We start from the raw sequence: 281,482 nt of genomic DNA on the forward strand, positions 1-281,482 counted from the left end.
CTGTAACCGACCTCAAGGCCACGCCCACAGCGTTAGTTTCCCACGTTGCAGGTTGGGAAGGCTGGAGAGTCCTCGGGAAATTCCCGCGCTCCTGCTGGCCAGAAAGCGCCTGGAGAGCGACTTCCTTCAAATGGATCGCACACCCTACTTCGCGCAGGGACACACGGCCCTCTGCAACTCCGCCCCTCCTCCCACCTTCTATCCCACCGCGCCATCAGCCCCCCACATCACCTTCTCACCATGATCACTTGAGCTCTTGGAAAGACATCTGCACGGGTTCCCTAAGAAGTAGCGCAAAGGGCTCTGAGTCGGTAACCCCGCGCCCCACGCTAGCACCGAATAATCCGAGCCCTAAAGACAAGCTTCTGAGGGAGAGCAGCCTCAGATCACCCGCTACCAGCCCGCCCGATCTTGGAGACACAGCGCGGGACACTGGCACCCTGGTCCTAGTCCCTGGGGACTCCGGGAAGAACGGTCTGTGGGCAGTCTGGGCCCAAGAAAGGGTACAGGCTTCTTCGGTCCCCGCGCGGGGGCGCTGGAACATTGACTTCTCGTCCCTCACGAGCTGCGCGGGCCGAGACGTGTCCAGCTCTGAGTGCACCCTGCCCTGGGCGGCCAAGAGGAACCCCCAGTTAGGACTCCCCGACCCCGGCTGCGCCCCCTCGGCTTCTCCCTCGTCGCAGATGGTTCCAACAGCGTGATCCGCTGGACCCCATCGGAGGCCAGCCTTCAGCCCTGGAAAGCTGTGGCCCTTCTCGTCCAAGAATTTGGGCTGCAAGCCGACGTGGAAACCGGGGAGCCGGCCGCTAAACTCCCTGGAGCCGAAGACTGGAGGAGCTCACTGCCAGGGGCCGAGGGCGCGGCTGGGGTTGAGAGAGAAAAGTGCGGGCGCGGGGAACGCTGGGCGGTGTTGAGCCCAGCGTCCCCGCATTGGAGCCGAGAGGACGCTCGCTAGCTAGCAGCTCCCGACGACGCGCACCTCTAGCGGGACTCTGTGCTCACGCCCCCGGGGGCCCCGGCTCCGCCCCCTACCTGCGCCGAGGCACCGCCTCCGCCGTGCCATTGGCTAACCCCGCCGCCCGTCAGACGAGCCCCCGCCGCCCTCCCCTAGCCTGGAGCTGCGCCTCTTAGCGCCCGGGCCGCTGGCCCGCGCCACTCTCCCGCGCCGCGTTAGCCACAGACCCCGTAGGCGCTCCCGGCTGCCTGCCGCGGGCTCAGGGCGGACCATGCGCCCTCCAAGCCTACCGCCTGCCCGCTGGCTCTGCGTGCTGGCAGGAGCCCTCGCCTGCGCCCTCGGACCCGCGGTGAGTGTGTGCCCCTCCACCCAGATCCCAGGGATGGGGGAACTGCGGGGGCAGCGTATCCGGGACCATCTGGCCATCGGGGGGCAGCAGGAGCGCGGTTCTTCTCTCTTCTGTAGCCCAGAGGCGTGGGAGCTCGGTAGCGGCGGGTCCCTCTTAGCTCAGCTTAGAGCGCTCACCGCGAGGTGATCCCAAGCAGCGATGAAGAGGTTGGGGGCGAGAGGAAGCCCCAGACTTGCCTTGCGATGAGTGCCTGTGGGGGTACGTGGGGAGGAGAACTGTGGGTGGCACGATCGAGTGAGATAGGAGATCCTGTAGACTGTCGGGTGGGAAGGAGGCTGTGTCTGATAGCCTCTCTGGGTATTTTGTGAACTTGTGCGATGAAGACAGCACAGCATCAGACCCAGAGAGCCTTAGTGCCTGTACCTTGGGGAGGGGTCCTTGGGGTCTGGTGAGAATTTCATTCTGTGCTCTTCATCCTCTAACTATAGGCTGATTGGTGGGCAGGTAAAGACATGTATTGGGAAAAGCAGGGGGGGGGGGCTTGCTCTACCTTAGACCTCGGCTTCCTCCCACACAGACGTGTGTAGGTGTGCTCCTGTGGCTGTGACAGACTCACCAGGGTCATGGGGCAGACACCTGGTCACCTCCTCTGAGACTAAGGAAGACCTCAAGACTCAGAGTCCCCCCTAAACCCATTTTACAGAAGGGCAAAATGAGGTCACAGGAGCCACACTGGTCCCTGCCAGCCACACTTGGACAGAGGTGATCTTCCCTTCCCTTTGCTCTAGGTCTGTGGAGCTGTTTCTTCAAGATTGTCTTTTCCTTAGTGGATTCTAGTCTGGAACAAGCGGGCTGCCTGGAGGAGGTGGGGAATCTTGGTCGGTTACCTTAGTGCAGTCTATCCCATGGTCCCTCCCTAATCACAACCTTTACCAGGGCAGGGATCAGGACATGAATCTGCTTCCTCCTAGCTGGTGTCTGGCACACCCTGCTCTGGGAAATCTCACCACCCCCAAACCCCTTCCGGAGAAAGTGCTACCCTCTGAGAATTGGACAGTGTTGCCCCCTTCCTCCTGTTTACAGCCCCTCCCCACACTCCAAGCTTCATCAGACTCTGGCCCTCAGTGTCACAGACCACACCAGCAACCCTCCAACTTCCCCAACTCTGTGTCCTGGCTACTCCATTTTGGATAAGCCAGGGGGTTTTGGACCACTGGAGGCCTCTGGCCCCAGGTACTGTCCATCTAGAAACAGATTGAGCCCAGTCCCTCCAATTCCATCTTCCTACTTCTTATTTGGAGGTGCCAACTCTAGCTCCCCCTCCAGGGAGCCTTCCCTGGTTGCCTCTGATCTTTCCACTCCAACCCCATCTTCAGTTCCACTAGCCTCCCAGCCTTGGTTACCCTCTTGGTCCACAAAATGAGGGGAAGGGACTTAGCCTGGACTGGAGGGGGACCCCAGCCCCTGCTCTTCTCTCCCTGGACTGGAGGGGGACCCCAACCCCTGCTCTTCTCTCTCTGGACTGGAGGGGGACCCCAGCCCCTGCTCTTCTCTCTCTGGACTGGAGGGGACCCCAGCTCCTGCTCTTCTCTCCCTGGACTGGAGGGGGACCCCAACCCCTGCTCTTCTCTCTCTGGACTGGAGGGGGACCCCAGCCCCTGCTCTTCTCTCTCTGGACTGGAGGGGACCCCAGCCCCTGCTCTTCTCTCTCTGAACTGGAGGGGGACCCCAGCCCCTGCTCTTCTCTCCCTGGACTGGAGGGGGACCCCAGCCCCTGCTCTTCTCTCCCTGGACTGGAGGGGGACCCCAGCCCCTGCTCTTCTCTCCCTGGACTGGAGGGGGACCCCAGCCCCTGCTCTTCTCTCTCTGGACTGGAGGGGGACCCCAGCCCCTGCTCTTCTCTCTCTGGACTGGAGGGGACCCCAGCTCCTGCTCTTCTCTCCCTGTCCTCAGTTGCTCCCTCCTGGAACGGACACCCAGCGTTCCTGCTGCAGCCGGACTTGGGGGGGCCATGTTATCAGAGTCATAAAATGGCAGCTGCAGAGTTCACAGTGAAGGCACCGAACCTTATCACTCTGTTTATGGGGCCCTGCCTTGGCCTAGGAAGGGAAATCTTTGAACAGAGAAGCCAAAAAAAAAAAAAAAAAAGGAAAGAAAACTTGCAGTGTCCCAGAGGAGGAAGTGAAGTGTATCCCAAGGCCTTCCATAGCTCCTCCCCCTGGGCAGCAGACAGGTGCCAGTGCCAGTGCCAGGCTGGTGGGGACACTCAGACTACAGACAGTCTGAGGCCCTACCTTGCAAGAGTCATGTCACAACCAGAACCTCAGAATCGACATGGGTCACAAACTCCTAGAACTGAGGGTCAGGCCTGCTGAGACAGGCACACAGGGAAACCCAGAGGAAGAAGCAGGACGATGTCTCGAGTTTGGCTCCACTGGCCAACCTTCAACTGCAAACTATGAAAGCAGATTTTGCTAGCTTGGTGTCTATCAGAACCTGGATGGCTAGAATAGAAGGCAAGGCTGGCCCCTCTGAGTGTTCCCCAGGCTGGTGGAGGCTACACCTCATCAGAGGAGTCCTTTCTAGACATTACTATCAGCCTTTCCAGGGTCTGCTCACTACTGCCCAGTCTTCTGGCCTCAGCAGACCATACTGTGACCTTTAGGAAACATGGTGGCTACTGAGCCAGAATACCTTCTGGAACAGAGAGATGACCTCAGTTATGTCTGCCCAGGACTCCCGGGGCACTCTGAAAGACTGAACTCTCTCTAGACTTGTATGCCTCTCCATCCTGGAGCCTGGAGACCTAGCCTCCTCTGAGGCTACTGTAGCTTTCGTGGGAGCCACAGCTTCGGACAACAGCCTTGGACACTGCCCCTCCCCACAGCCATGGCTAGTTGGCTTAGGAAAGAAACATCTTTAATATCGATAGAAGGACCCGGTTTCTTCATCTCTGAAGGGACACTCGAACCCTCGGCCCAGTGTGAGGGAGAATTGGGAAGGCAGGGTTGGGCTGGAACCCTGCTGAGGCCTGATCTTCTCCAGTCTCAAGTGAGACAGGGTTGGGTGTCCAGACAGGATCTTCATGGACTCTGAAGGAGACAATAGTGAATATGTCGGGTGGCTCATGTGACAGGTCATCTCTGCTCCTTGGTCCCAAGCTTGGACCTTTTATCTAGCCAGGGAAGGCACAATCCACGGAGTAGGTGAGGTGTCATGAAGTGTATTCAGGGTGTGACAAGGCCTCTCTGAGGAGAATAGTTGATGGGACATCTCCAAGTGAGAGCCGCTTTGGTGGCATCCAGCTGGTGTCACATCACCTGCCCAGGGCCTCTACCCAGCCACCCTCTCTACCCGGCCATCCTCCTGGCATTATCAACCCTCCACTTGGCCTCTTAGTTTGTGGAAGAGGGCTGGAGACTGGAGACAGACGTGAGCCTCACCCTTTTCTTAGTCTCCCAGACTTTGCCCGCCTCCCCAATTTGGATTCCCAACATGAAAATAAGAAAGTAGAAAGAATATTATGATAAAGCTGTGACTGGTGGCTCCTGCCTGCATTCTGGCACTGGTGGAGTGAATTCAAGGCCAACCTGGGCTCCTCAGTGATAAGTAAATAAATAAGAATCACATAATGAGGGATGGGAGAAATGGCCCTTGCAGGCGACCCACACAGGTACACTCCCCACCACCCATACTCAGCTCCAGGGCATCCTCCTGTGGCCTCCTTGGGCATCTGCAGGTATATGGTATACACACACGCACTAAGATGCACACACATGCACATAAAAAAATTTAAATCACTGTAAAAGGATAGTATAATGAACATACAGACATTTCCTGGGTTTGACATTGGATCATTTCAACGTTTAATGTTTACATCATTTGTTTACTTTGGCTAGAATATATTTGAGTCAATTAGAGGAACGTTGACCTTTAACTCCTTGGTTCAAAATGCACCTCAAAAATGCAAGACCACCTTCCTGTGTGCTGTGATATTCTGGTCACACCTAACACTAGTCTTCATTCCTATGTTTAAATGTTCTCCAGCCACACTTAAGCACCACAGGATGAGCAGTGACGTCCTCAGAGGGTTGTCTTATTGCCGTGACTCTTCTGTCTGACTGACTGGGTCAGATAGCCAGCTGGCCGGTATCTGGGGTGAGAGTGAGGCACGTTGGCAGTGAGTATTGGGCAGGGCTTCCCCAGGCAGGACCAGCCCTCTCTGCATTCTATCTTATGTGGCTCAAGAGTCTAAGATCCGCATCTCTCAGGAAGTGCCACCTCCTAGCTACCTTCAAAAACAAGTTCTTCCTGCATAGCAGGTCACTGGGGGAGGGGACGAGTCCACAGGCTGGCATCTGTAAATCGAAGAGTTGCAGCCTTGGGCTCCTTGGGTGGTTGCTGCGCAGCATTCTGCAGTGATAGATATCAATACTAGCAGCACCCACAGAAGGTCCCTCTTCTCCAGGGGTGCCCAGGATAACAGGAGCTGTAAATTGAACATGTACCCTGAAAGGTTTTCTGTCCCAGAGGAAACTTCCCTAGAAGTGTACTAAGATGGAGCAAGTAGGCTGAGATTCCATTGATTATCATAGCCCTTGAAAGTGTGTGCTGTTTGTCTGTCTGTGTGCCTCTGTGTGTACTGTTGTTATTATTGTTGTTAAACAGAGCTGGGCATGGCGACACACACATAACCTCAGGCCTGAGGAGGCTGAGGCAAGAGAATCAGAAGGCAGAGCTAAGCTCTGGATCCATAACCAGCCTCTGTCAAAAACCAATGAGAGACCATAGGTGGGACAGGGGGAGAGTTTAAAATGACCTGGGCATGGTGACACTCGCTTGTAATCTCAGCACTCAGGAGGCTGGGGCAGGAGGATTGCCAGAATGGTTTCCATTGTAAATAAGTGGCCATATGCATTCACAGAAAGGTTTGTGTAGGGGCATTCATTTTGTTTTCTTGGGTAAGTGCCTGGGCTGGCTAGCCAGATGTGCACCACTGTACGTGGCTTTTACCTGGGTGCTAAGGATCCGAACCCAGGTCCTCGTGCTTACTCAGCAAATACTTTACAGATGCAGGCATCTCTACAATCCCCTGGGACATTTTTTTAACTCCAAAATACAGCTCTGTAACCTGATTTCTCTGCTTTCCTCGCTTTGCACATGCACGCGAGCATGCGTGTGCAGGTGTACACACACACACCAGTTTGAGTTATACTTTTCTCACTCTGAGCCTGGATCTCAGGAGGAGCCATGGTTTACAAATTGTGGATTAGCAGAAAAGGGAGATTTGTGTTCTTGGGAAAGAGGCAGGAAAATACCAGGAAGGGAAAGGAAATCAGGCATGCTAGAGATGGAAGGAACAGGCGATCGAAACCTCTCCGTGTTTGGTCATGGTTGCCACTTGTCAGACTGTCTGCATATTTGAAAGGCATATGACAGGAACAAGCCTGGCCTGGCATGGGAACTGGGATAGAGCGTCTGTCATAACTGCTACCTGCTCACAGCATCCCCTACCATGAGGCATGGGTCCTCGGCATGGGAAACCAGACATGATAGGGTCATGCTGTTGGGGATCAGGTGCAGATGTACTTGGGTAAATCACCCAGTTGCCCATCCATGTAGTGGCCACCTGTCTGACCTAGAATCTGTGGTCCTTACAAGGCACTGCCACCTCTTCAAGGCTGCTTCTTCCTCAGGGGCCGTGGCTGTGCCCATGCTTACAAAGACTTGTTTTGTTTTGTTTTGTTTTGTTTTGTTTTGTTTTGTTTTGTTTTGTTTTTCTGAGACAGGGTTTCTCTCTGTAGCCCTGGCTGTCCTGGAACTCACTCTGTAGACCAGGCTGGCCTCAAACTCAGAAATCCGCCTGCCTCTGCCTCTCAAGTGCTGGGATTAAAGGCATGTGCCACTCACCACTGCCTGGCAAGACTTTTTTTTTTTTAATTAGGAAAACATACAGATCTAAAGTAGCAGCTCAGCAAATTGGTGTGTGTGTGTGTATGTGTGCTTGCATGCGCTTGTGTGCTTGTGTTGGTGGGACAGCCACACAGGTTAACTTACCACACCTTCCCACCTTTCTGCCAGGCCTTCTCATCCCTCAGCAAGAAGATGGGGTCTTTATTTAATCTTCAACAGAGCTTCTCCCTTCCTCCGGTCATCTGGGTCTCTCTGTGCTTATCATCATGTGGTCTTGGGTTTTGGGGGATGGAGGACATGTAAATGATAGCAGAATGTGTGATGGCTTCTACAATAGGAAGACATCAAATAGGATGAGGTTGTTCTACCAACTGCTGCCGATTCCCATCTCCTTTGAAGGCCCCAAATTCTATAACAGGTCCCAACTGCGCAAGTCATTCCTAGTGATTCTTAGAGTTTAGAATTCTTCAGCCAGCACACTTTCCCTGGATCGATCTACCTCATACTTCCTTCAGAAGCCATTTATCCCCCAAAAAACTCTCATGTCCTTGTATCCAACTACCTATAGTGTGACAGGTCTTTGCCAAGTGTCTGTCCCGTACCCTCATCCTTCTAGACCACATCTTTGAGGGTCCCCATAGCCCAGGAGTCAAAGCTCATACTTCAAAACTGACATTCTAGGCCCTTCCCAGGTCTAACCCAACTCATCTTCATGACTCCTCACCAGATATTCCTAGAACTCCTCGCCATATCTACCCAAGGCTTCCTGCAACCCAAATGTGGGGATTTCATGTCTGCCTGTCAGTGTGTACCCTGGGATGCTGACCACCCCTCTTGTCTGACTCTTTCCTCATTCTGTATAAACTCTCTCTGTGACCCACCATGATGCTCACTGTCTTCCTAGATCCCACCCTGGAGCTCATCCAGTGATCAGCAAGCTTGGCTGTATTTGGCCAAGGAATTTTCCAATATCCACTGTGTGTCTGAAGTCCAGAAGGATAATTAGGATGTTTAGAAAAAGGAAACAAATGGGAGAGGAAGTCCAAGGTCTGCCTGAATTCCTCAGTGATAAGGACCAGAGGGAACTGCCCTGGCTCTGTCCTCCCAAGGGCCATGGTTGACCAGATGGCCAAAGGCAAATCTCTGTCAAAGAATTGATGCTACACAGACTAGGTCAGAGACTTGGGTCCTATCTAGGGATATGTCTTACTGGGTGATCTTAGGTCCCTATCTGGGTCACTGTTTCCTCTACATTGCTCCAGACGGGGGGTGGGGGGGGGCAGCGGTATTTTACTCAACTAAATTTTGGCAAAGACAGTTTAACTACTGGATACCATTCCTCTTTGTGGTTCTCAGCTTTCCAGAATTCAGGATTACTCTGGGGACTCCTGGATCCGTGATCCCTGGAACTCTTGCTAAAAATAGAGGAAGAAACAGGAGGAATAGAGGAAGGAAGGAAGGAAGGAAGGGAGGGAGGGAGGGAGGGAGGGAGGGAGGGAGGAAGGAAGGAAGGAAGGAAGGAAGGAAGGAAGGAAGGAAGGAAGGAAGGAAGGAAAGAAGGGGAAGGGGAAGGGGAAGAAGGGGAAGGGGAAGGGGAAGGGGGGGAAGGGGAAGGGGAAGGGAAGGGAAGGGAAGGGAAGGGAGGAAAGAAAGAAGGAAGGAAGAAGGAAAGAATGAAGGAAGAAGGAAAGAAGACAAAACTGGGTGGCTAGCAGAAACTTTAACTCTCAATGCTGTGGAGTCAGAGATGGATGGATCCTTGGGGCTTGCAAGACTGCCAGCCCAGCCTGTTTGGCATGTTCTAGGCCAATGAAAGCCCCTGTCTCAAAAAATAAGGTAGATGATACCTGAAGAACAGTACCTAAAGCTAATCTCTGGTCTCTATATGCATAGTCACACATTTGCACACATACACACACATACACACACATGACACATATACATACATATATATATATATATATATACATACATACATACACATGTGTGTACATATACATGTATGTACATATAATGTATGTATATATGCATGTATGTGTTTATGTAGATACACATACATCTTTAGATGCTTAGAAAAAGAAAAAAATGGGAGAGAAGATCCAAGGTCTGAATGAATTCCTCAGTGGTAAGGGCCAGAGGGAGCTGCCCTGGCTCTGTTCTTCCATCTATGTATAGAATACCAGTCGGCAGTCTTTATGATCATTAAGACTTGATGGCTTAAGAGGGACCCTAAAGGCAAGGGGCATCCACTGTTCTGTACTCAGACTTCGAGAATGAACATGATGGGTTCCTGGGATAAGAAAATTAACTAGCTTGAGCTATAAACAAGGCTATTGGCTCGTGTTGTGGGAAGATCTGGTTTCAGACATGCCCTGCCTTCCCTCTCAGGCAGTTCTGGGTTTTCTCCGAGTCCATCCTGCCAACCCTCAGTGGCCTCATCTTCCTGTTCTTCATGTTTGTCAATAACATCACCACAGAAGCCTCAGCCTCTGATCCTTTGAGGTTTTTCCAATCCAGTGGGGGAGAATTAAACCTACTTGCCTAGTTTAATCCAAAGTCCCAGGCGTGCGAGCCTTCTGCCTCAGAGGAGCCTGGCTTGGGCTGGGTGCCAGGCACTGAGGCTGGGAATACTGACTGACTTAAGTCTTGGTCACACCAATCTTCTGCAAGAGGGTTCACCAAGAGCAGTGACAGAGTGGGGTGGGCAAGGGGGGAGGGTCCTTCCCAAATGAGAACCTAGCACCAGAGGAGAGGAAAGCTTTTTATGTGTGTCATGTGTACCGACATAGTTAGTGTTCACACAGCCCATCCTGCTTTAAAGCCACAGCATGATGTGACACAGGGTGACAATGCGAGGAGGACCCTGAGAGTCTGGGATGAGGTTGCAAATCTAAAGGCATCCAGCTGTTGGGAGACTGGTGCCCAGGAGCATGCCAAACAAGGTGGAATGGTGATGGACAGCGTTGGCTGGCCAGCCTGACTTCCTCTTTCAGAGGTCTCCCCAAACTATCCTACACCCCACACCTGGGGATGAGCTAGTCACAGATCCCCGAAGCCACACCGCTCCAAGTATTCTAACTGAAAAGGTGGAACGTGATCCCTAAGAGGATACAGAGGCACCGGGTCTCCTGCGAACTCTGCTTTCCAAGTCTTTCAGTGGTTCTGCTGAATGATGCTCTGTGACATCACCGCACTTTCTCTATGCCAAGTCGAAAAGGACTTAGCAGCAGCGCAGGTCTGGACTCCAGTTGGCTGGGTATCTGTGTTTGCCGTGTGACATCCAGGCCTGGACAAGTGATGTGTGGGTAGCAGAGATTCTCATGGATCTAGGCTAGGACAACCAGAGTGCTGGTTGAACCACTGGTGGCCTGGGAAATGGCAAGGCTCATGGGAACAGGAGACCTATTATGGTGGAAGGGACCTTTCTCTTGGTGGTGGAGAGCGCCCTGCTGCCTGGGTACAGGTCGGTCGGTCACTGGTGTTGACTCACATAGACCACTGGTCCAGTTCTATGTTCTTTGATATTGCCAGCCAGGAGGTCCCCTTAGAGGGAGGAAATACAGGGAAGGCCCATGTCTGTGTTGCTTCAGCAAGGCGTTGAGTTGGGATGTGGCGGCTGGGGGACTGAGGCTCATTTTCCAGGCAGAGACTGAGGCCCAGGTATGAACACTGCAAGGCGGACCCAGTTTCTAACCCTGAGATCTCTGGAGCTTTACCTAGGGTGCTGGTGGAGGCTGATGCTCGCCAATCCAGGCAGACATGAGGAAACTGGCAGAGGATTGCCAAGAATAGCAGCCACTTCCTAATGTCAGAGGCAGGCCGAAGCTGTCCCAGCCCAACTGCTCACTCACAGCACAGAGAGGCTTTTACCTTATTCCACACCCACAACCCCTCAAGGCTTGACATTTCCCCCTTGGTCTCAGACTCATATCTACCCCAGTGCCACTACTCAGATTCATATCTACCCCAGTGCCATGTCTTGTCATGATGTCTGCCCACCTCACCCTGCCTCTGGGTCAGGGCCTCTGGAGGTCAGGGGAGAATCATGGCTTCTCCATCATCCCCTCTCCCAACTTTTCAGAGACTCGGGAGGCTGCTTGTGGTCTGCAGATTTCTTGTGAGGCTCTGCTTACTTGCTTAAGCCTCCCTGGTCCTCATGGAATCCATTTTAGTTTTTATTTTTCTGTGGTGAAGGAGATGGTGAGGTCTGGCAAGAAGGATCAGGTATTGCTTTCCCATCTTCATGAGAGAGAATGAGCAGAGGCTCCTTCCATGAAGGAGGTGCTACAACCAGGCTCCTTTGTTCTGCCTGGGCTTGGCCCTAGGAGCCGGAGGCTGGCCCAACGTCCTATGATGGAATCACTAGCAAGGGCCCACCTATGCAGGGAGACTGAGGCAGGGCCAGAGCAGCAGAGCCCAGTGATCAGCTCAAGACCCTAGGGAAATGCTCTTTCCAGGGTCAGAATCCTTACCACGACTGCACTGCTTAGGAGCCAAGAGTCCTGAGAAGGCCCTCAAGGCAAAATCTGGGGTTCAGTGAGAATATCTGGGCCACACAGGTCAGGATCAGGGTGCTACCTGGGGCTGAGGTAGAGGTGCAGTATGGATTTGGGATGGTTCTCAGTCTGAGGTTTTTGTAGGGGATAATTTAGAAGTGGGGTAAGTGTTCATCTGGGCCTAGGATGGGTTATAGCCTGGGTTGGGGTTGGGGTTCAGTATGAGGCTAGGATGAAGACCTTGGCCGGAGTGGACATCTAGTGTGGAACTCAGATACCCAGGCTGAGAGCTGGATCAACTTTGACTGACCTAGCTTGGCCCCCTACTCCGAAAGCCTGTGGTTGAGGCTGACACCTTCTGTCTGCCTTGTCCTCAGGGCAGCCGGGCAGCCAGCCCACACCAGGAGTGTGAGTACCTGCAGATGATTGAGAAACAGCGCCAGCAGTGCCTGGAGGAGGCCCAGCTGGAGAATGAAACCACAGGTGAGTCGGGTGGGAGCGGAGGAGTCCCAAGTTCCCTCACGTCACGAGCCCAGTCCAAAGCATGTGGCTCCCACAATAGTCAGTCAGATGGGGATCAAGGGCACAGGTCCTAGCCCAGAGCTCTGGGCCTCCAACACAGCAGAAGGGCCACAAGGCCGCCACTCCTCCCACATCTGGGGAGTTCCCAGCTCTTATCTGGAAACTGCCTTTAAGGGTCTAGCCGTGGCTGCTGGGCTACCCAAGGAGGGAGGCAGAGGATACTCAATGGTAGGGGCTTTCCATGATGAGACGGGTGGTTTCCATGAGGCTCTCCCTCACCTACCATGGGGCACCCCAAATCAACCTCCTCAACCCCTGGCTTACCTAGAGCTTAGAAGAGATCCATTGTCAGGACCCCTGCAGCAGCCCATGAGCACAAATGAGAGCGAGCTCTGTCTACTTGACTTGGTTACTCAGGGTTGAGCAAATCTGAAAAGTGGTCAGGTATAGGGAAGCAGAGGAGTTAGGAGGATGGGAGGCTCAAGGCTCACTCACTGTATTGGGAGAGAGTTAGCATGGTGGGGCAGAGACAGTTAGGCAGCTAGGCCTCCATTCCAGGTCATCTCCCCAGGCTGGGCTTACAGTTACATAATGGGACCAGGGCGCACCTGTCCAGCTTGCTGGCTCCTGGCTCCCAACAACACTCTGAAGCTGTTAAGTAATCTTTTTGGGTCCCTCCTTAACCCTGGTGCACAGACCTCCTGTGCTCATGAGTGGATGCTGGTCTCAGAGCCGGGCCTGGCCTGAGCCACACTTCATGGCAGGATGGCCCCTAACTCCTGTGACCCCGAGTCTGAGGTCTGGGTCAGTGGGTGACTAGACCTGCCTACTGCATATATGCCCCACCCTATGCTGCAGGACTGCAGACTGGCCTCAGCAGGCCTCAAGATCATGGGTGAAGCCCAAGAAGCTCAGACTCCAGACTCTGGAGCCCATTGCAGCTTCTCTCCAAACTGGTCCCCAGTGAGGGGACTGGCCACACTCATGATCTCAATGAGGTCACTGCTGGTACAGGGTGCCTGCGGAGTGCCAACGCCCTATACACAACAACCAGACTGGGACCTGGAAGAGGGCAGGCATAGATGTGCAAACTGCGGCGTGTCTGCCCTGACTGCTGCTGAGGTTCTTGTATACATACATGCACGTGGATGCAGGTGGGCACTCCTGGTGGAGTCTGACTGAGGCTGTGCCCTGCCTTCTGGAGTCTATCACTCTGCCTGCCTTTGAGTGTCTCTGTGAGGCAGAGGCCTGTATCTGTTTAAACCTGAATGTGACAGGTGTGCGGTGTCCCTGCCCATCTGTGTGTGGGTGCACCAGTGTGTGTCCCGTCTGTGCATTTGTGTCACTCCGACTCCTCACATGGTGGCCTGCCTTCCTGTGCCCATGCATAGAGATTTGCATGGGTGTCTGGGCTCGGTATGCCTGTGAGTACATGTGAGTATATGTCATTATGTATAGGAGATCCTATAAAACTGACTCACTTGGGCCTTTGTGCCAGCCTGCCTCTTCATCCCTCATCTCAGCGTCTTAGTACGGTTTTCCTACTGGGATCTTAGCCCTGAGTGGGGAAACGTCCCAGATGCACAGACATTTCTAGAAACCAAGCATTTACATGACTGTCATTATTCCATGGCATCCCAGCCCAGCTGCCCCAGCAAACCAGCCCTGAGGCACCCCTTGCAAGGAGCCTCCCAACCTACACCCCACAGGCCTCTTTTCCTCAGTTCCCTGCCTGCTTGCTGACCTGGGCCCAGTAACAGTTCACAGCATGCCATTGGCTGTTCTGCACTTCTTTGAGGCCAAATGCAGCCTCCCCACAGGGCAGAGCCCAGTCCCTTCTATTCTTTCCCACCTCTGGTGGAGCTGAGCACAGGACCCAGCACCACCCCATCCCCCACCACACACACACACACACACACACACACACAACTTTTCAGCTCAGGCTGGCAACTCTGAAAGGCCGAGGCCTGGCAGAGACCCAGACACAATAGCTGGCCTGCAAAACAGGGTGTGCCCGGCACTGTCATCAAGGGTACATAAAGTCCAGTGGCAGCCAAATTCCCAGAGAAATGCTACCGAGCCCTGCAAACCAGGAGAGGAATGTGTGAATAGGCGAGAGACTTGCCACACCTCATCCTGCTGCCATTGCCTCCATTTCCTCATCTGTGAAATGGACTGGTTATATAAGCGACTGGCTTAGAGGCTGAAACAATGTTGCGACATTCCAAAGCTGGTGCTTACTGATGTTAATTGAAACAGATCATAAATCATGAGCAGATTTGCCTTTGCCAGACCTGAGGGGCTCCTGTATGTCCTCCAGCAGAAGATGGACCATCAGCCACAGCAAACTGTTGGACTCCAGAGAGACTGAAGGGAAATGTTAATGGGGGGTGCGGGGCACAGGACTTCATTAGCCTTCAGTGGAGGTGCCACCTGACTGCTGCAGCACAGGGAGGCCGCCCCCTCCCACCTCACTCCCTTCCTTGGCTGCCACCTGACCAAGGTACTGAGAGCCTGCTATTCCCCCAAGTGGGTGCATTCCTTCACCTCCTCTTCCCGGGCCCCCTTCTTGAGAAGTTGAACCTTCGGACCTGGGCTGGTCTGGGCTTGGCCCAGCTGGCAGTGACTTTGACTCTGGGGTTGGGTTTCCTGAGCAAATCTGTATATAGGGCTGGCAGCATTGCAAAGAGACTTACACCCTCAAGAGAGGGGTCTGCAGGCGTCATCTCACCACAGGGGCACCCATTTTTTTTAGAACCGCTGGAGACACCCCTGGGCATCCTCACCAGCCCATCTCAAACACTAATAAATCTTCCCTCGCCTCCAGACTGCAATGCTTTGCAAGCTCTGTGAAGAGCCAGATGCCAACCAGTATGCTCCACTGTACCTAGAATCCTACAGCAAACATCTCCAGAGTTGCCATTACTATTATAAAACAAAATTCAAATGACGCACACGTGTTTTTAAACGGTGACAGTCTCTAACAGAGCCTCTTGGGATGGATCTTGCTTTTTTTTTTTTTTTTTGAATGTGGATTAATAGCCTTGTTTGTGTCGAGAAGGCAGGCTCAAACTGCGGGGCTCAATTGCTTGAAAAGTGCTGCCTATAATTTGGTAATATAAGATTTTGAAATCTAAATGTCTGTTTTCTTACAAACCGTAAAAGTGAAGGCCATTCATTGTGCTGCTGGAAATATATACGACGCTCTATAAAAGAAAGCATAGAAAGGAGAGTGGTTTATAATCAAATGTCCTGTGCATGTGCAGGCGTGATGGCAGTAAAAGATAAGAGGGGACGACGGTCTGAAGGTTGTGCCTGTAAATACAAGCTCTGGGAATGGGAGAGCTATAAACATAGATTGAAGTCTAAGCCATGCTCCTCTCTGACTCAGATACCACAGGCACTGCAGCAGGTGACATGGTTTCCGAAACTTCAATCAGCTCTCATTAACGTCCAGAACAAAGTGGAGTGCAGGCTGTGTGCTCCCTGTTCTCTGTGACTGCTTTCCCGGAACATTCCACAGAACTAAAGCCACTGCTCCGAGGACTTGCATGCCAGAGCCTCAGCTCCTGCCATTCAAAAAGACGGACACCCATACAAGTGCTCATCCAGAATGAGAGACGGTTTCCCATCGGGCAGAACCAGCTAGGCTCCCTGCCTGGCATCTCTGCTGCTTGTCCATCAAATGGGCAAGTAGCTCAGTTGGCAGTTAGTGTGCACAACAAGTCCTGGGTTTAATCCCCAGTGCCATATAAACTGGACATCGTGGTGCACACCTGTAATCTCAATAGAACTCAAGAGACAGTCAGGAGGACCAGAAGTTTAAGGTCTCCTTCAGGGCCAGCCTTGACTACACAAGATCCCATTTAAAATAAACAAATAAATGACGCCATGTAGTGAAGCTCTGTCCCTTATGGAGAGAGGGCACTCTTCCTGTCAGAACAGGACCTGTGTCTCCTCTCTGTAGGCGCAGTCTCCACTCAGACAGGAGACCCTCTAAGGAAAGGAGGAGGAAGAGTCCTCACCATGCTCATGTGATGACACGTGCCCTCTGCCTTCACCCCACAGGCTGCAGCAAGATGTGGGACAACCTCACCTGCTGGCCGACGACCCCTTGGGGCCAGGTGGTAGTCCTGGACTGCCCCCTCATCTTTCAGCTGTTTTCCCCCATTCACGGTAAGAGCCCTAGGCTGAAGGCCAGAAGCTGTGAATGGGACCAGCTAGGGGGCTTTGCCGCTTAAGGAAGTGGAAAAGCTGTCTGAGGGACTAGAGAAAACTGGGGACTTCGTGGCCAAGAATGGCATTGTGTCTGGAGAGGAGTTGTGGGATTTGATTAGCTCTTCACATAGAGATAAGCACGTGGGAAGGGCTTGCTAAATATTTGCTCAGCAATTGATAACTGATTGACGGGCAGGTCTGATTGAGTTATGGCTCCCATGTTCTTGTTGTCTTGGTTGTGACTCAGTCTGTCAAGGCCTGGAACCGATGACCTTTGGGGCCCCAGGAAACCGTCACACAGCTCTGCTTACACATCTTGCCATGTTCTATCTGGTCAAACATTCACATGTAAGGGACCTCTAGACCACATTCAGTCAGCATGAATGTGATGGCTTCCATCGCACCAAGCTCTGCTCCACAAATAGCCGGAAGAGACATTGAAAACTGCCACTTGCCTGCCCTCTGGGATCCTCAGTGTTAGCTGGAGACACCTTTAAGTGAGACAATAAACAAATGTGTAATAAATGGGCAGAGTCCCTGGGAGGCAGGAAGAGGTGGGGCGGCCCCTGATGCTCTCTGAGATGAGGACCTGAGAGAATGTGAACAGGCTAGCTCTTCCGTAGGCATGGCCATCCTCAACCCCAGAGTGTACCTGAGTATGAAGGTCTGACCCCTCAGTACCCTATGGTCATGTGGCCTTGTGAAGTGAGCAGCCATACTCCATGGGTCCAGCTCATGGGTTCTCTTTGATGGAGAGAATCGGGAGCCTAGGACTAGTGACTGGATCTACGGGGAGCATGTGAAGGAGAGGACCCTCTTCCATCCCAAGAGGGTCATTTGCAAGAGTGGATAAGGTTGATGCTCACCTCCACTCCTGTGCTTTGGGGAAGCAGGGCTGAGGAGAGCAGACCCCCCCCCACACACACACACACGAAGAGTCTTGTTTCCTATGGGAGATTTAAAAAAAAATCAGAGGGTTAGAAGGAAGTATTCTATTGTGGCTGGATAAAATGCCTGCAGGAAGCCTAGGGAGAGAGTTCCGTGGGCAAAACTCTTGCTGTGTACACATGAGGACCCCAGAGTTCAGGTCATCAGCACCCTTGTAAGCACAGACACTTGGGGTACCATCACAGACACTTGGGGTGCCATCTGCAACCCCCGTTATTCTCAAGACAGAGACTCCAGTTAAAGGCAGAGCTGCCAGATGCAAAAAGAAAATCCAGTGGTGTGGTGAGTTAATAAGGACCCCAGTTGGCAAGCTACTTGGAGGTACAGAGCCCAGACACAGCATCCAGTCTGGCAGAGGTACCATTGAGGCAAGACAGAGGACTAGGTACAGATGGACGGACAGACAAGTTGATGAGTGGGCAGATGGGTAGATGGGAATTCGAACGGGCCATGCTGAGCAGTGGGAAACATGCTGAGCGTCAGCTGGAGGGGACAGTAAGGCATTCTGTGTTCCCTGACATATACACTGGCTCAGATGACAGCTCAGTGGGGCCACCGTAGAGTTAGGCATCCCGTTCTCCACAGGGTTCAGGTGAGGGAGTTTTGCATCCTTCATTGGTCTGCTGTGTTTGACAATCTCTTGCCTGGCTCTTCTGACATGGACTTAATGAATCCACAGGCCCACATGTTCCTAATGTTCTCTGACATTGTAGATCGTGACACCTTTCTGTTCGCATGACTGAGTTGCTCATCTGCCTGTGCCTTCAGTTGGTGCTGGACAGGTGGTGACTATGTACACAGACCAGAGTCTTTCTGCCTCTGCGTTTGAGCTAAAATAGGAGCCAAATTCTGTTTTGCAAAATGAGTTGCAATGACATCTGCTGAGTCTCTCATCCGGACAGCAGGGCCCTCAGTGGCCCCGCAGGAGCCTTTCCCCGCCTCAAGGGTCATAGAACGGGAGCCAGGCAGCACCATGGACAGACAGAATGGGACTGGTCTGCCTCCTGGCTCTCTACTCAGTGTCTCTTCACTGTCGCCTGCTTCCAGGCTATAACATCAGCCGTAGCTGCACTGAAGAAGGCTGGTCACAACTGGAGCCTGGCCCCTACCATATTGCCTGCGGCCTGAATGACAGGGCATCTAGTATGGATGAGGTGAGGGGGTCTTGTGCCTCTGTAAATCCTGGGGTCCACCCTCTTCAAGTTCACATCGCCCAAGACCCATCCCTGGCTCCTCTAACAAGGTACACACAGGACTTTTCTTGAGGATCCCACCCAAGGGGGGCTAGCCCCTGAGGAGCCAAAACTGAAACAGAAACAGAACCCCCAAGCTGGTTTACCTCTCTCTCTCTCTCTCTCTCTCTCCCCTCCCTTACCCCCTCCTCTTCTCTCTCTCTCTCTCTCTCTCTCTCTCTCTCTCTCTCTCTCTCTCTCTCTCTCTCTCCATCAATAGTCCTAGCACTTGGGAGGCTGGGGAAGAAGATCATGAGTTTGAGGCTAGCCTGGGCTATACAGGGAAACTCTCAAAATTCTATTTTAAGAAATGAGTGATTGGCAGGTGGGAGTTGTGAGATTTCCACTCTTTCCCATGCTGACATCTGTCATGCAGAGCAGACGGAAGAATCCGTTCACTTCCTCTTACCCTCTGGGCACAGTGTCCATTTGTCCATGAAAACCAGGCTTAATGAGTACCACTCAGCTGCTCTTGGGAGTCCTAAGCTCATCTTTCTTAAGTTAGGCAGGGGCAGCAGGCAGAGCATATATCTGGCCCATTCCCATCAACAGCCCCAGTTTTGAGCTCTCCCCCACCCTTGAATGCCTACCCAAAACCCTTGCCTGCCTCCCCACAGCAGCAACAGACTGAGTTCTACGATGCAGTGAAGACCGGCTACACCATCGGCTACAGCTTGTCCCTTGCCAGCCTCCTGGTTGCCATGGCTATCTTGAGCCTGTTCAGGTGAGACCCAGCCCCAGGCAGCTCACAGTCTCTGCCCTTGCCTCTGCTAGCCCAGCCATCACAACCCTGACAGCAAGTGGCCAAGATGTGGCCTCTAGAGCAGTCTTTGTCCCCTTTCCTGTATATTGGGCTCCAGAGGTAGAGCCTGCCAAAACACTCTCGATGCACAGGAGATTGGGGACTGGGCATGTGTCATCTTGTAGGCGGGGCCTGTAACCTGGAGGCCACATCTCCTCTCACCTCCTTGCCTAAAGCATGGCCCCATGCCAGCCAGGATGGGGTGGTCCAAGGCCCCTCTGCATCCCAGATGTACCTGCCCCTTGCAGGAAGCTGCACTGTACTCGAAACTACATCCATATGCATCTCTTCATGTCCTTCATCCTGAGGGCCACCGCCGTCTTCATCAAGGACATGACCCTCTTCAACAACGGGGAGACAGACCACTGCTCTGAGGCCTTGGTGAGGACCCACCTACTCCACACTTCCTCGTTATCCTTCTGCTCCTCGCCTTCCTCTTCCTCCTCCTCCTCCTCTCCCCCTCCCTGCCCCTCCTCTCTCCTTAGGGACAGAACCACACACACCTTGCCCGCTTGTCAGACTGTATTCCCCTTTCAGGTTTCTGGGCCATTTTGGGGGGTTCATATATTTGTTAGTAAGAAATGCAAGTGGGTTCCTCGTAGTCAGTGCCCAGAGGCTCATCACAAGTTTCCAATCTGGCCTCAGGCCACTCCCTGCCTCAGTTTCCCCATCTGTACAAGTCCTCCCCACACATTCCTCCCAGCTCAGTCTTCTGTCCCTTAACAGCCCAGATGTTGCTCCCATACCAATGTCCTTCCCTACCTGCTCTTGCTGCCTGCCCCCCTCAGCCCTGTCCTGGACTTTTCTAGGGTCAGGAGGCTCAGAGACCCTCCGAGGAGGCTGCCAGGCATGGGCGGGGGAGTCTGTCTCTGTATTTGTTATTTTTTTTTCATTGCTGTGACAAGATGCTCTACGAGCACAGTGGAAGGAGAGCTTTTGTTGGTTTTGTTTGGTGTGAGCTGCAGCCCAACATGATGGGAAGGTGTGGAGGCAGGAGCGGTTGGCAGCAGGTCACATGACACCCACCATGGGGCAGCAGAGAGATGAGCAGAGAGTGCTTAGCTCACTTTCTCCTTTCTATTCAGCCTGGGTCCTCAGCCCACAGGATGGTGTTGGCCACCTCTGAATTAACAAAATCCAAGAGCTCCCTCTCAGTCATGCCCTGGGTATGCCAGCTTCTGTCAGGTTGACAATATTAACCACCATAGTGTCCATAGAACTCAAAGGTCTCCATCCTAGGACACGGATTAAAGGGGGGGCTCCTACACTATGTTCTGAGGACGCATGGCCTCTGAGTGAGCCCAGGGAGGCAGCACACTGCTTCCAGATCAGTGGTGGGATTCCCAGGATAATGGGGTCTCAAGTAGGGAGAAAATCCCACGGTGACCCCACAAGCTGGAGCCAAGAGGAGACCAGAGAGAGCCCTGCAACCTCCAGAGAGCTTGTAAAGCTGATAGGGCCCGCCAACTTCTGGAGAGACTAGAGTGTGACCCAGGAAAGGACTTCCCAATCCTAGGCAGGAGAGAGAAAGTTGCTCCGTGAGGATACCTCACAGACAGAGGCCTCAGGGGGAGCGGGGATGGGGTGGAGGGTACGGAGGGGGGCGGGCAGGCAGCCCAGATTCTGTGTTCAGAAGTGGAAATATGGTGCCTGTGAGAGGGTGCCCTGAAGCTATGGAATGAGTGCTCCCTCGAGGAGACCCATGACCAAAAGCAACTGGGGAGGAAAAGGGCCATTTCATTGCATAGCTCACAGTCCATCATCCAGGGAAGCCAGGGCAGGAACCTGAAGGCAGGAACAGAAGCAGAGGCCCTGGCAGAATGCTACTTACTGGTTTGCTCCTCACGGCTTCCCCAGCCTGCCTTCTGATAGTGCCCTTCACCACCTGCCTGGGGATGGCACTGCTATGGCGACCTGAGCCCTCCCCCATCAGTCATCCATCCAGGAAACGCCCTACAGCCTTACTCACAGGCCAGACTGGTGGGAACACTTTGTCAATTGAGGTTTCTTCTTCCAAGCAGACAGCAGCTTGTGTCGAGTTGACAGGAAACTAGGCAGCACACCTGTTCTACCCTCCCTTCAGCCTTCTCCACGCTGTCTCTGGGTCCCCTCCAAAGCCTCCACCCACACCTATGGTCAGGGAGCTCCCAAAGTCTCCAGCAAGCATTCACCCTCGGGCTCCCAGCTCCTCCCAGGACTCACTGGAGGACAGGACACAGGGAGCAGTGGGCAGGCTGTGAGGAGGGGGATGGGGGCGGTGAGCAGAGAACAATATGGAGAGAGGAATGAAGACAGGGCTGTTGAAGGGAGCAAGGAGGTGGTTACCTAGGAAGGGCTGTGTGAGTCCTGGGCTGGCTCAAAAGTGGATGGGCAGATGAATGGATAGATGGGTGCTGTGTGGGCGAGTGAAGAGACAGCTTAAGTGAGTGGGTGTGGAGACAGCTTAGGTAAGTGGGTAGAGAGACAGCTTAAGTGAGTGGGTGGTTGATGGATGAGCAGATATAGTTGATGAATGGATGTCTTGGTGGTAAATGGACGGCGGAGTTGACATGAGTGGGGAGGTCAATAAATGTATAAGTGACCAGGCATGGTAGCTCACACCTATAACCCCAGATGCAAAAGGCTGCGAGTTGGAAGGCAGCCAGGGCTACATAGTGAGTTCTAGACCAGCGTGGTTACAGTGTGAGATTGACTGAAAACCCACTCAAGCACAAATAGACAAATGTCTGGTAAAGGGGCAGGTCGGTAGGCAGACAGGAACCTTTGACATTGTGACGCCACGTTGTTACCAGTCAGGTTCATGCTGGAGAACCTCAAAATGCAGTTACCAGAAATACGACAAAAAAAAAAAACCCTAACATTTTAAACAAGCTTACCATTTTGTGTTGGACTACATCCATGGCTATTCTCAGCCACATGCAGCCAGCCACACGCTGAGGATTGGACATGCCCAGAGACACTGGGATCCGTAGCCAGAAGACGTGCAGAAGACACACTGACAGATGGATAACTTAAATAACCAGCTCCGCCAAAAGTGCCCAAGGATATAAAGTCAAGATCACAGGAAAACCCACTGCACACGTTTGAAGAGCCTGGTTGCGAGCTGACAGCAAACAAGTTGGCTGGGCACAACTGTGTTTGTCGCCCCCAAACCAGAGGTTGGGCAGCGAGGGACCTGCCACCCCTGAACCTCCCTCTGCTCCTCCCCACAGGTGAGCTGCAAGGCAGCAGTGGTTTTCTTCCAATATTGCGTCATGGCCAACTTCTTCTGGCTGCTGGTCGAGGGCCTCTACCTACACACCCTGCTGGCCGTCTCCTTCTTCTCTGAGCGGAAGTACTTCTGGGGGTACATACTCATCGGCTGGGGTATGGTTCCAGGGAGGGGGCGAAGATGGGGAAGCTCCCTGGGAGGTGGGAGGGTACAACCCTAGCCTACTTATGAGGTTCTCCACTGACACTCATGAATGTCCCCAGAATACGGGACCCTGGAGTCCCTCCCAGCCTCCCGCGGCTGCTTTACAGTGCAGAGCCTGAACAAAACTATATATTCCCCCTTTCTGATCCTGACACACAGGGCTACTGTCCATCTATAAGGGGTTCAAATCAGAAAGAAAACAAAAAACTTAAGTGGTCACAGACCCTCAGGCATATATCGTCACTAAATCTAAGAGAGTCTTTATACGGTATACATGAACAACTTGCACACTGTAGCCCTAAGTGTTCCACCCTTTCTTCTCCTTCCCTCTCTTTGGTTCCTCCTCCAAACCCTCTCTGTGTGCTCTCTGCTCCCATTTCCTTCTCTTCCTTTCTCCTTTGCCCCTCACAGGAGTACCCAGTGTGTTCATCATGATATGGACGATTGTCAGGATCCATTTTGAGGATTTCGGGTGAGCTTCTGTCCCTTCCCTTCCCTCTGGCTGCTATCATTTGGGGTCAGAGTCCCTGGGCGTGATGCTGCTACCAAGGTTTGGCAGGTAGACAGACAGACCACAGCATCAAGCCCAAAGTAAGAGGCTGGAGGAAGATGTGGGAAGTGGCAGATTCTGGGCTTGGGGGCAGAGCCAAAGGCACCTGGGGGATGGGTTACTCTCAGGCTGAGGACTTCTCTCACCCAAGTCTCCATGTTCAGGTGCTGGGACACTATCATCAACTCCTCACTGTGGTGGATCATAAAGGGCCCCATCCTCATCTCCATCTTGGTAAGCCGTCATCCTCATCTCCATCTTGGTAAACTTTCATCTTACTGCTGAGCCCAGAGCACACAGGAAATGAGGGTTTAGGTCAGAAAGGAGCCTCAGGTTTCCATCATCCACCCCTGCTTCCAGCGCTCCCTCTAGAGCAGGTAAAGTGGAGGGCGGGTCCTCAAGGATGCAAAGGAGAGTCCCAGATGATTTGCCCCAAAGGGAAGAGCCGTCAAGAGGTACTATGAGCCGGGCGTGGTGGCGCACGCCTTTAATCCCAGCACTCGGGAGGCAGAGGCAGGCGGATTTCTGAGTTCGAGGCCAGCCTGGTCTACAAAGTGAGTGCCAGGACAGCCAGGGCTACACAGAGAAACCCTGTCTCGAAAAACCAAAAAAAAAAAAAAAAAAAAAAAAAAAAAAAGAGGTACTATGGAGGGGTGGACAACACCGGAGAAGAAAACAACCTACCCCAGCTTCCTCTCTCTAAGTGACCAACATCGGGGGTCTGTCATCCAACAGGTAAACTTCATCCTGTTTATCTGCATCATCCGAATCCTCGTTCAGAAGCTACGGCCACCCGACATTGGGAAGAATGATAGCAGCCCATACTCGTGAGTGTGGGCCCAGCAGCCTAGCTCCAAGCTTCCACCCCGGGTCCTCAGATCACCACCCTACATATGACCTCACATGCCTACACATACCCAGAGCCAGACATTACTCTTCCCCATGGCCAGGCTCAGCATCCCCTGCCCATCATCACCAAGCCCTCCACACCTACATCTGCTCTCCTGATGCTTAATGTCCTTCAGGTTCACACTGCTGCCCCAGGGAGCTTGAAGGGAGTGGAAACCCTATGCCTGCCTCACACACTGTGCGGTCTGACCTGTGCCTGGCAGAGATGGGGATACAACAGATGCCCAGCAGGGGATGTTCTGGGAGACCCCATTCCACATCGAGGCAACCACATTCAATATTCCCCACTGATAGCTATCACATCCTTACAGAGATCAGGCACAGGCTGAGAGGTCTCCATGCCTCTGCCCGCGTCACACTCAGGATCCGCAGTGAAATGTTCCCAACTGTACAAAAGACAGATACCCCAATGTTGGAGTACGCCACTATGGGCGGAAAGAAAGGAGGCATTTTCTTTCCTCGATGCTGTGACAAAATGCCTGACAGGCAATTTAAGGAAGCAAATAGAAACCATGCTTTAGCTTCTGTCTCAAGGGCACCACTGGTCATGGCAGAGACTCGGCTGTACAAGCGTAAGGCAGCCGGTCATCCTGTATCCAGTCTGAAAGTGAGAGATGAACGCCAGCACTCAGCTCATTTTCTCCTTTTTATTCAGTCTGAGACCCCAGCCCACGGGACGGTGCCACCGATAGTCAGGGTGGGTCTTCCCACCTCAACCCCATCCAGAAATCCCCTCTCAGATATGCTCAGAGGTTTGTCCCCTCCGTGATTCTAAGTCCTGTTGATAATTGATATTAATCGTTGCAAGGGCTGTAATTCATTGCTTGGAAAGAGGAGGAGCACTGGGAAGGCCAGCAAGTTTCTATGGAAATCAGAGCTTGCAGGCATGTGAAGGAAACATAAAACATGACTGGGGGCACCCTTGCAAAGGCCTGTAGAACCTTTACACTCACAGTGGCAATGGAGAACAGACCCACCATGCAGGCCACCCCACAATGGCCATCCAGTCCTGGGATCCTAGATATTCTTAAGCTGGCCCCCATCAGGGGAATCTCAGCTGTGGTTGGAAGATCCCCACTGGAGGAGTCACGAACTGCTGGATTTGGGATTCTGTTCTGGAACCCTGTGACTGTCGGGCCTGAGGCTGACACTTCCTCCCATTCCTAGTGTGACAGCGTTCTGTCCCTAGCAGGCTGCATGGGCGGAACAACCCTCTCCTTCCCAGAAGGAGACGTGCGGGGCTTGCCCATTGCCGAGAGGCAGCACTCCTGTCCCGCACGCGCGCATGGGTGTCCTTTAACCTCAGCAACCTTGTTTCCCAGAAGTCCAGCTGCAACGGGCTAGAATCTGGGGGACAGAACCCAAACTGGTCGTGGCCAGGTCTGTGTGGGTGAGATGGAAAGGAACAGCTGTCGCAGACAGAAGGGGGAGCTGGAGCTGGCAATCCCCAAGGAGGGGCTGTCAGTTCCCACTCTCAATTTAAAGAAAGCCTCCATCTGTCAGCCTCTGAGTATTGGATGGGTTCATGGCCAAAGAGGTGTGGCTGGGAGCCAGGCCCAAGAAGGAAGGAAGGGCTAGGTTGCATCTGCATGGGGTGGGATCTCAGAACCAAGGCAGGAGAGGCAGGGGCAAATGTGTTTCTACCCTACCCACATCCACCCTGACCTATTCTCTGCCAGGGAATCAGGAAACTGTGGCCCTCACTGCCTGGACCAGCTGTGAGGTCTGCTGAGTGTACACAGTAGAGGGCCTTAGCAGTACCTAGAGGGAGTGCTGGCACCAGGGCACCAGGGCAGCAGGAAGACAAGCTGGTCTTTTGGAGCAGGATTCTGCACTGCTGTGAGATGCGGGAGGGATGCAGGCTAGGGGAAAGTGGCAACCCCTAGAGACAGGGCCACAGCGGAAGAGCAGGAGCCACAAGTGTGCACGCACTAACTGACGAGCAGGCTTAAGAGCGAGTGCTCCTCACCCTCCTGCACACCGGGCACATGTGGCCAGCCCTGGAGCTGGAAAGGCTCCATTCCTAGGAGCTAGTGTCCTTGGAGACACCCACAGCACTTCCGAGGAGACAGCATCCCCGAAGTGTGACGTCGCCTCACTCTTCAGCTGGGGACACAGACCAGGAGGAGGAGGACTGACCGGGAAGTCTTGCCTCCTGAGTCTTATGTAACACATCATCCTTGGTGGCTTCCTCCAGAAGGAGGAGAAAGAAGGGAGTTTAATTCTTTCATGTGCTTTCCCTGGGCAAGGAGGCAGGGGGACAGGAGAGCAGTATCACTGATAGACAGGGGGCAGGATAGAGTGGGCATGCCGTGGGGATGGGGCAGCCACTGTTCGTCCTCACAGGGTCTGGTCACTATCAGCATTTGGTATGCCTACACCCATCTCCCCCGTGTGGCTATACATACCCACACCTTCCCTCTCCCTGTCCCCAGGAGGCTGGCCAAGTCCACACTTCTGCTCATCCCCCTGTTCGGAGTTCACTATGTCATGTTCGCCTTCTTCCCCGACAACTTTAAGGCCCAGGTGAAAATGGTCTTCGAACTCGTCGTGGGGTCTTTCCAGGTATGAACGTGGGCCTGAGGAATTCACCTGGGGCTGCCGTGGGCCCCAGATTCCAGTCTTCTCCTTGTCATACGCTCTGGATAAGCACCCCCATTGTGCTCAGTGCTTTCCTTAAGCAGGGGGTGAAGGGGCTGTGGGGAAGTGGGGTGGGTTGTTGGGTGGGGCTGGGAGTGCCTGCAGTCCTTTTACCTCACCTCTGCCATCCTCTTCCTCCTCAGGGTTTTGTGGTGGCCATCCTCTATTGCTTCCTCAATGGCGAGGTGAGCGCCTCCCACATCCTGGTGGGCGGGCTCAGGGTCTACAAACCTTGATGGGATCCTGGAGAGCAAGGACGGTTAAAAGCTTGCCTCCCTCCAGGGTGGTTCTCAGATTGCAGCGCCCTAGTTGCCTGCAGTCTCATTTAAAATGAACCTTGATTGATCCAAGGACCCGAGGACTTAAAGCCTGCACTTTCACAAGCCCTAGGTGGGTTTCAGAGCAGGGATACTGTGCGTATCAGAGGTGAAGAATACTTACAGCTAAGTGGGTGTGGGCTATTTGGGAATAAAGACATCGAGGGAAGGTGCAGTTGCTGCCACAAGCACATTCAAGTGCGTGCCTGGATGAAGAATTGGGGTACACTCCCCAGGCAGCACCCCTCTGCCTCCCTATACTGCATTTTGTGACCTTCTGCATCCCATCTTCCCTCTCTCCAAGATCCTGAGTTGATTCTCTGGCTCCCAGCCCTGTCCCAAGCCTCCCGAGATAGCATCCAGGCCTCTCAACTTAAGTTAGGGAACATCTATAGCCTGCCTAACAACGCTGCGCTGGAGGCTAACCACCCTTCCCGCCCCTAGGTGCAGGCAGAGCTGCGACGGAAGTGGCGGCGTTGGCATCTGCAGGGCGTCCTGGGCTGGAGCTCCAAATCCCAACACCCGTGGGGAGGCAGCAACGGCGTCTCGTGCAGCACGCAGGTGTCCATGCTGACCCGCGTCAGCCCGAGCGCGCGCCGCTCCTCCAGCTTCCAAGCGGAGGTCTCCCTGGTCTGACCGCCAGAGGCCGCCAGGCCCCTTCGCACCCTCCCCACGCCAGCCCCTGGAGCAGAGGTCTGCAGCGACGCCGCTGGCTCCAGCCTTTTGTAGGGACACAATCCTTTGCTGCAGCCAGGACCCGGTCCATGCTAGCTGGAGAGCCGGGAGGTCTAACCCTGGAGGATGCAAGGAGGAACCAGCATCGGACTCCACCACCCAAGGCTGCTCTGCCAGTCATGCGCACAAAATCTGCATTCACCTCCTGGAAAGCAAACCGCCTGCCCTCAAAGCTTTGGAACTCTGAGGGCAAAAGGTTCCGCCCTGTGGGTGCCTAGAATTCCACTAGGGCACTCAAGTCGCTTTGGGTTAAGCGTTGCCATTGAGACTCCTCTCTGAGGATGCAGCCCCCTCCCTCCGTTTATCTGCCAGCTCTTCCGGGTGGGTGAGTTCTTCTACCTCAGGCAGATATGGTTGTGACCTGGAGTTTCAGTTTGGGGATCACAGCTATGTTTCGGTCCTCCCTCGGGATGGAATTGTCCCAGTGAATCGTCAGACCTGGGAGCTCAGGGACCTATCTCTGGGGAGGCGGGGGAGAAGGCAGCCCTGCCCGTGCTCACCAAGTGACTTTGTCCATCAAGTAGGACCAGTCCCACTAGCCTTATGCACAACCAAAGCAATAGTGAGCTGCCGGCTCTGGGCGCTTATCTACACACCAACTACTACTGCAAGGGTCAGAGGCATGAGCACACAGGCCCCTTGATCCTGAGGTCACCCTGCTATCACTGGTAGTGATGCTGAGTCTCTTGAGAGCAGGTATCCTTTCCTGTTACTAAAGACTACCTTTTTTTACATATTGTGGTCTGCTGGATTCTCTGGGGGTCGCATTACCATAGATGCTATTGCCACCCTCAGTCTCCAGTTCCTGTGGAGAGTGATTATGTCTGACATAAAAGCCTGGGGAGGGGGCAAGGCATCTTATGCCCCCCTCTACACTTACAGCGATAATGGCTTCTAATCCAAACTGGTGTCAGCGGGCTCTTCTCAGAGCCGCACCAGGCTTGTATGACAATAAACATTGGCTCTAGCAGGCTTAGTTCCTCTAGCCACTGTGGGTCTCCTGCTTCTTCTAAGCAGCTGTGTCACCTCTGCTCTAGTGAGAGATGACCCTTCTGGCTTTGGGCAGGAGCCCCACACAAGAGCCTTTGATCCACACGTGATTGTGAAGAGGTTGTGACAGGGGTCCGTTGTGACCCTCCCTCCCCTAAACCCATCTGGGAGGAGACAGATTCTGCCTCAGACCAAATCAAAACAGCCAACAGAGCTGTCACCGACAGCAAGGGTTTGCCATCATTCCTGAAAGCACAGCAAACAGGAAATGCAGCAACCAGGTCGCTGCTGCCTAGGAGCCAACCAAGAGGGCTCGATCAATGGAGATTCCCCAGCACAAGTGAGGAGAGGCCAGTCTGGCTAACGGAAAGGAGTAGACAGAGCAGTGGGGCAAAGCAGGTGACATTGGTCGGTCAGTGAGAGATAGCTAGCTCCCAAGGGTTTGTGCAAACACACTTGTGTAAACTTGTGGGTGTCAGGCTGGTGGAAAGAAGCCAGCGTGGGCTAGCAGAGGTTCAGATCTGCCTGCAATACCCCCATTCAAAGGCTGCTGCACCCAGTACCAACCCCCTGCCTAAATGAATGGGACCAAGATTCCCCCAGGAGTGCTGTGTTGTGGCACCAGCGTAAGGCGCAGGGCCCTGGGAGGGCAGCAGTTACCAGCCAAGAGGACAAAGTGAGTAAAACTCAAAGTGTGTTCAAGAGAGGACAGGCAGAGTTAGGAGGTGAGAGGCTAAGTGGAGGGCATTTCGGAATAGAGACTGGGAGGCTTGGGTGAGGAGCTAAAAAAACTTGTGTTGGCATTCTAGGTTAGTGACAGCCCTGGGACTTCCAGGACACCCAGGTCCTTCTGGCAGGCGAACTAATCTCTATCGCCACCTAGTGGACTTCAAAGGCTTGACCAACTTTGGCCACCTTAGGGCTTCCTATTGTCAAGTAGGTCTCATACTGGGAGACAACCGACATAGAAAGCATGGCTCCATTACTGAGCTCCCAAGAGTGATGTGTGGCCATACGTAGGACTTGCCCCACACCTCGCTCTCAGGCCAAACCACTGGCCCCTTGTGAGTCTTGCCTTGACCCAAAAGAACCTGATGGAACCCAGCCCCTGGTGGCTCCTTAAAACTGAACCCTACCCACGGTCTCCAAGGACAAAGGCTAGTTAGCTGAAGTGGGTATGGACAGGGGGCCGTAAATCTGAGTCCAGAGCAGGTTCGTTCTGTGGGAAAGGCTTGTTCACAGGCAGTCCTCCCACTCTGGACACAGCCTGTCGGAAGAGACTGGATTACCAGCTAGCAGAACAGCACTGAGGTGTTTGAGGGCTGGGAGAGGTCCTAGAATCCCAAGGGAATGTGTTGGGTGTCACCCGAGTTTGAGAGCACATGCCAGCAGAGACAAAGAGAAGGTCTATCCGAGGAGGCTGAGAGATGGGGAGTGGTTAGTTAACACAGAGAAGGACCCAGGTCTGGAAAGGGTGCCAGACCATCCACAGGAAAGGGAGGACGTCAGCCGGTGAGACAGTGACCTGGTTTGGGACCAGGTGCTGAATGTTGTGTCTGCAGGGTATCTGAGAAGAGCCCCTCTAAGGCTGTTAGAAATACAACCTAAAGGGACAGAGGGCAGGAAGACCAAAGCAGCCCCTTTGGAAGGAACAGTGAGTGTCCGGGCAAGTCCCCAGGCACCCCATGGGGTGTGCTGGGCACAGTCTGGAGAGGAGACTGACTCAGCCCCTCCATCCTAGCTGCCACACAGGGTCTGTTTTAATGAGCAGTGACCAGCTTCCCTACCCCCATGTGGGAACAAGAACAGCTCTTATCTCTCTGGGGGAAGGGGAAGGGGTGGGGCCACAGCTGGCAATCATTAAACACCCTGCTCTAGGCAGGGATGGCCAAGATATTAATAGCGTCGGGAGTCTATGGCCCCAAAGACTTGGCCTCCCAGGAAAAGGACAGAGCAACCGCAGCAGGCCAGAGGGATGCGTCAGGAGGCCATCTTGGCAATGCCCCAGCCTCCACACAAGACAAATGGGATAACCAGAAAACAGAGAAGGAAAAGTCATTGTTGAGGCAGATGTTGAACCCAGCTTTCTAGAACCCCTGGTCGTGCCTCAGATATTCTATATCTTGCCAAATATGGGGTCATTTGGCTGTGCCCTACCTGGAAACACAAAAAGAGTTGATCCGGTTAGCAGTCCTGATTCCGTCTTGACATATTGTTTATCCTGTATTTTTGCATTAATTTTGATATTTTAAAATACTGCATTAAAATATTATTTACCTTGAGTCCTGAGCTGCTGTTTTGTTTACCTACTTAGAAGCTGCCCCCCTCAGAACTGCCTCAATAGTGTCACACCCTAGCCCTCATCACAGCCCAGGAGTCTCAGTATCCCTGACTTCCCGGATGCCACTGTGGTGCAAGCATTGGAGCCTACCGGCTGGTCATTTGTGTTTCCACAAAGGACCAGGGTGATGCCAGCTAGACGGGACAGCCCCAGGGCTAAAGGCTCGTGTCAGCGTAGACCCCAGTGTTTCTGCTTTCCTTCTCAGTTAGCGCTCCCTGGTCTGTAAGATGCCTGTCAGTACCTCGAGCACCGTGTTCCCAGAAGCCCATCCACAGGAAGGAAGGAGAACACCCTTATCCAGAAAGACGGTCCATTTAGAACTTACCTTCTGTCGAGCACAAGGATGAGGAGGATGGGTCACGAGGTCACCCTGTCAATGTCCACACAGGACCTGAGGGATAATGGGTGTCAAGAGGAGGAATTCAACTTGACACAAACTAGAGACACACAGGAAGAGAAAGTCTCAACTGAGGAACTGCCTCCATCAGATTGCCGTCGAGCATGCATGTCTATGGGGGCATTGTTTTGATGGAGGAGGATCTAGTCCACCCATGGTCCCCCCTGGGCCTGTGGGCCTAGGTTGTGTACAGAAGCTAGCTGAGCAGAGGTAGGAGCAAGCCAGTGAGCGTCGTTCCTCCGTGGTCTCTGTTTCAGTTCCTGCCTCCAATTCCCTCAGTGATACATTTTAAAGTGTTGATTTGATTTGGGCAAAGTGTTTTGTCACAACCACAGAAAGCAAACTAGGACAGACAAGCTTCCATAAAGCAAGTTGACTCATTTTTTAAATCTAGCTCAGTCTCCTTTTGTGGCTCTCTGGGGACATGTGTGGTCTTTGGCTGGCTTCACTTGAGCTGCTTGGTTTATGTGCGTTAGAGCTGAAGACACCAAGTCAGCCATGGCTCAGGGCAGGGACATGCTTTGGGCATTTTATGCAGAATGAGAGACAATGGTTGGGGGCAGGTCAGGGAACACTTCTAGACTTGTGGACGGCGCCCCCAACCCCAGAAAATCCCTTCCAATTTCCCTGTTGCTCATCTATTAAACTAGTAGCAAGAAAGCTCTGTGACCAGCCAGAGCCTGCCAGTGGCCACCATACAGCAGCAAGAACTGTCTTCCCCTCCCTGGGGCCATCCAGTCATCGCCAAAGCTTCTCTCTAGGAGAATCCAGGGTGCAGAATCTGGGAGGCTTTCCTAGAGCCTTCCAGACCTGACCGCACACAGGACCACAGAGGGGTCTGGAGAAAAGGCAGGATGCTGCTTCTAACACAGCAGTGTGGTGGCTTTACAGTACACATACTCCACAGGGAAGTGAGGAAGGTTTATGGCCAGGAAGCAGGAGTGAAGGTTGGAAGTGGAGAAAGACTAATGGAGCTAGCCATCCACAGGGCGACTGGGATTCTGAGGAGCTGGCAGAACCGTTGCCCAAGGTTCAGGCCATCAAGGCTCCAGGTGAGGGTTCTGATTAATTATTCCACTGTTGCTGCAGTAAAACAGATGACCGAAGTAACTTAACGAGGGAGAGCCTGGCTCGATGTTTAAGAAGGGAGGAGAGGAGGCTGGAGAGACAGATGGCTCAGCAGTTAAGAACATTTGCTCAGAAGAGGACCTGCGTTCAGTCCCTAGCACTCATACAGGCTGCTCACAGCTGCCTGTAACTCCAGTTCTAAGGAGATTTGATGCCCTTTTCTGGTCTCCGCAGGTATCTACGCACATGTGGGATTCACTTAGACACACACATATACATAACTAAATCACTTAAAAATATTTTTTAAATAAGAAATAGAGTTTATCACATCCGGGAAGGCATGAGGACTGGAGCGGGAGGCAGTTGGTTGTTAATCACGAGGAAGCAAAGAGATGACAGGAAGTGGTGCAAGGTTGTCAACCCACAAGTGTCACCCCCAGTGACCCACTTCCTCCCAAGAGGCCCTACTTCTTAAACACCTTCCAAACAGTGTCATCAGCTGGGGACAAAGTGCTCAAATGCACGAGGCTCTGGAGGATAATTCACGGTCAAGCGAGCACCGCCTGCACGAGAGGCTAGTGGGTCCCTCCTGGCGCCCGATGCTCTCCACATGGCATTGCTGTGGAAACTGAAGGAAGAGGTGGGCAGGTGGACATGAGGCAGAGCCCGTTGAGGTGTCTGTCTGGACAGAGAAGAACCTGGCACTGAGTAAGGGGTCTTTGAGGGCACTCACCAGCCTTGCTATACAAGATTGTGGCCATTAGCAGGGCGGTGGTGGCGCACGCCTTTGATCCCAGCACTTGGGAGGCAGAGGCAGGTGGATTTCTGAGTTCGAGGCCAGCCTGGTCTACATACAGAGTTCCAGGACAGCCAGGGCTACACAGAGAAACCCTGTCTCAAAAAAAAAAAAAAAAAACAAAAAACAAACAAAAAATTGTGGCCGTTGATCACAGCCTGTTCTTTTGACAGGTTCTGGCTGAGCCACCTCCTCTGGGGGAACTCCAGTTCCCCTCAGTCTCAGCCTTGCCTCTTTCTATATCCAGGTGTGAGCTGTCTTACCACAGCTTCTAGGGTGGACCCCTACCATGCACCAGGTAGCTCCAGCACGAACCTACAAGACCCAGTTTGCTCATGCCCTGTGGCTCTCTGGAGGCTCCAGGCCTCTGGGGCTCCTCTGGGGCTCCTCTGGGGGCTGATGGGCCAGATGATGTTCATGGAGCCAGGCTGTTCCTCCTTTTCTCTCTTCTTAAGGGGACAGGGGGTGGGTATCAGAAAGATCTTATGTAACCCAGGCTGGCCTTGAACTCACTACGTATGAGGTCGACCTTGAACCTCCTGCTTCTATCTCCAGGATGCTAGCTAATATAACAGGTGTGTACCACCACACCCTGTGTATGCTGTGGTGGGAATCAAACTCAGGGCTTCAGGCATGCTAGGCAAACATGTCTACCACCTGAGCTGCCTCCTCCCACCATTTACAAAACTTTAATAGGAACTTTTTGGAAAAGGGATCTGACCAGGCAGCCAAGGTTAGCCTTGACCTTGAATCGTCACCTTGACCTTGAATCGTCACCTTGACCTTGAATCGTCATGCCCAGCTTTCCAAGAGCTAGGCTTTCCGTGGTGCACCAAACTTACCTTCACTCAAATCCTCTCCTATTCAATCTGTAGCTTCCTTTGTCCCTGGAGGCTGCTAGGGAGGGAGGAGGGGCTCTTGTTTTGATGGGGAGTGAGGGTGGGGGTGGGGAGGGGGCAATACTCCTCTTTATCGGTTTTCAGTTCCCCCCTCAAGATGTTCCAGGTCATGAGACAGGGTGGCCTGTGTCGGAGTTCCCTCTTTCCCTCCTGGCAGTTCTGCACCATCTTCTCCCCACATATTCTGGAGATAGAAGTCCCCCTTCCTACCTTTCCCTGGGGACAGAAAAGGGCAGTGGCTTTCAAGATTGAGGATTTGGAATCCCAGCTCTGACTCTGTCACGCCATGCTTTCACATACATTCAACAGCGTCATGGTGTTAGGGGACACCGTTCATGATGACAGCAAAGTCAGGGAAGGACGCATGCGATGCAGCTGGTGACATGCGGAGAGATGGACACTGGTGCCCAGCTTGCTTTCTCCTCTTTACTCAGCCTGAGACCCCAGCCCATGGGATGGAGGAATCCACACTCAAAGGACTTGCATGGGCTTTCCATTCTCAGTTAATCCTGTCTGGAAACATCCTCACAGATCTACCCAAAGGCGTGTAACTACAAACAGTCATGGCCATGAAGGATAGCCATCACACTGGCTCACACTTACCATCAGACTGGCTCACACTCACTCACCATCACACTGCTCACACTCACCATTACACTGGCTCACACTCACTCACCATCACACTGGCTCACACTTACTCACCATTACACTGGCTAACACTCACCATCACGCTGGCTCACACTCACTCACCATTACACTGGCTCACACTCACTCACCATCACACTGGCTCACACTTACTCACCATTACACTGGCTAACACTCACTCACTATTACACTGGATCACACTCACCATCACACTGGCTCACACTCACCATTACACTGGCTCACACTCACTCACCATCACACTGGCTCACACTCACCATCACTGGCTAACACTCACTCACCATTACACTGGATCACACTCACCATCACACTGGCTCACACTCACCATTACACTGGCTCACACTCACTCACCATCACACTGGCTCACACTTACTCACCATTACACTGGCTAACACTCACCATCACACTGGCTCACACTCACCATTACACTGGCTCACACTCACTCACCATCACACTGGATCACACTCACTCACCATTACACTGGCTCACACTCACTCACCATCATACTGGCTCACACTCGCCATTACACTTGCTCACACTCACCATCATACTGGCTCACACTCACCCTGTGCAAAGCGGCTGGTGCTGAGGATGAGGGTGAGAGACTATATCCCGGGAGTGATAACAGAGACATATATGGAACATCACAGAGGAAATAAACAGGCTAACGGCTGGAGTTAGGGCTTCGTGGTCAGGGAGGCTGCCTCTTCTGGCCACTGACAGGAAGACATGGGCAGGCTTGCTTCCCCTTCCTGATAAGCACCATTTCATGGGCCCATAAATCAGAACTGGGGCCCACATACCTCAAGGTCAAGTCAAGTCAAATTTCCCAGTCCCCTTCATCAGTGTCTGAGGAGAGAAGGGTGCGGGATGAGGGAGGAGGGCTTAGGGTCTGGGGTGGTCTTCTGCAAGCTCTCAGGTATAGCTACTAGAAGCAGGGCTTTTTCTTAAGCCCTCTGTTGCAGTAGTGACCAAAGGGCACAGACCCCATCAAGCATGTGTAGACCGAGAGGTCCCCAACCCCAAACTCAACATCCTCTGTGCCAAGTGACAGAGAACAGGCAGCTCTTGAAAAGACTAATATTTACTCTTCAAATGGGAGCTGGCACAGGCTGTTTCCTGTGGCTGGTGGCTGGTTCACTCGAGGATGGACACAAAAGGAGACGAGCAGATGTCCCCTCAGATACCAGCAATGAGACAAGATGATGTCTGTGATGGAGACAGCATGTTCCGAGGTCCCCTTGCACCCAACCCCTCAGCGTGCACACCTCCAGGACAGTGAGCTTCCGGCCTTTGTGAGGCCTGCTGGACGGTCCCGTGAGAAAGTTCACTCTGACTGTCCCCACGTTCCTTGCCTCTGGCCCTTGCACTGATCCCTGGGGCCTTGGAAAATGTGCCTGGAACAAGCCCCCAGGGCCATGGTGGTCCTGGTCCACTTCACCAAGCCCCGCCACCCTGGCTTCACTTCCTCAGACTCACACTCTGCACTCAGGCTATTTCTGGGGTGGGAGGGAGAGCTGGCTTTGGGACACCTCTGTCCCCCTACAGCTGTTCTTGTCCTCGTGACGCCTTTCAGCCTCCTGTGGGAAAGTCTCAGCCAGAAAACTGCCTCAGTTGGCCTGGATCTGGGGAGGACGCTTCAGGGAAGGGGAGAACGATTCAGCGATGGGGGGGGGGGGTGCTGACTGGTGCCCACTGCTGCTTTTCTCCCTTTGAGATTTCCTACTTTCTACTCCCCACTTTCCCCATCCCTCATTGTCCCCAGAAACACACCCTTACCACTCCAACCCCTGGCCTCTGCTTTGATGCCTCTTTGGACCCAGAAGCAGCCATGCACACTCTTTTCATTGTTTTATCGACACAGAGTCTCATGTAGCCCAGGCTGGCCTTGAACCCCTAAGTAGTACCAAGAACGACTTCTGATCCTCCTGCCTCCTCTTCCTGAGTGCTGGGACCACAGTCTTGAGCCACATACCTGGCGTGTGTGGTGTTAGGGACTGAACTGAGGGCTTCTGGCATGCCAGTCATTCTACCGCCTCAGCCACACCACAACCCTACCACTCAGCCTACAGTTTTGCAAAGTTCACAGGTGTGTGGTGATGACCCCCTGCTGTTTTAACGTGTACCCATGCCCGGATGGCCACCTATTCTGTCGTTTGCCCCACTGTTAGGCTTTTTCTTGGGGTTTTAAATTGTGACTGTGGTTTCTTGCTGATCCACTCAAGCTCCAGTCCTTGTTGCTTCCACTTCTGACAGCACGTTCCAGTTCCTTTCACTTTCCCAGGATCTCTTGTAATCAAACTTGTCTATCTTTTTAAATTTTTTAACTTTTTTTTTGTATTTATGGGGGTTTCCCGCGTGTGTGTATCAGTGCCTGGTGCCTGCAGAGGCCAGAAGGCCTCAGATGCCCTATAACTGGTGTTATAGATAGTTGTGGACTGCCATGCAAATGCTGGAAACTAAAGCTAGGTCCTCTGAAAGAACAGTCGGTGCCCTTAACTACTGAGCCACCTCTCCAGCCCCAAACCCGTCCATCTTTTTAAGGGTTGTGCCTGTGACTTTAGGTAAAGAATCCTCCCCCCTCAGGTCTGAGGGGCTTCTCCTTGGCATTCAGCAGACTCCTCCATCTGAGAGCTGGTTCACAGAGCCTCTGCCAGGCCCTTCTTAGTCTTTCCGTCTGCTGGCCCAGAGTGAGGGTGTTCGGCAGCTGTCATCAGGCCTCCCACAAGGACTCGAGGAAAAGGCAGAGACACCTCAGGCTTAACTCTTCCTGGCACAGCAAAGACATCTTCATGGCCCAAGACTGTGGTGATGAGTGATGCTATCAGATGGGACAGTCTCTCTTCCAGGACAGGGGACAGGGCTCTGGGCTGCTTTCTGACTGGCATTCTAAGCCAGGCCTCTGCTTTCTTCTCCTGAGCAACAGGACTCGTTTGCCTTCAAATCCCAATCCAGCAACTCAAATTCGTATTGGAAAAGTGGCCTTGACCTCCTGCAATGGCTGGGACTCTGGACAGCCAAAGGAGAGATGCTGGGACCACCACCACCACCACCACCCCGCGCCCTCCCCCTTCCCTCCCTCCGGCAAGGCTTAGGAGGCTGGTCCAAAGAGGCTGTGTGGACTTCTCACTGTTCCTGGGAATTCTGTCAGCTGTTTCAAAACAGCCTCTGAGGAGGGCAGCAGCCCTGGGGTGGGACTAGGTGATGTGGCCAGCTGCTGCGCCTCCTGGTGGCCATTCTTTGATAGAGCTGGCCTGTGGAAATGAAACCTCGTCTCTAGTACAGAACTCTAAGGTGCCTTTCAGGCACACAGGAGGTGCCAGACCCAGAGTCTGTAGGCTGCCCAGCCTATAGAACAGCCCCACCCCTGCCCTTCTGGTTAAGGACGTGTCTTAAAGTCTGAGTCCTCAGATCTGTTCAGACGAGGATGTCACATCCCCACAAAACCTCTCCCACAGACCACCTCAGACCCACAAGAAAAACAGACCCTGATTCAGGCCGTGCACACATACACACACACACAAGCACACACATTAGTAAATACTTTAGATTTATTCTCCACACACTTAAGCCACCTCATGTCATTTTAGTTTTAATATACACAGTATATAAAGAGCTGTATCAAATCCGCACGTTGACATACATTTCAGTTTGAGCATGTGAAAGTTAGAATGTGCCCATCGTGGACTCACAATAGATCGTTGTTGTCAATGGAAAAGTAGCTCGTCACGTGGGCAGCACATACCGAGGGCGACTCAGGGGTGACTGGATTTGAAACTAGTCTCAGTTTTTATGTTCTTACTAGAAAAGCCCATTAAGTCAAATCAAATCCTAAGGCTGAGTTATACCAAGAACTCGTTACATCCCTGAATCAATCAAAGCATCGGTAAGGATCAAGGTCACATATCTGCAGCAAACACAGTTCAAAGGGAAAAGAAAGAACGGGTTTCATTTTATCTTAAGATAAAAGGCATCTGAGGGCCGCACTCCTGCCCTTGACTTCAGGTGTGCAGACATTTCCCTAGCCCACTATTCCCAGATGTGAACACCAAGCCCCTTTCCACAGCTGTCCTGCTACCATCTATCTCCCCAGCAATGCCAAGAGAGACAGTGCCAGCCAGGTGGTGGTGGCACACCACTTTAATCTCAGCACTTGGGAGGCAGAGGCAGGTGGACCTCAGTGAGTTCAAGGCCAGCCTGGTCTACAGAGCAAGTTTCAGGACAGCCAGGGCTGAAGAAACCCTGTATTGAAAAACAAAAGAAAACAAAAGGAGGAGGAGGAGGAAGAAGAGGAGGAAGAAGAAGAGGGGGAGGAAGAGGAGGAGAAGGAGGAGGAGTGATAGCCCCATTCTGGGTGGCCGGGCGTGGTGGGGCATAGGGCCTTTCCTCGTTGAGACTGGAGACAGCCTACAAAGCCAGCTTCCTTGGACCCTGAAGCAGGTCTGCTGGTGCTAACTATATCAGGGGCTCCTTGCACAGAAACCATGAGGCAGCCCTGGGAATGAAAGGGGCTGTTTCCTTTCTGGGATGAAGGCATGAGGCCTTACGTACTGCAGCCGCATGATATGCCACTGTGTCGATGCTCAAAGAAAGCTAGTGCAGCCTGCTGCCTGCTGCACACACCCAGAGGCCTTGTAACCCTTTCTTCCTGTACACGTACAACAGTCCCCTCTGTGACCACCCACAATCCTCACTAAGGGCACTGAGGAGCGCAGGCAGGGACTTCTACTGTAACCCAGGCCTGAGTGGAAGAACCAAGCTGACCTCCAGTCCACTGGGTTGGCTGACCTGTGCGTTCCTTTCCCCCACCTCATCTCTCAAGGGCGCCCTGGTTTCTCTTTCTCCACCATTCTCGGCTCTTACGGCACACAGGTAGAGTGGCCCCCCCGACCTGGGAGAGACAGTCAGATGCGAGCAATAGTTTAGCCAAGTGTTTGCTGGACACAGCTGACAGCAGTGAGCACCCCTGGCCATGTACAGCCTCAGACACACGTCATCCCTGTCAAACACACAGGAGAGAGCTGGAAGTGCTGCTGTTACAGGCGGCTCCCTCAGGAAGCAGCGCAGTACAGGACTGAATGAGAGAGACATGCACCCCTCGACACGCCCAGGGCACCTACAGACGGACAGCCACTTCTCTTCCCCACCTCAGGCCAACTCCTATGCTCCAAATAGCCACCTGCTTCGGCCTGCTGGCTATGGCCCTTGACCCCAAGCAGTGCTGACAACCAAAGCGCTGCTTCCCCTGAGTACTGAGCCAAGGTGGGGCAGAGGATGGGATTCCAAAGCTGCCTCCCTCTCCATCACTGATGCGAGGCTTCTGTCTCTCCACAGACTCTAGCCTGCATCTCCATCTGGATGCAGGAATGTAGGAGGTGGGGTAGAAACAGGTAGGGGAGGTGGAGCACATGGTGACGTATGTCAACAGGGTTCACGGATAGCAAGAACCACAACCCTACTACTCCGGTGGGGTCCGTGCAGCATCTGGGACTGAGAGGGAAGTCGACCTCAGATGGCCCAGCTGCCTCCACTCCAAAAAGGGAGTGCCAGGTAGAGTTCCTGTCAAGGTGAGGCTGGCTGAGTAGAAAGCAACCCAACCCAAAAGCCTTCTCGCTGGGCTGCTCCCACCGGCTAACGGCTGACAGGTGGCACCGAACAGGAAAGCACCTTCCGTTTAGGCTGTCTGCACCGTTTCCTGTGAGCTGCTGGGCAAGCAGCATCCTCCGGAAGAGCAGCCAGCGACAGGCAAAGAAACATGCCTGCCTTGGAACCAGTTTGTTCTGGCATCAAGAATCCCACTGGGCTACAAATACCTAATCCTGAACCACCATACCTTGAAGCCCCAGGGTGTCTGTCTCCGGGACGTCTTTCCTGCCCTTAGCTTCCTCCTTCAGGGAGGTGAGGCTTCTCTAGGCTGGACTCTGTCTGTGCATCGTTTCCCTTCAGGACGCCTTTTCCTTCCACTTGTAAGAATCAGTATGGAACCCTGTCTGGATGATAAGTCCCAAGCCGTGTCACCAAGCACAGGTAACACTCCCACTAGCATCTACGAAATGTGAAGTGTCGGTAACAAGGGCGCCCTCGGGGACTTCTTCATTACAGCTGGTGGACTGACAACCACAGGCTCAGACCCTAGAGTGTGTGCGGTGTCCAGATCTAGAGCAACAGAGAACCACACAGGCTCAGGAGGAAAACAATACAACTTTAGGCTGACTTTTTTTTTTAATTACTTAAAAAAAATTTTTTTTGAATGTGTGCTTTGAATTAAAAGAATTTTCTTCCTCCTCTGCCTTCCTCTTTCCCACTTCAAAATTCTCTGTCAGGAAGAGTGAGCATTTGCCTGTACAGTAGACACGAACGTACTCAGGTGTGTTACACAGGTGTGAGATCAACATTGACGTGAGGCTGAAGTTCACGTCTGAGGAAGCTGCTAATACGACATTCATACCCAGCCATTGCAGATTTGATTAAAAATAGAAAATTCTCTTATAAGGAAAGAAAATTACAATGGAGATACTTTTTCAATCCAGTTCTTGAGTCACACAGCCTCCTTCCTGAAATGACACCTGGTGGCTGATTAACATAGGGTACCAGTAACAGCCAACAATTTTAACAGGATTCTCCTTTTAAAACTACCAAAACAGGGTTTATCACTTTTGGAGCCTCATGAGTCAACCCATGAAATTGTGGGTATATTCCAAGAACAAGCCAGAGGGGCGAACCCCAACATGGTTTCTTGAGTACCACCAGATACCCACACTGGAGATACGGGGGCTCTTACCTGGAAGCAAGCCATAGCAGCTTTACAGAGAAGTGCCAGTTACACAAAGCTTTTGAGTGTTAACACCTACTTAATACCTGTCCATAAAATGAGGCCCCATGCTCTAATTAAGATGCTCAAGAGAGGCTTGGGGCAGTAATTAACTTGAGAAGCCTCTCTAGGAGGAGGTGCACATGGCCACATCTCGAGCAACGCTACAGTGGTGAGCGCCCAGCTGCCACAACAAAGGCAGAAAACAGCAGCCTCCCCCATTTCTGCTAAGGATCTCTGAAACTCTGGCCTTTCTCCCTCCACTCTGCCCCTCTGAGAGGACCCTGAAGCCCCCGCATCTGCTTGTGCCTATGTGCTTATGACCCAGTGATACTGGTTATTAATCCACATGTACATCATTCAGATAGGCTCTGCAAATAAATATAAACCACACTGGTATCCATAAAGCCCTACCACCATAAACGGTCTCTGTAATTTAAATAAACTCGGATTTCCTTAGCATTTTCTCAGCCTAAGTTTGCTTCATTCTGAATGAGCTTCAATTTATATCCAAAATATATTTAAATCTTCCAAAAGTTTATCGAACCCAAGTTATCAAAATCATAAACAAAATTTACCTAGCTTGTGTTTGTGAACCGTACTCTCAAGCTTTAATTTACCCTGTGCTGACACCGTAAGGAAAACTGAATTACACCGAACCCGCAAAACTGACGCCAACATTGAAGAGTTTCCTCACAGACACCTGCCAGTTACTAAATCTACCATTGTGGAATCTAGTGGTCTGCAATTAGGGTTAGATTTAGGAGGACACGATACCGCCACTCTGACCATCACGGATGCTCTCTGAGCAAGCTCCTGCTCCAGCCGCCCTGTCCTGACTCGGCTGGCAGCTCTGCACAAACGTCCCATACAGACCAGGACTGGCAACCAGCAGCCCCGGGCCCTCCGCTGCACCTGCCAGAATCTGTGACCTTGGGAGCGTCAAGGATGGAGGGTTGAGGTGAAGCTGAGAAGCAGGAGTGGACACAGACTGGCCTTCCAGAGGGGGGGAAATCAAAGGCGCCATCCACTGCAGGATGCCCTCATCACACTCCATAGTCAGATTGCCTCTCCTGTAGCTGTCTGGTCAGGATCTGATATGAAGACAGAAAAGCCACTCCTACGTGGAAGAGGATTTGCCAGGTGTTCCTCAGCCCATGCAGGTATGCATTGCCCAGGCAGATGGAGGCCAACATCAGCAGCACCTTCAGAGTCCGGGCTGGACTGTAGAACAGGTACAGATAACACTGCAATGAGACCACAGCACATCCAATCAGAGAGCAGCAGCCTCAAGTCACATCAGGCACAGGCAGCTGTGAGCATTCACTAACTGACAGCTGCATGCATTCACTTACTGACTGACACCTGCATGCATTCACTTACTGACAGCTGCATGCATTCACTTACTGACAGCTGTATGCATTCACTTACTAACTGACAGCTGTATGCATTCACTTACTAACTGACAGCTGTATGCATTCACTTACTAACTGACAGCTGCATGCATTCACTTACTAACTGACACCTGCATGCATTCACTTACTGACAGCTGCATGCATTCACTTACTAACTGACAGCTGTATGCATTCACTTACTAACTGACAGCTGCATGCATTCACTTACTGACAGCTGCATGCATTCACTTACTAACTGACACCTGCATGCATTCACTTACTGACAGCTGCATGCACTCACTTACTGACAGCTGCATGCATTCACTAACTGACAGCTGCATGCATTCACTAACTGACAGCTGCATGCATTCACTTACTGACAGCTGTGAGCATTCACTTACTGACAGCTGCATGCATTCACTTACTAACTGACAGCTGCATGCATTTACTAACTGACAGCTGCATGCATTCACTTACTGACAGCTGTGAGCATTCACTTACTGACAGCTGCATTCATTCACTTACTAACTGACAGCTGCATGCATTCACTTACTAACTGACAGCTGCATGCATTCACTTACTAACTGACAGCTGCATGCATTCACTTACTGACAGCTGCATGCATTCACTTACTGACAGCTGCATGCATTCACTTACTAACTGACAGCTGCATGCATTCACTTACTGACAGCTGCATGCATTCACTAACTGACAGCTGCATGCATTCACTTACTAACTGACAGCTGCATGCATTCACTTACTGACAGCTGCATGCATTCACTTACTAACTGACAGCTGCATGCATTCACTTACTAACTAACAGCTGCATGCATTCACTTACTGACAGCTGCATGCATTCACTTACTGACACCTGTATGCATTCACTTACTGACAGCTGCATGCATTCACTTACTAACTGACAGCTGCATGCATTCACTTACTGACACCTGTATGCATTCACTTACTGACAGCTGTATGCATTCACTTACTAACTGACAGCTGCATGCATTCACTTACTGACAGCTGCATGCATTCACTTACTAACTGACAGCTGCATGCATTCACTTACTAACTGACAGCTGCATGCATTCACTTACTGACAGCTGCATGCATTCACTTACTGACAGCTGCATGCATTCATTTACTGACAGCTGCATGCATTCACTTACTAACTGACAGCTGCATGCATTCACTAACTGACAGCTGCATGTATTCACTTACTAACTGACAGCTGCATGCATTCACTAACTGACAGCTGCATGCATTCACTTACTGACAGCTGCATGCATTTACTTACTGACACCTGTATGCATTCACTTACTGACAGCTGCATGCATTCACTTACTAACTGACAGCTGTATGCATTCACTTACTGACAGCTGCATGCATTCACTAACTGACAGCTGCATGTATTCACTTACTAACTGACAGCTGCATGCATTCACTAACTGACAGCTGCATGCATTCACTTACTGACAGCTGCATGCATTTACTTACTGACACCTGTATGCATTCACTTACTGACAGCTGCATGCATTCACTTACTAACTAACAGCTGCATGCATTCACTTACTGACAGCTGCATGCATTCACTTACTGACACCTGTATGCATTCACTTACTGACAGCTGCATGCATTCACTTACTAACTGACAGCTGCATGCATTCACTTACTGACACCTGTATGCATTCACTTACTGACAGCTGTATGCATTCACTTACTAACTGACAGCTGCATGCATTCACTTACTGACAGCTGCATGCATTCACTTACTAACTGACAGCTGCATGCATTCACTTACTAACTGACAGCTGCATGCATTCACTTACTGACAGCTGCATGCATTCACTTACTGACAGCTGCATGCATTCATTTACTGACAGCTGCATGCATTCACTTACTAACTGACAGCTGCATGCATTCACTAACTGACAGCTGCATGTATTCACTTACTAACTGACAGCTGCATGCATTCACTAACTGACAGCTGCATGCATTCACTTACTGACAGCTGCATGCATTTACTTACTGACACCTGTATGCATTCACTTACTGACAGCTGCATGCATTCACTTACTAACTGACAGCTGTATGCATTCACTTACTAACTGACAGCTGCATGCATTCACTTACTAACTGACAGCTGCATGCATTCACTTACTGACAGCTGCATGCATTCACTTACTAACTGACAGCTGCATGCATTCACTAACTGACAGCTGCATGCATTCACTTACTGACAGCTGCATGCATTTACTTACTGACACCTGTATGCATTCACTTACTGACAGCTGCATGCATTCACTTACTAACTGACAGCTGTATGCATTCACTTACTAACTGACAGCTGCATGCATTCACTTACTAACTGACAGCTGCATGCATTCACTTACTGACAGCTGCATGCATTCACTTACTGACAGCTGCATGCATTCACTTACTAACTGACAGCTGCATGCATTCACTTACTAACTGACAGCTGCATGCATTCACTTACTGACACCTGTATGCATTCACTAACTGACAGCTGCATGCATTTACTTACTGACACCTGTATGCATTCACTTACTAACTGACAGCTGCATGCATTCACTTACTAACTGACAGCTGCATGCATTCACTTACTAACTGACAGCTGCATGCATTCACTTACTAACTGACAGCTGCATGCATTCACTTACTAACTGACAGCTGCATGCATTCACTTACTGACAGCTGCATGCATTCACTTACTTACAGCTGCATGCATTCACTTACTAACTGACAGCTGCATGCATTCACTTACTAACTGACAGCTGCATGCATTCACTTACTTACAGCTGCATGCATTCACTTACTAACTGACAGCTGCATGCATTCACTTACTAACTGACAGCTGCATGCATTCACTTACTGACACCTGCATGCATTCACTTACTGACAGCTGCATGCATTCACTTACTGACAGCTGCATGCATTCACTTACTAACTGACAGCTGCATGCATTCACTTACTAACTGACAGCTGCATGCATTCACTTACTGACACCTGCATGCATTCACTTACTGACAGCTGCATGCATTCACTTACTGACAGCTGCATGCATTCACTTACTAACTGACAGCTGCATGCATTCACTTACTAACTGACAGCTGCATGCATTCACTTACTAACTGACAGCTGCATGCATTCACTTACTTACAGCTGCATGCATTCACTTACTAACTGACAGCTGCATGCATTCACTTACTGACACCTGCATGCATTCACTTACTGACACCTGTATGCATTCACTTACTAACTGACAGCTGCATGCATTCACTTACTGACAGCTGCATGCATTCACTTATTAACTGACACCAGCATGCATTCATTTATTAACTGACACCAGCATGCATTTATTTATTAATTGACACCTGCATGTATTCTCTTACTGACACCTGCATGCATTCACTTATTAACTGATACCAGCATGCATTCACTTATTAACTGACACCTGCATGCATTCACTTATTAACTGACACCAGCATGCATTTATTAACTGACACCTGCATGCATTCACTTATTAACTGAATTTGCTGCAGCAAAGCCAGGACCAGCTGCTGCTAGTCACTGGATGAGCAAGAGATTCAAGAGAAAATGCAACAGGTGTCACAGGAAGAGAGGCGTTAGAGACACACAGGCGGGAGTCCAGATTGTGGATGCAAGGAAGAGAGAGATGCAGTTGCAAGCAGACCAGGTAGAGAGACCCTCCCAGGACTGAGTGGCCTCCCTGTGAGGTCCTCCTTGGGGACCATGATAGCTGAGTAAACTAGCATGGAAAGCCATGCATTCCTGCTGTGGGGGCAAGCTGTGGGTTCCTGCTGTGGGGGGAAGCCATGGGTTTCTGCTGTGGTTTCTCCTGAGTCTCAGCTATACTGAGTGTCTGTCACAGTTCCCTCAGGCACCAACCTGCAGTCTTGAAAAGCCCCTAGTCAGTGACTGCACCTACCTGGACGATGCAGGCCACAGAAGGAATAAAGAAAGCCAGGATGTTTCCAACTTCCTCCTGGGCAACCTGGATAGATTGGGGCACAGAAGAAAGGTTGAAAGGAACTGCTGTGGGACCAGGTTTGCTGCCCTCATCTCTCTGGTGTGACTGACAGGACGGTGATGCCTAGGCAGAGCCAGCATTGGCATGTGACTGTTTTCAACGATTAGGCGGACCCACTTGTACACTCCTACCCCAGCCTCCATGGTGCGTCCTCATGGAATGAGCTCCCATCTCTTCTCATCTGTTAATGTGAAGCTTCTTTTTGCACCTGCCCTGGGCCCTGCCTCCTCCTTGGTGCTGTCCCTGCCCTGTGCCATGAGAACCTCAAGGCAGAGTCTATCTTAACCACCTTGCCAGCCAGGCACCAGTTCTACAACAAGCAGCTGGCAAGGGCCTGATCCCGCCACACACCGGTCAAAGATGAGATGTGGTAACCAGCCCAACAGTCATCACCACTACCACTCTCCTAGCAGGCCTGATCCTGCTCTTCAAAGGAGCCAGTCTACCTCAGCGTCCTGGGTTCAAATCCCACAGCCACCACCCCTTACTCTGTAGTCAACACAGAACACTGCTGTGAGCACTGCAACTCTATCTTTTCTTTTTACACTGAAAGTTCATACTCTAATATACTCAAACCACAGTTTCCCTCTCACACATCCTTCTACCTCCCCACCCAATTAAATCCATAGTTCTTCCTCTTTAAAAAAACAAACATGCAGATAAAAAGGAGGAAGAATAAAAAAAACCAAAAAGCACAGTAAACACATAAACACATACACACCCACATACACACACATGCAAACACACATACACACACATACATACATACATGCACATACATACACACACATGCACACACACATACACATACATACACACACATGCACACATACAGGCAAACACACATGCACACCCACATACACACATACACACACAGACATACACACACATGCACACATACATCACACACATGCAAACACACATACACACATGCACACACATGCACACACACATACACACACAGGCAAACACACATTCACACACATACACACATGCACATACATATACACACACATACACACACACACATACACACAGGCATACACATGCACACCCACATACACACATGCACACACACATGCACACACATGCAAACACACATACACATACATACACACATGCACATATACACACATGCACACTCACACACACATGCACACACACACATGCAAACACACATACTCATACATGCACATACATACATACATACATACACATGCACACACATATACACACACATGCACACCCACATATACACAGGCACACACATGCACACACATGCACACCCACATATACACACATACACACACATGCACACACACATACACACATGCACACACATGCAAACACACATACACACATACACACATACACACATGCACATACATACACACATGTACACACATGCACACACACATACACACACATGCACACCCACATATACACACACACATGCACACACATGCAAACACACATACGCACACCCACATATACACACATACACACACATGCACACACACATACACACATGCACACACATGCAAACACACATACACACATACACACATACACACATGCACATACATACACACATGTACACACATGCACACACACATACACACACATGCACACATACACACCCATGCAAACACACATACTCGCACATACACACACATGCACATACATACATACACATGCACACACACATACACACATGCACACACATGCAAACACACATACACACATACACACATACACACATGCACATACATATACACATGTACACACATGCACACACACATACACACACATGCACACATACACGCACATGCACACACATGCACACCCACATATACACACACACATGCACACACATACACACACATGCACATACATACACACACATGTACACACATGCACACCCACATACACACACATGCACACATACACACCCATGCAAACACACATACTCGCACATACACACACATGCACATACATACATACACATGCACACACATATACACACACATGCACACACACATACACATAGGCACATACATGTACACACATGCACACCCACATATACACACATACACACAGGCACACACACATACACACAAACAGAGAAACCATAATATACAAGCAAAAGACCAGTAAAATTAAAAAAAAAAAAAAGCAAGATGAGACAAAAAAATCTATAAAAACATTATGGCTCTATCTTTAAAAACAACTACCTGCTTGAGCTAATAATAATTCGATTCCTTTGTCAAGTATTTGAAATACTTCTAAATATATGTTAAAGAAATATTTTTTAAAAGCCTTGAAATAGAAAGTGGCTTCCCCATCGGTGGCCAACTAAAGGAATGCTCACTGGGGCCCAGCATGTGGCGGTGTGGGTCTCTCTGAGAGAGAGAAGAGGCTTCTGTTGCCACACATGACATACACGGTGGTAACGTCTTTTTAGATCCTGACAGTGTCAGAATCCAACCTGCATTCTGATGCTAACACAACCTTGGTTCTTAAGGGCAAGAGGCAGCCCGGAGGGCACAGAGGCATCCCAGAGTTCCTGCAGCAAAGCTGCCTGCATCTTAGCATCACCCCAGAACTCCCAAGGACACAAAAGGGATCCTTCCAGATTTGTTCAACATATTACAGAGTAATTCTTCTATTTTAATCTTTTATTTGATACCCTAAACTGGCCCAGAACTCTTATGTAGCTGAAGATGAGCTTCAACTTCTAATCCTCCTGCCTCCACCTCCCCAGTGCTGGGATGGCAGAGCAGTAGCTCCACGTCCATCTTTGGATTTAAATTTCTAAACTGTCATATTTCAATTTTTAACATTCATAAAACCTACCAGTGCTGGACAGTGATGGCACATGCCTTTGAACCCAGCACTGAGGAGGTAAAGGCAGGTGGAAGAGTGTGAGACTAGCCTGGGCTACAGAGTGTGAGGCTAGCCTGGTCTACAGAGTGTGAGGTTAGCCTAGTCTACAGAGTGTGAGGCTAACCTGGTCTACAGAGTATGAGGCCAGCCTGGACTACAGAGTGAGATCCAGAACAGCTAGCCTGGTCTACAGAGTGAACTCCAGAACAGCTAGCCTGGTCTACAGAGTGAACTCCAGAACAGCTACACAGAGAAACCCTGTCTCGAACAATTTAACAAAAACCAAAACCAAAACAATCTGATAAAAAATGTGCCTCCCATCATTAGCTCCTGTCACTTGTCAAAAGAGTTGGGGATGTAGCTCCGGGCTAAAAGGTCCAGGCCAAAGTGTTCGTAAGGTTCTAGGATCAATCCCAACACCACCAAAAACAAATAAAAGCCCTGCGAAGAGGGTCACCTGTAAAGAATGCTCTGCGAGGTGAACTCCACGGATGAGGTTCAGGGCCGCGCACATGATGTTGAGAACAAGGGAGAGGACACCCAGGGCTGTCACCGGCTTCATCCGGAGGTTCGGAGCTTCACAGGGAACAGAAAGCAAAGTGTCTTGTGAGAATTGTCTCTGACAGACAGGTGAACAAGACCACTAACTAGACCTCTGCTAACGGGCTCACATGCTAAACGCAGACCACAAATGCGCACGTTTACAAAGTGGCGGAAGTTAGCAGGGCAAGCGAGAAATGAACGGATCTCAGAAACGGAGGTAAACTTCTTCCAGGAAAAATAAAGTAGTAATAATAATAATAGTTATGATTATAATTATAATTTTTTTAAAGATTTATTTATTATATGTAAGTACACTGTAGCTGTCTTCAGACACAACAGAAGAGGGAGTCAGATCTTGTTACGAATGGTTGTGAGCCACCATGTGGTTGCTGGGATTTGAACTAAGGACCTTTGGAAGAGCAGTCGGGCGCTCTTACCTGCTGAGCCATCTCACCAGCCCATAATTATAATTTTTAAAAGGTCTTTTTTTGTGTCAAGCACAGATTTGCAAGCACTTAATCCCCTTTTTATTTTAGCCAGGGGTGACCTGCACCTGGAGTGAGGTGCAGAGACACCTGTGAGCAGGAGACGTGAGCGTCAGTGACACCGGGAAGCGTCCCTCCAGACACAAGATCCCAACACACAATCAGCCGCTGCTGCAGGCTTTAGGGACTGTCAAGACTCTAGAAGCACCCCCGCCACCTGCCTCAGTCTTCAGTTTGTAAACTGGTCTGCTCTTTTCCCAGTACAGACACTGTTCAGTGTCATGTGGGCATCCAGAATTATTCACAGCAGATAACTTTTTAAATTCTAAAATACCAGGGAGAGGAGGTATTTGATCTATAACAGTTTGAATGTCTAGACTATAGCTATGGCCAGGCTGATCATGGGAACTGACTCGCTGGCTTCCCAAAGGTTACAACTGAAAGGGATTCTGATTCACAGTGGCTGTCTAGTCCGGTCTCCTGTCCTGCCCCTTCCTGAGCATCCTTTCTGGTCCTGACATTTCCCAACATGTAACACAAGTGTGTACACACACACACACACACACACACACACACACGCACGCCCTGTGACCCACAGACCAGCTAACACCTACTGTTAGTGTGTTAGTTCCCACAGAGCATTTTGAGTTCCTGTTAGAACAGAACATGATACCTGTGAGGCCTCTAGCCTCAGGACAGTAAGGTGAGGGAAACCACAGTAACATGGCTTAGTTGGCACTTTCAGGATTCCTCCTCTTGTCTAAGTGTTTAAAAAAAAAAAAAACAAAACATACATCACAAAGGTGTCCCTACTTTCACTCAAGGCAAGGAAGAAATTTTACTCAAGACTCAATAATCCAGTCTTCTCTTCCAAAGGCCCAGTGTCCTCCAACATAACTGGGACAGCTTGCCCACTGGCAGGCGAGCCAATCTTGGGATTTACTGGTTTAAATGCATTAAGCCAAAGACCACTTTCATTTGCCACAGGCAATTTAATATGTCACAAACACAAGTTTAGTATGCCATTTACATTTCAAGCCGTGAGTTTAGTACAGAAGTTTTAAAGAATTAGATTGTTACGATGTAGACCGGTCTTGCTGTAGATGCACCCTGGCCTTTCTGCAGAGGTCAGAGGACAACTGGATGGAGTCTCCCTCTACCATGGAGACTCCAGGGATCAAACCCAGGAGCTCGGGCTTGGCGACTCCGCTTTACGCAGAGCCACGTCACTGCCCCCGTTGCAGAATTCTTAGATGCTACTTTCCCCACAGTCTTCCTCCAACACGAGACAAGGGTCAGGGCTTCCAGTGATGTGGTGAGTCAAGCAGACCCCATAGAGTCCAATGAATGGCTTCCAATAGCATAGTTCTGAGAACACTAAAACCTGTGAACTTCACCTTCAACAACCTCCCTGGCTGTTCAGTCTGGAAACTCCAGAATGTCACCGATTGCTTCCTTAAAGCAAGCCTTGATCACAACAGTAAGGCTCCATCTGGTTTTGTCCTTTACAACAAAGCCTGGAAATGGGGCCCATCCAGATTCTTGCTAACCTACTTGACATGCATCCCCTCGTGTCTGTCAGAGAACACTGGGCACTTACCAGGCTCAGAGTGCACTGGGGTGTGGCCGTTCAGCATGCCATTTGCCACATCTGTGTCCTCTAGGGACAGGACTGCTGGAGGCTGGAACTCGAGCTCCTCTTGGATCTTTTCTAAGCCACTCTTCATCTGGGAGGAGCTCATGTGGTTAAAATGCCACTTTGTTTTCTGAATGACACTGTCTGCAGAAAGAGAGAGGCCAAGTTGAGCATCGTCAGAAGGGTGCAGATGGGAAGCAGAGCGCCCGTTGCTAAGCAACCAGTAAGTCAGATTCCGAACAGAGTCAGTTATCGGAGGTCAGGTGACTGCTGCGTATTAACACTAGTCTGATCCACTTCTTCAAAGAAGAATAATTAAAGTGTGGCTGCAGAGAAGTCACCAGCCCTCGGGGACCCCGGAGTTGGCAGGAAGCACTGGGCTGCTTCGGGCTGTCCCTAAGCTTGGAGTCAGGAATAAATGGGACTCTGTTGTACAAGCTGGGAAGGTGTATCTGGAAGGTGTGCTGGATGCGTTTGAGCTTTACACAATGTGACATGAGCTGGAGCCACCTGGGAAGAAGGAAGTTTACAGCTGAGAAATGCTTTTAAGAGACTGGCCACTAAACAAGCCAATGCGGCATTTTCTTAAATTATGATTGACGTGGAGGGCTAAGCACAGTGGGCTCAGTGCCACCCCTGAAGGGGTGGCCCGGGGCTTCTAAGAGTGCAGACTGGACAAGCCGTGCAGAGGAAGCCTGTAAGCAGCACCCTCCACGGTCTCTGCCTCAGTACCATTCAGGTTCCTGCCTTGAGTTCCTGCCCTGACTTCCCTTCATGGTTGGCTATGTAAATAGGCTGTAAGCCAAATAACCCTCCTCTTCCCACGTGGCCCTTGGTCATGGTGTTTACCGCAGGGAGAGGAAACAGACCAGGACAGAAGTGCCGGCTTTGATTCTTTTAGTTATATTACTATTAATCCACTCCAACAAATCATAACACGATTTTGTTGATTTGTTTTAAATTAAAGACTCATGTAGTCCAGGCTGGCCTCAAACTTGCTATGTAGCCAATGATGGCCTTGAACTCCTGATGCCCCAGCTGCTAGGATTCCAGTGCACTCCCACGCCTGGCCTAACAAACTTTGAAGCGGGAGCCCAATCACGCATTTCTAATATCACTGCTCTCTGACTCCAAGGAGCTATGATGGTGCTAGGGAAGGTTTCCTGTCTGATACAGCTCACTGCTTTGCAAGGAAGGCCCATGCAGAGAGAAGGGCAAATGAAGGCAGCTTCTTTTTTTCCCCCAAATCAACTGGGGCCATGGGAGCCACAGCTGTGGCCTGCTTATAGACAGCCAGCACCATCCAGACAGGAATTAAGAGGGGCCCGGGACAGCAGCTTCACGAAAGCCTCCCAGGTCTGCCACAGTGAGGCCCCCCAACCTGGGTATTCCTGCTCTTGAAAGTGACAGCCCCAGGCCGGAGGTCCCTGAGGGACAGTGAAGACTCTGGCAGTCATAGCCAGATGACCTAAGTGCTGGCCTCACACCTGACTGTGCCAAACACTTCCAGATCCCTGTTCCAGTCCATCCCAGATACGAAACATCCACTGCCCACCTCTCTCGCTCCCTAGAGCAGTGTTCCCAACTCTCCCAACAACTCTCGCCCTTTGATATGGCTCCTCCTGTTATGGTGACCATCCCCCACCAACAACAAAATCATTCTTGTTGCTACTTCCTAAGTGTAATAAGTGGAGATAGAAGCATTCACAACTACTGTTGTGAATTGCAATGCAAATATTTACTATATCCAATGGTCTTAGGTGACCCCTTTAAAAGGATTGTTCAAACTCCCTCCCTTCCCCACAAAGGGCTGCCAGCCACAGGTTGAGAAATGCTGCCCTAGAGCTCAAAATGAACCACTCTTGGCCAAACTGGACATGCCCCATGACTATCAGGCTGTGTTCTGTAGACGTGGGATCACAGAGAACCTTCTGGCTGATCTTAGGACAAAAAATGTCTTCTTCCAAAGCAGTCTTTGTCAACCTGCTTGAGGGAAGGACCACATTGTTCTCATTTCCAAACTGTTACAGCCTGATGCTTTGACAAAATGGAGGAAAAACAACAAATAAACAAACTCCTGCAGAAACGTGCGTGCCTGTAATCACAACAGAAGCTGGAAGAATTCACTGTCTTCCAGGCTCATTCACACTCCCTCAGAGGCTCCAACCCAGACCTGCCATCAGCAGAACTTTCTCCAAGTGTAAGAGAGTAAACGGTTCCGGCTTCTGGTCGGTCCTGGTCGGCAAAGCATCACAGACCTGATTCACATAGCACACTCTGGTCTATACAGGCTGTGGTTTGCTGACCCCAACTTCCAGGGCCTGTGGTGAATAGCCTACACAGGCTTCACCCTTCTGCCACCTCTCCATAGGCTCTGAAGACACAGAAAGCCACTGTGGAAAGTTCCATGCCCACTCCCATTGCCATGAAATCAATGGCGAGTGCTCGCACCTTCCCCGGTTTTCCTGGATGGTTAAGGCGAAACCTACACTTTATCTTCTATGCACATGACACCACACGAGGGGAGAGAAGCATGAAAGACAGATACACACCAAACTCAAGAAAGGCGTAGGGCCGGGAGGCCAGGCCAATGCAGGTGGTGTCGTAGGAAGCTATGAAGTCCCACCACAGAGCCTCCAAGAAGCAGAAGGCCATGGCTGCCGGACACTGACGCGAGCAGATGGCCATGCAGGCCACGTCCCCCGATGATGAAAAACTGAAAGAGAAGGAGACGTCTGAGCTGCCAGGAAACAGGACGAGCAACCCCACCTGTCTTCTTTGCTGTTGTCTATCTTTTTATTTTCTTTGCTTTAAAGTCAGGATCTCTCTACGTAGTCCAGGCTGGCCCTTTAGCCGATGCCCCTCCTGCCTCAGCCTCCTAGGATTATAGGCATAGACTTGGTGCATACATATACACACAGGAAAAGCACTCATACACGTAAGATAAATCTAACTTAATTATTTTTCAAGAAAAGGCTAAAGCTGCCAAGATGGCTGAGTAAGTAGTGGAGCTCGCAGCCAAGGCTGACGACCCCAGCTACAGCTCCAGAATCCACATTAAATATGTGGTGGCGTGCATCTGCAGTCCAAGCGCTCCTGGAGCAAGATGGGAGATAGAGGCAGAATTGCTCAGAAGGTCGTAGGTGAGCTATGTCATAATATGCAGTGCAGTAGAAACAAGAGATGCCTGACCTCACAAAGTGAGGGGACAGTAGCAGGTCCCAAAAGTTGAAACCAGACCTCCCCGTGCATGCCATGGCATTCGAGTGACCACATTTATGTGTACCTGTGTGCTCACACATTTATATGTGCACGTGTGTGCATGTGCACCACACATTTATGTGTTCATGTGTGTGCATGCATGTGCACCACACATTATGCATACATTTGTGCATGTGCACCACACATTTTCTACTGTGCACAAGTCATTGGAGTCCACCACTGGCACCATAAAAACAAGCAAAACAAGAAAAAGCAACAGAGTAGAACATTTTACCATCATGTTTTTTAGATTTGATTGTGATACCATAGTTTTGTTTTTTTTTGTTTTTTTTTGTTTTTTTTTTCAGGAAAAGGATGCCCTGCACAGACCACCTTCTTGGAACTCCATGTAGAAGGTGCTCAGAGGAGGAGGAGAAGGAAGAGGAAGAGAAAGAAGAAGAGGAGGAGGAGGAAGAGGAGGAAGAAGAGGAGGAGGAAGAGAAAGAAGAGGAGGAGGAAGTGGAAGAGGAGGAAGAGGAGGAGGAAGAGAAAGAAGAGGAAGAGGAGGAAGGGGAGGAAGAGGAGGAAGAAGAGGAGGAGGAAGAGAAAGAAGAGGAGGAGGAAGTGGAAGATGAGGAAGAAGAGGAGGAAGAGAAAGAGGAGGAAGAGGAGGAAGGGGAGGAAGAGGAGGAAGAAGAGGAGGAAGAGGAGAAAGAGGAGGAGGAAGAGGAGGAGGAAGAAAAAGAAGAGGAAGGGGAGGAAAGGGAGGAAGAAGAGGCGAAGGAGGAAGAGGAGGAGAGAGAGGAAGAAGGGAAGGAAGAAGAGGAGGAGGTGGCGGCAGTGACATCTCAGAGGAGTCTGCTCTGCAGGTGACAGCTCAGGTCTCCAGTCACCACCCTGCCTGCCAGCACCCTTCAGCCTTCCACCCAGCATAGCTGACACCTTCCATTTCTTTTATGATTCTGAGACCAAGTGGCCCTAAAATGCCTAAAATGACCCCCAACTTCTCTCGCCACTTATAAGAATTATAAGAAGGGAACAAGAAGGACTTGGTAAACAAAGGCATATGTAAAATCTCAGGTGTAAAGTCTGTAACAAGCCCTTCTGCTGTTTAAGTCTGCCTTGTCCCCGCGGGCTTCTTGCCTCAAGTCTCAACGTTAAGAATGGACCAAACACATGGGCAGCACACCTGGGCACCAACTGGCTGCCCTCAAATCCTGGTTCTACCACTTGCACGCTCCCTGGGGCCTGGGCTAAGTCGCTTGACCTCAATTCCTCTCTTGAAAGCACGTGACCCTGCCTGACCTGCTTGACCCAGCCAAGTGCACCATAGGCCGCTGGAAGCACAGGAAAGTCATTAGGGCACAAAGCACCTGCAGCCTCTAGCGGCAGCATCGCCAGCACCCACCCTACAGTGGGGCCTCCCATGTTGTAACAATACAAGAATCTACGTCTCACTTTAAGTCTCTGAGTAGAGAGAACCACCCTCAGCCATTTTCACTCCCCTGTTCATTAAAGAAGGATGGGAAGTTGAAGGCCAGCCTCAGCTACAGTCTAAGCTGACTGAGGGAAAGCCTGTGTCTCTCCTTTTCCCTCACTGGCACTTTACTGTAGCTTCCTATCTTCTTCCTTCTACTGGACCTAAGTGGAAAATAAAACAGCTGAAGGGTGCCCACTGGAGAAGGTGCACACACGTGGGTGCTCTCTGACTGCAGAGGAATGACCAGTGCTCCAACGGGGCTCTGAAGATGGACACCATCCCTCCCCTAGTCTGTTCCAAGTGTACGCAGCCTCAGACTGCCGAGACCAAATCCCCCTTTACCCAAGCTGCCTTTAGCAGCGCCACCTCGACATTCAGGTCCTGAAGAAGTGTTCACGTACTAGATAAAGAAGTCACAACTTTCTGCACAGCCTCGGCCTGGATGCTGGGCCAGCCTCTGGGCTAAGGTCTTGAGCTGCCTCCTGCATTCCAGAAACTCCTGGGCGTAGTAAAAGTCAGTGGAGGCTGAGAGGGGCAGTCCATCCCTCACCCGTACGATGCTGGCAAAAAGGATCATGGACATGGTCCGAGAGAGAAGTCATGAGGACACCTGAGGGAAGGAAGGACCCTTTGTCAGTGAGGCCAGGAAATGCAAATAGTTTGTCCTACTTCACCTCCAATGCTTTTCCTCCCTCATTTGTAACATTTCTTCTCCTCTTTACTGAAGACTTCCCTTCCCAGAACTAAGCAAACTGGGACGAGGGACAAAGGGATGGAGATAGAGGTGGAGCCAGCAGGGCTCAGAGGCAATAGCAGCAGCAACAGCAGCAGCAGCAGCAGGTTACAGAGTTGAGGGCCCTATAGGGACCACAAGCACCTGCCTCAACAGCAGAGTGTGTCTGTCAGGTTACCCCGGGAAGAAGGCGCTAAGCAGTTCAATCGCCACACTAGGAAATGGAGGGGTGTGCCGGAGTCTGGGCACTGTAGTGGTGGTGGTGGTGGCAGGGAGAGGCAGAAGGTAGCTGCAGAGCTGATGGAGCACATCCTCCGGAATTTCTGTTCTCTGAGACAAAGCCAGTCAGTCTTCAAGATGATGACTGAGCACTCACAGATGGCTGAAGGGAGTCGGTTAGCAAATCACACCGTGGTAAGATATTAAACATTTGGTCACGCTGTGTGAACACATTAAGAAACAAAAGGAAATAGATCTGGGCCATGTACTTGTCAGGACGGAAGGAAACCATGTTTGCACGGCCACAGAGCTGGCAGGGGTTGGGCTACCCGCTGACTTCACTGCACATCTGGACAGGATAGGGCCTACAATCTGTGTGTGAGTCAGCCCAGCAAGGGCTGGCCTCAGAGGGTTACCTTGGTGGCCAAAACAGCTCTGGATGGTCCTTCCATGCTACACATCCCTCTTCGTGATCAAGTCTTGATGGGCCCTCTGTTTAGCAGGATTCATAGATACACTAGTGGCACAGGCCAGGAAGACAGCCTTATGCCAACACCACTCCTGGCTTCTGGTCTGCCCTTCTCAGGGGCAGGTAAACACACACCTACATGCACATACACCTACACACCCACAGAGACACCTACACACACACACACACGTCTACACACACTCCTACACACATCTCTACATACACACCTACACACCCTCCTCCACACCTACACACACACACCTACACCCCCCCACATACACACCTACATATACACACACCTACACACACATATCTACCCACACCTCCTACACCCCTACACACACACCCCTACATACACACCTACACAGAGAGAGAGAGAGAGAGAGAGAGAGAGAGAGAGAGAAAGAGAGAGAGAGATCTCAACCCCTTCATCTCAAAACCTTCCAGGCTTGCCAGACTGGACTGACTCCTGCCCTCTGTCAGACAGCCACCTCTTCTAATGCCCCTGGTCTAGCACTTCCACTAGTCAGCTGTTAAGAACAAACGCCAGGCTTCAAATCCCCCACAGCACCTGCAAGGCCAGGCCAGCCACCAGAGGGCACTGTAGGCTTCAGAGCTTTGCACTGCCAGTGGCTACCAGAGGGCACTGTAGGCTTCAGAGCTTTGCACTGCCAGTGGCCACCAGAGGGCACTGTAGGCTTCAGAGCCTTGCAATGCCTGTGGCCATTAGAGGGCACTGTAGGCATCATAGCCTTGCACTGCCAGTGGCCACCAGAGGGCACTGTAGGCTTCAGAGCCTTGCACTGCCAGTGCTGAGACTGATTCCAGGGAAGAAGAGAAGCACACTGAGCAGAGGTCAACTGAACTGGTTTTTTGTTTGGTTGGTTTTGTGGGTTTGTTTGTTTGGTTGGTTGGTTGGTTTGGTTTTTTTCGAGACAGGGTTTCTCTGTGTAGCTCTGGCTGTCCTGGACTCACTCTGTAGACCAGGCTGGCCTCAAACTCAGAAATCCACCTGACTCTGCCTCCCAAGTGCTGGGATTACAGGCGTGCACCACCACTGCCTGACCCAAACTGGTTTTTAAGAACATTTTTGAAATGTTTTTAAACCGATACAGAGGAAGAATACAAGATCAGTTTGAGAACAGAACAACCCTGGGGTTCAAAACACTAACTCCTAACAAGGCCTCACATGGTCAGTGTGGCACAAGGAAAGAAAAATGAAAAAGTCAATGGATCAAAGCTATAGCAGAAGGATTAAGGCAGGCCCACACCCTGACATAGAACACCCACCGTAGTCAGTAGCCCACTAAGACTGCAAGGGGGAAATGGGTTGGCAGGTGACGGCAATCCTAGAACCAGTCTAGCCACTATCAGAAGGACCCAGAAGACCTCGACTTCACTGACAAGACTTTTACTGACCAAACCTGCTTTTCCTCAATAGGGTCACTAAAAGTTCTAGCTGCTTCCAGCTCTGTCCCGCTGTACGAGAGCTGCCAAGACTGAAACCTCTAAATCCTTCAAGCTATCTCTGAGGACTGAATAAAGGTGACATTGGACATGTCACCCGTGTCTGAGGGACTGAGACGCAGCTGAGGAGACAACGCTTTTACACACTATTTTCCTTTAGTGACATGCATGCTGGGGTGGGATGTTAAAGCTCAGGGGTAGAACGTCCATGCACTCTGCACAAAGCTCCCAGTGCTGACATCCAGAACGGCGAGCAAACAACCACAGTCCCAAGGATGGAAGAAGAGTTCGTAAGAAAGGGAGGCTGCTCTTTGTGGGGACTGATGTTTATAAGCTTGGGGCCATGAGCTGCCATAGGGCAACCTACACCCTAATAAGAGGGCATGCCTACGGCCCAGCTGTCCCTGCTCTTCAGAGGCTGAGAGGGGAGGGTCCCAAGATCAAAGTCAGCTGCAGCTACAGAGTGAGACCTTACCTCCAAGACTCAGACTAGAAAAGGGGAGAGCAGGGGAGATGTGGCCGCTCTGTTCCAAAGTGTAGAGTAGGCGTTGCCAGGCCCTGCTAAGTACAGATAAAACCCTGGAAATCAGCTATAGAACAATCACAGAGAGATTCTAAAAGGAAGCAGGAAGGCAAATGGTGGGATCACATTCGATCCCTTCTGTGACACAGCTCAGGCCTAGTGTTGGAAGAACTGGCCCCTCAAAGCAGTCAATAGGAAGAGGGCACATCTCCCACCACTAAACAAAACCTGCTCACTTTACTCAGAATCAGGGGGTGGTGCAGCCTTGAAAACCAGAAAACCTTCACATTAAAAACCAGTCTGGAGGCTGGAGAGATGGTTCAGCAGTTAAGACCACCACCTCCCTCTTCCAGAAGACCCAGGTTCAATTCCCAGCACCCACATAGTGGCTCACAACCAGCTGTAACTCCAGTCCCATGTAGTCTAAGCCTCTTCTGGCTTTTCCAGGTTCTGCTCTCATGTGCACACACTCAGAGACATGTACATATACACATAAGGAAAGATAAGATAAATCTAAAATAAGAATGAAGAGGGTCACATGGTGGTGGTGTGCTTGGGGACAGAGGCAAGTGGATCTCTGTTATAGGCCAGCCTGGTCTACAGAGTGAGTTCCAGAACAACCAGGGATATGCAGAGAAACCCTGTTTTTAATATATATATATATATATAACAGAGTATTTAATATATATAATATACATTAAATCAGAGCATTCTGCTGACTGAGAAAATCTGGTATCTAAAGGTCACATCCTGGGTGGGAGTTTAGTGGAAACGTTGAATAACATGGGCGTGAGGCTTTAGATTTGAGTTTCAGAACTGCCATCATTATCATCATCATCATCACCACCATCATCAAGAAAAAGTAAAAAAACGGGGCTGCAGACTGTATGAATTCCTCTACATAATGTTCTCAAGACCAGCCTAAGCTATGCAGCAAGACCTTGTCACAAAAATAAAGAGCTGGGATGCGGGTCAGAATTAGATGCTCAAGGCCTTGGATTCAACCCTTAGTACCACAAGATAAATAAGTAAAATCGGGTGAAGGGCTCATAGTATCTCTCTCTGTAATATCTTTGCTGTATCTTTGTAATATCTTTCCTGTGACTGTATTTCAGAAACTGAAAGGAGAAAAGAAGAAATTAGCATCAGGTCTCCATGGTGGGCTTCTTTCTACAAGAGTCGTACGTAAATGTGATCATCGACGTGACGGCCCTCTCCGCTCACAGCTGTGGTGCTGATGACTGTGTGAGCCTCCCCGGCTGCTCCTCACCTAGCGGGTGTTTTTAATTGGAAGATACTATGAAAAGACCCAGGGTTCATTACACAGAGCTACCTCAGAGACTGCTAGCATTCAATTTAAAATGGGAGTGCAAACCTGGGTTAGATGATGCCTGCCATCCTGACACCGAGGCGGAGGTGGGACTACAAGTTCAAGACTGGTCTGAACAAAGCCCTGACACATCACACAGAATAAAGGTGCTTGCTGTCTGCCTGGCCACCTGGAGCACACACAACTAAAAGTAAGTATTTTAGCCGGGTAGTGGTGATGGATGGACCAGAGCAGGTTCTAGGACACCAAGGACTACACAGAGAAACAGTGTCTCAGAAAAACAAAACAAAACAAAACCACCACTAGCAGCAGCAGCAGCAACAACAACAAACCCTGCTGATCAGACTGAGGAGAAAGTGGAAGTCATCTTATTTCTGTCACCGAAACTAGAAATGTACTTCTGCAGTTCCTCTGCCGTGCTTCTGAACCATACATTGAAGATCCTACACAACAGCTGGAGAGAGAGAAGAAAGTTTCTGTGGCACCCACCGTTCTGTGTAGGCAGAAGCACGGAAGATGACCAAACGTCCACATTCATGTCTTATATGGTGCGACTCTTTGTTTTGTGCACTGTTTTGGGGTGGCTTTTTGTTTGTTTGGTTGGTTGGTTTTTGCTTTTGCTTTGTTTTTTTGTTTTGTTTTGTTTTGTTTCTTTGAGACAGGGTTTTGATGTGCAGCCCTGACTATATTGGAACTCATTCTGTGGATCAGGCTGGCCTTGAACTTGCAGAGATCCGCCTGCCTCAGACTCGCAAGTGCTGGGAATAATAGTGTATGCCACTATTGTCTAGCTTATATACACATCCTAATCCACTTCCCACACTTCCTAATTCTCTTTATCAGGTTTGCAATACCCATGCTCTGTAGACATCACAGACTGTCCTGCTCTGTACACATCACAGACTGTCTTGATCTGTACACATCACAGACTGTAAAGCTCTGTCATACATACATCACAGACTGTCCTGCTCTGTACACATCACAGACTGTCTTGATCTGTACACATCACAGACTGTAAAGCTCTGTCATACATACATCACAGACTGTCCTGCTCTGTACACATCACAGACTGTCCTGCTCCATCATACATACATCACAGACTGTCCTGCCTGTCATACATACATCACAGGCTGTCCTGCCTGTCATACATACATCACAGACTGTCCTGCCCTGTCATACATACATCACAGGCTGTCCTGCTCTGTCATACATACATCACAGACTGTCCTGCCTGTCATACATACATCACAGACTGTCCTGCTCTGTCATACATACATCACAGACTGTCCTGCTCCATCATACATACATCACAGGCTGTCCTGCCTGTCATACATACATCACAGACTGTCCTGCCTGTCATACATACATCACAGACTGTCCTGCCTGTCATACATACATCACAGACTGTCCTGCCTGTCATACATACATCACAGACTGTCCTGCCTGTCATACATACATCACAGACTGTCCTGCCTGTCATACATACATCACAGGCTGTCCTGCCTGTCATACATACATCACAGACTGTCCTGCCTGTCATACATACATCACAGACTGTCCTGCTCCATCATACATACATCACAGGCTGTCCTGTTCTGTCATACATACATCACAGACTGTCCTGTTCTGTCATACATACATCACAGACTGTCCTGCCTGTCATACATACATCACAGGCTGTCCTGCCTGTCATACATACATCACAGACTGTCCTGCCCTGTCATACATACATCACAGGCTGTCCTGCCTGTCATACATACATCACAGACTGTCCTGCCCTGTCATACATACATCACAGGCTGTCCTGCTCTGTCATACATACATCACAGACTGTCCTGCCTGTCATACATACATCACAGACTGTCCTGCCTGTCATACATACATCACAGGCTGTCCTGCTCTGTCATACATACATCACAGACTGTCCTGCATGTCATACATACATCACAGGCTGTCCTGCTCTGTCATACATACATCACAGACTGTCCTGCCTGTCATACATACATCACAGACTGTCCTGTTCTGTCATACATATATCACAGACTGTCCTGCTCCATCATACATACATCACAGGCTGTCCTGCCTGTCATACATACATCACAGACTGTCCTGCCCTGTCATACATACATCACAGGCTGTCCTGCTCTGTCATACATACATCACAGACTGTCCTGCCTGTCATACATACATCACAGACTGTCCTGCCTGTCATACATACATCACAGGCTGTCCTGCTCTGTCATACATACATCACAGACTGTCCTGCCTGTCATACATACATCACAGGCTGTCCTGCTCTGTCATACATACATCACAGACTGTCCTGCCTGTCATACATACATCACAGACTGTCCTGTTCTGTCATACATACATCACAGACTGTCCTGCCTGTCATACATACATCACAGACTGTCCTGTTCTGTCATACATACATCACAGACTGTCCTGTTCTGTCATACATACATCACAGACTGTCCTGCTCTGTCATACATACATCACAGACTGTCTTGCCTGTCATACATACATCACAGGCTGTCCCTGCTGTACACACACACTTTGTTGCTATACCAAAGCCACTCTTTTATTCTTATTTTCCTCTCACATTTACTCTTTTTTTGTTTTGTTTTGTTTTGTTTTTCGAGACAGGGTTTCTCTGTATAGCCCTGGCTGTCCTGGAGCTCACTTTGTAGACCAGGCTGGCCTCAAACTCAGAAATCCACCTGCCTCTGCCTCCCGAGTGCTGGGATTAAAGGCGTGCGCCACCACGCCCAGCCTCACATTTACTCTTTATCTTCCACTCAAATCTCCCCAATGTAAGGACACAAGCAAGGGGCAAAATACAAATCTAACCTAGCAAAAGGAGCAGAATTTAGTACAGCCAGGTACCAGCGCCCTTCACAGGCGCAGTACTGAGGAAAGCATGCTAAAGGGACAGTAAGCCCGTGATGGATTCACTCTCTCATACAAGATTTGAGACCTGATTTCCAGCTTGGGATCCTCTAGGCCCCAAGCTGCTTGTGGATGAGATACAGAAGGAGACAGGGATCAACTACGGCGTCTCTAAGAGCTGAGAGCAGAAGATAGCTGAGCTGAATACAAAGAATATCATGGCGTCCCTCTGTACTTGATCTTAGTCAAAGGGCTAAGAACTCCACCTACCTTCTTCAATATTTGTGGGTACTGCACCTGCAGATGCAGCCGACTTTAGATGGAAAATATTTTTAAAAAACAAACAAACAACTGCTTCTGTACTGAATATGTACAGACTTGCCACAATTCCCTAAACAATCTAATATGCAGCAACCACACACACAGCACACTATGTAGATGTTATAATTAATGCAGATATTGTCTGAGGCACACGGGGAATGTGCACAGATTTCTATAAACACAAAGTCACTGTATGCAATGGATTGAGCCCAATCTCCCAAGGATGCAGAGGGACTAGGACCTTCGTATGGATAATGCTACTAAGTGCTTAGAGCTTCCTTGGACCCACTTCGCAGGTCAGGAAAACTAAGGATCAGGGGGCAGAAGCAGGCTTCAGTCTCCCAGTTTCATAATCTTTCCATGGCATGTGGACCTCAATGCCCTCTCCACCGCAGTACTGCCAACACCTAACCAGAGGCAGTGTGGGTCTCAAACCTGTAATCCCAGCACCTGAGAACTTGGGATATAGTGAGACTATGTTTAAAAACAAAAACAGAGCCGGGCGTGGTGGCGCACGCCCTTAATCCCAGCATTCGGGAGGCAGAGGCAGGCAGATTTCTGAGTTCGAGGCCAGCCTGGTCTACAGAGTGAGTTCCAGGACAGCCAAGGCTACACAGAGAAACCCTGCCTCGAAAAACCAAAAAAAAAAAAAAAAAAAAAAAAAAAAACAAACAATCTCTAATCAGAGACTTGCTGGTAGAGGAAGGGTCCCTACAAGTGCCCCTTGAAAAAAGCAAAGCTTAAGCTCATGATACCAGCACTTGGGGGGTGGGGTGGAGGCAGGAAGGTCAGGAGTTCAAAGTCACCCCCAGGTAAGTGACATGATAAAGGGCAGTTTAGGCTGCAGGACAGCCTGCCTAAAACAGAACCAAGTGGTGGGTAAGCTGCTGGAGTTAAAGCTCAGCGGCACACACCGTTAATCCCAGAATTTAGAAGCGGCAGGCAGACCCAGGCCAGCATGGCCTACACAGTAAGTTTCATACCAGCCAGGACTACAGAGTGAGACCCTGTCTCTAAAATAAAATAAAACCACCTCTCCTTACCTAGTGTATTATACTCTAAAGTCAGTTGTCTTGTCTGGCTATGCACTGCCTATATCTCTGCCACCTGAGTGCTGGGATTAAAGATGTGCACCATCACCCCTGCCTTGATCTGAAATTCTTTATGAGACCTCAAGATGTCCTCTCTGTTGTCCATTAAACATTTACGCGGTATCTCTAGGGACCTGTCTACAACTGTCTTCCTGAGAAAGCTGCAGTGCGAATGAATCCTGTATATCAGTGTCAGGCTACGCAAAGCTGTCCCCATTTTCATTTCCCTGACAGGTTCTTTACCTGAATAGACTCTCTGTGTAGACGTTTATAGACACGTTGCTCTAGCATTGGCTCTGCGCTGAGGGTTACTTTAGTTTCTCTGATCTTGTCACTCGCTACACCAACCGAGCTGGGCATTGAGGCCATACACCTGTGATCCCAGAACTTGGGGGGCGGGGAGTGGAGGCAGGAGGATCCCAAGCTCAAGGCCAAACTCGAGTTACATGGGGCCCCGTTTCACAAAACCGCAAACTGTACCGGCACCTTTCATCAACGGTAACTCAGTTCCTTCCCTGGATTTGGCTTTTTGCAAGCTTGACACCCCCCCCCCCGCTCTGCTCTGTAGGTTCTTTGTCCCGGCTTATCCAAGTCCAGGAAAGTTGGTGCAGGGGTGACCAGGCCTTGAAGAAGCCAAATTCTGCTAGACCAGCGGACTAAGGAAAGTTTGCTCTCAAAAGAAGCAAGTGACAGGACTAGAGTTCAGTCTACGAAAAGGGAACCACCGCCCCGCCTCCCGAGACACGCCCCGGCCCCGCCCCGGGCAGCATGCAAAGTGGGCAGCGCATCCCACCAGGTACGCACCGTGCAGGGGGCCGGGCCTCGGCGGAGTCCCACCGGCCCGGGCTGCAGCCCGGTGGCCTAGACCCCGACCCCACCTCTCCACGCCCGCCTGGCCCGCTAACCTCACCTCGCCCCCGCGGCCGACCTCCGCCTCGGCCACCGCAGCCCACCCCGGCGGCCGGCGGGGTGCAGGTTACCCGCGGCCCGGCTGGAGGAGGCAGGATGTGGTGCTCATGCGCACACCGTGAGCTCCCATTCGCTGCTGCTAAGCGACGCCAAACAGACCAATCGTGAGGCGTCTCTGCTGTCCAGTTGTTCAGACCCGGGAATTGAGTGAATCTAACAGGGCTGGCCCGGGTTTGCTCCCCTCGGCCCGCGTCTCTTCCGCAGGTCCCCAGGCCCACGTGCGAGTCTCACCTCGAGCGGTGTGAAGAGGCTCCGATGTCCCCTCGATGCCTGGCCTGGGGCGGACAGGGCTGTTCTCCAGAGGCGTCTAGGCCCCGTGTGACTGGAGTGACACTCCCTGGGCGTGGGTTCTTGCAGGCTATGCAGCTGGGCAGGAGGCCCGAGATAGAGGATCCGAAGAGCACAGCCTTCTGCCAGCCTGGAGGAGGTGCCAAAGTCCGATCCCCGAGCAACACACACCTCGCTATGAGGCTGGAGGGAGATTGGGTAGCACAGTTAGGCCCTTACTGTTTTGACAAGTGATGAGCACCGCTGTATGCCGCACACTGTGCACGCAGGAAGTGTGAACACAGAAACCAAATCAAGAGAAGGGGGTAGGGCACCAGGCAGGAACTCTGGTGTTTAAACACGAATTATGCTTCACAGAAGCATGGGTTCCAAAGAGAATTTACAGGAACAGGTCTTAGAGTTGGGGCTCAGGGAAAGCTTCTCCAAGTCTCAGGCCATTGGGCAAAGTAGAGTTTGTGTGTTTCAGAGACATTTGCTGTGCACAGAACTCTGTGGGGCTGAGGATGTATCTCTGTTGATAGAATAACTGAACTACAAAACCCCGGGTCAGGCCTATCACTCTCTTCATACATCAGAACTCCAGGCTTTCCTTGGAACTTCCCATCTCTGGTTCTCAGGACCTCAGCTTCTCACTAATGTCACATCATCAGCTTCACGGATACTTCATTTTTATCCCTTGAGACAGGGTCTTGTGTATCCCAAGCTGACCTTGAACTCACTGTGTAGCAGACTGTGACTCTGAAGGCCATCCTACAAACTCCATTTGCTGGGCGCTGGGATTACCGATGTGGGCTTCCACAGCAAGCTTGTGTGGCTCTGGAGCTCAACCCCAGGGCTTCCTGCCTTCTAGACAAGAGCACTACCCACTGGGCCACATCCCCAGTCCCAGCTCCCCTGATAATGAGGCCAAGTGCAAGTCAGTGAACCCCAGAACTGGCTCCCCTGGTTCTCAGCCTCTGTCACCACATGAGCACGTTTCCCTCAGAAACCACCATATAGACAGAGAGAGCCTATCCATTCCATCTCTTCGGAGAAGCCTACAGTGGGTGCCAACCTAGCAGCTGGATAGACAGGTTACATGGAGAGACCTGAGCTGAGGGAAGACTTCTAAACGGCATTTCTCTTGTGGGTGGAAATGGAAGCAGGGCTTATGTAACCACAGACAAATTACAAAACGAACACAGGAAGACTTGTGATAGCCTAAGATAGCCTTTGGGCATGCTTGTGTTCTGGTATTCAAGTCATGCCATGGTTCCCTCCCACACCAAGTCAGGGCTTGTCTGTAACAAGTCTCAACAAGGCTAGTTCATAACATTCACAAAGGAGAAAAACATGAAGGAGACCAACACCCTGTCCACTGTGTGCCCTGTCTACATAGAGGATATTTGTTATTAGACCTAGAAAACTCTGGATTTAGCAGTCGTGATGGTTTGTATATGCTCGGCCCAGGAAATGGCACTATTAGAAGGTGTGGCCCTGTGGGAGTAGGTGTGGCCCTGTGGGTGTGGGCTTTAAGATCCTCATCCTAGCTGCCTGGAAGCCAGTATTCTACTAGCAGCCTTCAGATGAAGATGTAAAACTCTCACCTCCTCCTGCATCATGCCTGCCTGGATACTGCCATGTTCCCGCCTTGATGATAATGGACTGAACCTCTGAACCAGTAAGCCAGCCTCAATTAAATGTTGTCCTTTATAAGACTTGCCTTTGTCATGGTGTCTGTTCACAGCAGTAAAACCCTAACTAAGACAGGAGTGTAGTGCCTCACACGTGTATTATCAGTATTCACACCCAATATTCACACCAGTGTTCAGGAGGCTGGTAGAGGAGCCCTGCCATGGATCTGAGGCTAGCCTGGGCGAAATAGTGAATCCTAGGCAATCTTGAACAGAGACCCTATTTAAAAAAAAAAAACAACACCAAAAACAAAAACCAAGAGGGCTGGAGAATTGGCTCAAGAGTTCAGATCACCTTGTTCCTCTTGCAGAGGACCCAGGCTTTACTGTGTATGCTCACACAGTGGCTCACAAACATCTGTAAGTCCTAGATGACTTGACATCCTCTCCTGATAGCCACACGCACCAGACAGGCATGTGGTGCACGTACACATATGCAGGCAAAACATTCATCCACATAAATACATCTAAACAAAATGTTTAAAAAGCAAAAATAAAGAACTCCAGGCTGGGATGTGGTGCCCGTGAGGGGATGTTTTCAGAGCATGCATGCATGGGAGTGTTTGTGGAGCATGCATGAGTGAAGCGTCGACTTCTGTCCCCAGCACCACAACCACATCTGGAGCCCCAGTACTCAAAAGATACAGATGGGAGAATCAGAAGCACAAGGTCATCCTTTGAGAGACACTGTCTTAAAACCAAAATAAATGAACAAGATCTTTTTTAATGTGACGAAGCCTTGGGATATTAGTATCTGAGAGGTGAGTGATTTAGATAGAATGTTCCTTCACCTTCTGTCTGGCACACCTGGTGAGTCTTAGGTTCTACCGTAAAATATAATGGAAAATGGGTGAGGTGTAGTGCCTAAGATCCCAGCCCACATCTCCAAACACTGACCACTCATGGCCACTGTCCCATGGCCACTGTCCCCTCCGGAGGTTTTCCATTCCAAGCAAGCTTTTCAGCTCTCCACCCCCACAATCTCTACATCTCCGCAGACAGCTTTCATGTCCAGTTATTTATAACTTTAGACGTTTGATCTCTGCCCTCCCCTCCGGCTCATTTGCTTCCTCCCTCCTGCATTGTCCACCGTGCCTCTACTTTGTTCCATTCAGTAATTCTTTTTAAATTTTCACTTCGTTTCCCATGGGTTGGAAGTCCAGGGGTGATCACATCTATCACGCTGTTTCTGACACACTGACACCCTTGCGAGTCATCCATCCGTCCACCACCAGTGTCCTCCCTGGCTGTAAATGCTGCTGCACATGGATCTGTACACACACAATGTCAGCCTCAGCCAGGTCCTTCATGCACCCAGCAGGTGCCCAGTCAGTTCTCGCCCAGCCTTCCCAACACCCAGTTCCAAATCTCCCTTGTGCCCTTCCCTTACCTCCCACTCTTTGACCCCTCTCTGCCCTCCCAGGCACCTCTGTCATTGAAGGACAAGTAACCATGAAAGTTGCTGGCAACTCTTTACCCAGCATCCTACATTTTCTTTATCCTCTTTGCAGCCTAACCTCCTGGGAAACTCAGTTAATGACTGAATATTCACTGCCTCCCCTCTTCCCACCACGTCTAAGCACCCTGCCCAAGTGATGTTTATCACAGCTCTGTCCCTCCAGACTTCATTCGTGCTTCCAGACCCAAATACCCATGAACTTCAGTATTTTCACAAGGGATAACCTCAGACTACATTTCTGTTGCCTTCGGTCCAGCTCCCCCTCCCCCACAACATGTTCCCTGATTCCATAAATGGCATCATGACTCCCTCAGATGCCAAACCCAGAACTCCCACGTGCCATCCCTAGTTCCTCCTGCATCTTCCTCTCCATTCAGTCACTGAGGCTGACCAGCCCTCCTTCCTCAAGTGTACATTTCTCTCACAGTATCCATCTCTTCTGGGCTGCTCACCCGCAGTCACCCTCTAACTGCTCTTCTTCGAACCCAACCTCCTTCCCACCTTCATCTTATCACTGCCAAGAAAGTTTTCAGGCATTACCATTCTTCTGCCCAAGACCATCCGTGGTTCCCACTGCCTCCTGGAGAAAGTCCAGGATTGAATCCTCCCAGCCCCCTGATATCCACACCTTCACGCTGAGACTTCTTCCCCCCTCCCCCCCACACACACCTGCGCCTACTTGACACTACCTCCTGCCGAAATCAGTCCTCCACTCTAAATGGGAATTACTGAGGGTAGAGTGGTACTAAGCAAGGTGTGCACCCTGCTCTTTTTTTTTTTTTTAAAGATTTATTTATTATATGTAAGTACACTGTAGCTGTCTTCAGACACTCCAGAAGAGGGCGCCAGATCTCGTTACGGATGGTTGTGAGCCACCATGTGGTTGCTGGGATTTGAACTCTGGACCTTTGGAAGAGCAATCGGGTGCCCTTACCCACTGAGCCATCTCACCAGCCCAGCACCCTGCTCTTGATGACCCCACTCTGCCCATCCTGTCTTCTGTAGAATCTCTGGGAGGGACTGATGTGTGAACTTGAGAAGTAAGAATCTCTGAGTCCAACCCCACAGACAGGTCACCCCAACTTCTCTTATTGGATCTTCATGCCTAGAATGAAGGGGAAGCTGCTGCCTTAAACACCTAAATGAGGGTGGGCCAACCCGTTCTAGGGCAGAGAAACAGAACTCTAGGGAGCTCTCAAGATCTTCCCTATGAATGAAGGTGTAAGGTGATGGTCATCATTGGCAATAGGACTCGGGAAAATGCATCGATTTTCTGTTCTGTAAAGTGGAGAAAATGCTAGTACTTTTTAGGGTGGCAACAAGCAATACGACATCATAGCAAATGTTAACTTCTGTGTTACACCTGTGTTTGCCACATGTATTTGAGTGCCTGTGCAGGCCCGAAGAGGGCATTAGATCTGCTGGAGTTTAAGTTACAGGTGGTTGTGAGCCACTCGAAATGGGGAGGTTGGGAATCAAACTCCGGTCCTCTGGAAGAGCAGGCAAGGGGGCTCTTAACCACTGACCCCTGCCTGATACGCTGGTTTTTATTTATTTATTTATTTATTGAGACAGGGTTTCTCTGTATAGCCCTGGCTGTCCTGGAACTCACTTTGTAGACCAAGCTGGCCTCGAACTCAGAAATCCGCCTGCCTCTGCCTCCCCAGTGCTGAGATTAAAGGCGTGCGCCACCACGCCCGGCGGTTTTTAAATTTTTTATTGCCTAGAAAGAATCTAGACACACTCATGTATCTTCCAGGATAAGGGAACAGCTAATATCAGTGCTTTCTGGTTTGATCTGACTGGAAGGAGCCTCTCAGTTCCCACTGTACTAGAACTAGAAGGGTTTGGGACAGGAGAGCCAGGCTGAGAAACCAGCCAGCCTTTGGCCATCAATCATCAGCAAAGTCCCGCCCCCAGAGTAGCGTCATAGACTCTGCAAGAGCAAGCAAGAGCTTGCTCGCGCGCCCAATCACAGGTGACGCCCCCGCGTCGCACCCAATCAGCGTCGAGTCTCTAACACCCCATCCCCGCCTCCACGCGGGGCGGTGCATGCTTGCGTCAGCAGCGCGCGACTCGGGGGCTCCCAGCTCGGGATTCCAAGCTTTTTTTTTTTTTTTTTTTTTTTGCAGCATGTCTGTCATCTTCGCTCCTGACTGGCTACGCGGCAAGGCCAAGGTCAATCAAGAGACTATCCAGCGGGTGAGCGACCGCGAGCCGGAGATTTGGTGCAGGAGCTTCCTGCAGGGGCCGGACCGTGGTGGGGACAGCCTGTGGGCCCGGGAAGGAATGGGAACAGGGTCAGCTCGGCGCCTGCCCCGGACCTTCAGCTGAGAGCCCCCTGCATTTCCTCCTCGCCCGTCTTTCAGCTCCTGGAGGAGAATGACCAGCTGATCCGTTGTATCGTGGAGTATCAGAACAAGGGCCGAGCGAACGAGTGCGTCCAGTAAGTGCCACTGGGGACGCGCGGCAGCCCTGGGTGACAAGCCGACGAGAAAGGGGAGGTGCGGAAGAGGTTACTTGGCTTGAGTGGTGCTGCAAGCCTGTAATCTTTGCACTGGGCAGGTTGCGGCCCCGAGGATGGCACCCTAAGATTACGTAGCCAGACTGTGCCCCGCCCTTTAAAGGTTATTTACTTACTACTCAAACCCATGTTGACAGTTTATGGTAAGAACCTGGAGTTAGTCAGGGTTTCTCACAAAGTCCTGTCAGCCGGTGACAGAGGAAAGCGTCTCAAAGCTAGGCTCCGTGAGAGCCATGGTCTCTTTATTCGTGGATTTCACTTCCATCCCCCCAAAAGTAATCAGGCCATTTGGTTAACCAGCACTCAGTCAGTCTGTGGGAGATACACACGACCAACAAAGGGATTTCTACGTTAAAACAGATGTCGGAATGGGAAGAAACAGAATCTGAGACCCTTTTCTAAATTTGGTCCAAGTACTAGGTCCCATTTCTTATAGACAATGCGGTATCGTTACTTAAATATTTTTAGCTCCCCCCTTTGCCTTTTAAAAAGTCACAACCATTCTCTAAGCATCTTAATGGAGTAGCAGAATTGCCACTTTGCGGTGTTTATGTTTGACTCCAGCATTTGAGGTTTGCCTTTTTACATTTTAAACACGTTCTCGTGTTTAGAAAATGCCTGCAGACACTCTTTTTGGTATACTGACTCTTGTGCAAAGATACAAAGGTCCTACAAATTTATTCTGTTTCTTCACATTGTGAAGGTCGTACTTCTCAAGTCTAATGACTTCCTGAATGGGCAGCAATTGACAATGGCTATGTCATGTGCTTACTTTGGTCATACAAGGGCCTCCTTTATTCTAATCCCCCCACCCCCCACAAACGCACAAAGGTTTCCCTGTGTAGCCCTGGCTGTCCCAGTACTTGCTCTGTAGTCCAGGCTGACTGTGAAGTCAGAGATTCCCACTGCCTCTGCCTTCCATGTGCTGGGACTAAGATGTACCACCACACCCAGCAGTAGTACTACAGACAAGGAGGCAATGTATAGTGAATAGGAAGCACGAGATTCCTACTCTCTGTGGAGCTGACATTCTAGACTCTAGTACCAGAGTGGAGAAATAAAATAGACATGTAAGAATATGTGCTTTAAATGGAATAAAGGCAGGGCATGCCTGTCATGTATAGGAAGGCCTGGGTTTACTTTCTAGCACTGCAGAAATCAGGTAGGGTAAGTAGAAGACAGAGTGCAGAGTGTCCTTCATGAGGTAACACTGAGAGAAGCCTGAGCCCCAGAAATAAATAAGGCAGGCCAAAGGTGCTGGATATCCTCAGGCATACCGAGGAGGCTCCTGTGTTCAGATCTCAGTGAAGGGAAAGCCACAGGAGATGAGGACACAGAAGTGACTGGAGACCCCGTCACATAAGACCTTGTAGGAATGAGATGGCATCTTTAAGGGCTTTAGAACAGTTACATTCCAGGATCCTGATTTAAACTGCTGTCATCACTCCAGCTCTGTAGAATACAGCGGGGCTGCAATATAGGAGATGAGGAGACTGTTGTAGTCCAGGCCAAAAAGGCATAGTTGTTTGGTCTAGAGGGGCAGACGTGGGAGTGAAAATGGCCGAGATTCTAAGTTTAACAAGGTTGGTAAAGCCTGGTGTGGTGGTATGCTTGGGGAGCCAGAGGCAGATGGATCTCCTGACTTTGAAGACTGCCAAGGCTATAGTAAGACCATTTGGTTGATGACCTGTGACATTGAGTCAGAGGGAAAGCTGTTCCGCCTCAGTGGGTTTAATTAGTCTGTCTGGTGAATAAAAACAAGTGTCTAATTTCTGTTTTTCACCCATAGGTATCAGCATGTGTTACATAGAAATCTCATTTATTTAGCTACCATCGCAGACGCCAACACAAGCAGTCTCACAAAGGCAGTGGAGTAGTTTTCCAGAAGGCTGTAATGAGGAGTGACTGATTGGAACCCATCTCCTGGGAACCAGAGAGCTGTTCAGAACATGGGCAAAAAGTCCCATTCATTTTAGACTGTGAAGAAACTCGCTACCAACTCTACTGTATTCTGACTATAAACATTTTATTAATAAAACAGATCCAACGGTAGAACTGCGAGGACCTGAGGTGTATGACAGTAGTGTCATTGTCAACAATAGTGATTAGTTATCTGATGACATGTAATAATAAATGATACACGCCCGTCCTCAGTGTCCCACATCAACTAATTACATCTTCACACAGCCCTATTTTTTCCTTTCTTTCACCTCTTTTCTTCTCCTTAAACAGTTATAAACTGTTAAACTCTCTTTTCAGGGAGAGAAGTTGAAATGAGTACTCCTGTTAGAGGCCCAAGCAAAGGGTGCATTCAATGCTGAGAGGCAAAAGGAAGGAAAAAATAACAACCAGCCCCAGGCACACCTAGGAGGGGTAGGCAGGACGTCAAGGTCAACCTGGGCTACATGAGCCCCAGAAAAAGGAAAAATGTTTTTGTTGGCATATATATAGTAGTTTAATGACATTTTCACACATGTATATAATGTGTCTGATCACATTCACCCCCATTTCTCACTCTTGTTCCCTTCCTGCTTGAAAGCTTGATACACATCATGGATGCAATGTAAAGATACTTTGCTTTTATACTGTGAAACAAGCCAGCCATAAAGGAAAGACACCGTATCTGCTTGCTTTCAGTTGCTGTCATACAACACCATGATGACAAGCATCTTGTAGAGGAAAGAGCTGTTTGGCTTAAATGTCTTGATCACAGTCCATCATGCAGGGAAGTCAGGGCAAGACGGGGAGGGGGTGGCTGTAACTGAAGCAGAGCCCATGGAAGACACTGGCTTACTCTTCTTTGTTGAAAAGATTGAAAATCTGTTAATTGTTCAGCCCTTAGGGCTGGATATCTCAGCGATCCCAATCTTGCACTGAAGGCCTGGGAGATTCCTGGAGAGCTGAGGGTCTTCAGTCTGTGTAGGAATCCCAGATAAGCTGGTTCTAATACCAACCAACACCATAATGACTCAGGGACAGGATGAATGAACTTGATAGTAAGAGCACAGCAGGCAGAAATCAGGGAAGGGGCTGGAGAGATGAGTACGGACTGCTCTTCCAGAGGTCCTGAGTTCAAATCCCAGCAACCACATGGTGGCTCACAACCATCTGTAATGGGATCTGATGCCCCCTTCTGGTATGTGTGAAGACAGCAACAGTGTTCTCATACATATAAAATAAATAATCCTTAAAAATAAATAAAATATTGGGGCTGGTGAGATGGCTCAGTGGTTAAGAGCACTGACAGTTCTTCCAGAGCACTGACAGAACTTCCAGAGTTCAAATTCCAGCAACCATATGGTGGCTCAAAACCACCTGTAATAAGATCTGACGCCCTCTTCTGGTGTGTCTGAAGTCGGCTACAGTGCACTTATGTATAATAAATAAATCTTTGGGCCGGAGCAAGCAGGGACTGAGTGAGCAGGGCCGACCGGAGCAAGCCCGGTTGACTGGAATGAGCAGAGGTCCTAAAATTAAATTCCTAACAACCACATGAAGGCTCACAACCATCTGTGTACTCACATACATTAAAAAAAAAAAAAAAGAATGAGGGAGATGTATTCTTCCAGATAACAAACTTTTGGAGCTGATGATAGCTACAACCAAAGGTGAGTGTACATCATACCACTGAGCTGCACTTAAAGATGATTTTTAAATGGTAAAGATTATATTATGGAAACTACAGTTTTATAAAGGCAGGGTGGCACTGATAATGGTATGAGGTCACAGAACCAAGCAACTCATGGGTTAAAAAGATATTCTTTAACAAAGGGCCATTTGTTTAAGCCCAGGTAGGGCTCCAAGATGAGAGTCCCACCACACCTGAAACAGGAAGACTGGATTTAAACTTAAAAGGAGAAACTCAAATTCCCAGATGCAAACAGAGAAAGTTTTCATGAACTTGAAGTCTACACATCCATTTCTCTCCCCTTCCCTTGTCTGTCCTCTTCTGCCTCTCTCCCCTTTTCTTCTCCCTCTTGTTTTCTGGTGTTGCAGATAGAACTCAGGGCATGTTCTGTTCCACTGAGCTACATCCCCAGCCTCCAGGGAATTCTGAGTGCAGAAGCACAAACTGAAGGAAGTAACCAGGAAAAGTAGGATCAACTGACCACCAGAATAAGACACTTACCAGGGCTAGCCTTTGCAACAAACAGAGACCATTACAGAAAACGACAACTAGTCAAAACTCAGGGTTATATAGAGTCCAGTCCCAACAGATTTACAAAACAACTGCACCTAAGCTCAGGGAATGTTTCCTGTAGAGGGGACAAAAAGATTGCAAGAGCCAGAGAATCAGGGAGTTTGCTGTGAGATTTTTGTCTCCTAGTAATGTCAGAGGCTACACCCATAAGTCTCACCAACTTGAATGCTTAAACCATGAGCTGAGCAAGGACAATAGGGATACCAAACCGGAGGCCTCAACTCTACACAAAGAACTACTAGCAGCTAAGGAGTGTTGAGAGTGGGAGAAACAATCCTCCCCAAGGAACAGCAATTGGTCATCCAACACCAAGTGGTAAGGCCTGGAGCCACACAAGGAACATACAGCCTGAGCAGGTTATGCTTAGGGGTGTATATTTATGTATAGATACGTATAGACATGTAGACACGGTGCATTTATCCCCCAAAATGAAACTAGTTTTTAAAAACTAACAAAGTATTGTAATTCCTACAAACAATTTTCAGCTCTAGGAAGTAACATTTTCTTTCATTGATAACAGAATTTGTAAAAATGAAATAAAAACCTTTGAGAGAAGACAGTCAAAAGCAATGAAAAGCCAGGGCCAAGACTGAGAAAGTATTTGGTAGAGTATGTAACAAGAGTTATGTTCAAAACATGTATTTTCCTAATGAAACATTTATGTCCTGATCTCTTCACATTTCATAGACCAGGGGCTGTATTTAAAAGGTGAACAAAATTCTGGTTGTGACAGAAAGGCCAAGACAGAAACAGTTGTCCCAACAGCACTGAATCCAAAGTGGGAACCAACCTTCCAAACCTACTAGGTTTGGTATTTATTTTTGTTTTTGTTACTACTTCTTGCTTATTGTAAAATTTTGTGTATGCACTTTCATGAGTTTATGTGCACCATGTCTGTGCCTGGGAGGGCTAGAGAGCACTGCATCAGAATCTGGAGGTTAGAGGTGGTTGTGAGCCACTTGGTGTGGGTGCTAGAAACAATGTAGGTCCTCTTCAAGAACAGAAAGCACTCTTATTTTAAACACAGATTTGTGTTGGTACTATTTTTTTGAGTTACTTTATTGGGGTCTTAGATCTACTTCCCTTCCAACCCTTATTCCACCCTGATCTCTTCCAACTCCCCAATGCTAGGTAGGAAGGAAAGAAAGAGGAAATGAGGCACAGACCTCTTTAGATTATTTCCTGCTGACTGGGGATGTTGAGTTACTTGAGGCAAGTCCAATCTTCATGGTCAGGATATCTCCAATTTCTTCTCATCTCTTTGCTCATGAACACTTGGCAAAACTCCAGGAGGAGCAGCATTCCCAGAGCGCCCCACCTCATCTCAGGACTCTGGTTCATACCCTTGGCAGCATCCCTAGACTTCTGAATGTAAACTATCTACAGCTGGCAAAAGCATGCCCCTGCCAGTGCACTAGGCAAATCATAATCACCTGCTGTGGAGTAGCCTCTTATCCCACACCTGGGGTTAAATAAAGACATTCACACAATTATAACTGGGTTTTCTTAGAAACCAAAATTCTCACTATAGGGTCTCTCTTTGTAGTCTTTCCTGGAACTCTCTGTGTAGATCGGACTGGCCTTTGAGTCACCAAGAGCAACCTGTCTTTGCCTACTAAGTGCTGGGTGCTGTGATTAAAGGTGCGTGCCACTATACCCATTGTAAGTAAGGACTCAACAGCTGAGCCATCTCTCCAAACATAGAGACAATACAGTAGAACCAATTTAAGCTTATCCCGACTTATAAATAAATGAGTGGAGGGTAACTCCTAATGTACTCTTCTAACTGCTGTCCTGGCTACCTCCCTCGGGTGTACCCTAGATATAGACTGTTTTTTTCTGGCTGTGTGCTCATCCTCTGCCTCCCCTCATGGGGGCTTTCTCTCTCCTGTTCCTTCTACACTATGTCTCTCTTTTCTCCTTACTCTTCTCCTTCCCACCCACAACCAGGTAACTCAAATCCACCTACCTCTAATCCCTCCAGTAATTGGCTGTAGCCAATTTTATTTAACCAACAGTTTTAAATTAAGGAACAAGGTACAAAAGTTAGGTCTTTGGATATGGAATTTTGCATTACGTAACAGACCCAACCTCAACACTGATTGCGATTAAAATTTTCTACAACAGCACATTCTTATTGTGTACCTTTTGTTTTGTTTTGAGACAGGATCTACCTAGCCCTGACTGGCCAGGAAGACAATATGTAGAACTGACTGACCTTAGACTGAGAGCCACCTCCTCTGCCTCTCGAGCCGCTGGGATTAAAGGCTGTGTATTATTGCTCACAGACTTTCCTTTTGTAAGGTTTTACTTTCTGTTTTGCCTGCATGTATGTCTGGGCACCATGTGCATGCTTGGTGTCCACAGAGGTCAGAGGAACGCGAAAGAAACCCTGAAACATGATGGTTGTAAGCTACCATGTGGTTGTTAAGCTGGGCTTTGAAACCAGGTCCTCTGCAACTGCGGCCTCTAGACCATCTTAACTGCTAGACCATGGCTCCAGCCAACTGGTTTGGTTTCTTTAGACAGGTCTCAGGTAGCTCGGGCTGACCTTGAACTTCTGAATCTCCTGCCTTTACCCACCAAGCGCTGGTGCGCAGGTGTGAACGCCATGGTTTGTGTTTTGCTTCGGGGTTTTGTTGTTGCCTCGGTTTTTGTTTCCTTTCATTGTATTTCTGAGAAAGCCTCAAGTGACCCAGGCTGGCCTCGAGCAGGCGGCCAGCCTCATATCACCCTAGCGGGCAAGGGGTACATTTGGCTCCATCTGGTCCTCGATTCTTTTAACTCGAGACAAACAGCGTGACCGCATCAACCACAAGAGGGAACAGGTCACCCGCCACGTCGGCCGGAAGCCTCGGGTTCACCCTGCGTTCATCCACTGGCCACGCAAACAAATCTCGCGGTGCTGCGTGAGTGAGCCGTGGTTGACAGCTCGCACACGTCTGCGCACTCGGGATTGGACAGGGGATCCTGAGGGGCGGGGCACGAGAGCCCTGGCGCGGACCGCCCACTCCGACTCCCCCGCTCGGAAGCGAGATGAACTCTCGCGACACTTGCGTCCGGCCTCGCGAGCTCTGGCGTGGCGCTCGGCGGCTGGCCCTCACGGGGAGGAGGTGGCGTTCCGTTGGTGACGTTAGGCTCCGGCGGCGCCGGCAGGGCGTTCTCCGGAGCTGTGCGGCCAGGTGAGGAGCTCGACGGGAGCGCGGGTGGCCGCGGCTGGGGCGGGCGGGCGGGCGGGCAGGGCGGAGCGGCCTCCTGTCGGCCGCGTCTCTGTCAGGCGGGCCGGGCCCCGCCCCACCCAGCCGCCCGCCCGCCCTCAGCGCCCTCCTCCCTGTCCGCAGCTCGCCGCCGTCCCGCTGCAGCGCTCGCGATGGGCGCCCAGGACCGGCCGCAGTGTCACTTCGACATCGAGATCAACCGGGAGCCGGGTGAGTGGGGCGGGCCCCACTGTGGGCTGGGATCGGGGTGGAAGTGGACGCGGCGGGGCCGGAGCCGGGCGGGGCGGGGCGGGCTCGGCCGGCCAGAGCTGCCGAGCCGCCGCGGTCACGAGCCGGCCAGCTGCCCTCCGCTGTCCCTCGGGAGCCTTCCGGAGAATGTCTTGGCTCCGGGAGACGTGGCTGGAGAGGAGGGACAGAAGGGCTTGTGCGGGTTCTGTAGCCCCGGGATTACTCCTAGGCTGCGGCCGCGATGTTTGGTTTTTTTGGAAGTCCAGTGTGCAGCCATTCATTAATCCCGAGGCGTCGACGTCTCCGTGTGCAGAGAGGTGGCCGCTGCACACACACATCGGTGCGCACACATGTAAAGGTCGCGTGTGTCTCGAGCAGGAACATGTGTACGGATGCGGGGCTCTCAACCGACAGGCGTCTTAACTGGAGGTGTGTGGTGTGCGCCACGTCTTAGGTGGACCCGCAGGAGAGCTGCTTGTCCTGGGCTCTGGAAGGACAGCAGTGACTAAAGCAGGGCTGCTGTTGCTTTTATGTTGACGTCCTGGGGGAAGGAGGCAGGAAGTTGAAGGGGTAAAAAACGCATTCCCTCCAGTAGTGCTGTTTTAGTCAGGCTGTGAGCGAGAAAGGCCATCTTGAGAAGATGACATTCGAGTAGGTGCGAAGCCGAACCTGAGGAGGGACGCCTTTGAGGACTGTGCTTGGTAGTGGCAGCCAACAGTTAGCTTGGGTTCTGAGACAGCGCTTGTGTTTCTTGAGGGAAAGCGAAGGTCCCGGTCTGGCCGGAGTAGAGGGAACAGAATAAGGAAAACTCTGGCTCTAGGATAAAGGAAGACTGTGACGGTTCTGAACAAAGGATTGGAGCGATCTTAAACGTTCTGTTTTTCTCATCTAACATTTCAACCCTGACTGGAGCTGCAGTTTATTTAGCATTTACCAAACTTACTCTGGAGATTTTTCACGGATTTTTTTTTGCAAAGCTAATGTATGAACATACTCAGAAAGTAATAGGAATATAACTGGAAAGTATTTTCCTCGAATAACCAAGGACCTGACTTTGATCCCCAACACCACAGATGGATGTCAGTCTTGAAAAGAATGTACTTAACATGGCTATACACCTTCGTTTAATGTCTTTTTTTTTTTTCAGGCATCTTCTATTTTTAACTTTAAATTTTGTTTTGATTTTGTATTTCAAGACAGGGTTTTTCTGTGTAGACCAGGCTGTCCTAGAACTCAAAAAGAACCGAGTGCTGGGATAAAAGGTGTCCACTATTGCCCCACTTACTTTTAAGAATCAGCCAGGGGCTGGTAAGATGGCTCAGTGGGTAAGAGCACCCGACTGCTCTTCCGAAGGTCCAGAGTTCAAATCCCAGCAACCACATTGTGGCTCACAACCATCTGTAACGAGATCTGACTCCCTCTTCTGGAGTGTCTGAAGACAGCTACAGTGTACTTACATGTAATAAATAAATAAATCTTTAAAAAAAAAAAAAAAAAGAAAAAGAATCAGCCAGAAGCAGTGGGAGAGGTCTTGTCTGGGAGAGTGCTTGCCTGTTGTATTGTTGGCTCCAAGTTCAATTCCCAGCGTCACAAATAAAAGTATCTGATTTAGATTTACTTTGATAAGCAGAGGTGATGCAGAAATCAAGATGTACTGTTAAGGATTAACTATGTACTTTCAGTTACCATGAGTACAAATACAAAACAGATTTTCTTTTGAATTATAAAACTGTTGGATGACTGCAAATGCAGATTTAAAAGGGGGACAACCTTTACATTGTATAACAGGTTTCCTGTATGAATCCAGTAAATTGTTCCTATTGGAAATCATTCTGTTGTTATCCTGTTATATTTGGTGGTTATTAAGGTTCTTAACAGAGGCTCTAAATTCTTTGATTAATACAGGATTATTCATTCACATGTCTGTTACTTAATTGATTTATTATTGGTAGTTTGTGGCTTTTAAGAAGCTGATGTATTTATTTATCTAACTTGTCAGGTTTGTGTGCTAGGATTGTCTTTCCTAGTATGTAGTGATAGCTGATCTTTCACCCCTGATGGAAAATATGTTGTTTATCGCTCTAATGGTGGCATGAACCTGGGAGAGCGGGGCCTAAAAATAAAGTGGGCTAAGACTCCTGCATTTATTTATTTATTTATTTATTCGAGACAGGGTTTCTCTGTGTAGCCCTGGCTATCCTGGAACTCACTCTAGACCAGGCTGTCCTCAAATTCAGAAATCCGCCTACCTCTGCCTCCCGAGTGCTGGGATTAAAGGTGTGCGCCACCACGCCGGGCTGTTGACTCCTGATTTATTCAGCACATCAGACAATTTTAACTCCCAAGGATTAAGAAGAGTCACCTGCTTAAAGTCACAATGACAAGCAGAACATGGCAAAAACATTTTTTTTCAGAGGGGCATATAGACAACAGCCAGTTGTAATGAATGAGCTAAAGTAAACTCCTGTTCGGCTGCCACAGCTGGAAGCGCCAGGAAAGCACATTCCTAGAACAAGTCCATGCTTCTGAAGAAACTGAGGTCACAGGACTCTTGTTTTCTTGGATTTTTCTCACAAGCATTCATAATTCCCCTCTGTCCTTTCACTATTTGGACAATGTGTGCCTGTTGTCTTTTATTCCTCTTAATCTACCATTTATCATTTTTTTAAGAGCCAGATTTTAGTGTCTTAGACTGTTATTGTCCTCTTCAGCTTTATCAATTTCAGGGATTTTTGTTTGTTTGTTTGTTTTTATCATTTCCTTCTAATGCTTGCTTTGGTTTTATTTTTTTCTATTATAGTTTCTTTTTTTAAAATTTTATGTGCATTAGTGTTTTGCCTGAATGTATGTGTGAAAGAGTTGAGTCTCCTAGGACTGAAGTTACAGATGGTTGAGAGCCACCATGTGACTGCTGGGAATTGAACTCAGGTCCTCTGGAAGAGCAGCCAGTGTTCTTAACCACTGAGCAATCTCTCCAGTTCCATGATTCTTTTTCTAATATAAAGGATTAATTATATGTTTACATGTGAAGTTTAAATGTATTCTATAAATTTTGATACTCATTTTCTTCAAGTTCAAAATATTTAACTTTTCTCTAAGATTGTCTTTAACTCATGAATTTACAAATGTTTTTATTTCTAAGTACAGATTAAACATTTTTGATCCAGAATACTCAAAATGGAAAAGAATTCAGAGATCATATTTTACTTTAAATTTTGGAAACCTTTGCATATATTAAATAAAGATGTTTTGGAGAATGTGCATATGACATGAGGGTAATTTTTGTATTGGTTAGCCACCAATACGAAAATTTTGGGGGTGGGGGTGTTGTGACTGCTACTGTACCAGGTAGAAATTTTTCACTTGTGGCATCATGTGAAAATGAAAGATCTGGACTCTTTTGGATAGGGATACTTAACTTCTTATTCCACTCCTATCCTTTTTTTTTTTCTTTTTTGAGATAGGGTCTTTCTATGTAGTTCTGGCTGTCCAGCAACTCAATATGTAGATTGGGCTGGCCTTGAATTCACAGAGACCTTCTGCCTTTTGAGTGCCCAAAGCAAATTTTAAAATAAGGTACTTTAAGATCACAAATGACTTTTTTTTTTTTTTCTTTTGACCACCTCTGTCCTTTAGGTTTAACTACTTTAAACATGATTATTTCTGTGTTTGGAATTGCCTTTTCACCTTTTCATTTTGTTCTGAGATCAGGTCTCACTGTTTCCCAGACTAGCCTTAAATTTCTTAAGGCCAATATGTTGTTCTCTTAATATACGTCATTTTTTTTTTCTGCCGTATGTCCAAGGGCATTACATCATGACTCTTTACTTTGAAGTACTTTAGTGTGCATGTCTAAGTCTGGGACTGTTCTGCCAGGTGTGTATCCTACAACCCTAATAGCTGAGAGAACAAGGACCAGAGCTCAGAGCAATTGCTCCTACTCTGGCCTTGTGCATACTGGTTTAGCATTCTACCAGCTGAGCTACAATCCTAGCCCCAAGATGATTTTTTTAACGAGTTTTTTGCTTTAGGTTTTTTTGTTTTGTGTTTTTGTGGACCCAAGAGAAGTATCATAAATCCTTGGCAGTTTATCAAGATGGATAAAAATGGGGATATGATTAAAAGGGATGTTCTATCTACTTTTCTATTTAAGATTCACAAAATACTAATTAAAATCTGTCTGTAGAAAACAGTGGAAGCATTTTAAATTTTTATTAAGAAATTAAGGGGTAATTATGTCAGGTATGTGTGTGTGTGTTTCTTGTGACCTTCGTCATGACATCTGTGGCTCTAGAGACAGTAGTGTGGTGGTTTGTTCACCTTCGTATCTACTCTAAACATTAGACTCACTCAGGGTAGATGTGTCGGACCAGATTTGTACTAGGAGAACAGAAATGTCCCTTGCATCTCAGCCTTATTACTAAACTTATATGATCTCTACTCTTTTACTGCTTGTGAATTAAATATGAAGTAGAAACTTTGTGTTGAAGAGAGTTACTAAGTAGTATAACTTTGAGAATAGAGTATGGTTTCGTATCACGAATTTAGTGGGATGTATTCATAACAGCACAATTAGGCAGACTTGTTATAACATGGTCAGCCAGGGAAACCAATAGGGGAGTAAACATCCCATGTTTACTGTCCTAGCAGTTATTGAAAAAGAATTTTCTATTAAGTTTACTTATTTAATGTGTATGAGTACATGCATGTGGAGATCAGAAGAAAAAAATAAGTAGGGGAGTGGGTTCTCCTTTGACCATGTGGAACCTGGAGATCAAACTCAGACTATCAGGTTTGGCAGCAAGCACTTCGACTTGCTGAGACATCTCAACAGTCCCTCTTTTAGTTTCTTAAGAAATTAGCCTGGACTAGAAGATTGTAGGTTTAAGGTTTTCCTGAGCTACAAATTGAGTTCATGGCCAGTCTGAGCAACTTAAGGGAGACCACATCTCAAAAAGTATAGAGGGCAGGAGCTGATTTGCTAGTCTTAAAGGCTAATGAAGAACTTTTTATTGTTTTTGTATTTTGTGTGTTTGTTTATAGAAAAGGATATGATTGTGACTTTGAAGCCCACCTCAGCCATTTCAGGAGTTTATAAAGATTGATGCCGATATTTTTATTGCACTGGTATTACCATGTTTCCGATGTTATAGGTATTCTTGAAATATTCTGACATGTATTCATGCACATTGGTCATTTATTACCTAAAAGTTTTTCTTTTTTGTTTTCTTCCTCCATCCTTTTCTTCAAAAAAACAGCTACAGCTTTGAAATTGTTTTAGATTGATTTGGGTGGAGATTAGTCTTAGAGTGTTGATTGACATAAGGAAGTTTCCTCCCATGATGGGCAGTAATGATCCCACTCTTATTCATGACAGCTATCTGTAGTGCAGCCAAGAACACAGTAGGATAGCTAGAAATACATTAAAACTTTAGTGATAACAGTAGAACTTGGTTTGTGTCTGTTCTAAACGTGGTTCATACTTGGTCTACAATAATTTTGATTTACCCCCCCCCCCAACCCCTCTCTCTCTTTGGTTTTGGTTTTTCAAGCAGGGTTTCTCTGTGTAACAGCCTTGACTGTCCTGGTCTTACTGTGTAACCAGGCTGGAGTTGAACACATTGAGATCACTCTGTCTCTGCTGGAATTAAAGATTAAAGGCATGAGCCTCCATGCCAGATCCTTATCCTGTCTCCTTAAGGAAAATGTTTAAAAGGGAAAGGATTTTGTAGACTGAAGGAGGAAATGGAGTTAGGAGAGAATTGGAAACTGAAACTTCATTTCTTAGGGGCAGGTGAAATGGCTCAGTGGGAGAGGGTACTTGCTGCTGAGCTGACCCTCTGAATGTGATCCCTGGCACCACATAGTGGGAGGAGAAAACTCATTCTGGCAAGTTGTCTTCTGACTTCAACACATATTCTGTAATACATGGGAGCCACCTACCCCAAGGAAAAGGAAATGTAATAAACCTAAATAATTCTTGAAGCAGGTTTATACAGTCAGAACTGTTTTTATAATACTAAAATAGGATTTGCTCTCACGGGGAAATCTCACTTCACTGACCTGAGCGCTAGTGGAATGGGTGCTTGAGTATTGTGTCTTAAAAAAATTTCGATTTATATATGCAATTAACAAGTGTAATCCATAAACAACAGCTTAGTAATTTTTAACAGTTCGAAAGAATCTTGAAACCAGAATTTGAGAACAGTTTTCCAGTGTGTAGTGAGATCGGTTGCATACTTGTTCCTTCTCATTGCTGTTTATTGTAGGTGGCATTGATTCTTCAGAGCAAATTGTTATCCCCTGGATCTCTGGGAGTAGAACATGGGCATTGAGTTTAGGTGATTGGCTTCAACAGTTATCTCAGGAAAGAAAGCGCCAAAGAGTATGGGAAAGCTTTCCTTCTAACTGCTGATCAGAAAAGACTCTCAAGGAGGGTTGTGCTCATTCATCTCTGACAGGGCCTCACAGGCCACACACTATTAATTAAGAATACTTGGGGGCTCGAGAGATGGTTCAGCGGTTAAGAATCCCTTACTGCTCTTCCAAAGGTTCTGAATTAAATTCCCAGCAACCACATGGTAGCTCACAACCATCTGTAGTGGGCTCTGATGCCCTCTTCTGGTGTGTATGAGACAGTGACAGTGTACTCCTATAAATGAAATACATAAATCTTTTAAAAAAAAAGAATGCTTGGAGTTGGGAATGTGTATAGAGTACCTGCTGTGCATACTTGTGAGGTACTAGGTTTGATCTTTAGCCTAGCAAAACCAAACATTTTTAAAAAGGTCATTAGTATTAAAAGGATCTAATGTATAAGAAGACCCTGTTTTGTGGCGCACGCCTTTAATCCCAGCACTTGGGAGGCAGAGGCAGGCGGATTTCTGAGTTCGAGGCCAGCCTGGTCTACAGAGTTCCAGGATAGCCAGAGCTACACAGAGAAACCCTGTCTCAAAAAAACAAAACAAAACAAAAAAACCCAAAAAACAAAACAACAACAAAAAACCCTGTTTTAAAAGAACACTTCAGGGCTGGAAAGATGGCTCAGAGGTTAAGATCACCAGCTGCTCTTCCAGAGGTCCTGAGTTCAATTCCCAGCAACCACATGGTGGCTCACAACCATCTTGGGATCTGATGCCCTCTTCTGGTGTGTCTGAAGACACTGACAGTGTACTCACAGAGATAAAAAGAAAAATTAAAATAACAAACAACAGCAAAAAAATTTCAGATTCTACAATTTTTGTTCGAGAGCCATAAATTTAAACACTTTTATTGTATATGGGGTTGATCTCCAGTACTGTATTTAAAAAAAGAAAGAAAAAAAACCATACTATTATTGGGTACTTCCTAGCTAAGTTCTCTTATATGAAATATTGCTGTATTATCAACTTGCTCACTGTTTTTTCCCCTCATATTTTGTTTCAGTTGGTCGAATTATGTTTCAGCTCTTCTCAGACATATGTCCAAAAACATGCAAAAACTTCCTATGCCTGTGCTCAGGTGAGTGAGTTTTTAACTTGTTTTCAATAAGAATGACTGGCTACTTACAGGTGTATCTGCTTTAAAGCAGGAGAATGAGAACCTTCATAAATATATAATGAATGCCAGCAAGATATAACTATCTCTTGTGAGGCTATGCCGGTGCCTACCAAATACAGAAGTGGATGCTCACAGTCATTTATTTATTGGATGGAACACAGGGCCCCCAATGGAGGAGCTAGAGAAAGTACCCAAGGAGCTGAAGCGGTCTGCAACCCTATAGGTGGAACAACAATATGAACTAACGAGTACCCCCTAGAGCTCGTGTCTCTAGCTGCATATGTAGCAGAAGATGGCCTAGTCGGCCATCATTGGGAAGAGAGAGGCCCTTGGTCTTGCGAAGATTATATGCCCCAGTACAGGGGAACACCAGGGCCAGGAGGCAGGAGTGTGTGGGTTGGGGAGCAGGGTGGGGGGAGGATGTAGGGGACTTTCGAGATAGCATTTGAAATGTAAATGAAGAAAATACCTAATAAAAAAAGAAAACATTAAAAAATACATACAATGATCTGTTAAGTGAGTTATATAACTAAAACTTGAATATATGAAATATGAATGAAGGAAACATTTCTTAAAAGAGGACAGTATGAAAAAGAAATAGTCTTTAAAATGATAAGGATCTACTTTATATAATACAATCTTTATGTATTAGTTCATCAAATAAGACATTTCAAAATTAATTTGGCCCGGGAAAATGTTGTTATCCAAATTTTAATTCTTTAAATACATTTAGCACTTCATTGGCTCTTTTTAAAAATTGCTTTTCATTATGTATCATTGCTTACTCCCTTGCCAAGAAGAATAAAACGGGTTTAATGCTAAACATTTAAAATAGCAAGTTTAATTTTTAAAAACCTATGTTTGAACCAATTTTCTTGTTTTCATTCTTTAGTGAAATAATTCTCTTCATCCTTACCTCCTGTAGCACATAGAATTGTTTCTGGATCAATTTAAAACATACACTGCTTTGCATTATTTATTTTGGTGTGTGTATTATGTATATATGCTACATACATTGTGTCATCTGTCTGTGTCTTACATCTCTCATAGTATCAGCACATGGGAGGGATTTCACCACAAATTAGTTGGTTGGTTATTCCCGTGGAGTGCTGGGTTTGTAGCTAAACTTCTTTTTTTTTTTTCCCCCAGGGGAGAAAGGCCTTGGGAAAACAACTGGGAAGAAGTTATGTTATAAAGGTTCTACATTCCACCGTGTGGTTAAAAACTTTATGATTCAGGGTGGGGACTTCAGTGAAGGTAGAGATAAAAGTTATATTCCTAATAAATCCATCCATCAGTTTTTAAAGAATCTCAATATTGCTTTAAATGTAAATATCATGTCACAGAATGATGGGAACATGTGTCCGCAGTGCATCCTTGTTGGATGAACAAATGTTACACATCTAGAATTTGTGAAAAAGTAAAGACTGTAATATTTTATTTTATGTAATTTAGTAACATAATTATCAGAGAGATTACCTTACAGTGAACACCACAGTACTGTCCAATTACATCTATTCTAGAAATTTCTTGGTGTGACTATCTGTTACTTGAAACAATTGTGTCATAGGGGTCATTTTTCTGATAGTATTTTTCATGATATGTTGAATATTAAGTGAATGTTCCTAGAGTCACAGAGATTTTTGGGTTTTTGTTTTATTTGTAGCAATTAAAAGGTTTCAGAGTTCCTTCAACATATTGAAGCCATCAAAAATAATTTATTGGGCTGAAAATGAAGCTGAATGGTGGAACATTTGCATGGTTTGTCCTAGGCCTTGGTTTCACTCTCAAGTACTGCAATAACAGTAATACTAGTAATAGAGGTGGGTGTGATGGCACACAGCTGTAATCCCAACACTTGGGAGGCAGAGGCCAGGGATTTTGAGTTTAAGGATTTTGAGGTCACCCTGACCTACAATGGTGAGACTGTCTCTTAAATCCAAAGCACATGAGCCAGCAGGGTATTCATACTCAGTAGATAAAGGCACTTGTGACCAAGCCTCATAACCTGAGTTCAGTCCCTGGGACTCACATGGTGGAAGGCGAGAACCAGCTCCTGCAGATGGTCCTCTGAGCTCCACATTCATTCACACTGTTGCACACACACAAAATCATGTTAAAAATAGAATTACTACCATGCATTGAATATTTAAAAATTTATTATAACTCATTGTTTTCAGGTAATGGAAAAGGTGGAGAATCAATTTATGGTGGATACTTTAAAGGTAAGGCCTGGTATTTTGTGTTTTTTTTTGTTTTTGTTTCAGTTCTGATATAAAGCAAGTTTGGTCGCATACTTTAATGAGAAGAGGTTTACTTGTAGTTCACGTTTGCATGAAACTAATGCTGCATGAAAATACTTTATTTGCATGAGCTTGGGGATAAATTATATTGTAATATATAACTTAATTGACAAGATTAATTAAGGCTAACTTTAAGGTTAAACATGACTTTCAGCATGGAGGTTAGGCAACTATATACATGAAAACTCCTATCTTCCTGCCTAAAACTGTCAACATATTCTTTTGTTTATAGAGAATGTGGTCTTTTGCAAAATGAAAAGGTAAGAGAACGAAGCTCAGTAACACAAACTCCACTCTGCTCCCTTGTGCCCTCCTAATAAATCCATGGACAGTCTGGTCAGGTTGTGCCTGGATTTCTGTGTTGTTTGAAGACTTGGAAAATCTCTGTGATTTCATACATGCATCTGTGCCTTTGTTTCTTTACAATGGGTCCTTAGTTCTACATCAGGGAAAAAAGAAGCTAGTTGTGGTTTTTGTTCCCTTAAACCAAGCAATTTCTTTGAATACAAATTGGTATTTTTTTCCTTTCTCAAAGGTTTGTATATTTTCTTTTGTGTACTAGAACTATACGGTTATATTTTATTCCTACAGTAGTAACATTTCATTAAGTCTAACTATTGCACTTCCCCAAAAAGCCTTAGAAAAGTCAGTTGCAGGAATTTATGGTGGGCTCCAGCGTTGCTGGGCTTGAATGCCATCAAAGCTTTAGTGTGTAATGGTCTTTTATATTTCCTTTGGGGAAACTGGATCACTGTTTTTCAGAAGCCTGTCCCCAAGGTAATCATCTTTTTTTTTTTTTTAAAGTTCTATGTTTCTGTTCTAAAGAAAGATTTGTTTGTATGAATGTAAAAGGAAATTTGGTTTTAAAGATATTTCTCTCTTCCAAATATTTACCAGGCCTGACCCTGCTTAGCTTCTGGTATTAGAGGAGATCAGGCACATTGGATGATATGACTGTCCAGTCTTAAAGATAATTCTGCTGGATTAGAGCTATCGCTAAGTGATGGTGATGATGGTTTCCGCCTTTCTAGCTGGTTGTGATGGCGTGTAGCAACTTGCACTTAGTGCTGTGGGTTGCTTTAATGTGGCTGTTCTCTGTGGCAGATGCTTTTTTATCTTAAAATATTTTTTAAAATGTTAATTATACAATATTCTTCCTTGGGTAATTTTGTGATCCTACTGATACTTGATTTAATTTAATGTTTTCCTGAAACTAAATATATGTAATTTTTTTCTCATAGATCAGCTTGACTTCAGTGGAATAATAAATTTCCCATACAAACATTAAGCATTCAAGATTAGACTTATTAAAACTCACCTATGTATATAGTTCATGTGTCAAGCTAATTGGAAACTTGAAGGCAATACATTTTACTGTAGAGATTTTTCTAAAAGTTTCTTGGTTAGACTTCCCGGAGAGTCAGTAGTTTCTGTATCATTTAGCCAAGTGCTGCTGCTGGAAGTGACTGTTCTAAGGCTGTTTGTACAAAGTGTTAAATACCTGCTCTTTTCCTCAAGGCTTTAATTAGTATCTTTTCGGCCTTTTTTGTGCTTTTGTTATTCAATTAGTTAATTTTTTTTCTACATATTGCCAAATATCTTACTGACCAGAAGAGGAGTTTCATCCTTTGCTTTCAATTTAGTACTTGAGCATTACTTTAAAAACTTCTCATAATTGGAGACTAACAAATTTGTGTTTTCTTCAAACAGATGAAAACTTTATTCTCAAACATGACAGAGCGTTCCTTTTGTCAATGGCAAATCGAGGGAAACATACCAATGGTTCCCAGTTTTTCATGTGAGTAGGCGTAATGCAGAGATGAACTTTTCCTACAGAGAAGCGCTGTTCATGAGAAAGATGAGATAGCCAACCTCATTTTACTGCTCAAACTCTGACCGCTTTGGTTTGACTTTTGTGTTTCTGGTATTACCTAGTAACTGTAGTCTCTACTAGCTGCTTCAATACTCAGCACATACCTAGATTTGAAGAATTGAACTTAAAAATGTAACCTGAAGGTACATAGTGTTTTCAGAATATGCTGTCATGAGGAAAGAATCAGGCTTTAGCTTCCTCCTCATTTGAAGGCTCAGTTTACCTAGACTGGAATATGAACTCATGATGAACATGTAAAGATTGCCCATGATGTCACTGGGTGTGGTGTGATGCGGTGCACGCCTTTAAATCTAGCACGTGGGAAGCAGAGGCAGGCAGATTTCTTGAGTTTGAGGTCAGCTTGGGCTACAGAGTGATTTCAGGACAGCAAGAGAGCCATATAATGAGATCCTGTCTTAAAAATAGAAAGAAAAAAACTGGCCATGATGTAAGTCCAGATGGATCCTAGGCATAGGAAGGAGTTGGTTTGGGTAAACATCATGTGAATGTTTTTGTTTTCTCTCTTACTATTAGCCAGTTTTGTGAGAGCTAACATTTTCTGATGAGGTGTAGAAAAGTGATTTGCTATTTAGTCAGGATTTTTAACTACTGAAAATTTGTAAGGTCTCTGTGCATAATGAAGTAATACAACATTGGCTGTCTTTTTGCCAAACTTTGTAAATATTAGTAAATTTTAAAGTACTAAATTTTCAAAGAGCCAAATACCTTTTGGGCTGGCTATATGGTTCAGTGGGTAGAGCACTTGACACAAAAGCACATGGCAGCCTGAGTGTAATCCTCACAACCTACATAAAGGGAGAGGGAGAGAACTGACTCCCCAGGTACCTTCCAACCTTTACATGTGCCCCCCACACCCACAAATGCCATACAAAATAATAAATATATTTTTTAAAGAATATATCTTGTTTGTATATGTATTTGCACAACCAAAAACTAAATTCTCATGTGAGAATTCTAAAGAAAACCTTTTGCATACTTTTAATTACATTCTTTTATCTAAACTTATTTTTATATTGTCTCATGTACAATATGAAATATAATTGTCCAGCATGCAGCTTGGTACTTTTAATAGTAATCCCTGCTGTTCTATGTATATTGGAGAAATATCTTATTTGTGATTTATCACAAGTTTTCTTTTACATCTTTCTGAATGGATAAATATGAATGGCGCTTCCCTGTCTTTAAAGGAGTCAGTTATTCATATAAAAAAAAACCTCACATTTTAAGTTTATCTGAAAGATTTTCAACATGATCTGAAGAAGTTCAGATAAGGGGCATTCTGTTCCTAAGGATGTCCTAAAAATGGAGCGTTAGGAGAAGCGACTGGTGCTGGAGTTACATGGGAAGGGAACCTGAGACAGGAGTGCCAAGCCCTGTTTTGAGCCCACAGATGGTTAGTTACACACATTTTCACTGGCGTGCTTTTCTTATGCTTTACTTTTGTTGGGGGCGGGGCAGTACAAAGTAAAGAAGTAAATTTTCAAAAACTTTGTGGTAACTCCATGTCAAAGCCTCTTTGTTTCCATTTTTAAGCTTATCTGAACTGTGCACATGAAAAACTAACAATTCATTGGTCAGGATGGGGCCATCTGAGGGCTCTAAAGTTTCTTTTTATATTATTACATTTAAAATGTCCTTATTCAGGTAGTTGTAGTTTCTTGCCATTATTACATATAGTTAGCTTATTTATGTAGACCTCTGTTAGAATCTAGGATATAAAATCTTCTACCCTCTGGTATTATTTAATTGCTACTTCAATCTCTAGGAACATTTATAGAAAAGTCTATTAGTGCTTTCTGTGTGGCCTCGTTTTGCATTGGACTGCTGTTGATAGAGGAACACCAAATGAAAAATTTTACATCAATAGATTAGGAATAAAAATGTTAAGCAGTTTCTATAATTAGCTATAGACAGCTCTAAAACCACTAAAGGCATGATAAGAAAAAAAATTCAATCTTTAGTTTGGTTACAATTTATTTGAAAGGAACTTTGCAGTCTTAGAGGTAACATTTTACATACACAAAAATTTGTCCTAATTTTTAAAAAAGTAACTGATATGCCTATGTGTTGTTTTATGGTAGCTAAAAGTTCAAGTTCCCATGTATTGCAAGATAAAATCAAACTAGTGTTCACATTTCTAAACAAAATGTATCATTACTATGGAAAGGATAGATACAACAGAAATGGCAGCCAATAAAGGGAGAGATCTTTGAAACTCTACATCTTGCAAGCCCATGTCCTTTTGTCACTGGAAGAGGTAAAAGAATAATGTACTGTCTTTGGCTTATGTATATAATCATAGCTGAGACCTACCCAGTGGCTTCCCAGTAAGCTTTGGATTTGTCCTGTCACCACCACACACTGCATATGGCACCTTGGGTAGCAGTTCTGAGCAGAAAGGATGATGTAAGAGCAGCTTCGTATGTGTCTTAGGGATTGTTTCATTGGCCTTGCAAGGATCTGTAAAACATCTGCACAAAATGGTAATTAGTTTGTGCCCTACAAACCTACTACAGTTCCTGGCCAGTAATTTGGTGCTGTTATGTGGCATGTGGCCGTCCCTCAGAAAATTTTGTGATGTGTGTTCTAACTGTTGTCTTGAGTCTCACACATAGCAACTTCCCTTCCTAAGTTGGACACTGTTTTCTTCAACATAATATTGCATATATTATTTTCTTTGGCTATAACTGTGTGTCTTTGTGTGTGAAAAAAGAATATATATATATATATACACATATATATTTGATGATTATATATATAGGGGAGATGAGGTTTTCTTTACACTAATTGTAATTTTTACCATTAACTGTTTGTATTGACTATGGCATGAACTGTGGTGCTTCTGTTTTGGAAGCTTATATAGAAAAAAAGACAGTCTTTGGAATATTACTGCTTGGGACTTGGAAAGGAGCTCCATCCTTACAAACTACTAAGGACATGAGGGATTGCTCACACTAAAATACTTTTAAAGGAGTTTAGACTTCTGGCACCACACTCACCAAGCAGTGCATGTGACCAAGCCAAAGTACATTAGTGTTCACTCATTATGTCATTTTGTTTATTTTTTAGGTCAAGTATGAAAAAAAGAAAAAAAAAACAATAAAAGCTATAGGGCAGGAAGTGTAGTATAGTGATGGAGAGCTTGCCTTGTGTATAAAGCTATAGGCTCAGTCACTAGCTCTGCAAAAAACAAGTTAAAGAATGACTCAGGTAAAAGCTATAGAATGAGATTCATGTTCAATAGAGAATGAATGATAAGTAAGGAAGAAAAAGCACACCCTGTCCAGGTTGCTCTAGAATCTCATCTCACATTCTGGAGAAGAAAGCTGCTGGCTGCATGCTGCTGGCTGCATGCTGCAGGGTTATAAGCACTGTGTTCTGAATCACCGTAGTTAAGTATCCAAGGCAGGGGCATTCTGCTGAGAAAATGGCAGTTGGGGAACTTTTTGTTGTTGTTGTTGTTTTGAAAGCATCATAGTTAATAATTCTGGTACTAATTTTTATTGTCTGTAGTTACTGAGAAGATAGGAATGTATTTTATAAAACAACATTAGAAAGATTAGTTTGTAACTTTTGTTATTACTTTCCTGAGATGGAATGTGTAGCTAGCTATCATCAGGAAGCCTTGGTTTTAGCCAGTTGTGGTGGTTCATGCCTGCGATCCCAGCACTATGAACCATAACGAATTTGAGTATAGTCATTGTAGGGCACACACAAAAGCAGAAGACCCTGTCTCAAAAAAAAAAAAAAAAAAAAAAGCCACACATATATGTACACACACCAAAGAAATCTTGGTTTTAGCTGTTTTTCTGTACTCTGAGTTTACTTTGTTTAAAAAAAAAAAAAAGTAAGTGTGTGTGTGTGTGAGTGTGAGTGTTTGTTTCCAGAGCACATGAGAACAGAAGTTAGAATTTGACATCAGTTGTTTTCCTTTGTCAACCCCATTCCCTTTATGTTTTTAGACAGTCTGTCAGTGAATATGGACCTCTCTGGATTCTCCTAGGCTAGCTGGCTAGGAAGCCCTGGTGGTTGACCTTCCTTTCCCTGTCTCCCCAGAGATAGCTCCTACACTTGACTGTTAAATGGATGCTAGGGTCCCTCATGCTTAACACAGGAAATACCCACTCAACTCTCTACCTACCCTCAAACTGTGGAAGAAAGAGCATGTCTTATAGAAAGATCCTAAATTTCTGAATAAATCAAATGATTTGTATACAAATATTCCTGTATAAAATTATTCTCTAGCTGCCTAATTTTCATGTCTGAAAAGCACCTCAAAAAGGCTTGGGACTCATTTTGTCTACATCAGGGGCAGCAGCAATCCCTCCCTCAGTTGCTACTAAAATATTTGTCAGTACAGGCCTTTTTAAAAATAATATTCTGCTTATGAGTGTTTTGCCTGCATATGTGTGTGTACCATGTGCATGCAGTGCCGTTAAAGGCCAGAAACAGGGCGGTGGGTGTCACTTGGGTACTGGGAATTGAACCTGAGTCTTCTGGAAGAGCAGTCATCTCTCCAGCCTCAGTGTAGACCATTTATGGCTTCAAAGCTTTGGTGAATAGACTGTCATTGGCCACAGATCTAGTCATGATAATTTTTATGTTATGTTATCTTTTATAACAAAGATAATATAGAAAAGCCCAACCTAATATTTAAACAAAATTTGTTCTGTTTTTCTCAGTGCTGGTAATCAGACTCATGACCTAGTAAATGCTAACCAACATTTCTCTCAGATCCACCTACCTGCCTCTTCCTCCTAGCTGCTGGCATTAAAAACATTAAAGACATGTGCTACCATACCCAGATTATTGATTATATACATATGAGGGTATTCTTTTTTTCCTTCATTCATTTTTATTTTATGTGTATGGGTGCTTTGCCTGCATGTATGACTGTGTACCACCTGGATTCAGTGCCTCTGGAGGACAGGTCCCCTGAGACTGGATGACTTAACTGGTTGTGAGCTGCCATGTGGGTGCTAGGAAATGAAATGAGCTCTGGTCCTGGAAGAGCAGTAAGTCATGAATGGGTAAAGGCTCTAAGATTACTTTATATCATTTAAAGACCCAACTTACAAGCAGCTCTTCATCTATGAGAGAGGAACATTCATTCCAAGGTAGGAAGCAAGCGGAGGAAAGACTAGGATGTTTAGTAGGAGTTTATAAATGTGTGTTGACACTTTGGCAAGCATAAGTAGGTTTGGGAGAGAAATGTCTCACCCACACATTTATAAATTTATGTGAGAGAAAATGGTATTAAATGTTGTGACCTTAGTCACTGTGTTTTTATTTGTTTGTTGTTGCTTTGGATTTTGTTTTGTTTTTATGGAAGGTAATAACTTCATGCTGATTTCATAAATTGTTTTTTTGAGAGGAAAGGAGTTTGTGATATTTGAACCTTAATACCACTTTCCCTGCATTTCAGATGTCATCTAACACCCATGTTTAGAATTTATGTGTTTATGTGATATACATGATATCAGTCAGGAAAGACATTTATAATTTATATATTTATATAATGTATATTATAATTTGTGTATATTTCCTTTATATTAATATTGAAATTTAGAAAGCTTTTCTTTCTGAGTGACCTTGGTAACACAGCATTGGATGTCCGCTGCCTTAAAGACAAGCTGTGTTACTCGTAGTTTGAGTAACACACGATAGCTTAGTTTAAGCCGTGATGAACGAGAGTTGTGTGATAAAGATGACAGAGAATAGTTGCTTTAGTGCCCTCTTACTTTAGGCCTGGAGTTTTACACTCTGAAAAACTGTATGATTTCAAACTTTTTTTTTTATACTCATGCCTATATGAGAGATTTAAGTCACCTTTACAACAACATATCTCAAATCCTATCAAATTTTTTGTTCAGGTGTAAGGGTTTTTGGTTTGTGTAGTCATTGATTTTTTTAATTTTCATTAGTTAAAATCCAGTGTTTATTGTTTAAAATAAAATTCACATAAGAGGAAAAATCAGATTAGATATGAAAATCCTCTGACCAGGATTTGACTTTTTTCTCTAAGGCTGTCACCTCTGTTGCCTAAAGCCGCAGAGAAGATCCTTAAAGTTCTGCTTTTGCCATTATTACTGTTTCTATTAATTCTGTCCAATGACATAACAGCTTGAGTACATGCATGAAGCAGTGAGCACAGTTCAGATTCCGACCAAATCATTCTCCAGGGCTCTGTTTTGCACAACCAGGAAAGGTCTGAAGAGCAGAGGCATGAAAACGAAGTGCATTGGTTAAGTTCCTCAAGCTTTGTTTTGAACTATCTAAACTTAGTTTTGGGGAGAAATTATTTTGCCTTCTACCAGAAGTCCCAATTTCTCAGTATTTAGATTTGTATATCTGTCCATACTCATGGTGTATTATCTTACTGAGAAAGATGGCATAGTTAATCTCTGAGATTATAAAAGGAGCTCTAATGTTTTATGAGCTGTTACCAACCCTGTGTTAAAATACCATGAGTCTAGGAAGACCTCTACAAGGCTTTTTCAAAACAAAATTCATCTCTTCATAAATATCTTACGAAAGAAAATTTAGAGCCCTCTTTAAAAAAGCTTTCTTGCTTTCTATAAAACTCTTAAATTTTAATTTCAAAGTTATATTGATATTAAAACATAAATTCAGTCTTGTCTTAAAAGTGTACTACAATTTATTTCTTGCCATTTTTGTGTAAAATTTGCAGAAACAGTGTTACACCGTGCGCTCCAAAGGTAATGTCTCATTACTCTAAGGCTCTCTCTCTCTTTCTCTCTCTTTCTCTCTCTCTCTCTCTCTCTCTCTCTCTCTCTGCCTTTCTTTAATCCTAATGTTACATGTATTGAAACATTTTAAGGAAAAAAAATTTTCTGCAATATATGTAAAACAAGGATGTTCGTTGCTTATGGTTAACCTTGAAAATAGTTTCATTTTAGTAACTCTTGTGTGCTTCATGACACTGTTTTACATTGGGATTTTAGGAGTTGGTAAGGTCCAGAAGCTGCTCTGATGATGGCATACATATAGTTCATTCTTTGGAACAACAGTAAAGTTTTTAGTTTGTAGGGTTTGTGGTTTAAGTAACCCTTGCAGTAAGTGTCTTAGGTAGATTCAGGGGTGGGAAAGACTCTGGGAGAAAAAGAAATGTCTGAGCACTGAAGCTTTATAAATTTTTTTGTGGGTTTTTTTGGTGTTTGTTTCTCCTTTGCCCTGGTCTTCTAAGTCTTAATTTACTGCATCTCTATCGTTGCCTCTAATGGTACTATTGAGAATGTTGAATATAGCAAAGAGTTGGTGGGCAAGGTTTTTCTGTTTTAGTAGACTTGGCTGAGCACATGGTCTCTCCTGCCTTTCTGTTACCCTTGTTGTTACTGTTGTTTGTGTATACTGTCAGCATAGTTCCAGTGAGCCTGCGCTACAGTGAATCCTGGGATTTGTAGGCTCAGGTCCAGAGAGTTCCTTTTTTGGAGAAATATTTCCCATGTACTTACTCTGTCCCAGTGAAGGTGAAAGTTGGTATTTCTGTACCTAAGTTGCAGGTGCCAGGAACTTAAATGATTGATTTTGGTTTGGATGTTGTGAGCAGATTGTCCTCTAGTCCTGTGCTTCTTTACTACTCAGTGCCCTAGGTACATTATCAGTAAGTTTTCATTAGACTTGAAAGCAGTACTAGGGACTGACTGTACAGTGTGGCTCAGTGGTTGAGTGTGCTTAGCACACATGAGGAACCTGCGTTCATTCTCAACTTGAGACAAGTTATCTCTCTCATTGAATGTCCCAAGAGCATTCTTCCATCCTCTGGTGATCTGAGTATGTGTTGCTGCAGCCAGATAGACTATCTCTATTTGCCTAGGGTTGCCATACGTGGTGGTTACAGCATCTGTTAGCCAAGGTGGCAGCTGAATTGGAATTGTGTGCTAGAAACAACTGTAGGCTCTTCTGAGCGAGGCCGGAGAAAGAAAGAACACATGCAGTCAGTAAACAGCCGTGTGGCTTCATCTTGTGCTTGGCAGGACAGTTGTGTCTCGCCGGAAGCACCTTTACCCCTCTCAGAAGGGGCTTCTGTCTAGCTCATATACAATGCAGGAAGCAGTTTTGCTTACAGTTGTTGTCTACCATGACTTCTGGATACTCGCTTCATAGTGTCTTTGGCTCACCGGTTCATTAGATTTTCTTCGTTTCTTCCCACCCCATCTCCCCCTTATAAACCTGTTTTTATTTTTTAAATTACACTGGTTTGAATTTCTACTCAATTTTATAAGAAATATTTGAGACTTGTGATTTTAAAACTCAAATCTTCATTTAAAGTTGTGAGACTTAAGTTGACATTAAAAGTTTTAAGTTAAATACTATCTACATAGTCTTCATACAGAACTGGATATTCTTAAAGTAAGTATAAACATTATAGTCTCTTGTACAATAATGTTTTTGACATGTTGTAAAAGTTAAATTGTTCATGTGTCTTAGAGTGGCATTAAACTGCATATGGTTTTTTCTTTATACAAGTGACTATTTTAATATGGCCTGAAAGCCTAGAGACCTTGTCTATATCATCTGTTTTTCATCCTTAGTAATTAAGGTTCTGGTATTCTAATACTGATCTAGCTATCTACTTTTATATTTTTGCATTACAATTCACATGTAAAGATTTTTGAAAATGTTATGGGAAACCCAACTTGGGTTCAAAATACCTTAACCAAGTGTACCCCACAGAGTCCCAACAGTGACAGTGAGGCATCCACAGGGCAGCCGGAGGGGTGTTTTCTGGACCATGGAAATCAAAGATGTTGATAATGCATAGACCTTCATTTTTCATCTTGTTGTGAAGGGCATCAGCAATCTGAAAGCCCCTCCCTATTGCATTTTCAGAATATGAGTTGCAAAAACTTCACCTTGAGTGAAAGAAGAACAGGAAGCTCCAGAGATAGGACTCCGAGGCTCCTCCTTTGCTTGCCTTAAAAAGGAATACACAGACTGTCTCAGTCTTCAGGAGCAAATACGAGCCCAGTGGGTGTGTGCCCAGTGCTGTCAGTTCTTCACCTAGGCTGTGGCTTCCTCCTCACATAATCCTGCTGGGAATTTTTTTAATGTTTGTTTTCATTGCCATTATTATTTTTGGTTTGAGAGTAAATTTAATTTCAGTGTGTATGCTTTATATTTCTTTCTATAACTCAAATTTATTACATACATTCTAACAGAGTTGGTTTTATAATTCATTGTAGTCTAGTTTTTTTAATTAGTAAAATGTCTACTATTGGTGTTTGGGGGTCTTTTATAGTTGGATGTATATTAATTATTCTTAACATTTTTCTGTCTTTTTATCTTTACTTCTTTGTTCACAACATGCTGTGTTTAAACCCTCTGCTTTCTTCATCTGAATACGTCATTTTTGATACCATCTTTGTGTTGATGTTTATTGTACAGAACTACAAAGCCTGCTCCACACCTGGATGGGTAAGCATCGAGTTGTTAAAATCTCAGAGAATTGTTTGATGAGCCCGAAAGACTTGCTGGCCTGGGTTAGTCTTTTGTAGTCAAGTTCTTCCCAAAGGGGCACGGGGTATAGGAGTTTAAGAGCCTGACTCATTTTTGCTCATGAGTTTTGCGTATACTTGTTGAGATGAATTCTCAGTATGAAGTGTCCTCTCTTAGCAGATTCTTAACCCTAAAAAGGCCAGCAGCTGTTGACAGAGACTGCATCCCACCTTGTCTTGATTTGAGCTGTCACTGCTTCCTGTTAGGAAGTAGATTTCAAGTTGTCATTCCCTTCTAATTGGTTCATAACACTTTGGTTTGTTTGCAGTTGTATGGATAGATAGTTTTTGACACCAGTTGTCCCAATTATGTTCATACTGTAATTATTACCAGACTAATTTATTTCTTGGATTTATATTATGACAGGGTTCATGTTGTTTTTGGACTGGTAATATCTGGTTTTGAAGTAATTGAACAGATTGAAAATCTGAAAACAGATGCTGCAAGCAGACCTTATGCAGATGTCCGAGTTATTGACTGTGGGGTTCTGGCCACAAAGTTGACAAAAGATGGTAAGAGCCTTTGGAAGATGGGGGGAGTCTAGAACAGAGAGGTATAAAGCATGTGTGTAGGTAGTGGGAGTGTTGATGCCTCTGTGCTGTGCAGCATCCTCTCCACCAGCAGATATTTCCAGCTCCTCCTCCTTGCTACTACCCAGCTGTCAGCTGATCAAGACCTCTCATGCCTGGATTATTACAGTACCCTCATAGCTGCCTACCTTCCTTCTCCCTGTTTCCCTATGATCACTTGTCAGCAGGCATGCCCTCACTAATTCCTTTGCTTAGGCCCTTGGTTTACTTTGGTTTGTATTCAGCAGCTACCAGAGTGATCCTCTTAAGGGACAGGTAATCCACATCCCCCACCCCCCACTCCCCATCCCCACCCCCGCACAGACACCTACAGTGGTACTCTCAGCACAGAGCCCGTAGCTCTCTGTTGTCTTTTCAACAATTTTCCATACTCATTGCCTTCCAGCTACACTGATCTTTATTCAGACACTAGGGACTTTGTGCCTGCCCTCATGTATAGAACATTCTTTGTTTAAGGTATCTGTGTGACCCCTCCCTACTTTAGGTCTCTTTTCCAGGGTAATCTTAAGCTACCTATATGTATCTCTCTGTTCCTTGACATTTGTTTATTCTGTCTTAGCTCTCATTACTTGTCACATTTACTTAAAATACAGGCTTCATGATGGGTAAGGGCTTGGGCATTATACATAACTGGGGAACAGTTTAGTTGAGTCTATTTTTAGTTTGCTGTTCATGAAGCAATTATATGATAGTCAGCAGTCACATTTTTTCACTCTGGATGGTGTGTACTGGGTCCAAGTACTGATTTTTTTTTTTAATATCTATTAAGTTTTTGAGAAAAAAAGGAAGAAACCAACCCATTCAGAAGACTCGGATTCTTCTTCCAATTCCTCTTCCTCTTCAGAATCATCCTCAGAAAGTGAAGTTGAACGAGAGAGAATCAGAAGGAGAAGACATAAGAGGAGGCCAAAAGTCAGACATACTAAAAAGAGACGGAAAGAAATGAGTGGTTCAGAAGAACCAAGGAGGAAGCGCACAGTAAGCCCTGAAGGGTAAGAGCACCCAGCCTGCAGCCCGGGCACAGACTCCAGTGAGCTCTATGCTCGTACTGTACTTGTAGAGGTGAGGAGCACTGGGTTTTAAACTGATCCCTGTAACAATCGAGGAATAGTGTAGGCATCAGTTGGTGTGATTTTTCAGGTGAAGATAATTCTTGAAATTCTTTTTGTTTGTTTTCAAATTTTAAAGTTTTTTATTTTGTATATTCAAAGATATGTGTGGCAATCAGAAGACAGCTTGCAGTTGTTTCTCTCTTCTAGATAGGTACTTTATCGACAAAGGCCTCTGCTTACTGAACTATCTTGCCAGCCCTAATGCCTGAAAATTCTCCCTCTCCCTCTCTCTCATGTGTGTTTATCTTTTTTTATTAATTTTTAAAATTTTCTGTGCATTAATGTTTTGCCTGCATGTGTGCTGTGTGAGGGTGTCAGATCTTGGAGTTACAGACAGTTGTGAGGTACCGAGTGGGTGCTGGGAACCCAGGTCTTCTAGAAGAACAGCCAATGCTCTTAACTGATGAGCCATCTTTCCAATCCCTGAAAAGTCTTTCTCTTAAAATACAGTATTTTTTACTTTGAGAATTTCATACATGTCTACAAAGTAATTTGGTCCTCCACCTTCTAATCCTTCCTTTGAATTCTCCTACCCACTACATCTCCCTCCTCTTTGTTTGCTTTTCTTTCAATAACCTACTGAGCCTACTTAATGTGCAGGGGCATAGGGCCACCCTGTGGAACATACGACACAGTCTGCACCCCTGAAGACAAATGATTCTCCCTAAAGCAAAACTTGGGCCATTGAGCTGGCTTAGAGGCTTCTCACCAAGCCTGACAAGTTGAATTGATTCCTGGGATACACATTGTGAAGAGACAGTCATCTTCCACAAGTAGTTGTCTCACATCTACATCATGGTATGTGCACAGTAGCACACAGAGGAAATAGACAGATAAACGCGTTTTTAAAGAAGGAAAACATTAAGATCATTGACAACTTCCATTTCAGAATTTTTAGTGCTTGATTTTTTTCTCTTTTAAACATTTCTTTTAAAAAATTTCTTAGCTCTTGTGTTGTTTTATATATTTGTGAAAATCAAATCAACACTGAGGGTGAGTGTAAATTTTGCTCTTGTTTTATGTGCCTTCATTTTATAAAATACTAGCATTAATGTATAAATTGGTGACTTGATTTATTTTAGTTATTCTGAGAGGAGTGATGTGAATGAAAAAAGATCAGTTGACTCAAACACTAAAAGAGAAAAGCCTGTTGTCCGCCCAGAAGAGATTCCTCCAGTTCCTGAGAACCGATTTTTACTTAGGAGGGATATGCCTGCTATCACTGTGGAGCCTGAACAGTAAGTAGGCTGGTGGGCGTGTTCCTCTTCTCTGCACTGTGTCCAGTACCTCACAGAAGCACCTTGCTCATAGTTTCATTTCAGACGGGATACCATGGAGCAGCCCACAGCACAGGACAGGAAGCAGAAGGTGGGAGCTGGGAGCGCTGTTACTCAGCTGGCTTTCTCCTTCCTCTTTTAATCTGCACATGGGGTAGTTAGTATGCACAGTCTTGTAGGGGTTGGATATCCAGTCAGGTTGACAGTGATGGTTAGCTATCGATAGCACTGTGTGTTCGTTCTATTTCTGATGGATGAGTTCATCAGCTCCTTGCAGCTTTACACTCCCTCCCTATGACTCACGCTCAGAGTACACAGAACGATGTTATGGGTAGTCACTCACTAGTCCAAGGAATAGCCCGGACCGCCCTTTCAGAATCCACACTTGAATACCTGAATAGGTAAAAGAAATTGGGCAAGTTAGTGAAGAGGGTGTGTTTTGTTGTTTTGGTTTGTGTTTTTTGTCTGATTACTTTTCAGGACGGCATCTTATCATGCCTCAGGTTAGCCTTGAACTTGGAATCCTTCTGCTTTATCTTCTAGAGGATTAGGGTTGCAGGTGTGTATATGCTGTCACACCTGGCAGGGAGGGAAGTGCTTATTAGAGGTCAGGGAAGGTTATATTACTGATCTTGCTGCATTGGCCGTTTGTTAAAGGGGGTGAGTCTTTTCAGAATGGATTATCAGGTTCATTGAGCTCTGTGGATCCAACTGAGTGGTGACATCAGTTTCAATTTCAATAGTGCAAAGTTAATTACATGGTGATGAGAGATACAGTTTAGTATCATAAATATTACTGTAGTTTCCCTGAATTGTGGCTTGAGATTTAATATCAGAAAATACCATTTAATGTACTTTGTATATTAGACTTAAATTTAGAAATATTAAAGGACACAAGCCAGGCATGGTGGCATATGCATGTAGCCCTGGCAATGGATAGGATTATTTGACCGTAGGATTGATGTCTGTCATGAACATCATAACAAGGTCTAGTCTCAAAAGAAGGAGGTAGAGAGGGAGGAGAGAAGAATGGTACTTGAGCAAAAGTGCTTCAGTGGGTACTGTAAGTTGTACATTCCTGTAAGGAGTTACTTAGAAAGCAAAGGAGTCAAGTGAACTGTGCCCAGCCCTTCAGCGGTTTCTTTGTTTTTTGTTTTTTCTTTGCTTGTTTACTTTTGAGACAGTGTCTTGCTGTCTAACCTAGACTGGTACTGTAGCTCCTTCACATGCTGGGATTGCAGGTGTGTGTTAATGTGCCTGGCTCCCTCTACACGTCTTCATTTAAAAAAATGCAAAATAAAGTAATAAAAAAAAACTTATTTTTCTTCCAAATACATATTTACTAATGGGATGAATGTAATTTTCCTGCGGCAGAATAACTCCATAGTAACTCAGAACTCAGAATAGATCTAGAGTTCAAGTTAGTGTTCTCTGTTAGAACAGTTGTCAGAGCTGTCTTCTGAAGTCTGCAGTAAGAGTTCACACACCTCTTCTTTGTAGGGCCATGTGTGTAGCACGTAAGGTGATAGTCGTGTCTGTATGTGGTGATGTGTTAGTGTGTGGATGATGTGGCTGCACCCATGAAACTCTATGCATGTTGACATTTGAATTTCATGTCATGAAGTAGGAAATTTGGTATTTTAAAGACTGTAGCTGTGCACTTGAACATTGAGAGAATGTTCTGTCTCTTGCACACCTTTAATTGTCATTACGAACTCTTTCAGGAACATTCCAGATGTTGCACCTGTTGTAAGTGATCAGAAACCATCTGTATCAAAGTCTGGACGGAAAATCAAAGGAAGAGGCACAATTGTACGTGTGTTAAAACTTTCTAATTTCAAATTGTTTACCTAAATTCTGACTTTTTTAACATTTTATTTTAAAAGTCAGAGGTTTAGTTTTAAATGGAACATTCTTCTCATTCAAGGAATTGTTTTTATTTCCCAAAGTTTTGGAAAGGCACTGCCATTGGTAGATACAGCTGTGGATGGATTTAATTATTCAGTGATACGATCCATGAAATAATGTTTTATTCAGACATTTTGGTCTCTGAGTAATGGAGGCTAATGAATGTGTTAGGGCTGCAAAGGGAACTTGAGGATTTCAGATGAATGTCTTGCCTCTTTTGCTTTTTGATGTCTTATATTTGAAATAACTTCCTACTTTCCTAAGTTGATACTTAAATTGATGCCTGCATTAGATCTTTTGCCTGACTCTGTCCTACAAGAGGCATTTTTAGAACAGTTACTACGCTTTCTGTGTTTAAAGCGCTATCACACACCTCCAAGGTCAAGATCCCACTCTGAGTCCAAAGATGATGACAGCAGTGAAACCCCTCCTCACTGGAAGGAGGAGATGCTGAGACTGAGAGCCTACAGGCCACCGAGCGGAGAGAAGTGGAGCAAAGGAGACAAGTAAGCACCTGGAGTGTGAGCACAGCCTGGAGCAGAGCTAAGTGCTGGAGAGGGACTGCCTGGCAGCCACTGGTAGGAGCAGCACTGCTGCCGCTAAGACCAAGGCTCTTCAGTCAGGTGCTGCTTCCTTTTGCTGAGAGTTTGAGTGGACTCTTAATTGCAGAAGTGATAAGGCCTCAGGCGCTACATACTAGATGTCTGACTTGACAAATACCTTACTCACAGGTGCGTGGATTGGTAAATAGAAGAGACTGCAAAGCATGGGAGTTCATTTCTGACTCCAAAGACTATTGAGTCTGCAATATGTTCAGATAATAGTGATTCCCTACAGTGTACAGTGTCTGTTTCTAAAGTGCACAGGCTCCAGAATAAAGAAAATTCAGCTTTATCCAGGCCTCGTGGCACTGTAATTCCAGTATTTGGGAGATGGAGGCCAGGCTGGATACATAATGAGTTTCAGGCCATCCTAGGCCACATAACAGGATCTTGTCTTCACAAAAAGATAGTAGTTGGTATTTACCTTGCAATCATGAGGATCCCAAATGTACATGGAAAGCTAAGTGTAGCAGCAAGCACTTCATAATCCCAGGGCTGGGGCGTCCTTGCAGCATGCTGTGCAGCTGTCTACTGTTGAACCTTAGGCCAATGAGAGATTTTTTTCAAAGAAATTAGTGTTCTTAAGAATGATACCTGAGGTGCTCTCTGCACATGTGCATATGTGTGCACCTGCACACATACAAACATTCGTGTGTAGGTGAATTTTTTAAAAAGAAGAAATAAGAAAACAAAGTTGAGTCAAGATTGGGCATCTAGCTCTGTAGTAGAGTGCTTGCTTAGCATGCATAAGGTCCTGAGTGGGATGCCCAGTACCACAAAAACAAGTAACTCAGCAGCAAGACTGGTTGGGGCCTGGGTTTCACACTCTTTGAGAAATTTCTCTTAGAGGAAGAAGGTTGTTAGTAGATCATATTGCGAGCTGTGTATCTCTACAGAACTTCTGGTTAGTTGGTATGATTTTTACAAACACTCAGAGTCTATTTCACTTAAAAAACAAGGATCATGGGACTGGAGCGATGGCTGAGTGGTTAAGAGCCTTGGCTGCTCTTCTAGAGGATCTGGGTTCAATTCCCAGCACCCACATGGCAGCTCAGAACTGTCTGTACCTCCAGTAACAGAGGGTCTGACACCCTTACACAGACATACATGCAGGCAAAACACCAATGTACATGAAATGAAAATAAATTAGAAAGGAAAAAAAATCACCAAAAAGCAAGGATCTTTTGTGAGTCTGGTAATAGTTGTCATCACTCTGATTTATGTTAAAGTGTTGGTGGAATTGGGTACTCTCATCAGAAGTATGTTTCTAAGACACAAAGTGTTCACAGATAACCTCATGCACGTTATGCTCCTCCTCTTACAGGCTGAGTGACCCCTGTTCAAGCCGATGGGATGAAAGAAGCCTGTCCCAGAGATCCAGATCATGGTCCTATAATGGATACTATTCAGATCTTAGTACAGCGAGACACTCTGATGGTCACCACAAGAAACACAGAAAAGAAAAGAAGTTTAAGCATAAAAAAAAAGCTAAAAAGCAGAAACATTGCAGAAGACACAGACAGACAAAAAAGAGAAGAATAGTTATGCCTGATTTGGAACCCTCAAGATCTCCCACCCACCGAATGAAGTCCTCCTGTGTTAGAGAAAGGAGATCTCGTGCCTCCTCCTCCTCCTCTCATCACTCATCCAAGCGGGACTGGTCTAAATCAGACCAGGATGACCGGAGTGCTTCAACCCATTCTAGCAGAGACTCCTACAGATCTAAGTCTCATTCACAATCAGATTCTAGAGGGAGCTCTAGATCAAGGGCTGTGTCAAAGTCCTCATCTCGTTGTCTCAACAGATCAAAGTCTAGATCTAGTTCCAGGTCAGGACCCCGAAGAACATCAATATCCCCCAAAAAACCTGCTCAGCTGAGTGAAAATAAGCCAGTTAAGACAGAACCTTTAAGGCCATCAATGCCACAGAATGGAAATGTGCTAGTACAACCAGTGGCAGCAGAAAACATTCCTGTAATACCATTGAGTGACAGCCCTCCCCCTTCTAGGTGGAAGCCTGGGCAGAAGCCCTGGAAGCCCTCTTACGAGCGAATTCAGGAGATGAAAGCTAAAACAACCCACTTGCTGCCTGTCCAAAGCACATACAGTTTAACAAATATTAAAGCAACCGTGAGTTCATCATCTTATCACAAAAGAGAAAAACCTTCAGAAAGTGATGGGAGTGCTTATTCAAAGTACAGTGATAGAAGTTCTGGAAGCTCAGGAAGGTCGGGGAGCAAGTCTTCTAGGAGCAGGTCATCCTCCAGGTCATACACAAGGTCAAGGTCACGAAGTCTCCCTACTTCACGCTCACTCTCTAGGTCTCCATCATCTAGGTCTCACTCACCAAATAAGTACAGTGATGGTTCCCAGCACAGTAGGTCCTCTTCATATACTTCTGTTAGCAGTGATGATGGAAGACGAGCCACGTTTAGATCCAACAGGAAAAAAAGTGTCACTTCAAATAAAAGACATCGCAGTAACTCTGAAAAGACACGTCACAGTAAATATGTCAGAGGCAGAGAGAAATCCTCATGTCACAGAAAGTATAGTGAAAGCAGATCATCTTTAGATTACTCTTCAGACAGTGACCAGTCACATGTTCAAGTATACTCAGCCCCAGAGAAGGAGAAGCAGGGAAAAGTGGAAGCATTGAATGATAAGCAGGGGAAAGGCAGAGAAGAAGGAAAACCCAAGCCTGAATGGGAATGTCCTCGTTCTAAAAAGAGAACTCCGAAAGATGATCTCCCTGATCACTCTAGAGATGACAGTGTATCCAAAGGGAAGAATTGTGCGGGCAGTAAATGGGACTCGGAATCAAACTCGGAACAAGATGTGACTAAGAGCAGGAAAAGTGATCCCCGGAGAGGTTCAGAAAAGGAGGAGGGTGAAGCCTCTTCAGACTCCGAGTCAGAAGTTGGCCAGAGTCACATCAAAGCCAAACCCCCAGCAAAGCCTCCAACAAGCACTTTTCTGCCCAGCAGCGACGGTGCCTGGAAGTCTAGGAGACCACAGTCTTCAGCCTCTGAGTCAGAGAGCTCCTGCTCCAACTTGGGGAACATTAGAGTAGAGCCCCAGAAGCAGAAACACTCAAAGGATGATCTTAAGGGGGATCACACAAAAAGGGCGAGAGAGAAATCAAAAGCTAAAAAGGACAAAAAACACAAGACTCCAAAACGGAAGCAAGCTTTCCACTGGCAACCTCCACTCGAGTTTGGTGACGATGAGGAGGAGGAGATGAATGGAAAGCAAGTTACACAGGACCCAAAAGAGAAAAGGCATGTCTCTGAGAAGTGTGAAGCTGTGAAAGACAGCATTCTAAAAGTCGAGAAAACCTGTGATGAAGGCAGTTCTCCAAGTAAACCCAAGGAGGGTACTTTAGAGCAGGACCCACTTGCAGAGGGTGGACATGATCCCAGCTCTTGTTCTGCACCTCTGAAAGTGGAGGAAAACATGACCAACTCTCCACCTAGCACCCAGCATCTTGAAGAGCATGTCCCAGGTGGAGGGGAGGACGTGCTTCAGACAGATGACAACATGGAGATTTGCACCCCTGATAGAACTTCCCCTGCAAAGGGAGAGGTGGTGTCCCCTTTAGCAAACCACAGGATAGACAGCCCAGAGGTGAGCATTATTCCAGAGCAGGATGAGTCTATGGCACATCCTAGAGCAGGAGGGAAACAAGAGAGTAGCATGTCTGAAAGCAAGACCTTGGGTGAAAGTGGGGTTAAACAGGACAGCTCTAGCAGTGTGACCAGTCCTGTAGAAACTGCTGGAAAGAAGGAGGGGGCTGAGAAGAGCCAGATGAACCTCACAGATAAGTGGAAGCCATTGCAAGGTGTAGGGAATCTGTCAGTGTCTGCTGCAACCACATCTAGTGCTCTGGATGTGAAGGCATTATCTACTGTGCCTGAAGTGAAACCACAAGGCTTGAGGATAGAAATCAAAAGCAAAAATAAGGTTCGGCCTGGCTCTCTCTTTGATGAAGTAAGAAAGACGGCACGCCTAAATCGAAGGCCACGGAATCAAGAGAGTTCCAGTGATGATCAGACACCTAGTCGGGATGGTGATAGCCAGTCCAGGAGTCCACACAGATCTCGAAGTAAATCCGAAACCAAATCTCGACACAGAACAAGGTCTGTCTCATACAGTCACTCACGAAGTCGATCTAGAAGCTCTACCTCATCTTACCGGTAAGAAATATTCCCTTTGGGTTTTTTTTTTTTTTTTTTTTTTTTTCTTTTACCCCTAAGGAGAGTCTGCTGTCAGCTCAGAAAAACATTAGCATTAGAAGTGTGATTGATCACTGTTTCCAGATATCTGACAAGGGAATAAGAAGCATTCCACATGACCAAAACCACTGATAGAGGACATAAATAGGGAGAGGGCATTTCAGGACAAGAAATGGACTCGGCTGAAGAGACCTGTAGTTTTATCACTTGGGCAATGAAACCTCTTGCCATGACTGGTGGCGAGTTCTTCATATTCAAAGATGTGAAGTACCTGGCCTTCTTGTGCAGGTTGCCATGCCTTTGGATAGAATCCTTTGAGCAGATTCTGTAGGGCTTATAGATTATTGAACTTACTACTCTGTTACACGTGTAAAAGGTAGATGCCATGCATGGAGGCAGAGTTGCTAAGTCGACCTTGGTGATCATGGTGGAATTTTTGTTGGAGACCTATCCAGCATTTGTCATCAGGAAAGACTTGAAGAGTACAAAGACTGAGAGTGAAAGCTAAGAAAAGGTGTTCACAGTAACAGGAAGCCAAATAAGTAGTTGTGTTCATGGACATGTACATAGGCCTGTTGCAGTCTTTCCTGACTTTATTTTATTGGTTAAACCATGGTGCCTTCTGGATTACTTCTTTTGCAGTCCATGACAAAAGTTTGTAAGAGACCTTTCCCTGCTTGTGCTCCCCTCCTGCCCTGTTCATCCCAATAGTGTGGGGAGTGCACATAGTATATGCTTTCTCACTCACTCCATTGTAGATCAAGAAGCTACTCTAGAAGCCGGAGCAGGGACTGGTATAGCAGAGGCCGGACCCGCAGCCGGAGCAGTTCCTATGGAAGTTTCCATAGTCACAGGTGAGCTTGTGGTCTCACCCTGATGAGTGGTGTCCAGTCACTTGCAGTGGACCACTTCTGGGACACAACAGGACAGCTGTTGATCTGTCCTTGTCAAATACCACCCTGAACTGTTTCTCATCCAGCTCTCTGAGAGCTCTGGAACTCTGCCTGGCTGTTTGTAGATGAGATCTTAGCAGAGTAAGGCAAAAGAAGCAGTCGGATTGAGAGGCCATGCCACTCCTACCTGCTCTGTGCATAGATGTCACTGAGGTCACAAGTAGAGTCACCTCTTCTTGACCTACTTAGGGGTTACGACAGGCTACAGCAGGAAACCGAGAGGAACGTGAGTGCTGGGTGCAGTTTTCTATTTCCCTGGTGCTGCTCTCTTTGGCCTTGTGGTATTTTCTGCTCTGAGCACTCATATAAGTGGGCCTTCTCCCTTCCCACCCAACTGAGAGCCTCCTCAGAAAACTACCTAAAGCTTAGTTCTAAAGAAATCCCAGCACACTTGAGATAAACACACAATAGTTATCGCATTTCACTGTATTTTCACTTTGATGGGCAAAAATGTCTAGATTGTTACTGTGGCCTGTGCCCTAATGCACAAGGTGATAGCCCTCTATGGTCCATACTAGGACGTCCAGCAGGAGCCGGTCCAGGAGCAGCTCCTATGACCTCCACAGCCGTTCCAGGTAAGTGCTGCTGGGAGGCCCAGAGTGCTGGGTAGGGGTTGGCTTGTGCTGCTGGGGATTGATCCCAGGGCCTCAGGCACAAAACACAGCACATCTACTGCCATGGATCTTATTCTTTAGCCTAAATGATGCATTTCTAATTAAGTAACTTTAATGCATATTTTTTCTAAAATTACACATACACAAAAAGATCTTATAATTTTTATCTGTTGGTTCATTGTACTCCAGTCAGAAATGACAATATCTGTCATTTCTTGTGAATATAATTATCCAATAAAATCAAGATTCAATCACACTAACTCCATGTTAATTTTGTGATATTTTTCAATGCAGAAAAGAAATTAACATTTCTCTCTTTAACATGGTAAGTCCAATTGGGTGCAATTGCTGGATGTTCCTAGAACTTCTTATGCAACTGTCCTCACACCTCCAGAGAGTACCCGTGTGAGCCAGTACCCTCTGATGGCCCTAAAAAGGAGCCTTTCTGTATTTGAATGGAACACTGTGTGTCATTGCTATTTAAGCAGATCCTACACCTACGATAGTTACTACAGCCGGAGTCGCAGCCGCAGCCGCAGCCAGAGGAGTGACAGTTACCATCGTGGTAGAAGTTACAACAGGCGGTCCAGGTGGGTCCCTGGGTTAGAGCACTGGAAGAGACTAGGCACTTGGTGTGAGTGGGCTATCAGAGGAACACCTCCCCTGGAGTTTCATTGGCCTACAGACAGCTATTAAACATGGCCTTGGTACAGAGAGTTGGCAGGTGAAGGTTGTCAGTTGCTGTTTTATAGTTGACACTAAAATGAGTTTTATTCATGTAACTTTAATTAAACATTTCTTTTGGAAGAGGAGTAAGGAGAAGACCAAATCATGGCTCACATCTGCAAATCAGGCCAGTCTGCTGTTTTATTAAAATGTGATTGTCTCGGCCGCAGGGTTGAATCCTATATCTTGTTATTTAATGAATAAGATGTGACCTTATCATAACTCTTGAATTGTCCTTTGCTGATGGGTGCTGTCACCCTTCATTATCCTTTGCAAGTCCAGAAAACTTCCTACAGACCGTGCACATGGGTACCCCCTTGACTGACTGTTTCAGGGGTGGCCAGCTGGGCATGCCAGTGCATGAGCCCCTCCACCTGCTAGCTCCAGCTTCAGCTCTTTCTGACTTCTCTCCTCCAGTGTTCTAGAGCTTCCCTTCTGCTCAGAAATCCAAGTGACAGCTCTGTCACTTGTCTTTGTGTCCTGAAGTGATCAGTCACCTCCCACCCCTCAGCCCCCACATCTCATATTCTTCACTGCAGCCCATTGCCCAGGGAACATCCCATCTCCATCGCACTAACCCTAGAACCTTGGGGGTTTCAGTGAACAAACTTGCCTGTCCATTGTCTTGAGCTGTCCTTGAGCTCTTGTTCTAGGTGTACTTGTGGTGGGATGGACTACACTTACCATAACAAGTTGCCTCGCTCTCAGAAAAGCTTTTTAAATGAGCTTAAAGACCACCATAACCAAGTTTTAGTGAGACTCTGTCCCTTTAACCCCTTCCTGCTTCAGTCTAGTCTAGTATTGACATTTACTGGATATAGTAGAAAAATAGTTTGCTCATTTTTATGAATGGATTTCAAGTAAATTTCCCACTCTTGTGAGGTTTCTTTATTGTTATCTTAACCTTGATTTTACTACCATTTAAAACATCCTCGAAAAATCCATAGTGTTGCAATAGTTAGAACAGAAAATGGGAGTTGATGGCGTTGTTTTGTTGTTTTGTTCTCTTATACAGGAGTGGTAGATCCTATGGCTCAGACAGTGAAAGTGACAGAAGTTACTCTCATCACCGGAGCCCCAGCGAGAGCAGCAGATACAGCTGAGATGTCTCTGTATAGATTGTGTCTTAAGTGTAAATACCTGGTAACTTAAAGCTTAAGAAACTGGATGGCAGTCTGTTGTGTTTTAGTATTAGACCTCAATCCAATAGTGGATATTTCTTGTCACTTATTTACATGTGCGCAAAAGAATTTAAAGTGCAGATGTCCCTAGAAATATTTTTATGACCCATTTTACAGTAGGCAACTATGGAATTTTCAGTTTCTTGAATCAAGAAATGGTAAATTTGATGTAAGTATGATTTTCAGTGTCACTGTAGATAGGGTTTTCTGTAGATCACATTGTCTGTAGAATTCAGATTTCTTTTTGTTTCAGGTTTTAGCATCCATGCTGCCAAACAGAATTGTGGAGAGTGTCTAAGGCACATGTTCTCCATGTCCCCATGTCCCCATGCTGGTTGTCGTCTTGGTGTGTGCTGTCAGATGAGGCTATCCACATCCATATTGACCATGGCCAGGTGTGCAGGGTGGTAGCTCATGCCTCTGTGTCTGCAGCAGTCCGTCCCAGCTGTGGGCACCCACACTGCCTGAGGGCTCTGCCTTGTCACAGTGAATGCCAGCCCAGCCACCCCAGCTCCTGCTTTGGTGCTTGGTGCCTTTGGTTCCTCATATACCCTATGTCATATTGTCACACACTGCATTTCCTGATGCCAGGAAATGAATTGTGATTTTTTTTTTTAAATTCACTGGCACCAAAAATAATTTCTTCTGAGCTGGGTTCACTGTGAGTGTAGGGGCTTCTTCCAAACACAGATAAGTGGTGGAGGTCCCTTGGAACAGAACCTGTATGGCTGGTCATCTTGTTCTGCACATGTGTGCTAACGCGCCAGCTGAAGAAAGTTCTTCGGAAGCAGCTCCACAGACACTCCAGCGGCCAAGCGTCTCTCTCACTGTGGCAATAGTAGCAGCCCTGCCCCAACCATCCTATTCCCTGTTTGTGTCGAGACACCCCCCATCCCACCCCACCCCACCCCACATGCTGCCCCCTGACTCCATGAAGCCCTGCCTGATGGAGGAAACCCAGGAAAAAAGTTGGGGGCAGCAGGGTCACAGGCTCTGCTGCACAGAAAGGGGTTCTTATGGCTTTGTGTGGCTCCTCCAGGAAGAATCTAACCTGTAAAACTAGTGTGGGTTTGTTTCTTTGTTTTGTTTTACTCTTTAGTTTGCATTTTTCCCCAAGTGTACTTAATCACCTTAGTGCCGGTTAAATCCAGTTCACAGACTTCCTGTCAGGTACATGGTGTAGAAGTCTGTACTATCCTATCCCACCCAGGCCTTGCTAGTGCATTTGGGAAGAGAAAAGGCCTTGGGCTGGAGGAAATTACTAAAACCCTGGCCAGATGGAGGGAAAGTACTGGATATATGAAAGTAGTCTTCCAGGGCCATGTGGCTCAGTGATATATAGCATGTGCTTAGCATGTAAGTAGCTCTGAGATGAGAGGTCAGCACCCCACAAATAAATAATGGTGTTACTCTGTGATGTATGTAAGCAGCATTTTGGTGGCCAGCCAGCTGTTGTTCACCACGTCTGTAAATTAGTTAATTAGAAAGAAGGATAACATCAGAACTCAGTGCTTGGCGGGTTAGACGTGTGGTTTATAGTGAGTGGGTCCTCCGCCCCCCCCTTTAAAGTTGCCGACAAAGAAGGGTGTTTGAATCTAGTATTCAGTAGGAAGAATGCATTCAGAGCCCAAATAAACTGGCAAATGTAATTAGTAAGAAAAGGTCACTATTGGGCCATATATTCTTATTTGGTTGCTGTGTAACAAGTTATCCCAAATTTCTCAGCCTAAGAGTGCCCATGCATCATTGACAAACAGGCACAGTAGGGTTGACTCATCTGCTCAGGGTCTCAAGGTAAGGTCTGGAAGAGCTCATTTCTCAGAAGACTCTGGGAAGAGGTGACTTGTAGCTGGGCCCTTCTAGAGCCCTTGGTGGATACCCACATCGCCTGCTGTAGGCCTTGCCAGCTTCAACCACCAGGAACCCTTTGAGTCTTGTCTTTTTTTCAAAACCTCTGCCCTCCTCCTGCTTTAAGGGTCCATGTAAGTAAGATCAGGCTCCAGAGATAAATCTCTACTCGAAGTCCCATGGCCAGAGGAGTTACAGACATTGGCGGGTTCTAGGGATTAGCATAGGAAGAGGAAGGGCATCCACCTACCACCTACTGCTGCATGGACAGGGCTTAACCTGTACCAACAGGCACTCATGTTCAGTAATGTCAACCTTGCTGTTTATACTCCAGTGAATACGGAAATGGCTTTTCTTCTTATCCATGATCATTCTGTATTTTGAAGTTATTTTTTTAATAAAATTGAATTATGTTGTGTAATGTGCTTAATAGAAGACGCTTTATTGGATGATTTTGTAACATCCTGTTTACTGCAAGTGGCATAGTTGATATTGTTCAAAAATGTAGAAAATACTTTTGTACATACTAGCAATGTCTAATTTGTATATACTTCTATTAAATTTCTCTACAACTTGAAAAGGATCTTGTAGAAATGAAAATACATGCTGAGTTTGAGTCTGCCTGCTTGGTCTTTCTTTACTCAAACTCCAGTTTCTGATACAGCCAAGCGAAGAGACTTGTCCATTGGCAGGTTACTGGGGTGCAGGAGTGACCTGGGAGAGCCTGGCAGAAACACACCCTTTGGTGGGATGCAACTCCAGGTCTCCTCCCTTTGTCCTCAGCAAGTCATCTGACTGTGGCACCCATCATCACTCACCTCCTAAGAACGACCTTGTGACATTTGAACACACAGGTGAGAACCTGCTGGCTAAGCAGAGTGAACCTGCTAGCTTGTTTGCAGAGAACTGGGTTTGCTAAGCAGTGTTTCCCCAACTTGGGAAACTGAAAATTGTCAAATGTGGGTGTTTTATTTTTTATTTAGAGAAAATGCCAGGTGTGGTAGGGTAGTGCACATCTTTAACCCCAGCAGAAGAGGGTGGATCTCTTGAGTTCAAGGCCAGACAGGACTGCATAGTAAGACTATTTAAAAATTTTTTTAATTTAGCCGGGTGTGGTGGCAGGACAGCCAGGGCTATACAGAGAAACCCTGTCTTGAAAAACCAAAAAAAAAAAAAAAAAATTAAAATTAAAAAAAAATTTAAAGCCAGGCATGGTGAAACACGCCTTTAATCCCAGCACTTGGGAAGCAGAGGCAGACGGATTTCTGAGTCCCAGGCCAGCCTGGTCTACAGAGTGAGTTCCAGGACAGCCAGAGCTATACAGAGAAACCCTGTCTCAAAAAACAACAAAACTAATTTAAAAAGAAAATTAGGCAGGGTGGTGGTGGCGCACGCCTTTAATCCCAGCACTTGGGAGGCAGAGGCAGGAGGATTTCTGAGTTCGAGGACAGTCAGTGCTACACAGAGAAACCCTGTCTCGAAAAAAAGAAAATTAGCTGTTTTTGGCCTCATAGGCCTATAGTCCCAGCACTTGCAAGATGGAGACAGGAGGATCCACTAAAGATCATCCTGGGCTACATGAGATCTTGTTCCCACACTGTCAGAAGAGAGAGAGGATACCAGGGAAGCCTGTTGTGGTCTTTGTGGAGTTCACAGAACTTTATTTGCACCTGATAAAAGCCTGATTGATAGCTGGTCAGTACTGGGGCATCATGTCACTTCTTTAATTAGCCGGAGAAAGGCATTGAGCCCACAGTTCTGTGAGGGATGTGGGGGCTGGATGAGCCTCAGTGGATAAGACTACAGCAACCAGGAATCTATCTGTCTCAGCTATTGCATGCTTGCTGAGTAGAGGCCAGGTTCAATTCCAAAAACCTACATGGCAGATCAGTCATAACTCCAGTTGCAGAGGATTCAACTCCTGGCCTCTGCTCAACAAGCACGCAAATAGTGCACAGGCAAAATGCCCATAACGTGTTAAAAAGACAGGTCAGAATGTCTAGCTGAGACAGACTCCTGGTCGCTGTAGTCTCTCGGGCACCTTGAGGGATGAGTACACCACAGCACAGGCTGCACTCTGAGGCCTGGGCCTCTTGCCGTAGCTGCTTCCTCCCTGTGGTTTATAGTAGCCTGGTGTTGCCGTCTTCAATACCAAACCTCATACAAACAGTAAGACCAAACTCCACAGGCTAAGGCTGAGGCACCTGGGAGATACCAAGGCAGAATGTGGGTTTTAAAAGGGCCAGAACTACACCTATGTCCACTGAACCCTAACCCTGATCCCTGCTGCCCACATGCAGATTCTGAGGACCATTGTCTATGCCCTAACTTTAAGAGGAGTCTGCCTCCCTGAAGACCATGTCTGGAAACATTTAGGGCTCAGAAGACCTCTAGAACCCCCACTACTGGGCAGACATGTAGGACCCGATGGTCTCTGCACAGCTGTGATGGACGTAGGCCTTCACACTGCTGCTGGTCACATCTCACTGAGTTAAGGGGGTGGGGGCTTCCGCATGAAGTACCACAGCCCAAGGTTGTGGAGGTCTAGGGTCTCTGGGAGCCTTTTGGAAGTTTCCAGGGAGGCTCTCCTGCTGAGGTCTTGGACTTGGTGTGGGAAAGGGAACCTGCTGGTTTGCATTAGGCTCCCACCCTTGTGCAGCTGTGGCCCATTAGTGCTGGACTCGGCAGCCAAAACTGAGGGAGATGGAGGCCACGTACTGTACACCCTCCCCCTCCAGCCAGCACCACCCGCTTTTTGGACTGCCTAACTTGCATTTCTGTTACCTGGTGAGCTTAGTTTTTCCCCAGCCAAGTGCAGGAACCCCAATCAGTTTGGGGCTGTCTCCTTGTTCTCCAAAGTGAAGTTTGGCCTGGAGTCACCCAGCTTTAGGGGTCTAAAGCACCCACCTCTATCATGGTCATGAGTGCTCCGGCCCCTAAACCAACCAACTGAACTTGAGGTTGTGGCCTAGAATCCTTCCTCTGCTCCCATCTTGTCCCTCCAGTTGGCTGTACCCCATGTCCTAACCACTCAGTTCTGCAGCCATGAACACAAGGGGGCTTCTGGCTTTTGCAGCTGTTGCTAGTGACAAGCCCAGTGTGCCCTCTTGCCCTCAGTCGGAGTTCAGAGAACCCAAATGAGACAGCAGGGGTCGGGTCGGTAGGGGTGTCATTCCTTTACGTTAGCCAAGGCCAGTACCAGCTTCTTCCAACCTCCCAGCACAGCATCTACATGTTTTCTCTCTCTGCGGGACTCTCCTTGTCCACCCAGTAGGTAGACAGCCCTGCCCTTCCCACCTCCCAGGTCAGTGCAGCAATCAACTGAGTCAGGCGAGAAACTTGGGTTTTGGGAAATGTAGGAGACATCATCGGTAATTGACAGGTTCACAGCTTCAACCTAGAGCCTCAGATTCGGGCAGCGGCTCACTGCCCCAGGTAGGGGCATGCCCTGCGCATGTGAAGGAAGGGGCTCTCCTCTCTGTCCCTACCTTTCTTCACACCACCTACTCAGCTTCCTTGCTCAGGGGTAGTCAGCCCAATGTCCAGTGAGAGATCCTTGCATTCTGAGGGGACAGACCTTCGACTATTTGATGACACCTGCTTGGCTCCAGAGAAAGGTGCACACCCAAGGAGACTGCTATGGCTGGAGTGGAATGGCCAGGCTGGAGCAGTGTTGGGAGAGTGACTAGGCTGAACAGTGGGTAGGGGTGCGGGGCGTCCGAAGGGGAGAGCACGGTGGTAGCCCGTAGTCCCGCCCTGCTGTCGCTCGGCCTGGCAGCGTTCCTTCGCAGCCTCCTGCCAGCACAGCCAGCCCCCTGCCCCCACGGAGCCGGTGCCAGAGCAGCGTTCCGCAAGCCGAGCTGCATCTTCCCAGCGCCGAGGCTGCGCGGAGGGCCCCTCGGCCGGGCCTGGGCCTCTGGCCCCCACCCGGCTGTTCCAGGTAGGTCATCTGAAAGGCTTCCGTCGTTGCGGCGGTTGCTCGGAGGTTCTGCAGCCAGAGGCCCCCAGGTAGGTTCGGGAGACTCAGAGCAAAACGCGTGGGAGGCGGGAGCAGCTAGAGACCCCAGACTCACCCTCAAGTCGGAGCAGCCGGAGTCACAGGGGGCGGGAGATGAGCGCGGCTGGGGTACGGGTCTTGGGCCATCAGAGTCGCCTGGCTGCGGGGAGCAGGTGGGTCGGGGGGCGGTGCGCTCTGCTCAGCGACCTCACGCCTACCCTGGCCCCGCCCATGCAGAGCAGCGGGAGGACACCCGGGTTAGACTCCCGGACGAACTTCCCAGCAAAGAAGGGCAGAGAGGGACTTCGCGCGGGAGGGTGGGATCGCGCGGTCCAAACGCTCCCACGTCACCAGCCGGGTCGGTCCGGGGACCCCGAGGCTCTCCCGAGGGCAGCCGCATCGAGACGGCGCGCGTCCGCGCCCCCAGCCAGCACGCAGGGCGGCCTGGCCCTTTAAGCGTCCAGACGGCGGCCCCAGCTGACGCGCGGGCTCCAATCGGCGCCCCGCGCCCCCCGCCCGCCGCGCCCGAGGCTCCCGGGCCGCAGCTGCTCGGCCGGGACTCGCCGCGGCCCTGCGCCTCCGCCCGCCCGGCCGGCCGCGCCCCCGGGGCCATGGTCGCGGGGCCCTGCGCAGGGGCGGCCCCCAGCGCGGCGCTTCATGGAGCGGCCCGGGCCCGGCCCTCGGGGGCAGCGCGATCCTGCGGGGCCCTGTGAGCTCCCAGCGCCGCGGCACCATGGTACGCAGGGCCCTGCCTGTCCCCCCGCTTATCCGCCCACCTGCGAGCGCCTCCTTTCAGAGCGCACGGCCCCTTGGGACCGGGTACAGGGTCTGGAAGACCTGGCCCCTCACCCGGGGTCCTCGACCCTATCTGCCCGGTATGCGGGGCCCAGAGTGCGGTGCGGCGGCGCGGCTCAGGGGTGAAATTCCTGGGGTGGGGGTGCAGACGCGAAAGGCCGAGGTCTTGCTGCGCACGGGCGGAGGGGGGAGCCTCTCTGCGTCCGGACGGCGCCGCCCCGGGGCTGGTAATGGGGGGAAAGGGGGGGGGTCGGATTCCCGCCCGGGCCTTGGGCCACGTGGGCGCTGCAGCCGCTCTGCCTGAGACTAGGATGGATCGCTCCGTAGTCGGGGGCACACAGCTGGAGTGGAAACTCCTGTGTGACCTTGGGCCGGTCCCCTGCCGTCTCTGAGCCTGTTTCCCAGGCCTCTCCAAAGAAAGCATCCAGAAGTCATGAGCCTGTACCCCTGCCCCCGGGGTTTCACCAGATGGCCTTTGGGAGGCAAAAGCTTGGTGGCCTCTGCAGGTGTACCTCTGGGGAAGAGCTGCTGATGCAGCTGGTGTACCCAGGTGTTGGAGAGGCCTCCTCAGCTTTAAGGAGCCGGAAGCATCTGGCCAGAGGCTGCACAGCTGGTGGGCACTGACCCGGAAGGGGCCCTGCCACTGGCTGGCAGCATCTCTGGTCCATGGCTGAGCAGGCTGTGATGTGACTTTAGGGATGCCTGGGTTTCTGCCAGGCTCAAGTGGCCCTGCCCAAGCAGGAGAGCCCTGGGGAAGCTTTGTAAAGGGAAAAACAGGGGCCCCAGGCCTGTGATAAGTGATGCCACGGGGGGGGGGGCTTTCCCTGCCACCGTCCACCCCCCAGTAGTGCAGACACCAGGACCTGCAGGTGCAGTGACTGGGAAGGAGGCAGGACCAGAGGGTGTGGTGACTGTGTCTGGATGCTTAGGTGGTTCTCACACCTCATGCTTCCACCCACCTCACTTCCAGGACTCTCCAACTGCCTGTCTGAAGTGTACCAGGCAGAAGGGAAGGGTGCTGGAGTAGCAGGATGGCCACAGCTCCATGAGTAAAGCCTCTCTGGGCCTCAGTTTCTCTAAGTAAGAGGAATTGGTCCCAGAAAATGAATCAGAGTGAGTCAGAGAGGGATGGGCGGGGCCCCTTGCCACGTCCCTGCTGGACGGCCCAGCAGTTCTGGGATAGAGTCAAGAATGGGTGCCTGGTGAGGGTGTGAGGGCTGGAGGGAGCTTCGGGAAGGCAACGTCTGCTGTTGGTGGAGCCGAGGGCAAAGAGTGGGCGGGCATGTCATGGGCTGCTGGCCGAGGGCACAGGTTTGAAGCTCCTTGAGGCTCACCGGCAGCTTCTCCGTTAGCAGAATGACAAGGGAGCTCAGAGTCCATCCTCTGTCTGGCCCACCCACTGCTGACAGGAGAGAGGACTTAGAGGGGACAGCTTCATCCTGGGACCCCTAAGGAAGGTGGGGTTGTGTCCCCCATTGGGACGCGTGGGCATTCACACACTGGAAACTTTCGTCTCCATAGACGGAGCCCATGGAGCATCCAAAGCCAGCCGTTGTAGGGCCGGACTGGCCAGTGTCTGCTGAGCCCCAGGCCCTATGTGAGGGATAAGACAGGCTAGTCTCTACCACCTGACCTCTGGGAGTCCTCCATGGCAGAACTAAACAGGACTGCTCTGTGCCCTTTACAGGCTCTGGGAGGGGGCGGGGCCTAAAGGCCTGGTAGCCTGTTCAGTCAGTCACTAAGGTCCCTAGGGGGCTCTCCAGGAGGTGCAACCTCCAAGACAGGACCAGCCTGGAGCTTCTGCATCTGGGCTGGGGTCTGGGAGTGTGGGGAACAGAGAAAACAGCCCGTCTTCCCGCGAGGACCCTGTGTACAAAAAGCTGCGGCAGCTGGAGTGGGCCTGGCTGTCTTCAGCCTGCTGTCTTCTGTGGCCCCTTAAAGGCCTTTATTGACCACTGTCCAAGTGAAATGGCCCCTGGATGCTACAGCCTAGGTGCAGTAGCAGAAGCTGTGTCTTCTGCTGTTCACGTGCTCACAGTTGGGCAGGCTCCTGTCTCAGCATGGTGGGAAGGTCAGGACACACTGAGGCATAGCTGGAAGTCCACTTGGGGCACAGTGAAGAGGGATCCTGGGGTGGCCCCTAGTGTGTGCACAGAGGAAGAGCAAAGGGAGTGCCCAGAGAAGCCACCTGGGAACAGGTCCCAGGACATCGTAGCCCTAGGAGCAGCTGTCCCTGCCGTGGGTGTGTCTGTGTGTCTGCCCTTCCCCCAGCTTGATGGATGGATCAGATCATCTCTGGTGGTGGCACCTCCCACATTGTGGGCAGGGGTGGGCAGTGGTTGGCCCTCACCTCTCCTGTCTCTTGGCTCCACAGTTGCTGGTTGAGAAGACGACAGACTCCCCGGCGGCAGAGTTCTCGCTGGTGGAGGACGTGGCCCTGCACTTTGCCTGCTTGATGGGCCGCCTCAACGAGCAGCGCCTCTTCCAGCCAGACCTGTGCGATGTGGACCTAGTGCTGGTGCCTCAGCATAGCGTGTTCCCCGCACACAAGGGTGTGCTGGCTGCCTACAGCCAGTTCTTCCACTCGCTTTTCACACAGAACAAGCAGCTGCAGCGGGTCGAGCTATCTCTGGAGGCACTCGCGCCCAGCGGCCTGCAGCAGATCCTCAACTTCATCTACACGTCCAAGCTGCTCGTGAACGCGGCCAACGTGCACGAGGTGCTCAGCGCGGCCTCGCTGCTGCAGATGGCTGACATCGCGGCCTCCTGCCAGGAGCTGCTGGACGCTCGATCCTTGGCGCCCTCGGGCCCTGTGGCCCTGGCACAGCCTGCCGCCAGCTGTGCTCCGGTGCCTCCACCACCCTACTACTGTGACATCAAGCAGGAGGCAGATGCCCCAGGCCTCCCAAAGATCTATGCCCGGGAGGGCCCCGATCCCTACTCTGTGCGTGTGGAGGATGGAGCAGGGACGGCTGGGGATGTAGGCTCTGCCACTGCTGGGCCAGCACAGACACTCTTCAAGGAGGAGAAGGAAGGGGCCCCTGAAGAGGCAGAGGCCCCAGGTAGCCTGTGCAAATTGGAAAGTGGAGAGGGGCTGGAGCCAGAACTGGATGCCTCGGGCACCTATGGGCACCAGGAGCAGTCACAAATCATTGTTGAGGTGAACCTCAACAACCAAACACTGCATGTGTCCACCGGACCTGAGGGCAAGCCAGGCTCTGGTGCCAATCCAGCCACTGTGGTGCTCGGCCAGGAGGATGGCATGCAGGGACACTCGGAAGAAGAGGAGGAGGAAGGAGGAGGGAGTGGAGGGGGAGAGGAAGAGGAGGAAGAGGAAGAAGAGGAGGAAGGCAGCCAGGGAGAGGAGGAGGAGGAAGAGGAGGAAGGGCCCAGTGATCATCGAGAGGAGGAGGATGAAGAAGATGGGCCCAGTGAGCAGGATGCAGAGAGTTCTGAGGAGGAGAGGGAGGCTGAGGGCAGGCAGGACCCCGCAGGTCCCGCTGGGTGTCAGGGCAGCCAGGTGGACCCTCCACCACATAGCCGAATGTCCACACGGTCCCGGGGACAAAACACCCGGCGCCGGGCCACCCCTGAGCCAGAGGAGGCTGGACGTAGAGGTGGGAAGAGGCCCAAGGCCTCTGGAGCTGTTCCGGCATCCCAGGCAGCTGACGGGCTGGGGGCCAAGGTGAAGCTGGAGGAAAAACAGCAGCATCCATGCCAGAAGTGCCCTCGGGTCTTCAACAACCGCTGGTACCTAGAAAAGCATATGAATGTGACCCACAGCCGGATGCAGATCTGTGGCCAGTGTGGGAAGCGCTTCCTGCTGGAGAGTGAGCTGCAGCTGCACAGACAGACGGACTGTGAGCGCAACATCCAGGTGAGACAGACAGCCCCCAGGGCTGAGTCAGACTGGCTGTCAGGAGGAGACAGGTGGAGCTGGGCTCTGGCCCACAGAGTTGTGAGCAGAGAACTGTGGTAGCACCTTTCCCAGAAGAGCAAGAGCAACAGGGATGTGGGGGAGAGTGGAGTTATCTGAAGCTAGGGGCAGTAGGAACTGCCGAGGGATGTGTCTTTTAACAAATCTAGGCCCGCAGAGAAATGAAGGGGCTTGTCTGGAGAGGGCATCACCCTTTTCCCACCCCAGAGCCACCATGCAGAGCAATAGATAGCCAATCAAGAGGGGTCTTGCGTTCAACTCTGGCATGCCAGCTACTCAATCTGGAGAAAAAAGGCTAGCTGAGGAATTTGGAAAGAAATGGGAGTGGGGGAAGGCTGGGGTGGCTGCCAGGTCTTGGGCCAGTCTGCACTGTCTGAGCACACTCCAGCATGTGCAGTGTGTGCACACACCAGCATTCATAAACACACACCAGCATTCATAAACACACACCAGCATGTGTGTACACACACACCAGCACATGTATACACACCAGCATGTGTGCACACACACCGGCATACATGCACACACACACCAACATGCATGTACACATACATACACATCAGCATCCGTGCACACACACCAGCATGCTTATAGACACACATATACATCAACATTCGTGCACACACACACCAACATGCATGTACACATACATACATGTCAGCATTCATGCACACACACCAGCATGCCTTTCACCTTTTCTGACCCAAGAAGAAAAAAAAGAAAACCTCAGGCCACGGGTAGGCGGGTGCTAATTGCCTGCACTAATTAGCAAATTGGATGCCAGTGGGGAAGGTGTGCCTGATGATCTGCCCATCACCCACTCTGTGTACCTGTTTCCTGACTCTGGGCTGGCTGTCAGCTATTCCTGCACCTTTAGCCACCCCAAGTGTGCAAAACCTTTATTCCTTCCTGCCCAGACCCCAGCCTCTAGCCTCTGGAGCCCCTGCTGGGATGTGCAGGGCAGGAGTCCAGGAGAACAGCTTTCCGTCCAACTACCCTCCAGTGCCTGAGGGGCCCAAAGCCTCGCAGCCTGTAGAACCTGCAGAACTGAAAGCTCCTACCTACCAGGCACAGCTGCCTTAACTAACTTGACCTACAGCCTCCTGCTGAGAGAAGCAGACAAAGGGGCGGTGCTTAGAAGAGGGATCCTGGAAGAGGTACCCCAACAGCCATGTGGATAGGTGTGGAGGGGGTCAACCTAGTCTGGGAATGATCCAGCCGTCTTACCAGGACTCTTCAAGTGGAGGAGGAACAGGCCCGCCCCAGAGAGGCCAAGGGTAGCTCTGGGTTGCAGCCAAAGCTCCCTTCCTTTTCCCTGTAGTGCATGACGTGTGGCAAAGCCTTCAAGAAGCTGTGGTCTCTTCACGAGCACAACAAGATAGTGCACGGCTACGCGGAGAAGAAGTTCTCCTGTGAGATCTGCGAGAAGAAGTTTCACACCATGGCGCACGTGCGCAAGCACATGGTTGGTGAGTCCCTGCTGGTGCAGGTGTGGGCAGAGGATGGGCCGGCTGCCAGCTGCCGGCGGTGTCGGGATTCTGCATCCAGGTGAGGGGATGCACCGATGGGCAGTTTGCCCAGTGCTTCAGGCTGCCTGGGAAACCTGGGCTAGGAATCCAACTGACACATGGCTGGGCAAAGCCAAGGACCCCGGCACGGTGTTATGTCTGCCCAAGACCAGGAACAGCTTTCCCCAAATCACACGATTCTACAAGTGCTGGCCCAGCCCTGTCTCTGACCGCCATGAGACCTCTCATGTTTTCTCACCTTTTGGCCCTCACAGGGCTTGAGGCATCGCCTGAGTGCAACCTCCCCCAGGGGTCAGACCTGGACACAGTAAGGAGGCCTCCCCAAGTGTGCTACCCACCCCACTTACAGGCAAGGCTGCAGGGCCTCTAGGTGGGCCTGGCTGAATGTCTGGATCCTGTGGTCACCTTTTCTCGCTCATCTGGGCTCCAAGCTCCAGGGAGGAGTGGTCAGGGCAGACAGACAGACAGTCCCTGGCAGACATGCCTCCCTTTCTCCACTGGAAAGTGTAAATTGCATGGGATGGGGACCCTGGGATCTAGGTGTTGGCCAGGAGCATGCTGGGTAACCAGGTTGGTGATTTTTTTTTTTTTTAAAGCTGGGAGGACCGTCTCCCTGTTTTCTTTATTGGCCTTCAGTGTCACTGGGCCCAAGGCTGATTGTGCTGTTGAGTTCAGTGTCACCCTCCAGGAAAGCGTGGGGTTCAGGGCTGCCAGAAGGCAGGTCTGGAGGTGGGGGTTCAGATAGGTGCCCTGGAGAAGTGACAACTGGTGCCCACCCGCAGCCCACACCAAGGACATGCCCTTCACCTGCGAGACCTGTGGGAAGTCCTTTAAGCGCAGTATGTCGCTGAAGGTCCACTCGCTGCAGCACTCGGGGGAGAAGCCTTTCCGCTGTGAGGTGAGCTCTGCTGGCTGCTGGCTGTCCCACCTCCACCCACCCCCATCTGCAGGGAGGGGAGGAAGGGAGGTCAGGAGGATCTGCACGCCTGACGCGACGGCACACATGTGCCTGTAATCCCGGGACAGGAGAGACAGAGGCAGGAGGAGCGGGAGCTTCTATTCAGTGGGTTTGGGGAGGCAGTGAGTTGGGGAAATGTTTCTTTGCAGGCGTGAGAACTTGAGCATCAATCCAGGTTTAAAAATAGAAAAGTAGCAGGGTGGTGGCGGTGCACGCCTTTAATCCCAGCACTTGGGAGGCAGAGGCAGGCGGATTTCTGAGACCCAGGGCAGCCTGGTCTACAGAGTGAGTTCCAGGACAGCCAGGGCTACACAGAGAAACTCTGTCTCAAAAAAACAAAGTAGCCGGGCGTGGTGGCGCACGCCTTTAATCCCAGCACTCGGGAGGCAGAGGCAGGTGGATTTCTGAGTTCGAGCCCAGCCTGGTCTACAAAGTGAGTTCCAGGACAGCCAGGGCTACACAGAGAAACCCTGTCTCGAAAAACCAAAAAAAAAAAAAAAAAAAAAAAAAGTAAATAAATAAATAATAAAAAATAAATCGGGCATGATGGCACATGCTCACAATCACATTGCTGCGAAGGCAAAGAGAGTTGGGTGCCTGGAGCCCACTGACCGATCAGCGCAGCCTGAGCAGGGAGTTGAGGCCATTGAGAGGCCCTGTCTTAAAACCAGCTAAGGTAGAAGGCACCTTAGGAAACACTGGCCTACACACAGGTTGGGTAAGGCAGGATTGAGGGTGTAGCTTTTCCCTTCCCCACAGAACTGCAATGAACGCTTCCAGTACAAGTACCAGCTGCGGTCACACATGAGCATCCACATTGGCCACAAGCAGTTCATGTGTCAGTGGTGTGGCAAGGACTTCAACATGAAGCAGTACTTTGACGAGCACATGAAGACACACACAGGTGCGTGCCTTACCCCCAGGGTCTCCGTTTACCTCTGTCCCTCCTTGGTGGGGTGGGATGGGATCTAGAACTGGCTGTGAACATCCCTGCTGCACCCCCCCACCCCCATTGCAGGGGAGAAGCCTTATATCTGTGAGATCTGTGGCAAGAGTTTCACCAGCCGCCCCAATATGAAGCGGCATCGACGCACACACACAGGAGAGAAGCCATACCCGTGTGACGTGTGCGGCCAGCGTTTCCGCTTCTCCAACATGCTGAAGGCACACAAAGAAAAGTGCTTCCGTGTCAGCCACCCGCTGCCCGGTGACCCCGCCACCCTGCCTGCCACGCATCTGCAGCCCACAGCTCCGCTCTTCCCCACAGCACCTCCCAGGCTGGACACTAACTGACCCCCCAGCACAGGCCCTCTTGGCCAGGGCCAGCAGACACAGACTAGGAGCTGAACTGCAGCTGGATACCCCTGGCCCTGGGTCCTGGTGCAGCTTCTTGGAGATTTTACTCCTTGTGCTTGGGAGTAAAAGAACAGAGAGGGACTGGTTGGCTGCACCCCTCCAGGTGAGGGGTGCTGGAGGCAGCCGATACAGGGCAGGAGGAGCTCTGGGCTGCAGGCATGGCAGAGAGCCAGGCAGGGCCTGGGTCAGTTTCACCTGCCCATTCCTGGCTTCCCTGCGCCCCTAACTGACTCCTTAGGAGGGGAGGATTTGGGTGGGCCCCGTTGAAGGAGTTCTGGAGCCCCAGAGGCCTGTGGCCAGGGAGGCATGGCAGGATACCATGTGTGACTGGGCAGGGGAGTGTCAGCGTGTGAAGGCTGCCCCTCTGTGTGGGGCAGACTGGGGCAGGTGGGGGCTGGCCCCCATGGGTTTCCTTTCTTACATCCCTACCAGGCAGGTACAGGAATCCCCAACCTGCACTGGGACTTTTAAAGAGCCCCACATCCAGGAGAGAATGTCTCTGGGTGCTGGAGACCAAGCCTCCAGAGGGGAGAAAACCTGATTCACCAGCCCCAGCTTCTAGGGCTCCTGCAGGAGAATGAGAGCCCAGGGAGGGGCCCCACAGGAGCCTCAGGCAAGTAGTTCAGGGTTTCATGGTGCTATCTGTGGGGCAGGGGATGGGGAGCTGTCCACAGGGCGGCCCTGTCCCTTACCAGCCTATCTGGCTGGACTGCCCCACCAGGAGACACGGATCTATGTCTGCTACCCCCAGAAGCCCACATGAGGCCTCTTCTCCTCTTGGGGCCAGGCCACTACCGCCCCTTGCTGGCCCCTGGTCCCTCTTGCACTCTGTACCGTCTGGGGTGCCACAGTGCAGCCAGGGAGAGAAGCTGATGTGTTTAGGTCTCTGTGGGAGCAGGGAGCTTAGCCAGTGCTCAGCGTTTGCCCTTGGGGGGCAGGGCCAGCAGTCACAGGCCACCCCTCTCTGTTGTCACTTCATGTCCTATGGTTCCCGGGTTTGATGTCCCACTGTTGATGAGCTTCTTTGTCACACTCTGCACCTTACTCCCCCTCCCGCCGCTCCCCGCCGCTCCCAGCCACTCCCAGCATGGCCACACTGGGAAGAGGCCTGTGCCCAAGGGGCTGGCAGAGGGTGACGAATCCCTTGACCTCCTCAGAGGCCCACGGAGCTGGGACAGCGGGCTGGGGACATTTTAATCATCAATAAACGAAGCACTTTATTCTGTACAGGTGTGGGCAGGCCCAAGGTGCTCGGCTGAGTCGGCTGTCTTCTGGGCAAGGAAGGGCTGAATGAGCCGTTGTCCCTGTATAGGCACCCTTTCCTAGCCTGAAGAGCAGGCTGCAAGCATGCCCTTTAGCCCCGCCCCGTGTCCACTGGGGAGACAGGTGGGACCCTCCCTCTCTGAGAAAGGAAGGTTTCCCATTTGCACACTCCTGCCCCACTGCCCGAGGTTGGGCTCCAGGCTCCTCCAGTGTAGCTCCTCCGGTGGTACCCCTAATCTCTGGGCTTCCGTGATGTCCTCAGGGACTCTTCCCTGCCTCTTGCTGTTTCTAACCTCTGGCCCCAGTGCCTGGCAGCTCTTCAGAGCTGGCTGAACTTAACATTTTCCAAAAATAAAAATAATAATAATAATAATAATAAATAAAACAAACAAAAAAAAAAGAGTTGACCACCTCAAGGGGTCACCAATCCTTATTACCTGCTGGCCCTTGGACTTCATGGGTCCAGAAACCCTGGCCATTCTTCAGTAAACAGCAATCTGAAGGGCAGAGGCTGGGAATGGAACCCTGTCACAGGAGTTGGGTCTCTGGCACCTTTATACACCTTTCCCCCAGGGGCCAGATGGGTTCTGGGCTCTGGCTGGGATGGGGGCACAGCCCTCTCTCTGAGGCCCTTGTGTGCCTGGTGCTACACTCCCTGCCCTGCCCACAAAGGTTGCACTCCCTAACTGCCAAATGCAATAAGCCCCCATCCCCATGCTGTGGAATTGAGGTTCTCATCTCCCCAGCTATATACCTTATTTCTAAAGAGATGGTCAAGTCCCTGAATGTTAGCATGAGGGAGCTGGAACATGGTGGTAATCTTCCAGGCCCGAGACACAGTAGCCTTGGGACCGTTGCCTTTGGAGAGACTTGCTAGGATCTCTTGCCCAGCTAGACTTGGTCTAGCCCTGGGCCTGTGCCTCTCAACTGGTGCAGGCTGCTCTGGTCTTGGAGCAGTTGGTGGGGAGTCTTCATGAAGACATAGAGGACCTGGAACCCAGGGATGCCCAGTCCCACATTCCCTCACTGGTGTCTGGGTGATAACAGGAAAACCAGGCCCAGGTGTGTGAAGCCTTACTGCTTGCCTGTGTGTGACACGCCCATGGTCCCAGGGTGGGGACAGTAGGCATCTGAGCAAGATGAGTGGTGGAGAATAAACTCAGTTCCACTCCTGGCCCCTGACCCAGCCTCTTCTTTATGTGTTACTGTCCTGAGGAAGGGTGGCAGGTGTCCCAGCATCCCAGTGCACAAGTCCCAAGAGTATTTAGGGTCTCCATAGGACCAGTCTTTCTCCTTCAAGGCTGGGATTATACGGGCCCCATGCTACATGTAGGTCTGTTGGTCTGTCACAGAAAGACCTGAAATTCTGGAGTCTGCAGAAGTGGTAACCCCAGGAGAATCCAGGGTGTCAGTCACAGGAGCCCAGACAGCAGCCCCCCCCCCATCTGCCAGCTCAGCCCTCTTGGGCACCTAGAGTTCTCATAGGTACTTCCTGCTGCTCATGTTCTGTTTGGTGGCATTCTGGGCCCTGGGGACATAGGTGGAAGATCTCTATGGTGTGATCTATCACCCTGCCCATAGGTGTCCAGTGCCTCAGACAGATCCAGAGGCCCAGTGCGGGATGTTGTGGGTGAGGTGGCGGCTGCCTGTGGAGATTTGGACGTGATCGCCATCTCCTGTTTCAGAAGACGGGTTGTATTCACACCCTCAAAAACTAGATGGGATAGAACATACCTGTAACACCAGCATTTGGGAGGCAAGAGGATCAGGAGTTAAAAGCCACCCATTGCCACTCAGTTCCAGGACAGCCTGCCATTTGGAATTGACACCCAGTCTCACAGAGGCCTAAGGAAAGAACTTCTTGGGAGGATCCTGTTGTTTTTCTCTCACCTCTGTGCTCCTGTCCTTTACCTCAGCGCTGCTTTCAAACAGGGCCCCGGGTAATAGGCTGTGGGCGGCAGAGAGAAATCAGGCATCTAAAACATTTCCAGCCCCTTAGGTTCTGCTGACTGGCCTGGTTGGGAAGGCCACGCCTCATCTGAGCACGCCTGGTTCTGAGGCCTGCTGGATACAAGGAGAATGAGACATGTGCTATAGCCTAGCAATGCTCTGCGGTCCTCCCTTGCTGTGACACGGCTGTTAGCTGTGTTTGGTAGAGTAACTCAGGTGAAGCTGGATCCCACTGCTATGACAAGCCATCCCTGCTTCACTGACATCACCTGTGACCCTGTGAGGTCTAGGGGAGAGGCTTTGGTGGCCCAGAATGACAGATTGCTTTAATCTGTGGCACAACCATATTTATTTGGGTCTCCAGAGCTAAGGTTGGAACTGCATACCACCATTTAAAAGTGACATGTTTCTATGCCATTAGTCCATTAGTACCATGGCCAAGCCCTACTTCAAGGTGATGTGGAACGGGAACCATAGAGAGTTCTAGAAATAGAGTGAACAACTATACCCTCTCCTGTACCTTGGCACTGAGTCCCCTGATGCCAGGTTGCCAGGCAGTCTACTGGGCTGAGGGTATGCCTGAAATCCCAGGTAGTTGAGAACTGAGACAGGAGGATTGATTAAGCCCAGGAGTTTGAGGCCAGTCTACAATGTATTTACAACTTTTAAAATGTACTCCTGTGTGTGTGTGAGCGCATGTGTGTGCAGGCAAGCGTGCATGCGTGCATGTGCATTCATGTGTGAATACATAAACATGTAGAGGTGAGGGGCCTCCAGTGTCAAGTCTCACATTTTGGGGGTGGGGTGGAGTTTCTTCGTTTTCTATTTCATAGGCCAGGCTAACTGAGCCTCAGCTTTCAAGGTTCTTGGATCACCAGATCCCATCTTCCCATGGAGCTGCTGGGATTCCCATCTGAATTCATGTATGCACACATGCATGGAACACAACCACATGCACACGCACACCACGTAGCTGAATATGATCTTGAACTTCTCATTCTCTTGTGTCCATGTCCCCCAAGCTGGGATTACAGACATGTGCCACCACACTGGCCTGTATGTAGCACTGAGAATCCAACCCAAGCTCTTGTGAATATACCTTCTTCCAAGGTAGGGAATGTAAAATATAAAGTGGGTGGGGTCTTGATGAAAAGGCAACAGAGGCATCCCCAAAAACGTGTTTGGAGGCGAGAGAGACCTGTGTGATCTGTATGGATGGTGGTCTTTAGAGCCTGTGGGGAGTGGGGTGCCCAGGCCCCATCCTTCTATATGTCTGCAGAAGCAGCTGAGCATGACCCCACCCTTGCCTAGTTAGAGATGGGGGCTTTTGAAGCTCTGTGGCCATACCTGTCTCCATGCTCTCCAGGGGCTTCTGGGTAAGACCTAAGTACTCTGAAGCTCTCTGCAGCAGTCTGTAGCTGCTCGGCCTACAGCCTGCTATGGTGTCGAGGACAAGAGAAAACAGAACTCAGACAACTGAAGCCCCTCACGTGAGCGAACTCTGGTTGACACAGGAATTAGATCCCAGGTCCATCCAAGCCACTTACTCTGTAAATTCTGCACCATACACACCTCTTCTGCTCTCTCTCAGAGATGGACACATGTCATTGGGCACATGATATCATTCAGCAGGGCCAGAGGTATCAGTTGAAAAGTGTCAGAACCCATCTAGCTAAACAGAGAGCAGCTGAACAGAAGGACACTAGCTACATCTTCACAAGAACCAGAAACTCCCCTGGAAGCAGGCCCAACCTTGTCTGAGGGAGGAGTGGTGGTTTCTCAGTCTTCTGTGGAGTCTGGAGTATGCTTACAGCTGTTTTCTGCTGCCCAGGAGATACCTACTCGTTCTTACACAGGCTTTTGGTTTGGTTTTGAGGCTTAGTTCACACTGACCTTCTATGTGTCTCGTTCTTGGTGCTGAGGACTCACTCCCTGGTCCAAAATGCCAAAGGCACTCTCCCGAATCTCCCCAACACCTGCAGCTGCCCTGTGTCTGCATTACTAAACCAGCTTATTTGTTTTATTCTTTAAGCGTCAAATCTAGTCTCAGGGCTGCCAAGGCACTCTCTCTGCACTTCATCTCTGTATGCACATGTATAAGTGTGCTTAGTGGTAATAAAACACATAAGATTTGTAATTGTGTGTGTGAGAGAGAGGGAGAGAGAGCAAATGCTGCTGTGTTTGTGTCACACTGTACCTGAGATGGCCAGAGGACAGCTTTGGTAAGATTTGTAATTGTGTGTGTGTGTGTGTGTGTGTGTGTGTGTATGTGTGTGTGAGAGGGGGGGGAGGGAGGGAGAGAGAGAGAGAGAGAGAGAGAGAGAGAGAGAGAGAGAGAGAGAGAGAGAGAAAGAGAGAGAGAGAATGAATGCTGGTGTGTTTGTGTCACAGTGTACCTGTGACAGCCAGAAGATAGCTTTGGTAAGATTTGTAATTGTGTGTGTGTGCAAGTGCTGGTGTGTTTGTGTCACAGTGTACCTGAGATGGCCAGAAGACAGCTTTGGTAAGATTTGTAATTGTGTGTGTGTGCAAGTGCTGGTGTGTTTGTGTCACAGTGTACCTGAGATGGCCAGAAGACAGCTTTGGTAAGATTTGTAATTGTGTGTGTGTGCAAGTGCTGGTGTGTTTGTGTCACAGTGTACCTGAGATGGCCAGAAGACAGCTTTGGTAAGATTTGTAGTGTGTGTGTGTGTGTGTGTGTGTGTGTGCGCAAATGCTGGTGTGTTTTTGTCACAGTGTACCTGAGACGGCTAGAAGGCAGCTTTGGTTCTCTGTCCTTACCTTTCATCTTGTTTGGATGTCGTGTCTTCTGATCCAATGTCAGGCTGGCTGCCCCCTAGGTTCTGGAGACCCTCCTCTCCACCCCCACCCCATTTCCTGGTAGGTACATGGATTCCAGATACGTACACAGCTGCATCTGGCTTTTACATAGGCCTGAGGCTCTGAACACAGCTCATCTTCAATTTTAGGTGATTTACCCACCGAGTCATCTCCGTTATTTGGTAAGATTTGTAGTGTGTGTGTGTGTGTGTGTGTGTGTGTGTGTGTGCAAATGCTGGTGTGTTTTTGTCACAGTGTACCTGAGACAGCCAGAAGACAGCCATAAGTTAACCGCTGTCAAAGCACAGATGGGCGTCAGCAAACTCACCTACACTGTGTGTAACCTCACCACCACACGCATCAGAAATTTTTAACTTCCCAGACTGAACTTTCTAAACACAAATTCCACATCATTTCATCTCCAGAGCCCTGGCCACTGTCTTTCTGCTCTGAGAACTAACAGTGCTCAGGAGCCTTATACAAATGAGGCCGCACAGTATTTATTTCATAGATGCCTTATTTCAGTGTCATCAAGGTTGATCCATGTTGTAGCAGATGTCAGAATTCCCTTCCTTTTAAAGAGCAAATAAGCTGGGTGTGGTGGCGAATGCCTTTAATCCCAGCACTTGGGAGGCAGAGGCAGGTGGGTTTCTGAGTTCGAGGCCAGCCTGGTATATATATATATATATATATATATATATATATATATATATATATATAATTTTTTTTTTTTTTTGGTTTTTCGAGACAGGGTTTCTCTGTGTAGCCCTGGCTGTCCTGGCACTCACTTTGTAGACCAGGCTGGCCTCGAACTCAGAAATCCGCCTGCCTCTGCCTCCCGAGTGCTGGGATTAAAGGCGTGTGCCACCACGCCCGGCTTAATTTTTTTATTTGGTGTGAGTGTGTGTGTGTCCACTGCATGCATGAGGGATACAGTTGTTTTCTTGTCACGTGGTTCCAAGGAACCAACTCTGGTCATCAGACACTTTTGTCCACTGGGCCATCTTGCCTCTCCTGATTTGTCTTAACTAATTTCAGGGGTTTTCAGCAATTTTTACTTAGCTTACCTTTAGACCTGACTCTCTTTCTCCTGTCTGTCTCTCTCTCTCAGTCTCTCCATCTCTCCCTCTGCCTCTCTCTCTCTCTCTCTCTGCCTTTCTGTGTTTGTGTCTCTGTTTGTCTTTGTCTCTCTCTGTCTGTGTCTCTGTCTCTTTCAGTCTGTCTCTGTGTGTCTGTCTGTGTGTCTGTCTCTCCGTGTGTCTCTGTCTCTCTTCTCTCTTTCTCTCTCCTCTCTTTCTTTCTCTCTCTCTCCTCCCCTCTCCTCCTCTTCCTCCTCTTCCTCCTCTTCCTCCTCTTCCTCCTCCTCCTCCTCCTCCTCCTCCTCCTTCTCCTTCTTCTTCTTCTTCTTCTTCTTCTTTCTCTCTCTCTCTCTCTCTCTCTCTCTCTCTCTGGGTTAGGATACAGTGCAGCTGTTGCCTCATGGGCCCGAGACCCTCTTTTGTAACTGTAGATGTTCCTCATCATAACACCTCATTGTTGCCTGGAAGGGGAAGGGTCTCAGCTTCTTCCCTGCAGTGGGGTTATTCTCTCACTTCTTTTTTTTCTTTTTTCGTTTTGGTTTTTTGGCTTCTTGGCTTTTTTTGAGACATAGTTTCTCTATGTAGCCTTGGCTGTCCTGGAACTAACTCTGTAGCTGTCCTTGAACACAGAGATCCTCCTGGCTCTGCCTTCTAAGTGCTAGGATCAAAGGTGTGCGCCATGACTGCCGGGCTGTTCTCTCCCGTTTACCAGGGCCACTCAGGAAGCTTTTTCCCTTGTTGGGGTATTTTCTCAGGTCTGTAATTCCCACTTGACTTTCCTGTATCACTTCTATTTCTTCAGTGAGATGCTTCTGCTCTGGGAAATTTAAGAGAACTTTTAATAGATTGAAACATTTTGTGATTGCAGCTTTCAAATCCTTTCCAGACAATTCTAGCATTTAATGCTCCTCGTGGTCTTTATGGTCTCTTATTGTAAGAAGTGGTCAGATTAAGCTTCTTGCTCATGGTCTTTGTTAAATTGTTTTTTCCCAGTCCAGGGACAAGTCCTTTGGTCTAAGCTCCCTCTAGTCTGGCCCTGGTCTGTTTTTGCGAACTCAAGTTCAAAGGACAGTACAACTGTCAGAGGCTGTGCAGATCCCTCCCATCCTACTCCACCAGTGTGGCCTGGGACTCAGGATTCCCCAAGCCAACCTCCTTGGTGCCTCTGAGTGGGAGAATGAGTGTCAGGCCCAGTGTGCAAGGTTAATACACCCCTTGGATGCTTGCTGTTGGTGGGGCTTCTACTTCATCAGCCCGAGCAGTCTCTGCGTGGACTTGTGAGGCATGTGGGATTACTTTATGACAGGAATGAGCCTTCCTGCACTGCCTTGTTGCTAGGTAGGGTCAGGAACAGGCAGGCCTGGGTTGTCTTCTACTGGAGGCAGGGGTGAACCAACTCCACTGTTCTGCTGTGTTGTCACCTGTCGCTGCCCCTGGCTCCCCTGTCTGTAGCTCTCAGGATCATCTGCTGTACCACAGAGGTATGTATGTGCTGCTCTCACTCCGTGATGCCCACCGCAACAGACGTAAGCTCCACAGGGCCAGTATTCACAACTGACTCAAACGCCACTAAACTCTGTGTTAGCTCCAGTACACAGTAGGCTCTGAGTGGATGAACAAGCCACATTTAAACATACTGCTGGGAATCCTGCTAGGGAATGAGCACTGTAGAATCGGTCATAAACCCAAAATATGACATTAAGTCATCTGGCAGTTATGAATTAATTTTTAGTCACTGTCTTCTGCTCAGGTCCTTGGAAAGTGAGGCTGTGATCACAGACATTTTTTTTGTTCACTTGGGGAGAGGTCCCCAAGACGTCAGAAGTGGGCACATCTGCTCTGGCTCATGCAGGTAGCAGTCGTGAGATCCAGCGAATTGCTGGCAATGTTTTCTAGAAATGTCCCACTGTCCAGAACTGACATGGAAACCCTCCCAGCTTGCCCCAAACTAGCCCTTGATGTTGCAGAAAGGTGGGCAGCACACCTCTGGAGCCTGTCCAGCTACGTGCCCCTCTAGGACCGAGTGACCGTCACCACTTAGGAAGGACAGGCAGTAATGTTTCTGGAATCATAGAAGGGACATGTGACTCAGTCCTCTCCCCCCACCCCCCAGGTCTTTTCTCCTATCCCCCCACAAGCCCAAGGTTATAAACAAATGACTCAGAGGCATGGTTGGGGAGCGCCCGTTATGCCTCCTACCAGTGTCCCGGGGCTAAATTTAACCCACAGCTGCAGCTTTTGGCGCTTGGAGAATTCGTTATTCTTGGAGTCTGAAGCCAATGTGCAGATTTGGGGGGTGGAGGGGTGGACAGGAGTCTAGAGCAAGGTGGGGACTGAGACTGGGTATCCTGGCTCAACTCCTCAAACTCCTCAAACCCTCAAATCACAGACAGACAGACAACTACAGGGGCCCCAAGGCCAGGTAGAAACATGGTAAACCTCAAATGGACCAAGGACAATGGGAGAGAGTCCCTGAAGTTCCACCATTTGGACACTACCATTCAGAACGCTGCTAGAATATTAAAGATTTGAAGGTCTAAACACCCCCAAATAGTAGAACCCTAGGAAATTAATTTTCTAGCAGGCTTGACCCCTTTGAGCCTACCCTGGAGCATGCTACCCCAGGGTCTCTGGCCCTCAGCAGAGCTGAGCTGAGACCCTTGGATTCTAGCTCCTCTCCCTCCTTGAATGGGAGACGAAACTGAGGCCCAACAGAGAAACAGCTACCCTTATTGACTTAAGGAGTTTGTTTAAAGGAAGGTCTCTGAGTTTGGGCAGAGGAAACTCCTTCCCATTTTAGGAGTGATTGCCAAGGAAAAAGACATGTTCACCAAGCAGGACACCCAAACATGCTATAACCAGGAGTGGCCACATGAGATATGGTCTGTGAGGAAGCCTGTGAGCACTCAGGCCTGGAAGACAGTGGAAAGGAGAGGGACTAGAGTCCTCTTCATAGGCAGCAACATTTCTAGACTAAGGAATCCAGAGGCAATTGGGTTCTGGGTCGAGAGACCTTCCAGTTCTGGAAAGGCCCAGACACACCCTACCCTCGCCCCATGAGCCCCCATCGCTGACTCAAGGCTGCTCAGAGAGAAAGCCTCTGCCCAGCTGTCCTCTGTGCGTCATGTGCAGGAGGCCAGCAGCTCCTCTTACAGGGTCTGGGCATCCTCTATATATAGCCCAGGGCAGACAGCTGCGCAGTCAGTGCACAGCCCCACAGGACAGCAGAGGTGTGCAGGGCTGCCCTCGACAGACACACAGACTTGCTGAGTTCCAGGGAGCCGCACCATGACGCTGGGCTTGGAGCAGGCGGAGGAGCAGCGTCTGTACCAGCAGACGCTCCTGCAAGACGGCCTCAAGGACATGCTGGACCACGGCAAGTTCCTAGACTGTGTAGTGCGCGTGGGTGAGCGCGAGTTCCCGTGCCACCGCCTGGTGCTGGCCGCCTGCAGCCCCTACTTCCGCGCGCGCTTCCTGGCTGAGCCAGATAGCGCGGGAGAGCTACGCCTGGAGGAGGTGTCGCCAGACATAGTGTCCCAGGTGCTGCACTACCTGTACACATCAGAGATCGCGCTGGATGAGGCAAGCGTGCAAGACCTGTTTGCCGCGGCGCATCGATTCCAGATCCCGTCCATCTTCACCATCTGCGTGTCGTTTCTGCAGAAGCGCCTGTGCTTGGCCAATTGCCTGGCTGTCTTCCGCCTCGGCCTCCTGCTGGACTGCGCGCGTCTGGCTGTGGCCGCGCGCGACTTCATCTGCGCGCGCTTCCCGCTGGTGGCGCGGGACAACGACTTCCTAGGACTCTCGGCTGACGAGCTGATCGCCATCATCTCCAGCGACGGCCTTAACGTAGAGAAGGAGGAGGCAGTGTTTGAGGCTGTGATGCGCTGGGCCAGCAGCGGAGATGCCGAGGCGCAGGCGGAGCGCCAGCGCGCACTGCCCACGGTCTTCGAGAGCGTTCGCTGCCGCCTGCTGCCTCGTGCTTTCCTGGAGAGCCGCGTGGAGCGCCACCCACTCGTGCGCTCCCAGCCCGAGCTGTTGCGCAAGGTGCAGATGGTGAAGGATGCACACGAGGGCCGCCTCACTACACTGCGCAAGAAGAAGAAGGAAAAGGGTGAGCAGACAGCTCGGGCCAAGGAGGCCAACCAGGGCACAGAAGACACCAAGGCTGAGGACGATGAGGAACGAGTGCTGCCCGGGATCCTCAATGACACTCTGCGCTTCGGCATGTTCCTGCAGGATCTCATCTTCATGATCAGCGAGGAGGGCGCTGTGGCTTACGACCCAGCCGCCAACGAGTGCTACTGTGCATCCCTGTCCACCCAGATCCCCAAGAACCATGTCAGTCTGGTGACCAAGGAGAACCAAGTCTTCGTGGCCGGTGGCCTCTTCTACAATGAGGACAACAAGGAGGACCCTATGAGTGCTTACTTCCTGCAGGTGCCTGGCCAGTCTTGAGAGGAAGGGACTGGTGCTGGGTTCTGGGTACTAGGAGGCAACTTAGGGCTTGGGAAGGGCCTGTGTCTACCTGGGACTGTCATTGGATCTAGGACCTTTGATTGGCAGCTACTTGCTTGAAGTGGGAAGAGTTACAGCCAGTTTCCAAAGAGTCTAGTATCTGTGTTAGGCTCAGTGTACAACAAGCTGGGGAGCTGGAGGCCCTGGCCCAGCACAGGGGTTGGGGGCAGAGACATGGAGAAGAATCATATGCAGAGCTTTGACAGAAGTGCCAGGACAGGGGTGGGAAACAGATTATCACACAGAGAGCACCTTGCCTTCTCGTTTCCAGGGAAGGAAACTGAGTCTCAGCAGGGTCTGGGAGACAGGCAAGCAGACCCAGGTTGAGGATGTGAATGTGGGACCTCAGAGGGAGGGAGAATCTACAGCCTGGCCCCATGGTTTTGAGCCTTGTCTGCTAGGTGAAATCTGGAGATATGAAGGGGGAGGGAGTTAGTAACCCAGGCTGGTGGTCCTGTGACAGAGCAGAGCCAGGTGAGCGGTTATAGGCAGGCAGGAGCAAATGGGCAGCTGGAGGCCAAGGTCAAGTCCACAGGCCTTAACAGCTCTCCCAAGCTGGCCGGGGGAAGTTTCAGAGGTTACATAGTATCAAGTGTCCATACACACAATGCAGCTGTTGGACAACTCTCCAAGGTGGGCTCTTTGTGCCTATAACCACTCGGTTAGGCAGATACAAAGGGTAGCATGGAAGGCTATAGATTTTAAGGGGCAGGGGCTGGCAGGGGTGGGGGGTGGGGGGTGGGGGTGGGGAGCCTTGAACAGATGGTCACCAAAGATCCAAAGCCACAGGGGGGCCTCCTTCTCAGAGGGGGAAACTTGGCTGATCTGGGCCAGGAGGTGAGCACAGGAGGCTTGTGGTGGCTGACCCAAAGATACTGCCCGCCCACAGTTTGACCACTTGGACTCTGAGTGGCTGGGGATGCCGCCTCTCCCCTCACCTCGCTGCCTCTTTGGCCTGGGGGAGGCTCTCAACGCCATCTACGTGGTCGGCGGCCGGGAGCTCAAGGACAGCGAAGACAGCCTGGACTCAGTCCTGTGCTACGACAGGCTGTGAGTGGGCAGGACGGGGCCACCTTAGGGGACAGGATGGTCTGGGGCAGGGGTCCTAGGGTTGGGCTGGGACCACAGCAGCAACCAGGAGGCCTGCAAGGGTGCACAGCCATTGGGTGAAGACCTAAAAATAATCCTTGAGCAGAGGGGGAGATGGGCTGGCTCGAAGGCGGGAGAGCTCAAGGGGAGGGGTTCCAGGAGTGTACTGAATGCAGTCTGCCTGTGTCTTGTGGGTATGAGTGCAGAGAGCTGGACTTGACACAAGCTTGAGCTGTGCTTGTTCCTCCAGGTCATTCAAATGGGGTGAGTCAGACCCGCTGCCCTACGCTGTGTATGGCCACACAGTCCTTTCCCACATGGACCTGGTCTATGTCATTGGTGGCAAAGGCAAAGACAGGTGAGGTTCAGCCTGGTGAGGAGGAGGTTCTGTGTGGCCGAGGGGCAGGCAGTTGTCCCGGTCTCTCATCACTCACCCCATTCACCCCACAGGAAATGTCTGAACAAGATGTGTGTCTACGACCCCAAGAAGTTTGAGTGGAAGGAGCTAGCACCCATGCAGACAGCCCGATCGCTCTTTGGGGCCACGGTCCATGACGGCCGCATCTTTGTGGCCGCAGGGGTGACAGACACAGGGCTTACCAGTTCTTCAGAGGTGTACAGCATCGCAGACAACAAGTATGATCTTTGCCCTGCCCCCACCCCCAACCCCACCCCGTGGCAGTGCACCTGTCTCACCCCTGTTTGCCCTGCTGAGGGTCACAGGCCCAGGTCCCCATGTTGATTTGGGACATTGGCATAGAAGTAGCCCCTCCTGTCATCCAAGGTTTTCCTGCAGGATACTCTGTAGAAGGGCTCCCAGGGTAGGGTCTGGGGTTGACGGGTTCCTCATTTGGGGGCTGCTACCAGGCAACGGATTGGCTCTGATGCTGTAGCAATGAGTCAGTTCAGGAAACAGAAACCAGTGGGACCCACCCAGCAAAGATGGTTAGTGGGTACCCAACACCAAAAGGTGGGGCTCCTCAGAAGGAAGGCCATGCTCAAGATGGAGGTCTGTGGGTGAAGGGCTATGGGAAGGTCCTGGGACAGGAGAGATAGATAAAGGGTTAGTTAAGGCCCGTGAAATGGCTTCCATGGGTTGAAGCTCCATGCCTCACTGGCTGTCACGGGACAGAAGACTCAGAAATTTCTCAGAGAAAGAAGGGTCTGGTTATAGCTGTGACAAGGGGTGACAGAGTCCTAAAGCTGGTGGTGTATTAAGTCAAGGGAGGCACTGGAGCATGGCTTCTTAGGAATGGGTGGGGAAGAGGAGCTGCATTATCAACAGGCATTGTTTGAGCTTAGTGGTGGGGTCTTTGTTGGGCCTAGTTGTAGGTTGGTGTTGGGCCTAGTTGTGGATCTTTTGGGGGGCTTATTGGTGGTTTGGGTGTTGGACCTAGTTGTGGGTCATTTGTTGAGCTTAGTTGTCGGTTGGGTGTTGGGCTTAGTTGTGGGTCATTTGTTGAGCTTAGTTGTCGGTTGGGTGTTGGGCTTAGTTGTGGGTTGGGTGTTGAGCTTAGTTGTGGGTTGAGTGTTGGGCTTAGTTGTAGGTTGGGTGTTGGGCTTAGTTGTGGGTTGGGTGTTGGGCTTAGTTGTAGGTTGGGTATTGGGCTTAGTTGTAGGTTGGGTGTAGGGCTTAGTTGTGGGTTGGGTGTTGGGCTTAGTTGTAGGTTGGGTGTTGGAGTTAGTGGTAGGTTGGGTGTTGGGCTTAGTGGTAGGTTGGGTATTGGGCTTAGTTGTAGGTTGGGTGTTGGGCTTAGTTGTAGGTTGGGCTTAGTTGTGGGTTGGGTGTTGGGTTTAGTTGTAGGTTAGGTGTTGGGCTCAGTTGTAGGTTGGGCTTAGTAGTAGGTTGGGCTTAGTTGTGGGTTGGGTGTTGGGCTTAGTTGTGGGTTGGGTGTTACATGGGAAAGAGGGTGACATAGATGTTTTTAAGTCTCAGAGGCTGGTTGTTAGGGAAACCTTTGGCATCAGGCAGCAAATTGAGAGCCTATTGAGGAAATGTAGACTTGGGGTATCTGGGGGTGTGTAGGAGGAACTCCCCACAGCAGAATGCCAGGGACTGAAGACACCAGGAGAGCCATCAGGATGCCTTGGAAAACAGGGACGGAGGGTATGCAAAAGAACGGGGCTATTGGAGGTAACCACAGCCTGAGCCAGAGTCCAGCAATACCAGGTCACAGGTGTAGTGAGAGAGACAGTGTGGAGGGGCTCCATTCACGATGCAGGTTGGATGGAATAGCAAGGTGATGAGGAAGGGGTGTGGAGGGCGAGGAGCATGGGGAGGGAATTAAAGGTCAAAGGGAAAGTGGGGAGCAGGGCTGGGAGGAGCCGAGCATTGTAGATGATTAAAGGTTAGTAAACTGGAGATTGCCCAGAGTTGGTTGCAACCTAGAATTCGGCTTCCCAGCGGGTGGGAACAGAGGTTTGCTGAAGCCCTGGACTGCTTACTTCTACTCCAACCCCATCCCCAGGTGGACCTCCTTTGAGGCCTTCCCACAGGAACGAAGCTCGCTCAGCCTGGTCAGCCTGGCTGGCACTCTTTATGCCTTGGGTGGCTTTGCCACTCTGGAGACGGAGTCTGGAGAGCTGGTCCCCACGGAGCTCAATGACATCTGGAGGTGAGCCCAGCCCTGAGGACCTGAGGGGGGATCCTGAGTCGTCTCAGAGCAAGGTCATCAAATAGTCTTCCTGCACCCCAGATTCTCACCAATCCATAGGGCAGGTGACATGGTGGCCTGCTCCACTGCAGAGCACCCCCAGGTCACAGACAGGAGCCAGTCCTTAGCTTAGGGCACAGGCCCAGAGTCTGTTCTCCCCGTTTTCTGAGGTGCTTTGTCTAGAAGGGTGAGTCTTGGGGGGGAGGTAGCTGGATCCAGCTCCAAGAGCTGTTTTCTACACGCTCCCCCTGGTGTGGCCATGTCAGGGGACTTCTTGCAGAGAGGAGAAGAGGACTGAGTTGGGTGGGGACCCAGGAGATGTTTTTTCCTGGGAGGGAGCTGCTTTAGACCACAGGGTGTCTTTTCTTAGGGGGTCTGTTATGGGGATTCCACTTCTAAGCACAAGAAAGCCATTTAGAAACAGATGTACTCGGAGGTGGCCTAGGACGCCAGCCACCAGCGGCACACTGTGGGGTCCCTGCCTGGTTTCAGCTGATGAAGCTCCCACCCCTGTCCCCACCTTCCCTTCCCCTCAGATACAACGAGGATGAGAAAAAGTGGGAGGGGGTCCTACGGGAGATCGCCTACGCAGCTGGCGCCACCTTCCTCCCTGTGCGCCTCAATGTGCTTCGCCTGACCAAGATGTGACCGATGTGACCGGTGCAGGACCCTCACTGAGCCTCCTTCATGTCCTGTGGCTTCAGAAAAAAAGGAGCATCATGGGATCCAGGGAGGAGCTGGGAGACGCCAGAGCCATTTGGGTTCCCAGGATGAGTCAGAAAGGGTACTTCAGTCAGGGAAGGGACGTTGTTGCCTGCTTCTCAATGTCCCTCTGGGGACACCATATCTTCCCAAGGACTGCAAAGCTATAGGCCAGCATCCCAGGTTGTGTCCTGGCCTTACCCTGGCTGTCTGTGTGTGCCATAGGGTCTCCCAAGGGACTCAGTACCCGTGCCGATCAGATGGGAGTGTCTCCGTGGATGGCACCTTCTTGTGGCTAACCCAGATCTCCCGTAGGAATCTCAGGAACAATAAAGTGCTTTCTGAGCATCTAGCCCAGGGTCTAGAATCAGCTGCCACAAAGAACCAGTGTCCCGACGGCTGGGGGTTAAGGGCTTGATTGACCAGTGCTGGGCTGGCTAGTGATGGTCCTGTGCTCACAGGGCATCTCATCATGTCTCATGTATGACCCTTTCCCCCAAAGCCGGGAATCGCCAATGCCCTGCCCAGAGTGGACAACGAGTCCGGAGACTACTATGGTAGAAAAGTCTTTTATTTTATTGGTCAGGCTCCGTGGCCTGGGCCTGGGGCCCAGAAGCAGCTGAGCAGAGCCCGGTCCTTTGTCCCCATGCCTACTCCAGCTTCTCTCTGTCCTGCCGCTGCTCCTCCTCCAGTGCCAGGGATCTCTCACGCTCCTTTACCAGCTGGACACCACAGTAGGTGACAAACAAGACCGCCAGTGTGGTCTGGGGGAAGCCTGTGGGAGAAGGAGCCATGATATCTGGAGCATCCCATCCCAGAGACCCTGCCTCGCATCACACACCCCTGCTGAGTCCCTTGGGTGCTAGGGTGTTGCCTGTGTGTTAGGTAGATCCATCCTTGAGACTCTGCCTCGCATCACACACCCCTGCCGAATCCCTCGGGCGCTAGGGTGTTGCCTGCGTGCTAGGTAGATCAGAAGAGGTTCTTGTCCTTCACGTGAGGTTGGGCGTATACCTCGTCTTCTCACTCTGCCCCTTACCTGTAAGTATCAGGCGTCGGGCAACCAGCTCTGTGAATTCAAGGCTGTTCAGGCTCACGAGGTTGTACATGATGATAGCCCAGAAATTTACAGCCCCGAAGAGGGCCCGGACCCTCCGAGACATCTGCTCTGATAGCCGGGCCTGCCGTCCAAGAATATGTCAACAAGAGGGGCAGGAGAGAGAGACATGGTCAGTCCCAGAGGGATGATAAGAGCTGACTGATGCAGCCGGGCCCTGCCACTCAGAGATCAGGGAGACCCAGGTTCCCACTGTCCTGGCATACACGAGAGGCTTAGGAAGAAAGTTCTGGATCAGGGACCAAGCTTGCCTGGATGACTCCAGAAAGCACCGTGCCACCACCTCCTGTTATCAGGCTGCTCCCAGCCAGTCATGGCCTGGAACCTCCTGCCCACCTCTATCTGTGCCAGTGGCCCACGCTCTGCCAGCTTCTGTACCCAGAGCTCAAAGTTGAGGCCGAAGCAGTTAAGAACAGACCACAGGTAGACGATGTCACAAGGCCCGAGCCACAGAGTGGTGACGACGAACGTGGCCACGGATGCGGCCAGCTCTGGGATCACGGTGGAGTGATCCCCGCCAATGTGGTCATACACATATCTGCGGGGAAGACGGGAGAAGAGCCTTCAGGAGCGTGGGATGCACAGCAGGGCGGTGTGTGCTTCGTCAGCCTCTGGACCTTGCTTCTTTCCTTGCCCAGCTCCAAATTGTGGAGGGCGAACGTGGACTTCCATATCTGTGGCTGGGTTTCTCTAGTTCCCAGCTCTGACCCACCTAGACCTGAGATTTTTCAAAAACAGTCTGTGGATGACCCAAGCCTATGTCTTTGGCTCAGTCTCCTGACTCAGACATTCATCTGCTACGAGACATCTCACTCCAGAGACTGCTTCTCTTGCTTCCTCTCAAGCCAGGGCCCAGCACCCAGCCTACAGCCCTACCTCAGCTGAACACCAGTGGACAGGTACTCAGGCTGTAGGCTGTATACATCAGTTCACAACTCACCCTCCGATATAAATTAAGCTCTTTGTGGCATGAAGTCACTCTGTGGCCATGTGTCTGTCTCCTGCCCTGACTTCGTACCCTACATTCCTCCCCTCGTGAGCTGGATCTTCAGACACAATTCACACCTCAGAGTGCACACTTTCCTCTTCTCTGACCTCACACAAGCCTGAGTTGAAACATGTCCTCTTAGAGGCCTGCTCAGACTCCAATCTAAAGAAGCTTCGATCCAAGGCCGGCTGCCCTTGCCCAGTCCCAGTCCCACCATTTCCTCTCCCACACCTTCCACTCTCTAGATGTGTGTGTGCGTGTGTGTGTGTGCATCTTCATCTACTTATGGCCCACTTTCCTCACAACTATAAGTTCTGTGAGTTCAGGGTCCTTGCATTGTGCTGCATCTGGAGTACCTACCACACAGTGCCTTCCACACATAGCACCAACCACATAGCACCTGCTACACAATACCTACCACCCAGCTCCTACCACACAATGCCTGCCACTCAGCACCTGCCACACTGCCTGCCGCACAGTGCCTGCCACACTGCCTGCCGCACAGTGCCTGCCACACTGCCTGCCGCACAGTGCCTGCCACACTGCCTGCCGCACAGTGCCTGCCACACTGCCTGCCACACAGTACCTGCCACACTGCCTGCCGCACAGTGCCTGCCACACTGCCTGCCACACAGTGCCTGCCACACTGCCTGCCACACACCAGCCTTGCACTCCTGGACCTCTTCTCCAAGGCTTTCTTTCTTCCCCATCGTACCTCACCCACACACTCCCAGGATCACATCCCAACATGAAATCTCACCCCTTGTAAAGTCCTACTCTGCTCAGTGCAGCTTCCTCTGTCCATGCCCACTGGCCTTATAGTTTTCAAATCTCTACCACCTTCCACAGGCTCACAGCCACCACCATCATTACAAACTCTTGCTTCTTCCTGCTCACCCACCCGGGAGACTCTGGCCACTCCCCACCCCAGGCCATGGAAAATGTCCCTCCTCAGGTACTGGATCCTAAATGCTCTCCCTCCAGTCCCTCCTGGGATCTCTCTACTCTCTTCATCTTCCTGCTGAAATGGCTACCACACCCCTGGCCCACTGCATCTCTCTGCTGGCACCCCTGCCTGCTTCAGCATCTGTGACTAACCTGGTCATCCCCCTCTTTCCCCATTCTCCCGCTCCTCCATCCCTCTCCTCCTCCTGCTTTTCAAGGCTGACCTCTGTCCTCTGGGACCCGCTTCTATTAGCTACCCTCTGTCTCCCTCAAGGACCCCACTATGTCCCACTCCTTCTTGAAGCTGCTCTTCTGGTTTCCCAGGATCCCCTGCAATACTCCCCAGCAGGTCCTTAGCTCCTCCCCCTGCCCTGCCTCTCCAAGGAAAGCAGAAGCCTCGTGCTGCCAGCGCTAGCCCTCCGCATCTAGTGGCTGCCAGCACTAACCCTCCCTGGCTCGTGGCTGCCAGTGCTAGCCTTCCTCAGCATGTGGCAGCACCCACTTGGGAGCCTCTGTGCCTGCACATTCTGGTTTCTGGGCTTCACATGGCCATGTGTCCTCTTCTGCTGACCACTTTCTTCATGCCTTTCTGCTGGATCTTCCTCAGTCCTTGTGGCCCCATCTTGCTGCCCCTTTGGCTCTCCTTACTTCACTCTCTCTCAGGACTTGGACTCTCTGAGCCTGGTTCCCTTCACCCAAGGCATAATGTTCACCGGATGGAGGACCATCAGTCCTCCAGGTTTGTCTGGACTCCAGACTTTCAGGCCTAAACACTCCCCCAAGTCTCCACAAGCATGGCTCTTGAGTCTCTACAAGTAGGCCTTCCCAATGTCAACTAGGTTTTTCTGTGTGAAAGTGTCCTGTCCAGCTTCCCAGTTGGCAGGTAGGAATTTGGGTGCTGCCCTACTCCCCGGATACCCCTAGTAAATGACCTCATACCAAGCTGCCAACTGTGTCTCTACTCCCACCATTTCTGGGACCTCACAAACTCCAAAGCTGTCTGTCACCCAGGCAGCTGGCACAGGCTCCTCACCGCTTCCTGCTTCCTCCAGCCCAGAGCCAATCTCTAAAACGTTCAACGACCCCCCCTAGCAGGAAGGCTGGTATCGTTCTCCAACTCACTTGCAAAGCCAGTCATTGATACCACGGTCGAAGTGCCTGTGGGGAGAGCACATGAGTGTGAGTCTGCTAGATGTACAGCCTTTGGGCATGGACGACGAAGCTAAGGAGGTGTGGGGACCAGAGACATGAGGCCCTCTTCACTCACGTTTCCCCGAAGACATAGAGCGCAGTAATGCACTTGGGAGGCTGAGGAGGGTCCAGGTGGTCCAGGCGTGCCACAGTGTTGACGACACCAAACAGGACCGCTGCCTTCACCCAGTCATACACCAGGTTTGAGTACGCCAGGCCCGCTGGGGACAGGTGACATCATTGTCTGGGGGTCAGTGCACTGACCACCCCACATGAACAACCAAATTCTGAGCCTTGCCTCTCCCATGGATAGAGAGTCTTGTTTCTGTTCCACACTCACCTTCACAGAGACCCTGCACCTCCCTGGAGGTGTGTGCCAGGCCCCAGTGACCCATGAAAATCAGCCACCACCCTCAAGTGCCACCCGTGGTTTGGGAGTAAGGGTTTGGTGTGATGAAGGAAACGAGCGTCCCTACACGTTTCGGACTCAGTTCCGAGTCCTAGCACCCTTGGGTGCTGTGTGCATGATAGTGCTCTGATGAGGGCCCTGCCTCTACCCTGTGCTTGGGACCCACCAAGAGCACTGTCTGGGAGGCGGCTGGCGAACTTGAGATCGCTGGGGATGGTGAGGATGTAGAAGAAGTGGAAGAAGATGTCAACGGCCACGATGGCTGCCGCACTGAGTCCCGCCTGGGCTTGAATGTGCCATAGCTCGCCCTCTGGCCTCACTGGCTCCTGGCTCACCTGGAGGGGCAGAGCCCTGTCTGAGAGGGAAACCACAAAAGGCCTGGGGAGAGGAGACACAGCATCCTGAGGACGGGGTGCTCATGCTTGGGGAAAAGGAGACCCGACCACACTCTGTGAACCCACGGGGTTTCCTCTCACCTGAGCATGGAAGCGGTCGAAGGTCATGATGGGTCCGAAGAAGAAGAAGGGCAAGTAGAAATTGTACTTGAGCAGGTCAGCAAGGGAGTAGCGGCGGTCGGGGTGGGCGCAGCTCTCCAGGGCGAAGCTGGTGCACCGGAGAACTGTGAAGCTGCTGCCGCCATGGAACAGTACGTCTTGAAGATCAAAGGTGCCTGTTACAAACCCACTCTGGAAGGAGACAGCAGGCCCCCAGCTCACTAGCAGGTCTGTGCTTCTGAGGAAAGCCTCTTCCCAGCTTCCCATAGGAGCTGGGTTCAGCCCTGTCAGGCAACAGTGGCTGGCTTTAGCTCTGTAACATGAGCAGGGGATGATAGGGCAAGGAATAACCTGGCGTGCAAATGGTCACCTTATTCAAAGGCTTGGAGGGGAGACCTTTGGGGTCTCAGCACTATCCCCTCTACTCCTGCATACCTGCCAAGAGATTCCAGGGTCAACCTTGAAGGACGCCAAGCTGGCCAGACCAAGGGCAAGGCACAGCCAACGCTGGCCCAAGAGTGAGGCCACATAGAGGACCATACAGTGGCCAAGCAGCAGCAGCAGGTACCATGGGCCCATTGTGCCCACCACAGCCAGGACTCCATATACAGCATACATCCAGGAGCGGAGCTGTGGACATAAGCGGCCTTAGTTAACTTCTCTGTGCACATGGGAGGGGACCCTGGGATAGGTGTTCCATGGCATTCAGGACAGAGAAGGGGCAGACAGGGGCAGGCCACATACCCGAGGCCCCTCTCACCTGGGGGGCCATCATTGTGCAGAGTTTGGCAAACAGCACGTGTCCAGAGAGGGCAAAGACAATGATGTTTCGGAAATTGGTAAACCACATCACCCACTCAAAGTCAGCCACATCCTGGACAGCCCAAGCAAGGAGAAGAAAGGCAGGTGAGGGCAGTGAAGAGGGAAGAGCCAACCAGAGATCCTGTCCAAGTTCTGGGACAGTGGCTGTAGGTGGTGTCTGCCCTCACTCTGAGGGAGGTATCTGGGAAGAGGGAATGGATGAAGGTCCTAAAGAACTCCTCAAAGTTCTGCCTCCCTTGTACTCAGCTCATTCCTGACATTCTACCCACCCACCCACCCCACCCCCTGACCGCCACCGCCATTGCCTCGTTCTGGAAGGCAGGAACCAGAGGTCTGGCTTGTACAAAATGAGCCGGAAGGTCCTGAAGTTCAAGGCAGAGCCTTCCTTGCCATACGGCATGAAAACAACAGCAAGAATAGAGTAGGGAAGGACGTAGGTTGTGGTGTGTCCAGGGGCCAGGGACCCAAGAGGCACAGGAAATTTACCATCTTCCGGCCCAGGTACTCCCAGCCAGGTCTCACAGACTCCCGGAAGGCCTTCCTATGGGCCCCATCTGAGAACAAAATGTAGCCTATGAGTAGGGGCCGCATATATGTCTTCCCTGGGCCACCCCACCTGAGGAGGGAGAAAGGGGGGGTTTCTGGGCTGCAGGGGTCTTTGAAACTGTGCCCAAGCCGGGGCCTAGAGGATCCTCAGGGTCTGCAGCCTCCAAGTTTCTGGTCTGTTGGTTAGAACTCTGAGGCTTTCCAAGCTCCTGTCCCAGACCCCCCTCTTCCCCTGTTACCTTGTGATGCCTCCAGGAGACCTCGGCCGGCGTAAGCCAGGGCACCACTCAGCACCAGTGAATAGAGGCCGAGCTCAGCTGCGGGCAGTGCTGTCTTGATGCCCATGGCCTGGAGAGGGCTGAAGGAGAAGCATGAGTGAGGACTCCCAGTCCCAGCCTTGCCTTGCCTCCCCTGGTGGACCCTCTGAGGAGACTGGTCCACTCAGTCATCCCCTGGGGATGCTGTCAGTAAATCTCCCCCCCCCCCCCACACACACAGACACCTCCTTCCTTTCCTCTGCAGCTCTCAATCTTGCTTCCTTTGATGATTCTCCAAAGCCCAGACTTCGCACAGACTAGCTTCCTCTCATTCATACCTCTCTGATGGGCTGACAAGTTTGGGACACCAAACTCTTCCTGCAAGACTTCCCCAACCATGGGGTCTTTTCCATGGGGGAGACTCTGTCAGTTCTCCCGTCTCACAGTGAGCCTCCCTTAACCTCAGCAAAGCCCTGCCCACAAGGTCCCCTGAGATCCCGTGAACTCCTCTAGTACTAACTTCCCAGACTCGCTCAACTCCGGGCTCTGCCTGACTCCATTCCTCCGCCAAGCCGTGAGTCTGTTTTATCTCAGGTCCCTGCCTGTGTTCACCCACTGTCCCCCTTGAAGTGCTGTGTAGTCTAAGCTCTTGCTGCAGGCTGGACGTTGTGCTATTTGAGGCCCCAGAGTGGCCAGAGCTGGACCAGGCAGGGCCAGGCAGAAACTGGGAGGGCGCTGGCTGCTGTCCAAGGTGCTGACCGGTATCAAGTCCAGGATGTGTCTGGTCACTCCCTCTGGCTACCCTGCTGGGCCATCCCTGGGGTCTGGGCCAGTACCTAAGCCCCTCCCACCCTCTCAGCCTGGCTGCCAGTCTTCCAGTGGTTGCTTAGGTTCAGACCTGGAACCGAGGGAAAGGGGAACACGGTGCAGTGCCCTTTTGGAGATGGGTTAGGGTCACCCCATCTCTCCCAACCCAAGATCTCCCAGCTGCAGATCTGGCTCCTCCAGCCCTGTAGTTGAGGCTCTGGGAGGCCGCTTCTTGCTACACTGACAGAAAGGTGTGGGTCACAAAGGGTCAGGGACCCGGGGAGGCCATCCAGTGAGCTTCTCTGAAGGGCAGGTGCTCCTGGTGAGTCCCGGCTCAGACCAGACCAAGCTGACCCTGCTCGTTCCCGGCCTGGCCTGAGCAGCCTCTGCACTGTGGCTGGAGGGCTGAGACACCTCTTCATCAGCAGGGTGGGGGAGGGAGGCACAGGATCAGGTTAGTGGAGCAGGAGAGTGAAACCGGAGCGGATGAAGAGCGCACAAAATAGCTGTGTCAGCTGCCTCCCACTCGCCACTTTCCAATTTTAGCTCCCCATGGCCGGTGGGAAGTGTCCCCAGAGAGGCCTCAGCAAGGGGCTGGCCCCCAGCCTGGGGCCCCTCCTGATGGACCCCTGGACCTGTGCTGACTGTGGACCCGGGTGCCCTTTGCCCAGCACTTGGCTCAGGTGCACCTGGAGTGAAGCCCACCTTGGGGCTCGTGGTCTGGGATGAGGGTTCTGAGATGAGACCCACAGGCCTCAAAAGCTCCACAAGGGCTGCACACCCAACTTGCACTGACCTTGAAGAGGCTGCGAGGGACCCTGGCGTGCTGCCCACCTCAGGGCTCCGGGGTCCTGCGTCCGACCGTGAGTCTGTCCGGCTGGCTGAGCTGTGGGGCTTCGATGGGGTGTGTCCAGCTCTGGGGTCCCCACCCCCTGGAGGCTAGAGCGGTGAGTGGTGACAGCCGGAGGGGGGGGGGAGGAGGAGGTGGCCTTCCTGGAGTGGAGCAGACCGTTTGTGGAGCAGAGCCGAGTGCTGCAGTGCTCTTGGCCACAGGGAGCTGCGGGGAGTGGCAGGGAGGATGTGGGGGTGATGAGAGGGAGAGGAGGTTTCTGGAGACACAGGCTCAGGCAGGGGCACCTGGGCCTCACTTGACCTCCCTCTCCTCAGCCCTGGAAAGCCTGTGGATCTCTTCTTCCACGAAGGCCTCCAGGCAATCTCTGCAGAACTCTGGTCAACCCTGCTCCCACTGCCTGGGCGCCCATATACTGTATGTGCAGTCTTGCACACATGGGTTCTGTGAACTCCAGCCACAGCCTTTACCTGTGACCCCTCAAGGGTGTCCAGGGCAGGTCTACCTAGTTCCCACCCTGTGCCTCTATCCTGACAAGAGCCTGAGCTAGACAGGCATGGGTGTTAGGGGAGGGCTAGCATTTCTGGTAGAATTGGTACTGGCAAGGACCAGGGTGCTGGAGGCTCCAGGGGTGACACCAGGATCACCTGGAATGGATGGTGTCCTCTTAGTGGCAGGCAAGAAGCCCTAACATGAAATCCGTAAGCAACTGAGGCCTGCGATGGGCAGGGGCCCTGGGAGATCTTCACTCTTGAGTCTTCCTCTAGGATGAGATCCCCACAGTAGAGGGGTCAGGATGTGTGACTGCTCTCACGTACAAGGGCTCAAGGAAAGGTCCTGGGACCTCCCATATAAGCTCACTTGAGGATGGACAGGGCAGAAGGTATGCCTCTACCCAGGAGGGTCCTGTAAAAACCCTTGGAAGTTAGGCCATGAGCTTCCTCCCAGGAATGCAGACACGTGGGCCCAGAGGACACAGCTGAGAGGGCACTATGCATACTCTCCTGAGTGACTAAGAAGCCATGATGCTGGCCTCTGACCCTGAACAGGGTTGGGCAGGGGTTTGCAGTGGAGGGGCTGTCTGCTGCTGACTGCGATCGGGATGCTAGAGGAGGCTAGGATCAAAGGACGAGGGGAGGTTCAGCAAGGTTCTGGCTTTCTGGGCAGGTGTGGTTGACACCAGAGCAGTGTGTTGAGGCACAATTAGTAGCTATCACGGATAGTAAATAATAATAGCCAGGACACAGGAAGAGTAACTCTCTTTAATGTCCCCACAGTCCACAAGGACCGTCTCCAGTTGGTAGAAAGAAAACTGAGGCCTAAGGTGAAATAGTCAAGGTCAAATCCAGTAGCCTCTGGGACAGTAGCCTCCCGCCCCACAGGGGGAGACCTCAGTCTATCCGCAGCAGAGCAGGTGAGGCCCCGTGGGCAGGCCATGCACTTGGTGTGCTGTGTAGCAGTGTCCTCTGAGATGAGACATTTTATCCTCAGGGAAGGAAGCTCCTTATGACTAAGGAAGTAGACAACTCAGGAGCTTCGGCAACTCCCCGAAACTGACCAGATACACCAGACCCCACCCTTCCCAATTTAACTGTAAGGGCTGCTGAGACGCCCTGTAAGGGCACCAAGACACCTGGAAGGGACTTAGGTCAACTGAGCCACCTGGAAGGGAAACTCTTCAACACGCCGAGAGGCCTGCAGGCTGTGCAATGTGCTCTAGGCTTCCAGCCTTGTGAGCTGTCACTGTGCTGGGGCAGCTTTGGTGACGCAGCTGTCCCTGAGTCATTTCTGCTCCTGTAACCCTCACCCATATTCCTGTAAGCAATAAAGCTCACTGCTCTACCAAGTTGGATTTTGGTGGTGTGCTTATTTGGTCAGTTCCCTCTGGGGCGAGTAGACATGTTTGAGTCTCTCCAGGAGAGGTGCCACTGAACATGACACCCTCAGGAGGTGCTAAGGGTGAAAAGTTGAAGCCACTGTTTTGGGGCCTCTGATTTTCATTTATTACCTGGGTTTCTTGCTCTTGAGGGATCCAGTGACTGACTCATCCTGTGGGCATAACTCATTGCTCACAGAGGTGCTAGGGAGCCAGACCCCGAGGCAGGGCCCTCTCCCTGGTGACCCTGACACTGCAGCACACAGGAAGGTGGCCTGTGTGAGGTCAGGAAGAGGGGTAGAGACTGGTGAGCCCTCCCACTTGTGCCGGAGGCTGTAGGGTGGGGCACTGGCCCAACAAACAAGGGACTGGAAGCTGACTGGGCCGAGACCTGCCTGCACTGGACTGGGAGCTACTTCCTGCCACCTCAAGGCTCCATGAGAAAGTTGTGAAGAGGGACGGCCCGGGCTCTTCAGCTCAGCCTTTTGTATGTTGCTTCCTAACATAAATGTGGGCAAGCGTCCTGGGTGTGCTCAGCAGTGCATGCTGGGTGGCGGCTGGGTATGGTAGCTATGTGCATGCTATGTAGTTTCGGAGTCTGAGGTGCATGTGGAGGGGATCTGTTGGCTCACAGGGACTTGATGTGAGACAGGCTGCTTTGGGATACTCCCACTGGAAGCCACCTTGTCCTGGACTCTCTGGGGATGGGGAAAGGGCCTGGTAACAGTGGAGTTTGTTTGGGTCAGCTGGAGACAGCTACCTTACCCAGCTGGTGCCCAGGGAGCTCATCTGTCTTACCTCTGTGCCTGGAGACACTGCTCAGCAAGTGTGTGTTGACTTAAGAGGGAGACTACAGAGACTGGGCATTTACTGAGTGTTTACTGTGTACTGGTTGCTGCCCAACACATGCTGAACCTCCTAGCTCATTGTGTGCTGGGCAGTGAGGGACACTGGGAATCTGGTCTACCTCAGCCAGCAGAGGTGGGGGATGGGCCCTGGCACAAAGCCCCATGCAAATTGTTTGAGGTTGCCTGGAGGTGTTATAAACTATACTCACTGGCCTTTAAGTCCAGCTCCTGCAGGAGCCAGCATATGTCAGGACTGCCCATGCAGACAAATCTCTGTCAGATTCCAGCTCACCCCACAGGGTACAAATGAAACCCACTATGGCATCTGGCAGCAGGACCTCTTCCCCTCCTACTCTGTGGGACTGTGAAAGGCAGCCTGTTTTCTGGTAGAGTGAGACTTACTCCAGAGACCCAGTAGAAACTCTATAAAGGACAGAACAGTGAGCCATGTGCCCAGACAGACATAGGCACCAGACACACAGAGCCCCCAACTCCATAATCTTGTGACTATCAGTCATGCAGACAGAGTCCCAAGCTCCTGGTATCCTGGCTGGACTCCACTCCCACAGTTAACCAGGCAATAGCCAGGTGTGCTCCTCCCCACAGCTACCCTGCAACTGCAAGATAGCCCAGCCCACTGTAAAAGGGTCTGCTTGGCCCCTCCTCACTCTCTTAAGATCTCACCTCTCGTATTTTCATCTCTAGCTTTCTTTCTCCCCCTCCCTTCCCCTCTCTCTCCACGAGGCCATGACCAGCTTCTCTCTCTTTCTACCTTCTTTCTTTCCCCCTGCCTTTCTACAATAAAGCTCTAAAATAATACACAGTCTCTGCTCATCAAGACCCGCCATGCTTGAATGATGGAATAGGCCTTCCCCTAAAGAGCTGAGTCTAATCTCCCACTGGAAGGCCTTCCTGTGCTCAAGCCATGGACCAAGGGCTCGCTCTCACCCTCATGGGGACCACCCAGCACCCCCTCCCCCCTGCCTTCTTCTCCCTTCGGCCCTGGGGCTGACTGAGCTGCCCCCAGGGCCCTCACTTTGTTCTCAGCTCTGAAACATACAGCAATGTCTGAGATGCCCAAGACTGAGAACCTGTTGTCTCTGGCCTCCATGAAGCCCAGGGATCCCAAACTGCTCGCTCTCTACCTCCGAGGACTGGGGTTCCATGGCTTCCCACAGCCAGATGCTCACCTGGGTGGCATAGAGAACGTGTGGCACTCCCCTGTGTTTGCCCGCCCAGAGTAACAGAGCTCTGGCAGGATGTGGGTTCTCTCCCACTGCCCGACACCACTCTCTCACTGGCATGGATGAAACCAGCCTACAGACACTCGTCCTTGCACAGAAGTAATTAGCAAGATGACTTACTCTATGAATGGCCCTCCAAACAAGGTTTCTAGTGCTGTCCCATTTCAGAGATGAAGATGAGATTGAGGTAGAGAGAGTAAATGATTTGCCCAGAGCCAAGCTACTTTTGAGTGGGATGAAGCTGCATGGCTCCCAGCTAGGGTTCATGTCTGCACAAGCCAGGGCTCCTTCCTCCAGCTGCCCAGGAGAGGGGCCACAGCAGACATGCATCCCTCTAAGGGAGGCTGGCTGGTCCTTGCCTGCTCCCCACTCCATCGGTTCTGCTGAGGTCTGGCACCTGCACTCCAACATGTCCAGACTTCTCTCAGGCTTCTCGGTGCCTGCAGAATATGTCCACGACTCTCCTGATTCTTATAGTCACATACTGTCCCTTCCGAGCACAAGCCTTCCTGTCCTCTCTCTGCCCACTGCTTGCATAAGCATCCAGGGGAACACTCTCTCTCCCTAAGACTCCTGGGATGGTACTGGAATTGCCAACTCATCCTAATGGCCTCAGCTGCATCTGTCTGTGAGATTTCAGGACTCTCTGGGTGGCCCGAGAATGGACTGAACACCCAGGGTCTCAGGAAACCCAGGCTTTCCAGAGAGTACTGTCACAGTGTCACAAGCTACACACATGGTTGTGTCTCATGGGAGACACATGGTTGTGTCTCATCCCATGTGTTGACAGCCATAGACCTGCATGTGTGTACCCATTTGTTCAATGCCTGTACAGCACTGCTTGTGTGCCTGTGTGTGAGTATGTATGGCTGCTCTGCCTGTGTTATAGCTATGGGTGACCAGGGGATGACACTGTTATAGCCACTGAGATGAGGGTATCCTGGGCTGCTCCTGCAGTACCCTCTAGCTCACCATTGCCACGAAAACACACTGCCCATGTCCCAAGACCCACTGTCTCACCTGTGCACCCTATGCCCCAGCCCTGCCTGGATTGCCTTCTGACTCTAGCACCTATACCTCTGGAGCAATTATGGGTGGAGCTGTGTCGCCTTGGGGCCATCCAGAGCTCTGGGCATTCACTCAGCTGGAAACCCTAGCTTTGGACTCAGGACCACCAGAATGACCTATTGACTCAACTTCTATTTGGAAGCCTGGTCCCTCACTTGTAAGACCTATCTACCAAGGGCCAGGTTTCCCTGGCAGGGGCACAAACACACTCCACGAGAGATGTCGTGACTGTGAAAGTAGACTTGTTGTTCCAAGCTCAGGGCTCTGCCCTGTGCAGTAAGTACACAGAGAGGCTGGGCACAGCAGGATGGCCAGTGGGTGCTAGGGCCGAGTGAGGGGCTACTGGGGAGGGCTAGATGGCTCCAGGTGGATGCGCCATCAGGAAGCACCGAGGGGCTCATCTATGTGTGGAGAGCCCGTAGCATCCCAGGGCCCTGGAGAGGCCCTAGGGCAAGGAAGGACAACAGCACCTGCTCAGGGAAATGCACCAGCCACCAGCCGGGAATGGCTGGCTCCGCCTCTGCTCAGGTATCCTCAGCTTGCCAGCTCTGCTAGGACACCAAACCACTTCTGGGAGGAGCCGAGTGGGCGCTGCCTGAACCTGAAGTGTCGGTCCTCCAGGAGTTGAGCTAACAGCTGTGTTCTACTGTTTGTTGGCTTTCTGCTGCCGTAGCGCCTGCAGGAAGACCCCTTTCACCTGGCCCAGGGTCTGGTGGTACATGCGGAAGTCCTCCTCCTTCCCTCTCAGGGCACTGCCCAGGGCATCCCTCAGTATTCCGTTCTCTTCCATCTGGATGGCCAGCCTGGACCGGAGGGAGACGGGGCTGAGTGCACTGGGCCCAGGGCCTGGAGAAGAAGCTATGGTGCGGATTCAAGATTCTCACCCATCTGAGCCTATTCACAGTACTGACCCAGAAGCCCCCAGTAACCTCAACTACCCAATTCCTAGTTTTGTTTTGTTTCCCCCTACTATATATATGAATTTTTTTTGGACAGGGTTGTATGTTTCCCAGGCTGGACTCCAGCTCCATCTGCAGCCAAGGGTGAGCTTGAACTGACTGCCACGCTACACCACTGCTGAGTGCTGGCATTACAGGTGTGCACCACCACGCCCTTGTACACAGCACTGGGAACAGAGCCAGGGCTCTGTGCTTGCTGTGACAGCCCTCAGCTGACTGGGCTGCACCTGGCCCCTCAGTTCCTCCTTACAGGTAACTGCTGGAGAACACAAGAGCACAGCCCGGTGTTGATAAAGGTTCCCTTGGAACCATGGGTCATCGGGGCACTGTGGAACCCTCCACAGGCCAGTCCTAGCACAAGCATCCTTCCAGGCAAGTAGAGGTCCTGAGTGCAAGGGAGAGGCACACGGTCCCTCTGCCCAGGAAGCCTCCATCCTGGAGTCTCTACCCTTTCCAGAAGGCTGGGCAGGAAGCACCTGGCATTCAGCTCCTGTATCTGGGACTCCATGGGCATATCGCAGAGCTGCGTGGAGGATGAGTCTTTCTTGGCACTTCCAGCTGAGTTAGGCTTGGTGCTAGCAGCAGGAGGTCCTGTGAGGAGCAGCAGACACACTCTGTAGTGAGGTCAGAACTATGCAAGCTCTCCCTTCTCCGCACCCCCCCCCTTACAGGGGGCAGAGGGTAGGGGGCAGGGGCTGCCTCTCCTTAGAAGACTTTCCTGGCTGCTCTCTATATCTCTAACCCAGGCTCTGCCCTTTGCCCTCTGCCCTCTGCACTCTGCCCTCTGCACTCTGCCCTCTGCACTCTGCCCTATCCCTGGCTTTGCCTGCTTGTGCACAGTGGCCCTCACATGGCCATCCACCTCTGCCCCTTGTTTCTGTCACTTGCTTGTACCAAGAGTGGATAGTAGGACCTTAGGGCTGGCCTGAGAGCTGAGCCCAAGCTTAGGCTGCCACTGTTCCTGATCCCCCACACCCTGGCTCCCTACTGACTCTGTTGAGTCCAGCAGCTTTATACTAGGAAGTGACTACAGTGATGAGGCTCAGAAGCCATAGAGGAAGAGAACAAAGCCATTGGTGACCTTGGGTGACAATGTCAAGGCATTGTCCTTGATATCCTGAGCTAAAACGGCCTCAGGAAACCTCCAGCCTCAGCAGCACTGGCCTTCATCTGTGCTGTGTGACCTTGAGTAAACCACGGGCCTCTCTGAGGTGGCCTCCTCACCTGTAACACAAGGGAACAGCACTGGCCCTGGCACTGTGAGGACAGAGGGACTCACATTTGTCCTCAGAGCCTGTGTGACTGGGTCACCGACTAGGAACCTGAGCCATCTCCTACTGAACCCTGCTGCCCCAGCCTCCTGCCTCCTTCCTGAGCCTCTGAACGTGGCTGTGCTCCCACCACGTCCTTGCGCTTGCTGGTCCCTGGTCTGTGTACTTGGCCTCCTCCCTTTTCTCACCTCTGCTCAGGGAGGTGGTTTCACAACATGACTGTCTCGTGAGCTCTCACGGGGCAGGTGAGAGAGCAGGAGAGCTGTGCTCCCAAACAGGTCAGTGAGTGGCAGAGGCTACATGGGCCCTTCAGGCATATTGGACCACAGGACAGAAGCTACCTAGATAAGGACAGGTGACACCCAAGAGAGGAACTTGGGCCTCCCAGCCATAGAAAGTCCACCTGAGTCCTACTTACAATCTGGCCCAGGAGACCAAGTCTGCACAAGACCAACCTTGATCAGGGCTCCATTATACTCGCTGAGGACCCAGCAAAGGCTCTGGCAGCCGGTGCATGGGATAGTGGCTTAGGGCATGCAGCAGGGACACTGGCGTTTCATGCTAAGGCTCCTAAATGATACCCTTTGGGACCCAAGTCTTTGGGAGCCACGGTAGGACATGGGGCAAGAAGTCCTCCACAGCAGACACACACAGAGCTCCCACATCTTCATCTTACTGATGAAGAGCACAGGCGCCCACCTGCTCCTGAGACTATGTCACCTCCTGGGCTCATACCTGGCTTGTTCTTAGCTTTCTGGGACACCGAGGCCCTGGATGGCTCCAGGCGCATCTTCTCCAGGTGCTGTTCCAACAGCACAGCTCGCTGGCGTTCCTCCTGCAGTCTCCGCTCAGCTTCCAGCAGCTTGCTGCTGCTCTCCTCCACCCTGGCCGTTAGACACAAGATGCACACCCTGCAGGCAGGTGCCTCCATATCCAGTTCTCAGACCCCGCAGTGGTGGACACACTATGGAGGTGGTAGCTTGTCACCCTGTCTTGATGTTCATGGCACTAAGACCAGAACAGGCATTTAAGACTCACATAGTTCCCTGAGGCTTGTGATGCAAACCTGGCAGGTGTCCCACCCATTTGCTCCCAACCCCTGTCCCCAGAGCAACCACCTCTCTGGTGTTTCTGCACTTGCCTCTAGAACTTTCTGCCACACCGTGCATATGTCCACGTGCCTAGCTTTGAGGCTTAAACAGGTCTTAGCCTCCTGTCATTCTGAATGACTGCGTTTCATTTTGCTATCCCCTATCAAACCCAGTCACCTCTCCCCTTCTAGGCTGAGCTGATGCAAGGCAGTGTATCTGTTTCCTATTGCTGCTATAACACACCTATCACAAAACCAACAAATATTAGTGAGCAAAATTAGTACAAAGTTGCTTGAAGACAACACAAAGTTAATGTCTCATGGCTCTATAAGTCTGAAGCAGCAGGCTCCATGTACTACAGGTTGAAATACAATGACCTGCGATTCTATCACCTGGTGGTGGTGTGTGTGTGTGTCGGAGGGGGGGGGGAGAATCCCCTTCCAAGATCACTCAGAGCATGGCGGCACCAGGAGCTGCCTCTTCCCTGCCTCCGGCTTGCTTCTAAGGGCACACTGTCCCCTCTATCCTCAAAGCTGCCTCTGAATCCCGCTGACCTGAGAGTTCCCCACAGCAGCCATGAATTCAGGCCCCAGGTACAAAGATTCCTCTGCTTTCATGGGCAGAAGTGAGTATCCAGGATAATCTTGTCCTGGGCCCATGATGCAGTACAAAGTATTCCCAGGCAGAGACACCACACGCTGCCTTCTACAGGCACACTGGGACGACCCTGCAATGCATCCTTACTTCCTGACTTCCCTGGACTTTGTGAGTGTCATAGGCTTCTCACATCTCTATGCCCACTGCAAACTCAAGGCCCTGGGAGAGCCTGGTTAATGATCTCACACTGCAGCCTGTTCCACCCCATGGGCCTCGCTGTGGCTCCGTGAGGCACTTTGGGTTTCTGTGGCACTAAACACTCAGAAGACCAGGAATCTGAGATCCACTCTGAGCAAAAGGTTACCGGAATAGGTGCAGATCAAAGCTGCAGCCCAAAGTCCGTGGCAGATGGTGGGGAATGAATTATCTTTTGTGTTGGTTAGGGGTCAATGAAGGACTGGAAGAACAAGAAACTTGAAAAGAATCCAATTACCAACCAAAAACTGGGCACTAGCCTGTTGGTTTAACTAGTCAGCAGCCACAAGGTACATGTTATCTTCAAAAGCAAGATGCACACCAACTCAAAGGCTGGATGGAAGAGTGGGCCTGTGCTCATGCCAGTGCAGCTGAGCTAAGCTGAGCTGCCCAGCATGGTGGCAGCTAAACAACGAAGTGAGCCCCCAGCTCCTCAGACACAGGAGGACAGAAAGCCTCCTGTGGCTACTGATGGCTTTACCAGCTGGCCACCGCAGACCTCAATCGACTCTGTCTGCTCTGTGGGGCACAGGGTCAGTGAAACAAAATGGCCCTGAGGAAGCAGATAGCACAATGACAAGAGTAAGCTCACTAAATGGTGGCATCCGTGAGATGCCCTGCCCCTGTCTGCAGTGGCTGGAACTGAGGTCCTAGACAACAGGATGGAGTGGCAAGGGTCAGGATCAGAAAATGGCAGACAGCTTAGTCTGGCTGCTGTTTGCCGTGGTAGCAAGATGGTTCTGGTCTGTATCTATGCTAGTAGAGGTTTATAGCAAGGCCAAGGACCTGCCCTGTAGCGTGTTGCCTGGGTGGCAGAAAGGTGCTGCAGTCATGCGAGTGCTCAGAGTAGTGATGGCGGGTGGAGCTGATACCCACGCCCCAAACTCAGCCGCCTCCAAAACCTACAGTGAGGACCCGCATGCTTCCTGCTGGGGCTATGTGGGGAAAGGGTGTGTGAGTTCTGCCTGTCCACAGCTTTCTGGGCCCTACAGTCACCTAGACTCCTATACTTATGTAGCAGATGAACAGCTTGGACCTTCACTGGGCTTTCCTGTCACAGAAGCATCACCGAAGAATGGGGAGGATACCATGAAGACCGCTGTCTCCATGTAAGGAAGGTGGTGGCATCAGGGGACAGGAGGAGCTACTGTGAATGGAGACTGTCCCTGGCTGCTACCACAATCCCCAGAGAAGAACTCACAGAAGGACCCACACTGTGCCCAGGGCAGAGCAGCAACGTGTGGCATCAGCACAGGAAGTGTAGGTGAGGGTCAGGCTGAAGAAGATAAGCACAGGCACCCTCCCCTCCTGACTGGAGGAAACACAGGAATGCCCCAGGGGTCTCAGTAAGAGTTATGGCCTTGCCCTTCCTGACAGATATGATAGTCCTAAATAAAACAAAACCCCACAGTCTTGAAGATAAAGGAAGGAACGGCTCTGGTATCCAGAGAAGGAGTTTACAAACAAGGGTGGTCATGAGTGAACTCACGAATGACAGGCAAGCAGGGTCAAAGGATCCTCTACACAAGCAATGACAGTTCAGAAACCAGGAGGACGTCAAAGCCTTCAGGAGAAGCTGCAAAGCAAATTCCCTACACTAATGAGAGACCAGAGCTTCTTAGGTCTGCCACTCACTGAGTGTGATGGTGTGTGTGTGCACACATATGTGTGCCTGTGCGTGTGTGTACATATACGGTTATGCATCCAGGTGTGCATGTGTGCATATATATGTGTGTGTGTGTGTGTGTGTGTGTGTGTGTGTGTGTGTGTGTGTATGTGTGTGTGTGTGTGTGTGAGAGAGAGAGAGAGAGAGAGAGAGAGAGAGAGAGAGAGAGAGCATGTATGTCTGTCATGGGACAACCCTGAGCCTTCAAGCCCAGAGAGTTTCTTATGACTTCATGAGTCACCACAGACTTGCTGTCTTCAAACAATACAAGAATTCCAGGAAAAGAAAGGAATGTCTGCAATTTAACAGCAACAGGATTCAAAGACAACCTCATTAAAAAGTAGGCAAAACGTATTATGCCTCAAAGAAGATATAAGAGTTACTGTCTGCACATGAAAGAAACGTTCAGTATCTGCTAGCACTGGGGAAACCGAAGCCACATTGAGATAACACTTCAGACTCACTAGGATGACTACATATGGAAACAAAACAAAACAAGCTCGTGGCTCCTGGAGACCCAGCATCCTCAGCATCAGAGCTGCCTGGAAGGCTGTGAGGGATGATGGTAAGATCCTCTCTGCAGGGGATAAACACGCAGGTAAGTCACGGCTATTCACAATCCTCCAAGTTCCTAGAGGCTAAGTGTAGCTAGCTGGTGGTGGGGCTCCTGTCTAACAAGTCCAGGGCCCTGGGTTCATCCCCAGCACACAGAAAAAAACAAAACAAGCTGCACCGCTAATCCCAGCACTTGGGAGGCAGGGAGGGGAGGCTCATGACTCCGAGGACAGCATGGTCTACCCAGTGAGCGAGCGCAAGGCTTGCCAGGGCTGCAGAGTAAGGCCCTACCTCAAAAACAAACAAATAAACAAACACCAACAAAACAAAAACTAAGTAAGCTGAGGACATAAATAAACACAAGAAAGTATCTGAAAACCAGAAACCAGTAACTCAGACTGAGGAATGTAAAGTAAATTAGGGAAGCCATGAGATCAACTCACAGCTGTGGAGAGAACCCATCTTGATGAGGAGGGAAGATCCATGGGGTATCAGAAAGTGAAATGGGCAGAGATTATGCATAATGTATGGTGCAACTTAAATATTTATGACAAATTAAAAATGTAAAAGCAAACAAATCCAAGGCTGCTGTCACTCTGTTGGTGAGTGAAACAGGAATGTGTGCTGACTCTAACAGGGAAGGAGGGCCTTGCATTTCTGCTTTGCTTTGCTCTTTCAGGAATGTGTGTGTCCTGCTTAACTGTGGGTTCCATTTACACTCGTGGACTTAAGAAACCAAAAGCTGGCATCACAGAAAATGGGACAGCATGATGTGAGTTTCCATAGTGTATGTAAGTGTGTATATATGTTTGTGTGTGTGTGTATGTGTGCATGTTGTGAGAGTGTGTATGTGCACATGTGTGTGAATATGTGTGTGAGTGTATGTGTGTGAGTGTGTGTGTATGTGCATATAGTGAGAGAGTGTGCGTGTGAGGGTATTTGTTTGTTTTTTGTTTTTCAAGACAGGGTTTCTCTGTATAGCCCTGGCTGTCCTGGAACTCACTTTGTGGATCAGGCTGACCTCGAACTCAGAAATCTGCCTGCCTCTGCCTCCTAAGTGCTGGGATTAAAGGCATGCACCACCATGCCCGGCTGTATATGAATGTGTATGTGAGTATGTGTGTATGTTGTGAATGTGTGTGTATGTGTGTGTGTGTATATTGTGAGAGAGTATGTATGCATGTGTGCATATGTTGTGAGTGTGTGTGCATGTGTGAGTGTGTGTATATTGTGAGAGAGTGTGTGTGCATGTGTGAGTGTGTGTGTGTGTACATGTGTGCTTGTCTATGTGTGTGGAGGGGGTGTATATTGATGTGTGCTTAACCCATGTAGAGGCGACAGCTCAAACTTGTCCATCCTTAGGCACCATCCACATCTTTTTCAGGACAGGTTTTCTCTCTGGCCTGGAAGTGACCAAGTAGACTCAGCTGCCTCAGGCATCCATTTCTTGTCTCCCCTGCTCTGGTGACCAATGATGGGAATGACTTTTAAAGAACTAAGTAAGCTTAACATTGTTAAAAGAGGACGGTGAGCAAGCATGGATGGATGCCGCTGGGGAGCGAGAGGCAGGAGGGTCAGCCTCACCTATCTAGGGAGGCCAGCTTGGGCTACAAAAAACAAACAAAACAAAGCAAAAAACAGATGTTAAACACCACCAGCAGCAACAAAATACAGTTAATAAAATAGTTTTTATGGCTCTCCCATCCTTTTAGAATTCTATGCCTTCAATTTCTCTTAGGTTTTCATTCAAGAGAAAGGCACCATAAAATATTCTTAAAAACAAAGGCCCAGAGAGCTGACGTTTCTTTCTATGGTGGCCCTGACTGGAGTGTACACACAGTGGGGGGGGGGAGTGAATTGGGGCTTCAATGCTTACTTGCAGGAAGAGAAACATCAGAACAATAACAGGGGTACAGAGTGAGAACCCAGGGGTGACGCAGTATGAATGGGAGCCACTGAATGGCTGAGGGAGCTTTATGCTAGAAAAGACATCACTATAAGAAGAAGAGAGTCCTAGCCTGCTGCAGAGAAAGGGGTAAAACTCAGCTCATCCTGAATGAGGGGCAAGACACAGAAAATACCCAATGTTGGGGCTGGGGGCATGAGGCAGAGGCAGGAGGGCCATGAGTTTAAGGCCAGCCCCAGCTACATTTGAACTGTCATCACAAAACAAAACACAACACCAAAGCCAACGGCGTTCTTTTAAAAAGAGATAAGACCAGTGGCATTTGCCATGGGAGTCGGCCCTCTCGCTCTAAGCACTGAGAGAAAAGGCTCAGCAGGTAAAGCCGCTTGTTGCCAACCAAGTCTTACAACCCCAGTCAGGTCTCCAGAATCCCACACGTGTGTGCACACACATCCACATCCACATCCATATATGCACACACACATACATGCACACACACATGTACACATGAGCACAAAGGCACACACACACATACACACACATATCCACACACATCCATATCCACACACATATATACACATGCACATGCACACACACACACATCCACATCTACACACATCCATAATTAAATAGATAAAAAACTAAAACTATTTTTATAGAGAGAAATGGATAAAAATCTAAGAAATAACTTATTTCTCAGACACTGGACCCAAGTCTGAGAGAGGAAGAAAACAGCAGAGGTGGGCTCACCCAGCTTTCCACAGCATATGTCAGTGGGGATCCTCTCGACTGCACCCCGGGGTCGGGGGGCGGGGTGTCCCAGCTGAGCATACAACTCCAGGATACCAGAGGTTGGGGACTAGGTGGCAGAGGTTGGGGACTAGGTGGCAACAGGATGAGGCAGCCAGAAGCTGTGGGAACTCAGAAGAGACAAGGAGCTGCACAGAAGCAGCCCAGGCTACCTGCAAGAAAGGCTGGCATGGAAGGGCCTGGCTTCAGGACAGTGCTTGGGGGTCCCTTTTGCTGATGCTCAGGAAGTAAAGACAACATAACTTGGCTGGTGGGTCTGAGGACAGTCTCACAGAGCCCCCAAGTGGAACAGGGCATCAGAATGAACCTGGGGCTCCTAGCAGCTGACAGAGATGCACGTGACTCACAGATTGCCTGCCTTATACATGTTCAGCTGATTTCCTGTCTCACCCTAGGCCTAGTCCTGTGAGGGAGGCCCTAGGAAAGCCCACTTCAGGTGGAGGCTTTGGCGGGGGGAGGGGGACAGGAGGGAGGTGTGAGTCACCTTGCTCCATTTATGACAGAGAAGACCATGGGAGTGCCAGTAGATGATGAGCTGACATCTTGTCGAACAGTTCTCACTGAGGCACAGGATTTCAAAAGGACCAACCACTGTGCTCAAAGCCCCTCCAATCACAGACATAACTTAGGGGAATGGAGGCCAAAGCCCAGGGGGAGAGCATGGCTGCCTTTTGACAGACATGAATGCAATCATACAGAGATTAGGTGTTTTCTGTACCTGAGACCCTGCGTGCACAGCCTTTTCCTGCTTAGGTACCAGTCGCCCTGACTCCCTTGGTAGCAATGCCCTGTTTTTCCTTTGGTAAGCCTCCTCCCCTAATTCTGTGAGCACCTGGAGCTACCTCCAGTCTTGGGGTAGGCTCTTGCTACCGAGACTGCTGCCTGCCTCTCAGTTCTGGTTCCTTGGCATTTTCCAGTACTTTCCAGGTCTTCCTTCTACTAGGTTTGGCAGAACTGGTTTCTATCATCTGTCATCAAAGAGCTCTGACTGACATATGACACTGCTATGAGGACAGAAGCTTGCTGGTGTCCTTTGTATTTCTCAGGAGGGAGGTCACATGGCTGGCCCACATGCTGGCCTGGGTACCTGCAGTTCTTGCCAGCTGGGTCACTTGTGCAGGGGCACTGATTGAGTGAGTGGACTCTGTCAGCAACTCTCTGGAGGCAGCTGGACCTCCTGGGCACCTCAGTTGCACACCCCTTATTGCCTCTCAGAAACCCCAGCTTCTCACCTCAGCTACCTTCCTGTTCCTAACAACTGCTAGCATCAGGCTAGGCTGTATCTTTTCCCCCATGAATCTCTTTGGTAGCTCTGGGAAGATAGTTACATTTGACAGAGCTTAATCTCCTTGAATTTGCCTGAGTGTGCAGGGCTGCCCCGGAGAACAAGTCCTACCGGGTTGACAGAGCCCAGAGCTGTGGGCCCGGGAGGGGCACGTGAGTTGTGATTGTGAGGGAGCCCAGTCCCCACCAGCAGTGAGGAGAGCTGGTTGGGTGCCATGTGTTACCGTTTTTGCAGCACAGTGACAAACTCATTGAGCCGGTCCCGCTCCACCTCAGCAGCCTGCCAGAGGGCCTTCATTTCTGCAGCTTGTGCCTGCCAGCCTTTTTGTTCTGGGGAGTCCGAGAACCTGGGGCCATAGTGGAGGACAGAGGTCATATGAAGTTCAAACATACATATCCCCATACAATGGCAGGAGGCACTGGGAAATTCAGAGGTTCTGAGATGGCCAGAGGAGAGGAAAACTGAGCTACCATGCCTAGGTCTGCCTAGGTGGCTTCTGGGGCATGGTTCACTGCCAGAGTCAAGTGACTTCCTTTGGCTGAAGGTCCCTGAACTATCAGTGTCTGGCCTGAAGTGTCACAGGTACGTCCTAGGAGACGTAGCCCAACGATAGGACACCTTGCTTTATAGCCACATGGTAAACCTCAAGTGAGAGTGGGCCCACTGGAGGCTTGGTCTGAATCCTGAGCTGACCTCCACGAGGGAGGGGGTTAATGACAGCAGGATCTCCAGTGGACAGTGGGTAGGTCTCGGGCAACACAAGCCATCCTTTGTCTATGAGCCCACAAGAAGAACAAAGGGTGCATTTAAGCCCTGAGTCTGGTTATATCCACCGAGGAGGGGCTAGAGAGCTGAGGGGATATCAGTAACTTAGTGTGGGGGACCCACATAATGTGAGGTGCTCCCTCTGGAGAAGGACTCTCAGTGGGTAAGAGAAGGCCGTGGAAGGTGGGGCCCGGGCCAGGAACCTCATGCTGACTCCCCAGCCTGGCCATTAGGGCCAAGCTCTGACTCTGAAGCTGTTAACTCTATCAAATGGCCCCACCACCAGCCTCTCTGGCCTTATACAACCCTGGAGGCATGCTAGGGCTTTGCCTGGCCTCAGGCCTGAGGAGGGGTTAAGAGCTAAGGGATTCTGAATTCCTACCTGGGCGATGTCCCATGGGGACTGGGCAGGGAAGGCCTCGTGAGAGCAGATTCCACAAGTGTATGGCCCAGGCTGGTCACAGACCTGTGTGCAGGCAGAAGGGACATACAGAGGAGAAATGGGTACACTGCACTTCACAGTGGACAGGAATCGAGGGAGCCCATGCAGCAAGCCACGTGGGTCTCACAGTTTTCCCGTGGATTGACTGCACTTCCTTGCTCAAGAATAAAACAGAATCCCAAGCAGTCCACAGTAGTGAGTCTGACAGACCTAGGAATAAGTGGGCTCTGAGGCTGCAAAGGGGCCGTCAGCAGGTGCTTCAAGTGATGACACCCATGCTGACAGTGCCTTCCTGCCATGAAGAGCCAAGAAAATAGGGGAAGATTTCAAATAGAACAGCAGCAGGGCAGCCATCTGAAAACAGTGTGTGATGTGTGTGCAGTGTGTGGTGTGTAGTGTGTGGTGTGTGTGTCTGTGTGTGGTGTGTGTGGTATGTGTGCATATGTGTAGTGTGTGTATATATGTGTGTGGTATGTGTGCATATGTGTGGTGTGTGTATATGTGTGTGTGTGATGTGTGGTATGTTTGACTATGCATGGTGTATGTGTATATGTGTGATGTGTGCATGTGTGTGGTGTGTGTATGTGGTATGTGTGTATGTGTGTGTGGTATATGTATGTGTGGTATATATGTGCTGTGTGTACATGCAATCAGGCAGAAGGATCAGGAGCTCTGAGTCATTTTAAGGCCAGTCTGGGACACTTGATCCCTGTATGGAAAAACTAAACAGCCAGAGATGATGGCACATGACTTAATCTCAGCACTTGAGAGATAGAGGCAGGAGGATCTTTGTGAGTTTGAGGCCATCCAGGGTTACATAGTGAGATCCTGTCTCAAAATAAATAAAACAAAACAATTCACTCAAGGGCTTTCCAGAAGAGGAGGTGGGGATACTGTTTCTCTGGATAGTACCCAAGTCCTCACAGTCCCTCCCTCCATCCTCCATCCTGTGTTTTCCTTACCGGGAAGATCCAAGCCTGCCAACATGATCGCCTGCTGAGGCTGGAGAGTTGGTTATCGGGGTCTGGTCCTCAGGGAACCTGGCATCGGTGGGGCTGGCCCCCTCACCCCCTCCTTTACCGTGAAGATACTGCAGGGAACAGACGTGGGTTGGATGTCAGAGCATTGGTGCAGAGGCCAGGGGAAGGCCGCAGGGTGCCTTGGCTAGTTTCCAGCTCCAGGCATTTGAAAGAAGCCTCTCTTCAGGGTGAAAGCTGGCCTGGGCAGCAAAGACACAGCTTGCATAACAAAGACATCACACAATGCCTCTGTTCAGAAGGAGGCTGCAGAGAGAGACCAGTGTAGGCCAGGGCCACAGGGAGATATGGGGACAGTGCAGGCCAGGGCTACAGACAGGTAGGAGCTGACACCTGTGAGGGCCGCTTTCCTAGGTAGCCCCCCACACACGGTGTGACTAGAGGTCAGTGTAAGCACCAGAGCTAACGCCTGGACATCAGCTGCCTGCAGGGACAGTGGCTGTGTGAAAATGGAGCGTCCCAAACGCCTCTCTCTATTAGCCCCGTCCTCTCTCGGGTACCAGACGATCCTTAGCAGGAGGTTAGGCCATCAGCAAAGGACAGCAGTGAGTCCCAGGAATTCTGAGAAAACCAGAAGGTGCGACTACACCAGATGAGTGGAGCAAGGTCCCGCTGGATCAAGGACAGAGGGGAGTGCTGACGCCAGAGTCTCCATGCACTCCGCCCCAGGATACTAGAGCTGAAGACTGCAAGGTGGTGTCCCCCAGACCTCTCCCTCAGCTGGTCCTACAGCCCCAGGCTACCCTGGACACAGCAGACCAGTCAGTCAGTGCCAGCCTGAGCTGGAAGAGGCCAGGGGCTCTCAAAAGAAACACAGGGCAAGGCTGTTGTACCATGTCACCACCTGGATAGGTCTAAAGGGAGAAGGTTTTGCTTTCCCTGTGAGCACTCTGTAGGAGGAATCCCTAAAGGCACCCTGACTGTAAACAGCCCTGAGCAGGCTCCCATGTCCCACCCTAGACACTGGAGTATGTGGCCCCCCAAGCAGGCACAGAGGCCCTGTAGTCTTCGTCTTGGGGGGAGTTCAGGGGAAAACATGGGCACAGGTGTGAGGAGAGAGTAGCTTGGAGAGACCTGGAATCTAAGAGAGGCCCAAGACCCAGCACAGGGCTCCCTGAGGCAGAGGAAGGGGACAGTGTGCAGGGCCATTTGAGGGAGAGCTGACAGTGCAAGAAGGGGAGGTTGATGGGAAAACTCAGGAGAGACAGCAAGAACTGGAGCTTATGCCGGGATCTGAATGAAATGAGGAGAATCCTCAAGTGCGCAGCTCTAAGCAGGGACTGGGGAAGGGGACAACAGAAACCAAGGACTGTGAAAAAGCCAGACGGAAATGCTATTTTGTAAGCTAATTTAAAATATAATAATAAAGAATAAAAAGGGCTGCATGAGTGGGTAACTTGGCTACCAGAGATCACAGGTCACACATGTAAAGAGCATGAGTGGGTAACATGACTACCGGAGTCCACAGGTCACACATGGAAAGTGCATGAGTGGGTAACATGGCTACTAGAGCCCACAGGTCACACATGGAAAGTGCACGAGTGAGTAACATGACTACCAGAGTCCACAGGTCACACACGGAAACTGAAGAGGCCGGCAGGTGTCAATAGCAGTGCTGTTATTAGCAATTGCTCTTAGCTGTCTACCATAAGTAACTGGTAAGATCCTACTGATGAAGACACCGCACACTTTGGTTGCAGGACACAGAGAAAGCAATCACACAGCTGGAGAAAAGCTGCGAGTATCCATCTGCTGGCTAGCTTTCATAGTGCTAGAAGGTGATGGAGAGGATGCTGGAGGAGAACAGTCATCAAAGGTCACACCTAGTTGTCATCCCTGTAAGATACACCAGCAGCCTGCCAGACAAAATGCACCCCTGGTGCAACAGTCCTGTGACTCTTACTGGGGAACCAATAGCTTTCTGGATGGATCTGAGCCCTGCTCCACAGGCTACAATTTGTGTTGATACAGTAAACGAGGACGAAGCCTATGGCTGGGGAGGTCACACCCACAGAGAGGGATCTTTTGTTGCTGTTTTGCTACATGGTATCAAACTGCCTCCTAAGTGTGTTTTACCCATAGGTTTGTGCTGGTTTCAGCCTTGGTCAGAGAAGATTCTGCTTGCGGTGGGTGACAGTTACATAGTTACAGGGACTTATAACTGGTCAGAGAGCTGAGAATAAGTGACCGAGTGCTCAAGGGACAGAGGCACATATGGAGGACAAGGACAGAAGGGGAGCTATGAAACACTGTCTCTTAGACATGGCATGGCTGTTGTGAGTATGTAGTCTTAGCATCGGTAGCTACCTAGACAAGGCCCACAGAAAAGTGGGGCCTGTTAACATTCCAGCATGGGGAGGGGAGGGGCTCATAAGACTACACCCCTCTGAGGAACTCCTGACAGCCAATGGGTGCTGGGGGGGCAGCCACTTTCTTCATGGTGCACCCAACTGCTGAGTTCCCCATGCTCCAGTTACTAACCTAGTGGCATGCTAACACAACTCTAATTAAACTCAGTCACACACACACACACACACACACACACACACTCACATACAAGACACGGAAGCAAGAGGAGAACCCGTGAGGAAGGAGGAGTCAGAGGGGATCAAAGAGGAATTAGGAGGGTGGGAGAGGTAGGACTGGGTAAAAGGGGGTATGAAAATGACCCAGATACCACGTATACATGTATGACATTGTCAAAGATTTTAAATGTTTTAATAAAAGGAAGTGTGGCCATCCTACTGACTGCAACGTGACCACAATGGCTCGAGCCACAGCTACCGCACTGGATCACCAAGATGGGGGCCACAGCTGCAGATGGGAAAGGGTGAGCTGGTAGGAGTCTGGATCCTCTTGATCTTGGTAAAGCTGACAGGACAGGGTGACAAGAAGGGTGACAGGAAGCCAGGTGGCTTCTAAGCTGAGCAAGGACATGATCAGGTTGGTGTTCTAGACAAGATCAGTGACGGCCGCAGATGGACTTGTGTTTCAGGAAGGAAAGTATGTGCAGATTAGAAGGAAGGCTGCTGGAGGCAGCTGATCCACATGAGGCCAGGACGATGCAGTGGCCAGAGCTGAAGTGACTGTGGAGAGTGGGAGGGGCTGTGTGGGCAGACACACTGGCCTGAGGGCACCCAGCTCACCTGGACACTGAGTTGCCCAATCTCCAGCTCCAGCTGCCGCACCTTGGCTTCACGATCAACCACCATGGCCCGCAGCTGGGCCACAAGGCTGCTGCTTCGTTGGGCCTCACTGTTGACCTTCTGGTCCAGGTGCTGCTGAGATGTGCGTCTCGATTCCTCCTGCACACTCAGGCTGCTCAGAATGTCCTGCAGCTGCTTTAGCTGGTCCTGAGGGCCAAGCCAGAGGGCAGTTAGAAGTAGGTTTGGGCTACTTAGGGCAGGGAAGAACAGGGACAGTTGACTTTTCCCTGGAGCCAGGCAACTTTGCCCAGCCCAAGAAGACGTTAGCAGGAGACACCAGCTCTCCCTCTGAGAGCCAGGAGCACCTTCCCCAAAGGATGCAAGGCTCATCTCTGGTCCCTTCTGGTTCAGGTTCCTCCCTGGGCCATCGTGGGAAAAGGTGCTCTTCAGATACCAGAAGGAGCTCAGTGAGTGGGTGCCTAGCTGTGGGAAGACATGTGAACACAAAGGCCTGAACTAGGATCCAGGCCGTCTCACAAGGAGTCTGCCAGGACCTAACTTGAGCCCCAGTCCCTTGAACATGTCCCCAGAGAGACTCTAAGAACAGAGGCTTCCTGCTTTGGTGCAAAAGGGACGGACAGCGTGACTTGGGGGCAGGAGAAGGCAGCTGTTTTCGCCTCAGGAGAACATGGATGCTCATCACACCTGAACCATCAGTGAATGTCCACGTGGCAGGCCTGCCCTGCAGTCTGCTTGCTCCCCAGAGGTACACCCTCTCTCACCCACGTCTCCTTGGGGGATCCCAGTGCCAACGGGACCAGGGTCATAGCCATCTCCCTCAGGCACTCAGGGCGTCCGTATAGGAAGCATGTCTGGGGTGGCTCTGCTCTCCCACCCCGCATACCATAAGGGCATCAATCAGCTCATCGTCATGCCTGCCCTTCTCCACCAGGGTCGTCATCTGGCTCCTGAGGGTCTTCACCTCGCTGGACAACACCTTGTTGCGAGACCTCATGCCCTCGAACTTCTTTCTCAGCTCCTCCAGCTCTGTCTGGAGGGTGTCCCGCTCGCTGGCCAGTTTCTGTAGTTAGAAAATGAAAGCTGAGGGCCAGCCTATGCTCATAGCCCAGGCCACCCTGGATCCCTCTCTCGGGGGAGACTCAGGGTTGGGGGAGCAGTTGTTGAGGGACACAGGAGGTAGTGATGGAGCCAGGGCCCTGACTCATGCATGCTCAGCTCCCTGATTTTCTGACAGGCACTTGGTGGACAGCTTTATGGCACAGGGAGGGACAGGACGGGATGGGATGGGATGGGTTGGCAGCATAGCATCCCTCATGCTTTAAGACATGAACATCAGGACTGGCAAAATGGCTCAGCAGATAAAGACCTGAGCTTGACCTACACAGGAGCAGAAAATGACTCCTGCAATTGTCTTCTGGCCCCTACATGTGTGTGTGTGTGTGTGTGTGTGTGTTACACACACACACATACACACACATACATACACACACATACACACACACATACACACAGAGCACACACACACATACAGAGCACACACACACACAGAGAGCACACACACACACACAGCACACAACCAGAAGAACTAGCTGCACTGCCCATCAAACCCCATTTTTTAACCTAAATGGCTCATGTCCACCTAAATTGTGTTTTGTTTATTGTTTCTAATAGAAACATAGTGCTGTTGGGGGCTGACAACTGGCCTCTTCCCAACTAAACCCACTCAGTGAGGGACCACTCCGTAAGCACAGCCAGCAGGCTTCTGTGACACCCCCACTGTGTGGGGATGCAGATCCCCTCTGCACTGTGCACCTGGCTCTAACCACAGTAAGCTTCAGAGCCTCTCATTCCTTTCTTCAGTCTTATATGTCCTGTGGGTCTACTATGTGTCTGGGATTGTGACATGCTTGGGTAAAGCAGAGAGACAGACTGCTGCTTACTGTGATGTGGGGGAGGGGACACAACAGCCGCAGACCAGGCACTGACTCAGACATTCCGTCCTATCACCTTCTCATGCTCAGCGTGGAGCCGTCAGTTACCCCACACCTCCCTTTCCTGTCCGTCCGTCCGTCCGTCCATCTCAGTTATCCCAGCCTGCTCTTGTTAGTTCCCTACCTTAGTGTTCATCCTTGGTCACATCTCTGCTTCTCATATCTCCCCACTTCCTTCTCCCCCAAACCACGCTACTTGTCCTAAGATCAGGGGACTCTTCACAGTTAAAGCACCTTGGTGACTGAGCTGGACAAGGTGCAGGAGGCTGGAGGCGGCCATGGGGAGGCTCCTGACACCCCTGGCCTGGAGCTTGGCAGACACACTTACAGATGAAGTCTCCCAGTGGGCAGGTGTGGAAGGCCTCACTGTTGGAAGCCTGTGTCAGGTGCTGAGGGCCAGAGACAGCTCCCACTGACTCCCAGTAGGCAGTGAGGCACACCTGAAGCACGCTGCCCCCACCCCCCCCCGACTCCGTTCACAGCCTTGGGGCACTTTCTTTAGGCTTCACCCTATTCCACCATTGGGAGTGTGATCCAGTGTGAGGATTCACCATCACTGTCAAGGTATCTGAATTTGGAGTCACCTAGAAGACACACTTCTGGGCATCCCACTGGGGCATCTCCAGAGGAGAAGACACCCATGCTCATGGGTCGTCACAGCCCACTGGCTAGGTACCAGACTGAATAAAGAGGGGGAAAATGGAGCCACCACACACTGGCATTCATCTTTCTCAGGCTCCTATTCCCATCACACTTTCCCACCCTGACAGGATGGGTTCCCCTCAAACAGTAAGCTAGACCAACCCTTCTTTCCTCAAGTTAGTTTTATCTTACATTTTATCACAACAGGGACTTTTTTTTTTTTTTTTTTTTTGGTTTTTCAAGACAGGGTTTCTCTGTATAGCCCTGGCTGTCCTGGAACTCACTCTGTAGACCTGGCCTCAAACTCAGAAATCCACTTGCCTCTGCCTCCCAAGGGCTGGGATTAAAGGTGTGCGCCACCACGCCTGGCCAACATATTTTCTTTACAGGAAGGTTTACACATAGCTCCTCTCAAACTGCCATAGTTGAACCACCTAGCATTCACTGAATGGTGGTGGGGTCCCACTCAGGCAGCTCAAACTTGTTGACAAGAAGTGAGGCCCAAGGCCCCCGTGTGGTCTCATGAGCGCTGTGAGTCTCCCATCCCTGTGGGCCGTGCCTGCCTCACCTCCCAGCTCTCCTGCTTGTCCCTCTCCAGGCTGCGGATCTTCAGTAGGTTTTTCTCCTGTGCTGTCATCTTCCTTGGGTCTGAACTGAGAGGCAGCTCAGAGCTCGATGAACCTGCAGGCTTGTTCTGACGCTGTCCCAGTTGCTTCTCAAGATCTCGGACCTAAGGGCACGAAAGCTGGCTGTCCCACCAGTCTACATCCATGGGTCCTGCCACCTAGGTGCCATGGAAGACTGTACTGGGCTAAAGATGGAGCCACCCCTCCAGGGTGGGCACAGGATGGGCACAGGCTAGGAAGATCTTAGGCAAATGGAGAAACCATCCACGGGGCTTGTTTAGAAGAGATGATTCTGGGTCAGCGAGAAAGCCCCTTCCTCCTGACTGTGCCCAGCCAGGCTCCTTGTACCCACTGTCAATCCCCTCCTAGGAAAATGGGCCTGCCTGAAGGTGCAGTGCTGCCCTGAAGACTCGGCACCCAACCACCTCCCCCATCCCGAGCCTGCATGCCCCCAAAACAAGGGATGGGGAGCAGGAAGGGTCTGGAAGCTGTATTTTAACAAAAGCCATAGGTGATTTTTTGTTGTTGTTGGTTTTTTTTTTTTTTTTTTTTTTTTGGTTTTTTGAGACAGGGTTTCTCTGTATAACCCTGGCTGTCCTGGAACTCACTCTGTAGACCAGGTGGGCCTGGAACTCAGAAATCCACCTGCCTCTGCCTCCCGAGTGCTGGGATTAAAGGCGTGGGCTACCATCACCATCGTGATTTTATAAAAAGAAATGTTTCTTTTTTATTATAAACATTCTCATAGTGATTGCACAAACGGGGTCTGGTTTCTCTGTGGTGCTTCCTTACATCTGGAACCTCATTTGAACCACATCCACTCTCGTCCCCTCCCCTGGTTTTCTTCTTGTCTGTCTCTTTCAGGTCAATTAAAAAAAATCCTCTATAAGAAAAAAAAACATGAAATATTTGTCTTTTTTGAGTGTGGCTTGTTTTACTTAAAACAATGATACCCATGCCCAATTCATTTTCCTGCAAATGCCATACTTTTGTTTTTTATTTATGGCTAAAATACCACTGTTCATACACACATCTCTCTCCCACCGTGTGCCAATAGCGTCTGTACTTTACGTACTGATGGGCACCCAGGCTGAGACCACATAGTGGACAGGTATCTCTGGGATCCCCCTGTGCTGACCCAGTCTCCTCTCAGTGTATATCCAGGGGTGGTAGAGCTGGGTCATACGGGAGCTCTGCCTTCAGTTTTCTCAAGATCCCCACACTCATCTCCACAGTGGCCACACCATGCTAGGTCCCAGCCATTCCTCTGTCCCTACATCCTATATCCTCACCGAGACACAATGTTCATACAGCAGTGGCTCGAAGAGAGGAAATCTTAGTGTATCATTACCCTAATGACTAAGGATGTTGACTATTAACAGGCAGCCTGCCTGTAATCCCAGCGCTTGAGACACAGAGACAGGGGAGTCCTGAAGCTCTGGGTGTAGGATACACTGCCTCATGTCTACTCTGGCCTCTTCACACATGCACACAGATGCACGTGCACACAAATATATACATTCCATAACCATTTGTATTTCTTCTTTTCAGAAGTGTATGTGAAAATAATTGTGTATCTAAAATTTGAGTTGTTTGTTCTTTTGCTAAGGTTTTGGAGTTCTTTATATATTCTGATTATCAATCTTCAGAGCTACAGGTGGCAAAGGCTGTCCACGCAGCAGGCTCTCATCACTCCGCTGGGCATTTCGTTCGCTGATCCTTTCCGTTTAATGCCATCCTATCAGTTCTTGCCCTGTGTCCCAGCGCTGGATCCTATTCAGAGGCCCGTGTTCTATTCCTAGAGCATCGCCAGGCTGTGGGCTTAACACTGAGGCCTCCGATGCGCTTTGAGCTGATACTTCTCAGGGTGAGAGGTGGGCTCTGGTTTTATGCCTCTTCACAGCTGTGCCACATGCTAGCGGCAGCCTTTTCTCTAGTATGTGTTTCTTTTACACCACTGTCAAGAATCAGATGAGGGAGAAGCTAGAGAAAGTACCCAAGGAGCTAAAGGGATCTGCAACCCTATTGTTGGAACAACATGATGTACTAACCAGAACCCCGGAGCTCTTGTCTCTAGCTGCATATGTATCGAAAGATGGCCTAGTCGGCCATCAATGGAAAGAGAGGCCCATTGGACTTGCAAACTTTATATGCCCCAATATAGGGGAATGCCAGGGCCAAAAGAATGGGAATGGGTGGGTAGGGAAGTGGGGGGCGCTATGGGGGACTTTTGGGATAGCATTGGAAATGTAATTGAGGAAAATATGTAATAAAAATATAAAAAAACAAACAAACAAACAAACAAAAAAAGAATCAGATGAGATCAGGCATGCTCAAGGTGGTACGGAAGGAGATAAGTCATTCACACTCAGCTTCACCAGAGCAAAGGTGAGGCTGGCATGCGCTGGGTGCTTAACGGTGAGGAGACTTGAGCTCACATCTCTAGGGTCCCAGAGTTTGGGGGGATGTTGTTTCCCTTCACGCTGGCTTCAAGGATTTCATGGACAACCCTAATTTAAAAGGCACCCAGGAGGATGTAGACTTGATCCCAGGAGATGCAGGTGGCATGCTCGAGGAAGCTTCTGGAAGCTTCTCACTCTAAAGGCAAAATGAGGGTGGAGGTGGGAGTAGGGTGGTAAACCTGGGCTAACATGTCTAGTGCTCTCTCCAGGATGGCTCCCTGCTGAGGAACCCACCCCTACACATGCCAACACAATCAATCTTGCCAACAGACCAAGGATTCAGGGGTAGGGAGGCACAAGTGTTGTTATCCCCATTACACAGATGCAGAGACTGAGGCACAGAGAGTAATTTGTGTGCCAGTCCACAGGTGGTGTGGAGATCTCTAGGGTTTGAACTCAAGCCAGTCAGCTCTGGAACCGCTTCTCTTAACTACCTGTGGTGTGTGCCAAAATACTTAGAAAATAAAGAGGCAGACCAGGCTGTTTTACTGGCTAACAAAAAGCTTCTGGTATGAAACTGGAAAAAGCATTTCAGCAGTCACGCAAACTTACGCGAACTCAGGCAAGCGTGCCTGCAGAGACAGAAATGAAACCCAAGGCTGTAGGGCTGGTTAAGAGCCAGGACTGGGCATGTGCAAAGTGTTATGTAAGTGCATATGCTGGCAATAAACAAATGAAAACCCCTCCACTCTGCAGGGGCATGGTGTGGGAGGCACAGGCCTGCGCCCGCCCGTGCGTGTGCTCCAGCAGGAGGAGTCCACTCACCCTGCTCTGTAGCACTAGAATTTGCTGAGCCCTTCCCCGCCAGGTCCCCGGGGAGGCCAGCAGCTGCTGGATGTTTACATCTTCCCCAACTTCATTGGCCAGAACCTGAAACAAAGCAAGGTGCTCAGTGCCGGCAGGGAAGAGGTGCTCAGTGTGGGCAGGGGAGAGGCTACCCAGCCCTTCTAGCCCTCACTGCATGGGTCTCAGGCATTGCTGGGGTGGAGTTCCTGATGGTCACGGCTTTATCTGCATGACCTCCCTCCTACCTCAAAGCTCAGCTGTTAAAGGTCCAGATCTGCTCTGCCTGGGAGGTAGTGAGTCCATCATGCCAGCCCTTCTCTGGGACACACCAACACTGTTCTTGCCCCGAGGGCCCCCTGCTCCCGGCACATTCAGCCACCAGTGCCTGCCTCCTTGCACGACTTGCCTGGGATCACAGAATTCTGGAGGGCTCAGGAGGCGTGCTGCACGCCACAGGGGCTGGCCTCTGCCAAGTGACTCTCGTAAGCACAGAGAAGTCAACTGAGGCTGCCGTGCTTCAGGAAGACCTGACACTGTGGCCACCAAAGCTGTATGAAGCTAGGCCTACCTCAAGGTTTTGAGGTTGAAATAATACCCTCCGTATCACCAAGCTGATCCCCTATCCAGCAGGACAAGTCTCTGGCCCTTGTTTCCACAATAGAACACTGTTTTGTAATTCTTGGCCAGTCTGAGTGGTTCCAGCAAGGAAGGCAGATGCCAAATTCACTATGTTAATCCAACACCCTGGCACCGAGCACTTTCCTTGGGAAGGGGCCTTCAGTGCACACATTCCCTGTTTGTTCCTGTGCTGCAAGTCACAGGTGCAAGGCAGCAGGTGGGCCAGGTAGCCTTTGAGTCACAGGTAAGGCAGCTCACTGAGTAGAAACCCAGGGTCTACCAGGGCACAGGGCAGCCACTGGGGATGTACAGAAGGCTCCCAGTCCTCTCCCTGGTTGGCAGAGCTAATCTCCTCAATTCATAGGCAGGTAGTGGGCATCTCAGGGTAGTGGGCAGCCCTTCCAGGAAGCCGGCCACCCCATACCCCAGACAGGACTGACCCAGCACAAGCAGGTCTAAGCAGCCCTGCTTTGGAAAAGAAGCCAGTGGGTCATCGGGATTTTCCTGGGACCAACCCTGGTCACACAAGAAGTCCCACACCCTGAGTGTAGAAGACCTTCTGGGCCACACGGAGCTCCTGCTTTGCAGACTGGATCTGGTTGCGCAGGTCACTCATCTTCAGGTTGGTGGCTGCCAGCCTGTCCTGCAGAGCTTTCACCTCTGGGGTCTCCAGCTGGTTGGGAAGGACAGGGAGAAAGTGGTCACTTGTGGCCTAAATATTAATGACAATCAGTCATTTATCTATTACTATTTCTCTACGTATGCTCCAGGCACTGGCAAGGGCTGGAGTTCTCAGAACCCCCAGCTACTTGAGATGCAAAGCAGAGGTGGGTGGAGCTAAGGCCACCTGGCTAGTATAGGACAAAGCATGGTCTGAATCAGCACAGCCCAACTTCAGGGCTGAGCTCTTTGCTCTCTGTGTCGCACATACATGTGTGGCCACATGCATGGCCACGGCTGGGGCATCTAGAGGAGGCAGCAGGTGCCACATCTCCCAGACACTCCTTGGGCATGGCCACTCTGTGCTGTGCCCAGAGACAGGCTCATGCTAAGAGCATCCTCTTTCCACCTGCAGAAAACCACACTAGTTCAGCAGGCACACCATGATTCCCCAAATCTGAGCCTCGTCTTCTGGATTTGGTGTTGTCAGCATAGGCTGTGACTCTGCTAACAGAGGTGGGCACTGTGTGTTTGCTTGGATGGAAATAAGGCCCAGGTCCAGTCCTTAAGTGTCCCATCTCACTCGAAAGATGCATGTTGGGACTCAGGGTCTGCTTGTGTCTTCTCTCTTTAAAACATATCTAAGCTGGGCTGGAGAGATGGCTCAGCAGTTAAGAGCACTGACTGCTCTTCTAGAGGTCCTGAGTTCAATTCCTAGCAACCACATGGTGGCTCACAACCATCTGTAATGGGTTCTGGTGCCCTCTTCTGGTGTGTCTGAAGATAGTTACAGTGTACTCGTATAAATAAAATAAATAAATCTTTAAAAAAAAATCATCTGAGCTGGGTGTGGTGGCACAGGCCTTTGGGAGCCAAGGGCAGGCAGATCTCTATGAGTTCAAGGCCAGCCTAGTCTACAGGGTGGTTCCAGGCCAGCCAGGGCCACACAGAGAGACGCTGTTTTAATGATGGTGATGATGGTGATGCTATGTTTCAGGCAAATGCTGGATTATTATACTACCTGTCTCTCTGTCTTAGATATTCCTGGGACCTCCATGATCAAACTAGTCAAGCTCCTTCCATCTGCAACAAAAATCAAGTCTAGAAAAGAGCAGAGCTGCCCTGGAATGCATGGAGTTGGGATGGTTCAACGGGATTAGAACCCTTGTCTTGGCCAAGTCTCCCAATATGAGCTTCTGCTGCCAATGGTGCCATAGATTCTTACGGAAACAGAGAGGTTGGTTAGCAAGCTAAATACCCATCAGGCCTTGCTGAGACCTCTGTTCCTGCCCCAGTGGACCAGGGGCCTGGACTTTTGGGAATAGGGTGGTCATGATGGGGGCTTTTGAATCTTTTGGGTTTTTTTTTTTTTTTTTTTTTTTTTTTTTTTTTTAGTGGAACAATCAGAAACTCCTGTAAATGCTAGTGTGAAAGAGAGGTCCATCAGACCAAGTCCAGGAAGTTCATGGAACTTGGAACAGCCTACTGTAAAGCAGTAGTCATAGAAACTAGGCCTGGACATAGGGTTCAGAAGTCTGGGTGCACTTAATACCACTGGCAGGATAAAAGCCAAAAATCAATGTAAACAATATTAACAGAATGGAGAATTCTGAAAAACGCAAATAGATCTTTGAAAAACTACGCATTTTCTGAGTTCTGCCCATGTGGCCCCCTGCTACCCTTTTCTGCTAGGCACCTGTCTTCTCTCTGCTAATGTGTAGCTTTAAATCTACCCTGGACTAAGAAGCCCTCTGCTGGCGCTCAGAGCCTCCTGTCATGAGACTGAGAGCCCTGATAGCCCTGTTTAGGGCACTGTAGGACATGTTAGCCCCCTGTCACCCCTGTGCCACTGTGGCCTGGAGCCAGGCTCTGATGCTCTCTCCCAGCCTCAGCTCCACATCTGCCTGCAGAGGTACTCAACGGGAGGAGTGCCAAGGGCACAGCCTAGGGCAGGCTCTGGGGCGGGGCAAGGGACTTGGGTGGGTGGGTGACAGTGACTAACGCCATATGGCATTCTGGAGAGGCCTAGCAGCTGGCCCATGCTCTGTCCCAGCCACCACACAGGCTTTGGGGAGGTGGGGTTATGTGCCAGCCTGGCTCCCACAGGCTGTTTCTTTTGAAGGACAGCTACAGAGCCCTGGGAACAGGCATTGTTGACTGCTCACAGCACAGCCTCCTGAAGCAGCTGCCCCTCAGGGTCCAGTGTTGCAGACATGGTTTGGTCGTGTCCACAAGCAGAATATACCAGGGAAAGCACCTGGTCTGGCTAAGATGAGAACTGTAGCCTGGCACACTCTTCTATTAGAGATCCCTGCTCTTGTAGCTGGTTATGGAATGCATCTGAGATTCCTGTTCCAGTGACCCAAGAACCCCTCCCTGGGCACCCCCTGATCCCTGATTTATGTTGGCTCATGTCCTTTTCCTGCCTGTGAGCTCTGGGCTCAAACCAAATGCAAAGCAGCTGACACCCAGGTGAGCCAACTGTGCACAATGTTCCAGGTCCCCAGCTTCTATGCCTTGAAGGCACTGTTCCTCCTGGCAGGTCTTCACCACCTACTTCACCAGAGCATAGTACAAGGATAGCTCCTACTCCAGCTTCTCAGATGCAGGGTGAGCTCCTGTTGCCAGTTCAGGCTAGCCCGTTTCTGAAGGCCCATCACACCCTCCTGTACATGGCTAGTCCTTTTCCTCTTAGAACCCTCTATGGACCAAAGTTATGAATCCCTGTGTGGCAAGGCAGATAATCCTATCAGGCTAACAAGGGACCCAACAGTTTCTCACCCAGGGTAACTCAAGTCAAGGGAGCTCACTGGTCCGGATAAATCAAGGACATCTTGGCAGTATTCCTCGCCAGGAAGGGCCACGAGAAACATTGCCTACTAAGAGCACTTTGGCTGCCTCCCTAGCAACAAGACTGGTTCATACACCCATTCCTGCATCCCAAGAGGCCCATCACTGCACACCTAGGACTAAATTCCTGTTAAAAGCAGCAAGCAGTGGCCTGATCCTAAGGCATGGGCCAGAGGCAACATGGAGCAGGAGGGGCACTGAGCTGGCGGTTCCAGGGCTTGGCCACCTGTCACAGTTGGTCTGGCTTCTTGAGAAAACCCTGATGTGGCTGCTGGGACACTCTGCAGACAGGTGAGATTTAACCTGACTTGGGCTTTACATCCCTGGCAACCCATCTATGGCTGCTTACCTTCCTCTCATAAAGCCACATTCACATTGCTGACATTCTGTGACATGTTCACTAGCTACAAAACAAGGTCTGAGGCACAGATCTGTAAGGCTGCAGTGCTGCACAGGGACACAGCGCTCTCAGGAGGCCGGGAGACAGCTATATCACTACACTGCAAGTGTGAGGGTCTGAATTCAGTCTTAGTACCATGTAAACAGCTGGCATGATGCCAAGAGCTTGTAATGCCAATGCTGGGCAGGGACAGAAGATCCAGTCTAATCCAGCTAAATAGCTCAACCAGCCAGCCTGTACTGAGTACTGAGCTTGGGACCAAAGAGAGACCCTGTTTCAAAGGAGTGGATGGCGTTCCTGATGACCCATGAGATTGTCCTCTGGCTTCTTCATGTGTGAATGTACAGGTGCACACACCTCACATGTACACACACACACACCACACACATATGCACACACACACATATGCACACACACATATGCACACACACACACGCACACTGAAGGGAAAAGAACAGAATTGTTCTGGGAAGCCAGGAGCAAGCTTGTCTGTCTGCAAAGCAAGGAGTAGTAGCTGTCACCCTGTAAAGAGACTACTGCAGAGTGGACCAGCCTGGGAGCAGGCATCTAAGTGGACCATCCTTCCCTCCTGGTCTGTGTTCCCAGGGCTTAGAGGCTATAGCTATATAGTCCCCCGACCCCCATGCAAAGTGGCTCAGATCTGGGCCTTCCCTGGGTTCTGCCAGGCATCCTGGGCAAAAGGCATAGACCGGATCTGTTGCTTGGGGACTGCTCTAAGGCCACAATGGCAGAGAAGAGCCCTTGGCTGGGAATTGTGGCAGAGTATCTGAGAGCACACTGGGGAAGGGGAGGCCCGGGTCATGGCTACCTCACAGATGCAGCATAAAGGAGAGCACATACCAAAGCTCTGTCTCCCGTCTGGGTCTTCAGTGGCTTAGCCCCTGCATCAGTGGCCCCCTTGGCTGGTGGCTTGGCTGACGTCATCTGCAGCTGGAAAAGCAAACACGGCACTAAGACTTGGTTCTGCTCGGCAGCTGCACAGCCAGCCGAAGCACTCAGTGCTGCTGGACGTGTGGGCCACCTGTCCTAGTGTCTGAGTTCTTGCTCACATGTGGAACACTAAGGAATGCTCCTTTCCAAGCTACTTGTGACAGGAGAGGTTTGCCTGGTAATCAACCCTATTTCCTAGGAAGGGCAGCCCAAAGATCTTTTAAGACCTTAATAAACAACCACAGCTCAGCCATACTTTCTAGGGTAGTTTGAATGAAAATGGCCCCATAGACTCTTAGGAAATGGCACCATTGGGAGGTGCACTCTTGTGTGTCACTGGGGGTGAGCTCTGAGGTTTCCGAAGCTCAAGCCAGGCCCGATGTCACTCTCTCTCTTCCTGTTGTCTGTGAATCCATTTGTAGAACTCAGAACTTCCTCTACAGCACCATGCCTGCCTTCGTGCCACCATGCTTCCTGCTATGACAATTGTCTTAGTTAGGATTCTATTGCTGTGAAGAGACCCCATGACCATGGTAACTCTTATAAAGGAAAACATTTCATTGGGGCTGGCTATTGATTCACTTGGTAAATGTGCCTGCACATGGTTGGCACACACAGGCCCCTAGACTGGCATTCCATTATTGTCTTGGCAAGAAGTATGGTGACATGCAGGCAGACATGGTGCTGGAGAAGGACCTGAGAGTTCTACGGCTTGATACGCAGGCAGCAGCAGGAGACCATACTACACTGGGCATAGCTTGAGCATCTGTGATCTCAAAGCCCGCCTCCACAGTGACACACCTCCTCCAACAAGGCCACACCTAATAGAGCCACACTCTATGGCCAGGCATTCACACACAACTCTTTGGATACCATTCCTGTTCAAACCACCACAGCGATAACAGACTAAGCCTCAGAACTACAAGTCAGCCCCAATTAAAGTTTCCCTTTCTAGGAGTTGCCGTGGTCATGACATCTCTTCACAGCAATAAAACTCAAATTAAGACACTCTCAGCCCAGAAGGCAGAGAATAAAGGAACCACAGACTTTGGGTTACAGGTGAGATAGAGGGTGGCTACCACATGGTCACAGCCTTATGACAGAGCCTGCTGTAGGCAGCCATCCTTTAGTGACATTTCAATTGTTCTTCATACATGGTGGTCAATCTGATTTGGGGCATGGCCCCCCTCTCACATCCCTGACATCATCCTATTTAGGCTTTGGCCATACTGGTCTCCTGTGCTTTCTGCCCATTTGGCACTATGGGCCTCAAGGCCCTTTGAGTGGATGTTGCTCCCACAGTCTCTGGCTGGGCCTGCTGGGAAAGCCCCTTCAAGCAGCTCCTGCCACTGTTGCCTGTCAAGGTGTCGCTCCTTTTCCTTTGCCCTGGCTGTGCTATGCCACACTCCCACACAGCTACATCTCCCAGGAGTGGTACCACCCATGCCTACTCTATTCCCTCCAGTGAGTGGCTCAGAGCATGAGCCAACTCTCCAGAAACACATCGCAGAATGAATAAACTCTTCCTTAGTGCCAGTTGTAAGGAACAGGGTGGACCATGCAGAGACTCGAAAATAGACTTTGGACTTAGAAAAGGCTGCAAAGGCTCCCTCCAGCCTGAGGAGCCATTCCAACTCTTCAGGAACCAGAACCATGGGGCTGTGCCCTGCTGGAGCAGACAGGTCTGTGGCTAGGTGGGAGGAAGGGAACAGCGAAATGGGGGAGACAGAACTCATCATGTCACTGCTTCTGGATGTGGCTTCAGTTGAACGGGGGTTTCTGGGAGAAGGCTGAGCACATTTATCTTGGGCTTTCTACATGCTAGGCTCTGTCCTACACAGTTAAACACAACATCTCTCAATTCCCAGGAAGCCTGGCAGCAGGGTCAACGCTGGCCACTTGGATGGGGAACCAAGACAGGAGTGGGGCATGTGAACAGCTGCAGATATTACAGTGAAACTCCGTGTTCATCGCCCTTAGCCAGACCATGCCAGGCTTCTTCTCAATGGCCAGTGTCCCCTAGCTGCTTGACATACTTCCTCTCTTTGCATGTGGCAGACACCAGAAATCTCACTCCAAACAACTGTGCCCTGTGACCTCCATAAGGACCCAAGACCTCCAAGTGTGGCCCCTCTCTGGAGTCCACTTCCCAGGAAGAGCAGCCCAGGCCCTTACTTGCTGTTCCAGCTCCTGGATGCGATTGTTCAGCTGCTTTATCCTGGCCTTCGCGCTCTCTGACTCGGCCATCAGCCCCCGGTTCTTTTTGGACAGTTCAACAATTTTGGTGGCAACTAGATCTCCAGCCATCCCAGACGTCCCTAAAATGAAAGAAATCGCAAGGTCCATTAAAAACACAACCTGCACCTCAAATCTGCACAGTTGTTCAGAGCATCAGCAGGTCGCAGGCAAACTATAAGATCGGAAGGCAGCTGGGCACAATGCCTGTAATCCCAAGTCAGGAGCTAGAGGCAGGGGGATTGGAAGTCCAAAGCCATTCTCAGCTACATAGGGAGCTCAGCCTGGGCTACATAAGACCTGGAAAAATAATCAGATACCAGGATCTTAACTGTACAGAGAGTGAGCTATGAACCTCAGTGAGCAGGGCATAGCCCCTGACCTTTCTGTATCTGCCCGATACCAGCTTTGGCTGGTAGAGAGTGTGCAGGGAGACAGTCCAACTGGCTTCTTGCTTATGCTTTCTTACAAGATATCTCTAGCCAAGGTCAGCTGGCTGGTTCCTAAAGAGGGACACATGGAATAAAGTTGCGGTACCCTAGCCAAATCCCAAAGAAGGTCCAGATGTGTGCTGTATGTGTGTGCACATTGTGTGCTGTATGTGTGCACACATACCGATGCATGCTTTATACGTGCACACATTGTATGCTATGTGTGTGTGCACATGCACATGCTGTTGTGTGCTTTGTGTGTGTGCACACTGTGTGCTGTAGGTGTGCATACATGCACATAGGTTCAGGTGTGTAGGAAATCAGAGTCAACCATGGGTGTTGCTCCTTAGGGTGCTGACCACCCTTTTGGTTTTGAGACCCAGTCTCTCACTGGCCTAGACCAGAAGCTATACTGGCAGGCCAGGGAGCCCCAGCCCCACCTGCTTCCCCAGCATGGCACTACAAGTGCAATGTGTTTTCAAAAACATGATACTTGGGATCAAACTCAGGTCTTTATGTTTGCAAGGCCAGGGTACTAGCTACCTAGACCCCATGAATAAATTCTTAGTGCTCAATATTGCTGAGATCACGTGGTTGGGAGTTGCCCAGAGCTGTGGTAACACATGACCAAGACAAGCAGATTCATTCAGTGGAAGTGATTCAGTAGGAATGGAGAATGCATCCTCCAGCAGTACCGACAGACAATAAACAGAGCCAAGTATGTACTCTGTGGGAGGAACGTGTGCTCGGAATGAAGAGGGGTGCCTGTGGTAGGTGATGACATTTTAGACAGGGATGGCCAGGGAGGGGCCTCTGAGAGAACAGGAAGTGTGAACAGTGGCCTAAGTTAATAAAAGGGAGGGATCCAGCCAAGAGGCAGAGTGCTGGGAAGGGGCTCTCAACATAGGAGGCAGCCCCGAGAAGCTGGGGTGGGCGTGGGGAGGAGGTGTGTGCAGGAAGATGAGTGCCAGCTGGGGCTACCTGGTGAGCAGCAAGAGCTCTTGTAGCCTGGCCACTCTGCGCTGCGCCCAGGATCAGCGGGAGCTCGGTCAGGACGGACACAACTAGAAGTCACTTCCCTGCCAACTTCCCTGCCAAATGGTGGTGGCACACACCTTTACTCCCAGCTCTCAGGAGGCAGAGGCAGAGGCAGAGGCAGAGGCAGGCAGATCTCTAAGTTGGAGGCCAGCCTGGTCTACACAGTGAGTTCAAGGATAGCCGGGGCTACACAGAGAAACTCTGTCTGGAAGAAGAAAATAAATGTCACTCCCCTCTAAGCCTCAGACCACAGAAAGAGACAAGCACACAGGGAAGCGCTCCAGCAGGTAAAGAAACTCCATTTGAGCTGAGTTTCGGGTCGGTTGTGGTGTGAACACCCTGCTCCACGTTGTTATGGAGCGCACTCCTCAGATCAACGTATGCAGAAGGTTTCTAGAAAGAAATCGCTAACAATCGTAGAGGAAATGTGAGTGGCCCAGAGACAGTCTTCCTGGGACTAATTTCCTCTTAGGACTCAAAAGCAACAAAAATCCACAATTAGCCAGCTGAAGACTGTCCAAGGAAGCCCTGGGAGCGGGGAGAGCCCAGTGACAGCACCCTTTCCCTGCCTCCCCAGCCCTTCCTGGGACAGCCTCAGTCCTGAAGCAGCAACCCTGGGGATAAACAGGTCAGAAGAGTGAGCAGACAGGCCAGCACCTGACAACAGTCCTTACAGCACACAGAGCAGCCAAGAGCAGAGCTCAGCGCTCACCCTGAGCTCTTCCAGACGGCTCCACTTCCAGATGACACTTAAAAGCTGTGTGCGGTGCAAGCTGCACTCCCCATACTAGGAAGTTAGACACAAAAGGATCAAGAATTCAAGGCTTGATTTAGCTACACAGAAAAACAGAGTATACCCCGTGCTATATGAGATCTTATCTGGAAAAAAAATTAATAAACCCACAAAACTGTAATACATAATCAGGACACAAAGGGACCTAGATGGTGCTAAAGTTCCTGCAGCCCTCAGCAAGTGGAGAAAGAGTAACTAATTCTAACTGGAGTGTATGCCATGCTTAGTGCAAATTAAGCAAGAGATGGAGCTGTGCCTGGTGGTGAGCTGGGAATCCAGCACTGAGGAAGCTGAGGAAGGATCCCAAGTTCTAGAACAGCCTGAGCGACAGATGTGAGGGAAGAGAAGGGGAGGGGAAAATGAAGGGAGGGAGGGGAGGGGGACAGGGAAAATACTCAGAAAACAAGGACCAGCCAGACCAAGGTTCAGCATGGGGAGCAGAGCTAAGCAGTCCCAGGAAAAGCACAGGTGTGTGCACATGTGTGTGCGTTGGCAGATGGAAGAGGTGGAGCAACAGTACAGGCTGGGGAGGAGGAACCACCCCAAGCCCTGCCCACCCACCCTTCCTGTTGGTGGGGATGGATCCCCCACTCTCCCTGGAGCCCTGGCTTAACCAACACACCCCAACCCCCAACCATGCCCCTGAGCAGCAGGAAGCAAAGCTGAGTGTCTATCCCCACAACCCAAAGCCTTGTCTTCCTGTTTTCTGTTTTAGATAGGAAAAGCCAAAGAACAGAAGGAAGAGGTGCATCCAGCTACTGGGGGCCTTTGGGATGCTGAAGTCCTCCTGATGGGACTTTTGCCAAACCTGTTTAGGGAGAAGGGAGGGAGGGGCTCTGGAAAGAGCAGGGCAGTCCCACTGCTCCCCCTGGTGGATGACACTGGCTCTCTGTTTTACTCACCTGGGAGGTTTGTTGTGGCCCACAGGAGCACTATGCCATCAGAGGCACAGCCCCCACCAATTTACATGCTGGGTCAGAGGCATCACTGCAGAGCCTGTGCCTAGCCCACACCCACAGGGCCAAGGTTACCCCTTGTGAAGACCTGCAGAATCGGAGTCCTTATCACACCTCTGGTGCCAAGTTCTCCACCAGAGTTAAAGTGCAGCCCAGACCTACAGGGTTGCTGAGGGTGGCATCTGTCAAGGGTGTTTGGGTTGTAGAAACCTTTCATAGAGGAGCCGACGTTCCTTCTGCAGCACACAGCAGGTGTGTGTAGCATCTAAGCCAAGTACCAAGGAGAGAGAGAGACCCCATCGACTACTGTGAGCACACCTGACCCCGTACTGTTCTCTTACAGGACAACTGGGCCCACCCGCCTGGACTCCAAGCCACACTGGAGTTACCGGTGAAGGCCAATCTGTCCTCTTCTATTTTCTTCTTGAGGTGTTTGATCTCAAAGTCCCTCTCCTTCAGCAACTTATACAGTCGCCCGTTCTCATCGACTGTCTCCCGGAGCTCACTGCGAAGATGCTGGATTTCATCTTCCAACACCCTGCAAGGGAAAGATGGACCGACTGCTCCTCACAGGCAACAGTGCCCAGGCCTCCGAAAGCTGGCTTGCACCTGTAGTATCAGGGTTGGCCACTAGGGGGCACTAAGAAGTTGTCTGTACAAAATAAGACCGAAACTGTGAGAGAAGAGAGGAGATTTAAACATACTGTTCTCAGAGCTGAGTGATTAAGTGTGGATGTGCTATGTAAGAAGACTCAGGTAGTGTTGCTTATTTCTTCAGATGGGTTATATAAAAATCCTTGTGTGTATGTGTGTGTGTCCATGTGTATGAGTGTGTGTGTCCGTCCATGTGTACGAATGTGTTTGTGTGTGTGCAGATGCGCATGTATGCAGACATGCACATGTGCATGCGTGTGGAGCTGAGAGAACACTGTGGAGGTTATGCTCAGACATGCCATCTACCTTCCTTGAGACAGGGTGTCTCACTAGCCTAGAAGCCAAGTTCACCTAAAACCTGGACACCAGCCTCAATTTTTAATTAAGACTTAGAATTTCTATATGCCCTTGCAGGATAACATGTCTGTGTGTGTGCATGTGTGTACATGTGTGTATGAATGTATGTACATGTGTGAAAACACCAACTATGTTAGACTGGCTTGTCAGAGAGCCAGGATCTGCTGTCCCTGTCTTTACAAAGGCATGTGACCATGCCCAGAGTGATGGGAGGGGCAGATGACACAGCCCAGAGCAGAACAGCTAACAAGCACTTTATGAAGGACAGGGATTGTAGGTGGGGACCACTGTGAACGCTGCTGTGCCTGACATCACTCCACCAAAGGCCCGAGTGGCTGCCAGCTCCACTGTCTATGGTTTGGGGCCAGGCCCACTATAGATAGGTCTGGATCAAGCTGAGGTAGATATTTAAGAGCCATAGGACTTTTTAATTATTGAGAAAGCCCCCCCCCCAATGGCATTTTACAATAGGTCATTTGGAAAACCAAGAAACCATAAAAAATGAGTTTGAATCCAGCAAAAATATTCTGGGCAAGATCAAAAGCAAAGAGACAACTCATCGATGGCTGTGGTCTTTGGGACAAGGCTATCACAAGGTACTGCATCAGTCTACACAGGTCTGCGTGCTCCTGTGACACTGTCTGTAGAACCATGAAAGGCAGCCTGGTTCCTGGTTGAGCACAGGCTGGAAACCCCAGTGACCCTGAGGGACAGCAGGCGTTTTGCCACGCTCCCGGACACCAGGCTCCTGACACCAGGCTGCAGCCCTCCATAGATCTGTGGCCATCAGTCATGTAAGGGCAATACCCCAAGCCCCTCTCTAGAAGATGTGAGTGACTTGTGGTCACACAGCCTCAAGACAGATCTCCATTTTAATGAGGCACCTAAAGGCCTGGAGGCTTAGCCAATAAACACCCTTTCCCAGACACTCCTCCCTGCAAAAGGTATTTTACCTCAGGCCCACCCTGAGAACTGGGGTAAGGTTTTTACTCATCCACTTTCCGTCATGACAAAAAATGCCTTAAAACCATGGACTGCCTCTTTTCATCAAGAGCCGCCATGGGGAGCAATGGAGCAGGCCTTCACCTAAAGAGCTGGCCATCTAGTCTTCTTAGAAGACTTAGACTTAGAAGGCCTCTCAGCACTCCCAGCCACGGCCTCCATCAAGCCCACGCCAAATCACCCACTGAACAGACCAAGGACTCTCTTCCCCGTGGGACCCAGCCGGAGCTCTCCCCCATTTTCCCTCATCCCCGGGCTAGATCCAGCCCGCAGGTCCCCACTCTGTTCTCAGCTCTTCTGTGGTTTCCAGCGGTGCCTGGGTGCCCAAGAGCCTGAGAATCAGATGGCCCGGGTCTCCCTGTAGGCCTGGGAACCCCCAAGCCAGCTCCGGCTTTCCTTGGGATCTCAGACTACACCCCCTAATCCCAGAGCTGTGTCCCGCAGCTTCCCATAGCCCAACACCCACTCAGAACCCATGTGAGGCAAGCGCAGTAAAAATTTCCCACATCCCTCCTTCCCAAGCAGCTCAAGCCCTGTGGCAGAGCGGACTCGGGACCCCTATAACCCTACAACTGTCAGGTCCAGAGCACTGAGAACATTCTGTATATCTCCAAACTTTCACACTAATGACTAGAGAAATCTGCAGAGCTTCAGAACAGGGTGACATTTATGTGCTAATATCTCTCAGGGTGTGTGTGTGTGGGGGGGGGTTAGTGCTGGCAGAGGTGAAAGGCCCGGAAAGAACCCAAAGGATCTACAAACTATCAAGTCCACCCCAGTCCTTAGAAGCACAGGTCTAAGCAAAGTGAGAGAGAAGTCGGACTAACCATGGCTTGATGCGCTTACAGTCTCTCCGTCTGCCTTTAAATACACTGCCTAGCAGTGCTCGCCCAGAAACCACAGCTCTGTCAGCTACAAGAGGCCTCAGACATCTGTGTGACACTTACTCTGAACTTCCAAACACCTGCCTAGGCGAACCAGCTGTCTCCACCTGCCTTCTCCAAGGGCCTGCACTGCGTCCACTGCACCCCTGCCCTCTCCACCTGCATCCACTATGTCCATTGCATCCCTACCCTCTCTACCTGCCTGCAGAGAGTTCACTGCACCCCTGTCCTCTCCACCTGCCTGCACTGCGTCCACTGCACCCCTGCCCTCTCCACCTGCATCCACTGTGTCCATTGCATCCCTACCCTCTCTACCTGCCTGCAGAGAGTTCACTGCACCCCTGTCCTCTCCACCTGCCTGCACTGCGTCCACTGCACCCCTGCCCTCTCCACCTGCCTGCAGTGCGGCCGAAGGGTCCTTACCTCTTTTCAAATATGTTTTTTAGGTTCTGCTCCTCTGTGTCGAGGAGGCTGAGGCCATCTGGGATCACCATGAGCCCTTCCTGGTTGTCAGCTTTGCTTTGACAGCTCAGCTCTTTCTCCCTCTTTTTCTCCATCTGCTTCTGTAACCGTCGGTGCTGTAGCTCCTGCATGGCCTTGAACTGGAGTCGCAGAGTGTCTGACGAGCTCTCATCAGCCGCCATCTTGCCCTGAGAACAGAGAAGCCAGAGCTGACTGTACGACTGACTAGCACGTGACTAGCACATGGCACGATGTGGGCCAGCTGAGGCCGAGGTTGTCTACTGAGCCAACAGTGAATCTAAGAAGGCGCTTGCTCGCACTCGGACACCCTCACCTAAAGCGAGGCAGACTCCCTGACTGCAGGTGGCAGCAGGAGACTCACTGTTCTGCCTCATCTGTAGCCCTTCTGTCAGCAGCTTTCAACTCTGGCTGCACATTAGCATCTCCCAGGAGCTGTCAAAGCTGAGGATGTCTGAGCTCAACTCCAGACCAGCTAGATCCCAGTCTCTGGACATAGGCTCCAGCCATCATTTCTTCTTCACAGTTGGGGGCTAGAGCTGGGTGAGTGGCACATACGAACAGTCCCAGAGTTTGGATCTCAACAGGAGAACCAGGCATTAAAGGCCAGCCTGGGCTACAGAGCGCTGTGTGTCAAAAACCAAAAATAAGTAAATAGTTTATTTGAGGTATAATTTCACACATTAAAACACATGAACAGATAGCTCAGCAAATCTTTCTACCATACTTTGAGGTGACCCATTCACCCAGAAGACAAGCCCCAAAGTACTGGTTTAGACCTAAAGCCCTTTGGAATCAAGTGCTTCTGACATATGCCTCCTTGTCCATCTGTCCTTCCTTCCCACAGGCAAGGAAAGAGCTTATGATGATGTAAGGAAAACATCATTTGCTACATCCACTCCAGTAGCGACTTGCTTGACAGGTTTAGAAACTGGGAAGAAGTCCCGAGGCGAAGAGTTTCACGAAAACTTAGTCTCCTGGAACTGTGGCATCCCATAGCACGTATGCTCCAATTTTGTCCTTGCGAATGGATCTGTGTGCTTCCTTTCAGTATTGTTTTGTTATAGGTGCCTCCAAGCAATGACTTGCCAAATACCTAAGCAAAATTGAACTTTGCTTCCTGGCCTTCACCAATGCTCTAGATAGTCCTTGAGCCTTGAGCCGACCCTGAGCTTGGAATTCCATAAGATGTTGCCTATTCAGTGACATTCAGAATTGCCTTTAGTATTGTAAGAGAGATAGTGAAAGAAATCAGGCATTACTATCTATTACATAGTTAGAAATCTCAGGGCAAACTTAGCAAAGTAAATTTAGAATTCTTATTATAGTTACGTTTGGCAGACTACATTACTTATTAGTAGAAAGTCCCCCCACACTATCACTTAGAATAAAAGCCAAGTCACTCCCATATACAGGAATTTACATTGGTTTAGGAAGTAGATCAGGTTGTAGTTTAAGGAGGAACTAGAGTATTGCATTATTCATGAGAAGGTTAGCTAGAGTGGAACTCCCTAATTAGAACCATGACTTGGGTGTGAAAGCCCCTGCCCTAGAAGTGTAAAGACTTCACAACTGGCTTCTAAGACTATAGCTGACCTTAGATAGAGCTGACTTTGTCTCAGTTGTTTTATTGCCCATTTCCTGCCAGTCTTTGTGTTAGCATTTCCTTTGTTTTGTTTAAGAGTCATTAAGCATCCGGTAACCTTATTGTACCTTACCGTTGTGTCACCCAACTTCCCTATTTTCTTCTGTATAAAAAGTTTGATGCTCGAATTGACAAATTACATTCAGATCCAGCACACTCCCTGTGTCCTGTCTGTTTGTCACCCCCCAATTCTCACCAACTCTATGCCCATCTGTCTGAGACTCTGATTTGCACAGATTGAGGAGGGCCCACTGATCCCAGTCAAAATGGCACCCGAACAGGGACCCGTTTGTGGCAATCATTTCCCCTGAGACACAGCACACCAGCCAAGCCACCTCTGTCTATTATCCCCTCGGAGATCTCACTCTCAGTATCAAAGGAGGAGCTTGAGACAAGGGGTCATCTGTTCCAGCCTCCTCTCAGTTCCCATCAGAATCTAGGCAGCCATTCCTGTACCTAGGCCCACTCATGCCTGCCAAGTCTCTGCTCCTGTCTCCCTCTGCCCTGGACGTTTGCCTACCAGGAGTCAGAAACATGTGTCACACTGAACAATTCACCTGGTTCTTTCTCCTGTTTCACTGGCCTATTGACACTCATGTAGGGGTCCAGGACATGTTCAGCATGTCCTGCACAATTGTATCCTGGCCCACATATCAATCCCTGTACAGGTTCTTCAGTCCATCGTCCTCCATATCACAGCCACTTTCTGACAGCATGATCTCTCAGCTAGACTACCACTATCAGCTAGACACCAACACTCCACCGTGGCCCCCACTCTCATGCTCCATGGCCAGTCCCCACCCTACGCTGCTTCTGTTCTCTCTTTTGCCTTTCACACCATTTCACACGACCAGAGTCACACACTGGGTAGGTTGTTGTGATTGGATCTGTTTCTCTCTCTCTCTCTCTTTTATCTCCGTGTCACTTTTCATATGTTTGACTCCACTGCTGCATGAATCAGGGCCTTGCTTTTCACAGCTGAGTAGCATTTTAGTGTCTAGAAGCCACACTGGGTCTATAGTTCTAGCTGCCACTTGGACACCCCAGAATCCAAATGCTAGGAACAGGCACACTGAGAAGATAATCGTGTGAGCATTCACTAGGGGTGCCTCGGGCTCACAGCTTGCACTCTGACTGCTCCTTCTAAGTTCTTGTCTCCGTGTGTTCTCTGGCTGTCTCCTGGACATCTCTGGATTCAATGGGTTTCCACTGGGATGACTCCCCCGAGCTCCTGACAAGAGCTGCCCCTGTCCCCACTGTATATGAGTTACCTTTCCCATTGCTGTGGGCAATCGTGTGACCAAAGCAACTCAAGGTGGCTTAGTTGGCTCACAGTCTTGGAGGATACAGCTCACCATGTTGGGGAAGGACAGCACCCACAAGTGGATGGCCGCAGGGGGTCCACTGTGGGGAAGCACGGAGAGGTGAAGGCTCCACTTCTGCTTTCAGTCTGGGGTTCCATGGGATGGTGGGTCTTCTTTTCTCAGCTAAACCTCTCTGGAGACACCCTCATGCACGCGTGCACACACACAGAGGAGTGTTTCCTAGATGGCTCTAAATCCAGTCAATTTGCTAGTGAGTATGAACTGTCCCAACCCTTTCTTGTACTCACAGAACACCATCTCCCTGCCCAGGTCATCCGCCTTTGCTCCTGACCTGTAGCACACGTTACATACCAACTGTGCTTTCTCCCACTAGTACGTAAACTACCAGAGGACACACACTTTAACTTTATTTTTAGCTGTTTGAGACAGGGTCCTGCAAGGGCTGGCCGGATGACCCAGCACTTGCTGTGTAGACCAGGCTTGCCTCAAACTCTTGGCAATGCTCCTGTGTTGGTCTCTCAAATGCTGGCTATGTGCCACCACGCCTACCAGGACCATTATTTTCATCCACTTTGTTCATGGCCATGCTACAACAGAACACAGTAGGTACTTAATGAATATTTATAAAAAAAAAACATGAAAGAATTTGGCCTTTTTTTTTTTTTAGATAGCTATACTTTGTAACCAACAAACTACCTTAACCACAAGTAATTGTTACAGATACTTAGATAACCACAGATAACCCTAATTGCTTAAAACTTTTGTTTTCTCTTTAAGACAAGATCTTGGTATGTAGTCCAGTCCTGCTTCAAATGTGAGTATGATAACCAATTTGGGACCAGCATGGGTCTTCTAGTGAGTTTTAAGGCCATCTCAGGCTACAGAGTGAAACCCTACTCAAAAGACCAAGGAAGAGAAAAGCTGTGCGCAGGATGGAGGACTGGGCCTTGAGCACCCATCACTTCCCACCAGCCTGCCACTTTCTAGCTCACCCACGCAACCCATCCCACCTCCCCATCCCAGGCCTCTTATGTTTTTAAAAGCCAGAATGAGCGTCAAGTCAGGACAGCAGCATCTAAGCGGGGGATGGAGTGGGGTGAGGCCTGACGCCACGTGCTAAGTAGCAGCTGCAGAAGACCTGCTTTCTAGTCATGCCCGTGCAGGTCGCTGGGTCGTTCCTCTGCCTCACGAGCCCTCCTCGCGCAGAAAACACGAGTCTGCCCAGGGAGGGGCGGGAACAGGAGAGGCCACTCGCAGGGTCTATGGTTTGGTTTCCCAGTCTTGGCTTCTCGCTGCTCGGCCCCCAGTTCGGTTCCTCACTCTCGGCCACGGTTCTGTTCCCCACTTGGCCCCTCGTTCGGTTTCCCCCGCTCTGACCCTGGCTCGGTCCTCGCTCGGCTCCCGGTTCGGTTCCCGGCTCTCGGCTCCACTCTCGGTTCCTAGTTCGGTTTCCCGCTCGGCTCCCGGTTCAGTTCCCCCGCTCAGCCCCCGGTTCTTTTTCCTGCTCCGACCCGGTTCGACCCTCGCTTGACTCCCGCTCTACTCAGTCTTCCTCCACTTACCGCGGCTGCGCTTCGGGGTCTGTCTTAAGGGCCGCGGGCACTTCCTCCGCCCTTCCCGACGCCGGCATGTGCTGCCTTGGCAACCGTCACCAGGGAAACCAGCACGGTCGCGCGCGTCTACGGGGGCCGAGAGAGCCTCTAAAGGTCTGAGCTGAGCGTGCTGAGGGGTCCGGGAAGACCCACGGAACTTCACATACCAGCTGGACGGGAGAAGGCAAAGCGCCTACGAAGCCTCCACTCTTCCGGAGTGTATTTTATTTAAGGATTTAGGGGGGTTGTTTTTGTTTTTAAAGGTAGGGTCTCATACATTCCAGACTGGCCTCGAACTTGCTCTGTAGCCATGCATGATCTTGAATTTCTCATCCTCCTGTCCTTATTGAATGCTGGATGACACAGGCTGCACCACCGTGCACAACCGACCTCCAGCGTCTTTGAAAAAGTAGGATGCATATCCTACTGGCCTCCAAGGGTTTTGGAAAGTGGACGGTTTTTATGAAATGTAACATAGTTAACCATATTATCTTTGGAAATACAAAACAAGGCGGGGAGAATGTTGGGTCATGATTGTGATTGGAGTAGACCAAAATTAATAATGCTAAAACCAAAACCAAAATAAAACAAAACGCTTCCTCCTTTTCAAACAGCGCTCAGAACTAAAAGAGGAATGTTGAAAGCGTTTATGGGTCACATCGCAGGATGACGAGACACATCCCTGGCCATTCAGTCTAGTCCAGTCCAGGAACTGATTCAAGTTCACCCCAAAACCCTTTTTCAAAAAAACTAAAGGTGGAGAGCAGTTGAGGACGAATACTGAGGACAACCTCTGTCTTCCCCATGCACGTGTGCACCGACACAAACATGTGCACACACCCATACTAAGAAAACCTAGACGTGAAACAACACACAGGCGATTATATCAGTATGGTAGGATTTTAGGTCTTCTTATTTATGAATTTATTTATTTGCATTTTAGAAGATTTCAAAAAAAGTGTGTGGTTTTTCTTTCTTTCTTTCCTTTTTTTTTTTTTTTTTAAAGAAAATACTTTTAAAAAATCTCCTAGTTTGACATTGCTGTATTTCAGGGACTTGAAGGGAGGCAAACACATAGGAAAAATGAGCTGAGGGAGGCCAGATGCTCTCACTAGCCTTTATAATGTGAAAGTCTCCAGCTATGTTAAACCTGTTTTTCTGCTTCCCATTCAATTAATGTGAGTAGTATATCATTACTTGTGAAGAAGGTACAGGGCTGGATACCCACAGCCTTGCACCCACCTGCCCACCCCCTCGCAGTACAGTACAGTGTGTCCAGGTGCACAACATCTCCTATATAAAGCTTCTCTCTCTCTCTCTCTCTCTCTCTCTTTCTCTCTCTCTCTCTCTCTCTCTCTCTCTCTCTCTCTCTCTCTCTCTGTGTGTGTGTGTGTGCCCATGGAGGCCAGAAGAAGGCATTGGGTTCCCTAGGGTTGGAGTCTGTGATGGTTTGTATATGCTTGGTCCAGGGAGTGGCACTATTAGGGGGTGCAGCCTTGTTGGAATAGGTGTGTCGCTGTGGGTGTGGGCTTTAAGACCCTCATTCTAGCTGCTGAGAAGTCATTATTCTGCATGCAGCCTTCAGATGAAGATGCAGAACTCTTAGTTCCTCCTGCACCATGCCTGCCTGGATGCTGCCATGCTCCTGCCTTGATGATAATGGATTGAACCTCTGAATCTGTTAGCCAGCCCCAATTAAGTGTCCTTATGAGAGTTGTCTTGGTTGTGGTGTCTGTTCACAGCAGTAAAACCCTAAGACAAAGTCACTGGTGGTTGTGAACCTCCTGACATGGGTCCTCTGGAAGAGGAGGAATTCTTAACTGCTGAGCCATGTCTCCAGCTGGGCAACTCTTTTTTTTAGCATAGTTTGGTAAATTTAAACTCTGAAGGGAACCAACCCTTTTCCATCTCGCTTCCCTCCACGCCCACTGCGTGCTCAGTTTCCCTGGGCCCTTGCTTCCTCTCATGCTTTCTCCTCCCGATACTCCAGATGTGCTATGTGACCAGAAAGCACAAACCTTTTTTTTTTTTTTTATGGTCTTCAGTGGCCTATGTGTTGGGCCGAGACTGAGAACTGAAAATCTGCATGACTGCCAAGAGGCAGAGTGGATTCAGTAGATAGCATCACAGAGCAGTAGGGTCTTCTCCACAGTGTGCATGTGCCATTCACCCACTTCACAATCACGAGGCAGCTGGGTGCTGTGGGGAGAATAGGAGCCAGATGTGCTGATAAGGTCCTGGGAAAGTGCTGCTCCTAGAAGCAAGCCAGGCTTCCCTTAGGATGAGAGCACACCACATAAGAGGATATAGAATCTCAGCTGGCCTCCTAGGGTATGTATTAGAAAGCTTCAGGCATGAATGCACTGCAATCCCAGCACTTTGGAGGCACAGGTAGGAGGACCACAAATTCAAGTCCAGTCTGGGTGCTACAATGAGTTCCAAGCCAACCTGAGCTACATAAAGAGAGCCTGTCCTAAGAGACTAAGGATTGGAGAGGTACAGAGAGAAGCTCTGCAGTACAGTGCTTGCCTGGTTTGTATGAGGCCCTGGTTCTATCCCCAGCACCACACTGTACGTGCGCGCGTGCGTGTGTGTGTGTGTGTGTGTGTGTGTGTGTGTGTGCACATGCTCATGCACGTCACAGAATGGCTTTCCAGTTAACTGTTTTATAGGAGTGTCTGCTTGCATGTATGCCTGTGCACCCTGTGTATGTCATATGACTGTAAAGGCCAGAGAGAGCCTCAGGTCCCCAGGCAGTTGTAAGCTGCCACATGGCTGCCAGAATTGGCATGCAGACCCTCTGTGAGAACAGCAAGCGTGGAGTCGTCTCCCTGGCTACTGAGGGTTGCTTTTAATCAGGATACTCAGTATCCCATTCTCACAAGTCTAGGGATGTTTTTCTCTACTTTATATTCTTTTTAAACCTTCTCACTGTCCCTGCTGAGGCTCTTCTGCCACTCTTTGTTCACTTTTCAGTCTGAAGAATTTGTATAGTTTATAAACCTGATGCTCTGTCATACAGGAAGACAAGAGAATTAGGATCCATGTCTTCATTTTTGTTATCCCAGCCCCCACATCCTGTTTCTCTGGCCAAAAATACTCGTAGAACACTGCTAATTTTTTGATTGTTTTTGAGACAGGGTTTCTCCATGTAGCACTCACTGGCTGTTCTGGGACTCTCTGTAATCTAGGCTGGCCTTGAACTCACAGACACTCTGCCCTGCCTTCCCAGTGCTGGGATTAAAAGTGTGTGCCACCACTGCCCAGAAAATACTGCTAATTTTTAGAATTACATTATTTATTTATTTATTTATTTATTTATTTATTTATCGAGGGGGGGGCACCCATGCCATGCATGTGTACAATGGTTCAAGGACAATTTGTGGGAGTTGCTGGTGCTCAGGTCATCAGGCTTGGCAGCAAGTGCCTTTATTGCTGAGCCATCTCACCAGACATTAATGTGTAACATGCTTTAATTATAACTATTTGTAACATTTTCAGAAATATAAAATACTCAGATTAAATACAGGAAATAAAACAACATTTTAAACATTTGCTACTCCATCGATTCTTCGTATTCTGCAAGTGGGACATAATTTAACATTTCCCTTTAAATTTTTTTTTTTTTTTTAGGAAGCCATGCCACATATTTTTATTTTAAGATTAGTTTTATTTATTATGTAGACAGTGTTCTGTCTGCATATATGCCTGCATGCCAGAAGAGGGCAGCAGATCTCGTTACAGATGGTTGTGAGCCACCATGTGGGTGCTGGGAATTGAACTCAGGACCTCCAGAAGTGCAGGTCTTTCTTTCCTCCAAAACCTTCCATGTATCTGTCCCTGCTTTCTTTCAAACTCATGCCCTCTTTTTAATTGTTGTTGTTGGTGGTGGTGGTGGTGGAGGAGGTGGTGGTGGTGGTGATGGTGGTGGTGATGGTGTGTGTGCACATGCACACTCCTGTATTCCTGTATTCCTAAATACATGAATGCCATATGCTTAGTCTGCATAATGTTGCTTGTGTGTATGTTTTCAGAACTGACTGATCACTGGGTATTGGACAGACAATTGGTGTCCTCGTCTCTAAGAGGAGCAGTTCTCCTGGCCTCAGTGTTCCTTAGTTTCCCATAGGTCTTTGTCCAGGGTTGAGGCCTTGTGAACTTTCCCCCCTCCATGTTAGCATGTCTGTTGGTATCATTTTGTTCAGGTCTTGCTTTGGCAGCCATGTTGGTGAGACCTCATAGGTGTAGCTTCTGACATATCTGGGAGAGACAATCTCACAATAAACTTCATTTAAAAAGCTAATTATTTGTGCACATGCGTGCGGAGAACAGACACCAACCTTAAGGGTTTTCCTCAGAATCCATTCATCCAGAGTTTTTGTTTTTTTTTTAACTGTTTATTTTTAAATGTTATTTGCACTGGTGTTTTGCATGCCTGTATGTCTGTGTGCGGGTGTCACATCTCCTGGAACTGGAGTTACAGACAGTTGTGAGCTGCCATGTGGGTGCTGGGGATTGAACCTGAGTCCTCTGGGAGGGCAATCACCGCTCTTAACCACTGAGCCATGTCTCCAGTCCCTCACTGATCCAGTTTTTGAGACGGGATGTGGTCACATTTGTCAGCGGACACACTTGAGACTGACCTGGGAGAGTTTTGGTGAGATTGTCTGGACCAGGCCAGCCTGAGGGCTACTGTCTTGTTTAACTGTTTAAGGGTGGCACCCTGGTAGGGCTGTGAATTTTGTACGGGTCGAGTAAGCTGGGTAGTAGAGAAGAATGCATTCACTTCTTTCCGCTCCTGACGGTGAAGTAGCTGGCTGTTTCACTTCCCTGAGGTGATGGAACTCTGCTCTAAAATCAACTTTTCCTCCTAACTGGCTTTTGTTAGAGTACTTTTCCATACCAACAGAAAGTGCTCTTGAACACAGGGCCTCTCTCTGGCCCCAGGATCACCAATTTGGCTAGCCTGGCTGCCTGCTTGTTTCTCTGGCACTGGAATCACAAGTGTAAGTAACTCTATACTAGCCTTTTTATTTTTATTTTTTATTTTTATTTATTTATTTATTTTTTGAGACAGGGTTTCTCTGTGTAGCCCTGGCTGTCCTGGAACTTGCTCAGTAGACCAGGCTGGCCTCAAATTCAGAGATCTGTGCTGGGATTAATGGCATGTTCCACCACCACCTGGTTATACTTGTCGTTTTATATATGAGTTCTTGCCTAATTGAGGTTGTCAGGTTTGCAAGGTAACGCTGAGCCATCGTCCCAGCCCATGCATATTTATCTTCTTGAACAGGGTCATCAGGTAGAGTCCCCTCACTGAAATTATATTCCTCCTACAAATGATGAACATAAAGTCATTCTACTCGGTGAGAAACGAAATTGAACAGGAAAGTGACTCTGACATGAGCCAAGCCAGACTTCCATTTTCTTTTGTAAAAATTATTTATGGGAATAATATTTCCCAGCATGTCTGTCTGTTTACCATGTGTGTACTTGGTGCCCAAGACCAGAAGAGGCCACTAGATGCCTTGGACCTGGGATTACAGGACAGTTGTGGGGGGCCATATGGGTACTTTGAATTGAACCTGAGAATTCTGTCCTCTGGAAGAGCAGCCAATGCTCTTAACCACTGAGCTGGCTCTCCGGTATCCTTCTTCATAAACAGAAGGATTTCCATTGTTGTAGGAGTCTAACAGGCGTGGCAGAGGTCTGTAACATGTGAAATGTCCTTGTATGTCAGTAGTATCTACACACCCAGCTGTCCTGCTTCATAAGGGCAGGTTTGGCTTTTGAGACAGGGTTTCTCTGTGTAGTCCTGGAACTCCTTTGGTAGCCCAGGCTGGCCTTGCATTCAGAGATCTGCCTGCATACCAAGTGCTGGGGCTAATGGCACACACCACCACAGGCCAGCTCAGCCCAGGGTTTTAATTTAAGTCTTTCTGATTATTCAGCTCCCTACTCAGGAGCCCCAGAGGATTAAAATGCTCGGTTTCTTCAGATTCAAGATTTTTTGGCGTTAGTTCTCCCTCTTCAGTTTGTGATGGCCCTGGGTTTTGCTGGCCCCATTCCTATAACCCTGGAACATTCATTGTCCTTGTGGATTGTCACTTGGCTCCAGGCAAGTCTGCGTCTACCGACTGAGCTAATACTGAAGATGCATTCGTGTATACGGAGATCTCATACTGGAGTCCCGTGTTGACTTTCTCAGAAAGCCCAATGTTCTGCCAAGATCCTGTGGCCCTCTGTTCCAGGTGACCGTCCAAATGGATTCGATCTACTCCAGCCCTTCACCAAGTCAGCAGCACAACGGACTGTGGAAATACGCTGTGATCTTCCTACCAAAATTTCTCCATTCTATTCTCAGCCCATCTCACAGGTTTTTGTTGTCTGATATTTGTAATCTAGCTTGTTTTCTTTCTTTCTTTCTGGTGCTGGACATCGAACCCAAGGCTTCAAATATGCTAGACAAGTGCTTTACTATTGAGCCACATCCCCAGCTGCACATGGAGGCCGTCTGATCTCAGGAATTGCCAGTCTGTCCTGCTGCCTAGCCCCTTGACCTTATATGCTTACTAGTATTAGACATCCTTTGTAGAGTGAACAGTTTGTGTGTGGGCCTCTTCAGCCTCTTCCTCACTAGCTCCTGGGAGAAGAAACAGGCCTAGGTAAAAAGTGGAGGGAACAGGGAGAGGAGGGGACAGATGTGAGACAAGCTGACAGGGCTTGGTGATCGGTCCATTAGATAAGAGGCAGGAAAGACTCCTGTAAGATTCAGAGCAAGAGGAGGTAGAAGGTGGTGTTGCTGACAGAAAAGCAAACCAGGGAGGTGGACTGCAGCCTCTGCTAAAGGCGGAGCCCGACAATGGCCTCAGCTTGACCCAGGTAACTCTCCTCTTTTGTCTCTGCCCAGTGCAAGTGGCTAAGGGAAAGCAAATTTCTTGAGCCAGGAACTGGCACACGCTGGTTCTTCCTGAACGTACCCAGGTAAAGCCATCACTGGTCACGTGCATTGTATCTAATGGCCTGGGTTTCAACAGGGCGGAGTACATAGGTACTGGCAGCTCTGCTGCTTGACACACGGCAGCCTTCACTTCAGGATCATTCCGCTTTATTTTGGCCTTGCAGCTGCGAGGGAATGGGCTGAGGAATTACACAGGGATGGAACCTTAACTGTGAATCCTAGGGACTCTGGACATCTGTGGGACAGGAGGCATGGTTTCCATGAGCACCATGATCAGGGAGCTTGTAAATGTAGTCATACCCAACTCTGGACACTAGATGTCACCGTTGCTCAGACACAGCATCCCCAGTTGTTCCAGAACCCCCAGGAAGGACCCAAACCTGCAAGGGCGATCAGGTCTCCTAACAAGTGGGTGAGGGTTCTGCTTGTAAGTTGTGCACATCCGTCGCAGTCTTTAAGTCTCTCAATCTCACTCACACTGCCTACCGCAACATAACACTGCGTAACAGTTGTACACAACACCCCGAGGAACCCCCACAGGAAAAGGAAGTCCACACATGCTCACCACTGACACAAAAACAAACAAACAATTTCAGATCTGTGGTCGGACGAACTCCATGGGTGTGGAACCCACGGACAAAGGACCAGCTGGAACTTCATAAACGCAAAAAAACCAAACCAAGCCCAACATTCACTCTAATGAAGTCAGCAGGCATTAGCTGAACAGGGAACTAATGCCAAGTGCTTTGGGTGAAAGGGACTTGGGATACACTGACAGGTAACTGGGCAAGAAAGGCCTGACACAGTCACCCCACACTCCATTATACCCAACATTAGGATGAGAGTTCCCTGAGAAGCCAAAGTAGATTGCTTTTGCCTTGGGGAGCCTCCCGATCCCAACCCTGGGCTTGGAAGCCCAGCCAGCTGCTCCTGCTGCTTGCTTCTATTGGCAGCCACCATGTTCTGCCGCAATCACTTAGTGCCAGCCTGCTGGGACTTCACCCCTATACTCAGTACAGGCATAAAGCAGCAGCCATGCACTGGATTACGGAAGCGTGACATGCCAGGCTAGGTCCCTTGGACTTTCTTTCTCTAATCCTGGACAGTGTCTCTACCTTAGATGAGGAAGTCACAGCTCTCTGGCTCAGAGTGGCAGAACCATGAGTATTGGCACTTAGTAACATATTCTCAAAATGCAGAACACTGTTAAAGCAAGAAGCCAAAATTTGGAAAGCTTTCTCAAACTTTTCCAGCAGCAGCTAGACAGGAGCGCAGTAGCATGGCTAGTCCACACTCTCGTGTCATGGCTGGGAAGACGGAAAACTCTGACTGGATCAGGCTTTACAGTTCGTGATTAGGACCATGAGAGTTGCAGCCTCTTGCTTAACTGTATGAAATACCATCTATCACTACTGCCACTCCAATGTCACAAAGGCCACCACAGCAAGTGCCTAACATCTGCTGGCCCCTGTCATGCTATCATGGACTCTTCTAAAGTTCCAGTTTACACGGGAACAGTGAAAAACAAAGCCCTATCTATGGTCAGTCCTGTAGGCAGCGCGGCACAGCACCTGGAATGCAGGCCCTGTGACCCGAGCCCTGGAATGTGCAGGTCTGTGGCGTGGGCACTATCTCCTAGATCATTAGTTTAATGACACTGTATGTTCAAGTTCTTAAAGGGCCAGCACCATGACTCAGCAGGAAAAGGTGCTTGCTACACAGACTATGAACCTGCTGATACCCAGGATCCATGGTGGGAGAAAACTGACTCCTCAAAATTGTCCCGTGACTGCTGCACACAAACAAATGAGAGATAAAAGGAGGGAGCTGGAAAGACGGCTCAATGGTTGAGAGCAAGAAGTGCTCTTGCAGAGAACCCAAATTCATTTCCCAGTACAACGGCCTATAATTCCAGCTCCAGGGATACTCCATGCCTTCAGCCTCATGGGCACTTGCACTCATATGCTCATAACCAAATAATTGAAAGTCATACTCTCTCAGAGCAGGGTGGGGCACACAGTAAGTACCCAACAGATGGCAGCACTCAGTTCTAGCTGTAGATGGCCTCTAACAGTCTACTACCACAGGGATTCTGTTTTCTAATCTTTGTGCTGGAAGGATTTACTTTTTCAAAACTGAAATAAAAACAAGACATCTGATATGTTCAGACGTATTTTAATAACAATACATACGACACCTTGTCTCTATGGAATGTGAGTTTGGGTTGGACATGGATTTCAAAGTGCACTTAACATTCTGTATATTCAAGTTTGTGTGTAATGTCTCGACACACCAGCCCACCCACCGTTGACCTCTCACTTTTGATACCTGAATAGACTCGGCTCTTACGAAGTAGACACACTGCCTGCACTAGGCCATGCATTTCCTTTATCCTTGTATTACAACATACAGTACCTACTGCTGCCAGGGTTCAACTCCGTGGTACAGCACTTGCTTGGCCTATGTGAGACCCTGCATGTAATGCCCAGTACCACAAAAAAGAAACAAAAACCTCTATTTAAAGATGTTTAAGAATTATCCTACTACCAAGCAGCAAAAATAGAACTTTGCAATTATAAAAGAGCTTAACCAGAACCCACAACCAGTTTATAATAAACCAGATTTTAATAAACACTGCCTCTCTGCAGCTCTTAACAGCTTTCCAGGTTGCTGTACGTGCATGCACACACACACACACACTCTCTCTCTCTCTCTCTCTCTCTCTCTCTTCCTCCCTCCCTCCTACTTAGTTATAGGGGATTTATAAACTAGTTATATTTTGTGGACTCTTTGGAAAGTGTTTTCAGAAGCCAACAAACCTTAAAGCCTGAAGATCTGAAGTCAGTCCACAAGCAGACAAAATAAACGAACCAGGGCAAACAGGATTCTTTCCTGATACCCTCCCAAAGCATGGCCTAGTCTGCCCATACTGTGTGTGTATCTGCATTGTCAGCTGCCCTTCTTACAATGACTTTCATCACAAGGGTGTGAGGAAAACACTGTGCCCAACTACTTTTAGGTGACAGATTTCTTCTGTGTTACCTTAACACCCTGAGTGACCTAGTTAGTGAATCAGTCACTAACAATTTGGTCACCAGGCAAATCAAGCTGACAAGAAAGTAAACCAATATTCAATACTGTGTTTTGTCTAAACCCACATGTTATTTATTGTAGATACAAACACGTAACCTCAATATGAGACGTCTAACTAAAGTAAGCACTTCCCATGGCACCAGCTCTTCTAAGGCTTAGGCTTAGGATTGGCCCAGAATTCCTGATACATGGAGTAGCCCATACCTAAAGAAAAAGAGAGCAGCATTAGAACATCTCCTCCAACATTCAGAAAACACGCGCAGTCTACAGGACCGGGCCAGTGTGAGCAGCTCACCGTGTCACACTGTTTAATGAACAATCACTACTTACCAGGAAATCTTAAAAACACCCACTACATTGTACAAGATCAAGTCAATAAACTGTGATGCCAGTAAAAGCACGCACATTTTAGGATCCTTTCTACCCTCCCAAACTCAATTCCGTCATATCCTTCTCAGAAAACTGTTACTATTAACCTGTGCTCAGAATCTGAGCAATGAAATTGAAGACTTACAGAATAAGGATTTCCCATCATAGGAGGCAAAGCTTTTTCACTGCTCTAACTAATTATTCTTTCATAAGAAAATGAATCAAAGGTATTTTCAAACTGTTTTAAGGTCAGCAGAAAGTATTTACTCTGCTTTGTAAGGAAAAGCATCAATGAGAAACAGAAATTGAAGAAATGTCCTGATGAACCTACCAAGAGTCATGGCCCCCACAACAAAGCCCTGGGCTGCTACACGCATGTGGATCAAGTGAATGGACATCTTTGTATTTCCTCTGCTCTTCAGCTTGTACAACCCATAGGCAACAATCGCTGCAAAGCCCGCCATTCCTGCAACACAAAGAATTGTGACTGTGTTGGCTGCATGGGAGAGGAGCCAAGACGACATGAGCGTTAGCCAATGTACCTTCTGCTATTTTTGTAAGGATACTTTATCAGATCATTCATTAAGTAACACATGAACTAAATTTTCAATCATTTTTGCTTCACAAGCCAAGTCTAAAATTCACAGTGAACAGTAAGCTGGCCTTGAACTGCACTTGGCTCTGCCTCTTACGCACTGGGTCTTATGTATCCCAGGCTGGCCTCAAATCTGCAATGAGCAGTAGATGAGCTTGACTCCCTAATTCTCCTGCCCCTACCTTCCCAGTGCTGGGTTACAGCATGTGCCACAGTGCTCAGCTAACGATTACTTCTGAACAAATGTGCGTTTATGGAGTAAGTAGACAGATTTAAGAATGCCAGGGTCAGTGAGTTGTCTCAGCAGGTAAACCTGCTGTCAAGCTGGACAACGAGCCCAATTCCTGGAATCCAACTTTTTTTTTTTTTTCTTTTAAAGCTAGACGTGGTAAGTATCTGTAATCCCAGCAGCACTCCTATGGGCAGCTGAAAGGTGGAGACAGGAGGCCATAGGCCAGCTTAGCTGTGGTATATAGTGAAGAGAAAGGAAGAGAGAGCTGCCTCAACACAGTGGAAGGAGAGAACCAACTCCTGACGGTCATCCTCAGACCTCCACATGAGCGCTGTGGCACATGCACATAGCACACATAGACAATAATAAAGAAACGACATATTAATTTTAAAACAGACCATATGGTCTCTCAAACGTTTAGGAAATTTTGACAAAATATAATCACACATTAGGCCACAATGAACATTGAATTTCAGAAAGGCTAATAATACCTAGACTGCATAACCTAAAACTAAAATTAGCAGTCAATATACAATAGGCAATACATACACACTAAAGAGGCTAAGCTTGTAATTGAGCTTGGATGTTAAAACTGAGAAAGGAGATTAGGAAATAACTGAGTTAGCACTGAAAAGGAAGAAACAAAGGACAGCAGGACTACTCTTGAGTAAATACAATTTGTCAGACCCAAACCAGAAAGCTGTAGGAGAACCGAGAAAATGGAAAGCCAGCTAGACTTTCCCCTGGTGTTTTCTGCTGCACCAATGAAGTCATTTCCTACTTGGGTTCAGTGTGAATGGGACTCTCTGGAGCATTGGTTCTTAACCCTCCTAATGCTGCCATCCTTTAATATAGTCCTCATGTTATGGTGACCCCCAATCATAAAAATCATATTTGTTGCTACTTAATAACCATAATTTTGCTACTGTTATGAATTGTAATGTGAATGTATGTTTTCCCATGGTCTTAGGTGACCCCTGTGAAAGGGTCAAAACTCACAGGTTGAGAAGCACTGCTAAAAAGAGTCAAGTGAAGGAGTCAGAACTGTGGCATTGCCCACACTCGTGGGAATGTCCTGTGGTCATGTCTGTGAGACACTGCTTTGACTGACAGTGGGAAGGCCCAGTCCACTGTGGGTGGTGCCATTCCTTTTTGGGCAGGTGGCCCTGGGCTGGACATGGGCCTGGGGGTGAGGCAGCAGGTTGTATCCATCTATATGGATCAACTCCTTCAGGTTCCAGCCCTGACTTCAGTGACAGACTGTCACCTGGACGTATAAGACAAATGACCTTTTCTCTTCCTTTTGATGCTCTTGATAATGGATTTTATCACAACAACTGTCAAGTAACACGGACAGCAGTCCTTGTCCTAACTGGTCTAGTCGCTTCTCACTAGACTGTCTTGTATTCCCTGTGCAGAGAATTACATTGCCCATAGACCAACAGAGTTTCTTCCTAAAGTATGCACACAGCTCCTGCCCTGCCTTTGCAGTGTCAGTCTCTCCAGGCAACAACAGCAGAGTTCCCATAAATCCGTGGTCAATCCCCAACTTTACAGGGAATGTTTCTACTGCTTTAATACTAATTATAATTCCTATATGCTTTAAGTGAATGAACCGTTCCAATTTGCTGACTTTAGAATTTCCATTGTTGATCATATTGCTGTTTCCTGGGATGTAGGGCCTTCATGGTCGCTGCATGCCTCTGAATCTGGCAACCTGTGTCTCCAGTGTTGCCGCCCATCACTGGTGGAAGAATGCAGTGTCCTCTGGGAAGCACCTGTAAGCTTGTGCTTGTCTCTCCTGATTTCATCCGAGATGTCTTTGCTGACTTTCACCTCTACCCTTTCAATGCTAGAAACCTTAACAGGGTTTTTCTGTCTTGAGTCCTGTTAAGTCAGGTGGTCCGGAGATCCCCACGAAGCATGGGGCCCTGAAATAACAGCCAAAAATCTGAATACACACAGAACTTTTGTGATGAAATTTATATATTGATCTTACCATATTTCAACAAAATGAGAAAAAAGGTATTTCAGGATCTACTCAATATACAAATTTATCATGCACCCATAGCTCCAAGCTCGCAGCAGGCTGCACATCAGAGCATCAGCCAACTTACCAATCGGGACAAACGGTGTCTCCTTAGCTTTCCGAATAAACTTAGACCCCTGACCTTCATCGTATGAAGAGAGAGAAAGGTCTGTGTTGGTTGACATTGTGATTTCTTGAAGAGTCTTCCTGAAAGAGAATTTTTTTTTGAGGTTGTGTAGTTAAAAGCACCTAGAATGTTATTCAATACTGAATGAACTACTATGTGTAGTGAGAAATTTGGTTTCTTTAAAAACAGAAATAGAGATATGGTTTCGTTTTAATCTCAGGAGTGAGATGTGGGGCTGCTTCCGACGTCTGCAGCAGCTGACTATGATTTGCCTCGTGCTCTAGCAGAGGCATGAGTTTGCAGCTGTAGGTAGTTTCTGTGATTATGTGACATTTGGAATTCTGGGAACTTTTTAGAGGGTATATAAGGCTAGGGTCCCAGGAGGTGGTGTGGTTTGTCAAGTAGTCACATGCAAAGAAATGAGAAGAAATCAGATCTCCTGACAGCGAAGATCAAACTTGTCCCCAAGGAACTTGACACCTCTAGTCAGCAGGAAGTAGTCTAATGATAATGTCACACTTCCCCACCCCCCTCACTTTTTTCTCTATTTAGTGCTAGGGGGTTGAAAAGGTAGGAGAAAGAAGCCACAAAGTAGACAAAGTCCGGCTACAACTATGCCTAGTTTCCATGGTATCTGTTATCTGTGAACTTGAAAAATACTTTTAGAATTGAACTTTCACAATTAAAGAGAATTGTATATATTTATTCTTCCATCACTTTGCCTTTTCTCTCATGTAACAATTTTTCTTTTAACATACTGGGAAAATAGCAATATTCTTTTAAAAGAATGTGTAGATGTCTGTCTGTGTATCTGCTTGCAAATGCCTGAGGAGGCCAGAAGGCGCTGATCCCTGAACCTGGACAAGATTGAAATAGCTACTTACAGGCATGCTTCCATGTTCCACTGCATAGCTTTTGGGGTTTTCTTTTTTGTTTTGAGATGGGGTCTCTTTACATAGCCCTGGCTGCCCTGGAACTCAATATATAGACCAGGCTAGCGTTGAATTCAGAGATCTGCCTGCCTCTGCCTCATGGGAGATGGAATCAAAGGCGTACACCACCATCTGCTGGTTTCTTTCTTTCTTTCTTTCCTTCCTTCCTTCCTTCCTTCCTTCCTTCCTTCCTTCCTTCCTTCCTGCTTTCTTTCTATCTGAGGTTATCAGTGTTAGCATCAGTACAAACAAAGCAAAGTAAGCCCTTCAGGGCTGTCCTATTTGACCTCTACTCTGCTTTTTTTCTGCCCCACCTTCTTTCGCACACCTTCCTACTGTTCCCCCAGCCTCCTCTTTATAGTGGCACTCCTCCTTTTAAGTGGCACTCAGACAAGGCTAAGATGAGCAAATGGTTATCTGAGTAAAGGAGCAGAAGAATTCATTCCGCCATCACAGAGAGCAAGGGTTCTCTCCCTACAAACACTAACCTCATGCAAGTTCATCAAGGTGCAGGAGTGACAAACCCATGTCATCTTTACTGTGTGTCTCCTGTCGAGACACTGCCTGTAATCCTGACCCACAGATTAAATAAAGGAGGCAAACACAGCATACAGTACATGAATCTCCAAGTGGTGACAACTGCTATCCACTCATTAGCATGCAATCCTGGACTCTTCATATGCCGCAAAGCCCTCAAAGAAAAGCCAACTCTAATGGGGCAATGTTTAGTTTGAAAAGTGAGCTCACCTCTCCAAGCCGTACACTCCCTAAGGAGTCAATACTGTCCTTAACAGAGAAGAAGACTAGCTAGCTAGAATATTCAGATTAGAACTAAGACTTTCCTTTTTCTTTCCTCTTTTTAGTACTCCAATACTTCCTAACACAGTACATCTTACTAAGCTTTGTACATACAAGGCTTGGTAAGCTCAAGGTTCAGGGTGTGATTACATTTACAAAATAAAACAAATACTGACTAGGTGCGGTGCACACAGCTGTAAAACCAGTGCTCAGAGTCTGAAGAAGGATCTTGAGTTCCAGCCCAGCTCAAAGCATTTACAGAGCCGAGTGCTCTGTTGCGACAGCTCCCCTTTGCCTCTCTACTTCAATTTTCCCCAGTTAACTCTTGGTTTTGCAGGTCTGTGCCTGACTTGGCCTCCTCTGGGAGGTCCTCTTTGGTTACGCCCTCCTACAGAACACTGACAAACACCTGTGTGAGTTCCTGAAGCTGGGGTGCAGGACCTGCCCCCTTGCATACATCCCCACGGCCTGCACATAGTGAGTAGAGTACTTTCAGAGTTTGATCAGGCAGTGTGATAACACCAAGCTGCACACACCTATGCCCATTTCCTTTTATTGTTCTTACACAGCATCTATGAAAATGAGAAAATATCCTGAGTGGGTCTTGATTCCTTGAAGCTACAAGTGACAAAAATTATCAGACTACAACCTACTTTAAAAACATCCCTTTGTGGTTGGGGAGGGTAATACACATCTTTAATCCCAGCACTCAAGAGGTAGAGGCAGATGGATCTCTGTGTTCCAGGACAGCCGGAGCTACATAATAGAGGGACTCTATCTCGAAAATATAAAACAAAACAAATCTCCCTTTGTGTTCATGCCTCCTGAACTCATCATGAGAGAGGCACCTCTATTGTGCTGGGGACACAGCTCAGTGACAGAGCACTTGCCGAGCTTGCTTGAGGTCACAGGTTAGATCCCCAGCATTATCAACAAACACACCACAAATAAGGGAACAAACCACGGCTGGTATCTTTTCCCCATTTCCTAGGTGGATATGTGTATTGTCCAGTGGGTTCATGGAGCAAAAGGGGGAGGGGGAGAGAGAGAGAACCATCTCTTTACTGTATATAAAAGAACAGAAGACACCCATCCCTTCCCTTCATCACCAGTGCGTGATTCAGATTATCAAGCTGGAATGGGTGGGGCATTTGACCTCACTTTCAGAATGTTGATAATTTCATAATGCGGTTAAGAATTGGGGCGCATCATGCAGCCATTATTTCTTTTAGGAGACTAATGATAGCCAGAGTGGTGATATGTGCCTATAATTTCAGCCCTCAAGAGGGAAGAGGATCAGGAGTGCAAAGCTAGTCTAGGCTGCAAAGCAACACCCTGTCTCAAGACAACAACAAAAATAATGAAATCAAATTTACAAAAGTCGTCCATCAGGCATGACAGGGCAGATGTCGGGCAGGAAGCTGAAGATGAGTCTGAAGCGCAAAGAAAGGCACATGGATAGAACTGTAATTACATGACCCAGCAGATAAGGCATTTACTCCAATGCAAAAAAGGTACAAATTTGTACCAATTATATATGCATTTGGCTACCAGAAAGGGCTACAAAAAGATGGGGAAACTGAAAAGAGTGTGCTGTGGTGGAAATTGCATGTAATGTCAGTATCAGACTACAGGAAGCAGGAGATCTCAAGTTTGAAGCTGGCCTGGGCTACACAGCAAAACCATGCTGTGGAGGAAGAGGAGGAGGAAGAAGAAGAAGAGGAGATGGTAGAGGTGGTAGTGGTGGTAGTATTCATGAAATATAGCCACTTAGGTGAGAAGGAAAGGACGTGCTTTAAAACTCACGGTCAATAAGATCAAAATCATAACTTGAGTGTAATAAATTAAGTAAGAGATGATGATCAATATCCTTATTTTACAGGTGGATAAATGGGTTTGAAGGGTCATGTGGATTGTTCCACACCAGGAATGTATTTCTGGAACGTAGGATTACAATCTGACTCCCCACATACAGTCCACAGTTTTGTTTGACAATTTATTTATTGTTAAATGAACATTTTTATGTTACAGGTGCAAATCTGAACTGAAAATGTAAAAATTCATACTGTCTTTGAACTGTAAAAACTGTGTACATTACACCTATAGTTAAATGGGCTATTCTCTCTTCAGTTAAATTATCTAACAATTTCAATTCCAATCTAAAAAGATTTTTTTCCACTAGATTTTTTTTTATTATCTCACTCACCCAACGACTGACCTATATCTGTCAGAAAGTAGAACATATTTTTATTTTCAAGTCAGCAATAACCAGATATTCAAACTTAGTTTGCTGAGCACATTATTCTGTAAGGCCAGGTATAACTACTGACACACTTTTCCAAAGGCATGGCAACCTAGAAGAGGTAAATAAAATGGTTGGGCATCAGGTGATATAACAGCTGAAGACTCTTCCCAGCATGTCCCTTTGGTCCTAAGAACTATTACCTAAAACAGTAAGTTTTAAATTCTGATTTTGCCTAAGTTACCTGTCAGCTTGTGCAAAATGGCTGCTTTGAGATTGTGATTCAAAGGGCTAGGGGCACAACATGAAGATTTGTATCTTAAGAAGCCCTTTCAAGTTATACGGTGCAGAGAAGACCTCCTGGCACACTCCAGGAGCACCGAGAACCTTTTGAACCTGTCAAGAATTTGCATCCAAACTGTCAAGCTGCAGGGGGCCTCAGTAGTCCCGGAAGCAGATTCCCGGGGTAGGGATCACACTCTCAAAGGGATGACTGCTTTCCACCCCAGGAATAAACGAGGGAAGCAGATAACAGAACCGAGTCACCCGGACGGCTGGCACACCTGAACCTGAGTCGTGCTTTTGTGATCTCTGCACCCCGTTCTCCTGTCAGGGGCATTCGCATTCCGCCACAGCCTTCCCTCCTCCATCCGGTGACACAGGGTCACGTAAGGTCTGCGCAAACCCCGGGTGGCGCCCGGGGAAGGCCAGGCCGAGGTGCCCGAGCGCTGCGCCCTGCCCTCACCTCCCACCTTCTTGTGACCTTGTCTGGACTCCGAGGCCCGTGCGATCGCGCTCCCGCTCCCTCTCCCTCTCCCTCTCCTCCCACTGCTCCCGGGGTCCCCGAAGCTGGCACCAGCCCGGTCTGCCATCGTTGCCTCCTCCGCGACTCTCGTTCCCTCGGCCACGATCCGCTCCAGAAGCTCCGGCCTCCTTCCTCCGGCTCCACATGCACTGGCCGACGGGGGGACCCCGAGTCCTCCGCCCACCCGAGGGACCCCCGGCCCCGCAGCCCTAGCCTCCCTCCCGGCTCCCGCTTCACTCACCGAGATGGGGTGTCGCTTCCAGTCCTGCCGGCTTCTGGCCCCCACCCGAGTACAAGAACACCGGCCTCGCCTGCTGCGGCCACTGCTCGCCCCAGCCAATCAGAAGCCAGTAGCCGGCGAGCCCCGGCCAGAGACTCCCTTTACGTGCGAGGGGGCGGTGGGCGTGGTCACTCGCAGCGCGGCGCCCATTGGCTGGGGCGCCGGCTCGGTTTGTGGCGGCGCGCGCTGTTCGTGTCAGACGTGAGGCCTGGGCGGCAGTGTTGGCGCGGTGCCGCCTGGCGGCCGTTGCCTCCCAGCCCCGATTGCCTCCAGGTTCTCGCGACCCGTTCGCCGGGCTCCGCGAACGCCACGCACGCAGGCAAGACCGGCTTAGGTGAGCCGAGCGGCCCGCCCGAGCGGGAGCATGCGCCGTCGGGGCGCCTTTGGGTCCCTCCCGGGAGCTGGTGGTGGCCGGAGACCAGTGACCTCACACATGCCTGGGGAGGAGTCTGAGGGGCAGGCAGCTTCCGGGGCGGGGTTTCGCGTGGGCTCCGGGGATGGCAGACACCGACAGCCCCACTATGGGACGTGTCTGTCCAAGACTCTCAGCGTAGCAGAACATGGTGGCGTCTGAGAAACGTAGGCTACTGGTAGGTACTCAACGTTGAGTGTCTTCAGGGAGAGGAACAATTGTCTCCTCACCCCGAATAGAGCACCAACCATGGACAAGAGAAAGGATTCGTCTTGTCTACCCTGCCCACCCCTTGCCCCGCCAGAGGCAGCTCTGCAGAGGGCTTCTTCCCCCTTTGTGCACCGATTATATAAACTGGCAAGAGGAACCACGGTGAATAGGCTAACTTTCTAACTTACCCATACCTCAATGTTTCTTTTCTTTGTAAACTAATTTTATTACATTCACGTGTGTAAGCATTTACTGAGGTCAGAGGACAACCTTCACCAGTCACCTCCTAATGTCTGGATCCTGGGGCTAGAACTCTGATTGTGGGATTTGGTGGCCTTTACCCAGTGACCATCTTGTTGGGCCCTCAATACGTTTCTTGAATTTCCTGAAGGTTGGTGTAGTCTTATGAGCCAACTTCCAATAACTACATAACAGGTGTCATGACTGAATATTAAAATTTTGTATTACCATTTTATTTATTGTGGGGAGGGGCACATGTGCTATGGCAATGTGTGGAGATCAGAGGACAGCATTGTCTCCTTTGCCCACAGGTTCCATGGATCAAACACAGGTTAAAAATTATTTGAGTTAAGTCATATGTAGGAAACATTCCATGTTATACATGATAAAACTCCATGCCTTGTGGCTGGATAGTTGTCCCAGTGATTTAAAGGCACTTGTTACTCTTCTTACAAGAGGATCCAGGTTCAGTTCCTGACACTCAACGTGTGGTTCCCAACCATCCCAACTCAGTGGAACTCAAACCCTCTTTTGACTGCTTCAGGCACCAGGCATGTATATATGATGCACATACATGTATACATGCAGGGCAAGATACACATATTTTTAAAATAAAACTTTTATGGTGGTACACACCTTTAATCCTAGTATTTAGGAGGGAGGCAGGTGGATCTCAGAGTTCAAGTCCTTCCTTATCTACAGTGCAAGTTCCAGAACAGCCAGGACTACACAGAGAAGCCCTGTCTCAAAGAGCAAAAAGGAAATAAAGCTTTCCATACCTTGGATATGTGGCAGCTTTGTGTCTTTGAAAGTATGTTCTTTGTATGGGTGTGCTGAACACAGCTTTGCTGAGCAGGAGTCAGTGGTGGTAAACGAAGAAAGACCTGACTAGAGAAAGCATGTTCCATAGGAGATCGGCAGTGCCCTGCTCTGAGTTTCTGCTGAGGCTGACTGAGCCTTGCCTGGAGTAACTCTGTTTTATACACCAACACTTTGTTCAATTTCTAAGATCTCTTGCTAAGGCAGGATGCTTACCTGGGTAAGTAGATAACCACCAGATGTTGGACACACAGCTTATCACAAAGAACATCCAACTGTGCTGCACAGGCCACAAGACATGGATGTATATACACCAATGAAAAAGCACCGTCTTATGAAGTCATCAGATTAAATCAGAACACTTGGACATACCAAAACCATATCAGAGAAACTAGGCCCACAAGCTTAGCAAACACACTAGACCAAAGAATGATGGAACTTCCTCACCTGAGTCATAGGACAAGAGGTAGTGCTGGGCGTGGTGACACTTACAGCCCCAGAACTTGGTAGTCTGAAGAGAATTGCAAGTTTGAAGCCAGCAAGGCTGTGTGGTAAAACTAAAACAGGAGGACCTTGCTCTGGCATCTGGCCTGTCATTGAATCACTCTGTATGTTTTCCACTGTATGGACTCCTGATTCTGTTCCAGGAGCTTCAGCTGAGCACATCGCCCTGCCTGATTTGCCCACTAGACTATATAGATGTCTAGAATGCTGTACCTTAAGCCAGCTGTGCACCTAGGCAGCCTAGTGCTCTGAATAGCTTATTGATGATTCCTTGATGCCTAGCCGTCTGTAGTGATACTACACACATGCTAACTCTCTGCCTTACCCTGTAATAGGGTCTCTGAAACCCATGATGGTCACAGCCTTCTCTTAGTAGTTCTAGAATCTATATAATTTTGTGTGGCATGAAACGTGGAATCTGAGAGTAATATTAGTAACTAAGATTGGAATGGAGGGCAGTGAGAGATGGCTCAGTGGTTAGGAGCACTGGCTGTTCTTCCAGAGGACCAGGGTTCAAATCCTAGAATGCACGTGGCAGCTCACAACTGTTTGTAACTACTTCTAGAGGATCCCACACTCTCACACAGATATACATGCAGGCAAACACCAGTGCACATTAAATAAAAATAAAAAGAATTAGAATGGAATAAAAGGAAATGACTGTTTGGTGGTCATGTTCCCAAATGAAGTCAAGACTACTTGGTGCTTGAAGCTTATGAAATGGACATAGCTTATGGATTTATTGTTATTCAATAAACTTGACATTATGGAAAGATATAAATGTGATTATGGTATAACTTGCTCATAATATTAAAATTATCCTCATTAACCAATAGTGAAGATAAACCTAAAATTATTCATCCTTTGATCCTTTAAATATAAAGGTCAACACTGACAATGACCAAAGCATATTCATTTTGACAAGGACTTGTACACTTCAGAATAATTTAGCTAACTTGTCAGTTTCCAGAAAATGAAATATAGGCTCCTTTGAATCTGAGTGGAAGTCCCAAGTTAACAACATACGCTAACAGTGACCCTGGACTTCTCAAAGATACCACTATTTAAAACAAACAAAAAATCCAGGATCTCATTGTATAACTTAGGCTAGCCTCAAACTTGTAATATTCCTGCCCCAGCCTCATTCTCGTTGGGATTCAAGTGGGTCCCCCCCCCCACCTGCAAAGTCACTTGCCTTTTCTGTTTATGAACTATGAGTACCAATTGTGAATGAGGACCTCATACCTGGCATGAAAAGTGTAGATTTTGTGTGACAAGGCAGACCTCCTCCTCGGAGCCTCTGTAGAAAGTACCTATTAAACCAATTACTTACAGAAACCGGGCTGGTGTAATATGTAGGCAGTCGGGGCCAGCGAAAGGCTCAGCTCGCTGTCACCTGACTTGAGTTGGGACCCACATGGTGGACCAACTCCTGGAAGTTGTTCTGTGTCTTCCACATGCATGTTGAGGCATGTGATATCTCCTCCTGTCTTAGGGTTTTACTGCTGTGAACAGACAACATGACCAAGGCTACTCCTAAAAGGACAACATTTAATTGGGGCAGGCTTACAGGTTCAGAGGTTCTTCTGTTCTTTATCATCAAGGTGGGAGCATGGCAACATTCAGGCAGGAATGGTACAGGGGGAGCTGAGAGTTCTCCATCTTCATCTAAAGGCTGCCAGCAGAATGCTGACATCCAGGCACCTGGGATGAGGGTCTTAAAGCCACAGTGACACATCAACTCCAACAAGGCCACACCTACTCCAACAGGGCCACACCCTCTAATAGTGCCACTTCCTGGGCCAAGCATATACAAACCATCACACATCTCCACACTAAATAAATAAATGTTAAAAAAAAAAATCTGGAACTTCTAGAGATGGTTCAACAATTAAGAATACTTGCAGCTTTCGTGGAGAACCTGGCTTCAGTCCCCAGTGTATATGTGGTCCACAACAATCTGTGACTGCAGCTTCCAGAATCCTGACACCATCTTTGGGCACTACTCACATGGTGTATAGACATTCATGCAGGAAAAATACCATAACATAAAATTAAGTAATTAACAAAATAAAATCTTGGAAATAGCACAGTTCAAGATTATAAATAGACATTTTTTTTTCTGTAATTAAGAAAGCTGCTACAATAGCAGGTAAGTTTTAAGACAGAAAAAGAATGTCAGTTTTGTGCATATTCAACTCATTCCCTTAAACATTTAGGAAGATTTTTTATTTTGGGATGACACAGGTAATTTAAGGAAAGTTAGTGTGCAGGACCCTTCTTGCAAGTATAGCTATGTGTATTTGGCCCTCAAATTCTTTCTCTCTGGGCTACTGTTAGATTCTGCTTGGCCAGACTTTTCTTGTTCAGATCTACTTTGAAGTGATTTGAATTTTGAAGGTGAGATAAAGACTCAAATTTTATTTTTGACCTTTAATGCTGGAAATGGAACACAAGGCCTCAGGCTTGGCAGGCCCTCCTCTGGGCTACATCATCTCTCTCTCTTTCTCTCTCTCTCTCTCTCTCTCTCTCTCTCTCTCTCTCTCTCTCTCTTTTTCTTTGTGTGTGTGTGTGTGTGTGTGGTATTGGTGATTGAATCCAGAGCCTTGCACAGGACAGACAGATAGTTTGAGCTATACATACAACCCTCTTCTTAAAAACAGCAACTTATCCAATTCTTCCTGCCCCTGTTCTTTTTCTTTTTCTTTTTCTTTTTCTTTTTCTTTTTCTTTTTCTTTTTCTTTTTCTTTTTCTTTTTCTTTTTCTTTTTCTTTTTCTTTTTCTTTTCCTTTCCCTTTTTCTTTTTCTTTTCCTTTTTCTTTTTCCTCCTCCTCCTCTTCCTCCTCCTTCCCTTCTCTTCTCTTCTCTTCTCTTCTCTTCTCTTCTCTTCTCTTCTCTTCTCCTCTTCTTCTTCTTCTTCTTCTTCTTCTTCTTCTTCTTCTTCTTCTTCTTCTTCTTCTTCTTCTTCTTCTTCTTCTTCTTCTTCTTCTCTCTCTCTCTCTCTCTCTCTCTCTCTCTCTCTCTCTTTCTTTTTTGAGACAGGATCTCATGAAATTGCCCAGGAGGCCATGAATTTGATGTCCTCCTGAATAACTTGTGTTGTGGGCTTGTACTACCAGATCTGGTTACTGTTGGTCTTTTGAGACAAGATTTCACTGTATTCTGAGCTAGCCTTAGAACGCTAGAATAGGTTGACCTTGAACTCACAATTCTAGGGTTGCAGGTATATGCCTCCACTTTGAGCTAAGGCTTACCTTTTGCCAAATGGGTTGAAGGACAAAGCATGAGGAGAAGCTACTGTGGTACCTCAAACCTGTAATTTCAGCACTCAGAAGGCTGAAGCAGGAGAATCGTGAGTTGGAGGCCAGCCTGGGCTACATTAGAGAGACTGTCCTAAAAACAAGGAATAGGGGACTTGGCTTTCCTAGTTCGTGTAGAGCTTTGGATTCAGTCTCCAGCATTGCAAAAAAGAAAAAGAACTAGACAGCAGTAGGTACAGATACTTCCTCAATTCTAAGCATCCTTTTAAAAACATTTTTTTTGGGGGGGGGGGAATAGAAGATGGGTTGGTGGTAAAGAGCATGAGGTGGTCTGGATGAAAATGGCCTGGCAGGCTAATAAGGAGTGGCACTATTAGATGTGACCTTGCTGGAGTATGTGTAACCCTGTTAGAGGAAGTGTGTCACTGGGGCGGGGGGGGCTTTGAGGTTTCAAATGCACAATCCAGGTCTAGTGTCTCTCTTTCTGCTGCCAGCCAGCTGATCCAGATGTAGAACTCTTTGCTTCTCCAGTACCATGTCTACTTCGTGCCATCATGCTTCCTACCAAGATCATAATGGACTGAACTTCTGAATGTAAGCCAGCCCCGGTGAAATGATTTCCTTTATGAGAGTTGCTGTGATCATAGTGTCTCTTCACAGCAACAGAACACTGACCAAGACAGAGCACATACTGCTTTATCCTAGGATTGGAGTTTGAATCATAGCACCCACATCAGATGGTTTACAAATGCCTGTGATTGTATCTCTAGTGGATCTAATGGCCCCTACACACACACACACACACACACACACACACACACACACACACACACGCACGCACAGCAGATAACACACAAAATAATAAAAAATGTTGGTTACAGAATAGATGTAGCTTTTAGACAAGTTTATCGGTATTTGATAAAAGCACTGAATAAAGAATCAAACTGAGGGATGGTGACATGGCTCAGAGCATGGAAGTACTTGCCACCAAGTCAATGGCCTGAGTTCAATCTCCTGGACTTCCAAAAGTTGTTTTCTGACCTCCACATTTGTACTAAGGCCTGTGTACCCATACATACATACATACATACATACATACATACATACATACATACATAAAGAAAAGGAATGAAAGGAGGAAGGAAAGAAAGAGAAAATAACTTTGAAATAAACTTTTGCTGTTATTAAAAAGATTTAGTTGGTAAGCCAACTTCATATCCTCCCTCTTTTAAAAGAAGGCCCAGATATTTCACGCCCTGTCCGAGGGTTGTGCATCACAGTGAGTAACCTGGTTCTAGCACTCTCATAGGCTACCTTTTGTGGGGCCAGAGAGACGCTTCCGTAATTGAGAACTACACTTCCAAAGGACCTGGGTTTGATTCCCAGGGTCCAGGGTCCATATGGTGGCTCACAGCTGTCTATAACTCCAATTCCAGGGGATCTGAAGTCCTCTTTCAGCCTCTTTGGATACTAGGTATATATGAGGTGCATAAACAAAGCACTCATACACACAAAGACTGCATTTTGCTATGGCAGCCACTTAAAACAATCATGAACTGGATACAGGTTTCCCCATGCATTCAATACTTTAAGGATTATACAATCAGAGAGACACTATATAAACCTTAAGAAAAGTTTCAACGGGCACATTCTACATTTTTCTAAACATTTAGATTGTGTTAGTTATTTTTACATGCTTTAAATTTGTCTAATCCATTTCTTTTCTTTTTATGGGAATGCCAGTTTTGAGAACTTAAGTATCTGGTTTTGATGACATACAGGCTGGCTCTAAGTAATTAATTGAGCCCTCTCTGGAGCCAGTTCAAGGTCACATGCTCAGATCTATGTAGTACAAAGCTTTGGTAGAAAGGACTGGTCATTTCCAGGCTTCTCTTGGTTCACACTTATGTCACATGAACAGTGCTACAAATGTTAGTGTTAAGCAAAATAAAACTTTATATTTCATGTCGTTTTAGCACCAGGACTATTGGGACAAAATATGAACAACGGAAGCAAAAAACAAAACAAAGCAAAAGGCTGACCCAAGTGCAATAGTAGCTTTGTTTTGGGTTTATTATCTGTCTATCTATCTATCTATCTATCTATCTATCTATCTATCTATCTATCTATTTCACAAGATAGTCTGGTACTTTTACATAGTACAAGCTGTCCTTGAATTTTGGACAGTCCTTCAGCTTCAACTTCCAAGTTCTGAGATTACAGACATGCATCACCATGCCCACTTTTGGTCTGTTTAAACAGGGCTCTTAGTCTGGCAATGTCACATGACTGCATTTTTTTCTGTGTCGTCCATTCTAGAGACACAATTCAGACACTTGCCACTCTGGTCCAGTATGCCTTTGTTCTTTTTTGGAACCATTTAAACTTTGCTGTTCTAAGCTGACTGGAGCTGGACGTGAAATTTGTTCCACAGTGAGGTAGTGATGTTTGCTTGGTATCATGAGTAACCCCAGTTTTGTTCTGGGCCTCCTCAACCCTCCCCCCAAACTGGGACAGATGCCCCTTGCACTGAAACCTGCTGTGATGACTAGGGACTGCTTCTGTTTGTGCCAGACTCTGTGAGGCCCTGTTATACCCTGGTGTAATAAATGACTCTCCTGATAGGCTGCAAGATGCAGTGTTGTGATTCAGGAGATTTTGTGCTTCCTCCTGCAGTATTAGAGACGGAATCTGGAGCTTCACCCATGCCAAACAGACACATTGCCATTGAACACTCAGTGCCCAGGAGATCCAATACTGTTGATCTGCTGTCCTTGACTCTATACCATGTTACAACAGTGACAGACATCACAATTCAGATGTGATGGATAAGAGATACAGAAGGTGCATCATCCTACTTTCTGCACTATAGATAATTAATGTTTAGAAACATATTTATGTATTTGTGTGTGTGTGTGAGGGAGAGGGAGAGGGAGGGGGAGAGGGAGGGGGGAAGGAGGGAGAGAGAGAGAGAAGGAGAGAGGGAGAGAGAGAGGGAGGGAGGGGGAGAGAGAGGGGAGAGGGGAAGGAGAGAGAAAGAGGGAGAGAGAGAGAGAGAGAGAGAGAGAGAGAGAGAGAGAGAGAGAGAGAGAGAGAGAGAGAGAAAGAAAACCTGTCTGTATCTTCCACCGTGTGCGGTCTGGGGTGGGACTTGAGTCATTGTGCATAGCATGGTTACAAATACTTTACAGCTGATGCGTCTTACAGGCTCCTATAAATCGTTTCAACTCACCTATATGTTTGTAGAAAGGAAGGTGTCACAGAGGTACCTGCCTGCCTTGCTCTTGTCCCTTCAGAGAGCCTCCCATTGCTCATGTTCCAAGCAGCTGCTTCTATGTGGTCCTCAGGAAATTGGCTTCTGAGTCCAGTTGTCCCTTTACTCTTAAAGTTTCACTGTCTTGTTCTTGGTACCCTTCTTTAAAAATATTTGGTTTGTTGTTGTTTTAAGTGTGTGCCAGATCTTTTGAGAAAACTGCACCTGGCCACTTCCAGTGATTGGGAATGCAGGCATGCAGATGGTTCAGGGGAAACATTCTAGACTCTAAACTTGACTTAGTTTCTTCCTGGAACTAACTTAATCAGAGTAGATTGAAGAAATAGGTGTATAGAAAGCCTGTGAGTGCTTTGGGTGGAGTGTTAGGTGGATGACCCAGTACAGAGAACAGTGTCAAAGGTCACTGACTCTCTGGCCATACCATCCTGAATGGACTGTCTCAGCAAAGACTCTGGAAGACCAGATCTTAGAAGGGGCCAGGATGACTGGAATGCAGATCTCCAGAGGATAATTCTTTTAGAGCAAACTGGGCAGAGAAGGGAGGAACCATGGGATGATAGCTTTGTCTTAGAGCCTGCGAGTGGAAGGGAAAACACTGTGATAAACTCAGAGCTGGAAGGATGGGAGCAGGATTCAGGCAGAGCTGGGAGGACTTTGCTTTAGATTTTTTTTGGGGGGGGGGCGGGGGTTGAGACAGGGTTTCTCTGTATAGCCCTGGCTGTCCTGGAACTCACTGTGTAGACCAGGCTGGCCTCAAACTCAGACATCTGTCTGCCTCTGCCTCCCAAGTGCTGGGATTAAAGGCATGTGCCACCATGTTCGGCTTTGCTTTAGATTTATTATTAAAGAATGTAGACAGGGTTGCATGAGGTGGTACACGTCTGTAATCCTAGTTCTGTAGAGTTGGACTCTAAAGCCACCCGAAACCACATAGCAAGTTTTGAGGTCAGTCTGGGGTCTGGAGACCCTTTCTGAAAAATACAGGGGACTGGGACAGTAGTTCAGTAGGTAGATTGCTTGGCTAACACCCAAAGTCCTGGGTTAGTCTCCAGCGTGGCATTAACTGGGTGTGATGGCGCACAATTGTAATCCTAGAATTCACGAGGTAGAAACAGCAGGACCAGAAGTTGAGAGTCACCTTAATTACACAGCAAGTTTAAGGAACACCAGCTTGGTCTACTTCAGACCCTGGCTCACCTCCTAAAATGGATAGCATTTTTTCTGGGTGTTCAAGCAGGATGTTGACAAGAACAGAGAACATTTGCAGTTCTTGGCAGAGGCACAAAATGGACTGGAAAAGAAATGTCAGCCTGGATCTATCCAGTCTTGGGTGAGACATTGTGCAAACGTACATGGCCCACAGACTGCGTTTGCCTTGCTGCTTCTGAGCTATATGATCGGAAGAAACATGCGCAGCTCCGTTTCTTCATCTGTGATAGGTGCTTCTGACCTGTGTTAGGTGATATCCAAAACCTTCATGTGGTCTGGCATTATAAGTGCTATATAAAACAATCAGTATTGTGACATTTCTGCCTGGCCCCCTTTTTTGATGTGTGTGTATTCCTTTAGGTCCTACCTAGCTAAATTAAATATATAATACACAATTTTATTTGCATGAGCTTTGCACTTTAAATTTTCTTTTGATTACTGCTGATGTACATAACAAATCGTAAATGCAGAATGCTCACAGGTAGTTTGGTACACAAGCCGAGAAGTGAAGGGAAGGCAGACTTTATCTATAGTTTATATAATCTCTTATTTTTATGCCCCTGCTTTTAGTCAACCATGTAAAAAATGTTTTCATTAGTAGCACAAAGGGCAGTGGAATTTATGTGTTTATGTAACCATGAACAAAAATATTATACTTTACATATTTCAGCCTTGATTTATTCACTGACGCACTTAACAGTGAGGAAAAACATGGGGTTTGGAGCTCACTTGGGGAAGCATTGGTGCTGTTCCAGCATGACCGAGGTTCCAGCATAGCCAAGGTTCCAGCACGGCCACAGTTTATGGATTCAAAAGACATGTGTTCGAAGATTGACAGAACTCCCGTTAGGAGTACAACCTCAAAGAAGTCCCTTACTTTCTTGGAACTTGAAAATTCTCATTAACATAATGACCCATCAGTGGCTAGAGAGATGACTCAGTAGATGAAGTGCTTGCTGTGCCAGCATGAGGAAGAAGGCTGGGCACAGTAGCATGTATCTGTGCCTCAACATTATGCTGGAGAGGATGGAGACTGGGCATGCGACAGAAGTGTGGTCTATGTTTTTAAGCTGAAGGTTTCTTGCTTCTTTTGCTGGCTTTGGAAACATCTAGGTTTGGGTTGACAGCACATGCACACCCACTTTCATGTAATTGTTCCTTGGATTGGGCATGCAGTCTATAAAATTGGCTTCTTGGGAGGTTGAGTCAGGGAGGTGGCAAGTTCAAGGCCTCCCTGACACTTTAACTCTTGAAATGGGGTCTTAATGTGACAGTGAGGCCACGAGAGCCTGTCAACCCGAGTTAGACCCCCACCCCCATCACTGTAAAGGTAGGAGAAGAGAAATAACCTCACAGAGTTGTCTCCTGACCTCTACTTGTGTGCCTTGGCATGTGTGCCCACTCCTGTCACATAAGCACAAATATGTACCCATTAATGACAAAGTCTTTCAAAACTGAAGTATATCTGGGATGATGGCTGGGCTGTAGCTCAGTTGTGATTCACAAAGCTCTGCATTCAGCACCCAGTCCTGTGAAAGTGAGTGCAGCCTGATACCACACACTTCAGTACTGTAATAGCGTGTGCAATCTTACACACTCATCACATATTTTCTTTATTTTCAGTTAGAGAGCAAGTAGGCAGGGTTTTCTTTTTAAATATTCAGCTGTAGATGGGTTATATGTTGACATTTTAGTTGATAAAGCTTATAATTTCATAAACATAGCTGGAAAGAATAGCTTATGTTTATAATTGCATTTGCACAGGTGCGAGACTAAGCTGCACAAAGAACGCCCAGCTCTGGAAGCAGAAGACTTCCTGAAGTCTTCACAAAGACAGACAGCACTTCTCAAAGAGAGGAATGGAACAGCTTTGCTCCCTGGCTCCCTGGCTGGGACCTGCACCAGGACTGATACCGGTTGAGGGTAGTGGTTACCAGTTGATGTTGCCTTACAAGTCCTAAGGCAACTGTTACTGTCTTTGTGTTTCTGTCACCCCAGGTTTGCTGGTATCCTGCACACAGAAGCTCCACCAAACCCTGAAAACTTGACTGAGTGACTCCAGGCTGACTTTGCAAGGGTGAGCAGCTGTATAAGGTGATGCTGGCCGCCTTGTCAGCTCCTGGAGTTACAGTAGATTTTTTCTTTCAGGCCAGGCTGACCTTGACCTACCAGGCCTTCTGCTTCAACTTCTGAAGTGCTGGAATTGTAGGTGTGTGCCACCACACCCAGCCTGCATTGGGTTTGAACCCCCATGGTCACCCATCACCTCAGTCTACCTAGAATGCCAGCGTCTCCCATTCTCTTCCATTCTCAGGCTTTCAGGGCTGTTTATGATCTGCTGGCTGTCTGGATGAGGTGCCTCTTTTAGGAGGTAGCCATTCTCAATGGCTGTGCAAATAGGTTTTTATTGACTGATCTCCATGCTCTCCTAGCTAGAGCCACCCTGCCCTCACTGCCATTAGAGGCACCATCTGTTTGCCTTGACAGCTTAATGAATTGAGGGCTCTAAATGGAGCTGACATTTAAATTAGATCCAAATTGCAGTAATGGTCCTTCTTTCCCAGAGATGAATGAGCAATTGCTTTTAACAGCTCTAGGAGAAAAGTGGATTATGCAAACAGATACTTCACCCAGATTGGTGGCCCTCAGTGACTCCTTGTGCTGATGCCCTTGCTGGAAGAGGAAGCCAAGGCCCAGGGAAGAAGACGAGAAAAGAGCCATTTTCTGACCAGAGCAGATCACATTCTGGGTCCTTCTACCCTGCTTCATGGTGAGCAGGAGTTTTAAGGATTTCAGGTATCAAAACAGCAGCAAATTAAGATGAACTAGCGACCTTGGGCTGCTGCCTTGTTAGGCCTAAGGCAGGGAAACTTGGTTGATGTGCTCTGCGGCTTGTGTTTTCTTTGGAAGCTGGGCTATTGCTTAGAGACAGATGTCTACTACCATTCCTGAAGAGCGTGCTCTGGGTTCCTGGGATCCATAGGCTGAGTTCTTGTATGTAGTGGCACCCCTTTCCCTAGCATTTTATGTCATCTCAGGTCACCTCTAGCCTTTTGTTTACATCCCAGCTACAGATGCAAGAGATTATTGAGTTATGGTCTAAACACTCAGGAGGCCAGATACCTGTAAGTGCTATGGAAGCTCCAGTTTAGTTAAGAGAAGATATCTATCCTGGAAACTCTGAAGGCAGGATCTGACCAATGGGAGTTGGGGCTTGTCTCCTTTGCCTCTCCTCCCTAGGCCTGGGAAGGGAACCTACAGAGCTGTGAGGCTGGAAGCAGCTGCAGGAGTCCCTATCCCCACCCATCAGCCGTTGCTGCTCATTGGCCTGTGCTTGGACACTCTACTGCACAAAGAGAGGGCCCAGAACTCCCCATCGGGAACTGATGTGTGCCAGCCATGGGCAGTGAGGGAAAGGTAAATTGCCCATCAGCCACCATATACCCATATTTTTCCCATAAAAAAACGTTTGCTGGAAAGGATATATATCAATTCAATAGAGACAGGAAATCACTCCAGTCATAAACCCTAATCCTAGTGAGGTAGATCAGAGGAGGCTGACATTACGTTTGACTTTCAGATAAGGAATGTCCAGTCCAGTGGGCCCTAAGGACCTCTTCTTGAGGAGGCAAACAGAACTGTCATCTCCTCCTCCTCTTCCTTCCCCTCCTCCCTTTGCCCCCCTCCTCTTCTCCCTCCCCCTCCTTGTTTTCCTTCTTTTTTTTTTTTTTGAGTCAAGGTATTGCTCTGTAGCCTAGGTTGGCCTCAAACTCAAGATGCTCCTGCCTCAGCCTCCTGCATGCTGGGATTACAGGTGTGTGATGCCTACTCCTGCCAAAAGGAATTGTTTCTGAGACTTCCTGTTCTCATAGATAGCAAACTAGTTATGCAGATGCTCGAGTGTTGGAGGCAGGAAATAGAGCCGTAGGCAAATCCCACAAGCCAACTTAACACTTGATCTCTAATTCAGGATAAAGACTGACTGCCTGAGCTACCTGAGGAAATCCCCCAAGGTCTCTTATTAGGTGTACACCACGTTGAAAACATCAGCTGTTCTTGGTAACACTGCAGATGGATTTTATTATGAAGCACAAGTCCTGCATGCTTAGTGTTACACACTCAATAAAGAGGAGGCTAATATGATTAATGGCACATAGAGCCTATAATGTGGTTGATGAGTGGGCTTTAATATGAACACCATAGTTGCATTTATTGACAACCAGCTGAGGATAGACTGCTCCAGGGAGAGGAGAGTGTGATGTCACCTGAGCTCAGGAATCAGTATTAGAAATAGCTCAGGGTAGGTCTCCGTGGATGGGAGAGACACGAGTGGGTTAAAAGAACGGGTGAGTTTTGGGTGGAGAGAAGGAGAGACAGGAGGGTCAGTGGGAGGGTTACAGAAGTCTGGAAGAGTAGGGCACACATTTGCCCATGTGTACGGTCAAGGCAGTGGCAGAGCTGGACTTTGGAAGAAGTCAAAGCTCAAGAAAATTGGCCATACTCACATGGGTGTGTCAGTTTTCAAAACAGATTAGCTCACTTGGTACAAATAGATTATCCATGTAACATTCTGTACAATAGCCCCTGTTAAACTGGTGACTAAGGTAATTACCGGTGAGTTCTCAGAAATTCTCTTCCCAAAGAAGTCAGGGGAGAGGTTAGCCATGATTGTGGGTATTGTGGGATGGGCGGTGTGAGCCATAGTCACCTGTGCCCAACTGGGAGGCCAAGTGGGATCATGTGCTCCTGTGTCTCACTCTCTTCCCCTTCCCCTCAGCCCCCATCACACCAGCTAGCTCTCTCCTGTTCATTCCTTCTTTTCCTGTTGCTATGACAAAACACCTTACAAGAAGCAACTCAAGAAAGGAAGGGTTTGTTTGAGGTCATAGTTTTGGGTATATCCTGTCTTTGCTGTCAAGGAAGGCTTGACAGCGGGAGAGCAAGGCTGTGGTCCTAGGCCATCTGAGGTTAGGAAGCAGAGAAGGAGCAACATTGTTGCTCAGTTTTGGTTTTGTTTTGTTTCAGTCTAGGAAACTTCCTCAAGACATGCCCAAAGGTTTCATCTCCTAGGAGCCTGTCAACTTGTCAATAAGTATTATTGTCACAAGGCTCTATGGTTGAAGTGACTTTAGTTTTACATCCTGGCTTTCAGGATCCCTCAGTGTGAGGATTTCAGAGCTGTGGCCAGCAGAGAGGCCTCTTGACCACCAGCCCTACAGAGGGATTTGATGGAGACATTCCATTCAGGGTTGAGGATTCCAAGTCTCTCTCTCTCTCTCTCTCTCTCTCTCTCTCTCTCTCTCTCTCTCTCTCTCTCTCTCTCTCTCTCTCTCTCTCTCTCTCTCTCTCTGCTGTTACATTGTTGTGCTTCTCTGTGTCTGTTCCCATCTGCTGCAGGAGGAAGTCTCTAATGATGGCTGAGCAAGACAGTGATCTATGAGTATAGCAGTCATTTTATTGCTGTGTTTCTTCAGCAGAACAGTAGTGTTTGGTTTTCTGCAGACTCAGGTATTTGGCCACCTGAGCAGTGTCAGGGATGGGTTCTATGGTGGTTTAAATATAGTTGCCCAGGGATTATTGGCACTATTAGGAGGTGTGGCCTTGTTGCTGTGGGGGTGGCCTTGTTGGAGGAAGTGTGTCACTTTGCAGGGGTAGTGGGATTTTGAGACCCTCCCGCAAGCTACCTGGAAGCCAGTCTACCCCTGACTGCCTTCTGATCAAGATGTAGAACTCTTGTCTCCTTCTCCAGTACTGGGTCTGCCTGGATGCTGCCACTCATCCTGCCATGTTGATAATGGACTGAACCTCTGACCTGTAAGATAGCCCCAATTTTATGTTGTCCTTTATGAGAGATGCCTTGGTCATAGTGTCTCTTCTTAGCAATGAAACCCTAAGACAGGTTTCATCCCATGAGTGGGCCTGGCATCCAATCAGATAGTGACTGGCTACTCCCACAAGCTCTGGGCCACTCTTGCTCTAGTGCAGCCTGCAGACAGGCCACTGTTGTAGATCACAGGTTTGTTGTTGGCTTGGGATTTACTGTTCTCCTCTGGTAGGCTACATGGTACACTCCAGTATCATGAACAGCAGGGGTGAAGGCTCTAAGCTACCAGCTTGATTTCTCTGTGCTCAGTGCGATGGTAGGCCCTGACTTCAGCAACAGGGCCCTGCCATTAGCTTGTGGAGAGCTAATGGCATCCTTGGCAGTGACCTGGGTTGTTCGTGGCTTCTCATAGGGCCGGCCCCTTGGCCAGCCACTCAATTAGACATAACCCATTCTCAGAACTGGAAGCTCCGTTTGGTGAGGAGAGATGTCCAGCTGGGGCTTTGTATCCCCTGTGCTTGATGACTCTGTTTACATCACCTTCATATATGTCTATGTTTTAGGAAGCTGGCACTGTATTTAGGTTTCCCTAAGACCCTCAAATGGCCGTTAGTTAGCTGTTCTTCCATGTGCTCTCGGCCATCCCTAATTTGAGCCTCCATCCCAACCTGCCACCCCCTGTTCATCCATAACTATTCTATTTCCCCTTCCTAGGGTGACCTAACCCTCCTGCCAGCCCTTTACTCTATACCTAACCTCTGGTTATATGGACTGCAGCTTGCTTATCAAATGCTATGCACTGACATCCACATAAAAGCAAGTACATACCATATTTGTCCTTTTGAGTCTGTATTACCTCACACAGGATGCCTTTGCTGTGTTTTGTTTGTTTGTTTGTTTGTTTGTTTCCTAGCTCCATCCATTTACCTGCTAACTTTACGATGTCATTTTTTAAACAGCTGAGTAATACTCCATTGAATAACTGTACCTCATTTTCTTTATCCATTCGCCCACTGCCAGATATCTAGTCTGTTTCCAATTTCTGGCCATTATGACTAGAACAGCAGTGAGCATGCTTGAGGAGGAAGTGTCTGCTGTGTGATGTAACGTCCATTGGGTAGATGCCCTAGAGTGGTAGAGCTGGATCTGAGGTGGATTTATTCCCAGCTTTCCGAAGAACTGTCATACTTGTTCCCTAGTGGCTGTACAAGTTTGCATTCCCATCAGGAACAGATGACCTGCCCTGACCTCACCTCCTTGCCAGAAGGAGCTGTCATCTGATTGACCTTGACAATTCTAAGTGGTTTAAGATAAAATCTTAAAGTCGTTTTGATTTGCATTTCCCTGATGCCTGGGGATACTGAACAGTTGTTTAAGTGCTTCTCAGCCATTTGTATTTCTTTTTCCTTTTTTTTTTTGTTTTTTGTTTTTTGTTTTTTGTTTTTTGTTTTTTCGAGACAGGGTTTCTCTGTGTACTTTGGCTGTCCTGGAACTCACTCTGTAGACCAGGCTGGCCTCGAACTCAGTGTTTCTTCTTTTGAGACCTGCACCCGATCTTTTGGCTCATTTGTTTTCTTGAAGTCCAGTTTTTAAAGTTCTTTATGTATTTTAGATTTTAGCTCTCTGAATGATGTGTAGTTGGTAATTTATTCTCCATTTTGTTTCCTGATTTTGTATGAATGATGGTGTCCTTTGCCATACAGAAGCTTTTCTGTTTGCTGTGGTCCCATTTATTAATTAATCCCAGGTCTTAGTGCCTGTGCTATTGGTGTTCTGTTCAGAGAGTCTTCTCCTGTGCCAGTGAGCTTAAGCCTATTCCACACCCACACACTCTCTTTGATCAGGTTCAGGGTATCTGACATTATGTTGAAATCTTTGATCCATTTGGAGTTGAGTTTTGTGCAGAGTGGATCAGTTTGCGTCCAATTAAACCAGCACCTTTTGTTGAAGATGCTGTCTTTTTTTTCAGTGTGTATTTCTGGTTTCTTTATAAAAAATCAGATGTCCATAGGAGTGTGAACCTCTGGGTCTTTGATTCACTTCCATTGATCAATGTGCTTGTTTTTATGCCAGTGCCATGTAGTTTTTATTACTGTAGCTCTGTAGTGCAGTTTGAGATGGAGCACAGCGATGCCTCGAGTGGTTCTTTTATTATTCCAGGATTGTTTTGGCTATCATGGTTTGTGTGTGTGTATGTGTATTTTCATACAAGGTTGAGAATTGCCATTTCAAGTTTTGTGAAGAATTGTGTTGGATTTTGATGGAAATTATATTGAACAGATATGTTGGTTTTGGTAGGATGGGTGTTTTTACTTTATTAATCCTATTGATGCGTGAGCATGGGAGGTCTTTCCATCCTCTGATAGCTTCTTCAATTTCTTTCATCAATGTCTTAAAGGTTTTTTTTTTTAAATCATACAAGTCTTTCACTTGCTTGATTAGAGTTAACCCAAGGTATTTTCTTTTATTTCTTGTGGCTGTTGTGGAAGATATTATTTTCTTGATTTTTTTTCTCAACTCATTTGCCATTTGTATATAGGAAATCTACTTATTCACCACCATCACCCCCCACTTTGGTTTTTGAGACAGGGTTTCTCTGGGTAGACCTCACTGTCTTAGAATTGCTTTGTATTTAACCAGTTCTTCAGTACTGAAAAAGCAGGGGCCCATCCTGCAAGAGACCATAGGCATTTTATTAGGTAGGAATCCTCTGCAGGACTGGCCTGCTTACCTTCTGGGGACCCAAGGGAGACCTCTACTGGCAGAAACATGCTACTACATTAGGAATATTCTAGGAATGCTTTCTCTCTGAAAAATAGTGTTTCCCAACATGTGTATAAATCACAAACCACACACCACATACAAGCGTGAAAGTTTCTGTGAGATACATCTAAATGACAGTGCTCTGCAAATCTAAATAAAGTGTTGCATCAGCAGACCTTAAGTGGCTTGAAACCCTTCCAAGACTTGAGATGGACACTAGACCTATGAAAGCAGTCACCAGCCCTGGGACTCAAGCCACATCAGCTTGGCTACCAGCCCTCATTTTAGCAGTTTTGTTCCACCAGGACAGTTATCTGTGTGTTCTCTGTGTGTGCACATGCCTGCCTCTCTGTTTTTTATACTACATGCATATAGGTGCCCAAGGAAACCGGAAGAGTGCATCAGAACCCACGTGGCTGGAATTACAGGGGTTGTGAGCTGCTGGGAATTAGACCCATGCCCTCTGCAAGAGCAGTGAGCTCTCAAAGTGAGCTCTCGACTGCTGAGCTCGCCCCGAGATGTTCCTTATTGGTCTGCTTTCTTTTCTTTTCTTTCTTCTTAAGATTTATTTATTTATTTTATGTATGTGAGTACACTGTAGTTATCTTCAGTAATACCAGAAGAGGGCATCGGATCAGATCCCATTACAGATGGTTGTGAGCCACCATGTGGCTGCTGGGAATTTCTGGAAGAGCAGTCAGTGCTCTTAACCACTGAGCCATCTCTCTAGCCCCTTTGATCTGCTTTCATATTAATAATTAGTCATTTTAGTTTAGGGTTCCTCTGGGCACCTAAACCCCTACAAATGCTGTAGCAAATCCGGTCTCTGTGAAGATGAAGTCCAAGAAAGAACCCAAATGGAAGTGTCTTTGGTCTTCTTTGACCATGGACCTCCCTGGAACTACCCTGGCAGGAGCAGAGGTACAACTGTGTCCCTCCCTCTGGCTGTTAGACTACTGAACAGTGGCGCCCAAAGGATAAAACTTTCCTGGAAATCCTATGCAGGGGGCAGGGAATACTTGACATGCTGGTGCTAGCTCAAGGAGGAGCCTGTCTCCAGAGAGATTGTTTCACACAGTGTGACAACTAGTCAGATCACCTTACAGAAGAGACGTGTGCAGACGTGCTGGGCAGGGTGTACCTTTACCAGGACTGCACAGTTAGGATTATCTCTTGCCCAAGCCTCTGGTTGAGGAACTACCGCAGTCAGTAAGGAACCCGAGTTTGGATCTCCAGCAGCCATGCTCAAAGCTGGACCTGGTTGTAACCACCCACAATCACTGTCTTAGAGATGTCTCAGGGTATTCTGCAGCCAGGATAGGACACAAGAGGTCAAGACACCAGCCTCTGTGTTATTTGCCTGTAGCCACTCCCCCAAGTCCTCTGGGAGCTCCTTAGGTCTGCTAGACTCAAGTATGGTCCTGAGGTCACAAGGACCACTCAGTAATCAAGACAGAGGCTTTGTGGTTGGCATAATCCCAGAGCAGGGAAGTGGAGGCAGGAGGATCCTGGGCTTGCTGGCCAGCTAGTCTAGCAGAATCAGTGAGAGAACCAGAGAGTAAGGTAGAGAGCAACTGAGAAAGATAACTGATATCTAACTCTGGCTTCCATATATACACACAAACACACACAGAGAGAAACACCTACAGACACAGACACAAAGACACACAGACACAACACAGACATATACACACACACAAACACAGAAACACACACACCCACAGACACCACACAGAGATACATATTCACACAGACACACACACAAAAACACAGAGGAACACATACACACAGACACAACACACACACACAGGAACACAGACACAACACAGACACAGACATACAGACACATACATAGACATACAGACATAGACACACAGGCATACGCAACACAGACACACAGACACAACACAGACATACAGACACACAAACACACAGAAACACATACAGCCACACAGAGAGACACAGACACAGGACAGACACAGGACAGACACAGACATACAGACACACACACAGAAACACACACACACACATTCTAAATCTCATGTCATGACCCTGAATACAGACATGGGTGTCCTGCACCTCACTGTTCCTCATCTCAATGTAGCCACAGACTGAATAAACTTTTCTCTGCTTTTCACTATTACTTGACTCTTTGACCGATTGCCATTATTGGGGCTGGAAGGCTGAACTAACTACGTTATTGGGACATCCAGAGCTAGGCTTTGATCCTAAAATTCTGATAATGTCTTTGTAAGTCACACGACTCTAGAGGAGTTGACAAACTACAGACACGTCAAATGGATAGGACAAGACAAGCCTAGATGTACGTCAGAGAGCATCGAGGCCCTGGAGCAGCTGCAGCCTGCAGAGAGAGAGGCAGTGCATTGTGAGGCACCGTGGTGCACTAGGCACAACCACTCAGAAGGTTCCTGGCACTGTGTGCGGATGCCAAAGGAGTCACCTCAGGTGCAGGAGGTGAAGTGAGATCCTGCAGGGTGGATCTTGACCATACAGAGAGCCCAGGAGTGCCCACTCAGACTACCCAGTCGTTTGTTGGCAACTGCCTCGTCCACAGCTCTCCCCTCTTTCAGGCCTTTGCAAAGATGACTAGTGCAGCAGGCTTTAGCGTCTTCCCCAAACTCCTCATGTGGTGACCTCTATAAAACTTTCTCTCACTTCCAAACTACCTCAGATGCAATCCTCCCTGCCACAGACTGCGTATTGGTTGGCTGTTTTGGGCCACAGAGTGAAAGGTCTCTGGTTTGGGGTTGAGGTGGGACACTGAGTCAGATTATCCTGTCTAGTAAGAGATTTATTAGTTTAGCACCACGGACGTAGTGGAGGCTCCAATGAGAGTTCAGACCCTCAAGGCAAAGTGTGGGTTTCTTTTAGGTCTCAGAGGAAGGGGGAGTTGCCCTGTAGTCAGGCTGTCTCTGACTCCCAGTAAGCAAGGGGAGAGGGAATCTTGCATTGCCAAGAAGGAATGTGTAACATGAAGGATGTGGGAGCGTGAGGAGAGGCGCATTGAGTTAAGGTGTACCCATTATGTGGGCATAGGCATGTGCCCCACAAGATGTCCCAGCCTCTGGTAATGAGCCTGCAAACTTCCTTGGGGAAATGAAAATGGCCCTGGAACCCAGCCACTTGGGGAGTGGATGCTATTAGGATGTTACAGATTCTTAGACGTGCTCCCAGTAGAGGGCGCTGGTCTCTTCCTTGCTGATGGGCTGGAGAGATGGCTCAGCTGTTAGGCGCACTTCCAGACGGTTTGACTTCAGCTCTTAACACCCAGGTCAAGTGGCTCATGACTCCCGGTGGCTTCCGCTCAGGGGCAGGGGGCAGGGCGGAAGCTCGTTTCTGGCTTCCGTGGTTACCTGAGCACGTGAACACATGTGCATAAGCACATGTATACATATAAAAATAAAAACCCAAAAGAAATTAAACAGGCTTCTGCAGGGGGCCTTGGTCTGAGCAGGAGTGTGGTCTGGATTTAAACAGAGAACTCTTCGTCTTCAGGAACATTTGGTTTCATGACCTTGTTCTGGCTCAAATCTCTGGAATGTTTGAATCGGGGAGCCTGTCGAAATTGTAGGGATCCAAAAAGAATCTGGCTCAGTCGCCACAACTTTAAGAAACTGTGGTACACTGTATGTTGTGTCTATGTGTATTTGTGTGTGGGTGTACACATGTGTCCACGGTGAACCTGGCATTCACCAGCTCGGCTAGAGGGCAGCAAACTCCAGGGATCTGCCTGTCTCTCCTCAGCAATAGAATTACAGATGGGTGCCGCCCACTCATCTTTTTTTTTTTTTTATTTTAATTTTTATGCTTGCATGTATAACTGCACCATATCTCCTAGAACTAGAGTTACAGACAGTTGTGAGCCATTGTGTGCATGCTGGGAGTCTCGGATCTTGGAAGGGCAGCCAATGCTCTTAACTAGCCCTCAGGCCCCCAGCACCCAGCTCTTTGTATGAACTCAGGTCCTCACGCTTGTTCAGAAAGGACTTTAACCACTGAGACATCTCCCAGCCCTTTGTATGTTTACTAGTGTTCTAAATTCAAGATACACCAGTAGTTCTGGGAAACAGAGATTTTCCAGGAAGTCATGGGTGATGTCTGTTGACGGGATATGAAATTCAGCTTTAGTGCTGACAAACTGTGGGGTCATATTCCAAATGAAGGAGTGACGAGGAGATGTAATCCTGCTTCCAAGTCCCCAGACCTTTTGTATGCCAGGTGTGGATCCAGATTCTTTCTGTCACCTCCAACTTGTTTCCCTTGCCCTGTGTCACTGGAAACCCGGTCCATCATCCGACAGACAGTGAACACAGTGTGGGACTCATGTTTATCAGCAAGGTCCCAGACACTTCCTGAGGCTTCAGTGTATCCAATGGGCCACTGTGGACTCAGAGTACCTCAGAAAAACAAGACACAATTCTCCCTTCCAGGAGCCCCCGTCTGGGAAGGGCAGTGTCCCTTAGTCATGATGGATTTCTGAATGAGCTGCATGGGCAGGAAGTGAGTCCCATTTTTCTGTTTGTGCAGCCTGTCAGCAGTTTGTAAACACTGACCCCACCCTTCCTGGCACAGCCTCGCTGTCCTAACCAACAGACAGTCATGAGATCAACCACAGACCCTAAGCAATCTCCAAGCAGTTGGCCATGAATAAGCGAGGCTATGGCTGTGCAATGAAGGCAGCCCTCCTGATGCTCATATAACCTCTTGTGGGTAAACAACCTGGAGGTTGCAGTTGGGATGTTCCCACAGGCCTTATCCCATCCTTGTGACTTGACTTCTTTTATTCTTTTTCTTTTTTTTTTTTTTGGTTTTATTTTATTTTTTTATTAGGTATTTTCTTCATTTACATTTCAAATGCTATCCCAAAAGTCCCCCATACTCCCCCCCTACTCCCCTACTCACCCACTCCCACTTCTTGGCCCTGGCGTTCCCCTGTACTGAGGCATATAAAGTTTGCAAGACCAAGGGGCCTCTCTTCCCAATGATGGCCGACTAGGCCATCTTCTGCTACATATGCAGCTAGAGACACAAGCTCTGGGGGTACTGGTTAGTCCATACTGTTGTTCCACCTATAGGGTTGCAGACCCCCTCAGCTCCTTGGGATTTTCTGGAGTCCACCTTCTTGAGTTCTTTATATATATTGGATATTAGTCCCTCCTCCATTGGGGGCCCTGTGCTCCATCCAATAGCTGACTGTGAGCATCCACTTCTGTGTTTGTCAGGCACTGACATAGCCTCACAAGAGACAGCTATATCAGGGTCCTTTCAGTAAAATCTGGCTGGCATATGCAGTGGTGTCAGCATTTGGAGGCTGATTATGGGATGGATCCCCAGATGTGGTAGTCTCTAGATGGTCCATCCTTTCGTCTCAGCTCCAAACTTTGTCTCTGTATCTCCTTCCATGGGTGTTTTGTTCCCAATTCTAAGAAGGGGCAAAGTGTCTAAACTTTGGTCTTCCTTCTTCTTGAGTTTCATGTGTTTTGTAAATTGTATCTTGTATCTTGGGTATTCTAAGTATCTGGGCTAATATCCACTTATCAGTGAGCACAAATCATGTGAGTTCTTTTGTGACTGGGTTACATCACTCAGGATGATGCCCTCCAGTTCCAACCATTTGCCTAGGAATTTCATAAATTCATTCTTTTTAATAGCTGAGTAGTACCCCATTGTGCAAATGTACCACATTTTCTGTATCCATTCCTCTGTTGAGGGACATCTGGGTTCTTTCCAGCTTCTGGCTATTATAAATAAGGCTGCTATGAACATAGTGGAGCATGTGTCCTTCTTACCAGTTGGAACATCTTCTGGATATATGCCGAGGAGAGGTATTGTGGGATCCTCCGGTAGTACTATATCCAATTTTCTGAGGAACCACCAGACTGATTTCCAGAGTGGTTGTACAAGCTTGCAATCCCACCAAAAATGGAGGAGTGTTCCTCTTTCTCCACATCCTCGCCAGCATCTGCTGTCACCTGAATTTTTGATCTTAGCCATTCTGACTGGTGTGAGGTGGAATCTCAGGGTTGTTTTGATTTGCATTTCCCTGATGATTAAGGATGCTGAACATTTTTTCAGGTGCTTGTCAGCCATTCGGTATTCCTCAGGTGAGAATTCTTTAGCTCTGAGCCCCATTTTTAATGGGGTTATTTGATTTTCTGGAGTCCACCTTCTTGAGTTCTTTATATATATACATATATATATATATATTGGATATTAGTCCCCTATTTGATTTAGGATAGGTAAAGATCCTTTCCCAATCTGTTGGTGGCCTTTTTGTCTTATTGACAGTGTCTTTTGCCTTACAGAAGCTTTGCAATTTTATGAGGTCCCATCTGTCGATTCTCCATCTTTCAGCACAAGCCATTGCTGTTCTATTCAGGAATTTTTCTCCTGTGCCCATATCTTCGAGGCTTTCCCCCACTTTCTCCTCTATAAGTTTTAGTGTCTCTGGTTTTATGTGGAGTTCCTTAATCCACTTAGATTTGACCTTAGTACAAGGAGATAAGAATGGATCAATTCACATTCTTCTAGATGATAACCACCAGTTGGGCCAGCACCATTTGTTGAAAATGCTGTCTTTTTTCCACTGGATGATTTTAGCTCCCTTGTCGAGATCAAGTGACCATAGGTGTGTGGGTTCATTTCTGGGTCTTCAATTCTATTCCATTGGTCTATTTGTCTGTCGCTATTACCAGTAACCATGCAGTTTTTATCACAATTGCTCTGTAGTACAGCTTTAGGTCAGGCATGGTGATTCCACGAGAGGTTCTTTTATCATTGAGAAGAGTTTTTGCTATCCTAGGTTTTTTGTTATTCCAGATGAATTTGCAAATTGCCCTTTCTAATTCTCTAAAGAATTGAGTTGGAATTTTGATGGGGATTGCATTGACTCTGTAGATTGCTTTTGGCAAGATAGCCATTTTTACTATATTAATCCTGCCAATCCATGAGCATGGGAAATCTTTCCATCTTCTGAAATCTTCTTTGATTTCTTTCTTCAGAGACTTGAAGTTCTTATCATACAGATCTTTCACTTCCTTAGTTAGAGTCACACCAAGGTATTTTATATTATTTGTGACTATTGTGAAGGGTGTTGTTTCCCTGATTTCTTTCTCAGCCTTTATCCTTTGTGTAGAGAAAGGCCATTGACTTGTTTGAGTTAATTTTATATCCAGCTACTTCACTGAAGCTGTTTATAGGTTTAGGAGTTTTCTGGTGGAATTTTTAGGGTCACTTAGATATACTATCATATCATCTGCAAATAGTGATATTTTTACTTCTTCCTTTCCAATTTGTATCCCCTTGATCTCTTTTTGTTGTCTAATTGCTCTGGCTAGGACTTAAAGTACTATATTGAATAGGTAGAGAGAAAGTGGGCAGCCTTGTCTAGTCCCTGATTTTAGTGGGATTGCTTCCAGTTTCTCACCATTTACTTTGATGTTGGCTACTGGATTGCTGTAGATTGCTTTTTATCATGTTTAGGTATGGGCCTTGAATTCCTGACCTTTCTAAGACTTTTTATCATGAATGGATGTTGGATTTTGTCAAATGATTTTGTCAAATGAAATGAGATGATTTTCTCAGCATCTAACGAGATGATCATGTGGTTTTTGTCTTTGAGTTTGTTTATATAGTGGATTACGTTGATGGATTTCCGTATATTAAACCATCCCTGCATCCCTGGAATGTAATCTACTTTTTCAGGATGGATGATTGTTTTGATGTGTTCTTGGATTCGGTTAGCGAGAATTTTATGGAGTATTTTTTGCATTGATATTCATAAGGGAAATTGGTCTGAAGTTCTCTATCTTTGTTGGGTCTTTATGTGGTTCAGGTATCAGAGTAATTGTGGCTTCATAGAATGAATTGGGTAGAGTACCTTCTGTTTCTATTTTGTGGAATAGTTTCAGAAGAACTGGAATTAGATCATCTTTGAAGGTCTGGTCCTGTGCTTTTTTTGGTTGGGAGACTATTAATGACTGCTTCTATTTCTTTAGGAGATATAGGGCTGTTTAGGTCATTAATCTGATCCTGATTTAACTTTGGTACCTGGTATCTGTCTAGAAATTTGTCCATTTCATCCAGGTTTTCCAGTTTTGTTGAGTACAACCTTTTGTAGAAGGATCTGATGGTGTTTTGCATTTCTTCAGGATCTGTTGTTTTGTCTCCCTTTTCATTTCTAATTTTGTTAATTAGGATGCTGTCCCTGTGCCCTCTAGTGAGTCTGGCTAAGGGTTTATCTATCTTGTTGATTTTCTCAAAGAACCAGCTCCTCATTTGATTGATTCTTTGAATAGTTCTTCTTGTTTCCACTTGGTTGACTTTGCCCCTGAGTTTGATTATTTCCTGCTGTCTACTCCTCTTGGGTGAATTTGTTTCCTTTTGTTCTAGAGCTTTTAAGTGTGTTGTCAAGCTGCTAGTGTGTGCTCTCTCTAGTTTCTTTTTGGAGGCACTCAGAGCTATGAGTTTTCCTCTTAGAAATGCTTTCATTGTGTCCCATAAGTTGGGCATGTTGTGGCTTTCTTTTCATTAAACTCTAAAAAGTCTTTAATTTCTTTCTTTATTTCTTCCTTGACTAAGGTATCATTGAGGAGAGTGATGTTCAGTTTCCACGTGAATGTTGGCTTTCTATTATTTATGTTGTTATTGAAGATCAGCCTTAGTCCATGGTGATCTGATAGGATGCATGGGACAATTTCAATATTTTTGTATCTGTTGAGGCCTGTTTTGTGACCAATTATATGGTCAATTTTGGAGAAGGTACCATGAGGTACTGAGAAGAAGGCATATCCTTTTGTTTTAGGATAAAATGTTCTGTAGATATCTGTTAAATCAATTTGTTTCACAACTTCTGTTAGTTTCACTGTGTCCCTGTTTAGTTTCTGTTTCCACGATCTGTCCATTGATGAAAGTGATGTGTTGAAGTCTCCCATTATTATTGTGTGAGGTGCAATGTGTGCTTTGAGCTTTACTAAAGTTTCTTTAATGAATGTGGCTGCCCTTGCATTTGGAGCATAGATATTCAGAATTGAGAGTACCTCTTGGAAGATTTTACATTTGATGAGTATGAAGTGCCCATCCTTGTCTTTTTTGATAACTTTGGGTTGGAAGTCGATTTTATTCGATATTAGAATGGCTACTCCAGCTTGTTTCTTCAGGCCATTTGCTTGGAAAATTGTTTTCCAGCCTTTCACTCTGATCTAGTGTCTGTCTTTTTCTCTGAGGTGGGTTTCCTATAATCAGCAAAATGTTGGGTCCTGTTAGTGTAGCCAGACTGTTAGTCTATGTCTTTTTATTGGGGAATTGAGTCCATTGCTATTAAAAGATATTAAGGAAAAGTAATTGTTGCTTCCTATTATTTTTGTTGTTAGAGTTGGCATTCTGTTCTTGTGGCTGTCTTCTTTAAGGTTTGTTGAAGGATTGATTACTTTCTTGCTTTTTCTAGGATATAGTTTCCATCCTTGTATTGTTTTTTTTCTGTTATTATCCTTTGAAGAGCTGGATTCGTGGAAAGATATTGTGTGAATTTGGTTTTGTCATGGAATACTTTGATTTCTCCATCTATGGTAATTGAGAGTTTGGCTGGGCATAGTAGCCTGGGCTGGCATTTGTGTTCTCTTAGTATAACATCTGTCCAGGATCTTCTGGCTTTCATAGTCTCTGGTGAGACATCTGGTGTAATTCTAATAGGCCTGCCTTTATATGTTACTTGACCTTTTTCCCTTACTGCTTTTAATATTCTATCTTTATTTAGTGCATTTGTTGTTTTGATTATCACGTGTCAGGAGGAATTTCTTTTCTGGTCCAATCTATTTGGAGTTCTGTAGGCTTCTTGTATGTTCATGGGCATCTCTTTCTTCAGGTTTGGGAAGTTTTCTTCTATAATTTTGTTGAAGATATTTGCTGGCCCATTAAGTTGAAAATCTTCATTCTCATCTACTCCTATTATCCCTAGGTTTGATCTTCTCATTGTGTCCTGGATTTCCTGGATGTTTTGAGTTACGATCTTTTTGCATTTTGCATTTTCTTTGATTGTTGTGCCCATGTTCTCTATGGAATCTTCTGCACCTGAGATTCTCTCTTCCATCTCTTGTATTCTGTTGCTAATGCTTGCATCTATGGTTCCAGATTTCTTTCCTAGGGTTTCTATCTCCAGTGTTGTCTCACTTTGGGTTTTCTTTATTGTTTCTACTTCCCTTTTTAGGTCTTGTATGGTTTTGTTCAATTCCATCACCTGTTTGGTTGTGTTTTCCTGTTTTTCTTTAAGGACTTCTATCTCTTTAGCAGTGTTTTCCTGTATTTCTTTAAGTGAGTTATTAAAGTCCTTCTTGATGTCCTCTACCATCATCATGCTTTTAAATCTGAGTCTAGCTTTTCAGGTGTGTTGGGGTATTCAGGACTGGCTGAGGTGGGAGTGCTGGGTTCTGATGATGGTGAGTGGTCTTGGTTTCTGTTAGTAAGATTGTTATCCTTGCCTTTCTCTATCTGGTAATCTCTGTAGTTAGTTGTTATAATTGTCTCTGGTTAGAGCTTGTTCCTCCCGTGATTCTGTTAGCCTCTGTCAGCAGACCTGGGAGACTAGCTCTCTCCTGAGTTTCAGTGGTCAGAGTACTCTCTGCAGGCAAGCTCTCCTCTTGCAGGGAAGGTGCACAGATATCTGGCGTTCGGACCTGCCTTCTGGCCGAAGATGAAGGCCCGAAACAGGACCTGTCCCAGAAGCTGTGTAGCTTCTGTAGCCCACACTCTCACCTGCACAGACTAGTCTCTGAGGGACCTGGGAACCAAGATGGCTCCCCCAGGTGCTCCAGCAAAGCCCTCCTGGATGGGGCGGACACCTCTCCTCTGGCAGGGAAGGTGCTCGGATGTCTGGAGCCCGAAATGGGGTCTGCACCAGAAGCTGTGTCACTTCTGCCTGTCCCAGAAGCTGTGTAGCTTCTGTAGTCCACACTCTCACCTGCGCAGACTAGTCTTTCGTGACTCGACTTCATTGTGTCATTTGTGCTGTGGTTTTGACATTCTCTTGGAGGCTTCTCTAGAGGATTATGGGAAGAAATACCCTAAAAGAGAGACCTGGTCCACCATGAATTGGGAGGGTAAAGGACCGTGATGGTTTGTATATCCTTGGACCAGGGAGTGGCACCATCTGAAGGTGTGGCCTTGTTGGAATAGGTGTGACCTGGTTGGAATGGGTGTGTCACTGTGGGTGTGGGTATAAGATCCTCACCCTAGTTGCCTGGAAGTCAGTCTTCCACTAGCAGCCTTTGGATGAAGACACAGAACTCTCAGCTCCTCCTGTGCCATGCCTGCCTGGATACTGCCATGGTCTCACCTTGATGATAATGGACTGAACCTCTGAACCTGTAAGCCAACCCCAATTAAATGTTGTTTTTTATAAGTCTTGCCTTGGTCATGGTGTCTGTTCACAGCAGTAAAACCCTAACTAAGACAAGGACCATCTGCTAGTACTATCTCGAGGTCAACCTGAGATGTCAGCAGCATTAAAGCAGTAAATAAGTTCACAATGCAGAACCCCCTGAGTAAGCTTCCTACCTTGGGAAACTTACTCCAATCTCTCTTTGGGGTGTTTGCTTTGCTTAGTAAAAGTTTTCTTGATACTACCTGTGCCGTTTTATTGAATTCTTTCCTTTGAAGAGAGACCCAGAAGTCCCTATAACTCATGACAAGGCTGTAGTGCTGACCGTGGGGACAGGCAGCTTCAGGGGGATGGTAAAGCGCAGTAGTTAGGCACACAGGCTTGGTCACAAAATGTTTTAGGTTGAAGACCTGATTCTATCAAATCCTAGTGCAAATCTTCATTCTTAAGAAGGAGTGACTAACACACCCCACATGTAAAGTTAGTCATAATGTCACTGGGGAGGTAGACAGAGAGGGTTAGATAACCCCATGCCCCTGTGTGTGTGTGTGTGTGTGTGTGTGTGTGTGTGTGTGTGAGAGAGAGAGAGAGAGAGAGAGAGAGAGAGAGAGAGAGAAGGATGGGGGATGGAGTGCCCCTATATCCAGGTGGAGCTCACTGGTTTGTCTAGTGAAGTCCAAGGATCCTGGGCTACACAGTGATGACCTGGTTCTCAGGTCAGTCAACATTGTCTGCAAGAGAGAGAGAGAATGGGGACTGAGGGGCAAGAGATGCGAAGAATGGAGACAACACAGGCTATCTGCTCAAGTCTCATGTCTCAAGTCTTTTTTATTGGAAGGCAACTATGGGTATATATGCACTGGCTGGGGAGTGCAGCTAGAGACAATCACAGGTCCAGGATGTATAGGAGAAATACAAGATGTTATCAGAGTGTTCAGCTATGGTGGGCTTCTTGCAGAAACATCATGCTAGGAAAAACAAGTCTCTCGTCAGGGTAGAAAAGTTCCACCTGTAAATAAATAGCCCGAGATGGCTGCAGAGATGAGAGCCGCTTTCTGCTAAGAGTTGGCTCCCAACACAGTGAGCTCCTGTTTCAAAAGCTGAGATTACTTCCAGCATGCAGCACCACACTTGGCTTTTTACCTGAGTGTGCTTGTATGGGAAATGTTTCACTGTCCGAGACATCTCCACAGCCCCAGGGACAGCAGGACTGTGCCAAGGCCAAGTCTCTTTTTTTGTGTGAAGGGAATTGGCTGCCTCTGTGAAGACTTAAAGTGGTGCATAGACAAGCGTATTTTTATTATCATATCTCATTGGGGGGGGGGTTAACATCAAGCTGCGGTTTTACTATTCTTCCATAAGCTGGGGTTAGGTTGACTAAGTGTTTAAGTTTCAAGATGTCACACGTTGGTTGGTTAGAGAAAGTTCAAACAGTGACACACACCACAGGTGGCATGACAGCTTGTCACATAGCATGCCCATGATTGCAGGGGCTGGTCCAGTCACAGGTTAGGAGAGGGGAGCCACCTTCACCTTAGGGAGTGAGTTCTCAGGGTCCCTGTGGCCTGTAACCCTGACCAGACACTGAGGCCAGCAGCGAGCATGTAGAATCTTGGAAAAACAAAAAACAAAACAACCCAGGGATCATATCAATGCTCACTCATTCCTGGACAGCATTTCAAGACTTAGGCCGCTGCCTGCGCAGAAGAGACTTAGGAAAGTAGGGGCAGAGTCGCAGCCAGCTCTGCAAATGTGAAAACAGTGGTGTGTGTTCCGGAACGCAGAGGAACCATGCCCTGGTTTCTTTTTCCAGGTGTGCCAGGACAGGGGCGGGGGATGGAGATAGGGGGGGGGGGAGGAGGCATCAAAAGCATTCCCCCCCCACACACGCCATGAGTGAAGCAGGCCACCTCCCCTCACTTGTTCCCGTCCGTCCCTCCATGTAGTGTTGTAGTGTCTGTAGCCTTCGTGCCAGACTCTCTGACCTCTGAAGCAAAGGGCCAGATGAAGTCAGCTGGGTGGTTAAGTGAGGTTCTTGCTGGGGGCTTTAATTGGACAAGTGCTTAAGAGCCTTTTGAAATGTCAAGAAACCTTCAACTCCCGGAGGTTGTATTTTCTAGAAAGATACGTCAGATAAACCGGCACGCGGCCTCACAGCTGTCATGTCCTCCCCCTTTGCCAGATTCCAAGCCCACACCCAGTCCCTGCTCCCAGAAGCCTGTCCTGGCATAGCCTTCCCTACCACGGACCATTTCCTTGCCCTGCTCCCCAGTTCCCGTGGGTCACGTGATCTGGGTAGCGCAGCTAGAGCTCCTGCAACCCACCGCTTGACGAGGGAAGGGACGGGATGTTTTCTCAACTGACTCCTTTAGGGTGGCAACCCGAGGAATGGGTTTGATGGGGTACGTACGTCCTGAACTGCAGGGGTGGTTTGAACATGAAATGTCTCTACGGGCTCATGCTCAGACTCCAGCTGGAGGCCCCGTTTTGGCCAGGCCCTGAGGTTTGATAGCTAGGTCCCATTTCTTGTCCACTCTCTCCTTCATGATTGCCACCACACTGGGACTTCTGGCTCCTGCCACTGTGCCTCCCTGAGCCCAGACTCCTTTAAGTCACATCTTTTCAGCTAAATGGTTACAGCAGGAAACGTTTCCACTCAGAAAGCAGAGACAGGCTCCCAGGAGCAAACTCGCTAGCTGGCTTTCCTGCACTGGGGAGCTTGGGCTCAAGTGGGAGACCTGCATCAATGAACGTGGGTGAGAATGGTGGAGGGGGACCCCCCAACGTCGGCCTGGAGCTTCCGCACATGAACAAACCATGCAGACGTGCATCCACAGCACGCAGACACAGGGAGAGGATACATGTTTGGATTCAGAACAGGGTGCAGACAACCAGCTGGGTGGAGGCTAAGGGTGAGGTTAGAGTAGTTAGGTCCAGATCCAAGTGCTGTAATCTGAATGATCTAATGTCTCTGTAATTTTCTTCGTTCTGAAATGGAGCTGAGAGAAGAGCAGGCAAGGGGCCTATATCCTTAACACAGTGTGCTTCCAGCCCAAGTACTGGGCTAAAGTCCGTTCTTCCTTTTCATCTGGGCTCTGGCTCATGAAAAGTCTTTGAGGATCAGAACTTAATGGAGAGTTGGGATGTTGCAGATCCAGAGCCGACTTATCTTGGGCTATTCTTAGCTTCCTAGCAGCCATTCATTGCCCACCCCTGCAGCTGACCTATGATCTTTGTGACTGTCAGGTTAATCCTTTTGAAAACGACATAATAGCTAATAGCTAAGAATGTTACCAGCTAGTATATGAGACCCACAACAGAGAGTCCCTCCTCTGCACTGGTAGGTCTACCTGATGTTTCTACCGAGGTGTTTGAAAAGTGCCTTGTTTTATGACTTCCTTTGTCCTGTAACTGTTTGTAACCATTCATCAAACCATATCCAAGCAACAGGAATCCATGGTCCTGAGCCACAGCTGCTCACATTTGGCTCCTTGAGGAGGGAGCTGTGGTTTGTGTGGACAGTGGGTAAGAAGGTGAAGAGCTTATCTTGTTGCCAATGATTCATTAGCATCCAGTGTCTTCAGTTCCTCTGGGAATTGGCCTTGAGAGCATTGAAAACAATTCTGAGTAAAGAAACTGGCAGCTGAGAGCTGACAGCCACTGGTTGCCACCCTGCGTCAGGCTGCATAGGAGTCTCACTATACAGGAGAGCAGACAGCTGCCAAAGACAGGTTCTCAGGGCCCAAGCCAGGATGTGACTGCTGCCAGGGACAGACACCACTATCCCTGGTGCACTGACAAAGAGATGCCCGGACGAGCCCTGCATACCAGACACAACAGCATCCAAAACACCTGCCTCGCAGGGTGGACACCGTAGCACATGTTGGAATGTCTACTACTTGTTTGTTTGTTGTTAAATATTTGTAATTTTATTCTTTTAAAAAATATTCATTTTTTTATTACATGTAAGTACACTGTAGCTGTCTTCAGACACCAGAAGAGGGTTTCGGATCCCATTACAGATGGTTGTGAGCCTCCATGTGGTTGCTGGGATTTGAACTCAGGACCTCCGGAAGAGCAGTCAGTGCTCTTAACCGCTGAGTCAACTCTCCAGCCCCCTGTAATTTTGTTCTTAACAATGTGTGAATGTGAGTGTCTGTATAAACAAGTGTCCAAGGGACCCAGAAGAGGGCATTGGATCCTCCGCACCTGGAGTTTGTGAGCCACCAGCTGTGGGCACTGGGAACTGAACTCAGGTCCTCTGGTAGAGCAACAAGCACTCTTATCATCTTTCCAGCTCCCCCTCCCCGCCCCCCAAGTTTTAGTTTTCCGTGAGACAGGGACCAGGCTGGCCTCAAACTTGCTATGTAGCTGAGGATGACGGCAAACTCCTCATGGGATTATCCCTCAGGGTTACAAGTGTGCGCCCATCCGGCTGGGCTATGCAGCTGGATCTTCAAGAGAACAAGTGGAATGTTCTGTCTTGGAGGAGTGACCAGATCTGAGCTAGGAGGACTGGGAAGAGGGAGGAGCAAAGAGCTAAACAGTCACGCAGAGAGGGAGAAGGTGCAGTGGTCGGGTGTGACTTCCTCTCCCTGATCCCTGGGAACACACATTCTGGAGAAGCCTGGACTATCCCAAGAGCTCTAGCAGAGAGTGCCCACTAAGGGCTCCCATTGGCATTTGTAAGCGTGTGCATGTGTGTACATCGGGAACACCATCTGATTTATTTTGAGACGGGGTCTCCCATTTGCCCGAGACTCCTCCATTAGGCTAGGCTGGCCGGGGCTCCAGGAGAGGCCGCTGCTGTGTCTGGGGCTGCACGAGTTGGCAGCTGTCTCCCGCAAGCATGTGTTGCCATATTTGCCTTTTCTTTACCTGGGTTTCAGGTATCAAACTCAGGCCCTCTGCTTGCAAGGCAGGCCCTTTACCTACTGAGCAGTCTCCCTAGTACCGGGAGATATTTTGATAAACAAAAGAAGAAAAAAAAACTGAACCAAGACAAGAGGCTGAGAACTGTGGGAAGGGTTATATATCCTTCCCTCAGAAGAAGCAACTCCTTTTTCCTTACAGTCCAGAGCTCCAGGAGTGACTGGATGTGCTGAAGAGAGAGGTCAGAAGGCCCGAGAGGGCCACTGCGTAGCCAGCAGACATCTTACCAGTGTGAGTAAAGGTGGGTGCTCACTCAGTGTCTTCTCTTGATGGACAGTTGTGGGGTTAGGAGCCCAGAGTGGAGGAAGACCAGATGATTCTCATCTGCTTAGTGAGGATGGACTGAACTCACCCCAGGAAGAAGGGAAAAGGAGAGAGAGGCAGAGGATGAGGCAGGCCCAACCAGGGCTCCTGGGCCAAACACTCGCTTGCTGAGCACAGGCAAGCTGTTGCAGACTTCAGATTGCCCCACGTGGGGGCATTGCCAGGCATGCTGTGCAAAGAACAAGGCACCTGACTAGAAGCTACTTGTAGCTTAGTAGGGAACCATCTACACCTGAGTAGTAGTAGTTGGGCTGCCCTAGACCTTGAGAGGAATCTGAACTGGGGTTCAGGAAGATCTGAAGAGTTTACGAGGCAGGAAGTGGGAGATGGAGCTGTGTGGTAGGAGACATGAAGGTTGGCTACAGCCAAAGGTTCCTGGGTTAACACTCTGGGCTCTGCAGAAGAGAGAAGCAGGGGGTCTCCAGAAAGCCTCTAGAACGAAGCCTACGCCCACATAGCTTCGCTCTGAGCTCCATTTTGGACTCACTGGCTGGCCTTGTAATGGCTGGCATAGAACAGCTGGTAACCATCTCTGGGGTGGAGAACACTTCCTCTCAGTGTTGTAGGAATTTGGGCAAGTGCTGCCAGCTGTCCATGTGGATTTCCTGGTCATCACTCCAGGGGCTTGGCAGAGGGGGACGGAAACAAAGGACTCAGGGCTTGAGGCTGGTGGCATTGGGAGGGGACACAGGGCTCAAGGGCAGAGGAAGGGCCTGGGACATGAGGCTGATATGGGGAAATTTGGGGCTTTCTGGAGGGGTTCTTAGTTTCATTAATAAAAGAATTTTAGAGCGAGTCACATGGTCGCTCAAAGACAATTCTATTAGCGTTTAAAATGAACTCTGCAGGGCAGGTAAGCTGCAAATTTCAGCAGGTGCCTGAAGGGGAGGAAGCAGGAAGAGAAAAAGTCAGGCTGTCCCCTCCTTCCTCCTCAGGCCCACACCGGGGTCAGACCAGACCCGGCAGGGAAGCAGCTTTAGAGAAGAGTATGGAGAAAGCCTACATAGGTTTCAGCCAGAGTCAGGAAGACAGAACAAAGACATCAGAAAACTGGCACCTTATCAAGGCGAGAACCTCATGATGCTTCAGCCAGTAAGGATGGACAGACATCAGACGTATGTACGTTAGGGAGGTGGGGATTCTGGCAAAGGAGAGGTCTGGTGTCTCATCTCGTTAAAGGACTAATTATCCTCTCACCTTTGTAGTGTTGATTAAGGTACATCTGCCTTCCAAGTGGCCATCCCTCCTTCCTGAGCCTCCTAGCTACGTCGCTCACCCTTCCAACTGTAATGTTAGGTCTCTCCCGGGGTCAGAGTCCCTTAGCTAGTTCCCTCCAGTTCCTTATGGGCTTCCAGTGCTGCCAGTGTCTGACCCCTGGGCTGCCTGACTTCTCCTCCCTGTCTCTGGATCGATGACGCTTCCCTGTAGCCCACCCATTTCGGGGAAGGCCAACCTTGCTGGGAAGAAGCTTTGGTGAGTTCTATGGAAACTTGGCTGCCCATGCAGAGCTGTGAACGTCCCCAGCCACCTTTGCTACACTCCAGAGAGTGTGTCTTTTGAGGTTCCACAGCTGGGGAGGGACACACAGGCCAGATGACAGCCTCCGGCCACCATGCAGCTGGACAGGATACAGATGTGTTGAGATATTTAAACAGGGGTGGAGACAGCTGGGCCAACAAGATGAGTTATGACAGTCACAGAAGCAAAAAAAAAAAAAAAAAAAAAAAAAAAAAAAAAAAAACAAAAACAAAAACAAAAAAACCCAGTCTATAATGATCTGCACAAAAAAAGGAGAGCCTACTCCGCTTCTAAGTCATTGTGGGAACATAAAACTCTACAGACGACCTGGCCAGTATTCTTTAAAACCACCAAGGCTAGACAAGACAAAGCAAGACCATGGCTAAGGAAACTCAAGAAAGGCCACATGGGATCCTGGTTTAGATCCTCAGCCATCAATAGACAGTTGGTGAAACTGGAATCAAATACGTTCATTAGTCCATTTCATGTTGTGCTAACAAAATACCAGTGGCTAATACTTTATCAAGAAAGAGGTTGATGGCCGGTAGGAAAGCTCAGTGGGTAAGGGTGCTTGCTGCCAAGCCTGACAGCCTGATTCTGACCTCTGGAACCCACATGGTGGAAGGAGAAAACAGTCTCACAAGTTGTCCTCTGACCTCACCTGCACACATGCACATATGCACATGCACATACACACACACACACATACATACAAACACACAATATACATACAGACACACATATACACACAAACACACACATACACACATGCTTATACACAAACACACACACATATACACACATACATACACATATACACACACAAACACACATACTTATACAAAAACACACACATATACACACATACATACACATATACACACACAAACACACATACTTATACAAAAACACACACATATACACACATACATACATACACATACATACTCACATACACACACATACATACACACATATACACACAAACACACATACATACACACACATCACACACACACAAACACACATACATGCACACACATACACACACATATACACACATACACACACACAAACATACACACATTGTTTTTTTTAAAGGAAATAAGTTGACTTAGCTTAGTGTTCAGGGGGTTCAAGTGTGTGGGGCCAGCATCTGACCTACTCTGGTGAGAGGCTTCAAGGCAGATGGCATGAAAGTACTGAGAACTTACCAGATGGCCAGGCAGGAAGCAGGAGCAACAGCCCAGACAACTGAACTGATTCAGTAACAGCCCGTGCTTGAAACCTTCCAGCACCAAAGCCCTCTAAGGTCACTGCCTCCCCTGAGACCTATTTCTTAAGGTCCCTCCTTCTTCCCACAGCCACCCTGGGGACTAAATATGCAGAATATAATATGGGACATGGACAAACCATATCCAAACTGTGACACATATCACGGTTAGGTGATAGTCTGGGTCAGTGTTCATTTACAGTCATTAGCTCTCTTGCTGTGTTTATGTGACACCAGCATTGGGGAAAGCTAGCTGACTTCTATACATGGATGCTGCTTCTAAAATTAGGTTTAAATAAGCAAAGAGAGGGGTGGGTGAGGCCCTAGAACTTTAGTTGATCTCTGGGAGGGAAGCAGGCTCTGGGCTCTTGTGGAACACTCCCTGAGCCTTATTCTCTGATAACTGGTGTTTAGCGTCATGTAAGGTCTGGTCCTCCTTTGTCTGAGAGAAAACCCATCAGGTCTTGCCCTCCAGTCTGATAGTCTGTGGACTCAAGAGAAAGACAAATATCTAAGTTCATGTTCACTTCTCTTGTCTGAAGGACCAAAGCCACCCTAAGCCCAGTGCTGACATGGGCCTGTAACCTCAGGGACAGGTGGATGGTAAATTCAAATGACAGCCTGAGCTACATACCAAGTCTGAGGTCACTGGACTACAAAGTCGTATTCTTTCTATAACACAACATAAATATGGTGTAGTGGCACACACATATGCCCAGTATTAGAGAGTTGGAAGCTGGAGGACAGCTTTGGCTATGTGAGACTGTCTGGACGATTAAACAACCAACCAACCAACCAACTAACCAACGAAGACATCAGTCACCTCTAAGACGATAGCTGTGGAGTGTGGACTTCGTGAATGGCCAGCTCCAAGTGATCAGCAGGGCAGTCATTCTGGCACTACCGGGTATTATGGCTCCTTTGAAGGCAAAGCATTTGCCAAACAGAGCACTGAAACATGGCTTGGTGGCCTGGACCACAGGAGAGAGGAATCAGCTGAAGACTGCTGAGTGTACGGCCAGTAGCATATTGCACACCCACCCACACTGGTCCATCCATCCATCCATCCATCCATCCATCCATCCATCCATCCACACATTCATTCATTGCAGGAGAGTTCCTCAGTTGGTTGAGGGAGCAGATAACAAAACAGCTGGCAGAACCACTTTGAGATGGTGGAAGAAGGGAGAGGAAGGATGGTGCAGGGAGCCTGGGAGACAAGGCTGCCACTTTGCTGACCTGTGTGCACAGACACAGCACAGTGGGGAATCCCACTGAGGGGACAAAGGTGAATGAGGGGACTAGACAGACAAAGGTGAATGCTGGGTAGAGTGCAGAAGATCAGCTAGGTGTCCAGGAAGCTGCAAGGTTGAGTTAACTTGCTTGGTTCACTGCTGGGACGTAGAGGACTGTGCTTTCCAGGGTTACTGGACTGTTCTTGGGGCACTCCTTCCTGGGGTGGGAGTCATTAGAGCTTGGCTCAGTGCAGCGGATGGGAGGACTTACCAGGGAAGAGCTACTTCCCCAACCCCAGGAAACCAGGATGTGTGTCCTGAGACTCCTGCTCACTCTGCACGTCCCTGAAGAAGAGACAACAGCCACTGGGCCCTCTCAGACTCCGGCGGATGTCCTGGGACAAACAGTCTGGCTCTGGTAGGTCTAGCAGCCCTTGGGGAGGGTGGTGCTGCTCGGTGTCTACAGTGGTCCCGGTACCCTGGACCTGGGTACTGGGAGAGGGAGGTATGGAGCGATTTCTTCTCCAGGGAGAGCCCTCCCTCCCCTTCTTTGGGACCCTGCATTGTGAATTCCAAGGGTCAGATAGGGTCCACGGCCTCTCACCCAGGGCTGCAATTCACTCTGTCGTCGTCATCTTCTTCTTCTTCTTTCTTCTTCTTCTTCTTCTTCTTCTTCTTCTTCTTCTTCTTCTTCTTCTTCTTCTTCTTCTTCTCCTTCTCCTTCTCCTTCTCCTTCTCCTTCTCCTTCTCCTTCTCCTTCTCCTTCTCCTTCTCCTTCTCCTTCTCCTTCTCCTTCTCCTTCTCCTTCTCCTTCTCCTTCTCCTTCTCCTTCTCCTTCTCCTTCTCCTTCTCCTTCTCCTTCTCCTTCTCCTTCTCCTTCTCCTTCTCCTTCTCCTTCTCCTTCTCCTTCTCCTTCTCCTTCTCCTCCTCCTCCTCCTCCTCCTCCTCCTCCTCCTCCTCCTCCTCCTCCTCCTTCTTTTCTTTCTTTTTTTTTTCTTTTTTCTTTTTTGGTTTTTTGAGACAGGGTTTCTCTGAATAACCCTAGCTATTCTGGAACTCACTTTGTAGACCAGGCTGTCCTCAAACTCAGAAATCCGCCTGCCTCTGCCTCTGCCTCCCAAGTGCTGGGATTAAAGGCGTGCACCACCACAGCCCGGCTTACTCTGTCTTCTTGCTGGAATTAGAGGCAGAGCCTGGGTTTTGACAGTCCTACTAAGCCAGGCTCAGACTCCATTTCCCGGTATGGCAGGTAGGAAGGCAGGAGTAAAAAGCAGAGATAGATTTATTCAAATGTGGCTACACTGGAAGGGGCAGAGTAAAGGGGTCCAGTGACTCACTCCCCAGTTCATCTTTGGGGTCCTGACATGAAGCTTAGCTTTGAACAGAAGGTGAGAGGCTTGTATGGCTCAGCAGTCCCAGGCAAGGTCTTTTCCAGGTGAGAAGCCTATGGCTCAGAGGAGTGAATAGGCATCCCTATGGCTCAGAGAAGTGGGGAGCCATTTGGGAAAGTGCTTTAGTCGTTTTCTATCTCTAGGGATGATAAAGGTGATTCGTTTTAAACTCAGGAAAATGGCAATGAGGAGGTTTAAAAAACAAAACAAAACAAACAAAACAAAAAACCAAACCAAACAAACAAAAAACAGGGAAGAGGCTGGGAACCCTGCGAGTGCCTGCTCTCCCTTGCCGAGGGCTGTGCTGGGATCATGGCTGCTCCCTGGGAGGTTATCAGCACCAGACATTTCAATGAAGCCAGGAACCCCTGACAAATTCAGACTCAGGGAGTGTGGGTGGGTAGAGAGGTCCTATCATGCTGAGGACCAACTGTGGCTACAGACAGGGCTCTGTGCAAAAACAGACAGGACATGCTGGATTGTCCTAAGAGCCATATCTGCCAGGTGTGTGTGTGTGTGTGGGGGGGTGTGGATTTAGCATCATCTCCAACTTTTCTTGTGTCTCTATAGTACATTCTACACTGGACATTTTACTTTTATTTATTTGTGTATGCGTGTGCTTGTGGAGGTCAGAGGTCAACCTCAGTGTCATTTTTTAGGTTTTTTTTTTTTTTTTCTTTGAGACAGGGTCTTTCAGTGGTCTAGAACCCACTTAACATTTTGAGGCTGGAGAGGTAGATGGCTTAGTGGTTAAAGGCACTTCCGGACGTCCCAGGTTCAGTTCCTGGAACCCAAGTGGTAGCTCACCACTGTCTGTAACTATAGTTCCAGAGGATCTGACACCCTCTTATGGCCTCTGTGGCCATCAGGCACACATATGGTACACATCCTTCAAACCAGGCAAAATATTTAGATACATAAAATAAAAAAGAAGAAGAACATGTTGAAAGAGGGGAGCTTGGCATTGTGCACACCTGTAATGCCAGTGCTGGGATACAGAAATGGGAGGACAGCAAGTCTGTGGCCAGCTCGCACTGTGAGTGAGGGAAACTTTGCTTCAACTAACAAAGTTAAGAGGATAGCCCGTGATCCAGGCATGGAGACCAGAGCCCCAAGTGGCTCTGTCTGAGATGCACCATGGTCCTTGCATGCCCTGTGAAACTGGAACACCACCTCTTGCCTCACTGCCTTGGGGAGTACCTAGCCCCATGGAGACTTACCAAGCAGGGTTACTGTTCTCAGATAGACTTCCTCTAAATCTGTATGAGTAGACCTTGCACATCCAGGCTTACTGTGAAGCTCTTCTTAAGGGGACATTGAGGGTGTGGTGGTGGTGGTGGTGGTGGGGGGGTAAGGAGGTTATTGGAAGAGTCATTAACTCAGTGGACAGACAGATAGACAACAGCATGGCTGTGAAGAAAACAGAACCCCTGTTGCAGAGGTGGAGTCTCTTCCTGTCTGGTTCTGAGGATGGGGTTGGTTTGACAACACACACCTGCAGCCAGGCCTCTCAGACATGTGGCCACCAGTGCCCCCCTGGTGTCGTCTCGCCTCCCTAGGTGAGAGATCCTGGCACCTGTGAGTCCTTTATCTAGGGGCTGAAAGGCAGCCTCTCAGTAGGACCCTGTACTATCTGTGGGGGGAAGGAAGGGCTGTGGCCTGGTAGTAGCTGGGTTCTGACATCGTGTCTTACAAAGCCCTTGCTGTGTGTCTTTGGGAATGTCACTTTCCATCTCTGTTCAGCCCTTCCCCAGGAGGCTCCTTGATTGTTTTGGGGCATCCCTAAGCCCACAGAGGGCAGTCCCATCAGGTCTTAGTGCCTCAGGTTTGAGTCAGAGGTCTTGACAGAGGCCTCTGGAAGCCACACAAAGAGACAATGACTAAGGATTTTAATGCATTAAAATCCCTTTCTGGGACACACTTGTTAGGACCCAGGATTGACTGCAAGGATTATGGCAAGCTGAACCGGTAAGCCAACTATGCCGGACAGTGAAGCTGACTAGTGGGGTCCTGGTTTCCTCTGCAGGCTGGCTGGGCCTGGAGTTTCCAAAGCATCCCCAACACCCCCCAAACCCTGTCCCTGCATGGGTCATTCTATGTCTCCTTCCTAACTCCTCAGGTCAGAGGCAGTGAGTGGTTGTCTTTGCTGTGCCCCATGGGTGTTGGGCTTGTTTTCCCATCCGGGAACCATCAGCCCTTGAAGCATGTCCCAGTGAGGCAGCTTAAGCAGGCGCAGTTTAATATATCCACTCAGTTCCACCCAACTCCCCACACTGTTTTTCCTTGGACTCCCAGCTCAGCTTGGTTTGGCTGAGTGACTTTGGCAACTCCCTTGGCCTCTCGGTGTCTGGTCCCCTCATAGAAATAAAACTGTACTTATCCTAGTGAATGATGGCAGGAGAGACGTTGTGAGAACAGACCCTGGTCTGTAGTAAGCCTGTGTAATTGTTGGGTGATGTTACAAGTGCTGGTAGAATTTAGTAACTGATGGTTGCCCACACCCTTGATGGATGGAGGAAGGAGAGAGCCCAATACTGCCCCCAGAACCCTAGAAACAGGCTTCTGGGGCCTGGCACAGCCTGCCTGTGTGCAGCTGTTTTGAGGTCAAAGGATGCTCTGCAGATAGCTAGTTTCTGGGGCTGTCCCAATGTCTCCAGCTACCGCTGAGCCCAGAATGATGTCAAGAATGCAAGAGCAGTAGGCTGAGAGCTAGAGGGGCTGTCTGAAGCTGAGCAAGAGTGGCCTTTGGGTTTAGGGAGCCTCCTGGGGGAGGGCGGAGTGGGTGGAGGTCCTGGGATGGTCATGCTCTGGGTCACAGGCTCCTGAGGCTGCTGGGGGCAGAGGTGGCCCAGCTGTGCCTGGGAGGAAATAAGATCAGAAAGGAAAAGATGATTGGAGAGGGAGGAGAGGAGGTGGTCACACCATTTAAAACCTGTCATTTTGCTGATGTCATTCTCTCTCCAGTCCTGTTCTGAGGAGTCCTGGAGACACAGCTGTCACATTTGCAGCCCCCAGACTTAGGAGGAGCCAGCTCTGTGTCCAGAGGGTGACGGAAAGCTGTCCAGGAGTACCTTGTGTGAGTGCTGGGGACCCGGTGGGGTGTGCAGGGAGGGGTGGCTTTGTGGGGTCCTTAAATCATAGCTTGGTTTCCTGGTCCTGGGCAGGCCAGCAGAGGTACTGTCCACTAGAATTGATCAGATAAGCTACTTTTACATTCCAGAAGCTCATCTTGTTTGTTTGAACAGTTTGTACATGTCATGGGTTGCGTAACCCAGAGCACTTTCTACTGGGATGGATTGAGATCAGCCCTTTGGGGGACCCACCTACTTGGCTCTTTTTTTTTTTTTTTTGGTTTTTTGAGACAGGGTTTCTCTGTGTAGCCCTGGCTGTCCTGGCACTCACTTTGTAGACCATGCTGGCCTCGAACTCAGAAATCCGCCTGCCTCTGCCTCCCGAGTGCTGGGATTAAAGGTGTGCGCCACCACGCCCGGCTCCCTACTTGGCTCTTAGCTGGTGTCTGGTGGTAGTGGGAGGAGGAGGTCTGCCCAGCATTAACTCTGGGGCTTGAATCTGTGACTCTGTAAAGGTTCAACAGGCAACTTGCGTTGAGTGTGGGGGTATGCAAGCATAGGGAAACCTCCATTGTGGCATCTGCCGCCACACTTCTGGTGTCTCCTGTCCCTGACTGCAGTGCTGGTTACTGTGTGAGAGCCTGCCAACTCCATATGCCAGTTGCACACCTGCAGGGGCTGCCTCAGCCTCCTGAGTTGTCTCTGGCCTAAGTTGTTCAGGGTAGAACTCCACTGTGGGAGCCATGTCCCTCAAATTTAAGCTTAATCTGTTGGAAGGGAACCTCAGGCTAAGCGATGGCATTTCCCCCTTGGGTTTTCTAGTCCACCCAGCTCATTGGGAGCTTCGGGAATTGGGTGTTACCTCACCATGCCTGTTTCACCCTCTGGAACATGGAAGTCATTGTGATAGCCTTTGAGCATCCTGTGACAAAGTTCCAGCATTCTCAGGTCGTGTGGCATGGCCCACGAGGCCACGTGCTTCAAGGATGGAACTATTGTTTGTTGGTTTGATTTTGTTTCTGGAGGTTTTATTTTATTTTGTTATTTTATTTGAGATAGGGGTTAATGCATCATAGTCTAGCCTTACACTGGCTGTATGGCTGAACTTCAGATGCTCCTGTCAAACCTGAGTGGTTGAAGATATATGCCGCCACACCCATACAGTGCGGAGGGTCAAACCCTCATGCAGGTGAGCACTACCAGCTCTGCTACATCCCCAGCGTAAAAGTAGCACCATGATTGTCCTACAGAGATGGCATCTGCCTCTGTGCCCCTAGCTTTTTATTTTCTATTTTTTTACTTTCTTGGGTGCAGCAAATTTTATTGATGATACTCAAGAGAGTAAGGAGGGCTCCCTAGGCCCCCATTGCTCTTAATGCCCCTAGCTTTATGACAGGAAAGCTTAGTTGGAGTTGATCTTGACAGCTGGTGTTGGATCTTGACCAACTCAAGTTAACCTCTCACTGGAAGCCCCTGAGTGATTCTCTGGCTCCTCTGAAACTTTCCCTGCAGGGTCGAAGTCACCACCTGCAGACTTACATTGAGGTGTAAACAACTCATTCTTAAGGTCTAAATGGAGAAGCCAGATGAGTGTAGGGGAAGTGAGAATGGCCAACACAGGGCCCTTCTTTCGAGGACTTTCAGGACTGCACAGGGGCCAGGAAGGCACGTGCCAGCCAGCCACAGTGTGCACAGGTACACGGGTGCTGACTCACCTGGTAGGTGTTGATGGAAGTGTTGGTAGAGGCCTGTTGCTTCAGAGGACCTGGAGAGTTTCCCAGAGTGCCCTAAGGGGAGAGAGACCTTCAGAAGTGGCCTGGACCAGACTAAAGTTGCTGACTCTAATTTTGATCTAAAAACATCTGTTAGGTTGTGTATTTGCTAAAGCAAAAGTCAGGGACGTTAGTTAAGAAATTAGGTCAAAATCAAGGCCAGGGCTGGAGGTGCAGAGAGCAGCAGTGTGCAGTTGTTATTGGCATCCTGATTGACAAGCCCTGAGCCTCAGAAGAGTTCTCTTCATCGGTACTTCTCCTCAGCTCAACTCCTGACAACAGCCCAGGGATGGGAGATGCTCAGGGCCAGGAGAGGCCATTTGCACAGAAGAGGAACAGGCACTACCCCCCACTGCAAGGCTGGCACAAAGCCACCTTTGAGACTGGCCAGGAGATAGTTGGGTCCTAGAGAAAACTTCCTGAGCATGCATGCGACTTCCCCAACATCTGGTCCCCATGCTATTAGATTGGAGCCCAAGGGTGGGGCAGAGGCTGACTGGAGGGAGTTCCCCAGCGTTCCATGGGAGGAGGAACGCTCCCAGACAAGTTTATTTTACCCAGCCTCATAATGCTCAAAATGTCCCATGTGGGCCTCCTGAGCCAACAGCTCTTTCAAAAGTCTTCTTACAAAGTAAAAACAATCCTTGTACCAGAAAGAACCAGGGAGGACATTGCAACATTTGTGAGAAAGGTAAAAGGCACATAAGCCCTCACAGACCTGGAGTTATGCCAGGCCTAAGAGCTGAGGCAGGAGAATTGATGCAACAGTCAACCTCTTATGAAAGGAGATTCCCATCCATTAAAAGCATAAATAAATATGCAAACTGGCACTGGCTGAACTGGAGAACAGGAAACAGAATACAGAAGTTCAGGAGGAACTGGTGTGGATTTTGAACCTTATGATGCATTTACCGGCACTAGCCCACAGGCCTTGGTAGTGGCTCAACATAACTCTTGTTGTTGTTGTTGTTGTTTTGTTTTGTTTTCGAGACAGGGTTTCTCTGTATAGCCCTGGCTGTCCTAGAACTCACTTTGTAGACCAGGCTGGCCTCGAACTCAGAACTCCCAAGTGCTGGGATTAAAGGCATGCGCCGCTACTGTCTGGCTCAATGTAACTCTTGTTGGACCACATTTTTGTCTCTTTTCCTCTCTCTTCCCCCAAACTCACTGGCGAACAATGCAATGTGTTGAACATAAAGGTCCCCCTACCCTCGGGTTCTAACAGGGAGTGAAGTTAGTGCTATATCCTTGATCGAAGAGCAATCCTCCTCTATGAAGGAGGGCTACCCTCTTGACTAAGCTGCTTTGTGAGAGACAACACTGGGCAGGGAGTAAGGAAGCAACTCTCTCTCTCTCTCTCTCTCTCTCTCTCTCTCTCTCTCTCTGTGTGTGTGTATGTGTGTGTGCATAACAGTACAGAACTGAGCATAACCTTTTTGCTTGATTTATGCTATAGCTGATGCTGCTTTCATGTTTTAGTATATAGCAGTACATAAGATTCAGAGATGGAGTGTGAGGAGGCTTTCAAGATAAAACATCAAAAGCACAGGCCAAAAATAGCGAGGGGGCAGGGATGGGATTATATCACGCATTGCAGAGGAGAGGCTCATCAGAATCCCGCAGGGATCCTACAGGGTATTAGAAATTACTTACAAACTATTGATCTGATGAGGGGTTAATACAGGAGTGTATATAAAGGCCTTAAACCATTACCTGTCCCCTGCCAACCCGTCTTGTTTTAAAATGAGCAAATGATTAGCTGGGCACAGTAGCACATGCCTGCAATCTCAGTGCTTGGGGGATGCAGGAGGAGATCAGGTCACCCTCTGCTATGTAGCAAGCTCAAAGTCAAAACAAATTAAAGCAAACAGAGCAAAGCAAGCAAAAGGCAAGAGAGGGTGAAGACACGTCTCAAAAGAAGACACTGTGGTCAATAGTACACCCAGCTGTATCCCCCAAAAGTCAACATTGGTAAACATCAGCGAAATGCAAATAGAAACCACTATGTGGCATCACTCCACTCTGGTAAGAATGACTAATATCAAAAAGATAGAAGGCAGGGAGCCAGAGCCAATTCAAAGCAAGCCTGGTCTACACAGCTAGTTCCAAGCCATCCAAACAAAACCAAAACAACAACAGCAGAAAACCCTTTTGGCCGTGAGCCAAAGGAAAGGCTTGTGTGCTGCCAGAGGCAAACGAACATAGCCACCTCATGCTTTGAGTTTGGCCAAAAGGCCCAGGGAAAATGCCCCACTACCAAGGCAAGCAACATGCAGATTCTCAAAATAACTTCAGAATAGAACCACCCACAAGAGATATGCATACGCACGCTCTAAAAGGCAGGCCTCATAGGAGTTGTGAGATGAGCAACTGCGGAAGGTGTGAGAGAGGCTGGTGGACAGGGGTCAGGGGGGTGGGGTGGACGGTAGGGGGTAGGGGGGTGAGGACAGAGTCAGCAGAGGAGGGGGTGCTGCTTGGTGCAGTGACTGCTCATAATCATGCATCCGTGTATTATATTTTTAAAAGCTTGAAGACAGATTCTCATTAGAGTTGGGGAGAAACACTCGTCCCACAACTCTGCAAGTGAGGAGTCAGGGCAACAAGGAGAGAGAATTCTGAGAAGAGAGGAAAAAGCAAAGCAGCAGGAGAGCTGGAGGAATGGAGAGCAGAGGAACCAACAAACCAGCAATCCGCAGCTAACCAGCTAAGCCCAGCGCTCTAGCTGGGGGCAGAGACCAGATACTGCAAGCATCAGGTAAGCCCAGATGGGACCAAGCCCAAGTGCTGACAGCTACCCTACAGACATCAAGGGTGAGACGTCCACACTCCTTCCTAGCTTTAAATACGGTTCAGGGGATCTGCTCAAAAGATGACACCCGCTTTGCAAAGCATGCAAAGAAGGAATCCAGGCTGCAGCTTTGAAGGCTCCAGGGCTGTAACGAGGAGCCCTGGAAACCAACGGACCCGGGGCAGCCACAAGTCAGGTGCCTATGGACATCCAGTTGCATTGATTGGTTGGAAGATGGCTTGCCAGATGCCATAGTGTTGGGGAGAATGGCACAAAGGAGTTACGCGGTTAGGGGCTTGGTCTATGACGGGGTTACGGGGAGCCCTCCATAGGTGATCACTCAGACTGTTCATAGCCAATTGAAAATCTTTATTCCAGCTGGCTGGGACTAGGCTCAGGAAAATGGGACCCAAGTGTAGCAATGAATGTCCAAGGCAAGAGGTATTTGAAGGCAAAAACCCACATCCTGACATCTTACTTTGTAGTAAAAAATATCTATTATCCTGACCCAGGGCTTCTTCCCCACCTTAGACCATTACTGTTCCTGGATGAAAAACACACACAGCCTTTATATTTTTAATATGCCTTAGGCAGCACCATAGCTAGGCAGCTGTCTATCCTCCATGCTGTTAGAATCTATTTTCGATAACCCCAAGTTGTCTCTTACTATTTATTGTGTTCCATCTGGGCTGCACTTCACCCAACTGGGCAGCCCTCTGGGCTGTTCTCTTGGCCCTCAGCCCATGGCGGCCATCGTTCTCCCTTCTTTTTTTTTTTTCCATGGCAGCTCTCCTTCTCCCTCTTCCTGGTTCTTTCTCTCCAAGCCCATGAAACCTCAACCCCACCTATGTCTCTTCTGGCCAGCGAATTGGCTATTGACATCTTTATTCACCAATCAGAATTAACTTATGGGCAGGGTCCCAGGGGCTATGTGTCTTGGGGGGGAGGGGAGGGGGCGAACTTAGCATTACAATAGACAGTAAAAGACAAAACCTCAACCCACTTGGCAGGTGCAGGAGTGGGGTCAGGGAGGAGCGTTTAGTAAGTGAGCAGTTTAGCAGAAGGTAAGATCAACTATCTGGAGTGAGGGGCGGCCAGGCCTGTCATAAACTCGCTGTTTCTGCCTGCCTCTGACCCAGAGGAGACTGGTGGTCTCTTGGGGCCAAGCTTGAAGGCACTGGGCTGATGGTCCTACTCTAACTCTGAACCCAGTGGTGCCTGCCCTGCTCTGGTAGCAGAGACATTCTGGAGCTAGCTTCGGCTTGGTCATTAGCTACACCCCTGGACACATGTACTGGAAACTCCCGTGCCAACCATGCCACCCCACAGGCCATTATGGAAACACAGTAGGTGACAATGGCCAGATCCTGGCCACCCCATGTCTATATGCTGGCAATCCCGAGCCCACATGTTAACAATCTCTGGAGAGGTGACAGCCCTGGTCAGACAATGCTCCCCTTAATCTGCCCAGTGACAGTGTGGAGTCCACCTGCATTACACCTCAACTTGCAGTGTGTGTGCTTGAGGGGGCCTCTCACCTCAGGCATTTAGCCACAGCGTCAAAGAAAGGTATCAGCTTAAGGAAGGATGGCTTATTTTGGCTCAGGTGTTTGTGGGGATACAGTCTTCATGGTTCAGGTTCCTTTCTCTATTCTCTGTGTATGTGAGCATGGGAACATGCGTGTGGACATCAGAGGACAGGCTCCTGTCTCAGTTTCTTCTTCGCTAGCACAGGCCAACTGGCCTGCGAGCCACTGATGCTTCTGCCTCTGCCTCCGCCTTGTAGGAGTTCCGGGATTCCAGATGTGCCATCTGCCTTTGGCTTTGTGTGGCTCTGAGGATGCTCATACAGCTGACATCCTCTGCCCATTGAGCCATCTCCTCAGGCCCTCACTGCAGTGGCTTTTGTTTTCTGCAGAGCTCGAGGACATGCCCACCGTTGCTTCCCCGCTGCCTCTCACCACCGTCGGTTCCGAGAACAGCAGCTCCATCTACGACTACGACTACTTAGATGATGTGACCATCTTGGTTTGCAGGAAGGACGAGGTCCTGTCCTTTGGAAGAGTCTTTCTGCCGGTCGTCTACAGCCTGATCTTCGTGCTGGGCTTGGCCGGGAACCTCCTCCTCCTGGTGGTGTTGCTCCACTCTGCACCTCGAAGACGGACGATGGAGCTTTACCTGCTGAACCTGGCCGTCTCCAACCTCTTGTTTGTAGTGACTATGCCCTTCTGGGCCATCTCTGTGGCCTGGCATTGGGTTTTTGGTAGTTTCTTGTGCAAGGTGATAAGCACTCTCTACTCTATTAACTTTTACTGTGGTATCTTCTTCATCACCTGCATGAGCCTGGACAAATACCTGGAGATTGTCCACGCTCAGCCTCTCCACAGCCCGAAGGCCCGGTTCAGGAACCTGCTTCTCATTGTCATGGTGTGGATCACGGCCCTGGCCATCTCTGTCCCAGAAATGGTCTTTGTGCAGATCCACCAGACCTTAGATGGTGTGTGGCACTGCTATGCGGATTTTGGCGGACATGCGACCATTTGGAAGCTGTACCTGCGCTTCCAGCTGAACCTTCTGGGGTTTCTCCTCCCACTCTTGGCCATGATCTTCTTTTACTCCCGCATCGGTTGCGTTCTGGTCAGGCTGAGGCCGCCGGGCCAGGGCCGGGCTCTGAGGATGGCCGCGGTCCTGGTGATAGTTTTCTTCATGCTGTGGTTCCCATATAACCTCACCTTGTTTCTGCACTCGTTGCTGGACCTGCATGTCTTTGGGAACTGTGAGGTCAGCCACCGTCTGGACTATACGTTGCAGGTGACAGAGAGCCTGGCCTTCTCCTACTGCTGCTTCACCCCGGTCCTCTACACCTTCTTCAGTCACCGCTTCCGCCAGAACCTGAAGGCGTTTCTGTCTGTGGTGTTGAGATGGCACCAGGCACCTGGCACCACCCATGCCCCTCCCTCTAACCATTCTGAGAGCAGCAGGGTTACTGCCCAGGAAGATGTGGTCAGCATGAATGACCTTGGGGAGAGGCAGTCTGAGGACTCCCTTAACAAGGGGGAGATGGGGAATACTTAGGCCCGAGTGATCAGCCACGGTCTGGGAACAGCACTGCTCTCAGAGAGGGACAGCGTGACTGTGCTGCTCGCCCCAGTGGTTCCCAACCACCAGCAGACCTTACTCATTACTGTCTCTTCCTCCTTCTGCTTCCTGGACCCCATCCTCTCTGCTGAACCACTTCAGCTCTTCACTGATCTCCCTCCGCTTCCACCCCAGTGCTTCTGTGGCTTCCTGGCCCCCAGCAGCCAATGAGGTCACTCCACTCTTAGCCTTCAGACCTTCAAGGGCCATGTGATCATTCTGTGACTACATCTCCATCGTACTCTCTCCTGGCCTCTGGGTTCAGGGCACACTGGCTTCCGTTCATTTCTGAAGCATTCCAGGTTCATTCCAGTAGGGAGAGTTCAGCTATGCCATCTCTCTGGACATCTTCCCTGGCCTTTCTCCTTGGGAAGAGTTTGACTCATTCCTTTACTTCCTGGAGTCATAGCTCAGATCTCACCTTGTTGGTGAGGAAGGAGGCACTGTGCCCACCCTGCTCAATGCCCTGTCTACACACTGATGCTCATGCGCTTCTTCATACACAATATTTTCACTCTGTACAGGGATTTCTCCTGTCATGCTCCCTGCAGACTGCCTTGAGCCCACCCACGCAGGTGAGCTGCAGAGTAAGGCTCTCGGTGAACGGCTCCCTGCTCTCCTCAGACTCCTACCACAGAAGCTTGTGTGTGGAAGGCCTTTGGAAAGCTGCTGTGGAATGTGAATTAGCACTGTGCATTTCTTGGGACAGTCACAGGTTCTCCATCCTCCGGGGCCCCTTTCTCTGTAGCTCAGACAGGAGGATACTTCCTGCCCTTGTGTGAGGTCTAGCCAGTGAATGACCCAGAAGTGCGCATCCCGCAGGAGGAAGGTGGGAACCATCTCAGCTCTGGTCTTGGGGACTGTCAGTCAAGTTCAAAGTTTAAGACTTTACAAAACACATGCCAGTGAGCAGGCATCCCCTTAAAACATCCTGCTGAGAACACTGGGTATCCACATGTAGAAGATTAAAACTAGATTCCTGTCTCTCATCTGATACAAAGATCAGCTAAAATTGGATCAAGGACTCTAACATATGACCTGAAGCCTCGAAACCATCAGAGAAAAACACAGGGGAAACGACTAAAGACATCATCAGAAGCAAGGTCTTTCTGAGCAGAGACCCCCATAGCCAGGGAGTACTCAGATCACATGAAATTAGCGTCTCCATGGTACAGAGGCAGGGTCAGAATGAAGAGACTATTTACAGACAACTTGGCCAGCTTTCACCTCACGGGGCCCAATATTCAAATTGTACAGGGAACAAAAAATGTTGAATAATCCAATAAAAAAAATGGGTAAGTGATTTGAACAGATGTCTCTCAAAAGAAGAGCTGATAATACATGGAAAACATTTTGCATTCTTGCCCTTCACAGTAATGTAATCAAAATGCTGTGCATGTGTGTGCACATGCAAGTGCATGTGCGTGTGAGTGCAGGTGCACATGAGTATGTATGTGCTAGTGTGGAAATCGGAGGACAACCTCATCTGTCATTTCCCAGGTGTCATCCACCTTTGTTTTTTGAGTCAGGTTTTTCTGGCTTTGAACTCACGAAGCAGGCAAGGCTGACCACCCTGTCTCCCTGTTCAACGAAGAGGTTATACCTGTATGCACCTTGCCTGGCTTTTCTGTGCAGGTCCTGGGCTCAGACTCAGGTCCTGGCTTTTGTCCAGGTGCTTTCCTAACTCCTCTTCAGCCCATGGCACGTTCTCAGCAGCTTCCAGACTTCTTGCACCCTGTCCCTCCCACCCACCCCCAACCCCCGGCCTCCTCAGCACTCACCATTCCCTGCTGCTCTCTGCACATCCTGACATCTCTCTTCTTCTCCGTTCGTTCCTTTAACACAGCTTACTTCTAGCCATGTGAGCCCTCTCTCATCCCACGGGCTGTGGGGAAGGTCACCCTGCCCCATGCTCTGAGCGGAGGTTGAGTAGAGCACAGTCTTAAACTGGTTTGGATCTGAGTTCCACGTGTGAAATGCTTGCTTCCAGCTCTAGTGCCTTCAGGTTTCTCTGTCCAAGGCCCCAGGTCCTCCATGTCAGGAGGGACCCCAGCCTCCCTCAGCTCGTTATCTGCAGTTGGTGATTTGTCTCAGGATGTGGGGGAAGGGTATTAGAACTCTGGAAACTATACGCACCGGTCAGACGGACGAGATACAGCCCAAGCTATGGCGACAGGACCAGTGTCTCCTGAGTCCCTCGCTTTGTGCCCATGGTGCGCAGATGGGATGAGACGTGGTACGTCAGGCACGTGCATCCAGGGGCCCTTGTCACCAGCCTTGGTGATGTATGTGCATCTGTATGGGACACGCATGCACATGTGTCTGTCCCTCACAGTATGTTGTGTGGGTTGGGTAAATACTTATCGCTGTGGGTGTGGATTGGCTTAGAATGTGCATCTGGTATGTGCGGGCTTTCTAACTGTTCCTACATGTCTATGTACACGCGGGTATGCACCGCCCGGGAGAGACAGACTCATAGTCGGCAGCTCTCTGGGGGAGAACAGGCAGTAGACACACACTACTGCTTATCGTTGCAGGGACCCTGTGCAGCAGCTCACCAGTCCTCACAGGCTAGGCTGAGACGGAGCCCCTTCCCCCCCACACCTACTTCCAGGCCTGTGCATTGCTCTGCTCCATGCTCTGTCTTTACAAGGCCTACCAAGTCTGGCTCCCTGATGATACCACCCAGCCTTAGTTAGCAGGCTCCAGGCTCTGTGGGGCTGCTGTTCTGTTCTCTATGGTGGCTGAAAGAGAGGGCAGAAGTGACTGCCTGCAGCTAAGCTGCGGGTCCCTCAGCTCTGTGCTTTGAGACTGGAGTATCCAAAGCGGGGATGTGGATTATCTTTTCCTTTCCAGGGACCCAAAAGCCATTGTGGAGAGTTGTTCCGCTTTATTTTGTTTTGTCATTATCTATTTTGGAGGTGACAAGCTCTTACTGTGAAGCCTAGGCTGCTTTTGATCACGAATCCTCCTGCCTCGGACTCCTGAGTGCTGAGTCCCTGGTGTGTGCCATCAGCCCCAGCTGAAAAGATGCCTCTGGTCTGGCTTTCTTGTGAGCTGTCTCTAGGGAGAGGACCTCTGTGCTGCTCTCTCCTTGGAGATTCTGAGAAGGAAGGAGCTGAGAGACGCAGATGTGACACAAGGGACCCAGGACTGCTGGGCTGGGCCAGTGTGAACAGCCGTACCCTCTGCCAGGGCTGTCTCCATCTGTCCTCATGGACGGGTTACAGCACCACCAGAGCCAAGGAGTGAGCCCGCCAGGGTATGCTAACCTGTCCGATTTCTCCTGCTCACCAATCCTCTGAGTATGTGTGACCTGATAGAAACTTGCTTTCCAGCCTTGACAAATTTACTTTGTACTCAAATAATTTCCTGCCCTCCCATGACCTCAGCATCCTGGTACATGAAACAGGTGACCTCACAGCTAGACATGGTTCCCAGGTTGGGAGGATGAGCAAGGGATGGCTCGTGAGCTGTGGCTGGCTGGTAGCAGGGCTTGGCTGGGTGAAGACAGGCTGCGGAGAAGATCCTGGAGAAGGGGGTTCAGGCAGCACAGATGACCTCACCACCTCCAGGGCCAAGGGCCTCCCCTGACCTTGCTCTGTGTCCTCTCAGCCTGCCTGTTCTGTCCTGAGCACTGCTCTGATACTAGGCAGAAGTCCAAACTGGGGGCGACTAGCTGTGTGACCCTTCTTGTGACCAAGAACCACCTCTCTCCAATGAGGTCAATCTGAGGTCTGATAGAGCCCCTAGCTGGCCAGGAGCACTGAGAGAGCCTGTCCACTTCTACAAGGCTAGGAACCCAAGGGGAGGAGATGCGCATGGACCAACTCAGTGGGCAGGAAGGGGGCAATCTCTGTGGCCTTGCCAGGCCTACATTGTTGTGTCCCCCATTTCCACATATGCAGGGGGGCATGGAACAGGAGCCTGGCCTGTGAACGGACTACTCATACCCAGGGTCCGAGTCTCCTGCGTCAGAACCAGAAGCTCTCAACTGTGGGGCGGCTTTCCAGAAAGATCACCTTTATGAAAAAGACCTTGGACACTGTGTGAACAAAGGGTGAGGGTGGGTGTCGGGTCTGGTGTGCGAGACAGCAGTAGAGGTGACAGAAAGTGACATCTCAGAGGCGTTACTGGGTTTGAACGGACGGAACTGGGTCGGTTGTCTGTGAGGGAGGAAGTGAGGTGCTTGGAGTATGCTCAGGGTCATGGGTGAAGAGCAGTACGGAGCAGAGAGGCAGGAGAGTAGGAAAGTGAGCCATTTGACAGAGCATGGGACAGATGCTGAGTTTTGCATGGACCAAGCATATCTGAGGAGCTTCGAGATCCCACAGGGAGATGGAAGGCATGCGGGCAGAGAGAACCAATACAGTGGTGCCCTTGCAAACCACGGGGAAAAGATGCAGAGCAGACACAGACATAGAGGGAGCACCTCTGAGTGGTTCCTGTATCAAATGTGGCCATTCTCCAGGCTTGGCTCCCAAGCCCATAGCCTGTGGCTAGACCGCTTTCAAAAGCGCCAAAGAGTTCAGGAAGTTCTCTGGAAGTTCTGGGCTAAGGGTAACACACCACAAAACAAGCCTCAATGTAATCCTTTGCTTTTATATCTATTAGGAAATTAACAGTTGCACACATGGCTCGATTCCATTGAGCAACGTCCCCGGAGTCTGAGCTGGTAGGATTTGGAGTAAGGGCATCGAGTAAGGCAGGTTGGATGGGTTGAGGCAGCATTTGCAAGATGCTATCTGACTCACGGGAGCCGGTCTGTTCTCCAGGATGAGTCGAGTGTGGGTGAGCCATCAGTTGTAAACTGAGCTGACCACATGTGTTCCTCCTGAGAGGAGGGTCAGGCAGAGACCTCTGGAGGGATGGCGTCTTATGGGGAGCATGACAGATCTCTGAGAGCTGGGGAGAGGAAGGGGTGCCTCAGAGCCAGAGGATGGGTATTCAGTGCTGCTCTGGGCTGCAGGGTATGCTCAGACCTGAGCTCACTGCACGGGCTTCAGGCGATAGAGGAAGCGTACCTCATGGCTAGGCTGTGAGGTGCCAAAGCCCCAGCGCCTTGGGTCAATGGGGGGCACAGGTATGTCGGGGTCGACCAGCTCGAAGTCGAAGTACATAACCATAAGAAGGACAAAGGTCTTCATCTCGCTGAGGGCAAAGAACCTGCCGGGGCACTTGGAGACACCCGAGCCCCAAGGCATGCTATAGTGGTGGATCTTCTTGCCCGACTTGTAGAAGTTCACTTTCCGGGTGCCATCCAGGTTGAGGAACCGATCATACTTGAAGGCTGTGGGCTCAGGGTGAATGTCAGGGTCCATGTGTACTGAGAGATAGGGGAAGAGAGCCACCTTATCTCCGCGACGGATCTGGTACTCTTGCCCGCTGGCCATCTTCAGGACATAATCCTCCTGTACCACCCTGAGGAGGGTGGGGGTGGCACAGAGACGCAGGCTCTCCTCCATCACGCTGTCCAACACGGGAGTGTGTTTCAGGGCACTGGGAGTGAAAGTGAACGACTTCTTGGCTTCCAGTCTGGCCTTACCCATGACCCGGGTGGCTTCCTCACGCACAGCCTTCATGGCATCCTCGTGCTTCAGCAGGAATAAGAGGACCCAGAAACAGGTGGGTCCCGTGTTCCCCTGGGAGGCCCAGAGCATCATAAAGTTAAATTTGTCCTGCATGGATGAAGCTATTCCTTGCTCCCTCAGAAACTGAAGCATGTAGCCTAACCAACAGCTTATGCCGTCTTTCTCCAGGTTTTGCTCCACAGAGAGTCTCTGGTGGAAGAGACGCTGCAGCTGGCTCACTTCCACCCACTCCCGGGGCCCCAGTAGAGAGTAGACAAACCTGGGGAAGAGAAAGTCAAATCGGCGGAACTTCCTGAACAGCTCATCGGCCTCATCCAGGTCTTGCTGCTTGTCCTTGGTGTAACCGAATAAGCTCAGGAAGCCAGCCTTAAACAGGATTCTGTAGCAGAAGTGAAAGAGGCCGTCTTCTTGCCAGGAGCTGGCACCCAGACTCGAGCCTTTAGGCCCTAGCATCACCAAGGATAGGCTGTCCAGCATGACCTGGTTGAGGTCCTCCAAGCCTTGCCCCATCAGATGCTTGGTACTAGCTAAGTGGATCATCCTGTGGTCCCCATCTACAGACTGGTACCCAAACACCTTGAGCACCAGTTCTTTTGCATAGGACTGGAAGTCCAGCGCTTTCTCTGTGTTCTTAATGATGGGGCCAAAGGACAGGGGGTCCATGACAAAGGTGAAGTACTGGCCTCCCAGCTGCACCGTGAAGACATCCCCATGCTTGGCCCGCATCCCCTTCAAGAATTCAAACATATTCTTCCGGAAAGCCATGGAGTGACCCAGCCAGGGCACAAAACCCTTGTCCAGAGGTGGCTCCCAGGGCCTGCGGCGCCTGAGCAGCAAGGACAGGCACAGGCATCCCACAACCGTGAGCAGGGCTACTAGCACTGTACACCACAGCATCATGGCTAGGCTCCAGCAGGCTGAGTTCTACTTGTCAGCTCTACAGCGCTGGAATTGCTTTATGTGGCCTTTACAAGTTGGCAATGCAAAGGTTGCTGCCCTTGGACTTTGCTCAGAGGTTCGGATGTGGTAAATAACTCTAGTTAGCTGGCACAGGGAGGAAAAATGTTATTCTAATTTAATACATGACACAGCAGAGTTTGGCCAGGTAAGAGGAGGAAAGGCTGACTAGAGAGACGATGAAAGAAAAGAAAAGCCACAGGTTGTATGCTGGTTGTGCACTTTGCTCTGACTGTTCAGGTTCAGCTCTGGTGTGTTATCTCCATGTTTGCCTGCCTTGAGCCCACCCCCACCGACTGCTCACACTCCTGTTCATTCACACCTCAGCTCATTGGCTAGCTCATTCACTAAATGTACACATTGCTTTCCTCGTCTCTAAACTATTGTTTTTAAAGTGCGTGTCTGTGTGTATGTGAGATGTGTGTGTGTGTGTTGGGAGAGGTACATGTTTGACTTTGGTATCGTCCTCTGCAAAATCTTCACCTTATTTTGTTTAAGATTTTAGAATTTTACTCCTTCCTTCCTTCCTTCCTTTCTTTCTTTCTTTCTTTCTTTCTTTCTTTCTTTCTTTCTTTCTTTCTCTCTCTCTCTTTCTCTCTTTCTCTCTCTCTCTTCCTTCCTTCCTTTCTTCCTTTCTCTTTCTCTCTCTCTCTCTCTCTCTCTCTCTCTCTCTCTCTCTCCCTTCCTTCCTTCCTTCCTTCCTTCCTTCCTTCCTTCCTTCCTTCCTTCCTTCCTTCCTTCCTTCCTGGATTATTTTTTTATTTCTCTCTCTCTCTCTCTCTCTGTATATATATATATATATATATATATATATATATATATGCTTATATATATGTACTTGTTCCATAGCCATGCCTGTGGAGAGCAAAAAAGGCATTGAATCTCCTGTAACTGGAGTTACAGATGGTTGTGAGCCACCTGGTGTGGGTGCTCAGAACTGATTTGGGGTTCTCTGGAAAAGCAGAAATGCTGTTAACTGATGACTCCCTCTCCAGCCCCTGTAACTTATTTTATTGAGTCAGGATCTCTCCCTGAACTTGGAGCTCACTAACTACATCTGCTGGCCACTGAGCTCCTAGGATTCTTCTGTCTTTACTGGGAGTTACAGGCGTGTATCAGTGAGCCTAGCCTGAGCATAGCAGACCTCAAAGCCCACCCACACAGTGACATACTTTCTCCAACAAGGTCACACCCACTCTAACACTCCTAATAATGCTACTCCCTATAGACAAGTATTAAAATACATGAGCCTGTGAGGGCCATTCTTATTCAAAACAGCACACCCCATGTCAGTGCTTTTGGGAGGCAGAAGAGAGAATTCATAAAAAGCTCTTAGGACAGGTTAGCATTCTCTATTTGTCATTGCTTGTTGTAAAGCTTCATCACATACTTTGCTCCCTCCCATGGTGCCCATGGCAACTGTGCATCCTTTCCTGGGGTTTCTTGCCTTTTGGTTTTAAAGATGCCTTCAGATGATACGGAGTCTTGCTGAGTCATGTTTACCTCTAGCTTGTGAACAATTGCTGGGTGGCTATCCAAGGTGTCTGGTGAAGCTTTAGGCTTGAGGGAAGCTGAGCATCTGTCAGGGTGATAACTCCAGCAGTGGATGTGGTGTGAGTGAATCAGAGAAGCCCCTAGACTGGGGACACTTCAAGAGGCTCAGGCCCTCTTCCCAGAGTCCCTCATCTGGACTTGCCCTCAGTGCCTTGTCTGTTCAGCTCTCTAACACAAAGATGGATTCCTGTGCTATAAATTGCCAGGGGCAACAGTGACCTCAATCCCTTGTCTTGTTTCCGTATGGCTCAGTATACAGTGGGAAGACCTGACATCCCTCTACTCAATACATGAGTCCCTCTGACAGCTGCCTGGCCTTGGGCTTCGGAAGTAAACCAGGAGCTGTTGAAGAGCCTCCATCAGACATCTGCTAGTTTCCTGCAGGAGCAGCAGGTGAGTGGGTTAGTAGAGGCAGTGTCTCCTTAGTTGGCCTCAGATGCTATCTGATGGCAATTTTAGCTTTGGGGTTAGACGAAACTCAGGCATCTGCTTGTACGCTGTGACGGGGCTGTAGGCAACAAATAGCTACTTAGGGGCCAACAAACCCTAAAAGAACTTGGATTTGGATCTGCCACGTTCCAGCTTTCCATACCCACTGGACTTTTCATCAGCCAGTCCAACAGAATAAATACTTTCTGTCGTAAAACAGAATGGGTGCCTTTCTTTTTCTGGAAGTTTCTGAAACTATTGTCTAACTTCCTCATCCATGAATAGGGGCTTAGATTCCTTAGAGCATCGCTCTGTAAATCCTGCTAACTGAGCTTCCTCTGCCTCAAGGAGTTCTCCCCAGCAAGGAGCAGGGACTATTACACCCTGCCTCTAGGAAGTCCTCTGTGATTTCAACTGCAGAATGTATTAGGACTATCCCATCTCTGGGGCTTCGGGTTGAGTCATAAACTGTGAGCCAAGTACATCAAGATGAAATCTGTCCTGCAGTTTTAATGCATGGAGCATTTTAATTTCTTCCCTTCATTCACCCTCTCCTTCCCAGAGCAGCCTCATGTAGCCAGTCAGTATGTGTGCCTGCATGCGTGTGTGATGCATATGTGCATGCATTTGTTAGGGTTTCTATAGCTGTAATAAAACACCATGACAAAAACAACCTGAAGAGAAAAGGGTTTATCTCATCTTCCAGGTCACACTTTGCTGCGAGAAGCCAGGGCAGGAATCGAGGCAGGGAACTAGGAGCAGAAGCTGAAGTAGAAGAAATGCTGCTTGCAGGCTTGCGTCCCATGACTTGCTCAGTCTACTTTGACTACCAGCATGGCGTGGTACTGCCCGCAGTGTGGTTAACCTTCCTACACCAATCATTAATCAAGAAAACAGGCCAACCTGGTGGATTCTATTTCTCAACTGATGTTCCTTCCTCTTTCCAGATGACTCTTGTAGGATCAGGTTGACAAAAACTAGCTAGGACAGGCTCTTAATTACTGAGGCTGATTTGCTAAGAGCTGGCAGCTTAACTGGATCTGAGACAGAACCAGTCAGTCTCCATAGCTGTGGACTTTAGCGTCTAACGAGGGAGAAGAGCTGTTAGACCACTGCCCCAGATATACAAGTACAATTATGCTAAATAATGCAGAAAGCAGAACTCAATAGGACCCACATCAATCGTGTGACTGAGTCAAGCCTGCAGGACAAGACAAGGTCACACTGTGCTTTGAAGGGCAGGGCGTTGGTGCCGGTGGAAGCAGATTGAATGCTCAGCTTAACGGGTCAGTGCAAGAAACACAGCTTTCACCTCCAGGTGAATGGCACAGTTTATTCCAGAGTGGAGTGAGTGTCCATGGGCCTAGATCACAGATTTAGATTACCTCAAATTTAATATTGCATTACAGTGATGGTTTTGTAGAGTTTTTAGAACAAAGGTCATCATGACTCAAGAGACTGTTCAGAAACCGCGGTGGAAACATTAGGAAGGTGGCTACAGAGTAGCGGGGACTCTTTGCCATAGGTCTCAGATGCTAAGGAAGGTGGTTACAAAATAGCAGGGACTCTCTGCTGCAGGCCTCAGATGCTGTCAGACAGTTTTAGCTATTGGGTTGGTAGAGAATAGGGTTCTGCTTGTAGACTCCAAAAGTGTTGCTGAAAATATTACTCTCACTCCAGGGTTTCTACCTTGCATTTGATTACTCAGTTTCCAGATAAAAGAGACACACAACTTTTATTATTTATAATAAGCCTCAATCAACATAAGAGCTGGGCAGATATCGATCCTCCATGCTATTATATGTATTTCCCAGCTAATAATCCCATTATATAATTTGCCATGTTTTGTCTGGGCTGCTCTTAACTCCAGCTAGCTGGCCTACATGGCCATTATTTTAAGATTCTTTTTTTTTTTTTTTTTTTTTTTTTTCTGAGACAGAGTTTCTCTGTGTAGCCCTGGCTGTCCTGGAACTCACTCTGTAGACCAGGCTGGCCTTGAACTCAGAAATCCACCTGCCTCTGCCTTCCGAGTGCTGGGATTAAAGGCATGCACTACCATGCCCAGCTTATTTTAAGATTCTTATCCCATGGTGGCTTCCTCCCTTTTTCCCCCACCTTCTTCTCTTTCCTGTGGTCTCTTCACCCCCCAAGCCTGGGAAACCAAGACCCTGCCTGTCTCTCTTTTGCCCAACTATTGGCTGTCAGCGGCATCTTTATTTACCAATTAGGGATAGCTTGGGGGTGCAGGGCGAGGTTACACACTGTTGGGTAAGTGCAGACT

At 49.0% G+C, this 281,482-nt stretch overlaps 11 protein-coding genes and 2 long non-coding RNA genes across 31 annotated transcripts in view; 8 read left to right on the top strand and 5 right to left on the bottom strand.

The window, feature by feature from the left end:
• The first annotated feature begins 1,098 nt into the window (after positions 1-1,098).
• On the top strand, positions 1,099-31,273 carry Vipr1 (vasoactive intestinal peptide receptor 1). 2 transcript variants are annotated; one of them, XM_029481856.2, is made up of 13 exons: positions 1,099-1,304; positions 12,091-12,196; positions 16,304-16,411; positions 18,449-18,555; positions 19,254-19,357; positions 19,684-19,816; positions 22,648-22,801; positions 23,262-23,322; positions 23,565-23,634; positions 24,136-24,227; positions 26,745-26,874; positions 27,093-27,134; positions 27,711-31,273. In XM_029481856.2, exons 1-13 carry the CDS (start codon positions 1,227-1,229, stop codon positions 27,900-27,902), a joined length of 1,377 nt encoding a protein of 458 aa, XP_029337716.1. In that variant the 5' UTR covers positions 1,099-1,226; the 3' UTR covers positions 27,903-31,273. The 2 variants fall into 2 exon arrangements, with proteins under 2 accessions (XP_029337716.1, XP_021028348.1); XM_021172689.2 differs by having other exon boundaries at positions 1,101-1,304; positions 19,251-19,357.
• Positions 31,274-38,717: 7,444 nt separating this feature from the next.
• Sec22c (SEC22 homolog C, vesicle trafficking protein) lies at positions 38,718-68,827 on the bottom strand. Of its 3 annotated transcripts, none has more exons than XM_085828200.1 (7): positions 67,906-68,827; positions 58,065-58,273; positions 55,535-55,698; positions 52,947-53,126; positions 50,776-50,894; positions 47,331-47,396; positions 38,718-43,213 (listed from the first exon to the last, which is right to left on the bottom strand). In XM_085828200.1, the coding sequence occupies exons 2-7, from the start codon at positions 58,244-58,246 to the stop codon at positions 43,013-43,015; spliced, it is 912 nt and encodes a 303-aa protein (XP_085684326.1). In that variant the 5' UTR covers positions 58,247-58,273; positions 67,906-68,827; the 3' UTR covers positions 38,718-43,012. The 3 variants fall into 3 exon arrangements, with proteins under 3 accessions (XP_085684326.1, XP_021028163.1, XP_021028164.1); XM_021172504.2 differs by lacking the exon at positions 67,906-68,827 and adding an exon at positions 67,616-67,735; XM_021172505.3 differs by lacking the exon at positions 67,906-68,827 and adding an exon at positions 67,510-67,602.
• A 4,301-nt stretch (positions 68,828-73,128) lies between these two features.
• On the top strand, positions 73,129-75,687 carry Ss18l2 (SS18 like 2). The gene is made up of 3 exons (XM_021173069.3): positions 73,129-73,296; positions 73,464-73,540; positions 75,408-75,687. Exons 1-3 carry the CDS (start codon positions 73,147-73,149, stop codon positions 75,493-75,495), a joined length of 315 nt encoding a protein of 104 aa, XP_021028728.2. The 5' UTR covers positions 73,129-73,146; the 3' UTR covers positions 75,496-75,687.
• A 5,168-nt stretch (positions 75,688-80,855) lies between these two features.
• Positions 80,856-118,183, top strand: Nktr (natural killer cell triggering receptor). 9 transcript variants are annotated; one of them, XM_085828204.1, is made up of 18 exons: positions 80,856-81,001; positions 81,068-81,069; positions 81,161-81,247; positions 88,691-88,765; positions 89,954-90,061; positions 90,985-91,029; positions 92,818-92,905; positions 102,410-102,439; positions 102,887-103,032; positions 103,880-104,102; positions 105,305-105,460; positions 107,224-107,311; positions 107,768-107,913; positions 109,334-112,201; positions 112,999-113,094; positions 113,712-113,768; positions 114,293-114,397; positions 115,549-118,183. In XM_085828204.1, exons 1-18 carry the CDS (start codon positions 80,856-80,858, stop codon positions 115,634-115,636), a joined length of 4,554 nt encoding a protein of 1,517 aa, XP_085684330.1. In that variant the 3' UTR covers positions 115,637-118,183. The 9 variants fall into 9 exon arrangements, with proteins under 9 accessions (XP_085684330.1, XP_021027180.1, XP_021027181.1 ...); XM_021171521.3 differs by lacking the exon at positions 81,068-81,069 and having other exon boundaries at positions 80,897-81,001; XM_021171522.2 differs by lacking the exon at positions 81,068-81,069 and having other exon boundaries at positions 80,897-81,001; positions 114,296-114,397.
• A 3,300-nt stretch (positions 118,184-121,483) lies between these two features.
• On the top strand, positions 121,484-131,770 carry Zbtb47 (zinc finger and BTB domain containing 47). Of its 5 annotated transcripts, none has more exons than XM_029481944.2 (6): positions 121,484-121,502; positions 124,729-126,231; positions 127,613-127,760; positions 128,603-128,718; positions 129,538-129,682; positions 129,797-131,770. In XM_029481944.2, the coding sequence occupies exons 2-6, from the start codon at positions 124,810-124,812 to the stop codon at positions 130,069-130,071; spliced, it is 2,106 nt and encodes a 701-aa protein (XP_029337804.1). In that variant the 5' UTR covers positions 121,484-121,502; positions 124,729-124,809; the 3' UTR covers positions 130,072-131,770. The 5 variants fall into 5 exon arrangements, with proteins under 5 accessions (XP_029337804.1, XP_085684331.1, XP_021028793.1 ...); XM_085828205.1 differs by lacking the exon at positions 121,484-121,502 and adding an exon at positions 121,803-122,378; XM_021173134.2 differs by lacking the exon at positions 121,484-121,502 and adding an exon at positions 121,805-122,295.
• An 8,627-nt stretch (positions 131,771-140,397) lies between these two features.
• On the top strand, positions 140,398-146,657 carry Klhl40 (kelch like family member 40). Its single transcript, XM_021173002.3, has 6 exons — positions 140,398-141,686; positions 142,654-142,814; positions 143,104-143,211; positions 143,304-143,489; positions 145,322-145,468; positions 146,044-146,657. Exons 1-6 carry the CDS (start codon positions 140,535-140,537, stop codon positions 146,153-146,155), a joined length of 1,866 nt encoding a protein of 621 aa, XP_021028661.1. The 5' UTR covers positions 140,398-140,534; the 3' UTR covers positions 146,156-146,657.
• A 95-nt stretch (positions 146,658-146,752) lies between these two features.
• Hhatl (hedgehog acyltransferase like) lies at positions 146,753-154,789 on the bottom strand. Its single transcript, XM_021172825.3, has 12 exons — positions 154,582-154,789; positions 152,961-153,079; positions 152,662-152,729; positions 152,114-152,227; positions 151,789-151,983; positions 151,336-151,545; positions 151,026-151,194; positions 150,527-150,671; positions 150,382-150,417; positions 147,663-147,864; positions 147,249-147,390; positions 146,753-146,984 (listed from the first exon to the last, which is right to left on the bottom strand). The coding sequence occupies exons 2-12, from the start codon at positions 153,064-153,066 to the stop codon at positions 146,860-146,862; spliced, it is 1,512 nt and encodes a 503-aa protein (XP_021028484.1). The 5' UTR covers positions 153,067-153,079; positions 154,582-154,789; the 3' UTR covers positions 146,753-146,859.
• Positions 154,790-158,382: 3,593 nt separating this feature from the next.
• Ccdc13 (coiled-coil domain containing 13) lies at positions 158,383-200,897 on the bottom strand. 2 transcript variants are annotated; one of them, XM_085828206.1, is made up of 16 exons: positions 200,826-200,897; positions 196,237-196,463; positions 193,306-193,454; positions 189,639-189,781; positions 187,374-187,463; positions 183,159-183,275; positions 181,964-182,068; positions 178,679-178,840; positions 176,361-176,537; positions 175,457-175,663; positions 172,236-172,363; positions 171,214-171,297; positions 170,290-170,412; positions 162,637-162,785; positions 161,107-161,221; positions 158,383-160,529 (listed from the first exon to the last, which is right to left on the bottom strand). In XM_085828206.1, exons 2-16 carry the CDS (start codon positions 196,455-196,457, stop codon positions 160,301-160,303), a joined length of 2,199 nt encoding a protein of 732 aa, XP_085684332.1. In that variant the 5' UTR covers positions 196,458-196,463; positions 200,826-200,897; the 3' UTR covers positions 158,383-160,300. The 2 variants fall into 2 exon arrangements, with proteins under 2 accessions (XP_085684332.1, XP_021027987.1); XM_021172328.3 differs by having other exon boundaries at positions 158,384-160,474.
• Positions 200,898-210,954: 10,057 nt separating this feature from the next.
• Higd1a (HIG1 hypoxia inducible domain family member 1A) lies at positions 210,955-219,721 on the bottom strand. Of its 2 annotated transcripts, none has more exons than XM_021171926.3 (4): positions 219,280-219,721; positions 214,223-214,337; positions 211,610-211,744; positions 210,955-211,113 (listed from the first exon to the last, which is right to left on the bottom strand). In XM_021171926.3, the coding sequence occupies exons 2-4, from the start codon at positions 214,317-214,319 to the stop codon at positions 211,058-211,060; spliced, it is 288 nt and encodes a 95-aa protein (XP_021027585.2). In that variant the 5' UTR covers positions 214,320-214,337; positions 219,280-219,721; the 3' UTR covers positions 210,955-211,057. The 2 variants fall into 2 exon arrangements, with proteins under 2 accessions (XP_021027585.2, XP_021027584.2); XM_021171925.3 differs by having other exon boundaries at positions 214,223-214,341; positions 219,280-219,717.
• A 12,235-nt stretch (positions 219,722-231,956) lies between these two features.
• On the top strand, positions 231,957-233,278 carry LOC115031908 (uncharacterized). Its single transcript, XR_003837544.1, has 3 exons — positions 231,957-232,016; positions 232,487-232,663; positions 233,217-233,278. It is a non-coding gene; the product is annotated as an uncharacterized LOC115031908 (long non-coding RNA).
• Positions 233,279-258,847: 25,569 nt separating this feature from the next.
• Ackr2 (atypical chemokine receptor 2) lies at positions 258,848-271,979 on the top strand. Of its 2 annotated transcripts, XM_029481084.2 has the most exons (4): positions 258,848-258,928; positions 262,866-262,977; positions 267,271-267,499; positions 269,451-271,979. In XM_029481084.2, the coding sequence occupies exon 4, from the start codon at positions 269,462-269,464 to the stop codon at positions 270,605-270,607; it is 1,146 nt and encodes a 381-aa protein (XP_029336944.1). In that variant the 5' UTR covers positions 258,848-258,928; positions 262,866-262,977; positions 267,271-267,499; positions 269,451-269,461; the 3' UTR covers positions 270,608-271,979. The 2 variants fall into 2 exon arrangements, with proteins under 2 accessions (XP_029336944.1, XP_021027937.1); XM_021172278.3 differs by lacking the exons at positions 258,848-258,928; positions 262,866-262,977 and adding an exon at positions 266,925-267,123.
• A 3,277-nt stretch (positions 271,980-275,256) lies between these two features.
• On the bottom strand, positions 275,257-277,232 carry Cyp8b1 (cytochrome P450 family 8 subfamily B member 1). Its single transcript, XM_021173261.2, has one exon. It carries the CDS (start codon positions 277,159-277,161, stop codon positions 275,659-275,661), a length of 1,503 nt encoding a protein of 500 aa, XP_021028920.1. The 5' UTR covers positions 277,162-277,232; the 3' UTR covers positions 275,257-275,658.
• Positions 277,233-277,341: 109 nt separating this feature from the next.
• The window catches only part of LOC147002172 (uncharacterized), a 6,658-nt gene continuing 2,517 nt past the window's right edge, over positions 277,342-281,482 (top strand). Inside the window, exons 1-2 of the long non-coding RNA XR_015044511.1 lie at positions 277,342-277,366; positions 279,025-279,165. This is a non-coding gene — a long non-coding RNA (uncharacterized LOC147002172). The remainder of the gene's footprint in view (positions 277,367-279,024; positions 279,166-281,482) is intronic.

Source organism: Mus caroli, unplaced genomic scaffold (genome assembly GCF_978045245.1).
Source record: "Mus caroli unplaced genomic scaffold, Mus_caroli_1 scaffold_11, whole genome shotgun sequence".
In the NCBI taxonomy this organism is placed as follows: domain Eukaryota; kingdom Metazoa; phylum Chordata; class Mammalia; order Rodentia; family Muridae; genus Mus; species Mus caroli.

What these genes read in the sequence shown, in the direction of transcription:
- Vipr1 (XM_021172689.2), top strand. Translation starts at nt 1,227, where the DNA reads ATGCGCCCTCCAAGCCTACCGCCTGCCCGCTGGCTCTGCGTGCTGGCA. An exon ending in GGGCATCTAGTATGGATGAG is followed by an intron (nt 18,556 to 19,250) that starts GTGAGGGGGTCT and finishes GCCTCCCCACAG; the next exon opens with CAGCAACAGACTGAGTTCTA. An exon ending in GCTATCTTGAGCCTGTTCAG is followed by an intron (nt 19,358 to 19,683) that starts GTGAGACCCAGC and finishes TGCCCCTTGCAG; the next exon opens with GAAGCTGCACTGTACTCGAA.
- Sec22c (XM_085828200.1), bottom strand. Translation starts at nt 58,246, where the DNA reads ATGTCCATGATCCTTTTTGCCAGCATCGTACGGGTGAGGGATGGACTG. An exon ending in CTACGCCTTTCTTGAGTTTG is followed by an intron (nt 53,127 to 55,534) that starts GTGTGTATCTGT and finishes CTCTTTCTGCAG; the next exon opens with ACAGTGTCATTCAGAAAACA. An exon ending in TCGCAGAGCATTCTTTACAG is followed by an intron (nt 47,397 to 50,775) that starts GTGACCCTCTTC and finishes CAATCTATCCAG; the next exon opens with GTTGCCCAGGAGGAAGTTGG.
- Ss18l2 (XM_021173069.3), top strand. Translation starts at nt 73,147, where the DNA reads ATGCTTGCGTCAGCAGCGCGCGACTCGGGGGCTCCCAGCTCGGGATTC. An exon ending in ATCAAGAGACTATCCAGCGG is followed by an intron (nt 73,297 to 73,463) that starts GTGAGCGACCGC and finishes CCCGTCTTTCAG; the next exon opens with CTCCTGGAGGAGAATGACCA. An exon ending in CGAGCGAACGAGTGCGTCCA is followed by an intron (nt 73,541 to 75,407) that starts GTAAGTGCCACT and finishes TTTCACCCATAG; the next exon opens with GTATCAGCATGTGTTACATA.
- Nktr (XM_085828204.1), top strand. Translation starts at nt 80,856, where the DNA reads ATGAACTCTCGCGACACTTGCGTCCGGCCTCGCGAGCTCTGGCGTGGC. An exon ending in ATCACTGTGGAGCCTGAACA is followed by an intron (nt 105,461 to 107,223) that starts GTAAGTAGGCTG and finishes GAACTCTTTCAG; the next exon opens with GAACATTCCAGATGTTGCAC. An exon ending in GACCTCCACAGCCGTTCCAG is followed by an intron (nt 113,769 to 114,292) that starts GTAAGTGCTGCT and finishes TTGCTATTTAAG; the next exon opens with CAGATCCTACACCTACGATA.
- Zbtb47 (XM_085828205.1), top strand. Translation starts at nt 122,217, where the DNA reads ATGGAGCGGCCCGGGCCCGGCCCTCGGGGGCAGCGCGATCCTGCGGGG. An exon ending in AGAAGCCTTTCCGCTGTGAG is followed by an intron (nt 128,719 to 129,537) that starts GTGAGCTCTGCT and finishes CCTTCCCCACAG; the next exon opens with AACTGCAATGAACGCTTCCA. An exon ending in GCACATGAAGACACACACAG is followed by an intron (nt 129,683 to 129,796) that starts GTGCGTGCCTTA and finishes CCCCCATTGCAG; the next exon opens with GGGAGAAGCCTTATATCTGT.
- Klhl40 (XM_021173002.3), top strand. Translation starts at nt 140,535, where the DNA reads ATGACGCTGGGCTTGGAGCAGGCGGAGGAGCAGCGTCTGTACCAGCAG. An exon ending in GGTGGCAAAGGCAAAGACAG is followed by an intron (nt 143,212 to 143,303) that starts GTGAGGTTCAGC and finishes TTCACCCCACAG; the next exon opens with GAAATGTCTGAACAAGATGT. An exon ending in GAGCTCAATGACATCTGGAG is followed by an intron (nt 145,469 to 146,043) that starts GTGAGCCCAGCC and finishes CCTTCCCCTCAG; the next exon opens with ATACAACGAGGATGAGAAAA.
- Hhatl (XM_021172825.3), bottom strand. Translation starts at nt 153,066, where the DNA reads ATGGGCATCAAGACAGCACTGCCCGCAGCTGAGCTCGGCCTCTATTCA. An exon ending in CCTCCCAGACAGTGCTCTTG is followed by an intron (nt 150,672 to 151,025) that starts GTGGGTCCCAAG and finishes ACCTGTCCCCAG; the next exon opens with CGGGCCTGGCGTACTCAAAC. An exon ending in CCGACGCCTGATACTTACAG is followed by an intron (nt 146,985 to 147,248) that starts GTAAGGGGCAGA and finishes CTTCTCCCACAG; the next exon opens with GCTTCCCCCAGACCACACTG.
- Ccdc13 (XM_085828206.1), bottom strand. Translation starts at nt 196,457, where the DNA reads ATGGCGGCTGATGAGAGCTCGTCAGACACTCTGCGACTCCAGTTCAAG. An exon ending in TCCAGGAGCTGGAACAGCAA is followed by an intron (nt 187,464 to 189,638) that starts GTAAGGGCCTGG and finishes TTGCTTTTCCAG; the next exon opens with CTGCAGATGACGTCAGCCAA. An exon ending in GTCACTGTGCTGCAAAAACG is followed by an intron (nt 162,786 to 170,289) that starts GTAACACATGGC and finishes TCTAACGGCCAG; the next exon opens with GGTGGAGGAGAGCAGCAGCA.
- Higd1a (XM_021171926.3), bottom strand. Translation starts at nt 214,319, where the DNA reads ATGTCAACCAACACAGACCTTTCTCTCTCTTCATACGATGAAGGTCAG. An exon ending in GACACCGTTTGTCCCGATTG is followed by an intron (nt 211,745 to 214,222) that starts GTAAGTTGGCTG and finishes TTTGTGTTGCAG; the next exon opens with GAATGGCGGGCTTTGCAGCG. An exon ending in TGTGGGGGCCATGACTCTTG is followed by an intron (nt 211,114 to 211,609) that starts GTAGGTTCATCA and finishes CTTTTTCTTTAG; the next exon opens with GTATGGGCTACTCCATGTAT.
- Ackr2 (XM_029481084.2), top strand. Translation starts at nt 269,462, where the DNA reads ATGCCCACCGTTGCTTCCCCGCTGCCTCTCACCACCGTCGGTTCCGAG.
- Cyp8b1 (XM_021173261.2), bottom strand. Translation starts at nt 277,161, where the DNA reads ATGATGCTGTGGTGTACAGTGCTAGTAGCCCTGCTCACGGTTGTGGGA.